The 288358-nt window shown below is 43.4% G+C and overlaps 10 protein-coding genes and 1 pseudogene across 26 annotated transcripts; 4 read left to right on the top strand and 7 right to left on the bottom strand.

Annotated features, from left to right (window-relative positions):
• Window positions 1-30640: 30640 nt before the first annotated feature.
• LOC110529695 (alpha-N-acetylgalactosaminidase) lies at window positions 30641-34647 on the bottom strand. Its single transcript, XM_021612141.2, has 9 exons — window positions 34492-34647; window positions 33491-33647; window positions 33174-33314; window positions 32643-32854; window positions 32442-32536; window positions 32166-32327; window positions 31824-32021; window positions 31525-31665; window positions 30641-31405 (listed from the first exon to the last, which is right to left on the bottom strand). Exons 2-9 carry the CDS (start codon window positions 33643-33645, stop codon window positions 31205-31207), a joined length of 1305 nt encoding a protein of 434 aa, XP_021467816.1. The 5' UTR covers window positions 33646-33647; window positions 34492-34647; the 3' UTR covers window positions 30641-31204.
• Window positions 34648-34977: 330 nt separating this feature from the next.
• On the top strand, window positions 34978-39228 carry LOC110529694. Of its 2 annotated transcripts, none has more exons than XM_021612140.2 (2): window positions 34978-35098; window positions 37720-39228. In XM_021612140.2, the coding sequence occupies exons 1-2, from the start codon at window positions 35080-35082 to the stop codon at window positions 39069-39071; spliced, it is 1371 nt and encodes a 456-aa protein (XP_021467815.1). In that variant the 5' UTR covers window positions 34978-35079; the 3' UTR covers window positions 39072-39228. The 2 variants fall into 2 exon arrangements, with proteins under 2 accessions (XP_021467815.1, XP_036841069.1); XM_036985174.1 differs by lacking the exon at window positions 34978-35098 and adding an exon at window positions 35115-35387.
• A 925-nt stretch (window positions 39229-40153) lies between these two features.
• Window positions 40154-43648, top strand: LOC110529218 (annotated as a pseudogene).
• Window positions 43649-65519: 21871 nt separating this feature from the next.
• LOC110529693 (WD repeat-containing protein 26) lies at window positions 65520-81671 on the top strand. 2 transcript variants are annotated; one of them, XM_021612137.2, is made up of 14 exons: window positions 65520-66248; window positions 68365-68464; window positions 69021-69077; window positions 73168-73304; window positions 74096-74193; window positions 74398-74572; window positions 75212-75350; window positions 75523-75663; window positions 76348-76467; window positions 76830-76975; window positions 77325-77403; window positions 77611-77740; window positions 78045-78239; window positions 78354-81671. In XM_021612137.2, the coding sequence occupies exons 1-14, from the start codon at window positions 65968-65970 to the stop codon at window positions 78377-78379; spliced, it is 1824 nt and encodes a 607-aa protein (XP_021467812.1). In that variant the 5' UTR covers window positions 65520-65967; the 3' UTR covers window positions 78380-81671. The 2 variants fall into 2 exon arrangements, with proteins under 2 accessions (XP_021467812.1, XP_021467813.1); XM_021612138.2 differs by having other exon boundaries at window positions 65521-66248; window positions 74398-74554.
• A 526-nt stretch (window positions 81672-82197) lies between these two features.
• On the top strand, window positions 82198-96524 carry LOC110529692 (fasciculation and elongation protein zeta-2). 2 transcript variants are annotated; one of them, XM_021612135.2, is made up of 9 exons: window positions 82198-82628; window positions 85768-85876; window positions 87666-87785; window positions 87904-88045; window positions 88494-88759; window positions 89346-89426; window positions 92739-92814; window positions 92947-93012; window positions 93810-96524. In XM_021612135.2, the coding sequence occupies exons 1-9, from the start codon at window positions 82321-82323 to the stop codon at window positions 93824-93826; spliced, it is 1185 nt and encodes a 394-aa protein (XP_021467810.2). In that variant the 5' UTR covers window positions 82198-82320; the 3' UTR covers window positions 93827-96524. The 2 variants fall into 2 exon arrangements, with proteins under 2 accessions (XP_021467810.2, XP_021467811.2); XM_021612136.2 differs by lacking the exon at window positions 89346-89426 and having other exon boundaries at window positions 82203-82628.
• Window positions 96525-106747: 10223 nt separating this feature from the next.
• On the bottom strand, window positions 106748-147005 carry LOC110529691 (estrogen-related receptor gamma). Of its 2 annotated transcripts, none has more exons than XM_036985173.1 (8): window positions 146774-147005; window positions 127814-128059; window positions 127561-127718; window positions 126748-126864; window positions 120889-120999; window positions 120016-120198; window positions 109302-109571; window positions 106748-108997 (listed from the first exon to the last, which is right to left on the bottom strand). In XM_036985173.1, exons 2-8 carry the CDS (start codon window positions 128044-128046, stop codon window positions 108753-108755), a joined length of 1317 nt encoding a protein of 438 aa, XP_036841068.1. In that variant the 5' UTR covers window positions 128047-128059; window positions 146774-147005; the 3' UTR covers window positions 106748-108752. The 2 variants fall into 2 exon arrangements, with proteins under 2 accessions (XP_036841068.1, XP_036841067.1); XM_036985172.1 differs by lacking the exon at window positions 146774-147005 and adding an exon at window positions 143025-143342.
• A 7665-nt stretch (window positions 147006-154670) lies between these two features.
• On the bottom strand, window positions 154671-161944 carry LOC110529690 (G patch domain-containing protein 2). Of its 2 annotated transcripts, none has more exons than XM_021612132.2 (10): window positions 161736-161944; window positions 160960-161203; window positions 160237-160778; window positions 159948-160012; window positions 158667-158843; window positions 158298-158418; window positions 158118-158157; window positions 157931-157995; window positions 157711-157799; window positions 154671-157121 (listed from the first exon to the last, which is right to left on the bottom strand). In XM_021612132.2, the coding sequence occupies exons 1-10, from the start codon at window positions 161783-161785 to the stop codon at window positions 156952-156954; spliced, it is 1563 nt and encodes a 520-aa protein (XP_021467807.2). In that variant the 5' UTR covers window positions 161786-161944; the 3' UTR covers window positions 154671-156951. The 2 variants fall into 2 exon arrangements, with proteins under 2 accessions (XP_021467807.2, XP_021467808.2); XM_021612133.2 differs by having other exon boundaries at window positions 160240-160778; window positions 161736-161943.
• A 2516-nt stretch (window positions 161945-164460) lies between these two features.
• LOC110529689 (centrosomal protein of 170 kDa protein B) lies at window positions 164461-187248 on the bottom strand. 5 transcript variants are annotated; one of them, XM_021612127.2, is made up of 20 exons: window positions 187171-187248; window positions 184722-184859; window positions 181231-181320; window positions 178366-178444; window positions 178170-178228; window positions 177886-178003; window positions 176553-176669; window positions 175871-176389; window positions 174475-175745; window positions 173941-174129; window positions 173611-173752; window positions 171742-173529; window positions 167780-168035; window positions 167472-167643; window positions 167156-167194; window positions 166495-166632; window positions 166175-166263; window positions 165941-166034; window positions 165786-165837; window positions 164461-165576 (listed from the first exon to the last, which is right to left on the bottom strand). In XM_021612127.2, the coding sequence occupies exons 2-20, from the start codon at window positions 184824-184826 to the stop codon at window positions 165320-165322; spliced, it is 5574 nt and encodes a 1857-aa protein (XP_021467802.2). In that variant the 5' UTR covers window positions 184827-184859; window positions 187171-187248; the 3' UTR covers window positions 164461-165319. The 5 variants fall into 5 exon arrangements, with proteins under 5 accessions (XP_021467802.2, XP_021467803.2, XP_021467804.2 ...); XM_021612128.2 differs by having other exon boundaries at window positions 173611-173734; XM_021612129.2 differs by lacking the exon at window positions 167156-167194.
• A 1312-nt stretch (window positions 187249-188560) lies between these two features.
• On the bottom strand, window positions 188561-232608 carry LOC110529687 (RAC-alpha serine/threonine-protein kinase). Of its 3 annotated transcripts, none has more exons than XM_021612124.2 (14): window positions 232446-232608; window positions 216313-216498; window positions 199998-200126; window positions 199659-199773; window positions 196469-196595; window positions 196204-196335; window positions 196036-196101; window positions 195850-195918; window positions 195115-195240; window positions 194898-195026; window positions 194519-194733; window positions 193667-193754; window positions 193284-193386; window positions 188561-192432 (listed from the first exon to the last, which is right to left on the bottom strand). In XM_021612124.2, exons 2-14 carry the CDS (start codon window positions 216356-216358, stop codon window positions 192353-192355), a joined length of 1425 nt encoding a protein of 474 aa, XP_021467799.1. In that variant the 5' UTR covers window positions 216359-216498; window positions 232446-232608; the 3' UTR covers window positions 188561-192352. The 3 variants fall into 3 exon arrangements, with proteins under 3 accessions (XP_021467799.1, XP_021467800.1, XP_036841065.1); XM_021612125.2 differs by having other exon boundaries at window positions 199659-199770; XM_036985170.1 differs by lacking the exon at window positions 232446-232608 and adding an exon at window positions 213924-215658.
• A 7397-nt stretch (window positions 232609-240005) lies between these two features.
• On the bottom strand, window positions 240006-253105 carry LOC110529686 (adenylosuccinate synthetase isozyme 1 A). 2 transcript variants are annotated; one of them, XM_036985169.1, is made up of 14 exons: window positions 252667-253105; window positions 246172-246274; window positions 244556-244618; window positions 244351-244401; window positions 243955-244021; window positions 243016-243123; window positions 242826-242907; window positions 242401-242527; window positions 241946-242100; window positions 241664-241788; window positions 241341-241438; window positions 241040-241189; window positions 240864-240954; window positions 240006-240789 (listed from the first exon to the last, which is right to left on the bottom strand). In XM_036985169.1, the coding sequence occupies exons 1-13, from the start codon at window positions 252832-252834 to the stop codon at window positions 240902-240904; spliced, it is 1350 nt and encodes a 449-aa protein (XP_036841064.1). In that variant the 5' UTR covers window positions 252835-253105; the 3' UTR covers window positions 240006-240789; window positions 240864-240901. The 2 variants fall into 2 exon arrangements, with proteins under 2 accessions (XP_036841064.1, XP_021467798.2); XM_021612123.2 differs by having other exon boundaries at window positions 240006-240954; window positions 252667-253104.
• Window positions 253106-253245: 140 nt separating this feature from the next.
• Window positions 253246-288111, bottom strand: LOC110529217 (inverted formin-2). Of its 5 annotated transcripts, none has more exons than XM_036985165.1 (22): window positions 287931-288111; window positions 271986-272401; window positions 271772-271887; window positions 271326-271485; window positions 269914-269947; window positions 269605-269746; window positions 269386-269518; window positions 268516-269241; window positions 268226-268365; window positions 268009-268070; window positions 260380-260482; window positions 260124-260209; window positions 259931-260031; window positions 259750-259820; window positions 258066-258244; window positions 257846-257969; window positions 257527-257691; window positions 257201-257303; window positions 256594-256746; window positions 255817-256359; window positions 255644-255700; window positions 253246-254185 (listed from the first exon to the last, which is right to left on the bottom strand). In XM_036985165.1, the coding sequence occupies exons 2-21, from the start codon at window positions 272380-272382 to the stop codon at window positions 255645-255647; spliced, it is 3594 nt and encodes a 1197-aa protein (XP_036841060.1). In that variant the 5' UTR covers window positions 272383-272401; window positions 287931-288111; the 3' UTR covers window positions 253246-254185; window position 255644. The 5 variants fall into 5 exon arrangements, with proteins under 5 accessions (XP_036841060.1, XP_036841059.1, XP_036841061.1 ...); XM_036985164.1 differs by lacking the exon at window positions 255644-255700 and adding an exon at window positions 255483-255623; XM_036985166.1 differs by lacking the exon at window positions 255644-255700.
• Window positions 288112-288358: the final 247 nt, after the last annotated feature.

Raw genomic sequence — 288358 nt, 5'->3', positions numbered from 1 at the left:
CCCAGCTTACTCTCATTACCACTGAGTGTGCGTGTTAGTGTCTCTGTGTGTGTGTGTGTGTGTGTCAGACTTCACTTCTTATTTAGTCGAACTGCTCAGGAATGAGCTATTACCATATGACAGAGTGGGTCACCACAACAAAGGAGCATTTTAAAAAGCTCTACCTTATTCTCATTCTCTCATACCAACTACCAACACTAAAGACTTTGGGCCTGCTATTGGTAGTGTATAGACCTAGCTACAAGCAGAGAGGAGAAGAGAGAGGAAGAGGGGAGAAGACAGGGAGAGGGGAGAAATGAGAGGGGAGAATGGAGAGGAGGAGGGAAAGGAGAAGGAAGAGGATATGAGAGGGGAGATGAGGGTGGTGGGACTATGTTGTGTTTTGGGGAATGAAGCAAACAGGTCTAGCCTTGTTATGGATCCCCATAAAGTCAAGCTTTACAGCGGAAATGTAACTGCAAATCAGCCACAGATTGTTCTGAAAACTAGCAGGGAAGTTGGGTTGCCCATAATCTTGGTTAACCCCATAAAGAAAGAAAGAAAGAAGAGATAAATAGATAGATAGATAGATAGATAGATAGATAGATAGATAGACTCATCTTTCTACAGCATCTGTTTATCTCCATAGGTAGCCTAGTGGTTAGAGTGTTGGGCCAGTAACCGAAAGATTGCAAGATCAAATCCCCGAGCTGACACGGTAAAAATGTGTTGTTCTGCCCCTGAACACGGCAGTTAACTCACTGTTCCTAAGCTGTCATTGAAAATAAGAATTTGTTCTTAACTGACTTGCCAAGTTAAATAAAGGTAAAAGTAGTCAAATTTCTTCTTCACAATTGGCTGATCTCTCCTGATGACCCGGGGTCACCAGGAGGGATCAGCCAATGAAGTTGGAAGTCCCGCCCAGTTGACTACATTTGAAATGGTGGAAGCCCTCAATGGCGCTGCCCATGCTAATACAGCCTTTAGGCCACTAGAGGCCTCAATCATTCTCTATGGCTAACCCAAAACTAAAGTCTCAATAATTGGTCAGCTGCTCGATTAAGTTCTGGGTTCATACATGTTAAGATCAATAAATGCTAGAATGAGGAGCAGAATCGTAACGAGAAGCGGAACCCTCTCTCTTCGCAAGTTACAAGCCAAATGTCCCCTACCCTTTCCGAAATTTGAAAGATGCTAACACCTGCGAAATTGTGATTTGTCCAAATAACCAGTGACAAAAAAAACTAACATTGGAACTACTGCTGCTCTTATCCTACACATCCCATTCAGTCCCGACAGATTGTCTTGGTGCAGAATCTTTCCACAAGAGATTAGGTTGGCTACACATCAAAGATGGACTCAACAATAAAGGATTAGGGTGTATAATGTACAGTAGAGTATGATTGGCAAACTGATTTGCACATAAAGCAGAGACAGAAAAGCCTCTTGATGATCATTCTGGGGAATGTTGGCAAATGTTGAACCGCCCTAATGGAGGATAAGAGTTTGCCTTCATAAACCTGACCCTCATAATCCTAAAGTCCAAAAGTGAATTGCCACCAACTGTGCATGTGATTTTTTTTTTTTTTTGAGGGGGGGGTATCTTTGTGGGGACCATAAGTCCAAGAATACAAGGAAAATTCGGAAAAATGCAAGGAAAATTGTCATTTTAGGCTTTAAATGGGTTAAATGTAGGGTTACGATTCCAGTCAGGTGTTAGGGTTAGGGTTTAAAGTTTGGGTTAGTGTTAGGTTTAGGGATTAGGAAAAATAGGATTTTGAATGGGAATCATTCTCAAATCAAATCAAATTTGATTGGTCACATACACATGGTTAGCAGATGTTGTTACGAGTGTAGTGAAGTGCTTATAGTAAGTGACACAGTCACAGAGACATCATGAACTCTTCATTATCGTCAAACATCTTTGGTCGTTGAGGTTTATGAAAAGCATCAACCATAAACACACTGATGTTGTGTCATGATCATTGATTGCATTGAGTTGTATCGTGTAATGTCGCTATGGCAGGACTGATGATGACACATACTGAACTGACAGTACTTGGACAAAAGATGAACCAGTGAGCAATCAAACCAGGGCAAAGTTGATGCCTCCCTTCCTTCCATGCCTCTGTCAAAACATAAAAACAAGACTCTCTCTCTCTGTCTGTCTTGCTCTTCCTAAATATTCTTGAAATTGGTGCAATATGCATCTGTGACTCAGTCCTCTGATCTCACTTTACAGTACTCCAATCGAATTTAGAGATCATTTCAAAATGACCACAACAAACTTTGACCAGAACATTTGTCAGAGCAGCATCATCCGTGACTTTTCCCTCAGAGAGCTTGACATATATCTGATATAGTTGTATGTGGGTGAAGTGTTGTCACTTCACAACACTTCACCCACATACAACTACAGTGGGGGGAAAAAAGTATTTAGTCAGCTATCAATTGTGCAAGTTCTCCCACATAAGAAGATGAGAGAGGCCTGTAATTTTCATCATAGGTACACTTCAACTATGACAGACAAAATGAGGGGAAAAAATCCAGAAAATCACATTGTAGGATTTTTTATGAATTCATTTGCAAATTATGGTGGAAAATAAGTATTTGGTCAATAACAAAAGTTTATCTCAATACTTTGTTATATATCCTTTGTTGGCAATTTTCTGTAAGTCTTCACAAGGTTTTCACACACTGTTGCTGGTATTTTGGCCCATTCCTCCATGCAGATCTCCTCTAGAACAGTGATGTTTTGGGGCTGTTGCTGGGCAACATGGACTTTCAACTCCCTCCAAAGATTTTCTATGGGGTTGAGATCTGGAGACTAGCTAGGCAACTCCAGGACCTTGAAATGCTTCTTACGAAGCCACTCCTTCGTTGCCATGGCGGGGTGTTTGGGATCATTGTCATGCTGAAAGACCCAGCCACGTTTCATCTTCAATACCCTTGCTGATGGAAGGAGGTTTTCACTCAAAATCTCACGACACATGGCCCCATTCATTCTTTCCTTTACACGGATCAGTCGTCCTGGTCCCTTTGCAGAAAAACAGCCCCAAAGCAGGATGTTTCCACCCCCATGCTTCACAGTATGTATGGTGTTCTTTGGATGCAACTCAGCATTCTTTGTCCTCCAAACACGACGAGTTGAGTTTTTACCAAAAAGTTATATTTTGGTTTCATCTGACCATATGACATTCTTCCAATCTCCTACTGGATCATCCAAATGCTCTCTAGCAAACTTCAGACGGGCCTGGACATGTACTGGCTTAAGCAGGGGGCACGTCTGCCACTGCAGGATTTGAGTCCCTGGCGGCGTAGTGTGTTACTGATGGTAGGCTTTGTTACTTTGGTCCCAGCTCTCTGCAGGTCATTCACTAGGTCCCCCCGTGTGGTTGTATGTCTTCCATTTCCTAATAATTGCTCCCACTGTTGATTTCTTCAAACCAAGCTGCTTACCTATTGCAGATTCAGTCTTCCCAGCCTGGTGCAGGTCTACAATTTTGTTTCTGGTGTATTTTGACAGCTCTTTGGTCTTGGCCATAGTGGAGTTTGGAGTGTGACTGTTTGAGGTTGTGGACAGGTGTCTTTTATATTGATAACAAGTTCAAACAGGTGCCATTAATACAGGTAACGAGTGGAGGACAGAGGAGCCTCTTAAAGAAGAAGTTACAGGTCTGTGAGAACCAGAAATCTTGATTGTTTGTAGGTGACCAAATACTTATTTTCCACCATAATTTGCAAATAAATTCATAAAAAAATCCTACAATGTGATTTTCTGGATTTATTTTCTAATTTTGTCTGTCATAGTTGAAGTGTACCTAGGATGAAAATTACAAGCCTCTCTCATCTTTTTAAGTGGGAGAACTTGCACAATTGGTGGCTGACTAAATACTTTTTTGCCCCACTGTATATATACCATATATACCAGAGTGGTCATAGCTGTGTTTACATGTATCTGAAATTACCTGCAATGTCAGTTGCATTGGTCTAATGGGATGGGCAAGCAACCATGCTAATTCGCCAAGGGCAATTACTGGTGGCGTGATTGAGAAATACCAAAGGCTTCCAGTAGACTAATTAGCTATGTGTCATTTTATTGTTGTATTAGCTCCCTGTGCTGGTCTAGAGGCTACCCTAATTTACTGTGGGTATGTGGTAGTTCTGGTATTGTATTGGCTCAAGGCAGTGGGGCAGTCAGTGGCTAGGCTAATTATCCATGGCTAATTACTGGTAGTAGAGCCGACACAGAGACACAGTGTCCAGGAGCAGCAGACATTTCTGAGGGATTAGGTGACCGGGGGGCCGGGGGGCCGCTGTAGGTTGAGATTAAGACATTCCCAACATGTTCTCTTTAAAACAGGCCTATTCCTGACCACTTAAATCATTTACATGTGATAACCCCTGCTTCACTGAGCATTGCCAGAGGTGTGGGGTCAAGTTATGCGGGCGTGTGTGTGTGTGTGTGTGTGTATGTACACGCGCGCGCACATGTTGTTAATGATTGCCATTTATACAAGGACCTGTACATAGCTAGACATGACCGCCTGGGCTTCATGATAGCTACTGAGGTGAGACAGGCCGCTCATACAAGGACCTGTACATAGCTAGACATGACCGCCTGGTCTTCCTGATAGCTACTGAGGTGAGACAGGCAGTCCCTCCATCAGTGCACATTCACAAGCATTCTCTTGTCAGAGGAGGCTGGTTTGATGTTGATGATATGTTTTCTTGTATACCAAATATGCCAGATTTTGATGTTGTGGGGGTAGGCCAAATTTGGAACCAGGTTAGCATTTATTGAGATAACTCATGTACTGGAGGCAGCTCTGCAGAGCGGTCACTAGCTGGCACAGCCACAAAGTCATCCAACCTAACCTTAACCACACTGCTAACCCTAATACCTTACCATAACTTTAAATTAAGACCAATTAGTATTTTTTTCCATTAATGTTTATGATATGGTCAATTTTGACTTCTCAGCTGCGTTTAGGAAGTGAGTTGCTCTTTTGACCACTACATGGAGAAGACCTTTGCTGCCAAGTTGCTTGAAATTCCAGCCCCTCGTGTCACGCCTGAACAGCCTTGGTTATCAGTGCAAACTTGTGGTGCTGATATTTGGAACAAAGGCAAAGCATCTAGCAAGGTACTGCTCTATGTCAGCTGTCAAAGGCAGCCTAGCTGTATGAAGAAGATGTTTTCTGTATCCAGATATCCGTATCCTTCTAAATGTTTAAATCCTTCTCGACTGTAATGTACTTTGTAGATTCAAATAAAGTATTTGTGTGTGTGTGTGTGTGTGTGTGTGTGTGTGTGTGTGTGTGTGTGTGTGTGTGTGTGTGTGTGTGTGTGTGTGTGTGTGTGTGTGTGTGTGTGTGTGTGTGTGTCAGAGTAAAAGCATGGGATTGATGCTGAGGAAGAAACGTGGGATAACAGAATTATCTGGTGACTATCCTCTATGCATGCAAAGTAAGTATTTGTGAGATAAAGACATTGGAGGGAATTTGTGTTCCAACAGTATGAGACTCAGTATAGGACAGAGCTGATGCATTAACTTCCCACAGCCCTTCCATGTTCTCACATATGTACAGGGTACGTGGTCTAAGTGTACAGTGATAATCCCCCTAAGCCTAACAAACAGAAATAATACATCTGCATTACAGAAGAACCTGAAACAGAACATGAAAACAGATGACATCATAAGGAATTACCCCAGGCTCTATAGTGCGTCATTGGTTTCTATGATTCTTTGGTTTCCTTCTAATTTGACTAGTATTAACTGTGACCTTGTCGCATTACGTTATATGCCGATCATATATTGCCTATACATTAGGATTATATACTGTAACACTAAGGGGATAAACCATAATCTGCTTACTGTGCCATATTTAGGGGTTTAATGTTCATGGATGGATAGCTATAGCCAAATCCATTTAAGACGTCTAGCCCCACACCAGTCAGACATGGGCTGTGTGTTAAGCTGTATCAGAGGGCCCACTGCTGTGTCAGAGAGCTTGCTGCATCAGGATACTCGCTGCACCAGGGGGCCCGCTGCGTCACAAAGCTCATGCTCATTCGTGGAATAAGTACTCAATTGTCATGCTTGTGTTAAAGTAAATGCTATACATCAAATTACTGTTGGTCTAAGCCCTTGGTTTGCAAAGCTAACATATGGAACTATTTTAAGATGGTCATAACATTATTATTTAGCCATTTGATTTTGAATTTTAGGATAAAATTGGTATAAAAAAAGATGTAAAAATGATTTGATAAAATATTGAATTTGTCCTTTACTGATATAGCCCATTGGAATCCATTGAATTACACATTAATCAATGGCAAAACAGACAGTCAAAAAAAGAAATCATAAGGAATAAGGTTTTGAAGTGTGTGTCCTATATCAAGGAGAAAACTCAGAAAAGCCAGAAAAAAATGCTGTATTGCAACATATGTGTTGTTTGCTCTATAACCTGTTAGTTCATATGCCTTGCCACCGCGATACAGTATATAGGCCTAAGGCGGAGACAATAAGAAGACCCAGCGGCAGAATAGATTCAACCACATCTTTGTTTCATCACAAAACTGGAGAGAAACATCTGTCCAGTGAAGTCCACAAAGCATATTGCATGTAACAAACAGACCTACAGCTTGGTCAAGCAAGTTAATGTTTCCGACATTTTCGTACTAAACAACTATTGATTTAGAACCACGAAGAGTCGCAAAGAAAACAGGAGCAGCCTCCACTATTCCAGTGCCATTTGTGTGTGTGTGTGTGCAAGCAATAGTTTGCAACTGCAGCCCACAATTAAGGGCATTCCTGCACGTGGGAATTCTTTAATCTACAGGAACGTCCCCCTCGAGCATCCCATTGGTTCCTACATGAACACCACCCCCATTTCATTGTGCTAGCTACCATGGTACAAAAATTAACCGTGGTGGTAGAATGAAAAAATACCATGGTGTTGTACTAGCAGCATTTAGTGAAACATGAAAACATGGTAGTTGTTTACAATGCATTATGATGGTCTGTGGACCGCCGTATTTCAGGTAAAGGGACCAAAAACATTGTAATTTATGGTACTCACATAATGCAATATTGACCACTAGCTCTGCAGTGGCAAAGCGTAGGCCTAGTACCCTCCTTTAGTACTCCTTTAGCTCATAGTGAATAACCACAACACACATGGCCTAGTACTGTTGTGTACCCTCTTAAACCTTGGGACCTGGATATGGTACATTTGTGCCACAGTTTAGACTACCGATAGATCAGCATTCTAACTCCTCCTTGTGATAATGTGGTGCAATGACAGAATGATGCAATTTACCACAATCTGCCACCATCTACCACAAACGGTCGAAGCATAAGCCCAAAACGTTTAATTGAGGAACCACTGTATGGTGAAAAGAATGAAGGGGGTCTGAAAAAATGTAATTTAAAATAGTTAGTTTATCTGGTGCTTCTCTCTTCAATGCAGTTTTCAGTTGTCACTCTCTCATTCAACTGATTTGGCTACTCTTATACAATTCTAAATAGCCAACATACTACTAAACAATCTGTATAAAGGTATTAATTATCATCTTATCTCATAGACACATTTTCATCATGTAATTCTCAACATATCCCTAAAAACAGCAAGTTACAATGTTTCACTTTGTTTACTCTCTGTAAGAGCTTTGTTGGTCCTGTCGCCATGACTGCGGTAGGCTAGCTTCACTGGAGCTAACTTGAGCCAACGTTAGCTTCTATGCTAACAGACTTTTATAAATTAATCATTTTAAAAAAACACAATATAAAAATAACAACAATTATATCATTACACTCCGCTTAACTTGGTGTTTCATATCCTATGCTTTATAACTCACTGACCGTGATGATAATGTTTAAAATAGTTTGTTTATCTGGTGCTTTTCTCTTCAGTTTTCAGTTTTCAGTTGGATTTCTCATTCAAATGGCTCACTGACTAGGCAGGCTAGCAACCACTAGAGTGAGTGGCTCCCTCTGCGGACCTAAACAAGCACAACACCCCTTGACTATAAATACTGTAAATTATTACAAAATGCCAAAGATTTGGCAACCATACATCTCACATTCTCCCACATTTCAGCTTGGCAACACAGGGAACCCAAACATGAGCAAAAAAACGCTACTATTAATACAAAATAAACTATTTCCCTTCTTCTTTGATGTTACAGACAAACTAGAACCAAAAAGTAGCCTGCTTCTGACTTATCAGAAACTTTCCCATGCTGGTATATAAATTCATCAATACCAACCAACCTCTTTTGACCTTGGGGGGGAGGGGGGGGGGGGGGTAAATCAAATCAAATCAAATCAAATCAAAAGATGGTACCATATGATAATTTTTCAGGAATGCTTACAATCCAGGAACGCCCCGAATTGGGGATCTCTATTGCACCCTTTTCTGCACCCTACTTGTAGAGAAACTCTAAATCAAATCAAATCCTTTCAAATCAAAATCCTTTTTTTACCCCTTTTTTCTACCCAAGCGGTAGTAGTCTTGTCTCATCACTGCAACTCCCATACAGACTCAGGAGAGGCAAAGGTCAAGAGCCACACAACCCAACCAAGCAACACTGCAACCCGAAAGCCAGCCACATGGGCATTGTGTGGAAACACCATACACCTGGTAACCTGATCAGCATGCACTGTGCCCAGCCCACCACAGGAGTCACTAGTTCGTAATGAGACAAGGATATCCCTGCCAGCCAAACCCTCCCTAACCCAGATGACGCTGGGCCAATTGTACACCACCCCATGGGCCTCCCGGTCACGGCCAGCTGCGACAGAGCCTGGACTCAAACCCAGAATCTCTGGTGGCACAGCTAGCACTGCGATGCAGTGCCTTAGACCACTGGCCACCCGGGAGGCCCCTATAAATCCTATTTTCCATCAGCAGATGTCACGAAGTGCTAGGAAAAACTCCCTAGAAAGGCAGGAACCTATGAAGAAACCTATTGCGGAACCAGGCTTTAAGGGGTGGCCAGTCCTCTTCTGGCTGCATCGGGTGGAGATTAGAGTACATGGAAAGATTGTTCTTTAAGATGTTCAACTCCATTGACATCCTCCTCTCTTTCATGTTGCCAAATTTTTGTTTTTGTTGTCCTACTAGCCTACTTTCCTTTCATGGGCAACGATGTGCCAGGCCAGCTAATTAACAGTAGCCTACTACATCTAGCTACATATTGAATTTCTATCCTCTCAGGCCAGGGGCACAATGTATTAATTTATGGTTGGATCAAAATCGCCGTTATAATTATTGGCCAGTATGGAGAATTAAGTAAAACCACAAGTCCAAATCCCTATCTCTATCCATGGCTAATTTAGGAAAGGGACGATTTTAGCTAGCTAGCTAACCACCGGAGGACATCGACACAACAAGATGCAACAATTCAATTTATTTCTGTAAATTACATTTAGCTTTTGATGTGATGTGATTGGTGTGAAGCCAAATCCAAACTGGGCATTCACACTTGAGCTTACTCAGTTTAGCTCAACACTGATTGGCTATTATTATTATTATTATGCTTGCTGGCTTCCCTTGCATTCAGTGCTACGGACGGCAATAATGTCATACTCTTTTTGACCAGACAGCATAAGATAGATGGGTTACACATACTGAGACAGAGGGGTGCTGTTTCGCTCACTCTGATGCTTTCTCCGGTGAGATACACAGAGAGACAAAAGACAAAGTATTTTATGTTTTTTTGTTCATACATTTTTTGGGAAGCCTGGCTTCCCTTGGAATCCAGGAATACACACCACTGGTCATAGAGCAAACAGTTCAGTCTGGACAGTCGGTTTTGTGAGAAGACATCTTCGAAATTAGGACGTAGGACGTGGGTGTCAGCTTGTGGATGTCGTAGAGCAAAACAAACCCCACTGTCTTGTTTTCTTTTGATGAAGGGGTTATATGAGTTGCTCAAACGTTTTGGGTTTTACAGACGGTTTTAATGCAATGTTCTTGTCCAGATCCTCTCATATGTGTAGAAAAACACCGCTTTCACAAGTCCCAAGTCCCAGTGTGGCTTGGTTGGGTTGTGTTTCAGAGGATGCATGGCTCTTGACCTTTGCCTCTCCTGAGTCTGTATGGGTGTTGCAGTGATGAGACAAAACTACTACCGATTGGGTAGAAAAAAGGGGTAAAAGAAGGATTTATAATAGGCAGAAGCTTATTATTGGCGGAAAGAGGGGATTGAGCTGAAGCCACTGCAAGAAACGGTAAGTCTAGCATAAACACGTGAGGAGCTAGTCCCCAAAAAAATTACGGGAGTAAAAAGTACATATTCTCTTTAGGAATGTAGTGAAGTAAAAGTAAAAGTTGTCAAAAATATAAATAGTCAAATTAAGTACAGATATTAAAAAAACGACTTAAGTAGTACTTGCTCAGGCATTGAGAATGGAAAGCTGATCAATGATCTTAAGACTATGTCCCAATACTCTTACCACCTTTTTATCCTTTTTTAAAGTATATAATGAAAGGAGATCCTTTTAAGGTTTTTGTTCTACCCATTTCGGGACAAAAAAAAACAGCCATCGTCGCTGTTTGTGTACGTGATCCGGTTTGTTTGGCCGGCATGAGCCCAAGGTCGTAGATAATACACAAACACACACACACACACACACACACACACACACACACACACACACACACACACACACACACACACACACACACACACACACACACACACACACACACACACACACACACACACACACACACACACGCACGCACACACACACACACGCACAAACACGTTCTAGACTAGACTAAATTAAATATTTATCATATTCAGATGAGTGTGTGCATCAGAGAGAGGAGATCAAACATTTACTCACACACACAAACTCGAGTAACTTCCGTGGGAGTCTGTGGCGTTTGTGTAGTACATGCAATAGAATGCTGAATATTGAGATATCAATACCAAATGTGTGAAATCTACAATATCTGAGACGCTGATGGTTCTTAGAGACACACATTTAAGTATTATTACTGTAGTCCTACAGTATCAAATTTTGGCCCCTGGTATGTAACCAGACTAAAGCAATAAGACCACCTGCTATCCTTGTGCCACAAGCACAGCATAGACTACATTATTTCAGACAAAACAGGCCCAGTTTTTTAAAATGTATTTTTTACTTTCCCTAAACAATAAGTCATGGGCTCTGAATGAATCAATGTATCAGCAAACGTTGGGTATAATGGGGGATTTCACTTCCCTTCCTGTGTACACAGACTGTATGAACAGCATTAATCCAACTGGAGGGGACCAAGAACCAAGAGAGAAGTGCACAGGTGCATTTAACCAGCCAGGGCCCGGTTTCCCAATGGTGATGGAATTTAGACGTACAAGTGTTGTAACGATGCATCATAAAAATAACGGCCGAAGACATCACACCAGTTTCCCAAAACACCATGCAGTGTACGTATCACAAAGTGAAACTTGACTGTGTTGTTACAGGAGCTGTCCCGTGCTGAAAATGAATATAGGCTAAACAACTTGCTGTAGCGCTTAAATGATAATGGCAATTCAAAGTAATTCATTTTTTTAAATATTTTTTTTTACACACTCCAGTTTTCCAATCAAGAGAAAAAATGTTCTGTAGCCTGTTAGGTATCTGTTTGTAATATACTGTATTTTTCCATGTGTTATGTATTCTAAGTATTTTCTTGTTCTATTTTGTATGTAATGTTTGATTATGTCAATTCTGATTTTCAGTTTGTGTAAACTGTGAGCAACAATGAATAAAGTCAAAGTTGCTAGTTCATTATAGAAAATACACACATGACTTAAAAATAGGATATGATGACAAGGGTTTTTGTAATTACTCAACTAATCATTATTGAGTAGGCCTGCAGGTATTCTACAATTAAATAATTAAATAATCAAATGTATACAAATGATTAAACATGAAGTAGCAAGTTAAGCTTTGCCATATACCCAATATGTTCACCTTTAGGTTATTGGTTAGGCTACAGTGAAATGCTTGAGCTATTAGATAATAGTAGCCTAGAGGCTTAATAGATACGAATATTGAAGTGGCTCAGATGTAGCCTAATTGCTTAATACTAGGTACGTCTATCGATTGCACATACTGTACATGAAAGTGATCTCAATATTTAGCCTAATATTCAAGCTATTATACACAGAGTATTTTTTTGCCCTCAGAACATCCTCAATTCATCGGTGCATGGACTCTACAAGGTGTCGAAAGTGTTCCACAGCGATGCTGGACCATGTTGACTCCAATGCTTCCCACAGTTGTGTTAAGTTGGCTGGATGTCCTTTGGGTGGTGGACCATTCTTGATTCACACAGGAAATTGTTGAGCATGAAAAACCCAGCATAGTTGCAATTGTTGACACAAACCGGTGCGCCTCGCACCTACTACCATTCCCCGTTCAAAGGCACTTAAATCTTTTGTCTTGCCCATTCACCCTCTGAATGGCACACATCAATGCCTCAATCTCAGCTAATTAGCAACTTTGCTACTTTACTGCTACTTAGCATGTAAGCTCACCCTTCCCTTAATCCAACTTTAACCTAACTCCTAACCTTAACCCTAAATTTAACCCCTAAACTTAAACCTTAGCCTAGCTAACATTAGCCTCCTAGCTAACATTAGAATTAGCCACCTAGCTAACATTAGCCACAACAAATCGGAATTCGTAACATATCATATGAATTGTAATTCGTAACATATCTTACAAATTGTAAATAGTAACATATTATATGAAATGGAAGATGGACATCCACAAATTAATACACACCATACCAAACGTAACATATCATACTAATTTGAGTGTCTCTGATTTTCATTTACTATGTTACATCTACCCCTGAGTCCAGGTTGCAACAACTCTTCATATCCTAATGAGAGAGAGAAAGAGGGGGGAGGGAGAATCAAGATTATTCTGAATAATTACTACACACTCTCTTGCTCTCCCTCCCTCTCTCTTTCTATGAAATAGGAGACTCCTCTACCCCCTTAAAGGGGGTACATGCATTCATTGACACTAGATCACCACCCCCTCCTTTTCTACTCTGTTCTCTTCCACTCTCCCCTCTCCTTCCCTCTCTTCTACTCCTCTACTCTACTTACTTCTCTTACCATCTCCCCATCTCCTACCCTCTCTCCTCTGCTGTAAGCATGTCTTATTTTAGAAATGTGTGTCTCTGTAAACTAAGAGGTGTTGGCTGCCACAGGACCCTCCCAACTCTCACGGCCCGAGGCATGGTATGTGTAACACGTTCCATCGCTACCACAGTGGGTCACAACAACACAGTGTGTTAATGAAACGACCAACATCTTGCTACACATACATCCCCAACTGGTCTGTCTCTTCAGAAACCTGAAGATTAGCTGGAGGGCAGGGTAGATGGTGCTTTTCAGGTAATTGTTCATATCCGTCTCGAAGGACCATGATAAAGAGTGCCACGGCCCGAGGCATGGTATGTGTAACACGTTCCATCGCTACCACAGTGGGTCACAACAACACAGTGTGTTAATGAAACGACCAACATCTTGCTACACATACATCCCCAACTGGTCTGTCTCTTCAGAAACCTGAAGATTAGCTGGAGGGCAGGGTAGATGGTGCTTTTCAGGTAATTGTTCATATCCGTCTCGAAGGACCATGATAAAGAGTGCTACCTAATTGAACAGGTTATCTCTATACATGTGGGGAAGCCATGCTGTGCAGAAGTGAAGGCACGGATACATCTGCAGGTTGCTATACTGAAGCAGGTGTAGTTTTGGTTCTACTATCCAAATGAACCAAAATCAAGGACTGCTGTGTCTGTTTCTCTGGGTGACCTATGCCTGTAGGTGCTTCCTGTATTCCCCATGAAATGGACAGAGAATGATTTGTCTCTGAAAACTCTGCAACCCTCCCTTAAAGAATGCTGAGAATGCTGATCATTGACTACAGCTCAGCGTTCAACACAATAGTGCCCTCCAAGCTTATCACTAAGCTAAGGACCCTGGGACTAAACTAAATATCCTGACGGGATGCCCCCAGGTGGTGATAGTAGGCAACAACACATCCGCCACGCTGGCCCTCAATGCGGAGGCCCCTCAGAGGTGTGTGCTTAGTCCCCTCCTGTAGTCCCTGTTCCCCCACAACTGCGTGGTCACGTACAGTACGTATCCAACACCATGATTAAGTGTGCAGACGACACGACGGTGGTAGGCCTGATCACCGACAACAATGAGACCACCTATAGGGAGGAGGTCAGAGACCTGGCAGTGAGGTGCCAGGACAACAACCTCTCCTTCAACATCAGCAAGACAAATGAGCTGATCGTGGACTACAGGAAACGAAAGGCCCAGCACACCCCATTCACATCAACAGGGATGTCCACATCATTAAGGATCTATCATGGTCCAAACACACCAACACAGTCGTGAAGAGGGCAGAACAAAGACTCTACCCCCTCAGGATACTGAAAAGATCTGGCATGGACCTCAAAATGTGCACCATTGAGAGCATCTTGACTGGTTGTATCACCGCTTGGTATGGCAACTGCTTGGCTTCCGACCACAAGGCGTTACAGAGGGTAGTGCACATTGCCCAGTACATCATTGGAACCCGAGCTCCCTGCCATCCAGGGCCTCTATACCAGGTGGTGCTAGCGGAAGGCCTTACAAATTGTAAAAGACTCCAGTCATCCAAGTCATAGACTGTTCTCTCTGCTACCGCACGGCAAGGGACACCGATGCACCAAGTCTGGAACCAACAGGACCCTGAACAGATTCAAGCCATACGACTAAATCGTTTGTTAAATAGTTTACGAAATAGATACCCGGACGATCTGCATTAACCCATGTTGCACAACCTTTTTTTTGACTCATTACATATACCGCTGCTACTGTTTAACATCTGTTACTTTATTCCTAGTTTTAGCTACATATCTCCTTCAATTACTTCGTACCCCTACACATGGACTTGGTACTAGTACACGTTGTATATACCAAGTTATCATTACTCATTGTGTATCTATTATTACTTTTATAATTATGTGTTTTACTTTTCTATTATTTCTATATTTTCTTTCTCTCTGCATTGTTGAGAAGGTCCTGTAAGTAAGTATTTCACTTGTTAATCTACACCTGTTGTTTTACGAAGCATGTGACCAATAAGATTTGATTTGATTTGATTTAACCCCCTTTCCCCCAAAACCTCACATAGCCAAATCCTACACACCCCATGCTACTCCTCAGGTATCAGTAGATCTGACTTTAATGGAAGAGAGAGCCAACCAATTCTTGGCAGCAACATTAACCTGAACTTTCTCAACAATGCTAGCAATGCACGGCGTCCGTGTACAATGTCAGCATTTCTGCTGTGTTGTGTGTGTGTGTGTGTGTGTGTGTGTGTGTGTGTGTGTGTGTGTGTGTGTGTGTGTGTGTGTATGTGTGTGTGTGTGTGTGTGTGTGTGTATTCATGCACTGGGCCACGCTATGAATTTTCAGATGTATTGCCAAGAGCATGGGGCAAGATAAAAAAAGACACACACACCCCAACATCAGACAATTTATAGCCCTGGCGCCCCTGTGTCACTGAATATCATAGAGTTCTCGGAGGAACACCATGAAGTGGACACCAGCAGAAGTAAGCGTGAGCATAAAAGGCCAAGGTGAGTATAAAGGACAGGAGACATGGAAGATATCCCCTGCTCACACTTATGGTACTCCCGAGTGGCGCAGCGTTCTAAGGCACTGCATTGCACTACAGACCCTGGTTTGATCCCGGGCTGTATCACAACCATGATCGGGAGTCCCATTGGACGGCGCACAATTGGCCCAGCGTCGTCCGGGTTGGGGGAGGGTTTGGCCGGGATATGCTGTCATTGTAAATAAGAATTTGTTCTTAACTGACTTGCCTAGTTAAAAAAAGGTTCAATTCACCGACGCACACATAAGCGTTTCAGTGGCATTTGAAACAATGCAGTACATAATAACAGGGAAGCCCCTATGCACATACCAACAATCAGGAAGCATTGGCCAGGGAAAAGTAATTAATCAGCACAAAAGATTGACCTTTTTTCTGTCCTCTATCTCACATGATCTATCCATTTCTCTGACCTTAGCTGGCCCTCTCTTCCTCTCATGTGTCTCTCCTCCTCCTCCCTCTCTGTCTCTTTTCTATCTCCATTTCTCCTCCATCCCGTTTCCCTTCGTTGTACTCTGTGTTTATCTCTCCCTTTGTGTGTCTTTTGGCCTCTCTCCCTCCTTTAACCATTCTCTCTCTCTCTCTGTCCTCCAGTCTAAACCTTAGTATTCATTGCACCCTCTGTGTTAGTCTCTCTCTTTATTTATATATATCGCTTTCTGCCTCTCGCTCTCATTTCAATTCGGTTGAAGGGCTATATTGTTATGGGAAACATATGTTTACATTGCCAAAGCACGTTAAATAGTTAATAAACAAAAGTGAAATAAACAATCACTCTGTCTCTCTCTCTCTCTCTTTCTCAACAGCCTAGCACTCGCTGTAATTGTGAAAGTAATTGTAAATATCCCAATCCTAAAGTTTACAGTAATTTACTGTTAAACCAAAGTTTCTTTGGAATGTATGGTAACTACTATATCTTTTTTTTTTTTTTTACAGAAACTTGCAGGTAACTGGATGCCAGTAAGTTATGATAAAAACAACAGGATTTTTAAACATTTTTTTTACAACATGCTGTATTACACCATCCTGCCTGGCTTGGCAGCGGAAGTGGCCGTTTACAAATGAGGGCAGAGAGTTGAAAGAAGCCAAATATAACTCTGAACGTTGGCAGGAAAGAGTTAGGGGAAAGAGAAAACAGGTTCTTAGAAAGTGGCTCTGCTCTGCTGGCGTGGTACTTCTGGAAATATCTCTCTTCTTTGTCATTCTCACTTCCTTCTCCTCCATTTTGAATGTTTCCTCCAGTGTCTTTCCATTAACTTTGATGTAACTGAATGAGGGAACTCATGTGTGGGATACTCTTTAATGTGCTGGATACACAAGATACACCTGCTGAAGTCCACGCTACAGTAGCTGAAATGTATAGGTTAGCCAAGGGAAGTACCGTCTGACTACACACACACACGCACGCACGCACGCACGCACGCACGCACGCACGCACGCACGCACACACACACACACACACACACACACACACACACACACACACACACACACACACACACACACACACACACACACACACACACACTCCAGTAATTAGAGCTACTGTAATTGGGTCCGGCTGTAAAGTGGCAGGGCTGAGTTGCTAAGGAAGATAGATGTTGTGTTTACTATGGGCTTGTGGCAGTCAACAGTATAGCCTTTAATGACGTTCTCCAACGGCGAAGGAAATATGTGGTGCTGTAAAACTGTGGCCATGAAGATTACATCATAATGTTTGAAGATGTCATAATCATCATCATCATCATTCCCACCTTTGCCCATATCCTCACCATCGTCACCATTGTCATTATTGTTATTATGATCAGTGAGTTAAGAATATGTGTGTAACAAGGCCTGATACATCAATACAAATAGTATGTCAGTAGGGTAGATGGTGGTGACACACATAACAGTGCAGAGCAGGTTAACCAGAGCAAGCAGTTTGTAGCCATAATGGAGCTTCCACTAAACAAACTCCCCTAGTATAGCAAACAAACCACCATTAGGGAGAGAGGGGGAGGAGATTTAATGAAAAAGGCAAATATTTGGCATTGCCTGATTGCAGCGAAGTCTTGTGACCAACACGGTTGTCATATTTTCCACGTGTTAAGTATAGTCAACCATTCTATCAACCTAAACTGACAGTTTGTGTGTGCGTGTGTGTGACCATGTGTTTTTCCTGTGACGGCAAGCAGACAGTTACAGAAGGAAACCTGGTCTCAGGTAATCTACCATCCATCATATTTACCCTTCGTCTCACACTGTGTCTGTCTCATTCCTATGCCAAAAATGACCATAATGAGAATATTTACATTCTTAACGTTTCCACTCCAATCACTTAAATTCCTATCGTTCCAATCATGATTCCCATTACAACATTCTCAAATTCATATTCCTTTGTCCCATACTTCCAAACATATTATTCGCTCTGGTGATAAGTCTGGGGGGGGTTCTCTTCCAACAATAGCCGCTTTTCAGTACTTCAAAGAAGTTAAGGAGTAAGCAGTTTGTGTGTAGTGACATAAATATCAAGGTGAGAGATTAGGCTAATCGCAGTTTTCCTGTTGAAAAAATGTAAAAGTTTCTCCAAGCTACTGGCCGCTGGTTATTCAGTAAAGGAGACTGTCTGTTGTGACATCTTCTATAGAGGTGTTCAGATAACGGACTGGAGGACACAGACACTAAACACACACAGATGCAGACACTAGACACAGACACTTACAGACACTACAGACATACAGTATGTACAAACACTACACACACACACACACACACACACACACACACACACACACACACACACACACACACACACACACACACACACACACACACACACACACACACACACACACACACACCAAATCCCACTAATAAGAGATACTACAATCATCCTGTACTGCTAGTGATTGGTCGATAAGAGCGCATTTCCCATGGTATATGTTTCAGTAGGTTCAGTATAGCATCAGGTCTCCACTGTATGTGCACTTGTCCCTCTCTCTTTTCCAGTCATTATTTCTTTCTCTCTTTTTTCCTCTCTCTCCTGCAATGACCTAATGTACCCTCTGAGCAGCAAGACCAAATAACAGGAGAGCGGTCAGCTTCCAGGAAACTCTGCCACGGACTCAACTCAACCAATACTCACTACAGATTATGGTACCAGAGTTGTACTGGTGGAGACTGGAGATTACTAGAAGAGTAAAGAACGTCACGCTGCATACTTAGCGAGTACCACTTCCTCATGATTCGGCTCACCCTTGCTAGCACACGTGACCGCCCTCCTGAAGCTAGCTATTCGGTGGCACAATTGCAGACACTTTAGGCTGAGAAGTAAGATTTGCACATCTTCATGTGCTACACAAGCACAGGTCCAGGACCAGTATTATGATTTCACAACTTGTTTATGGTCTAAATCAGGTTTGTAAAGCTCGTCCTAGAGCAGTTCTCATCTGGAGAAAAGTGTATAAGCAGGACCCTTACATGATAGAGAGCCTTATAATGACAGACAGTTAAACAATGATGTCGAGAAGGAATAAGAAGACTTGGATCATTTGAGTCTATGGTGTTGTGTCTGATCCCCAACACTGGGTCAGTCTATGTCACATGTCATATCACCCAGTCAGGTAAAGGACATTATGACATAATGCTGATTGGATATGCAAATTACATAGTCATTATAGGTGGATAAATTGAAATCAAACAATAGGAATCCTTACATTATGCTTATCATTAGTAAAAGTTTAAAAAGGTGCCATCAGGGTACCTCCAAATGAGGAAAAACTCTAAAAGGCATATTTAAATTAAATTCATTTCAGATTCAGCCACCTGCAAGCTAATGGTAATTAATTTGATGCACATTGAAAACACTCTTAGATGATTGGCTAAGCATGAGGCATAGACTTGTTTTGTGAGTCTTCTGTTGCCTCAAAGCCACCACAGCTGTGACAGACCGTTACATTCTGGCTCGTTATACAGCTACGTGCCTGTACTGCTAGCCTGCCAAACTACAATGGCACAATGTTTAAAAGCCATGAATGTAATGGCACTTTGCTCGCTGTATTACTTGTTGGCATAGTAGGCATATGACTCAAATATACAGTGCTGTACATGAAGGTCTTCACATATTCTTTGTCCACTTGATCAGCTTTCTTGTTTGTGGCTTGCAGTCTCTGTAACAGAGAAATTAGGACTTTTATGTATTTGTTGGTCACATACTTGTTTCGAGGCTGAGAAAGCAAGTCTAGAGATTCCCTCTGTGCTGTGGGCTCCACAGTACAGGATGGCTTAAGTTTGCAGGTCCCAGTATGCAGATGAGCCCATGGTGCAGGTGCCAATGTTAAGGTGGGCCCTATTGTGCAGGTGAGTTCCACAGTGCAGGAGCGCATGCATGTAGGTCCCACTGTGCAGGAAGGCCCCAGCATGCAGCAGCGTCAGAGGGACTCTGCTCTTCTCTGCCCCCTGAACTGTGCGGTTGGCCAACTGTATAAGCAACTGATTATGGAACAGATTATGGAAGACAAGGAAGAATTTCTCTCCCGCTCTCTCTCTCTCTCTCTCTCTCTCTCACACACACACACACACACACACACACACACACACACACACACACACACACACACACACACACACACACACACACACACACACACACACACACACACACACACACACACACACACACACACACACACACACACACGCACACACACATATTAAAATTAAACACCCTTTGCCTCTCTCTCTTTCTTTTACTCTTTTTTTTTTTTTCTTTTGCTTTCACTCATGCCCTCTATCTAGACTCTGATCTCCAGATAGATACTTGAGGGAGAGCAGATTAAACTTAATCAGTGTTACAAGTGCCACGCTTACAGCAGGTATTTTATTAACAGCTGAAATACTCTGCAACATTTCTAAGAGTGTCATGCCGTAAACCAGTGGCTGAGACTGTTTCTTACATAAGAGATGGAAAAACACACACACACACACACACACACACACACACACACACACACACACACACACACACACACACACACACACACACACACACACACACACACACACAAACACACAAACACACATACACACACACACACAAACTCCATTAGTCTAAACTGTGCCTTTCCCCAGGGTTAATGTTTAGAGGCATTACGCTTGCAGTGACACACAGCAGCAAGTCAGGAGACTGAAGGTCAGCCCCACATGCACAGTTTGATATTTTCCCTCTGGAACTAACCAGGGACAAAGGGTTGGACCAAAGACAGGACACACACAGATCACTTAACCACTCCAGCGACATACCTCAGGCAAAGTCAACAGGCTTACGTAAGGAGACTTACTCACCTTGGTGCTGACAGAAGCAGGCCGTCAGAGAGAAAGGGAGATAGGTGATATTGTAGGTTAGGGTACATTTCAGACATGTAAAAGGTGTGAGGGGTCCCCAATCAAAGAGATGTCACATGAAACACGTTTTTTTGTTGTTGTTTTTTTACTAGATCAGGGCTTTGCAGCCTTCTTCAGTGTGTAGAAACAAGCACATTAGGCCATTATGGTCTTGTGTATGAATATATTAGGAGGCAACTAGTTTGGGTGCGTGTAGTGAATAGAGGGACAGGGAAGCCAACTGGGTCTCTGGCGTGAAAGGGAAACACCAAACGCATTGTGCCAATAGGGTAAACCCACTTGGTGGGAATTGAAATGTGGCTCATATTAGCAAAGATCACTGCAATATCATTGAAAAGACTGTGATGATAATATAGTGATAATATCATTGTCATATCGTGTTTCACAATGATATCATGAGGATATGAATGATTATTTCACAGTTTCATAAATGTGAAGCTGTTTTGCGTCTTTGTGTCCTGCTTCGGGTCAGACAGACTGACTGACGGTCGGAGTTGTGGACGTGGATTGGACTAGTCTGTGCCAGTGAAAGGTCTTAGCTGGCAATGGCCTTTTCTGTTTTTATTGACTGCACCGGATGGCCAGATCACAAGACTCTCCCTGTCCTTCAATATGCACTCTAAAGCACTTCATCAAAATAAATCAGCAACGTTATTACCAACACAACCCACAAAGGCTACTATAGGCCCCTCCCCCATTTCCATTTCCATGATCCTAAATCCTTCACTGCTAACCTAGGGCCAAATTCTAATTTGAGACATCTGACAGTACTGTCAGCACATTGACATCATGTGCGTTCCGGTTTACATCTGGCTCAAATGTTACCTGGTAACGTGCCTGAATTCCATCTTAAACACTCGCCGTTCTCACCTTCTCTTCTCTGTCTTCCGACAACCATTCTGGGATTTTTTGGTGTGTTGACATTGGCCCAACTGTGGTCTTGGTCCATATTGTGGGAGCCTGGGGGGAGCCTGTGTTTTGTGTTGGTGCCTGGAGACTGGAGTTTGAATCCAGTCAGACAGAGAAAGTAACAAAGGGAGGGCGCCAAATAAAGCGATAAAATGAGACCAGACCAGACCAGTACAGTACAGAGTAGACCATGCACACACACACACCCACACACAGGCAGGCATATGTGTTTCCACTGAAGGAGGCCATCCTGGAGTTGTGGGCCTGTATATAATTGACAATGTTCAGAGAGGGACAGAAAGCCACAGACTGAGGGAGAGAAAGACAGAAAGAGACAGGGAGAGAGAATGTAAGGGATTGAAAAGAACAGAGCTCAGTTATCATGCCCTCTCTGAGTGTATGTTTGTGTATTCTTTTGCAGACAATCATGTGTGTGTGTGTGTGTGTGTGTGTGTGTGTGTGTGTGTGTGTGTGTGTGTGCGTACGTGCGTGCGTGTGTGTCAGTGGCTTCTGGCTTGCGTCCAGTAGGCAGCTGACAGCCTGGCACGTCGCCACGCACAAACTTAACACCACGGCAACGTGCAGTTCGCCTTGTACACAGCCCTGGCAACATGGCCAAGGCTGTTCCGCTGAATCAACAGCAGCCACTGCCGGACAAATGGGAAACTCATTCATAAAAATCACACAGCAGTGGAATATCCCGTTAGCTTTGGCTAGAAATACACCATATATGGCCATTTAGGCCTGCACATAGTCATAAAAAGGCAAACAAATCACATATTAAGGAAAATATTATTAATCACATATTAAATATATTGTACATATTACAGAAAGATATTGTGAATGTAAAAGCCAGAATCTGGCAATCTAGTGTACATTATTTTAAAATGGTACATTCTGACTTGCTCTCTCTCTTTCACGTACGCTGATATGATACCGCACCTGTCTTGCTGCTGAAATAATAACAACCCTATTTTACCCAGCAGCACATTAGCTGTGTTCGAACATCCATACTAACATACTGCATACTGCATACTTAATGAGTATATAATATATACTATATACTATTAGTTAATTTTAGTATACTTTAAACAAACGGTATCCTTTCAGTTAAGTGTACTAGCGGTTCACCTGTCTACTGGAAGTTGATGCTGTTGCTGTGTAACTTCTTGCTAGCTTGTTAGCATAACTAATTACAAGCTAGACATCTTACAACTTCATTAACAATGTCCATTGAGAATGCACAACGACTATACCACTTAGCTAAGGTAAGAATGACATGAATAATCAAGTCAATAAACGTTGGGTAGTTAGTTAGATAGCATATAGTTAATGTACTGGAAAGTTTGATGTTTTAATAGCCAACTAACATTAGGTAGCTAGCTAACATACCGGTACATACAAGCAATGGCTGTAATGGTATGCTAAGCAGTTTGTAAGGCTAAAGTAGCTGACAAATTGTCAGCTAACATGTGTAACGTAACTTATTTGAAAAGTCATTGCTTTTTTTATTACATTGCTCAACATTTTCTTAACATTTATTATAATTACTTGAAGCAATGAATTTGTATCCAGTCTCATCAGACTTGAACTTTATATTTTTGGCCATTTTTTTCAAATATGAACATTTTGTGAAGCCACGCCCATTTTCTAAAGTATTGCATTATGCACTCTAAAAGCACGGGAAAAGTGTCCACTGCTTGTGTACCCTCGAATTTTGGCTAATTTAGCACGACATCCGGGAACTTTTGGCATGCTAACTATATCCATACTATGACCAATAAGCATACTTTTTACTCAATATATGTCACAAATAGTACCGTTAGTGTGTTTAGTTTGAGTATTTGAACACAGCTATTGTCTCCTGCAAAGATTAGTCAAAATGAGGACTAAAAGAGATCCTAATAAAATGTAATTAAATCAAACATACAACCCACTCTTACCATATGAACAGTTGGACATTGGAAAGATCCTATCCAAATACTGCATTAAATTATTACATTAAATTACATCATACAATATTGTATTTGATCATACAGTGTGGCTCTTTGTCTGGCGTTCCATCTCTCCCTCTGAGCCAATGGGATGGCACAGTGTATTAGAGCAGCAGCAGCCCATACAGCCAAGCAGGGCTGGATGGAGAGGTGGGGGTGATGATGATTTCACAGAAAGAGCAGGTGAAGACCTCATATGGACCTGTGTGTGCGTGTGTGTGTGTGTGTGTGTGTGTGTGTGTGTGTGTGTGTGTGTGCGTGCGTGCGTGTGTTTCCATATGAAATGTGAGATCGTGTCGAGGCAGAGATGTCTGAAGGCTGAGCATATGGACACACACACACACACACACACACACACACACACAGTGCTGCCATATGTTAACACAGTAGGCTATAGTACTCACAATATTTATAGGAATGTAAACATTTGTGCAAGGACAGACACAGCACACACAGCTTGACAATCCTCTTTTGGGGATTGTATACTTCGTACGTGTGTGTGTATGTGTGTGTGTGTGAGGGGGGGGGGGGATCATGCCATCTTTGAAAAGCAGGATGATCCACATTCCCTCTCCTCCATCCCACCCCCATCCATCTCCCCCAGCCCCCTTGATGTAGCCACGCGCCATGTGGTCGAGCCCCTCCGCGTCAGGTCTCTCTTAGTGACTGAGGCGAGAGGCAGAGAGCGTGACTGGGAGCGTGACGATGGGGGAGGTGGGGAAGGACCAGATTTGGGGGTGGTAGGGGGTGGGCGCAGGGGGACGAGAGTGGCAACTGCAGCTCTGCAGCTGTGGGCCTACGTGTGTTTCGGCAGGAACACACTGTCCTCCCCACTCCCTCCCTCCCTTGCTTTCACATCTCTTTCTCTCTCATCTATCTCTCCCCCTCCTTCACCCACTTGCTCCTTCTCATACACTCTTTCTTTTGCTACATCTCTCTCTTGCTCCCTCACTCACACTCCCTTGCTTCTCTCTCCCTCTCTTCTTGTTCCCAAATGGTAGAGACCTTGACAATGAGAGATGTGGCACATTCGCCCAGCCGGCGGATATCTGAGATAAGTGAAAGGAGAAGAAGGGAAGGCAAAGGTCCCTTTCCCCCAAATACACACACCAAATGTGGCCTGAGACGACCTGCCACACCATGTGTGTCCTTGTGTGTTTGCATTTGCAGCAGCACATAACTGCACGTCACAGTAGGTTGGTGGCACCTTAGTTAGGGAGGATGGGCTCGTGGTAATGGCTGGAGCGGAATGGGTGGAATGTGAAATACATTAAACACATGGTTTCCATTTGCTCCTTTCCAGTCATAATTAAGAGGCATCCTCCCCTCAGCAGCCTCCACTGCTGCGCGTACCAATGCATCTATTCTTAAACTACCCAGTTTGGCTAATCTGAAACATACTCAGACAAAATAAGCCTTATAGCATACAACAACACATACTGTGTCCTCTACATATCCAAGGCCCTATAGCATACAACAACACATACTGTGTCCTCTACATATCCAAGGCCCTATAGCATACATATGGGGCCTCGGTCTCTCATTGCGATTAAGAGTAATCAAGTAAGCTTATATATGTGTGCATGCGTGCTAATAGGAGAACCCCTTCCTCCCTTTGGCCAGATAAATAGCTCCCTGAGTTTACTTGTGTCACACAACAACCTACCCACTGGAGCGTCTACCATCCAATCATGTGACCAGACAAAGGACTGCAATCTGGTCTGTGTGCACACTCCTTTAAGGCCAAGGTCAGACACAATACAATTCACAAAGCACAGGAGGAGGAGGAGAAGGAGAGGGAGGAACAGAGGAAGAGGAGGGAAGATGAATGAAGTAAAGAAAGACTGGGGGGTGTAGGAATGAACAGATAAAGTAGGAGAGGGAAGAGAAGAAAAGGAAGTGAAAACCAGGACAAAAGAGGGAGAACAGACAGGGATGAGATCAGTCAATCCGTCTGTCTCAGTCCGTCAGTCTGTATGTGTCTGTCATTCAAGTCAAATCACACCATATACAGCTTGTTTGATTGGTTGTTTCTGTGTCTGACACTCCAGCAATTCCATTGCTGTTAAGCCGCATTAAAAAAACTTCTCAACAGCACTGCACTGTGGTCTGCTGCTACCTCTACTGGCTTAACACAGATAGAGCTTCCCAGATAGTGGTTCGGAAGCCGAGACCCACTGGTGTGTGTGTGTGATATGTGTGCGTGTTTTATTTTAAGACCAGCACAGACTAAACAACAATCCTCAGTGTTCTTGCTGTGAAAGTCTGGTTCAAGGACTTGATAGTAGGACGCCAGAGCACAGGATCTTTCAGAGCACAGCTTACCCTTCACAATTGCAAACTGTCTGATATAGTAGAGCTAGTCACAAAGTGGATTTAAAAAAAAATCACAATTGCAATTTATTGCAAAATAGTAACATAGTTGCAGAGCTTGTTATGCAAAGCACATACTGCATGTCACCTGTTGCCCTCCTTTATTTTTCACCCAATTGGAGATCATTCCTTTTTGTGTGTATGAATTACTTTTTTTGAGTTTGCAGTGATCTTTCATTTAAAATATGTTGCAATGCCTATGTTAATAAGGAACCATGGAGGGAGTGAAATGGAGTTTGAGGGAGTTGAAGAGAATGAGGAAGAGCCCGTGTCTGGGAAGAACGGAAAGGAAACAGAGTCAGGAAATAGAAATCCACGAGGATTCTTCAATAATTGGAGTGCGATTCAAGGACAAAATCAAGCATGGGGTTTTGTCTGATCAATTTGAGTTATCGGGGTGGGTGGAGAGTAAACTAGAAAATAGATCCTCTCAAGGGGGTGATAACAGTGCCTATACTTATAGGTTGAGCAACTTCCGAAGGTTCCTGGCATGTGTTGAGCCTGACGATTAACCAGAAATCAAGGTGGCTAGAGGGAGGACAGTCTGGCCGTGATGCTGTGCCTTGATTTGGAGGTTCTCCCTGATTAGCACACGCTCTAACATCTCCCTAGTGTTTTCACAGACAGAGGTTTGGCCATGTAGCGTCAGTGTGCAAGAAGGTACAGTCGAGATGTGGTGGATGTCTGGAGGTCGAGCCCCGGCGCATACAGGTAGCTAAAGTCAGAGTAGGACAGGGTGTTACGCATGGAGAGGCAGTGAGAAGGGTTGAGGGTGGAGAGGGAGGGAACACTCCCTCTGTTGCTTTGAAAGGCCAATGGCAATAGTGAATGTTCCCATGTCAGTGTGTGGACTCCAAAAACTGTGCGTTGATAAATCCAGGTTCTTGGCCGCGATGGTCGTGAATTGCGCTGCGCAAGTAGAAAGTAGGTCTGAGAGAATTGCCCTTAATGTGAAAGCGGACAGATGTTTTCTGGAAGTCCAAGACGTAACTGCAGAGAATCTATAGAAGATGTTGGAAGAACTCTGTAGTTTGCATAGAGGGATATGGGTGAGTAGAGTAGTATACAGTATGTAGCAGATAAAGTAGAAATACAGTTGGAGGTACTGCAACATTCTATTGGATGCCAACCACCGTTAAACCCCAACGAAGAAGACGACTCTGGGTCGGCTGCTGGAGAAGGAAGACCACTGCCGCTATCATCACCGGGACCACGTCACACCCTGCTGTCAATGACCTTGCCACCAAAGGGGGACCAGTGGCTCCCTGCTCATGCATTTTTTCCTCTCCCCCATCTGTCGCCTGTACTGGACCGGACCATAGACTGGGTGCCACACACTTTATGACGACGAGGAACGACTGCCAAACAACTACCGACAAAACACACAAACCAATGGCAGATGAGCGACCGATGGGTGGTGGCGGAGGCCCTCTTAACGACTCTCTAGCAGCAAGGACTATCTCTGGGACTGAGCATATGGTTGTTGTGAATGTGTATAGTGTGAACCCAAGATTGTGTTATATAAAAAAAAACATATTGCGTAGATTAAAACCCACAATTGTGGTGTTACAAGATCATTAGGGGTCTGACAAATTAAGCCATTAGCTTAATCGAAGTTAAATCTTTCTGGAAGAACTTGACTGTCTAATGAGGTTGTGGAGATGGAGGCCTGACTTTCTCCCTCCTCTTGGCCTCCTAGCACCTCCTTCTCTTGGCATAAGGCTCCAGGAAGCTTCTCCTTCTCTTCCTGAGACATTCCTCCTTTTGAACAGCTCCTGCTCTTGACTGTTTTATCCTCTACCATGTCCACATCCATTTGGCTCTATAGTCGTGGCCAAAAGTTTTGAGAATGACAGATATTAATTTCCACAAAGTTTGCTGCCTCAGTGTCTTTAGATATTTTTCTCAGATTTTACTATGGAATACTGAAGTATAATTACAAGCATTTCATAAGTGTCAAAGGCTTTTATTGACAATTACATGAAGTTGATGCAAAGAGTCAATATTTGCAGTGTTGACCCTTCTTTTTCAAGACCTCTGCAATCCGCCCTGGCATGCTGTCAATTGGCTTCTGGGCTACATCCTGATGGCAGCCTACTGATGGCAGCCCATTCTTGCATAATCAATGCTTTGAGTTTGTCAGAATTTGTGGGTTTTTGTTTGTCCACCCACCTCTTGAGGATTGACCACAAGTTCTAAATGGGATTAAGGTCTCAGGAGTTTCCTGGTCATGGACCCAGAATATCAATGTTTTGTTCCCCGAGCCACTTGGTTATCCCTTTTGCCTTATGGCAAGGTGCTCCATCATGCTGGAAAAGGCATTGTTTGTCACCAAACTGTTCCTGGATGGTTGCTCTCGGAGGAAGTGTTGGTACCATTCTTAATTCGTGGCTGTGTTCTTAGGCAAAAATTGTAAGTGAGTTGGCTGAGAAGCAACCCCACACATGAATGGTCTCAGGATGCTTTACTGTTGGCATGACACAGGACTGATGGTAGCGCTCACCTTGTCTTCTCTGGACAAGCTTTTTTCTGGATGCCCCAAACAATCCGAAAGGGGATTCATCACAGAAAATGACTTTACCCCAGTCCTCAGCAGTCCAATCCCTGTACCTTTTGCAGAATATCAGTCTGTCCCTGATGTTTTTCCTGGAGAGAAGTGGCTTCTTTGCTGCCCTTCTTGACACCAGGCCATCCTCCAAAAGTCTTTGCCTCACTGTGCGTGCAGATGCACTCACACCTGCCTGCTGCCATTCCTGAGCAAGCTTTGTAGTGGTAGTGCCCCGATCCCGCAGCTGAATCAACTTTAGGAGACGGTCCTGGCGCTTGCTGGAATTTCTTGGGCGCCCTGAAGCCTTCTTCACAACAATTGAACCGCTCTCCTTGAAGTTCTTGATGACCTGATAAATGGTTGATTTAGGTGCAATCTTACTGGCAGCAATATCCTTGCCTATGAAGCCCTTTTGTGCAAAGCAATGATGACAGCACGTGTTTCCTTGCAGGTAACCATGATTGACAGAGGAAGAACAATGATTCCAAGCACCACCCTCATTTTGAAGCTTCCAGTCTGTTATTTGAACTCAATCAGCATAACAGAGTGATCTCCAGCCTTGTCCTCATCAACACTCACACCTGTGTTAACGAGAGAATCACTGACATGATGTCAGCTGGTCCTTTTGTGGCAGGGTTGAAATGCAGTGGAAATCTTTTTTGGGGGGGGGATTCAGATAATTTGCATGACAAATAAGGACTTTGCAAATAATTGCAATTCATCTGATGACTCTTCATAACATTCTGGAGTATATGCAAATTGCCATCATACAAACTGAGGCAACCGACTTTGTGAAAATGAATATTTGTGTCATTCTCAAAACTTTTGGCCATGACTGTACTTCATCAAGGGATGAGGCCAGTGAAGGGAAGCACTTGGTGTTCACCTGTGGCCCCTAAGTCCAGTCCACATAGTCAATATAATGTCCCCATACAGGACTGGAGCTGGGCCACAGGAGGTTGGATGAACCAACTTGGAAGGGATGGGCTGGTGTACCTACTAGGAGAGGTGGTGGATGTAGCCACTTTGAGGGGTGGTGTTTCCACGGGCCTGTAGAAAGATGTTGTAGTAGAAGGCCTGTTGAAGTTAGGTGGACCATTGTGGCTGTTGGAGGGGTGTTTCCTGGGTGGGAGCCACTGTGTTGGGAGCCAAAGAGCTGCAGGCAACCAGGTTCTGGTGGACGGTGGTGGCCAACGGCTGTTGGACATGGACATTTTTCTGAAAAGGGTTCTAACACGTTTCTTAACAGGATGCTTTTTCAAATAATTCAAAAAATCTGCCATAATAATAAATGCGTTTCCTAAAAGCATCTTTTGAGCTTGCAAGTCCTAAGTAATTAGGAGTTCTGTTGCAGCAGAGTTCAATCGGACATCAGTCACATCACAATGACGGTTGCATAGAAATAGAATCTCATTCTAGTTCTATGTGCAGTTGGTCTGTGTCATCATCCACTGTCAGAGCTAGATGGAAGGATGACTAGTAGTAGTACTGTACACAACTTTAATGTGACCTTGTATTTCTGTGTCCTCTACAAACAAAACTGCCCAGTCACTGTCTTCGTACCGTCCAATTGTGTGTAGACCTTAATTATTACTACTACATGCAGGCCGTACTTGGCAGCTCTCTCCATTCCAATCTCTCTCTGTACTCGGCCGCTGAATTACAGTCCACAAGTAAAACAAGAAATGTAAAATAATCTAAAGAGTCTGGACTGCTTCAGTGAGTAGACTAAAGGAACAAAGAAAAGACAATACGCACTGGGAAAAAAAGTGTTTATTGGTTTTTGAACACTTAAGAAAATACAAAAATCATTCACAGCATCAATCATTTAAAATAAGCTATCTGATAATTTCCTGATATTCCTTGAAAACATTTCCCACCAGAGCCCTTAAATCCAGAACATTAAAAACTAGTGCAATGAAAATAGGAGTACCTTTTAAATTAAAACTTGCGAAAATAAAAAACTACAGTGCAGTGGCAGTGACCAGCATCATCATGGTTACTGTCGATTGCATAATCAGAACATTCCTGAGTAGAGTGATGTCATCTCAGGGAGACAACTGTCATCTTTGTGGAACAACATTAAAATAGCATTTGCTCTGTCCATTCAGGAAAGAACTACTTTGCTCCCTTCCTTGAGGTATTCATTGATGAGAATGTTCCCGGGATTACCCATACGTAAAATGTAAGCACGCATGACTAAATCGCTTTGGATTAAAAAGTCTGCTAAATGGCTTATATTATGTTGGATTAGTGAAAAAGTAGAGCTGGGAGAAAACAGGTATCATCTTAAGGAGACATCAAAGACAAAGGGGAAGGTTACAGTACAATGGGTGAGATACCGTTGGCGTGGCGATGGAAGGCGGGTCCCCTGAGCTTTCCCCCGATGTGGGTGTTCTCGTCCTGGTCAGCAGGGGCTGAGATATACCACATGACCACACCCGAGGGGTTGATGGACACAACAAAGTTTGTGGAGTCCTTCAGTGTGGGCATTTCCCGCTCCGCAAACACATCATAGATCTGGAGAAAGGAAGGTGAGAGAGTACGGGACATGAAGGGAAAAAGGATGGCATGGCATGAAATGGCATGATTGAGGCAACGCCAGCAATATGACTTAGAGAAACCGGGACCAGACTGACCTTGTAGCTGCCAGTGGTGTAGTTGAGTTGTCCCAGGGAGGCCTGGTAGCGGTAAGGCATGTCAGTACGACGACTGAAGAACACTAGAGCACTGGCCTTATCAGACAGAGGGCGCCAGAACACCTCAATACCGCTCTTCTCCTGAGAATCAGACAGGAAGCAAGGTACAGAGAGAGAGAGAAAAAAAGATTGAAGGAGGAGAGAATAATAAGATTGAGGACATTTAGATTCAGCTCAACAACACAACTCAGGAGGAATATTTGACCATGATAAGACTATAAGATATATGTGGGTCTTACCTTGATCAGGCGTCTACCCTGGACGCCCATGGGGTCCTGGTTGATGCCGATGGCCACCTTGTTCTGCAGGATGGTGCGTGCCCCGCTACTAATGGTCCTCAGGTCGTTGGACATGAAGAGAGGAGCAGCCATGATGGCCCACAGAGCCATCTGAGACCGAGACTGATCCATGCTCAGCCCGAAGTCCCCGACCACCAGCTAGAATACACACACAGTCAGTTCAGCCAGAAGCTAAAACATACTCGGTAATCTCCTCAATCTGAATATGCACGACAAATTGGTTAATTCATTGAATAGCAACATTTCCTCTACAGTGAAATGGAGAGTTTGACAAAGACAGACCATGTCAGGGTCATTCCACCGGCCGGGTCCAGCTGCAGGCTGCAGGACGTCTTGGTTGTTGAAGAACCAATCAGCAATGCTCAGCACACTATTCCACGAGTCCTCTATGTCACCATAGTTACGCCACAGGTTACAGATCTCTCCCAGTTGGGTGTAGTTCACCTGAGAAACAAATGTAGAAGAGGTCAACTTAGAAAATGTTTAAATATGATCTGTATATAAACTGGATTGACTTATTACAAAAATATTGAATTATTTAAATTAAATTTGATTAACCTTGGGTGGGAGTCCACCCTGGTAGGCTGGCCAACTGCATGAGTAGCCAATGGGGCGTCCGGTAGCGTTCAGAGCCTTTGACATGGCAGGGTAGCCTATAAGAAAGAACTGTGTCAAGCAAGCAACTGAGGGTTGAGTAAACCACTTATCTCCCATTTCAACCTTCAGTATGTCCACCCACAACTCTCCTCCCTTCCTCACCCTGCTCCTGCTCCGTAGCGTTGGAGTAGCAGCCGTCAAACTTCAGCATGTCCACTTTCCAGTCAGCGAAAGTCTGAGCGTCTATAGTGATCTTGTCCAGGGGGGTCCCAGGGTACCCTCCACATGTGAGTGTGCCCATGTCCCCATAGATACCCAGCTTCAGCCCCCGGTCATGGATGTAGCTCGCCAGGTTGGGGATCCCACTTGGGAACCTGAGAGAGGAGATTATAGATACACAGGTTAGACATGTTACACATATTCATACAGACAATAGTTTAAGCACAATAAAAGCCAATATACCCCACCTAAGAGAATGGGCTATATGAGTATCATATGACTGACAAGTCAGTGACCTCAATATATTGGTACAATACATGTCAATGACCTCAACATAGATATATTCCACCTGACAGTAGACAATATGGCAATACATAGATAAGATACATGAGATACAAGTAAAATAAAGTTGTAAACATTAACAGTGCTTGTGAGAACAACAAAACGTGTGCGTTTCTCCGTTCAGTAGCCTACCGCTTAGGGTCAGCCTGCAGGCGTCCATTACTGTCTCTGTCCTTGGAGGCCCAGCAATCGTCTATGTTGACGTAGACATATCCCAGCTCCCTCCAGCCATCCTCGGCCAGCCTGTCTGCCATGTCCCGGAACAGAACCTCACTGATGGAGGACGAAGCAGAGGGAGAAAGGAAAATGTCAGGAGTTCCTATGGCCTATATTATTTTTTTTAAGTGTCAATGTTGGCTCAGAAATCTCTTCCTCACCTTGTCTCCTTTCCTTGTTATGAAAGGCATTCCCAAGAATGGGAAGAGTTCAGAATCATATTTTTGTCTTACCTGATGCAGTTCTTGGGGTCGTTCTGACAGTCGATGTCACAGCGGAAGCGTTCCCATGCCAACCAGCCCATAGGAGGGGTCCTCATCAGACCATTGTCCAGGGCCAGGGTGGCCACAAAGAGCGCCAGCACACACAATGCTACTGCAAATCGCATTCCTGAAAGAGACGTTTGTTACAGGACAAAGTCACTAAAACTGGGATGTAGCATCCAGATTTGCCCAAACACAAGGAATGCAGGTAAATGGCTTTAATTTGAAAGTATCTGCTTCTGTACAGGCATAATGAACATGACCCTGGTGGACATTCTACATAACTGAATAGAGTCAATGTGCAGTGTGTATTGATACACCTGAGAGTCACATGACTGACTGGGTGTGCCAACTGCCAACTGAGGTAGGAGAGGAGGAGGGGTGGGAAAACAAAGAAGGCGTGACAACACTAACCTGTTTAACCATTTACCATTATAAGACAAACACTACACATTAATAATACCTGAGCTGTACAAGTCACCTGACCATAACTGAACTCAAGGAATGGTTAGCTTGTGCATATGCACAGTGCATACATTGAAACACAAGCAAATACCAGGATACGAAATAAACCAGGATACAAAATAAAACTTAATGACACAATATGGCCCAGAGCTAGGCAGAAACGACAGATACATTATAGTAATACACTGATAATCTGACCATTAGCCTACAAGAGAAAATGTTAGTTGGTTTTACGTATTGATATAGATTTCAAGTAACGTACAGTAAGTATATAGTCCTTGGATAGGGAACAGCGACTTGAATTGCTACTGTCGCTACGCATCACTTAGCAGAACACCGCAAGAGTGATACATTTTAACAATTGACTGGTTCTTCAAAGGGAGTCTAGTAACTTTAGCCTGATACAGATACTATACAACTTTAGATGCAAATATATTTAACAATAATCGACTTTCAATTAGCACAAATCCTGTATCAAAATATGCAAGAAAGAATTCAATACTCACTGGGTTATTTTTATTTTTTTTTACAGCTTGCAAAGCAGCGTTCGGTTAGTGCCTCAAGGGTGTCGCCTATGCTCTGCTTTGAAAATAATACAAACCACATCTGATCACACATTTGAGGAAGCGGTTATCACATGATCCAGCGCGTTGTTGTCAGCTGACAAAAGAGGGCGGTGACAGGGTGAGAAGGAAAGGAAGCAATTACGGTTAGGAAGGAACCTAAACCCTGTTAGAATAATATTCAAATAAATGCATCCTTCCCTCCTTTCCTTGAAGTACAGATGTGACACGTGACATACTCACTGCTCCACACAAAATCTTGAGAAATTAATTTTGAAAAACATAACCGCGACCTACTTGCATTGCAAGTTCTAGGATGTTAAGGGAGTCTAAGAATGAGTAGTAATAAAACAAATGTGTCAACTTGTCATACATTAATAACAAGAATGACAGTAATATATATATATATATTTATTATTGTTATTATTTTTTGAATGGGTTAGTTGCTGGAAAAACTGCAGTGCTTGTCACATGTCATGAGAATCCTAGAGGTGGAGCTAAAGACAGGAAGTCAGTGATCCACTTGCTGTTATGGCAGGAACAGACCAGGGTAAGGTACTCGTCTGTAGTAGTTTAACACTCAAAGTAACTTTGATTTGTAATTTTACTCTGTATGTTTTCTGTCTCTGTGTACCTGTTAGCACATATTCTATCCAGTAGGTTTAGTAAGAACCTGCTTTTTTAATAAAACCTAGGTAGCTTGCAGGCATGACAGAGTTGAGTTAAGAGCAATAAACTCTGAGTAGAAACACCATTGAATATTGCAGACAACTTTGTGCGTCATAACGTTACAATATGGACAGAAATGGTCTGTTGAGTTTAGTTTGTTGACTTTTCAGGTAAGTCAGTCACTCTTTCAGGTTTGAATTTCAGTGTGTTAAGAGATCGGGTGCAGTGTGGTTTCAGTTTCCGTATACCGTGACAGAGTGACTAGTCTTGACAAGGAAGGAATAGTGTATTACTATTACTTATTACTTTCCCACACGTCACTGCATTCCATAGTGATACAATATCTATTCACATTATAGCTGTAACATCTGCTAACCATGTGTATGTGACCAAAAAAATGTTTTTTTATTTTTATTTTTATTTTTTTTACATTTTTTTATTTTTTAATTAATTTCGAATCAATACATAAAGCACATGAGGGAACACAAGCATACATAGATTACAAACAATAGACAATCGAGCTAGGGGGTACAATATCACATTACAATTACACAAGGACCTTAAGGGACATGCATATACTTACAATTCTAACAGCTTTTTTGTTAGTAGAGCATTTAACTGTCTTAAAATACAGTTCAATTTATTTTTGTAGGGTACGAAAATGTGGTTTTCTGTTTGTAAATTTACATTTGTGTATGTGAAATTTGGCCAAAAGAATAATGAAATTAATTACATAAAAATTATTCCGCTTATTTCTATTGTATGTAAAGAATCCAAACAGTACATCTCTCCACAATAGTGTCAAATCTTCATAAATATGTTCAATTATAAACCTACTGATGTCTTGCCACAGTTTTCTTACATGCATACAATGCCAAAAAAGATACAACTTTTTCTGGGTGGTCATTACAAAAGGAGCAATTTGAGTTTATGTTTTCCTTAAACTTCTTCATATAGTGGTTGGCAGGATAATATTTATGAATCATTTTAAAGGAAACTTCCTTAATTTTGTTAACAAGTATGTGTGTGGCAACATCCAAACTTTTTTCCAACAGATATTATCAATAAATCCATTCCAATAAGGCATGACATAAGGTATAGAGATACAACATCCTGCTGAAACAAGGTTCGTATCGCTCTGTTGTTGAATGGACCAAAAGAGAAACAAATCTGTCCTACTGATGAGTCAACAGAAGGTAGGCTCTGAGGGTCAGGTCTTGACACGTTCCTGAATAACATAGCAACACCTGAGGGAATGGCATCTAAAACAATTGCAAAATCTTTAGGTGTTACAGGGACCTTGTAAAGTGATAAGAATTCTTTATAACTGAGTAAAAGACCCTCTGCATTTACCAGTTGGCTCACCAATAGGATATTATTTCGGAACCAATATTCTAAAAACAGAGAGGTATTTTTATACAATATATCCCGATTATTCCATATATAATATCTGTGTGGAGAAACATTGTGTTTATAAATTAAGGACCATGACAAGAAAACCTGCCGATGAAAAGCAGAAAGTTTCACTGGAATTTTGTCAATATTATAATTGCAAAACAATCTGAAGTTAAGGCCACCAAAAGTAGAGAAGACACGATGAGGAATAAAATTCCAGATAGAAGTGGGTCTTCTTAGGAATTGTTTTATCCAATTGATCTTAAAAGTATTATTTAAAGTAGTAAAATCCAGAAAATTCAGTCCTCCATTCTCATAAGTGTTCATTACAACAGTTTTCCTAATGTAATGGGTACGGTTTCTCCAAAGAAAGTTGAAAAGCATCTGGTCTATCTCCTTGCTTATTTTACGGTCAAGATATAAAGATAGCGCACCATATGTTAGTCTAGAGATACCTTCAGCCTTGGTTATTAGGACTCTACCTTTTAAAGATAGGTCCCTCTGTAGCCATTGATTTAGTTTCTTCTGGGTTTTTTTAATAAGAGGGTTAAAATTTAGAAAGCCTCTAGGCTTCTGATCCTTTGTAATGGTTATGCCTAAATATGTAAGTTATTCTTTTACTGGAATACCATAATATGAAGGTGTCACACAATCTTTGACAGCCATGAGTTCACATTTCTTAATGTTAAGATATAGACCAGACGCTTTGGAAAAGGATTGTATCACATTGATCTTTCAGAAAAAGTGTAGTATCGTCAGCCAGCTGGCTTATAATAATTTCTTTACCAGCTATGGAGATACCTTGTACAGGACTATTATTTAAAGAATTTGCAAGAAGTTGGGTGATTAATAAAAACAGGTACGGAGAGATAGGACAACCTTGCCTAATTGCTCTCTTTAACTCAAATCTAGGTGATTGAGCTTTTTCAGCTCAGTGACAGTGCGTTCTCGTGTTGGTTATTCTACTCTTGTCCTTCACTGACACCTGGTGGACAATATGAGTGGTCTCAGTCTAGACTCTAGGTCTATTCAAAGTGGGTGTAGCTCTTCCAGAACTGTTCATACTCACAGTGGTAAAGTAGAGAATCATATTCTGTCTCTCCCTAGGTGTGGTTGGAATGGTGGAGGTGGTCCTGAGGAGCGTAGCGGCTGGGTTCGCCATCGGAGACACGGCTCTGGCTGCAGCCGAACCCTACTTGACCACTACTGGACCACTTATGATCACCGCTGCCCGAGCAGCAGGGGAGGTTGGCGTGGCGGGGGTGGGAGCGGTAGCCACGTGCCTGGTGTTCACTACGGCGTTGGTATCCATGGGAACCGGACTTCTCCTCGCCTCCATGGTGATGCGACTGATGGGGAGGGAAGGAGGAGGTGGAGCTACAGCAAAGGCGGCGGAGATTGCTGGAGGGGTCACCATCACGGTGGGAGCCGTGGTAACTGGAACACTTGTGGGCGCACTCCCCGTGTGGGGCCACTTCCTGGTCCAGTGCGTCATGGTCCTGCTAGTGTACCCATACACTTACGTGAATGAGATGACCGCGGTCCTCTCTGTTTTTTTCTCTACTCTCTACCTCAGTGTGGCGATGGGCCGTTTGGGCGTCATCACAGGACTATTTACTATGGCCATTGCTATCTCGTCCCTCTGTGTCCTACTGAAGGCCCTATCAGAGAGAAGAATACAGCAGAGAGCTGAAGGAAACAGCAAATGGTCAGAGAGATTACTGCTATACTCAGTTGTTGTGGCAATAGTAGGTTTCCCTATGGGTACGGGGGATACAGGTGGGACAGGGTCAGAGGTGACTGTGATGCTGGGGTCAGTGCTGTGGGTGGGGACCCTGGCTGCAGGACTGCTAGGAGCTGCTCTGGGAACAGTGGCTGTGGTGAGTTTGGGACCAGAGGGGGCAGCGAGGGTGGCGGTGGGGGCGGCAGTGGCATCCTCTTGTACCCTGAGACTCATTCTACCAGTATGCGCTTTGCTGGGGTCGGGGGGCAGCATAGGGGGTCTGTTAGGGGGAGCCACGGCTGCAGGGGTGTCACTGGGGGCCGCGAGTGTTGCTGCTGGATCGGAATTTAGAACCAGAGCGACGACACTAGTAGTTCTAGGCTCTGTAGCAGTAGGTGCGGTGCTAGGCTTCTGGGGTCTAGCACTGGGAACTGTCATTCTGGGACCAGCAGAAATTATAACAGTGACCTTTGTTGCAGTGGGGGCCTTTATACTGGGTGCACCAAAGAGTCCGTTCCACACTCAGATTAAACTGAGGGGTGAGGTCCTCACAGGGACCCGCCTGATAGGAGGAATCGGCATGGAAACAGTAACCGCGGCTGCTGCACCCCTCGGAGCGGGGGCACTGGGAACAGCAGCGCTAGGAACTGCTGCACTGGGAAGACTGGGGACAGTAGGGGTACTGGTGGCAGCGGTAGTGGCCCTGGGAAAAACGACATGTGGATTGGGAGCCTGAGACAGGGGCTTCCAGCAGCAGACTGTGTTATCTCTGCTAATTCTCTCTCTGTGTGTGTGTGCACGTATTTGTACGTTACTGAGACTTTACAGAATACATTGACATTATTTGCTGACAATGGCAGGTTAATGACCTAACAAATCCCAATAAACTTGAAGTATAAATCAAGGTGTGTATCATTTGTCTTGATTATGAGGATGGTCATTAGGAGGCTGCAGGACTGGGTTTTGGGTTTAATTATGGATGTATGAGAACTACCACCCTCTCCCTTCTTCCTTATTCTCTCCATTCCCTGCTCCATCCCTTCCCCAAGACACAGATGATTCAGGAGAATGTTCAGCAGCAGTCACGTCGGGCATGGGGCAGGTCATACGCCTGGCTGCTGCGTGTGCCTGCCAAGCGTCATGCGTATCACCTTTGGGCTGAGTCCCTCGAATGGCTCTGCCAGGTCTTCTGACGGCAGCAACAGCAGTGGTGGAAAAAGTACCCAACTGTCATACTTGAGTAAAAGTAATACAGTAAAATTCTACTTGAGTAAAAGTATTTGATTTAAAATATACCTAAGTATCAAAAGTAAATGTAATTGCTGAAATATACTTAAGTATCAAAAGTACATTTAAATTTAAAATTCCTTATATTAAGCAAACCAGACGGCACAATTCTTATCATTTTTAAAAAAAAATTACGACTAGCCAGGGGCAGACTCAAATATTCAGACAACTTACAAACGAAGCATGTGTGTTTAGTGAGTCCGCCAGATCAGAGGCAGTAGGGATGACCAGGGATGTTCTCTTGATAAGTGTGTGAATTGGACCATTTTCCTGTCCTGCTAAGCATTCAAAATGTAACGAGTACATTTGGGTGTCAGGGAAAATGTATGGAGTAAAAAGTACAATATTTTCTTTAGGAATGTAGTGAAGTAAAAGTAGTCAAATGTAAATAGTAAAGTACAGATTCCAAAAAAAAACTACGTAACTAGTACTTTAAAGTATTTTTACTTAACTACTTTACACCACTGAGCAACAGGAAACTCTTTTCAGTGCTGGTGGTGTTTTCCTCACTTCTCAACTGCCGACCTCGTCATGTGTGCGACGGACAAACTTGCAATGGTCGTGGTAGTTGGCCTTGCGGGGGATATTGTACTCTACACGCTGTGCAAGCTCCCTGCGGCATCTGTTGCTTGCGCTAAGGTACCATACATAGTCCTGCTGATGATAGCCGTGCACGTGCTGTGCTATCTGGGGCTGAACTACCAGACCCTGGTTCCTTTCACTGACCCTGGTCCATCTCCTGCTGCTCACAGCCCTGTCCTGTGGGAACCACACACTGGTGCTGGGGGTCATCATCGCACAGAGGCACCAGGACAGCCTGCAGGGAACCGTGCTGCTCAGACAGGTAAAGGAGAGGTGGACGTGGGTAGAGATTGGGAGGTGTGGGCAGAATGGGAGGTGGGTGCTTGTGTAAGTGAAACACTGGCCGGTAAGAGAGTGCATGATACAGGTGAGAAGACCTGAAACATCACACAACACTCTAAACTCAGCTAATCAGTTGCCTTTGTGTATCAGGTTAGGCAAGCCAGCTTTGCAGGGATCTGTGGGACACAGAGCTGAGGCTATTTTTTGAAGATTGTTGTTGAAGCAGAGCTTGTTGTCAAGGAAGTGAGTTTGTGTTTATACAGGACCTACCACCCCCACCTACCGTCAACCAATCATGTCAATGCAGAGCGATAGGGAACCCTCCGCATTGTTACATCATTTGGGCGGCACATGGTGATGCGGTACTGAGCTCAATTTGGCCTCTGCATGCCTCCAGAGGCTTCGCAATTGCGTCACAACATCCATACAGCGCCTCCGACCACATTTTCGGGTCAAGCATATATTGGTTTTGAGCATCACAATGCTCCCACAGCACCCCTCAAAACCTGTCAGTCACGACTTCCTTTTCAGCAGCATGTTGATATGTTCATGCTATCTACCCCTCTCCCCCAGCTCCTGGTTAACTGGGTGTTGTACCTGTGTGCAGTCACCGTCTCCCCCTCACCTATGGAAAGAAATCGCAGCAGCCCCACCCCCAAACTACTTCCCGCAGCTATGTACCCAGCAGGTGTGTGTGTGTGGCCTGATGCCCCACTGACCTTTTACCACTTTACAGGTGTGCTGTCACCTATAACTGTTAGTAATGTGCTGAAACACTCAGTGCTGCTTGAATTACAGTCTGAAGTCACTGCAGCTGATGAGACAATTATCGTGCCCTCCATCCTCTATCCTCTCCTACGCTTGTCCCTGACTGCTACTATTTGTGGAGCAAACAGTATGGGCCCTATAGAGAGAGAGCATTCCCAGAGTACCAAAGGGGCAGTGGAGGCTTCTGAGAGATGAGTGCAGCCAGTTTATCAGAACACATCTATTAAGCTATTTTGTTTTCTCTGACCCCCCCCCCCCCCCCCCTTCTCTCTCTCTGTCTCTGTCTCTCTTGCAGTATCCTGTTTGGTGATTTAGTGGGTTTTAACCAGCTTTCCTCAGCGTGTATGTCTTGCTTTGTCTCTCCATGGCGTTGTTTCAAGTCAGTTCAAGGGGCTTTATTGGCATGTGAAACATATGTTATCATTGCCAAAGCAAGTGAAGTCTTCTTGTGTTGTTCTCTCCCTCTCCTCATCTCTCACGACAATGTCATGTTATGAGACTTTCACACTCATCCGACTTCCTTGTGCTGTTTTTAAAATACACTGTTTATTTCTCTCACAAACACACACAGCTCATGACATACATTCATATCATGTCTGTCGTTGATTCTCTCCTCTCTCCACCCTCCCCCTCCATGCAGCAACACCACCAGTTGTGTATCAAGATCCTGGGAGACTGTTACTACTGTATCTGTGGCCTGCCTGGTTACCGTGACGACCACGCCGTTTGCGCCATCATAATGGGCCTGGCCATGGTGGAGGCCGTCTCGTAAGTTAGGGGAAGGATGAGAGTGCATGCGTGCACGTGTTCTCCCTGCGTGTCCACATCTCCCAGAGGACTATGGAGAGTTTGACCTAGAGCTGGGAAACTGAGGGGAGAGGTGTAAGTACCTGCTGGAGAAAGGCATAGACACCTAACTGTTACTGGTCCCCAAGGAAACCACCCAGGTCAACAGACTCAACGGGGTGGTGAGAGATGACCTCTTTCTGTCTAGCATGGTTCTGTAAATGAAATGTTTTATATTCCTCTCCCTCTATCTCCCCCCTCGTTTTTCAGAATGGAAATTCTCCCCAGTTGATTAACACCACAGACCAATGGGAGCATTGGCTCAGTCCGGGCCACGCCAATAGAGTGCAAACAGGAAGACACACAGGTACACCTAACATGTAGCCCTTTCCTGCAGTCAAATTACCTAGTGACCTCATGGGTGGAATGTTATTCATATTTTTCATAATTTTATAATAAACATTATTTTTAAAAACCTGCCGAAAATCCGGTGTTTCTATGTCAAATGGTTTTGTTATATTTCAGTCTTCTGTGATGTACATAACTCAAAATGTAATACATTTCAACATTTTTAATCCCACAACCATGTGTGTGAGGTGTATACTTCTGTTTCAAAGTAGATTTGTTTAAATCTACCAAGAAACACTGTGTGACCCTGATTTTTCAATTTTTCAGTTTAAGATTTCCTTTATATTTGACTAAAGTGTGTGAATTTCACTGTGAGCCTATTTATGACCTTTGACCTGTGACAAGCCCTCAGCGTTAGATAAACAAGAAGACGGAAGCCAGGGAGTGTGAACAGGAGCTGAATAGACTACCTAACCTGGAGCTGCTGGAGAGAGAACGAAGAGACGTAAGTGAGGAGGAGAAGGGGAAAGAGTGGATAGAATAGGGAGTTGCTCCGAGAACCCCAAACACCACAGCTACATGGCGGTGCTGTCACTCGTGGCGACCACCATATACTGGTGCGGGGTCAGCCAGCTGGTCAAGCTGGGGCTCATGCTGCTGGTCGTTGTGACAACGGGTGTCGTCAACATCTACAGCTGGAGGGACATCTACGAACTATATGACTTCATACGATTTACCAGCTACAGGTGAGGAACAATAACCCCTCAAGTGGTGCTAAAAACATGTACTGAAATGGTAGGTAGGTAAAGTGTAAAGCCGTGGATACTCAATATGTTCCCTCTCGCTCTCCCCCCTCTTCTCTCTGTCCTCAGGACATCTGTAGTCCCTTCCAAGTACCTGATGACAGTGATAGTCATTATCATGAGGATAAGCTTCTACTACTTTCCCAGACATGTGAGTCACCTCCTCCTGACCATCCTCACAATCACACCTCAGAACCAGATTGAGTCAGACCTCAATGAGCCTCAGCCTGTAACTCGCAAATGATAATAATTATCTTCTTTCTGATTCCCCCAACAACAATAGTCTGTAGGAGCTTTCTCCACACGTTCCGCTTCCTCACCTCTCTCTTTCTCACACACATACACCTAGGTGGAGAGGCAGTCAAATAAGCTGTTCCTGTGAAAGATTGAGGTGCATGACTAGAAGGTTAGGGTGTTTGAGATAAAGCACTGGTCACCAACATGCTGCCTGAACTAGAGGTCGACCGATTATGATTTTTCAACGCCGATACCGATTATTGGAGTACCAAAAAAGCCAATACCGATTAATCGGCCGCTTTTATTTATTTATTTATTTATTTGTAATAATGACAATTACAAAAATACTGAATGAACACTTATTTTAACTTAATATAATACATCAATAAAATCTATTTAGCCTCAAGTAAATAATGAAACATGTTCAATTTGGTTTAAATAATGCAAAAACAAAGTGTTGGAGAAGAAAGTAAAAGTGCAATATGTGCTATGTAAGAAAGCTAACGTTTCAGTTCCTTGCTCAGAACATGAGAACATATGAAAGCTGGTGGTTCCTTTTAACATGAGTCTTCAATATTCCCAGGTAAGAAGTTTTAGGTTGTAGTTATTATAGGAATTATAGGACTATTTCCCTCTATACCATTTGTATTTCATTAACCTTTGACTATTGGATGTTCTTATAGGCACTTTAGTATTGCCAGTCAACAGTATAGCTTCCGTCCCTCTCCTCCCTCCTCCTTGGGCTCGAACCAACAACACAACGATAACAGCTACCATCGAAGCAGCGTTACCCATGCAGAGCAAGGGGAACAACTACTAGAAGGCTCAGAGCGAGTGACGTCTGAAACGCTATTAGGGCACGCTAACTAGCTAGCCATTTCCCTTCGGTTACACCAGCCTCATCTCGGAAGATGATAGGCTTGAAGTCATAAACAGTGCAATGCTTGACGCACAACGAAGAGCTGCTGGCAAAACACACGAAAGTGCTGTTTGAATTAATGTTTACTCGCCTGCTTCTGCCTACCACCGCTCAGTCAGATACTTAGATACTTGTATGCTTGTATGCTCAGTCAGATTATATGCAACACAGGACACACTAGATAATATCTAGTAATATCATCAACCATGTGTAGTTAGTTAACTAGTGATTTTGATAGTTTTTTATAAGATAAGTTTAATGCTAGCTAGCAACTTACCTTGGCTTGCTGCATTCGCGTAACAGGCAGTCTCCTTGTGGAGTGCAACGAGAGAGAGGCAGGTCGTTATTGCGTTGGACTAGTTAACTGTAAGGTTGCAAGATTGGAAGGTGAAAATCTGTCGTTCTGCCCCTGAATGAGGCAGTTAACCCACCGTTCCTAGACCGTCATTGAAAATAAGAATGTGTTCTTAACTGACTTGCCTAGTGAAATAAAAGTATAAAAAATAAATTTAAAAAATCGGCAAATTGGTGCCCAAAAATACAGATTTCCGATTGTTATGAAAACTTGAAATCGGCCCTAATTAATCGGCCATTCCGATTAATCGGTCGACCTCTAGCCTGAACATGTCGCCCAACACTTCCAGGGCTCTAAGAGAGACGAGGTGAGAGAAGGAATGGGGAGTAAAAAGATAGAGGGAAAATGAAAATACAAACAAGAAGGGAAAAGAAAGGGTATGGGGAGAAAATACAGCGAGCTGTAAAACGTTTTTCTTACCCTTCAGTTTGGTTTCTCCTCTGTAGGAGCTGTACAGACAGTCAAATGATGAGAAGATTACATAGCCACGGAAAGTAGTTTAGAGGTGGGGCTGCTGCACATTTTTTTCCGTAGATGAGGGGGAGTCGGTGACTTCACACAAGTAGACACACTTGACAGTGTGAGTCATCTAACCCCACTGTGTGTGTGTGTGCGTGTGCGTGTTATTTTTAGTACAGTAACTGAATAATTGGATAACATGTGGCTTTCTCATGGCTTATTTTTAAAGAATTTTCAACATGTAATATCACGTACAGTTGAAGTCGGAAGTTTACATGCACCTTAGCCAACTACATTTAAACTCAGTTTTTCACAATTCCTGACATTTAATCCTAGTAAAAAATATGTCTTAGGTCAGTTAGGATCATCACTTTATTTTAAGAATGTGAAATGTCAGAATAACAGTAGAGAGAATTATATATTTCAGCTAGTATTTCTTTCATCACATTCCCAGTGGGTCAGAAGTTTACATACACTCAATTAGTACTTGGTAGCATTGCCTTTAAATTGTTTCACTTGGGTCAAATGTTTCAGGTAGCCTTACACAAGCTTCCCACAATAAGTTGAGTGAATTTTGGCCCATTCCTCCTGACAGAGCTGGTGTAACTGAGTCAGGTTTGTAGGCCTCCTTGCTCGCACATGCTTTTTCAGTTCTGCCCACAAATTTTCTATAGGATTGAGGTCAGGGCTTTGTGATGGCCACTTCAATACCTTGACTTTGTTGTCCTTAAGCCATTTTGCCACAACTTTGGAAGTATGCTTGGGGTCATTGTCCATTTGGAAGACCCATTTGCGACCAAGCTTTAACTTCAACTTGAGATGTTGATTCAATATATCCACATACTTTTCCTTTCTCATGATGCCATCTATTTTGTGAAGTGCACCAGTCCCTCCTGCAGCAAGTGTAACGGATGTGAAACGGCTAGCTTAGTTAGCGTGGGCGCTAAATAGCGTTTCAATCAGTGACGTCACTTGCTCTGAGACCTTGAAGTAGTAGTTCCCCTTGCTCTGCAAGGGCCGCGGCTTTTGTGGCGCGATGGGTAACGATGCTTCGAGGGTGACTGTTGATGTGTGCAGAAGGTCCCTAGTTCGCGCCCGGGTATGGGCGAGGGGACGGTCTAAATTTGTACTGTTACACAAGCACCCCACAACATGATGCTGCCACCCTTGTGCTTCACGGTTGGGATGGTGTTCTTCGGCTTGCGAGCTTCCCCATTTTTCGGCCAATGTGACAAAGGGTTGACTCCATGATCTGGACACAGCGCGAACTAAGCTAAGGGGAAATCAATCTCCTAAAAAAGAAAACACAATCACTCAAAAATTATTCCCGTGAATTCAATGTGCGGGTCATAGGACTTGAAACTGGTATGGAAGTGAGCAACCCAACATCCTTCTTGACCAATCATTTCTATGAGCTGTTTTGTCTGGAGAAGCAAGGCGCATGGGTCCCCTCCGGAACAGATCCCAGTGTATGATTGTTGGAATCCACAGTTTTTAAGTCAAACGGCAAATTGTTCGTCTCAATCGGGAGCTCTTACTTATGTGGAGAAGAGGATCAGCATCTACCCAGATCTGAGTGCCGAACTGTTGAAACAGATGACGACCTATAGTACAATGAGGTGAGATCAAAGCTTTGCTAGCTAAACCTGAGATGCGGCTTCATCCACCCGGCAAAACTCATCATAACCTTCCAGAATACAACACACGTTTTCCACTGCCAAGGAGGCTCAATACTTCCTTAAGAAACACATCAAGCCCAACACACAAAAGGGACAAGCCGACAAATATATTCAGGTATTCTTTCCATGCACAATCATGCAGTCTAGCCCATGGCTGTGATGCTGCCCTCAGCATAAAACAACGAGGACACCCTTCAATTGGGTAAAAGGAACACTTATTATTATTGCTGAACATTGGACTTCATTCTCATTATATTGCCTATGGTCCAGGACATTTAGATAATGATAACTTCACGTCAATTAATGAACAATGGACAATATATCAAAGGTTCATACAGACTGGGGCTGCTTCCTTGTGGGGCTACAGCGCATTACGTGGGCTAAACTGTTTAGAATAGATGGCCAGTCCCAAATGGGATACCACACAATCCTTTTTTTTCATGGCTGTCCCCCTCTGTTTACACTTCTGAATGTATCTCCCAGGAGGACTTGATGATTAATTATTGTGAAGATTTTAGCCTGCATTTCCTGCACATACACTCTACTTTTTTCTTTCTTTGTACATAGTATAGAGCACCTACATGCTTAATACACATTGAGGGTACTTTATGTTTAAAGTAATTTAGACCATATTTGTCACGTTCTGACCTTTATTTCCTTTGTTTTGTCTTTATTTAGTATGGTCAGGGCGTGAGTTGGGGTGGGCAGTCTATGTGTGTTTTTCTATGTTGGGGTTTTGAGTTCAGCCATGGTTCTCAATCAGAGGCAGGTGTCGTTAGTTGTCTCTGATTGAGAATCATACTTAGGTAGCCTGGGTTTCACTTTTGAGTTGTGGGTGTTTGTTTCCGTGTGAGTGTTTGTCGCCACACGGTACTGTTTCGGTTTTCGTTCATGTTCACGTTTATTGTTTTATATTTCATAGTGTTCAGTTTATATCTTAAAATAAACGTTATGGACACTTACCACGCTGCGCATTGGTCCTCCGATCCTTCTCGCTACTCCTCCTCAGAAGAGGAGGAAGAATGCCGTTACAATATTGCTAATAATAATGAAGCTGATGGATCAATTATCAATCAAAGCTATTACTCCTACAGCCATCCTATTTGACTCTTTAGCCTTGCAAATCTGTTGTTATATCTCGCCTACTTCTTTTCTCATCTTCTTTTCATCAAGTCTGCAAACTTACATTTAAAGGTCTGAAGGGGTACATGTTTACTTATTTCATGTTTTAGTTTCTTTCTTTCTCAATACCTTAAGATCCCCCCCTCCAATGCTGCTTAAGATAGTTAATATTTAAGGAAGTGGGGGAATGGTTCACAGGGCGGTTCTGGGTGGGGAATAACCAATGGGTGGGTTTCCCTGTGGGTCATGCTTTTTGTTTCACATCAATGGGCTTATTAACACTAAAGATAACAATTACATCATTAATAATAAAATAAAAAAATTAACAATGGCAACGCTAGCTATTCTCTCTTAGAATTTGAAAGGCCTAAACTGTCCTATTAAATGTTCCAGCTGTCTTGATATTCTAGCAAGAAACCATGTTGATATAGAAATGCTCCAAGAAACACACCTGCTCCAAGAAACACACCTGCTCCAAGAAACACACCTGCTCCAAGAAACACACCTGCTCCAAAAAGAATAGAGAACCATTTGTACAAACTGGCTGCTTTTTCATCAGCCCCAAACAAAACTAAAGGTGTAATCATAATGATAAATAAGGAACAGAACATCACCATCATGGGTAAAGACCTAAAGTTATCCATAATGGAAAGAAAATTGCCTTTATTAATGTGTACGCTCCAAATTCATAAATATCTGCAATTCCATCTGGTTATTGGGACAGACATGAATGCCATTTTGTACATGCGAGACAAATCTAATAAGAACAACAATAATCCACAAGCAACCAAGGCTCTCTAGCATATACTCTCTGATTACAACCTCATTGAAACCTGGTCAGCTCATAACTCTAAAGCAAAACAGTACACTTTCTACTCAAACAGGCATAAATCAATCTCACAAATCGATTACATACTATTATCTACATGTCTTTAATCAAGCAAATAGAAATTTGATCAATGCACTTTACTGACCACCACGCTTACTATTGCCAACTTCAAATTTCAGAATCTCCTGAAAGAGCCACAAGATGGCATTTCAATATTTCATTACTACAAAATCCTACATTCTGTGATCAATTTGAAATTGAACTAAATAAATTAATAATGATCAATAAAAATTCAGTGGATGACCCTCGGATTCTATGAGATGCCACCAAAGGTTTCATTTTTTTTTTTTTTTTTAATAAATCACAATTAAAGGAGATATCAGATTGGGAAATGTTTGTTAAGGTCATTGTTAAGTTCACAACGAACACTGTTTTCAGACCTGGTAGCTATTACTCTTTCCAAAGTCAAGACAGAACTTAATTTATCGATAAGGCAGAGAGCAGAATTTGCCATCCATCGAGTTAGACTCAACCATTACGTCCATGGTAATCATCCCAGTCGTTTACTGGCCAACAAGGTACGCAGTAATGATCAATTAGCTGATATAGCAACTATTGAATCTGAAACAGGGAAATACGTTCAGAACCCAGATGAATCAAAGATTCTCCCGCTTCTATAAAGAACTGTACACCTCTGATTTTAAATCCACACCAAGCCAGACTAAGTCCTTTCTAAAATAATTAAGAACTCCTCTTCTCTCAACAGAGGAAGACACGTCGCTGGGAGCCCAAATCTCTTTAAATGAACTCAAAAGGGCATTGGATAACATGAATAAAGGCAAATCACCTGGATGGGCTGGTTATTCCTCCTAAGGTCTATTTATAATGTTGGAATCAATTAGGTCCACTATTGCTCAAAATGATTAATACAGCTGTTCACAAGGTTCATTTGGGAGAGATGTGAATACAGCACTAATTTAGCTTTATTTTTAAAAAAGGGTAAGCTGCTACCCAGTGTTTTCACTATTGCCCCCTATCTTTGATAAACACAGAGATTAATTTGTTTTCAAAATATTGTTGTCCAGTCTCGAAGACTTACTTACTCAAATTAGTTCACACAGCCCAACGCAGGTTTTTTTTTAAATACATTTATTCTCTGTTGACTGTCACACCCTGATCCGTTTCACTTGTCTTTGTGCTTGTCTCCACCCCCCCCCCCCCCCCCCCCCCTCCAGATGTTGCCAATCTTCCCCCATTATCCCAGTGTATTTATACCTGTGTTTTCTGTTTGTCTGTTGCCAGTTTTTTTTTTTTTGTGAAACCTACCAGCGTTTTCCCCCTTGCTCCTGTCTGTTCTAGTTCCTGTTTTCTAGTTGTTCACAGTTTTGACCTTTCTGCCTGCCCTGACCCTGAGCCTGCCTGCCTGCCATTCTGTACGTTGCCTCACCACACTGGATTATTGACCCCTGCCTGTTCTTACATATCTTGCATTACTCATCTCACTTGTATATACTGTATTCTATACTATCTATTGCATCTTAGCCTATGCCGCTCTGACATCAATACATTTATATATTCTTATTCCATTCCTTACTTAGATTTGTGTGTGTTAGGTATTTGTTGTGGAATTGTTAGATATTACTTGTTAGATATTGCTGCACTGTCGGAACTAGAAGCACAAGCATTTCGCTACACTCGCAATAAATAACATCTGCTAACCATGTGTATGTGACCAATAAAATTTGATTTGGAGAAGACGCATGTTTCTGAGGACTTTTTACTGTCAACAGTAACACAAATGTCTGAATGTCATAAAAATGTAAGTTGCAGGGTTTTTTATTTATTTTTACATGCTGTGTAGGGTACTAGGGGGTAACTATCCCCCCTGTATTTCACATAAAGACCACAATATGTCACCAAATTCTTTTCAGAACACTTTTCCTGGCTGCCACTGCTCTTGCTCAACGAAAGATTTCCTTTGTGTCATCACAACTTTGGGAGATATTTCAACAAAACTATTTTGAGGTAAGTTTATCAAATTTTAAAATATTTTTAGTTGTAGATATAATCCAATGAAGTTATATTTATAATTTATTTTTAAATATACAAATAGGAAAGCCTTAAGATAAATAATCCACTAATGCCCAGTTAGCGCCAGTTTATGCTAATTTGCTAGCTAGCAACTTCACGAGCAGTAAATGCTAGCCAGCTAGCTAGTTAGCATAAGCTGCTAGGAGTGCTAGCTAACAACCTTACTACCAGATCATCTGAGGTAAAAATACATTAAAAAGATAACGTAACTTAATGTGGTAGTGGTAAATGTTTCCACTAGTGACTGATAGCTTTACAGTTTTAGCTGTTTACACAGCATTTTATGTCATATTGCTGGATAGTTAGCTACGTTTTTAAGAGAGAGCTTTTCAATTGGCATCTCTCCCCTTGTTTTCAGTCACAGGTGGGGAATTGATTAAGTATGAGCAGTGCAGGAGGTGGACTCATGAGTTGGGCTCCAATTTTACTGGGGATAGCTTTATTTGTGACCTAAAGTGCATTCGGAAAGTATTAAGACCCCTTGACTTTTTCCACATTTTGTTACGTTACAGCCTTATTCTAAAATTGATTAAATTGTTTTTTTCCCCCTCATAACGACAAAGCAAAACAGGTTTTTATACATTTTTGCACATTTTATTAAAAAAAAACTGAAACATCACATTTACGTAAGTATTCAGACCCTTTACTCAGTACTTTGTTGAAGCACCTTTGGCAGTGATTACAGCCCGAGTCTTCTTGGGTATGATGCTACAAGCTGATTGAGGAGTTTCTCCCATTCTTCTCTGCAGATCCTCTCAAGCTCCTTCAGGTTGAGGAGTGGCTTACGTCTGGTCACACTACCATAAAGGCCTAATTGGTGGAGTCGCTGTCCTTCTGGAATGTCACACAGTTGACAATGCATGTCAGAGCAAAAACAAAGCCATGAGGTCTAAGGAATTCTTCATAGAGCTCCAAGACAGTATTCTGTCAGGGCACATATCTGGGGAAGGGTACCAAAAAATGTCTGCAGCATTGAAGGTCCCCTAAACTGTAGCCATTTATTTCCCTTTGTAGTTTATTCACCTAAGCATGACCTTCATCCACATACCATTTCTTCCCAAACATTGCTTTTTTTGTGTCAGCAATTAAACACTGTTCTTAGGGGGGGCTAGGTAATTACCACTAATTACTTACTGGTACTTTGATACGTTTCAGCCATATGTTCTACTGTATGGCTGTTGCTCATTTTGATGTATGAGTTGCCAATACTGCTCTCCGTATTGTTTGTTGTTTGTAGTATTATTCCGTACAGCCATTGATGTTATTGTTGTATTGGTTGCACAAGTGCTTTTGCAGAAGTAGTTTGGTTGTTGTATTGGCGGGCATTGTCTTTTGCATGCACACGCTACCGCAGCATTTTCCGTGGTGGCCTTTATTAAGGTGTTTTATTGTGCTGCCATGGGCGAGCTTTTAGAGTCATGCCAGACAGTTCTTGGAGGTTGCTCATTGCGCAGAGTAATTTATGACTGTGTCGGCAGGGCAGATCTGATGTCTCAGCCTGCAGGTTCACACAAGGCTGGAGAAAGAAGGTGCCATACATCTTGACCCTTTGTCAATCCAAGTAATTGGTTTCGCTTTCTCTCTCCAAGAGGTGAATGTTCAAGTTCATGTTATATTGATGCTGTGTTTATAGTCCTTTGTAGACATGTTGTACGTGGATTTCATTTTTTTATTTTATTGAATTGAACAACACCCGGCGCCGACAGAGATGGCCGCCTCACTTCGCGTTCCTAGGAAACTATGCAGTATGTTGTTTTTTATGTGTTATTTCTTACATTGTTACCCCAGGAAATCTTAGGTTTTATTGCAAACAGTCGGGAGGAACTATTGGATTTTTGAGCAATGTCAACTCACCAACATTACGACCAGGACTTTCCCGAAGCGGATCCTCTGTTTGGCCCACCACCCAGGACAATGGATCGGATCCCAGCTGGCGACCCAAAACATCGGCGCCGCAGAAGGGGCAGACGGAGCGGTCTTCTGGTCAGGCTCCGTAGACGGGCACATCGCACAACGCTCCCGAGCATACTACTCGCCAATGTCCAGCCTCTTGACAACAAGGTAGACGAAATCCGAGCAAGGGTTGCCTTCCAGAGAGACATTAGAGATTGTAACATTCTTTGTTTCACGGAAACATGGCTCACTCGAGACACGCTATCGGAGTCGGTACAGCCACCTGGTTTCTTCACGCATCGCGCTCTGGTAAGAAGAAGGGCGGGGGTGTATGCCTTATGATTAACGAGACGTGGTGTGATCATGACAACATACAGGAATTCAAGTCCTTTTGTTCACCTGACTTACAATTCCTCACATTCAAATGCCGACCGCATTATCTACCAAGAGAATTCTCTTCGATCATAATCACAGTCGTGTATATTCCCCCCCAAGCAGACACATCAACGTCCCTGAACGAACTTCATTTGACTCTATGTAAACTGGAAACCACACATCCTGAGCCTGCATTTATTGTAGCTGGGGATTTTAACAAGGCTAATCTGAAAACAAGACTCCCTAAATTATATCAGCATATCGATTGTGCTACCAGGGCTGGTAAAACCCTGGATCATTGTTATTCTAACTTCCGCGATGCATATAAGGCCCTCCCCCGCCCTCCTTTCGGAAAAGCTGACCACGACTCCATTTTGTTGCTCCCAGCCCATAGACAGAAACTAAACAGGAAACGCCCGTGCTCAGGTCTGTTCAACGCTGGTCTGACCAATCGGATTCCACGCTTCAAGATTGCTTCGATCACGTGGACTGGAATATGTTCCACATAGGGTCAAACAACAACATTGATGAATACGCTGATTCGGTGAGCGAGTTCATTAGCAAGTGCATCGGTAATGTTGTACCCACAAGCGTCTATTAAAACATTCCACAATCAGAAACCGTGGATTGATGGAAGCATTCGCGCAAAACTGAAAGTGCGAACCACTGCTTTGGAAAAAAAAAAATTAAATCTGAAATTAACGTAGGAAAATATAACACATTATATCTGGTAAAAGATAATACGAAACAAAAAACATGCGTTTTCTATAAATAAATAAAATCATCATCTTTGAAATGCAAGAGGCCATAAAATCACATATGAGTTTAGGCACAATATAGATTTTGGCCACCAGATGGTAGCAGTGTGTGTGCAAAGTTTCAGACTGATCCAGTTTCCACTATGCCGGACTTGCGCATGCGCCATCGTGTGCAAATTGATTTTGTCCCCCTACACCAAACGCGACCACGACATGTAGGTTGAAATATCAAAACAAACTCTGAACCAATTGAATTAATTTGGAGACAGGTCGAAAAGCATTAAAGCATTAACCATTTATGGCAATGTAGCTTGCTAGCTTGTAGTTTCTAACTAATTTGTCCTATTTCGCTAGCTAGCTTTCTGTTGATAGCTAATTTGTCCTGGGTTATACAGTGCCTTGCGAAAGTATTCGGCCCCCTTGAACTTTGCGACCTTTTGTCACATTTCAGGCTTCAAACATAAAGATATAAAACCGTATTTTTTTGTGAATAATCAACAACAAGTGGGACACAATCATGAAGTGGAACAACATTTATTGGATATTTCAAACTTTTTTAACAAATCAAAAACTGAAAAATTGGGCGTGCAAAATTATTCAGCCCCCTTAAGTTAATACTTTGTAGCGCCACCTTTTGCTGCAAATTACAGCTGTAAGTCGCTTGGGGTATGTCTCTATCAGTTTTGCACATCGAGAGACTGACATTTTTTCCCATTCCTCCTTGCAAAACAGCTCGAGCTCAGTGAGGTTGGATGGAGAGCATTTGTGAACAGCAGTTTTCAGTTCTTTCCACAGATTCTCGATTGGATTCAGGTCTGGACTTTGACTTGGCCATTCTAACACCTGGATATGTTTATTTTTGAACCATTCCATTGTAGATTTTGCTTTATGTTTTGGATCATTGTCTTGTTGGAAGACAAATCTCCGTCCCAGTCTCAGGTCTTTTGCAGACTCCATCAGGTTTTCTTCCAGAATGGTCCTGTATTTGGCTCCATCCATCTTCCCATCAATTTTAACCATCTTCCCTGTCCCTGCTGAAGAAAAGCAGGCCCAAACCATGATGCTGCCACCACCATGTTTGACAGTGGGGATGGTGTGTTCAGCTGTGTTGCTTTTACGCCAAACGTAACGTTTTGCATTGTTGCCAAAAAGTTCAATTTTGGTTTCATCTGACCAGAGCACCTTCTTCCACATGTTTGGTGTGTCTCCCAGGTGGCTTGTGGCAAACTTTAAACAACACTTTTTATGGATATCTTTAAGAAATGGCTTTCTTCTTGCCACTCTTCCATAAAGGCCAGATTTGTGCAATATACGACTGATTGTTGTCCTATGGACAGAGTCTCCCACCTCAGCTGTAGATCTCTGCAGTTCATCCAGAGTGATCATGGGCCTCTTGGCTGCATCTCTGATCAGTCTTCTCCTTGTATGAGCTGAAAGTATAGAGGGACTGCCAGGTCTTGGTAGATTTGCAGTGGTCTGATACTCCTTCCATTTCAATATTATCGCTTGCACAGTGCTCTTTGGGATGTTTAAAGCTTGGGATGTTTAAAGCTTTTTGTATCCAAATCCGGCTTTAAACTTCTTCACAACAGTATCTCGGACCTGCCTGGTGTGTTCCTTGTTCTTCATGATGCTCTCTGCGCTTTTAACGGACCTCTGAGACTATCACAGTGCAGGTGCATTTATACGGAGACTTGATTACACACAGGTGGATTGTATTTATCATCATTAGTCATTTAGGTCAACATTGGATCATTCAGAGATCCTCATTGAACTTCTGGAGAGAGTTTGCTGCACTGAAAGTAAAGGGGCTGAATAATTTTGCACGCCCAATTTTTCAGTTTTTGATTTGTTAAAAAAGTTTGAAATATCCAATAAATGTCGTTCCACTTCATGATTGTGTCCCACTTGTTGTTGATTCTTCACAAAAAAATACAGTTTTATATCTTTATGTTTGAAGCCTGAAATGTGGCAAAAGGTCGCAAAGATCAAGGGGGCCGAATACTTTCGCAAGGCACTGTAAATATTGAGTTGTTATTTTACCTGAAATACATAAGGTCCTCTACTCTGACAAATAATCCAAACATAAAACGGTCAACCGAATCGTTTCCAGTCATTTCTCCTCCTTCCAGGAAACTTTTTCTTCTTTGTACTTTATATGGCGATTGGAAACTAACTTTCATATAAGGTGCATTGCCACAACCGACCTCAGTTCATATTTCAATCACCCACATGGGTACATGCTTCTAAAAACCAATGAGCAGATGGAAGAGGCAGGACTTGCAGCGAGTTCTGCGTCACAAATAGAATCACCTATTTTAGCGCCCGGCAACACAGACGCTAGTTGATGCGCGCGAGCAGTGTGGGTGCAATGATTGAATAACATGTATGTGTACATTTATTTAGCAACGCTCGTGCATGCAACGGGTCCGGTTTGGGCATGGTGTTACATTACTGCACAACATTTTGATTCATGTCTGCCCAAATGTGCCGAAATGGTCAATTGATACATTTTCAAGTACATAACTATAGAGAACATACACAAATTATATGGTAATAAAGGTTTACACACTCCCAGGAAGGTCATACATTATTTTCCCTACACATCTAAATGGCAGGGTAGGTGTAGGACCAGAAAAATCAGGGGTTCAAACCGTAGAACCCATTTCCTACATTTCAATTGAATTTACCATCAAATCAAATCAAATGTATTTATAGCCCTTCGTACATCAGCTGATATCTCAAAGTGCTGTACAGAAACCCAGCCTAAAACCCCAAACAGCAAGCAATGCAGGTGTTGAAGCACGTTGGCTAGGAAAAACTCCCTAGAAAGGCCAAAACCTAGGAAGAAACCTAGAGAGGAACCAGGCTATGAGGGGTGGCCAGTCCACTTCTGGCTGTGCCGGGTGGCGATTATAACAGAACATGGCCAAGATGTTCAAATGTTCATAAATGACCAGCATGGTAAAATAATAGGTCTGAGACAGGTAGCACGTCCGGTGAACAGGTCAGGATTCCATAGCCGCAGGCAGAACAGTTGAAACTGGAGCAGCAGCACGGCCAGGTGGACTGGGGACAGCAAGGAGTCATCATGCCAGGTAGTCCTGAGGCATGGTCCTAGGGCTCAGGTCCTCCAAGAGAGAGAAAGAAAGAGAGAAAGAAAGAATTAGAGAGAGCATACTTAAATTCACACAGGACACCGGATAAGACAGGAGAAGTACTCCAGATATAACAAACTGACCCTAGCCCCCCGACACATAAACTACTGCAGCATAAATACTGGAGGCTGAGACAGGAGGGGTCAGGAGACACTGTCAGAGGTGAATGTATCAAACCAGTTGCCGTGATAAAAGTTTTTTATTGTTGTGCACTCTCCTCAAACAAAAGCATGGTATTTGTTCAATGTAATAGCTACTGTAAATTGGATAGTGTAGTTAGATTGACAATAATTTCAGCTTTCTGCACATATAAGACATGTCTATGTCCTGGAAAGTTGGCTGTTACTTACATCATTCTAGTGACATTGGTGTACGTTAGCAACAACCTTCCCGGTATAGGGACACCAATCCCGTAGAGGTCAAAGCTGAAATATGTAACTTTTTGGGCGATCCAACCAAATTCACATATAAATGTGAATGATAGATTTGTCATTGAAAGCAAGTCTAAGAAGCTTTATATCTGTTCTATGTGTGCTATTTCTATGCTTCTTGTGCTTAGGTTTAGTTTTTGTGTCTTTCACTTTTGGTTTTGTACACCAGCTTCAAACAGCTGAAAATACAATATTTTTGGTTATTGAAAATGTTTTTCACAGAGGTTTTGATGGTACAATGATTCTCTACACTGTACATTGCTTGTATTGTCACGCAAACAGAAATTATGCAAAACTATTCGAATTTTTGCAACCTGGAAATTGCAGAGCTATTTCTGCATATTGCTTTAGTCCTATTATTATTGCTAACACGATTTATATTTGGCTCAAAATTTAAAAAAATAAAAATGAAATAGAATCAACATGGCAAGCCCATACTCCAATATTTCACAATAATGCTTTGCGATCTGGAGGGCGGCCTTTTGCATCCCTCCCAATGGTTCAAATGTGGAATCGGTACCCTTAACGATGTCATGGACAGTCATGGTTGCAGACCATTCCATGATTTGAATAATACACATTACCAGGCAACTCATTTTTTCTATATTTACAACTTTGGTCAGCAATGCTGGCCTATGGAGTCCCTTGCGAAACCCAACTACCGAACCATCCAATTATGGTATTTATAAATAAATTATCTGGGTTCACAAAAGGACTGATCTATATTTTTAAAAAGTATGGTCCACAGATCTAATTGAATCTGAACAACCACTTCAACTGGAACAAAATATGGAAAAATATGACCTTTGCATCCCATAATCCAAACCATCAATTTATACATTTTAAGTTTGTTCACAGATGGTATTAACAACAAGGAAACATTTTACGATGAAATTGGCCCCAACTCCCAACTGTTCACTGTGTCCTCTAACTCAGATAGGAACATTCCTTCATATGATGTGGGAGTGCCCTGCGGTTAAATGCTTTTGGGGCAAAGTTACAAAATTAATTTCAAAGTGCATGAATTTAAATATGAAATGCTTTGCATCTATTATGTTACTTAACGATGATAGCCCCTTGAATCTCTCAATTAATCAGAGAAGATTACTGCTGGCAGGCAGTACTGCTGCGAGAGAAAAAAAATGTTGGCTCTAAGATGGCAATCGCCTCACTCTCTCCCATTTAATCAGTGGATACAGTTACTATTACAAGTTATAACATTAGAATTATCTCCAGCGAGAATGAATGGTGCTCGTCAAAGAACCGTCTCTGCTGAAGCCCCACACATACAAACCAATAATATATATTTATTTAGACTTTTGTTACTTTCTTTGCATCCAGGCCCACGAGGAAGGGGTGGCACTTGGTGTCTCTGGTCTTTGTGGGGGATGATGGGGGTGATTGGGGGGATTGTAAGGGGAGACTCAGGGGATGGATGGTTAGGAGGGGGACTGATAAACAACCTTGGTTGCTGGGTGGGATGGGAAGGGGTGGGAGGAATGCTTTCTTTGGGTCGGGTTAGGGGGGTGGTCTCTCTTCTTTGTATGGAGTCACACTCGAGAACAATACAAACAGATCCGGTAACCACAGCAACTGATAACACTGAGCTCAATATACAGAATGTCAAATCAAGCTCAATGTAGGATCGGACCCCTTTTTTCAATTTTCACCTCAAATGACATACCCAAATCTAACTGCCTGTAGCTCAGGACCTGAAGCAATGATATGCATATTTTTGAAACCATTTGAAAGGAATCACGTTGAATTTTGTGGAAATGTGAAATTAATATAGGGGAATATAATACATTAAAACTGGTAAAAGATCATACAAAGAAAAAAGCATGCGTTTAAAAAAAGATTATTTGAAATGGAAGAGAAAGGCCATATGACTTAGGACTCTAGGCACAATTTAGACTTTGGCCACTAGATGGCAGCAGTGCATGTGCAAAGTTTTAGACTGATACAATGATCCATTGAATTACTGTTCAAAATGTTGTATCAAGTCTGCCCAAATGTGCCTAATTGGTTTATTGATACATTTTCAAGTTCATAACTGTGCACTCTCCTCAAACAATAGCATGGTATTATTTTACTGTAATAGCTACTGTAAATTGGACAGTGCAGTTAGATTAACAATAATTTAAGCTTTCTGCCCATATCAGATATGTCTATGTCCTGGGAAATGTTCTTGTTGCATACTAATTACATTAGCGCACGTTAGCTCAACCGACACGCGGGGGGGACACCGATCATGTAGAGGATAACAGCATTGCTAATGGTGTTGATGATGATGATGATGGTGTTGATGATGATTGTGATGAGGATAATGATGAAGGCTCTATTGCTCCTCTAGTCATTGTTAGAGCTTTGGCAGCACTTAGCTGACCTGGCAGACATTGCTCTGGCCATGCAGGGTCATTGGGGAGGCAGCGTAGTCTAGTGGTTAGAGCATTGGACTAGTAACCGAAGGCATTGCAATATCGAATCCCCGAGCTGACAAGGTACAAAATCTGTCGTTCTGCCCCTGAACAAGGCAGTTAACCCACTGTTCTTAGGCCGTCATTGAAAATAATAATTTGTTCTTAACTGACTTGCCTAGTTAAATATAGGTAAATAATTCTCACCAAACTCAACAACCAGTCCTTCAATAGTTTCATGCTTTGCGTGTGTGTGTGTGTGTGTGTGTGTGTGTGTGTGCCATAACATACCTCTCCCCCTTAGGTCTGAATAAGGGCTCTGTGTTGGCTGTAGTGATCTGTGCTCGTAAACCTCACTATGACATCTGGGGCAAGACAGTCAACATAGCCAGCAGAATGGAGTCTACAGGGGTGATGGGCAACATTCAGATAACGCACATTGTCCCATTTCCTCTCATGTCTACTACCTTCTTTTTCATTCTAACCCTTATAAAACCTTGTGACGTCACATGAGTCATACTAGTACGGATATTAAGATCCCCAAAAATCTACTGTTGGTGCCCATTCAAATTAGCCCCACGGTTGTCTTGTTAAATCTGAAATGAAACATCATGACTGTTTTCTCATTAGCTGGGAAATTTGTTAGGAAGGTGTTCGATTCTCCGTTGTCTGGGAGAGAGGCTGCTTAGAAGCTACTTAGAAGCGTCAAAACTCCCAAAGTGTGGCATACTACGTAGTAGATTTCCGCACGTTGGCCACTGAGATTGCCTGGAACCTGAATTCTCTTTTCAACACATTCCTTCACGGATAATCGGAGGAGGTTAAAGATGAGCTCGCAGCCCGGGAGCTTCCCATGGACCTCGACTCCCTCATCGCCTTGACCTTACGGACTAATGGGTGGCTACGGGAACATAGGAGGGAGAGGAGTTCTGTTCCCGGTCACACTCGCTCGCCCACTGCTCCCACCTCGCCTCCGAGGAATAACGGAAGTTCCCGATGTCCACCTTACAGAGGGAATCCGATGTCACCTGAGTGCCCAATGGGAATCACAGAGGGCAGTCGACTCACCTCCTCCAGAGCCCAAGCTTCTGGGAAGGGCTAGATTGTCTAGATTGAGGGCTAGATTGAGCACCAGGAGCTGTCTGTATTGTGAGACTACAGGACATTATATTTCCACCTGTCCATTTAAAAAGACCAGGCTCATCTGCAGGTACGAGTACTCTGGTGAGCCATACAAAGTTATTCCAATCTCCCCTTACTCGTACCCCTCTCCATGACACCCTGTTGTGGGGTGACCAGGCCAAATATCTTTGGGTGCTCATTGACTCTGAGGCCGACAAGAACTTTATCGACGCTACCTTGGTGTTGGAGCTGGGCATCTCCATTCAACCCCTCTCCGTTCCCATGGACGTGAGAGCGCTGGAAGGGCGCTCTATTGGTAGAGTCACCTGCAATACGCTTCCTATCAACCTACGAGTATCAGGAAATCACAGTGAGTGTATGCAGTTCCTGCTTATAGAATTTCCCCATGTACCCATGGTTTTGGGGTATTCATGGCTCCAGAAGCACAATCCCCTGAGTGACTGGGCTACTGGTTATATCGTGTGTTGGAGCCCGTTCTGCAATGCACATTGCCTTAAGTCGGCACAGCCTGCCCCGGGATGTCTTCCTGCAGGCTTGGGAGAAGCCTCGGATATCTCCGCCATTGCCGCGGAGTACCTGGACCTCTGGGAGGTCTTCAACATGGTCCCTTTACTCCATGTCGGGTCCAGAGACCAAGGCTATGGAGAAGTACATTGAGGACTCTCTCGCTGCAGGGAATGTTTGTCCATCTGCCTCTCCCGCCGATGCAGGGTTCTTCTTTGTGGAGAAGAAGGACAAAACCCTGCACCCGTGTATCGACTAACGGGGCCTTAATGACATCACGGTTAAGAAACGTTACCCTCTACCACTCATCTCCTAGGCTTTCGAACCTCTTCAGGGAGCGACCCTATTCTCACAGTTGGACGTTCGGAACGCCTACAATCTGGTTCGGATACGGAAGGAGATGAGTGGAATACAGCGTTAAACATGGCTAGTGAGCACAATGAGTACTTGGTTATGCCATTTGGACTGACCAACGCTCCCGCTGTGTTCCAGGCCCTGGTCAATGATGTGCTCCGGGACATGCTGAACCAGTTCGTGTTTGTCTACCTCAACAGAGGTACCTACAGCTCAAGAGCACGTCCTCCATGTCTGACAGGTCCTTCAGTGTTTCCTGAAGAAACAACTTTTCGTTAAAGTGGAGAAGTGTGAATTGCATCGCTCTACCCTCTCCTTCCTAGGATACGTCATCGCTGCAGGACATATACAGATGGATACAGATAAGGTGAGAGCGGTGGTGGATTGGCCTCAACCCACATCCATAGTGCAGCTGCAACATTTCCTGGGATTTGCTAACTTCTACAGCCACTTCATCTGGGGTTAAAGCACCCTGGCTTCCCCCCTCTCAGCACTCACCTCTCCCAAGGTTCCATTCACGTGGTCTCCAGCAGCTGACCAGGTGTTCTCGGACCTCAAGCATTGATTCACTACAGACCCCATCTTAATCTATCTGGACCTGTCCCCTCTGTTTGTGGTGGAGGTTGACGCCTTGGATGTCGTAGTGGGGGCTATCCTGTCCCAGTGTTCTGCCCAGGACCAAAATATGCACCCCTGTGCTTTTCTCTCCCATCGTCCTACCCCTGTTGAAAGGAACTATGATAATCGAGAACTCCTCACCATCAAGATGGTGTTGGTGGAGTAGAGGCACTGGTTGGAGGGGGCGGAACACCCATTCTTAGTGTGGACTGACGATAAAAACATGGAATATCTCCGGAATGGGCACATTCCTTGAGACTGACCTGTCATCCAAGCTCCCGTCGGACCCTGGCTTTCAGCCGACGACGCTTTTGGTGGTGTTCCATGGTTTCTGACATCTCCGCGTTTGTTGCTGCCTGCACTGTGTGTGCACAAAATAATACTCTGCAGCAAACTCCGGCTGGCCTTCTTTAACCACTCCGTTCCTCACCGCCCCTGGTCCCATATATCCCTGGACTTTGTTACTGGTCTTCCTCCGTCAGATGGCAACACCACGATCCTGACGGTGGTGGATAGATTTTCTAAAGCCACCCATTTTATTCCGCTTCCCAAGTTACCCTCAGCCAAGAAGGGGGCTCAGCTCATGGTGCAGCAGGTCTTCCGGATCCATGGACTTCCGGTCGACATGGTCTCCGATCGTGGTCCTCAGTTCTCCTCCCGGTTCTGGAAGGCATTCTGCACCCTCATAGGGTCGTCGGCCTGCCTATCCTCTGGTTATCACCCCCAATCCAATGGCCAGTTGGAGTGAGCCAATCAGGACCTGGAGACGGCTCTTTGTTGCTTCGTCTCCGCCAACCTCCCCACCTGGAGGTTGCAACTTGTGTGGTTGGTATATGCCAGCAACACCCTTCCCTGCTTGGCCACTGGTCTCTCGCCCTTCGAGTGTTCCTTGGGATACCCTCTGCCCAGATGTTCGTCTGCCGCTGTCGCCGTACCTGGAAGAGAGCCCGGGTCGCTCTTCTAAAGACCACATCCAGGTATCGGCGATAGGCGGATTGCCACAGGGCCCCTGCTCCACGCTATCGGCTCGGGCAGAGGGGTATGGCTTTCCATTCCGGACCTGCCCCTCCGGGTGGAGTCGCGTAAACTTTCCCCCCGTTTCATCGGGCCTTTCCCCATCTCTAAAATCCTTAGCCCCTCTGCTTTCTTCTGTTGCCTCGCACCCTATGGATTCAATCGCACTTTTCATGTGTCTAGGATTAAACCTATGTCTCACAGCCCTTTGTCTCCTGTTTCCTGCCTGCCGTCCTGTACCAACTATGAAATAACACACATGGAATAATGTAGTAACCAAAAAAGTGTTAAACGAATCAAAATATATTTTATATTTGAGATTCTTCAAAGTAGCCACCCTTTGCTTTGATGACAGCTTTGCTCACTCTCGGCATTTCTACAATGTAGAAAACAGTCAAAATAAAGAAAAACCCTTGAATGAGTAGGTGTGTCCAAACTTTTGACTGGAACTGTATGTGTGTTGTTATTGCTGGAATTCGGGATTTACTAAACAGTTTTAGGCTGAACTGCTTTCATTGGGGAGAGATTGCTTCCGAATTTTTATGGAAAACGTCACTTTGTCATATAGACCTGTGGACCATTTTTATCTGTCATTACCCTATGATGTACTGCCCCTAGGTGGTGGAGGACTGCTATAACATCATGAAGGAGTATGGATTCCACTTCATCCGGAGAGGGCTATCTTTGTCAAAGGGAAGGGGGAGCTACTAACCTTCTTCATGAAAGTAGCAACAGCACTGGTCCCACCACCACTACAGCACTGCCTCACCAAGTAGTGGGCCATTCCTGATCCACACCTGCTGATACAACAGACATAGTACAGATTACACATGGAGTCATCATTCTTATATATATGTATTATATATATATATGAACACACTGGAGACACTTAAATTTAAATGCCATGGGCAAACGTACAGTTAGACCGTTTCTACATATTAAGAAAAACAAAAACACACTCACTTTTGTACTCCAATAGCCGCATCTGGATTCACTGGCAACTGATAGTCCAAGTGAAAAAGTAGAGAAAGTAGGCCTATTAGCTTATACACCTTTATAATGAGCAGCACAGCTTGCTCTCTGAAATATGAAATCATACCTTTTTTACATTGAAGGGTACATGTACAAGATGTTAGCTACTGTGTGTATATTCAGATATAGGCAACTACTTCATAGAACAACATATGTCACTCCACCCAAAGTCCATATTATGACTCCAACTAAACTAGTGTGACAGGACTTGTTTTGCCTTGAGTATGATTATCCTTTATGTTCTATTATTGTTTTCAAACAGTTGAGCTCAGGTTTTGTAAGATAATGCCACTTGAAATATTATGGATGTATAATGTGTTAACTAAAAATGTTTTCATTTCCATTTATTGGGTCTGTGTGTATTTGAACCTTGTACAGAACAGTATTTCCAGCAATCCTCAGCACAGTGAAATGACTGTGAGTTGCAGTATTATTTCTGGTCTGGTTTCTGGTGTATAAAACTCAAGTTCCGCCACTGAGTGCAAGTGATCATCACCTCTGAATATGGATAGTGACTTTACAAATTACCTCGACTAACCTATACCACCGCACAGTGACTCTGGACCAGTACCCCCTACACAGCCCCGTTATATGTAATTTTCATGTGATACTTTTTGATTTTATATTTTTTTAACTTTATTTAGTAAATGTTTTCTTAACTCTATTTTTTTAACTGCATTGTTAGTTAAGGGCTTCTAAGTAAGGATTTCATGATAAGGTCTGCATCTGTTGTATTCGGCTCATATGACGAATACAATTTTATTTTATTTGAATGTAAGCCATTGCGACTCCTCCAATAAAAAAAACTGATTTTATGAATCAATTCTTGTCTGGAATTTTAATATAAATTCTTTAAAGCTATCATAAAACCATAATCAATATGCAAAATTGGTCCCAATGCGCCACCCATGCATTATATAATTCTACCGGAAGCAGGGTAGTATAGGAATTTCCGGTTACGTCAGCGTGTCTGGACTCCATTAGGGGGTTGCAGCTGTTGAGAGAAACAACAACAAAAACGGAGCGATTGACGGAACTATCACGGAGTCAGTGCGTTCTCAGCCGGGTTACGAAGTCTAAATTCTGGGAGCTAAAACCTCCTTTCCCACCCGGGGCTTCGCCGGCTTCTAACCACGGCCGCTCTCGGTGAGGAAACTCTGGCCTCCGCTTCCTCCTCCTCCGACTCGGACACCGGCGGAGCGTCGCCGCCCCCACGGAAGAAACACCGAGCCTCGGCGGCGGAGGGAGCAGGAGAGTCCGGGGATTCAACAGTTGCGACAGGCCTTTCTGGAGTTGTTTTGGGACTTGCTACTACTTCTCCACATCACCAAGCCACCTCTGCTATTCACTTTAACCGGACCCTTGTCAACAATCTCAGCGGCAATAACATGCAGTCAAACGGGGCAGGACAGGATTCAGAGCTTTCCTGCCTGAACAGCGCGCAAAACGGGGAGTCATCCTCGGCTGGGGGAACGCACTTCAACGGGCTTCTGGTCAGCACAAACAATGGGAATGGTGTCGGTACCAATAACGGAGCCGGACCGGGCTCAGGGACTTCCACAGCCTCTGGTTCGGAGGTCGGCTCCATGAAAAAGAAGAAACGCCTTTCGCAGTCGGAGGAAGATGTCATCCGATTAATAGGACAACATCTCCACGGGTTAGGGCTAAAGTAAGTTTACACGACGTGTCATTGGAAGGAAAAACCCCTAACATGTCAAAGCACATGATTCATGAAATATCATTTATTTGTGAGTTTTTTTTCAAATGGCGAACTGCGTGGTGGCCGTTGATAAACGGAATTCTGCGTTTGACAGACAAACATGGGGGAGGGGGTAGTTAGCAAGCTAACGTTAGTCGGAGGAAGAAGGGGTCCATTTTGCACAATACGGAGTGGTAGGTCGATAGAACCACTAGTCTTCGTTACGATTGTTATTCTGACCTTTTATACAGAATAAAAACTCAAGACAGTTCATAATTTGGTTGGCTACCTTGACCCCACACAATAACTTTTTTTCAGAGTAACCTTATAGGGCTAGTTGAACTGCGTGTTGTGAGTTGTATATGTATTTTGTTACACGGGTGGAAATCGCATTACATCACCTTGTAATCCAGCGAAATATGCTGCAAAATATATATTGACTTGTGGCTACTAAGGATGTAAATGACCATAGCCTGTTTGAAATGACCTTATCGATTTCGCCTATTTTATACTGTGGTGGCACCGTGTAACGTTAGAAGATGTGTCAGAAATGAAATGCCTGCGTTTTTAGAGGATTGTGCAAAAGTGCGTAGGGAGAATAACGATACCCTGTTTGACAGCGTCAATTTGTTTTTATTCCCCTGTGTTTCCCATATTTGGCCCTTTCGATGGCTTGCGTGTTTTCATGACATTGACATTTGGTGTTTACAAAGATAACGTCGATAAAGGAGTTTGCTTGATACATTGCTGTAAAGTAGAAAAAGACAGGGTCAGTGTTTCTTTTGAAACCTTTTGAGCGGCAGTCGTCTTGAACAACAACCATGGTACAGCCTCTTAAACCAGTGGTTATATCTTTCTAACCGCGTGTATTATTCTGGCGTTGCTATTTGCAGACAAATAAATATGACAGTCTGTCATCCATGTCAACAATGGCAGTCGTCTAAATATGGACACAATCACCATTTATAGCCCCAGATGCAAAGTCAGAGCGATGTTTAACTCGTATCATTCATTATTGGTGGTAATGGTGGCCCGTGAAGTAATCAGAATGACTTCCCCACTAGGGTATGATTTCATGGCTGCTGTGAAATGCGCATCTATTCAGCTGTTATAGATTAGAAACGTTGATTGACTCTAATAATAGATAGGGGGAACACAATATTTTGAGCCCTCCATGGCTAAATTGGCCCATGTCACCATAATGGACTGTTAATGCAGTGTTTGATAGACCCAGCCTGCTACTGCTCGCCAGTAGAACTGCCATTACAGGAGCTGCTAAGAGAGCCTGTTTGGGTATGTTTATATGGGGAATAAATGCATGCATTATCTGCTATGGAACTGACGCCCCTACATTTCAAAAGTGGAATGGAACGTGAGAATGGTGTCCGAACTCAGCAGGGTGACGCTGTAAACACTGCTGCACCACTCTCTTCTTTGATACATGAGGATGATGTCATCATGCTATGTTGTCAGTACAGCCCCACTCCATTTTATCACAGACACCTTCTCAGCACACTTATAGAGATTTACAGAAAAGGTACACACAGTTGACAGGTCTAGTCTATAATTATAACTAATTATTACTAATGAATTATAACTTATTGCTGGATATGGTTTAGATTATGTTATGCCTGTCTCTGTCGGTCTGGTATAACATATCAGGTTCATTGGCTGTCTTGTTGGCCAATGTTAAGCTGTTTGCTATGAATGTTTAGGCAATTCATGTTTAATTCATCTCTCCGGGGTCAATTGATTTTGGGCTGACATTTCAGTTCCTTTACATCTGTACGTTAATGTCCGTCTCTTTCAAATGGTCAGCTAATGTTTGCTGTAAACATTGAGGTAATGTTTTTATGGCTCCCGAGTGGTGCAGCGGTCTAAGACCCTGGTTCGATCCCGGGCTGTATCACAACAGGCCATGATCGGGAGACCCATAAGGCTGCTCACAATTGGCCCTGTGTTGTCCTGTTTAGGGTTTGGCCGGTGTAGGCTGTCATTGTAAATAAGAATTTGTTCTTAACTGATTTGCCTAGTGAAATAAAGGACAACAAAAATAAAAAATGTTTCCCCACTCTCTTCTCTGCAGTCAAACAGTGGACCTGCTAATGCAGGAGTCGGGCTGCAGACTGGAACATACCTCAGCCACAAAGTTCCGCAACAACGTCATGGAGGGGGAGTGGGAAAAGGTGGGTCCCACGTTACCATAGTTACACATGCACCTTTAATGTTAGGCATAGCCTGCACACATTTTCTTCAAGAGTACCTTTAACATGGTTATGTTACTAAGTATCTATCACATGTACAACACCAACATTAAGCTACATATGGAATACATAAACGGTGCTGTTAATAACCATTTGTGCCAATTAATAAAATATTGGAACTTGTTGATGAAAATATAGGTTGCTAAGTTCCTAGTAGGGATCTTAGAGTTGTTTGTGTAATTACTTTCTCTTCTACATTGCCACAATACTCCCATTCCAAGAGCCTTGGGCAAATAAGGCTTGTAAAAAATGTTCATAATATTTTTTTAATCCCATAAAAGTACAGATATTACTGAGCATTATCTGAACTGTAGCCACAAAATGGCTTCACCCACCATGACAATGACAGTTATTGACTTCCTCCACAGAGAAAGAGTGTGGTTATTGTAGTGGTCAACTGTTTTGATTTGTCGTTTTTGTGGCTTGAAAGTGCTGAGCCAACTATTTGTCTCCCCTCTCTCTCTTTGTTTTGGTCCAGGCTGAGAATGATCTCAACGAGCTGAGGGCACTGATGCATTCTCCCAACGCTATTGTGGTAAGCCCAAACCTGACCTGAATGACAGTCATCAACGCAGTGAAAGGGGACCACGGGTTCTAGAACGGTTCCGTCCCCAACCTGACTGTTCTAGATTAGAAAGTCCCTCCTTTGTGAGGCGGATCCATTCTGACTGGAATTTCAAGTGTTCCAGAATACCTCGGACGGACTGAATGGAATGTTTACAACAGATATCCTCATATATGGGGGTATAGTATCCTGCATTTAATAATTTGCTGGTCAGATGCTAAGTGTATGGAATGATTATCAGTAAAATGTTCCACCAATATCATTATTCAACAAAAACACAGTTGTATAATCACATTGTTAGTGTTTAAAGAATTTTGCATTATTAGTAGCTAGGTTTCATCTAATTGGTGACAGATTTTCATGCAAAAATTTTGAAAATCTGCATAAAGAAAATATGTGAATTTCCCCACTAGTGGTGTGTTTCCATCGAACTGACTTGTTGCAGATAGAAATCAGTGCGTGATGACTTAGTGCTCACAAAAATGTACTTTTTCGCTTAATTTTCATGTACGGAATAAAAATCTAATGTTCCATGTGTTTCCATCACATTTTCAACTCTACCGATCGTTTTGTCACAAGCTGTTGCGTTAGATAGCAAATGTGCCTACTCTGGTCTTGGCATGTGCACTGTAGCCAACAACTCGCAGATGCAGTGCAGGTAGGCTGGTCTACATAATGAGATTATGGATAAGAGCTACAATATTTTTATTTGTCAACATGGCAGTCAAGCATTGATCATCATGTCACCAGAATAAGACCTGTGACATTTTATTGGAAAGGAGCATTGAACTCATACCATGCACTTTCACTACCCTGTGAAGTTCATAACTTTTTTCATCTGTAGCCTAATTTAAACTGCATGTTTTCCCTAGTCGTAGTGGGAGGGGACACCATGGCGTGACACTTGAGTTTACTTCGATATGATGGTTATATCAATATTTGCTCAAAGGTGTTTCCACTGCATTTTCTTGTATAATTAATTTTAGACAAAGATCCCACCATATTGAACAAATTGTATATTGGCATTTATACAATTTTAAAGTAACTTCCTGTTTCTATCACAGCTGTCGTGATATTTTTTAATATGGTATGAATTTTGTTGCATAAAGACTATAGATGGAAATGTGGTTAGTGGGTTCATTGTAGATTTTCAGTCAACTGTATGTCTTGTACATTTTGTTTTCTGTATATCATCTAATATCCATACATATTCTGGTGGAGCCCTGAGATGGAGCTCATTTGTCATTCAGCTGTTCTTCTGAGATTGTTAATGAGGGGAGTCGCCTCTACCACGGGTACAGCGCGTTCAGATGTCATCTAAAGAACACGGAGGACTGCGGCTAGGCTAAATGATGAGGATTAGACCTTGCTAGCTCATTAGGAGACAGGATACATTTGAGTCAGACACTCTTATCCAGAGCGACTTAAGTTAGTGCATTCATTTTAAGGTGGCCAGGTGGGACAACCACATATCTCAATCATCAATCACATTTCTTCAATGTAGCTATCAGCAAAGTCAGTGGTAGTAGAATGAAAAGGATAGATCTCAAAATGGTCTCCTGTGGCTTAGTCAAGCGCCTGTGGAGTTTTATTCTGGTGCACCAAAGGCTTGTTATTGCACAATTCATTTCAACTCGAGGTAAACTATATCCTGTTTTATGAATGTCTAAAAAGGAATAGTCGTTTTCTGCCCTGCCATATAGCAAGACAGTATGCAAGTGATGTCAAGCTGATTATGGTGGACACTTAACAATGGTCATTTTATATGTCATGGTTATAATTGAAAAGGTCAAACCGTGTTGGTCCTTCTGACAGGTTGTGTGTGTTGTGCACTTGGACACACGTCTGTCTATGTTAGGGTGCGGTAACTCGTCTGTTGGGCTGTGGCAAGCCCAAGATAAGATGGATTCCTTTAATAATAGGGCTCCCAAGTGGCGCAGCGGTCTAAGGCACTGCATCTCATTGCTAGAGGCGTCACTACAGATCCTGGTTTGATTCCGGGCTGTATCACCACCAGCCGTGATTGGGAGTCCCATAAGGCGACGCATAATTGGCCCAGCGTCATCCGGGTTTGGCCGGAGTAGGCCATCATTGTAAATAAGATTTTTTTCTTAACTGACTTGCCTGGTTAAATAAATAAATACCATAAATATCAGCATTGACCAAAATACTCCGACTGGTTAACACTCTTGTGGTCACAAGTATTACGTTAACGAGGAAGTGGCTAGTTACAGCTGGCACTGTGAGATCTCTGGGGTTAAGCCAACGCCCACCACATGACACGAAGGCCAACCAATACCTCCCCAATTCATTGTCACCATGTTAATGCTGCCTGTCACTCAAATGATATCGGTATGAGCAAAGATGAACTATGTGGGACTGACTGCTCTAATAATGGGCATATGTGTCCACAAAGGCGGAATTCATGCAGGAGGAGGCGAGAACATTCTAGCCAACCAGTTTCATGTTTTTTTTTTAGCCGCATGTACGGGATACACATGGTATGCATCGTCCAACGAAATGCTTACTTGCAGGTTCCTTATCGACAATGCGATAAGAAATAAAGTCAATGGCAGTAGAATATAATAACATTTTTAGCATAAGGATAATACTGGAAGGCACAATTTATACTCCAATATTTACATGTGTTTTGGGGATGGTGGGGGCAGTGTATAAACTGAACAGTATAATACGAGTCTGGTGTGTGTGTGTGCTAAGCTGAGGAGAATCAGAGCAGGTGGTCAGTCCAGGTCAAGTGTTCAGCAGTCTGATGGCTTGTAGATAGAAACTGTCTCTGAGCCTGTTGGAATCAGACCTCATGCTCCGATACCGGCTGCCCCATGCTAAGGGAGAGAACAGCTTGATGATGCGGCGTGCCTTCCATCGGGCACCGTTTTGAGTAGATTACCTGAATGGGTTGGAGCACGGTCCCAGTGATGTACTGAGCTGTCTTCACCAGCTGCTGGAGGGCCTTGTGGTTGTGGATGGCGCAATTGCTGTACCAGGCCGTGATTGTCCAGCTGTAGTATTTAGAGAGGACCTGGGTCGGCATGCCAGATTTCTTCAGCCGCCTTAGGAAGTAGAGGTGCTGTTGCGTCATCTGGACGAGTGGTGGTGTTTCATGACAAGTGAACACCGAGGAACTTAACTTGTGACTCTACCGCTGATTTGGGTCGGGGCATGTTTCCTCTGCTTCCTGAAGTAAAAAATGAACTCCTTTGTTTTCCTGACTTTGAGTGAGAGGTTGTTGTCATGACACCACAATGCCAGTTCACTTACCACCTCGTTATAGGTTGACTCGTCATTGTTGTTTATCAGGTCAGCAAACTTGATGTTTGTGTCGTTTAAAGCCACACAGTTGTGGGTGAACAGGAAGTACAGCAGAGGACTGAGGACACACCCCTGGGGGGCCCCTTTGTTAAGACTTTGTGTAAACAACAGGCACAACTCTGAATTAAAATCTTTTTTTTTCTAAGTTTCTGCAATGCCACGTATATAAATACATTTCTAACAACCTAAATATGGAACTTCTATCCGATCAAATAAGCCTTGCATAGGAAATTAGCAATAACATTTTATGTTGACCAAATTCAACTCTCTCATTGACCTCCATACCAATAATCCCCACTTCCTCTGCTTCTCGCTGTATTTTCGCTCAGACAGATCTTGGGGCAGAGTCGAGCCTCTCGCTTTGCCTCTTTCTCTCTGGTATGAGTGCCTGCACTCTTTGAAGCACAGGATCAGAGTTGTTGGAGGTGTTATGTTCTGAAATTAGTTCATTACTATTCATCTAAAATCTGTTGGTCAGGTTTCTGGGCTCCCGACGCTTTTTATGAAACCCTTTTGTCACCACTTGCTTACTTCATTTGTTTCTCCTCTCTCTCCTTTTTACTCATCTTTTTCTTCCCCCTTTTCTCTCTCATCCTTTGTCTACATAATCTATCAACCCCCCCTCCTGCCCCTCTCTCAATTTCTCCCATTTCTTCGTCTCTCACCACCTCCTACTCCACCTTTCTCTCTTCTCCTTCATCTACCCCTCTCCCTCCCTCTTTCTCTATAGCGTATGAAGTTCCTGCTCCTGCAGCAGAAGTATCTGGAGTACTTGGAGGACGGGAAGGTTCTCGAGGCTCTGCAGGTGCTCAGGGGAGAGCTCACGCCGCTCAAGTACAACACGGACCGCATCCATGTTCTCAGCGGGTACGCCATTACCTATCGATCACTTTAATCATCGGATGATTCAATCGATCAGTGCTCCACACAGTCAGTCAATATCGCATTACTGTTTCTACCAATCATATCAATCCGCTGTCTGATCAATCTGTGCAAACAGCATCCTCAGAGGGTTTGCCTGTCTATCAATCGCACCATTTACATAAGTCAACACGTAAGTCAATCGTCAACTGTCACACGGTCAAGTACAACTCGGGACAGGATCCAAATATTCAGTGGGTAAATAAAATAATCAATCAATGAGTCTATCAGATGCATCCGCATGCTCACTAAGTATGCCACTCTGTCTCTCAAGCAGTCAGTGGAAACCTACATTTATCAAGAAAAACTAACAACCAAATTTGCGTCAGTGGTTGATCGGTCACGTTGTCAAATCAAATTTTATTGATCACATACATGTGATTAGCAGATGTTATTGCGGGTGTAGCGAAATGCTTGTGCATCTAGCTCCGACAGTGCACTAATATCTAACAAGTAATATCTAACAAATTACACAACATATACCCAATACACACAAATCTAAGTAGGAATGAATTAATACTATATACATATGGACGAACGATGTCAGAGCGGCACGGACTAAGATACAGTGGAATAGTATAGAATACAGTAAATACATATGAGATGAGTGAGAGTTCAATGTGGCTTTGGAGTAATAACCAGCGTATACAGGTTAATTAAACTGTTATTAGAGGTCAAGCATAAGCATTTGCCCAGTGGAGTATGTTGTAGTCTGACTGTTTTTTTGTTTTGTGTAGGTATCTGATGTGTAGCCATGCAGAGGACCTGCGCGCCAAGGCAGAGTGGGACGGCAAAGGCGCAAATTCACGCTGCCGACTGCTGGACAAGCTACAGAGTGAGAACACTGGCCACATTCCACCACTCACACACACAAACACACATTTCATATAAACACAAAAATACACACACTACGTCACATACATGACACCGTATACACAAAGTCACACAGGGCTTCACAGGGGTCTAGGGATGCACTTCAGACTGGACTATAGTTTGACTCCTGTCTCTTGTCCTTCTCTCCAACCCACTCCCTCTCCAGCGTACCTGCCCCCGTCAGTGATGCTTCCCCCACGCAGGCTGCAGACCCTGCTGAGACAGGCTGTGGAGCTACAGAGGGACCGCTGCCTCTACCACAACACCAAACTGGACAGCAGCCTGGACTCTGTCTCCCTGCTCCTGGACCACGTCTGCAGCCGGTCAGCAACACACTCAGGGTGACATTTTCTGCCAAACACAGCTGAAATGTGCAAAAAGCTAAACCTGAAAACCTCTCCTTTTTACAATGCCTGCTGTAGACATCGGTAAAGATGGAGGCAATCATTTATGTGGATATAAAGAAAGCCATGTGTTTAAATACAGGGTATTTGTGTGTGATACAGAGCTTTCCTGACCTCTTGACCTGACCTGGAAAAACTCAAGAGCCCAGATCAGTTGCATGTAATGCAGTAGCGATCTGCAATATTTTTGGAATGCTACGATGTTTTTTGATTTCAGAAATGTTGCGCACTGCAAGAGTCGTAAAGTGAACAGAAAATATCACCCTCAATCATTTACCACATACGTTGTATTTGTCACATGCTTTGTGAACAACAGGTGTAGAAAAACAGTGAAATGCTCACTTACAAGTCCTTTTCCAACAATGCAGAGTTAGTTTAAAAAATAAAACAACTTTTTTATTAGGGACACGAGGAATAAATGACCAACTCCCATCAGTAGCCTCTCTATCCGCTCTTCTTCATTCTTTACCTTGTGCTCTCTGTCCCTCTCCACTGTCCTTCATTTTCTTCTTTCTCTCCCTTTTATTTGACCGGTTGACCTTGGTTGACCTCTCTCCTGGTTGGCACTGTCCACAGGAAGCAGTTCCCGTGCTACACGCAGCAGATCCTCACAGAGCACTGTAACGAGGTGTGGTTTTGTAAGTTCTCCAACAACGGCACCAAGCTGGCCACCGGCTCCAAAGACACCACCGTCATCATCTGGCAGGTGGACCCTGTGAGTACCACACTGAGCCCAAATCCCCCACACTATCTGCTGTGTACATTCCCATTATATGCCTTATAGGAGTCATCTGCTGCATTAATGGCAAAGATGGCCACCGTCTACTGTCTTTCCGTTAGTGCTTTACTCTAACCCAGAGCCTGGTGTCTGTGTGTGTGCTGTCTAGGAGAGCCACCAGTTGAAGCTGCTGCGGACCTTAGAGGGCCATGCCTACGGTGTGTCCTACCTGGCCTGGAGCCCTGACGACGCCTACCTGATCGCCTGCGGACCCGATGACTGCTCCGAACTCTGGCTCTGGAACGTCCAGGTATGGCAACACACACACATACCCCGGATGGCAAAACAGTATGTTAGTGCAGGTAAAAAAATCTGTACAGGCATAGACTGCAGCCGTCCAGGACAAGGGTTGATTGAATTAATTAATTAGTTAAATAAATAGAAACACACAAATTAATGTCATTTATTGGTCAGAGTACCTGATTTAGATGGGCCTGTTTTTTTTTTTTTACACATTTTCTCCCCAATTTCGTGGTATCCAATTGGTAGTTACAGTCTTGTCTCATCGCTGCAACTCCCGTACGGACTCAGGAGAGGCGAAGGTCGAGGGCCATGCGTCCTCCAAAACACGACCCAGCCAACCCGCACTGCTTCTTGATTCAATGCACACTTAACCCGGAAGCCAGCCGCACCAGTGTGTCGGAAGAAACACCTGACGACTGTGTCGCTAGTGCTCGATGGAACAAGGACATCCCTGCCGGCCAAACCCTCCCCTAACTCGGACGACGCTGGGCCAATTGTGCGCCGCCCCATGGGTCTCCCGGTCGCGGCCAGCTGCGACAGAGCCTGGACTCGAACCCAGAATCTCTAGTGACCACTGCGCCACTCGGGAGACCCATGGGCCTGTTAAAAACAGCCGTGCAGTAGACATCCAGGCTGGGAACTCTTCGGTGTCTGTGTACTGACTGAGTGGTGTTTGTGCCCTGGTGGGTAGACGGGCGAGTTGCGGACCAAGATGAGCCAGTCCCACGAGGACAGTCTGACCAGTGTGGCCTGGAACCCTGACGGGAAACGCTTTGTCACCGGGGGACAGAGGGGACAGTTCTACCAGTGTGTAAGTATTGTAAAAGGAGGATGTGTGTATTAGTGTGTTCTACCAGTTTGCTGTGTGTGTGATCTATCCACCAGATATACCAGCGTCAGTTGGTTCTTCCAGTTTGTCCTGCCAGTGTGTGAGTAGTGGGGTGGATACAGGACAGCAGGAATGAATTATACTGCAGTGGGGAGGGACTAATACAATACAGTAAATGGACAGACTACTTTTAGATATGCACCTTCACTTCTTATTGATTAGCTGACAAGAACCTGCTGACCTTCAGAACAGAGACTGTCAGGATCTAGTATATTACAAACTGTGTATTTGTGTGTCTGAATCTGATTTTCTACCTGTTTCTGGCCTGTGTGTATGATTGCCAGGACCTGGATGGCAACCTGTTGGACTCGTGGGAGGGCGTGCGTGTGCAGTGCCTCTGGTGTGTGGGGGACGGCAGGACTGTGCTAGCGTCAGACACTCACCAGCGGATCCGGGGTTACAACTTTGAGGACCTAACGGACAGAAACATGTGAGGGCTGCGGTTTCTCCTCGTACCAGATCACAATCACCCTCCTGACTATTATTCAGTAGATTAACAACAACAAAATGGTTCAGAAGTCTTAGTAATAAATGGTTTATACATGCATGTTTTATACATGCATAATGAATACATTAACAAATTATACATGAATTACTAACTGTTACCTACTTTTTATTCATGTTTTATAAATATATTATTAACAGACCTAAAGGAAGCTTTACTGGACCAAGTAATACCTTCAGAATGACTCCTTACATATGAAGTTGTCTGTATACAGATATCATTGAACAGAACACAGATCAGTGATTGATCTCTGTTGTGAATTCCTCTTTTACAGAGTTCAGGAGGACCATCCTATCATGTCTTTCACTGTTTCCAAGAACGGAAGATTAGCTTTGTTAAATGTAGCAACTCAGGTGAATGGGGAGAGGGTGCTATACTTGAATACTGAAAGGACTGTACCAGCAGTATTCTGTGTGTCTGTCTCTCTCTGTGTGTGCGTGTGGACTAGTGTCTGTTTGTGTGAGGGAGATGGAGGAGAATGTACCAGTGCTAATGGCTGTGTTTAGTGTCTAACTGCTCCCTCTCCTTCCTCCCCTCCTCCCTCCATTCTCCCCCTACAGGGAGTGCATCTTTGGGACCTGCAGGACCGAGTGTTGGTGAGGAAGTACCAAGGTGTGACCCAGGGCTTCTACACCATCCACTCCTGCTTCGGAGGCCACAATGAAGACTTCATTGCCAGCGGCAGCGAAGGTACCACCCACAGACCCAACAGCAGCCATTTTAGGCACTGACCACAGCTACTCCTCAAACTTAGGATTAGTGTTGTAGTTGTTGAGACCTACAACAAATGTGTTCACCACTGTGTCCCTCACTATGGGTGTGTTCCAGTTATGGGCTCAACCCATGTCTCCATCTCTCACATACATAAGCACACAAATACAGCAACCTTTTCAGCATATCATAGGAAGGTTGACATAAGGCTGATATTTTCTATATTAATACCATTGTACCCCCCCCTCTCTCTTACACCCCCCCCCCCCCCCCCCCCCCCAAGACCATAAGGTCTATATCTGGCATCGACGCAGTGAGCTACCCATCGCTGAACTAACAGGGCACACTCGCACAGTCAACTGCGTTAGCTGGAACCCCGCCATCCCAGGCCTCATGGCCTCCGCCTCGGACGACGGCACTGTGCGTGTCTGGGGCCCCGCACCCTTCCTCGACACACAGGTGGTCGACGGGCTCAACGGTAAATACCGCTAGCATTTTGTTAGTTCAATGGCCGTAGTAAGGCCATAAGTTCAATGGCCGTAGAAAGGCCAAAAGTTTTACAGGTAATTATGTCACTCTCATCTCTCCCCAGAGAACTGCAGCAACATGGACAGTTGATGGTGACGTTGGAATGGAAAACTTATTCTCTTTTACATCAAGAAATAAAACCAACCAACAAGAAATAAACATCAAAACGAGAACGAAATCCAAAACCTTACAAAACAGAGAAAAGTAAATCAATTGTCTCATGACCGGGCAAAACTATGGAGGTGAGGATGAAAACACTCTTACAAAACTAGGTCTTCATCCAAAACCAGAACCAGTGACTTGGAAGACCAGTGACCTGGGAAATCGATCTGATCCATTGGTACTCCCTGCTGGCTCCCTCTTCTTCCGCCCCACCCGCTTTCCCAGCAAGGCCACAGCCACACCAGGGGCTCTCCCCTGAATATTCTCCTGGAAACCCACCTCTTCCCTGGGCCTCAGGCACAGCATCACGCCCCTGACCCCTTCAGACAGCCATTACAGACCATCTACACAGATTGGACCGTGTCTGTCATCTGTCTCTCTCACCTACCCGTGTGTGTCCATGGGGAGGGTGATGGGGTGTTAAAAGGGGTGGAGGGGGTTATAGCAACTCTTCCGTTTATTAGTTTTTCTGTTTCCTTTCTCCTCTTGCTCCTTTCTTTGCACTTGAGTTGTTGGATGAAAGCAGAAAATCAACACAAAACCAACCAACCGACAAAGAAAAACTCAAAGGCTATGCTTACTTTGGATTTTTTTTTACGATAGTCATAGCATTCTTATTGTTATCATTTAACAGGTGAATCCTAGGGTTGAACTAGGAGTAGTGGCCGTGGAGTGCTTTAGTGTGAAGAATACTCTCTCAATTAGGAAAAGCTATTTTTATCCCTTGTTTAAAGTCTAACACGGACACACTCGCGCCAATGTCCCCCGAGTCGCACCCTCTGACTCCCCCTATCTCCCGCTTCCGAGCTTAAGCTATCAACCGCACAGCTCACAGTTCCACTAGATCTGCCTGTTGGGAGGGGGTAAAGGTCAGCTGTCAAAGGTGAGAGGTCAGTGGTAGCTGGTGTAGTGTGGTTGCGTCTCCGCTGTAGGGCCAAGCGTGAACCAGTCCTCGTGTTGAGTATCTCTAAGAATGACATACTCTTGGATGTAGAGGTCTGTACATGCAACTATTGCCGTACACTGAGGACTGCACCTGTCCTTCCTCTGTGTGTTTGCTTGTGTGTGTGTGTGTGTGTGTGTGGATGAGCTTGTGTGTATGGGTGAACTTCTGTGTTTTTGTTCAGGTTAGTGAATGCAGGGGCATGCACACCAGCAGAAGATCATGCTTTCCCCTCCTCCCCCAGTGAAATTATAAAGAGGATTTTAATCCCATTCAAATTAATCCAAAACCCCAGAGCGACCTCTATCTGTGGAACAAAGAATACTTGGAGAGCCATTTTGTAGAAACATTTTTTTTTATTTTTAACTTGGGCTTTTCTTTTTACATTTGACTTTGCTTTTTTATATATTTCTCCTTAACAACACCTACCATTGGAATGGCACTGAGATACCGGAGTTGGATCAGTTTTGTGGGACAATTCACAGCTTTACAGAGTTTTCCCCTTTACACACACACACCCCCGCCTGTCCCCTCCAGACACACCCACATGTACGCCCAAAACACGTCGCTGAGGTCTACCCCTAGTCACACCTTTGACAGAGCTGGATAGGTATAGGCAAGGTTTTATGGGTGGAAGTGATCATATTGGAATCTGGCTCACGCCACACTTCCATGCACCCTACACAGTACACAGTAGTACAGCGTTCTTAATGTTAAGCATACAGAACCAAACACAACCTCCGGCATATACACAGGCATAGCTGCTCCATCTTACATAGGCTTACAGCCCTTACTGAGCAAGACTGATTTCTGCACAACACCCCTTTCTCTCCAGCCAAGTCCTCCTTTTCAGTGATGAAGGCCCCATACAGAGCTTTCTTCCTCCCGATTCGGGGTATGTAATGACTATTTGCTATGGACTGATATTAAATGTTTAAAAAGAACGCTTTTCTGTCAGTTTTTATGAAATATTTTCTTACTTTCATTTTTTTGTTCTCATTATATCATTTCATTCTCTCTCCCTGTATTCTCATATTAAAATATAACCAGACAACTGGTGTCCTATATATTTTTTTTAATTCATCTTATGATTAGTTTTGTCTTTCGGGTTTCATTTTTACTTATCCACTACTTCTTACATATTAATAGTGAATATGCACAGTAACACTCATGCCAATATGAGTGGGGTGAGTTATGTTTTGGGAGTGTGTTACCTTAAGAATCAGGTTTAAAATGTCCACCCCTCGTCTTTTAAAAGTGAGACATTGTGCAGTGATTCAATACTCATGTCTCTGTGGAATATGTCCAGGACAAAAAAATAGTGCTTTTTTTTGTGCCACTGTTGGTTGCGTTTGCTGTTTCTACCCCTACCAAAATCAAAGCACTTGAGACTCGATCGTGGCTCTGTAGGTATGTGTGATTCCATGATCTGTGTTTCACATTCTGGAATGGTGCTTTTCCCATTCTAGAACCTTCCATCTCTTGGACCCCTGAATGGACTTGAACTGCCCATCCACACCTTATGTCATGTCTGAGGAGTTGAGGCAAATAAAAAGTGAAGAACCCAAAAGCTTTCACAAAGTTATAATTCACCTGCTGGTGACATGCTATGTCTGAATGCAACTTGGTGTCTACTCTTCCTTTGTCTTGGAGTTTCTAGGACTGTTTATGATTTGATGCTAATAACTATCTTATTTCTCTCTCTGGAGGTGTTGGGGCTGGGTGGGGGAGTAAGGGTTTACGGTAGCAGATTAAAAGAGTAATTGTGGGACGGGGATCTGTTTGCGTTTGTTTTATTTACAAAAGTGATTGTACTGTTTTGTATCGTTGTGTAGGAGAAGTGTTGTGTGCATATTTTCAATAAAGCTTTCAGGGTTTTGAAAAAGAGCTGTGGCCCAACATGGAAGTATCATGGGGCTGGATTACAGATATGGGATCAGTTTACATTATCCAATCCTATCCACAGTTCCCCATAACCATGAGGGAGTACAGAGCTAAACTGACCTTAGGTTTGTGTAAAGAGGCAACATGTCTCGACAGACTTTAGAGGAAAGTTTGAGTTCTCAGACTGAAAGGAGCTCTCCATTTTCCTGTGTTTAACTTTGTTAGTACTGTTGACTGGGTCACACACTTGAACATTTGATGACATTGGTGTAATTCAGAGAAACAGCATGGCAGCAAAGAGGCATAGTAGTGTGTGCATCAGAGGGGATCAAATGCCAAATTTAAGGATAAACAAGAACTGCTACCAATAAATTGTGACTATTTTAAGTTAAATATCTTGTTTGAAATACATTTCTAATTTGAGGTGCGTTTGTGAAGTCGTTTTCTCCATGTATTATACAGGCCATAGAGTAATTGCATAATCTCTCAACTATAGACCTTTCTCTCCATTCCTCTTTACATTAGCGCACCACCGCCACCAGGTGGGAAATTATATGCTTGCAATAACATTTTCCATAGCATTTTATTTACATAACATAGCCTACATACAACAGTCTATGGTTAAATGCCTTAATACTCAAGACAATATTCAACGATTATTCATTTGTTTTACCTTTTCCTCCAGTTTGAAACAATAGGTGAAATAAGCCAAATGTGCATTTTAACTAAGAATCCTGTAAGGCAAGCTACTGACCACAGTCCCTTACATGAAGATTAAAGAATACAATTGCATAGTTTTAAACAGTCTAACAATATAAAATGTTGAAAAAATACCCCCCCCCCCCTCAAAAAAAAAAAAACATGTTTGTTTTGATCTTCTATCGGATTACCCACCACGCGTGACGTCAGCAGAGGCAGAGACCACTAGCTTCTTCTTCACCAGTCTTCTCCATGTTCATCATCATCAGTGGCACATTCGTTATAGCCGAGGATAGAGCACCATCCAGGGGTAGGGCAGCCGAACCGAGTCACTGCGGTAGTCATGGCGGCGCCGTTAGCCCACTTCGATGAAGACTGGCAGGATTTCAACGAATTCAAGGCGGCCCCAGGGTCGCCAAACCGACTGGGCCAGCTGAACTCCTCGAACGTGGCTGACACGGGCCTGGTGGAGGATTTCTCGGACATCAACAACAGCTTCTCGGGGGAGATATGTAGCTTCAAATCAATGGAGGACCTTGTCCACGACTTCGATGAGAAGCTGACAGTTTGCTTCCGAAATTACAACACTGAAACTGAAAACATAGCCCCCATTAAACCTATCACAGAAGATAATTTCCTCAAGGACGACGAGTGAGTGAATTGTGTGCTACTTTATTACTTTAGCATTGTTTGCTAAACTAGTTAGTTAGCCCACCATTGCTAAGGTTAGCCTGCTGCTAGCTATCCATTTAACCAACAGGGTTGTTCGCTAGATAGCCACGGTTGTGTTGAATGCACGTGATACAAAGGTAACTTAAGAAAATCAGGACTTCAAAACCAGAGTCTTCAAGAGGTTACATTTGTATATTGTTTCTAGCACTTAGCTATAACACTAACTGACCTGTGTTTTCAATGTAGCTAGCGACCCAACTTTAGTTTGTAAACAACTTGATATTTGCATTGCAAATCAAAATCGAATCAAATGTATTTGTCACATACACATGGTTAGCAATGTCAATGCGAGTGTAGCGAAATGCTTGTGCTTCTAGTTCCGACAATGCAGTGATTTCCTATACAGTCCCTCCTTTCACATAAGTGACTTCAACATATTAGACTACCGTGTGTCTCGTGCATTAGCTATGTGCACTGCAATTCGTTTTCACCATTCCGGCACTGTAGTTAGTTAGTATACTGACTTTCAAGTCATCTGAGTCTGTCCAAACTCAGGACAGACGGGAGTCTGGGCTGTTCTCTATTGACGCACTGCTGATGAAACACATCGTGACATTTTAAATAATTGAAAACACATACATCGAGGTACATTTTTTAATGGTTATTGAAAGGGCACACTTCAGCTCAGATTATGTGATGGACAGCGTTTATAAAACCAGTGATCTGTAGAGGACGTCTAAGCTCAACCCTCTTCTTCACCCCTCAACTTGCTCTATACACGCACACACAGCCTACCGAGATCGTGTCTTTTGATATTGGCAGCCTTGTACGTTGCTCTTGAGTCAGGTCCAAAGAATCTTGAGGGAAACACTGTACCCTTTTACAATAAAATGCGCTCCCATATGTAGGCTTAAACTAAACAGTCCCTGTTTTAGAATATTATAAACCAGGTGAGTCGAGCCCTGAATGCTGATTTGGCTGAAATACGTGGTATATCAGACCATATACCATGGGTATGACAAATTTGTTTTTACTGTTCTAATTACATTGGTAACCAGTTTATAATAGCAATAAGGCACCTCCAGATTTGTGGTAGGGCCAATATACCACAGCAAAGGGCTGTATCCAGGCACTCCGGGATGCGTTGTGTAAGAACAGCCCATAGCCATGGTATATTGGCCATATACCACACCCCCCCGGGCCTTATTGCTTAAGTAACCCATGCTATAACAAAGGTAGCTTGGCTATCACTATAATAAAGACTTGTGGAGATGGCAGAGGATCTGTTAGCCTGTGATGTTGGTCTATGTATGACTCATCAGCATGCTCCGACTACAGTACAGCCAGTGTCATCTCCCTAAAATGGTCTCCTGGGCTGTCCCACTCAATACAGATACAACCTTGGCGATGTCAGCTCCGCTTTGGTCATAATATCAATTTCCAGGGAAAGAGCAAATTGAATTCACGCATAAATACACACACACCGAGAGAGAACATGTACACACAGACATAGTTTTGCAATGCCACTATTAGGACTAGGGTGAGGAGGATGAGTGTGAGGGAAGTGGAGGGGGGAGTTTGGACAGAAAGAGCAGTGCGTTGAGGGCAGCGGAGTCCTTTCATGAGTGACTGCCCATTTGGAGGACATGCCTTGCCTCCTAACTAGCTCTGTAGTTGGCTAATGGCCTAGCTCCATGCAGAGACACACAGCGAGGATGGCAGGAAGACTGGAAGGAGTGTGTGTGTGTTTTATATTCCCTAATATGCTTTTGGGCAAAGTTTCAGGATCAACTTCCCTTGGCATAGGAGGACAGAAGGAGAACTACTCATGAAGCTACATAGACCCACTGGTCACAGAGAGGCTTGTTTATCACTAGCCACTTTAAACAATGCTACTTAATATAATGTTTACATACCCTACATTACTCATCTCATATGTATATACTGTACCCTATATCATCTACTGCATCTTTGAAATACATGTATCACTAGCCACTTTAAACTATGCCACTTTGTTTACATACCCTACATTACTCATCTCATATGTATATACTGTACTCGATACCATCTACTGCATCTTGCCTATGCCATTCTGTACCATCACTCATTCATATATCTTTATGTACATATTCTTTATCCCTTTACACTTGTGTGTATAAGGTAGTAGTTTTGGAATTGTTAGGTTAGATTACTCGTTGGTTGTTACTGCATTGTCGAAACGAGAAGCACAAGCATTTTGCTACACTCGCATTAACATTGCTAACCAAATACATTTGATTTGATTTTGTTTTATGCATTGTTGAGAATAGCAATGCCACAAAGGGTGACACCGACACGGGGCCAAAGCGGTTCCTGCCGGCATTGCCCCATTTTTAGGGAACCTATCCCAAAACTGTATGTTGTTAATGGTAATAATGCTGTGTTAGTGAGAAAGCAAGCGGGAGGGAGAGAGTGGTGTCATGCGAATAACACATGTCTGTCTATTCATTGGAGTGTGTGGGCAGCAATCTCTCTGACGCAAAGCCTTTCTGACGCGTGGGTTCACAATGCCCATCCTCACATTGCTCGCAGCAGTCAGGGTCAGACAGACGCACACACACACTCATACTCGCATGTATCTTACGCAAAACACATTCTCTTCCTCGCATGTATCTTACACATGCTCACTCCAATTGTGTAGCGGTATCTATGTACAAAATGGAAGAAAGGTCCATGAATGTATTCTGTATTTTCCTGTAGCGTAAAGCAGTGCCCTTTTATAAGAAAAGACTTGGACAATACATTTGGCATTGAGAAATGCTAGATTCCTGTGCTGTTAGCAGCGAGCAGAGAGATGCGAGCTGTATCAAAGTCAGAGACAAGTGGTGTGTGTGTGGGTGGCTGGTGAGAAAAGAGGATGACAAACTACTGCCAACTAATGATGTGTCAGTGTGGAACGTTTTTTTTTTTTTTGTGCTGTGAATGAAAATGTTCTTTCTTTCTCCCTTCCTCGTTTCTCACCCTCTTTCGACCTCACATTGTTCTCCATTAATTCTCCCCCACTTACTCTTCTCTTGTCACCCTCTCATTCTCTTCATTCCCCTCACCATATTCCTCTTTCGTTCTCTCCCTCCCTCAGCGTGTGGAATGCTCTCACCGATAACTACGGCAATGTGATGCCAGTGGACTGGAAGACCTCTCACATTCGCTCCCTGCATCTCCCCACTCTCAATCTCTGTGAGCAGGGGGTAAGACACACACACACATACACGGTCTGCACCTCCTAGGGCTTAAATATATGGCCTAAAAATCATATCTCGATTTTTTTTAAATCAATATTTAATTTCATTTAACCTTTTATTTAACCAGGAAGGGCTCATTGAGATTAAAATCTATTTTTCAAGAGCAACCTGTCCAAGACAGGCAGCACCAAGTCATTACAAAAAAATTACAGACAGACAACAGGAAACTACAAGTAATCTAGTAAAAACCATTGAATTCACAAGAGTATAAAACAGCAAATTAAAAACATTGACAGGTCAGGGAATCAGCCTCAAAATCCTTCATCAGTGATTTAAAAACACCAATCGGGACAAGTTCTTCCAGTTTAAAAGTATTTTGTAAGGTGTTCCAAGACGATGGCACAGAGTACATAAAAGCCCTTTTACCAAATTCAGTTTGGACATTTGGAACAGTTAGCAGGATAATGTCCAGCGAACGAAGAGAGTACCCACCACATTTCTGAACAATAAAAATCCACAAATAAAAAGGTAGTAAACCCAAAATGGCTTTGTAAATAAAAGTATACCACTTTTAAAAGTGGTAGGACAAATGCTGATTTCCAGATCTTTGATTAAAATATACATACATCTCGATTTAAAATATATATATTTCTAAATAAGCTTTGTTGTACAATTGTTAAGGGTCAAATACACTGCATTTCAAACAGTCAGCAATAATGTAATGAATTAAAGGCTTGTGAAATTGGACCTAATATAAGCCTTCTACAACTACAGGACCCAATAATAATTTAATCAAAATAGTGTCACCTGCTTTTTTTCAGTGATCAATGATCTGGCATTCAAGTCTATGAAAATTCCTTTTTGTTTCAAATTTGACCAGAACCATACATGATGCACATTCACTAATAATGACTTATTGTAGCAGGCATTATAGAAAATGTATTCAAGTCTCATAAACCATCTCTCTAGCACAAGCCTACATGCTAGTGACTAGCCAGCTAAGTTTAATATTTCAAATGTAGCCAACTTGGATCTATTTTCTAGCTAACAAGGTAGGACAGTTGAAATGTTATGAACACACCCTTCCGTCTCCAACTGTTTGAACAGCATGCTGGCCTGTCCACTTTGTTCAGATGTTGAAATCAAGTTGCCTACCTTATTTCTCAGAACGAGATGACAATTCCTTATATAATTGTTTTATGCTTATTACAGATTTATAAAACACAGAATAGACAGCTAGTATAACAGTCTTTAGCTAAAATGCTGCTAGTGGTACGTGTTAACGCAATGCCACACACAACAAACTGAGCATACATTTCCCAAATCAACGTTTATTGATATTCCTGTTTTAGTAGTGTCTGCTCTGTGTGCAGTATAAGGAGTAGAGACATAATAGGGATATAGTTAGAGAGGGTTACTTCTCTATTACAGTAAAATAATGTCTCAATGTGTTTTGGTGACCATATGACCCATTCTGTTGGACCAAACCTCAACTGCAAATTGTGAGTTGAACCCGCTTGTCAGAGAGGAACAAGGGATCTCTCATTTTTGGGAGGGGCTTGGCGTGTGTGTAAATGGGAAGGTGTGCTGCGCAGAAGCAGACGAGACCAAAAAGACACTATGAGAACACGTGGACATAAACGCTCATAAAAATGAAAAATACAGGCATTTGGAATATCATACTAGAACAAATTTTATATATATCGCCCTAGCACCTCCCCACCAAGCTGACTGCATCTCCCTTTTTTGCTCTCCATCTCTCTGTTTCTCTGCTCCCTCTCTCTGTGATGGACAGAAGCTGGACAACATGCCTCTTGACCTGTCTGATGATGATGAGGAGCTGAGGGAACAGATGGACATGCACTCCATCATCGTGTCCTGCGTCAACGACGAGCCAATCTTCACCGTCGAGCAGGTACACACACACACTCGCTCTCTCTTTCTGTCATGTCTCAAATACACCTTACACACACTCCTACTTACAAAGCCACACCCGTAACACACAACCCTGTGTGTGTGTTTGTTTGTTGCAGGTGATCGAGGAGATTGAGGAGCTGATGGAGGAGTCTCCAGACCCAGAGGATGATGAGAGCCCGTCCCAGTCAGACCTGTCCATGCTCTCCCAAGACCTCAGCAACCTCAAACGCTCCAGCTCCAACACCAGCTATGAGGACCGTGAGTTACTCCTAACTCTCATCTAAATCCCTAACAACTAAAGTGTTAACAGCTCCTTGCAGCTACATTGCACAACCCGTACATGTATACAACTGAACAGCAGATACAGGCTCACAGTAGCATTGTTACGTGATAGACCTTAGATACAACTGGACAGCAGATACAGGCTCACAGTAGCATTGTTACGTAATAGACGTTAGATACAACTGGACAGCAGATACAGGCTCAAGGTAGCATTGTTATGTAATAGACATTAGATACAACTGAACAGCAATTGCTGCATGTTTGTTATGTAACTCGTAAATGCACATCAAATCAAGACTTTAATGCAAACATTTGTGACTGACCTTGTAAGTGTCTGTTAGTATGTGATACCCCCCCCCATGTGTAATGTGATTTGTCAAGCCCTGTTTAAGTGTGTGTTGGTATGTTCTGCGTCGTCTGTCAGGCCTGCATCGTCTGTCAGTCTCAGAGCTGAGCGAGGCCTTGGAGGAGGTGGAGACGGCCATCAGGCGCTACAGTGAGGAGCTGATCCAGGTCCTGGCTCTGAGGGACGAGCTGGACTTTGAGAAGGAGGTGAAGAACAGCTTCATCTCGCTGCTCATCGAAGTGCAGAACCGGCAGAAGGAGCACCGCGAGCTGCTCCGCCAGAAGAAGAAGACCAGGCCCACAGGCAGTGCCCTGAGGGCAGACAGGACACACGTTCCTGGGACGGTGAGAGAGACAGATGCATACATTGTTTTGTATACATTGAAATCCATATAATGCATGTTGTGATGCAGACATGCGCGTATAGATATGTGTGTTGTGGACACTCCCTCATTCATAGACGCACCACAAGGGAAGATGCATGCACTGGAAACTGTGGGGGGGGGGGGGTGCAAATGCACGGAAAAGCAACAAAACACCCTGCAGTGCTGTACTAACTCCTGCCGCACTCACCCTGCAGACCCTGTTGGGTCTCTCTGCCCTTACACTTTATTCTACAGTCAGCTATTTTCCAGCTAGTTCCTATGTACATGGTGACATTTTGACATGTCTTAGTAAGTACCAGCTGAAAACAGGACTATCAAATAAAACAACCTGGCGGTCTGACTTCACCCTGCCATTGTTTTTGTCTATTTTGAACTGTTGGACTTCCGTGTGGATAACCTTTCCTTTTCAGAACCTTAAACGATAGAGGGTTGAATCCAGCTCTATACCCCTCTGCTGCTCTCTGGAGTGCTCATGTCTTTTTGGAGGGTTTCTCATTCTTTGGTAGTTTTATCTCTCTCTCCCTCCTTCCGCTTCCTCCTTCTAGCTCTTCACTATGGAGGGACTCTCCACTGTCATTCAGAACGGCCTCCGTCAAACTTTCGGCAGCACAGGAGGGGACAAACAGGTGCCCCTCTCTCTCTCTCTAGCTACCCATCCTCTTTTTTTCCGTTTTTTTCTCTACAGCTTTTGCTGCTACTATGTTCTCACCATGTCTTCTTTATTTGACCATCTTTCTTTTTCACTTTTTCTATCAACTATTTCTTAAGCCCTCTGCTGTCTTATCCTCTGGCTCATTCTATGTCCATCAAATACAAATTAAGCATTTATGCTTCTCTGCTTTCATATCCTTCTCTTTTTGTGTGTCTTTTTTGTTTCCTATGATTTTCCTGTAATATACTGTAATATATAATATGCCATTTAGCAGACTGTTTTATCCAAAGCAACTTAGTCATGCGTGCATACATTTTTACATATGGGTGGTCCTGTTTGTTGAACTGAGAGTTCTGTCTTGAGATTGGCAGGAACTTGATGTTGAATCATCCAATAGTGTGCTCTTTATTTCCTGCAAACAAGCGTCCCCTTATTACTATGGGTGTGCTCGTGGGAAATGGGAAGTCGTAAGTCCGACATTGTGCTCACGTGCCTTTTTGAAGTCGGAACAATTCTTTAACCAATAAGATTGTACATGGCTAATAATAAAGTTAGCTAGCTTGTAACATTGACATATGGTCAAACTAGCTACATTCTCCATATTGATACGGTTGTAAATGTCAAACTGATTTGTTGACATCTCTTGGTTGAAAAGGTAAAAGGCCAATGGTGAAATGAACTCAGGTAACAACATATTCTGAGTTTCCCACTTGTAATTCTGACTTGGAGGGTCATTCAAGTGAAATTTCACACTGGGAACTAGGAGCTTCCGATCAGTCGACCAATGACTCTCTCGCTCTCGCAAATAATCAGTTTCTTGATTTGGAACAAATGCCGGTATTGCCTGGCTACCCAAACTCCTACCCAAATGATACACCACGCCCACAGAAGTTAGTTTCTACTCCGCAATGAGTGTGGATCTGAGTGTCTCCCTGACGATTTCTAGAACGCAAACACATTCTGATTGGTCCCAGAAACCGATGGGTTGGGCAAGAGCCAGAACACACGAGTTAAAGCTAGGTTTTGAAAATGTGTCATTGGCTTTGATACTCTGATTGGTTAGAGATGATCCAATCGCTGATTACTTTGTTTTGTACAACACCCCTCATTTTGACGTCACCACACGCACGACTTTAACGATGGCAGTCTCTGACTGAAGTATGTAGCGAACGATAGAGCAGTGGAATTATTCATTTTGAGTAGTCAGGCAAATACGAATGGTGATGGTAAGGTTTTATACTCGAGTTCTTAAGTGGTTTGTAGTGTTGAAATATACTACAGGTTGACCGATTATGGTTTTTCAACCCCGATACCGATTTATTGGAGGACCAAAAAAAAAAGCAGATACTGATTAATCGGCCAATTTCTTTTTACATTTTTTAAATTGTATTTATTTTTTATTTTTTTGTAATAATGACAATTACAACAATACTGAATGAACACTTATTTTAACTTAATATAATACATTAATAAAATTAATTTTAGCCTCAAATAAATAATGAAACATGTTCAATTTGGTTTAAATAACCAAATTTAAGTAAAAGTGCAACATGTGCCATGTAAAAAAGCTAACGTTTGAGTTCCTTGCTCAGAACATGAGAACCTATGAAAGCTGGTGGTTCCTTTTAACATGAGACTTCAATATTCCAAGGTAAGAGGTTTTAGGATGTAGTTAATATAGTATTTATAGGACTATTTCTCTCTATACCGTTTGTATTTCATAAACCTTTGACTATTGGATGTTCTTATAGGCACTTTAGTATTGGCAGTGTAACAGTATAGCTTCCGCCCCTCTCCTCGCCCGTACCTGGGCTCGAACCAGGAACACATTGACAACAGCCACACTCGAAGCAGCGTTACCCATCGCTCCACAAAAGCCGCGGCCCTTGCAGAGCAAGGGGAATAACTGCTCCAAGTCTCAGAGCGAGTGATGTTTGAAACACTATTAGCGCGCACCCCGCTAACTAGCTAGCCATTTCACATCGGTTACACCAGCCATTAGGCTGATAGGCCTGAAGTCATAAACAGTGCTGTGCTTGCGAAGAGCTGCTGGCAAAACGCACGAAAGTGCTGTTTGAATGAATGCTTACGAGCCTGCTGCTGCCAACCATCGCCCAGTCAGACTGCTCTATCAAATATCATATCATAGACTTAATTATAACATCATAACACACAGAAATATGAGCCTTTGGTCATTAATATGGTTGAATCCGGAAACGATCATTTCGAAAACAAAATGTTTATTTCAGTGAAATACGGAACCGTTTGGTATTTTATCTAACGGGTGGCATCCCGAAGTCTAAATATAATTGTTACATTGTACAACCTTCAATGTTATGTCATAATTACGTAAAATTCTGGCAAATGAGTTCGCAATGAGCCAGGCGGCCCAAACTGTTGCATATACCCTGACTCTGCGTGCAATGAACGCAAGAGAAGTGACACAATTTCACCTGGTTAATTTTGCTTGCTAACCTGGATTTCTTTTAGCTAAATATGCAGGTTTAAAAATATATACTTCTGTGTATTGATTTTAAGAAAGGCATTGGTGTTTATGGTTAGGTACAGTCGTGCAACAATTGTGCTTTGGCAAAATCGCCATCCAAAAATACAGATTTCCGATTGTTATGAACTTGAAATCAGCCCTAATTAATTGACCATTCTGATTAATCGGTCGACCTCTAAAATATACACTAAGTGGCCAGCTTATTAGGTACACCCATATATTACTGGGTCCCACCCCCTTTGCCTCCAGAACAGCCTAAATTATTCAGGGCATGGATTCTACAAGGTGTGGCGTTCAATTGTTGCTCAATTGGTATCAAGGGACCTAACGTGTGCCAGGAAAACATTCCCCACACCATTACACCAACACCACCAGCCTGTACCGTTGACACCAGGCAGGATGCGGCCATGGACTCGTGCTGCTTACGCCAAATCCGGACTCTTCCATCAGCATGACGCAACAAAAACCTGGATTTGTCAGACTGGGTGATGTTTTTCCACTCCTCAATTGTCCAATGTTTGTGATCGTGCGCCCACTCGGGCCGCTTCTTCTTGTTTTTTAGCTAATATGAGTGGAACCCGGTGTGGTCGTCTGCTGCATTAAACCATCCAAGACGAGGATCGGCGAGTTGTGCGTCCCGAGATGCTGTTCTAAATCTCCCTACAAACTGTTGTGCGTGAAAAGCCCAGGAGGCTGGCCATTTCTGAAGTACTGGAACCAGTGTCTTGTACTCCCTCCCCCTCGTGCTGTGTTTGTGACGTGTTTCTCTCTCTCTCTCAGTATCTGACCACAGTTATCCCCTATGAGAAGAAGGCTGGCTCCCCCTCTGTGGAAGACCTTCAGATCCTCACCAAGAGTGAGTACTGCTCGCAAACCACACTTGCCTGTCAACTAGCAAGTTACCATGACAGTTGAACTGTAATGCCAGAATAGCAGCGTTATAACCATAATATTCACTCCCGAATCACTTTTATGCTCTTCCCTGCAGTTTTGCATGCCATGAGGGAGGACAGTGAGAAGGTACCCAGCCTCCTAACAGACTACATCCTCAAAGGTACTCATTCTCTACCAGTTACAAAACTCTTACTCCCATTCAAAAGACCACACACGGCGATGTACATTCTCAAAGGTACTCATATTACTCCCATTCATAAAATATTACTCCCATTCAAAACAGCGCTTTTGTCCAGATTGACTGTCTCACTACCACCTAGTGCCTGAGAAAGTTACTGCAGGACACAAGGGTTAGGACATTTTGTTAGGAGGGTCTACTTCCAGTGTGTTCTTTGTTCCCTGAAGTGTGTCATACTAGGCCTGCAAGGTTGTTCTGAGCCTTCCATCTTGACCTTTACCCTCCTTGTCTTTCGTCTCTGCTGCGCTGCTCTCTCGCTAGCTCTGGTATGAGAGGGCTGGACGTGGAGGTTTGTGAGGCACACAGACTCACACAATCATGGACACATGTATATATACATACACATGCAAAGTGTCAAGAGCCCCCTCACACACCTCCTTCCAGACGACACCCTTCAATGGGTTTGTGCTGTATACTCTGCCGTGCTTGTGACTATGGTGTACACTCACTTACCCTCTGTCTTACACGCACTCCCTCCTAGACTCACACACACTCTTGCTCACTCCCACTTCCCGCCAAGCTTTTAGCACTATAGAGCTATTCACGTGAGTGCTGTCCTGTTCACCTAAGTGAGTCCCTCTCTTCTTTCTCTTTCACAAACCTCTCATCCCTTAGTGGCTCTCCTCCATGTGCGATGAATCCTCTTTTACGCACATATTTTCATTTGGTGGATCATTTATTGGTTGACAGCTGTTTTCTGTGTATTCTTGTCGCTGCAGTACTGTGTCCCACATAGACCTAGTGGAGGAGCCCCCTGTTCTAGAACATTCTGACGGAACACTCAGGAGCTGCAGATTTCTGGAACATACCAATGGAAGGAGAGCCCCCCCCCCACACCCCTCTAAGGTGGACTCTTCCTGTTGGGGGGGGGGGGTGACGACGACTCCATCTTTTCCCTCGACTTATAAGATTCACATTTTAATACCTGATGCTTTACCTTTTTACATGTCATTTTTAAGTGTGTTTTAATGTTCTAATGCTATAATCTCACATTCGTTTTGTCTTCTCTGCATGTTAGTGTCTCTGTTAGCCTGTTGGCAGTATTACTCTCCATTGTCTAAAGTGTCTTTCTGTACTTATTTTCTATCCTCTGTTTGCACTAATGTGAAAGAACTTGAGAGGGGAAACTAATTCCTGTCTCTACATTCACCGGTCTGTCTTTTCACATCAGTAAGAAATAGGGTGAGGAGACGAGAAGTCACTTGACCACTGGAATGCGTCTTTCCTCTGTTAGACTGGCCAATGCCCTCTGACTGGGGTATATAGGAGGGATGGGGAAATAAGGCTTCTTGAACCTCTATGGGTGGGATCAGTCATGGAGTCCAATGGGAGCGCTCCGCTTTAACAGAGAGATCCTATGGATCAGAGTAATTAATGATTGACAGACTATGGTATTAGTGGGATTCAGAAGCCTTGTTTTTTTTTTCCCCCATCTCTTTTACATTTCACAAACCCTGTCAGTTTGTCTTTGCATGCTGGTACATAGGATTAGAGAGCTACACTAGTGACATGTTATAAATCATTATTTTGTATACTACAATGGGGAAATTGCACAAATAGAACATGTATTTTTAATTGATAACTTCTCGAAAAAGGGAAAAAATAATGACAGAAGTTAGTTAGAAGGTAACCTGAAAGAACAAGCTTATACAGCTTTTTATTTTTCTGTAGTTTTAAAGAAATTAGGGACTTTTTGCTGCCTGTAGTGTAGCCACTTATGACATCACCATTCTTATGTAAACAATAGCTGTCAACCTCTGACCCCTCCTAGTGACATGTTACATTATGACCCTGTAAACTTGCCTGCCTCATACCTCACCTCTTAGTATGTACTGAAAGTTCAGGGTTGAGTATTTCAGTGGATATAACACTAATATTAGGATGTTGAAATAATGGTGTAATTGCTGTGAGTTGATCCTACCATGTTGTTTTTAAAACCAATAACTCTTTGATGTTGTGTTGAGGATCAAGTGATGATGTAATCAGTCGGTGATCTGTTCTTGTCCAGTGGATGTAGCAACAGTAGTAGAACACTAAATCGTTGTATGTACTTATGGAGACAATGTAACGGAGGTAGGGAGGTTTCTGTTCAAAGACAGGAGAGATCCTTCAAACACCAACATTTCCATAACCTCTTGTCTACATCCACAACCGCCAACCTTCACCAGCACTATCTGTCATGGCAACGCTATGCTTGGTACGCCACAAACCTGTCAAATCGTCGGCAGGTAACTAAGCTCAGTGCACAATAATTGCAGTCGCACACAAACCGATCGGGTCCAGTCTATCACTACTCTACACCAAGAGCAGTGGTGGCGATGTTGTTACTCCATGTTTGGGGGGGGGGGGGGTATGTTTTAACATTAGCAAGCCCAGCAGCTTGAGTAGCCATGTAGTAGGTTTTGGCAGACCTAGGCCTGAGTAGTAGTATAATGACATCAGTGATTGATAAGGCTACAGATAAGTATAGGCTAGAACCTGAAGACCTAGCCAAGTGGTTGTTGTAGCATCAGTTTGTAGCTCTATAGTAAAACTACTGTTGTAGTAACTGCTGGACAAAGTATTTAGAAGCCTGACACCTATAGACAGCAACTAGACATCCCAGGTAAGAAGTCCACGGTAGTGCCAGTTCTGTCCTCGCTATTAGAAGTCGAATCATGGTGTCTAATGGAAGCTTTTTCCTGTATCAAAGTGTGACGAGGTAATGGGTTTCAGTTGAATGTCTCCGAAGGTAGATTTCTTTAGTAAGGGAAGCCAGCAGACCTCTAGGTACTGTACAGAATCATATGCAACTATCTTTCAATTGTAGCTAGCTTCAAAAGCATTCACAACCCCTAGCATGTGCTGCATGCACTTTTACTTCAGATAAATCAAATGAATGGTAAGCAATAATGACACACTAAAGGAATCCTTAGCATTGAACCACGTTGCAATGAGAAAGTTAAGCCGAACTGGAATGTATACTAGCTTGGGTGGGGTTTGGACTCCTTGAAACTGGAGTCAAATTGAGTAGTATAATTTGGGTTGTCTTTGGAGCGGCACAGCGTTGTCACGGAGATCAGAGAAGGTTATTGACTCGGATGGAGCTCTGCCCCTCTCGTCGCCTGGTCCCTCTATTTTAGCAAACATATCAGCGTATATCCACACTTTATCTAGAGAATTATATTTATATAAACACAAGCAACAAAAAAGGCTGCCTTTGTAAATGCCTAAAATTTTGTATATATAATCTACTCATTTATTTTTAATGCACTATACTTCTTCCCCCATTTTGGGTTTTTTTATGTTTACATGTCTTGTCATGTGGTACTACAGTACATTAATTTATTCAGTAAGTGTTTTTGTTTTGTAACCATATTATTAACTAGTGGTACAAACTTTTTGGGCCAGAATTGCATCTGGAGCTCATTTCAAATAAAATTATGATATGTTGACTTGGTATCATGCTTTTGGTTTGTAGGGTGCATCCATTATCAATAATTACTCATTTAAGTTACTATCAAAAATAAATTGGTCCACACTTTTATTAGATACAATCTGTACACAGAAATTGTGCAGCGACTTATCAAAAGGCATTCTTACATTCAAAGCAACAGCAAGTCAATATACAAATATGTTTATATAAAATGAAAACACTGTTCTCTTTGTATTTTAGGTCAGTGTAGCTATAAGAAATCCCAAAACAAATTTCAATATAAATGGATGCCTTGATACTGCTCATTGAAACGAACAGGTTCACTGAGAAACATTTCCCTATCTCTCTGTCAGTTCCTCTATCTCATCAGGAGTCTTCTCTTTCATGGTGACATTTCTGTCCCTGAATTATGACCAAATAGCCTGGCTTGCAAGACAAGTCCTTTTCTTGGATTATCTTCAGTTAGTCATATTTGCACTTTTATTTTTTGTATTCCATTTTTTATTTAACCCAAGAGTGCTGTTTGGTAGGTCGGTTGCAGTCATAGTCAAATAGGATGTTATTAGTGAATGTCTATGGCTTGCTTTGTGTACTCATCCGACCTCCCTTTGTGAGGGGCTGCCCCTCCAGTCGACCTGTCTGACCTGACAAGGTGAGGGGTGGAGTTCAAAGGTCACAGCAGGTCACAGGTTAGTGTCGGTAAACATGGTGTGTTCCTTCCGCACCGTGCTGAAGCCTTTAATAGTGTCGACAAACTCCTCGTCCTCCATAAACTGGTGGATGATGGATGGAAAGAGGGAGGGGGAGAAAGGAGGAGTTAATAAACAAACAAAGAAACGTCCTCTAAGCAGGGCCTAGATTTTGGGGTGTCTCACCATCCCGCTGTCGTGGCCTTGAATGTGAGAGTCCCACACTTCCTCCTCCCCTGTCAGCGACTTCCTGTCCATCATCTGGCTCACGCTCCGCCGCAGAGAATTCTGGGAGTGGGCAGAGCCATGGATAGCGGACACGTGGAGGCTGGACACATTAAGGATACCCAGCTCACCCTCCGGAGGGGCGTCGCCACCTGCCCAAAACTTACTGTCCTCCACTCCCTTGGGGCACAGATAGGAGACAAGGCAGCAAGTTACTGTTGTCCAAAATAGATGTATATGTGTCTGTGGGAGAATTTAAATTGCACACTCCTAGTGTCCTCTCCTTAAAACCCATTGGAGGAGAAGATCAGAGGGGAGTAACCGCTGGCTTTCTCATCTAATGGGTGTTGAGAAGGAGGAGAGAGGACACGGGGAGTATGCAATTGAGATTGTGCCTGCCTGGTCTCTAACCTCCAGGTGCATGGTGAACCCTTTGAGTGTGACACTGTTGGAGGAGCTTGTTGTGTTGGGCACCGTGTCAAACTGAGAGGAGAGAGAATGTGTTACAGAGCGAGACATTTGACACATATCTCATGTTTTCCACTGAGATAGTCCGAATATACCCCACCTGAGATAAAATATTCCACCATGTTGTATGCAAACTCATCTGAATAAAGTGAATTTCTATATGCTATGAAAGTGCATATAGTTGAATTAAAGTTGAATGACCCATCTCTTTCATAGGATGTTCCCACATACCCAGTTGGGCCGTCTCACCAGGTAGGAGTCGCTGGGGGGATACACCACCATGGGGCTCCTCTTCTGCATGGGCAGGGCCACCAGAGGGGGGCGCTCTCGAGTGAAGGGGGTTCTTTTCAGGGCCTTGTGCAGGATGATCCCCAGAACGATAGCTAGAACCACCAGGGCTACCCCTGTCATCAGCACAATGAACCACAGCTCCCTGTAGAAAAGAGACCCGTCCCCGTTACCCCCCTCCGCCCGCTCCCCACCGGGAGGAGTGGGCTCCACCTGATCTAGAGGGGGAGAGGGACGGGTAAGAGGAACGGAGGAAACACAAGTGTACAGCAGTTGAACCTGTTTAATTGGGAATAATATCCAACTTGCTGTCTGATTCTTCAATCCTAAAGACGTCATGCACCCGCCACTATCACGTCTGGGACAAACCTACTCATCGTCTTTATATAGCTGTTTCTTTCTGTGTACTAATGGTCTCTTTATCAGTAAATGCCATTGTGTCCCAGGCTTACTCTGAGTTCTAGGGGCTACAGCTCAAGGTAATGGGCCCAAGTCAACACTCTTTCTTAGAAAGGTGATCACACAGAGAGAGAGAGAGAGGAGATAACCAGGTAACTGGAGACGCACTTGTTGGCGTGGCCTATTTTCTATCCCTCTCTGATCGCACTCCTTCAGCAGCCTCTCTCATCCAACCATCTCTTAGCGACCCACTGCTGTGATATTTCTGTCCTTTGTTTGCTAGCTCTCTGAACCAGAGTATTTGTGGTGTATTCACAGTGCAACATTTTTGTTTGACACACCATACTTTCTATACACAATGACTAGAGTTTTCTTAACTCCTGGTAGCATCAAACCCACATATTTTTAAAACTACATTTCATCTGATATATGTTAGTTTAGATGATCACACCTAATGTAGACATCATGAAGGCAATGCCAGTTGATAGGAAAAGAGAGACTAGAGGGAGGTATGAAGACAGGGAAAGAGAATAAGAGCAGGTTGACTGGCCAGTCCAGAGCCTCACCAGTGCTGGTGTCCGTGTTGTGGTGTGTGGCGGGGGCATAGACACCCCCTCTCCGTGAGGTGCATGTGATCAGGGGGGCAAGGACTGACCGACGGTAAGGGATCACACCTGTTGCCCCATCAATATTTCACACCGCTGTTTACCTTGGCTGATACACACTCTGCAACACCCCGCAAATGAGCGCAAATGTCTTCGGGAAAGTTTGAAAAATCAAAGTACTCTGTTGTCTTGTCCACCCTGCTCCCCTGCAGTTTGGTCTAGTGGTGTGGTCAGGATGTGGTCAGTGAAAAAGAGAGGCAATAGAGAGATGCAACTTCTGAGTGCTGTTAAGGTGTCCTCCTCACCTCAGAGATCTCCCATCAACCCCTGCTTCCCCCCAGCAGCGTCATGGCAACAGCCAGGTGTCAGGTATCAGCTTACCTTGAGAGGCAGGGTGACGGCCAGTCAGAGTACCATGCCTCTCTAATACACGCATTTAACAGTAACTACCTAGATCTTGTTCCACCTCACTGGAAAAGTGAGTAGTAGTAGTAGTGTCTTTATGATTCACCGGAGTTGGCATGTTCTGGTGAAGGCCAATTTCACTTTGAAAGTCACTTTCAAAATGTCAACCCTGATCTGTATGGATTTCGAGGTGTGTTCCAAAATGAGAACTAAATGAGTGGTAGTATTACATGGATGGGGCCTTGGCAGATGTAACACAACAACAGATCCAAGTCATAGGGACATTAATGCAGTGACGCCTGCACTGAATTATTTTGCCACATGGTGGTGCTAAGTAACAACTCAATACTACCTTATGGCCTGCTACTGTGCAGTACCTGCTCTGAGTCCTGTAGTATTCTGTGTTCCATTATGTCATGTGGAAGATTGTGGAACACATCGTGCAGCACATTGTCTTATTAGCTAAATGAAAAGAAGCCCACTAAAAGTGCCGCACTAGACTATACATGAGAGTGTAAGAGATAAAGCTACCCTGTGAATTATGTAGATGCATATGAAAACCTAAAAAGTATTGTTTGCTGTTTGAAAAGACTGAGACATCACCGTGCAGGTGTTATGTTCTACTGACTTCCTTCTGGTGGCTTTGGTTATTGATGGATCGTGGTCTGACTATAGTGGGAAAAGGCCCTTATATCAAATCAAAGCTTGTTTTTAGATGGAAGGGAGCGGCGCTCATCCTTATAATACTCTAATCAGCATTCATACCTTGCCGGGATGATTAGGGACAATGGCTTTTTATTGTGGAAGTGATCTCATTGCAGAGAGGCAGAATCAGCCCTTTACAGCCCATCTCCTCCAGACCTCATCCATCACAGGGTGTCTGGGAGACTGAGATGGTAGACACACACTAACTCACTTAGAGAGAGTGACATATAGGGATGTCACTCACAAGGTAACTCACTTAGGGTAGGTGATATATTGGGACGTCACTCGCCATCACTAACTCACTTAGAGGCAGCCGATGTGGCGAAACGTGTTGGATGCCCGACTTCCATCATGCCCCTTTTCAGCTTGAATGACTGGTAAATAAACCGATGGATGATTTTTGGGGAGATGTCGGCTACACTCATTCATCCATCCATCTTGAGTATGCTCTGTGCAATTAGTCTTACGACTGACACTTTGACCCGACGCCACCCTCCTCTCCCGGGGCCTCAGTTATCAGCCGTGCGTAGGGTACTAGGGGGTAACTAGCCCCCCCTAAGAACAACGTTTAATTGCTGACACAAAAAAGCAAAGAAAATGAATATGTGGATGAAGGTCATGCTTAGGCGAATAAACTAAAGGGAAATAAATGGCTACAGTTTACATGGGGTAAAGCCCCAGTTACCGCGGTAGATGATTATGGCATAGGGTTCCACAGAAGTGTGTTAAAATCCATTGAATCAGTTTTATTTAGAAATGCTTTAGTAAGCAATACTTAAAAGCTAAGTCAGGTTGTCTTATTTTAATGATTTATATCAAATATGTGAAATGGTGTTGCACATGTCACCATTAATATTTTTTCTGCAACTAATCCGTTTGGTGGAAACACACCACTGGTAGGAAAATGCACATATTTTCCAAATGCAGATTTTTTCAGTCGCATATTGTAATTCGGTCGCATATTGGACGGAAACCTAGCTACTGACAGTCACTCAATTAGCCCATGTCAGCTAAACATTTTTTGGGGGGTAGGCTAAGTTAGTCTAGCGGCCAGCTATCTTAAACTTGTAGTAATCGTGGTCGGTAACCAGGGGCCCACATAGATTTTGTTAGTCACTCTCACTCAGATATCATATTAAAAACTGCAAACATTTCTCTCCGCCCCATGGCAAAATGTGTAGAATTGTCACGACCGTCGTATGAATAATTGGACCAGGGCGCAGCGTTAGTAGAGTTCCACATTTTAATGATAGTTACACTTCCAAAACAACAAAGATATAACGATCGTGAAATACGTAGTGCACAGAGGTAGAGGTAACGAATATCAGCTGCCTCCAATAATACTTAGAAACCCCCCTAGTCACGACTTGACCTAAAACACCATGGAAAACCCACAGGGCTCTCTATGGTCAGAGCGTGACAGTACCCCCCCCCCAAAAGGTGCGGACTCCGACCGCAAAACCTGAAACTAGATGGGGAGGGTTAGGGTGGGCAACTGGCGTCGGTGGCGGCTCCAGTGCAGGACGTAGCACCCTCTCAGATCGCGGATCCGGCCATGGAGCCGGGCTGAACACTGGGCACCGGCGCAGGGAAAGCCTCCTGCCATGGCACCGGCGCAGGAAGCCCCCAGGGTCGTGGATCGTCACTGGAAGCCTCGGGCCGTGGACCGTAGCTGGAAGCTCCGGGCCGTGGACCGTCGCTTGAGTCTCCGGGCTGTCGCTGGAAGCTCCGGGCCCTGGACTGTCGCTGGAAGCTCCGGGCCGTGGACCATCGCTGGTGTCTACGGGCCGTGGACCATCGCTGGAGTCTCCGGGCCGTGGACCGTCGCTGGAGTCTCCGGGCCGTGGACCGTCACTGGAGTCTCCGGTCACTGGAGGCCCAATGTGTGGAGTCGGCACAGGATGCACCGGACTGATGACATACTCTTCAGGGTGAGTGCGGATAGCTGGCACAGGACGTACCGGGCTGGGAAGGCACCCTGGAGGCCTGGTGCGTGGAGCCGGCACAGGTTGCACCGTACTGATGACATGCTCCTCAGGGCGAATGCGGGGAGCCGGCACAGGACATACCGGGCTGGGAAGGCGCACTGGAGGCCTGATGCATGGAGCCGGCACAGGTTTCACCGGACTGGTGACATGCTCCTCAGGGCGAGTGCGGGGAGCCGGCACAGGACGTACCGGACTCTGGCCTCCTGCCATGGGACCGGCGCAGGAAGCCCCCAGGGTCGTGGATCGTCGCTGGAAGCCTCGGGCCGTGGACCTTCGCTGGAAGCTCCGGGCCGTGGACCTTCGCTGGAGTCTCCGGGCCGTGGACCGTCGCTGGAGTCTCCGGGCCGTGGACCGTCGCTGGAGTCTCCGGGCTGTCGCTGGAAGCTCCGGGCCCTGGACTGTCGCTGGAAGCTCCGGGCCGTGGACCGTCGCTGGAGTCTACGGGCTGTCGCTGGAAGCTCCGGGCCGTGGACTGTCGCTGGAAGCTACGGGCCATGGACCGTCGCTGGAGTCTACGGGCCGTGGACCATCGCTGGAATCTCCGGGCCGGGGACCATCGCTGGAGTCTCCGGGCCGTGGACCGTCGCTGGAGTCTCCGGTCACTGGAGACCCAGTGTGTGGAGTCGGCACAGGTTGCACCGTACTGATGACACACTCTTCAGGGCGAGTGCGGATAGCTGGCACAGGACGTACCGGGCTGGGAAGGCGCCCTGGAGGCCTGGTGCGTGAAGCCGGCACAGGTTGCACCGTACTGATGACATGCTCCTCAGGGTGAGTGCGGGGAGCCGGCACAGGACGTACCGGGCTGGGAAGGCGCACTGGAGGCCTGATGCATGGAGCCGGCACAGGTTTCACCGGACCGATGACATGCTCCTCAGGGCGAGTGCGGGGAGCCGGCACAGGACGTACCGGACTGGGAAGGCGCACTGGAGGCCTGGTGCATGGAGCCGGCACAGGTTGCGCCGGACTGATGACACGCTCCTCAAAATATTCCTAGCCAACATCTCTCTCCGATATCCCTCCTCAAACTGCTCCGTGTTGTGGACCGTCACTGGAGTCTCCGGGCCGTGGACCGTTGCTGGAGTCTCCGGGCCGTGAACCGTCGCTGGAGTCTCCGGGCCGTGGACCATCGCTGGAGTCTCCAGGCCGTAGACCGTTGCTGGAGTCTCCGGTCACTGGTGGCCCGGTGTGTGGAGCCGGCACAGGTTTCACCGGACTGATGACATGCTCTTCAGGGCGAGTGCGAGGAGCCGGCACAGGACGTACCGGACTGGGAAGACGCACTGGAGGCCTGGTGCGTGGAGTCGGCACAGGTTGCACCGGACTGATAAGACGCTCCTCAAAATGCCTGCGCTGCAGCATACTCCTAGCCAACATCTCTCTCCGATATCCCTCCTCAAACTGATCCATCGACTCCCAGACGGTCTCTTGCTCTCTCCTCGGCTCGGCCGACCGCCCCTTGTGTCCCCCCAAAAAAATATTGGGGTTGCCCTTGGGCTGTTTGTGGCAGCGGACCCCGGTGTTGTCACTGTCCTCCTTAACTCCTCGGCGACTCCCGCCAAGGAAGGGTCTCGCATCCACCTAGTATCTCTTCCCATGACCAACTCTCCTTCACCTCCTGGGCACCCTGCTTGGTCCTGACTTGGTAGGATATACTGTCACGACCGTCGTATGAATAATTGGACCAAGACGCAGCGTGAGTAGAGTTCCACATTTTAATGATAGTGACACTTCCAAAACAACAAAGATATAACGATCGTGAAATACGTGGGCCCGAGGGCTCTCTATGGTCAGGGCGTGACAAGAATTGCAGCAAACGTGCTTTAAAACTGCAATATTTTCTCTAAACCCCATGACAAAATGTGTAGAATTGCAGGAAATTAACGAAAAAAAACTGTCTCTCCGTTGTCAAGGGTGGATCCACTAAAATGTTTTGCTGTTACGGCCCCCAAAACATGTGACTGCATATGTGGGTAGAAGACATACGAGCCACTGCGGCCCCTCATGAGGATGTAAGGTTTTTAGTGGTCCCCACTCACATGAAAGTTGCCCATTTAATTCAAAAATATGCTTGCCGCAATAGCGAGTGCCAAACACTGGATGCGCATTCTGCAAGATTGTTTGTTTATTGAACAATTTAAAAAATAAATGCTGCTTACAGTCCCCACTTCTATACTAAATGTGAATTGTTGTTCAATATTTGGTTTATCAATTCATGATTGTTTCTATTTCCTGCCTTGGTATAGAGTCCCACAGTGGAGGTTTCATAATACCCATAAAGCAAAGTGGTCAAACAGGGAAATGGTTCCAATCGTTTTTCCACCATTCATTTTTCCCATAGGGGATTTCATAAACACTTAAAATCAAGGCTGTGTTTCTATAAAAAATCACCTTGTCCTAGAGAGATTTACATGGTTATCAAAACCTCACACCAGGGTCAGCCTACACAACACACATTTGAAGCGTTTCTAAAATCCGGCCTGTGGTAAAATGACTGGTAGAAAAACATTTGGAACCATTTCCTTGTTTGACCGCTAGGTTATATGGGTATTATGACTCATACTTTGGTACTCTAAAGGCTCTGAAATTAAAACGGATATGATGTCAATCTCCTATCGCAATACTGTAGCCTACCCATATGCTTGCAATACAGTGATCAACCACTAGAAGTTGTGCGTAGGCTAGATGTAATGAGTGCCAACTGTATTTGTGTAATAACCAGCAATTATATATTTATATTGAAAGCCATGCAGCTGTAGCGAATGCTTCTCAAATGACTCTGAACACCATCATTGAAAGGTTTGCTCCAGTCATCTGTACATTTATGATTGTAATTCTCCAATTTCTTTTTTTCTGTAATAAACATCTATACTCATCCTTTTGAGTGTTGATTTGTAATTAATGTAGTTACATTGTGCTGTATCAAAAGCATTAAAGCATACTGAGAATGTTTTTACTAGCCAGCAGCATACCACCCTGCATACCACTGCTGGCTTGCTTCTGAAGCTAAGCAGGGTTGGTCCTGGTCAGTTCCTGAATGGGAGACCAGATGCTGCTGGAAGTGGTGTTTGAGGGCCAGTAGGAGGCAAGTTTACAATTGGCTCATTAATCCCCCTCCTCCCCTGTAACTATTCCCCAGGTTGTGGCTGCAAATGAGAACGTGCTCCCAGTCAACTTACCAGGTTAAATAACAGATACATTAAAAACTAGGAATTCAATTAGTTTTCCTTTGATGGAATGATGGTGTCATAGAGGTCCTTACAACTCAGAACTAACATTACAGATTATTATTTTTATTTAACTAGGCAAGACAGTTAAGAATAAATTCTTATTTTACAATGACTGTCTACCCCGGCCAAGCCCTCCCCTAAACCGGACGACGCTGGGCCAATTGTGCGCGGCCCTATGGGACTCCCGATCACGGCCGGTTATGATACAGCCCAGGATCGAACCAGGGTCTGTAGTGACGCAAGTTAGGTCTCTATCAACAGAGCCACATTTTCATTATTATAAAAATCTAATAAATCTCCACCATATAGAAGCTATACCCCTCTTACCCCCCCCCCCCCCAGTCAGGATTATTGCCTTTATGGAGGCAGAGACTATCACAGACTGTGTATTTTATAGCACAAGCACACATAAGACCATAATCCTTGAAATATCCACCTGATTTAGAATCGTTTCTTGAAAACTTGACATGCAAAACATTTTGGGACTGAAGCAACAGTGGACTAATGAAAACATTTGCGTCATATCATTTTTGAGTGGATTTTTCCTTTAATGGCAATCATTCTGTCTTATGTTTTTGTACTGAAGCAATTCGAAATCAGGTTGATATTTCAAGGACAATTTTTGTTATATGTGCCTAGTTTTCCCTGTTAGGTTTGTGCTGAAAGACACACAGTTTGTGATCGTCTCTGCCTCATAAAGGCAATAATCCTGTCAGGCAATCACAACCTTTGACTGAGAGGAAGTCAGGTGCTTGATTTCAACAACCTTGACAATCTGTTCCCAGCGGCGCTTTTAGACTTCATTCAAATAATGTTGTTAATTATGGATCCTCTCATATGGGACCGTCCCCCTACCAGTCCCGACACTTCCTACTCATCTGTCCAATAGACACACCTCAAGCCAACATTTATGGCCACCTTGAGAAACGAGGCGCCTGTCATAGACAATCGTTCAAAGTGACAGCAGTCTGTTTTCTGAAACAAGTCACTGCGGTAGCATGTGGGTGTCCATTATTTATTGTAACGTCAGACAGAGTGCCTGCATCTTTCCCTGCGCCACCTCTCCACCGCAATGATCTTCTCATGATTCACGTCTACCCCTCTCCATTGCTTCACTAGTTCCCCATTCCCCCTCTCTTTATCAATGAGGACATCTCCCCTTCTGCCTCCCTCTTTCCCATCCGTCTGACTGGGACATGTGATTGTGTCATAAACCTAACAGTTAGAAAGATGAAGACTCTTTCTGGAACTGGAAGCATCTTTATTGCCCTAGAATCGTCCTGAGAATAGTAGTAGTAGTGTACATCTCATCTGAACATGGGTTACAACTCAGTTGGCGCTGAACTTTATATACAGAATACATACATTTACACCCCCTTCACACAGTATTGCTGGATCACACTTTATGATATACTTTGTCACAAAAATATACAGATTATTCCGCACAGTTGGAGCAAATAAAAATACAGTTGTCCGTAATGTACGGGGAGTTTAAACGCTGTTTTCACATTCCTACCGATTTAGTTTCCATTAATTTGACCATTTGTGATTTTCCAAGATTTCTACTTTCTGAAAACGGAAACACGTTTGAAATACCACCACCAGATGAACATCATAAGAAAGAAAGGTGCTTTGCACAGTGTGTAATCTACAACTCAATGCATGGTTCAATGTCATCAAGTACTGTACATCACGTTATTATATCGCCTTAGATGCTATGGTATAGTACAGGTATCAGTGCCATGAGTGAAGTAGTGAAGCTAGTACAAAACGTTTTATTTACTTATTAAAACAAAATGACCTCATCTTTAGAAAATGATCTGTATTTATTCCTTTAATATTCTTCATTAATGCCACACTGGTAAATAAAAAAACGAAAAAAACAAAATAATCAAGCCAACAATAAATACATTTTTAGGGCTCTATTCAATCAGATCTGCTTTAGCTGACATCTGCGTAGCGGCTGTTTTGATGGTGTTGGAGATGGAACTGCGCTAAGAGCTGTCAAATCCACAAGTGGCTCCGGGCATTATACCTAAATCGGACACTGCCATTGGCTGCACCGAGTCACATTATCTAAAAACCCATGCAGCCTTCTTTACAAGTTCAACACTGGAATGTGAGATGTAATCTATACCTCCATTAGGATGATAGAAACCCTCATTATTTAGTTTAATGATTTTTACATTCGAGCATCATTATTTCTATATAGCTTTCGACACGTTTTCTTTCTGAACTTCTAACGCCAGTGGGTGTGGCTTCGTGACAATGATCGGAAGAGCAGCTGCTCACCGATTTGACAGTTCCACCTCCGACTCCACCAAAACATCCGCTATGCGGGTGTCTGCTTTCGCCGTTAACTCTTGAGCTGATTGAATATAGGCCTTTTTTCAAAATCTCCCCTCACCTTCATAATCATTGGGGCGGCAGGTGGACTAGTGGTTAGGGTGTTGGACAAGTAATCAAAAGGTTGCAAGATCAAATCCCCGAGCTGACAACGTAAAAATCTGTAATTCTTCCCCTGAACAAGGCAGTTAAACCACTGTTCCTAGGCTGTCATCAAAAAAAAAATTGTTCTTAACTGACTTGCCTAATTAAATAAAGGTAAAAAAAAAAAGTGTTACAGTGACTTAATTAAATCAAGTTCCCTAACTTATTATAGGTGAGTGCCTTACATACGTTATTGTGACCGCTTGCTGCATCCTTTGACTAAGTGTGTCACACCGTTCTTTGGCAAGCCTGTCCACAGTTCATTTGATATAAAAAAGAAAAGTTATTCCAAGCACTACAATGCAAGATGAACAGGCTTAGAGCTGGTTTCACACAAATAATAATCCTAGAGGATCTTCAAGTTTTGGGTGTCTTTCTTCATTTCACTAGCACGGTTTAGGTTTATATTAAGAACTGCCATCAAAATCCCTCATAAGGCAGTTATCCCTGTCACTAAGGTGAAGTCAGTCCTTCCTCCTCTCCTCCTGAGTTTGTAATGGCGAGCAGGGCTGTGTTAGCCTTGTCAAACTCACAACAGTCCCAGAATGGCATAAAGAAGGATTGGACAACAATTACTTATTAATAGAAGAGCATCTGGAACTTCACAGAGGAGCCATTTTGTCTCCGTTCAGGTCCACTCATTGCTCAGGTTCACTCTGTTCTTCCAGCACAATACCACTTCCTGCATTAATCTTGACCTTTATGACATCACTGCCCTATCCTTCCTCTATGTGATCCTAGTCCCACGTGGCTGGTCAGGCCCTGGCCTCCAGCAGTTCCAGGAACAGTTTGTGCATGGGCACACGGCCGTCCTGCTTGATGCTGCAGAAGTGCTGCACAGCCCTGGCGGCCGTCTGCCGGAGCAGGGGAAGGGTCATGATGAGCTTGCCTGCCCGCCGAGGGTCCTCCGTGTGCTGGGCACTCTCGTAGTCCTGCAGGGCCCCATGGAGCACATCCTGGAGACTCTGGACTGCATCCACATCCTCTATCTGCATGGAGTCTGTGGAGAGGAGGAGGAGAGAGGGAGCAGGGGAGAGGAGGAGAGGGAGCAGGGGAGAGGGAGCAGGGGAGAGGGGGATCGGGGGGAGAGGAGGAGGGGGAGAGAGGGAGCGGGGGAGAGGAGGAGAGGGAGCAGGGGAGAGGCAGGTGGATAGGGAGGAACATAGATAGGGCAGGGGAAGGATGATATTTGTGAGATGATGTTGGCATATATGCAGAGATTGAACACTAGCAAAGACAAATGGCCATTGGAAAATACATGCCTAACTCAACCTCAATTACACCAACACAGTGAAGTTCCATACCCGAGTTAGCCAGTGAGATTGCCTTGAGGACAACAAACTCCTCCTTGTCGATCCTCATGGCTTTGTATTTCTTCACCAGCTGCAGTATGGTGTTGTTTAGGTCCAGTACACCTGCCAGTTTGGACTGCTCCTCATCCATGATGTAGTCCTCAGCATACACCAGCTTATCCTCTAGGGCCAGCGAGCGAAACACCACACGCAGGATCAGAATCTCCATCCATCCACTCTGCAGTAGACTCATCTGGTCTGCCAGCGAGAGCAAGGGGAAACCTGAAGGAAGGGGGATGGAGGAGAGATGGAGTTTTTAGCTAGGTCTAATTAGGGAGGACAAAGAGGGGAAGGACAATTTTAAATCGAAAAGATACAACCCAAAAATAAAAACATTGGCATTTGAAAATAGAATTGTGATGGTTTTAGTCAGAATGGCTGGACCCATTGGAATTATTAGACCAAGGTCAACCGAAGGGTCATTGGATGAGGGGTCAGTTAAGGCTAGAGGGGCGGAGGCAGCGGTGTGGAACAGTTGAATAGTGAAAGCCCATAAGTTGTCAATCCAATAAAGACACTCCCTTTGACAAACAGATACACCCCCATGTGAGCATGATTATATCCACTCAATCTGTAGTCTCCACACACACACACACCATAATTAAAAACCAGAAGATTAGTTTTACAGAATGGAGGGAAAGGAAGAGGAGTAGGAGGGGAAGGCTTTTTTTTTTTTTTACACCATCAGTGATTCTTATCAGGGTCGGGTGCTTTTACAATTGCCATGTGGACGCCTGTGGCTCCCGCTCCTCTCTTATCTCTCCCAGATTGATTGGAACGCTGTCTGCAGACTCTTTCATTGGTTGATAGGGATCAGCATTCCGGTACAGAACGATCGTTCAGCAGAGGAGAAGGAGAAGCATTGTGTGAGTCTGTGTCTGTGTCGTTGTCTTTGAGGACACCTCTACATGGACACACACAAGGGGACACATAAAGGAGCATCAGAGACGTCCTCTGTTCCGCAGAGACAAGACAAAGCCGGCAGAGACAAAGAGGTTCTCTTACTTAACCCAGAGCAGTTAGTCCATGGGATGTCATTCTCAATGCTTTAGTTAAGGGTTAGGGTATGAGGAGCGCTTGGAACAATGATACAGGCGTACAGGCTTCAATTTGAGAGGGTTATCTGGGCTGGAAGGGTTCAGCTGTGCCCCTACAGAAACACACACATAATAACTTCACAGCCAGCTTACAGCAGCCTAAAAAAGGCCAAAGTGTGGTGTGAGAGAGGGTCTTAAGCCAAGCTCATCTCCTCCCAGCATAGCCCTCAGACAGAATCAACGTCAGTCTCCATGACAGGACCAGACAGGGAAGGGGCGGGGGGACAGGGTGCTGAGTGGCCGAGCTGGACTAACCTCCCCCAGGGCAGTAGCAAAGACAGCCTGGGCCCCTCTGCCAGGACCACTGGTTCCCCCAGCCATGGGCCGTAGCCTGCCACTCAAACAGAGCTAATGTGACACCACCATTACGGTGCTACCAGGGGTCTAGAGCTGAGACTACTTTCTCTCTCTTTCTGTGTCCCTCATCACTCTGTCCTTATCTACTGTATCTCTTCCCCTCTCGCAACATCTCGCTGACTATCTCTCTCTTGCCTTCTTGCTCATTCGCTATCGGCCTCCCACTCTCTCATCCTCAGTTTCTCTCTCTCCATTATCCCCTCAAGTGGGTCCCTGGTGTGTCTGTGTCGGTGGTTGTTTCCCATGGCTGCCCCACTCCTCCAGACAGACAAACGCTCCACTGGCAAAGGGCTACAAATACACACATCCATGTGACTGACTAGGTTAGACTCCCACTCTGACAGTAAACACTGGTGACAAGCAGAGAAGAAGAGTTTCAAGGCATTCAGGAGGGGAACACTTTGTTGCTCTTCGTTCTTTCTTTGAGAACGGAGAAAGTGCTGATCAGGAAAGACACAGACACACACACACACACACACCTGCTTAGGCAGCATGTTGTGTAAGCATTACTGGACAAGCGTTAACAAAAACACAGGTGATTCCCTGGTGATGTTTTGGGTGTGAACAGGACATTAACTGCTGATAGAGCCAAAAGACTTTCATCTGAGTGAGAGAGAGAAAAAGCTTGGGGAAAGAGAGTGTGCGAAGGAAGAGATACTGGATATATGTGATCGGATTCAGGATCGGGGACGTTTGACGCCATTTCCTACTTCACAGTAGGGATGTTAATTATATATACAGTACTAGTCAAAACTTTGGACACGCCTACTCATTCCAGCATTTTTCTTAATTTATACTATTTTCTGCAATTTAGAATAATAACACATATGGAATCATGTAGTAATCATGTAGTAAGTGTTAAACAAATCAAAATATATTTGATATTTGAGATTCTTCAAAGTAGCCACCCTTTGCCTTGATGACAGCTTTGCACACTCTCAGTGTAACATGTACGCTGAGAGTCAGGAAGTTCAGGTAGTGAGTGTTTTAATAAATAAACAACTAAATACAAACAAGAAACAAAACACCACACAGACATGACACTGGAACAGAAACAATGACGCCTGGGGACGGAACCTAAGGGACTGACATATATAGGGAAGGTAATCGGGGAAGTGACGTCCAGGTGAGTCTGATGACGCGCAGGTGCGCGTAACGATGGTGACAGGTGTGCGCCATAACAAGCAACCTGGTGACCTAGAGGCCGGAGAGGGAGCACACATGACACTTGACATTCTCTCAACCAGCTTCATGAGGTAGTCACCTGGTATGCATTTCAATTAACAGGTGCGCCTTGTTAAAAGTTAATTTGTGGAATTTCTTTCCTTCTTAATGCGTTTGTGCCAATCAGTTGTGTTGTGACAAGGTAGCTACTTTGAAAAATCTAAGACATATTTTGATTTGTTCAACCCTTTTTTGGTTACTACATGATTCCATAGCATTTCATAGCTTTGATGGTTTCACTATTATTTTACAATGTAGAAAATAGTTTAAAAAAATAAATAAAACCCTTGACTGGTCCTGTATGTATATATATATTTTTTCTGACAAATGTTTTCTTGAAAATGTGAACTGTCATATGCCTGAATTACAAACTTGTGTGGGATCCATAAATGTGAATCAAAATGCTTAGTTAGACCTAGTAAATAGCCTAGTTTAGCCAAGGAGAAAGCACCGAGCTACAGTAAAATCGGGAGAAAGGCAGGATCCATGATTAGCTGAGATAATGGAGGGGGATATTAAACAGACTACTTTCTGGAGGACATGCTCACTCATGTGTTTACATGTGAAATCTTAAAGAGATGGGTGGGGCTATGGCTTAAGAGGGTATGAATGATCCTGAATGGGTGGAAACAAAGGGCTCTGTAGAAAACGTGAAAATCATTCAAGGGCATTTTGTTTCCTACTTGTCGCAAAAGTGGGATAACAAGTTTAGCTCATTTACATTTCCCCCCTCAACTGCAGTGTATGTTATACCATTTTGAAGCTCTGAGTTTGTACTTTTATAAAATGTTACAAAAAAAGGCAATCTTGAAAATTCGACATACATGTAAACTCACCTTCCTGAATTGAGCCACATATGGCCATATCTACCTCCACTGCTATCTACTTGGCTGTCATCTTTTTGGGGAAAGTCATTCGATTTCTAAATGCTTGTGTACCTTGACAAATTATGTAACAGTACTTATGTAAGGAAATTCAACTGGAAAATTAAATATTCCTAAAGTATATTAAAAGGGATCTGACGTTGTTTGGCCAACAGAGGCAGGACAGTTAGATAGTTATCTGAGCCTGACCATGGGTGTAGTTGTGGGAGGGGCTAGTTTTCCCAGTTAGCCCAGATCAACACAGTTGGCCGAAGCCCAAGGGCCTTTCCAAAACAAAGAATTACCAAACCGAGAGAGACAGAGAGAGCGAGCGAGCGAGACAAATGTAAATATACATAAATAAAGTGACAGAGAGAGAGAGACTAGGGGTCTGTCACAAGCTCATCCATGTATCCACAATGTACATATATACTGTACATCAAATCAGAGGGGAGGAGAGAGAGCGAGAGAGAGCGAGAGACAGACAGAGATTTCCAGCAATATTTGTGAACCGTTGCCACAAGAAAAGGGCAGCCGATAGAGCACAAACACCATTAGAAATACAACCTATATTTAAAATGTTTATTTATTTTCCCTTTCATAATTAAATTATTTGCACATTGTACAGTGCATTCAGGAAGTATTCAGACCCCTTGACTTTTCCCACATTTTGTTACGTTACAGCCTTATTCTAAAATTAATTAAATTGTTTTTTCCCCTCATCAATCTACACACAATAGCCCATAATGGCAAAGCAAAAACAGATTTTTAGACATTTTTGCAAATGTGTTCAAAATAAAAAACAGAAATATCACATTTATATAAGTATTTAGACCCTTTACTCAGTACTTTGTTGAAGCACCTTTGGCAGCAATTACAACCTTGAGTCTTCTTGGGTATGACACTACAAGCTTGACACACCTGTATCTGGGGAGTTTCTCCCATTCTTCTCAAGCTCTGTCAAGGTCCTCTCAAGCTCTGTCAAGTTGGATGGGGAGCATTGCTGTACAGGTTATTTTCAGGTCTCTCCAGAGATGTTAGATTGGGTTCAAGTCTGGGCCCTGGCTGGGCCACTCAAGGACATGCAGAGACATGTCCCGAAGCCACTCCTGCGGTGTCTTGGCTGTGTGCTTAGGATCGTTGTCATGTTGGAAGGTAAACGTTCGCCCCAGTCCTGAGCACTCTGGAGCAGGTTTTCATCAAGGATCTCTCTGTACTTTGCTCTGTTCATCTTTCCCTCGATCCTGACTAGTCGCCCAGTCCCTGCCGTTGAAAAACATCCCTACAGCATGATGCTGCCACCACCATGCTTCACCGTAGGGATGGTGCCAGGTTTCCTCGAGATATGACGCTTGGCATTTATGTCAAAGATTTCAATCTTAGTTTCATCAGAACAGAGAATCTTGTTTCTCATGGTCTGAGAGTCTTTAGGTGCCTTTTGGCAAACTTCAAGTGGTGTGGAGTGCTGCAGAGATGGTTGTCCTTCTGGAAGGTTCTCCAATCTCCACAGAGGTACTCTCGAGCTCTGTCAGAGTCACATCCCTGACCAAGGCCCTTCTCCCCTGATTGTTTAGTTTGTCCGGGCAGCCAGCTCTAAGCAGAGTATTGGTGGTTCCAAACGTCTTCCATTTAAGAATGATGGAGGCCACTGTGTTCTTGGGGACCTTAAATGCTGCATAAATGTTTTGGTATCCTTCCCCAGATTTGTGCCTCGACACAATCCTGTCTCGGAACTCAACGGACAATTCCTTCGACCTCATGACTTGGTTTTTGCTCTGACATGCATTGTCAACTGTGGGACCTTATATAGACAGGTGTGTGCCTTGATGACAACGTTGCACACTCTTGGCATTCTCTCAACCAGCTTCATGAGGTAGTCACCTGAAAGGCATTTCAGTTAACAGGTGCGCCTTTCTTTCCTTCTTAATGTGTTTGAGCCAATCAGTTGTGTTGTCACAAGGTAGGGGTGGTATACAGAAGATTGCCTTAATTGGTAAAAGACCAAGTCCATATTATGGCAAGAACAGCTAAAATAAGCAAAGAGAAATGACACTCCATCATTACTTTAAGAAATGATGGTCAGTCAATCTGGAAAATGTCTATCACTTTGAAAGTTTGTTCAAGTGCAGTCGCAGAAATCATCATGCGCTATGATGAACTGGCTCTCATGAGACCGCTACAGGAAAGGAAGACCCATAGTTACCTCTGCTGCAGAGGAAAAGTTCATACGAGTTACCAGCCTCAGAAATTGCAGCCCAAATAAACACTTCAGAGTTCAAGTAACAGACACATCTCAACATCAACTGTTCAGAGGAGACTGTGTGAATCAGGCCTTCATGGTCAAATTGCTGCAAAGAAACCACTACCATAGGACACCAATAATGAGACGAGACTTGCTTGGGCCAAGAAACACAAGCAATTGACATTAGACCGGTGGAAATCTGTCCATTGGTCTGATGAGTCCAAATTTGAGATTTTTGGTTCCAACCACCGTGTCTTTGTGAGACGCAGAGTAGGTGAACAGATGATCTCCTCATGTGTGGTTCCCACCATGAAGCATGGATGAGGAGGTGTGATGGTGTGGGGGTGCTTTGCTGGTGACACTGTCAGTGATTAATTTAGAATTCAACACACACTTAACCAACATGGCTAGCACAGCATTCTGCAGCGATACGCCATCCCATCTGGTTTGCGCTTAGTGGGACTGTCGTTTGTTTTTCAACAGGGCAATAACCCAAAACACACCTCCAGGCTGTGTAAGGCGCTATTTGACCAAGAAGGAAAGTGATTGAGTGCTGCATCAGATGATCTGGCCTCCACAATCACCTGATCTTAACCCAATTGAGATGGTTTGGGATGAGTTGGTCCGCAGAGTGAATGAAAAGCAGCCAACAAGTGCTCAGCATGTGGGAACGCCTTCAAGATTGTTGGAAAAGCATTCCAGGTGAAGCTGTTTGAGAGAATGCCAAGAGTGTGCAAAGCTGTCATCAAGGCAAAGGGTGGCTACGTTGAAGAATCTAAAATACAGTTGAAGTCAGACGTTTACATACATTTAAACTCAGTTTTTCACAATTCCTGAATTTTAATACTAGTAAAAATTCCCTGTTCCTGACAGTTAGGATCAGCACTTTATTTTTTAAGAATGTGACGTGTCAGTAGTAGAGAATTATTTATTTCAGCTTTTATTTCTATCATCACATTTCCCAGTGGTTCAGAGGTTTACGTACACTCAATTAGTGTTTGGTAGCATTGCCTTTAAATTGTTTAACGTGGGTCAAACGTTTCGGGTAGCCTTCAACAAGCTTCCCACAATAAGTTGAGTGAATTTTCGCCCATTCCTCCTGACAGAGGTGGTGTAACTAAATCAGGTTTGTAGGCTTCCTTGCTCACGCATGCTTTTTCAGTTCTGCCCACAAATTCTCTATAGGATTGAGGTCAGGGCTTTGGGATGGCCACTCCAATACCTTGACTTTGTTGTCCTTAAGCCATTTTGCTACAACTTTGGAAGTATGCTTGGGGTCATTGTCCATTTGGAAGACCCATTTGTGACCAAGCTTTAACTTCCTGACTGATTTCTTAAGATGTGGCTTCAATATATCCACATAATTTTACTTCCTCATGACGCCATCTATTTTGTGAAGTGCACCAGTCCCTCCTGCAGCAAAGCACCCCCACAACATGATGCTACCACCCCCGTGCTTCACGGTTGGGATGGTGTTCTTCGGCTTGCAAACCTCCCCCTTTTTCCTCCAAACATAATGATGGTCATTATGGCCAAACAGTTCTATTTTTGTTTCATCAGAACAGAGGACAAAAAGTTTGATCTTTGTCCCCAAAAAGTACGATCTTTGTCCCCATGTGCAGTTGCAAACCGTAGTCTGGCTTTTTTAATGGTAGTTTTGGAGCTGTGGCGTCTTCCTTTCAGGTTATGTCGATAAAGGACTCATTTTACTGTGGAAATAGATACTTTTGTACCGGTTTCCTCCAGCATCTTCACAAGGTCCTTTGCTGTTGTTCCGGGATTGATTTGCAGTTTTCACACCAAAATGCATTCCTCTCTAGGAGACAGTACGCGTCTCCTTCCTGAGCGGTATGACAGCTGCGTGGTCCCATGGTGTTTATACTTGCGTACTATTGTTTGTGCAGATGAACGTGTTACCTTCAGGCGTTTGGAAATTGCTCTCAAGGATGAACCAGACTTGTGGAGGTCTACAATATTTTTTCTGAGGTCTTGGCTGATTTCTTTTGATTTGCCCATTATGTCAAGCAAGAGGCAAGAGTTTGAAGGTAGGCCTTGAAATACATCCATAGGTACACCTCCAATTGACTCAAAATGAGGCCAAAACTATTTTGTTTACAAGAAATTTGTGGAGTGGTTGAAAAACAAGTTTTAATGACTCCAACCTAAGTTTATGTAAACTTCCAACAACAACTGTATAACATATATTTATTTAACACTTTTTTGGTTACTACATGATTCCATATGTGTTATTTGATAGTTTTGATGTCTTCACTATAATTCTACAATGTAGAATATAGTAAAAATAAAGGTAAACCCTTAAATGAGTAGGGGTGTCCAAACGTTTGACTGGTACTGTATGTAAATAAGGTATTTCAGTTGTTTATTTTTAATGCATTTGCAAAAATCTCTAAAAAACTATTTTCTCTTTGTCATTACGGGGTATTGTGTGTAGATTGATGAGGAGAAATGGATATTTAATCCATTTTAGAATGAGGCTGTAACGTAACAAATTGTGGAAAAAGTCATGAGGTCTGAATACTGTCCGAATGCACTGTACATAGCCAATAATAATATAAACGTGTGTTTATTTCCCTTTTTGTTTATTGCCCATACCAATAAAGTCCTTTGAATTGAAATGAATTGAATTCAGAGACCAAGACAGACATAGAGAGAGAGAGAGAGACAGAGAGAGAAACCAGGGGGTTGTCACAAGCTCAACCATGTATCCACATCAGAGTGGAATGCAAACTAAACAAAGGGGCTGAAGATAGATGGCCTCTTTCCTCTTTATCTCCACCATCAGTGTGTGTCCGATGGTCCATATGTGTTGTCACTACACAACTAAACCATAACTTAATCTTAATAGGTTTAACCTCTTAGAGCTCTAGGGGCGCTATTTCATTTTTGGATAAAAAACGTTCCCGTTTTAAGCGCGATATTTTGTCACGAAAAGATGCTCGACTATGCATATTCTTGACAGTTTTGGAAAGAAAACACTCTGAAGTTTCAGAATCTGCAAAGATTTTGTCTGTAAGTGACCCAGAACTCATTCTACAGGCGAAACCAAGATGATGCATCACCCAGGAATTAGCAGAATTTCTGAAGCTCTGTTTTCCATTCTCTCCTTATATGGCTGTGATTGCGCAACGAATGAGCCTACACTTTCTGTCGTTCGCCCAAGGTCTTAGCAGCATTGTGACGTATTTGTAGGCATATCATTGGAAGATTGACCATAAGAGACTACATTTCCCAAGTGTCCGCCTGGTGTCCTGCGTCGAATTCGGTGCGCAATTGCCAGCTGCTTCCACTTTACCATTTGATTCAGGGGAGAAAGCATGTGTCCAAGAACGATGTATCAATGAAGAGATATGTGAAAAACACCTTGATGATTGATTCTAAACAACGTTTGCTATGTTTTCAGTCGATATTATGGAGTTAATTTGGAAAAAAGTTTGCGTTTTGAGGACTGAATTTATGGATTTTTTTTGGTGGCCAAATGTGATGTATAAAACGGAGCTATTTCTAATACACAAGGAATCTTTTTGGAAAAACTGAGCATCTGCTATCTAACTGAGAGTATCCTCATTGAAAACATCAGAAGTTCTTCAAAGGTAAATGATTTTATTTGAAGGCTTTTATGTTTTTGTTAATGTTGCGTGCTGGATGCTAACGCTAATGCTAACGCTAAATGCTAACGCGAAATGCTAACTCTAGCTAGCTACTTTTACACAAATTATTGTTTTCCTATGGTTGAGAAGCATATTTTGAAAATCTGAGATGACAGTGTTGTTTACAAAAGGCTAAGCTTGAGAGATGGCATATTTATTTCATTTCATTTGCGATTTTCATAAATAGTTAACGTTGTGTTATGCTAATGAGCTTGCTGATAGATTTACACAATCCTGGATACAGGGTTTTTTTCATAGCTAAACGTGACGCAGAAAACGGAGCGATTTGTCCTAAACAAATCTTTCAGGAAAAACTGAACATTTGCTATCTGAGAGTCTCCTCATTGAAAACATCTGAAGTTCTTCAAAGGTAAATGATTTTTTTGAATGCTTTTCTGTTTTTTTGTGTAAATGTTGCCAGCTAAATGTTAATGCTAAATGCTACGTTAGCCATCAATACTGTTACACAAATGCTTGTTTTGCAATGGTTGAGAAGCATATTTTGAAAATCTGAGATGACAGTGTTGTTAACAAAAGGCTAAGCTTGAGAGCTAGCATATTTATTTCATTTCATTTGCGATTTTCATGAATAGTTAACGTTGCGTTATGGTAATGAGCTTGAGTCTGTATTCACGAACCCGGATCCGGGATGGGGAGATCAGAAAGGTTAAACAGCTTCTCTTGCTTCCAAAGCTTCCATCCAGGAGAACCCTAATCTAGAAGTTCTCCCTAAATACTTCTCTTAGCAGTGAGGAATATCCTTTGGGACAAAGGGCAGAAACATTAAGGGGGTAATTCAGACCCAAGTTGAGCAGGCGTAAAGGGAACTTAATTCCATTTGTATGCACCTTTCTCTCTCCACATATTCTGACCTTGAATTGTTCACAGTGATGTCTGGCCCGAAGACTATTTAAGAGTATTCTTGTCAAACAGATGGCGACACTACCACATTAAGGTTTTGAAGGAAACTACTGCTAATACCTTCAGGTAGCACTAGACTCTGGCGCATGTTCAAGTACCAGTCTTACCTTCGCTTAGCAGACCACAGACACAACCACACACACACACACTTACTTTCTGGACTAAAGTCTTAATCCAACACAGGACACAACAATCTCCACTCTGAGCTGATAGGAGTCTTATATTGAATATGATGTGTGTTTATGCCCGTGTGTTTGTGTGTGTGTGTATACCCATGTATGTGTGTCTTCCTACCTGGGATGTGTTTGGCCCAGCCGATGTTGACCACCAGTTCACGGTCGGCAAGGTCACAAAGTGTGGTCAGGGCTTTGATGTCACTGTCGGGGACGGTGGGGTCCGGCATGGCAAAGATACTCTCTGGTTCAGCCACCAGCAGGAGAGAGACCACCTTATTCTCTACCAGACCACCTAGAGGAACTGAGAGACAGAGAGAGATTTAAAATATACTTTATTAATATCTAAATGCACAAATGTGAGAATGTCATTAGAGACAAAGACAGTGAGAGCAAGCGAGAGAGTAAAAAAAGAAAGGGGAGAGTGTGTTTTATTTTCTTGAAAGTACTACTTAAGTAGTTTTTTGTACTTTACATTACTATTTATATTTCTGACAACTTGTGCTTTTACTCCACATACACTTTTTACTCCATACATTTCCCCTGACACCAGAAAGTACTTGTTACATTTTGAATGCTTAGCAGGACAGGAAAATTATAAAATTCACACAATTATCAAGAAAACATCCCTGGTCATCCCTACTGCCTCTGATCTGGCGGACTCACTTAACACACGCTTCATTTGAAAGTGATGTCTGAGTGTTGTAGTGTGCCCCTGGCAATCTGTCAATTTAAATAAACCAAAAAATGATGCTGTCTGGTTTGCTTAAAATATGGAATTTGAAATTATTCATACTTTTGATACTTAAGTATATTTTAGCAATTACATTTACTGTTGATACTTAGGTATATTTCAAACCAAATACTTTTAGACCTTTACTCAAGTAGTATTTTACTGGGTGACATTCACTTTTACTTGAGTCATTTTCTGTTAACTTATCTTTACTTTTACTCAAGTCTGACAAAAGGGTGCTTTTCCACCGCTGATTCTTACATGTTCTCTTCTGTGGCAGGCCGTGTTGAGGGTTGAGGTAGGGGCTGTTCTCAGAGTCTATCCTTCTCTTGTACTTCTGTCTGCCCCCACGAACCCGGTCCAGACGCACACCTGAGAGAGAAAAGGAGAGAGAAAAAGAGAGAGAAAAAAAAGAGAGAGACACACATTTAGGTAGATTTAACACACACACACACACACACACACACACACAAATGTACAGTCGTGGCCAAAAGTTTTGAGAATGACACAAATATTAATTTTCACAAAGTCTGCTGCCTCAGTTTGTATGATGGCAATTTGCATATAATCCAAAATGTTATGAAGAGTGATCAGATGAATTGCAATTAATTGCGAAGTCCCTCTTTGCCATGCAAATGAACTGAATCCCCCAAAAACATTTCCACTGCATTTCAGCCCTGCCACAAAAGGACCAGCTGACATCATGTCAGTGATTCTCTTGTTAACACAGGTGTGAGTGTTGCCGAGGACAAGGTTGGAGATCACTCTGTCATGCTGATTGAGTTTGAATAACAGACTGGAAGCTTCAAAAGGAGGGTGGTGCTTGGAATCATTGTTCTTCCTCTGTCAATCATGGTCACCTGCAAGGAAACACGTGCCGTCTTCATTGCTTTGCACAAAAAGGGCTTCACAGGCAAGGACACTGCTGCCAGTAAGATTGCACCTAAATCAACCATTTACCGGGTCATCAAGAACTTCAAGGAGAGCGATTCAATTGTTGTGAAGAAGGCTTCAGGGTGCCCAAGAAATTCCAGCAAGCGTCAGGACCGTCTCCTAAAGTTGATTCAGCTGTGGGATCAGGGCACCACCAGTACAGAGCTTGCTCAGGAATGGCAGCAGTTTGTCCGGAGAAGACAAGGTGAACGCTACCATCAGTCCTGTGTCATGCCAACAGTAAAGCATCCTGAGACCATTCATGTGTGGGGTTGCTTCTCAGCCAAGGGAGTGGGCTCACTCACAATTTTGCCTAAGAACACATCCATGAATAAAGAATGGTACCAACACATCCTCCGAGAGCAACTTCTCCCAACCATCCAGGAACAGTTTGGTGACGAACAATGCTTTATCCAGCCTGATGGAGCTCCTTGCCATAAGGCCATAAGATAACTAAGTGGATTGGGAAATAAAACATCAATATTTTGGGTCTATGGCCAGGAAACTCCCCAGACCTTAATCCCATTGAGAACTTGTGGTCAATCCTTAAGAGGCGAGTGGACAAACAAAACCCCACAAATTCTGACAAACTCCAAGCATGGATTATGCAAGAATGGGCTGCCATCAGTCAGGATGTGGCCCAGAAGTTAATTGACAGCATGCCAGGGCGGATTGCAGAGGTCTTGAAAAAGAAGGGCCAACACTGCAAATATTGACTCTTTGCATCAACTTCATGTAATTGTCAATAAAAGCCTTTGACACTTATGGAATGTTTGTAATTATACTTCAGTATTCCATAGTAACATCTGACAAAAGTATCTAAAGACAATGAAGCAGCAAACTTTGTGGAAATTAATATTTGTATCATTCTCAAAACTTCTGGCCACGACTGTACACTAAAACACAGTACTCCTGTTTAACAGACTACCCCAATGTCAAAACCAGGAGAGTGATGCACTATTCAAGTTCATTTGATTGACATTTCTCCCTCGTGACATCTCTAAGATTATAGGGAGCCTTAGAGAGAAGTCACATTGCTGGCATAGCAACATCAACCCTGTAACACAATATGTTACAGGGTCATCTTAACAAGCTCAGCGGTAACCTTATCGCCATGGAGATGAGGAGCTAACAGCAAGGTTAGGGGGTAAGAAGGGAAACATGGTGTGGGCTGGTCACAGCGGTCCCTTTACATACACACACCAACACACACGGACACGCACGGACATAGTTCACGTTTCAAATGTTTGTCACGTGCACTAGTACAGGGACATTCCTTTCTCGCTTGCTCTTTCCCAACACTGCAGTAGTCCTATAAAAACAAAAGTAAAGTATGACAAAAACACACGAAAAATAGAAATAAGAAGAACACGAGAAAGTAAGTAAGCTATATACAGGATCAGTTCCAGGGTCAGTGCCAATACCATACTCACATTCCACCATCCAGTGATACCCTATACGCCTCCAAAGAGAATCTTGACTTGAGAGAGCTTTTATTAGCATGAGGAGTAAGGGTTAGAGTTGAGGTGAGGGTTACGGTTGAGGTGAGGGTTACGGTTGAGGTGAGGGTTACGGTTGAGGTGAGGGTTACGGTTGAGGTGAGGGTTACAGTTGAGGTGAGGGTTACAGTTGAGGTGAGGGTTACGGTTGAGGTGAGGGTTACGGTTGAGGTGAGGGTTACGGTTGAGGTGAGGTGAGGGTTACGGTTGAGGTGAGGGTTACGGTTGAGATGAGGTGAGGGTTACGGTCGAGGTGAGGTGAGGGTTACGGTTGAGGTGAGGGTTACGGTTGAGGTTAGAGTTAGGTTTGAGCCAGGATATGGACGTGAAGCAAGAGCTAGGGTTGAGGCTAGAGCTAGGGTTGGGGCTAGAGCTAGGGTTGGGGCTAGAGCTAGGGTTGGGGCTAGAGCTAGGGTTGGGGCTAGAGCTAGGGTTGGGGCTAGAGCTAGGGTTGGGGCTAGAGCTAGGGTTGGGGCTAGAGCTAGGGTTGGGGCTAGGGTCAGGGGTTTCAGATTCCTAACACATCAATAGTCCCTCAATAGTAAGATAAGAGGGGCGAGGGTTAAGGGGTGAGGGAGGGTATTAAGGATTGGACGCGGAGGCCTGGGGAGATGAGAGGGGTATTAAGGATTGGACAGATGGGTAAGCTAGGACCCCTGGACCTTAGTGATGTCAGTCCTTCCACTGTGGTCGGAAACACAGTCTGGATTAGTCTAACGGTTGGCAGGTGCTCCAGTTTGAAGTTTGTGACAGGTGATTAGTGTGTGTGTGTAGGGAAGGATTTCACTGTGTTGACACACATTGGATTATATGAAAGCAAAGGAGCAATAGGTGTATTAGAGGCAGTTAGGTTTGTTCTGTGTGTGTGTGTGTGTGTGTGTGTGTGTGGATGGTCAAAGAGTTACTCATAGGCATCTGAGCTAAGTGTAACTCTTCAGAGAGGAATGTGCTGACAACCAAAGGGACAAGAATAGCCCTGGAGGATAACAGTGTACACACACACACACACACACACACACACACACACCTCTCTGTGTCGGAGAGATCTGAGGGTTCCGATAAGGAGGCGGGTGTTGGTTCACCCCCCCTTCCCCCTCTGCCCTCACCCCTGTTTGAAGTCCCCTGCACCTTTCGAAGGGGGATTTGCACATTCCCAAAACACACCCAACGGGATCAAGAGCACGGATGTCCACTGAGCACAAGAAAACTTACCCGGATCGTCATTCTACATGACATAATTTCCCCCTGGGAGAGACCTGACACATAGCCATCTGCATGTACTGTATGTGTAGTAGAAAAGCCACTGACAGGGGACTATCTTAAGCTGCCTCGGATAATGGTCTGATGTCATCGAATGCCCTTACTTATTAGCCTACTGCAAGCTTGTTAGTCAGGCACTGGGTCATGAAAGGATGTCAAAACCTCTTATTCTTTAAAGAGATAAACAAACTAAAGAATGGAGCTATTTTGGGGTATAGGTAAGTCCTTACCTATATAATTAGAAATCTACTCATTCTATTTCAACAGTGTGCCCAAAACGTATATTAAGTCTTCCATGTGATTAGTGCTATGTGATATGATTAGCTGCCATATCCTCGTCGACACACAAGGAAAAACCTGATAGATGCACACTGCTCAGGGGAGACTATGCAGAAAGTGATTTTTCTGATTCAACCACATGAGGTAAGACCAGTGTTCCAAGTAGTGGAACAATTACAATGTTTGTTAGTCCACAGCCTTACTGAATTGTGAAACGGAGCACTCATTCTGTGCTCAATCAAATTTTATTCTAGACCAAGGGTCTCTGTCCATTAACTGTGTGTTGTGCTGACATGGACCTCTCTCTCAGTTAAAAGTCACACCACCCTGTCTCTACCTTTACTGCAGCCCCCCAGAGGAAGAGGGGTGTTACCAGGCACGATGAGGCACGTTGCGAGAACCGCTACCAGGGGGGTTACGACGGGAGTTACGAGGAGCGGTTCACATTTCATGGAGGTCCAGAAATCCCACAAGGCATCTGGTGGAATTTACGAGGGGGGGGGGGGTGAATTGCTATAGGAGCCAGAGCTGGGTGCTGGAGATGCCCTTCCCCTATTAAAAATAAGCTAATTAAAAAAGGAGACACACACACGCACGAGCAGACGCCCGCACACACACACACACACACAAGGGGTGACTATAGACAGATGCTTGATCTTCTCACCCTGGTTGAGGGGATGATTAAATCAAAGCTGATGAGCTGAAGGGGGAGGGAGCAGGTAGCAGTAAACTCTATTTCCTTCCTTCTCTCTCTCTCCTTTTGATAAACAGGTGTCGGTTGCTCACACACAGCCTTCAATAAGTGGTTCATACAGTGAAGCTTTGCCTTTTTGGGTCTCTTCTATATTTGGCCAACAATATGTCACCGGCAGCCACACACTCCAGTCCTGACCACAAGACCATGAGACCGCTGCCCCAGACACGCACTATAAAACTCTCCAGAGTCTCGAGGGGCTATAGATGTAGAATGTAAGATATGTCTGTTGTTTCTAGATCATCTATTTCTATTCTGCGCATGTGTGAGTAGTGTGACACATTGGAAAAGAGACTGTATGTCTGAGAGAAAGAGGATAGAGACATGTTCACACACACACATACTCTGGCAGATAGCCATTTTCTATTTCGGAGGTACCGTAGCCAGTAGCGTCCTATAAAGATACTGGGCATTGTTCTGCTAACACCATACATGAATACTGAGCAGTGAGCAGTAATGCTAGAAGGCACTAAGGGGCTGGACCTGTTAAACAGGCAAAGGGATTACATTTCCCTCTGAAGTTAAGACAACAGGTCCAGGTCCAATATGTTGGCAAATCTATTTGTGTAGAGGGAGTCTGGATCCACAAAGACATTCTAGATCTTGATTTGTAGTTCTTCATTGAATTAAAACACTGTTATAGTACTGAACCGATAAAGATCCACTGGGATACAGAAACATTATGAACACCTACTCTTCCCATGACATAGACTGACCAGGTGATTCCAGGTGAAAAATATGATCCCTTATTTATGTTGATTGTTAAAATCCACTTCAATCAGTGTGGATGAAAGGGAGGAGACAGGATAAAGAAGGATTTTTAAAGTCTTGAGACAATTGAGACATGGATTGTGTACACCGAGTATATCAAACATTTGAAACACCTTCCTAATATTGAGTTTCACCCCCTCCCCCACTTTGCCCTCAGAACAGCCTCAATTTGTCAGGGCATGGACTATACGAGGTGTTAAAAGCATTCCACAGGGATGCTGGCCCAAGTTGACTCCAATGCTTCCCACAGTTGTGTCAAGTTGGCTGGATGTTCTTTGGGTGGTGGAACATTCTTGACACACACGGGAAAGTGTTGAGAGTGAAAACCCCAGCACCGTTGCAGTTCTTTATACACTAAAATAGGTGCACCTGGCACCTACTCCCATACCCCGTTCAAAGGCACTTAAGTCTTGTCTCGCCCATTCACCCTCTGAATGGCACACAAACACAATCCATGTCTCAATGTTCTCAAGGCTTAACATGTTTTCTTTAACCTGTCTCCTCCCCTTCATCTACACTAATTGAAGTGGAATTAACAAGGTTTTCTACGCTCAGTTTGTTTTTAAAGGTACATAGAGGAGTACATTTATTTAGCTTTGAGGCGTAGAGAAGTTCCTTCCTCACCTTCTCGCATCATTCCAACGTTGAGACACTTCATGAAGCGACAGGCCTGGCACGACTTCCTCCTCCGCTTGGTGATCTCACACTCACTGGTGGCCGGGCAGCTGTACTCGATGTTACCTATGGGTGGGAAAGAAAGGAGAGGGGGGATAGATAGAGAGAAATATAGAGAAACAAGTAAAGACAGAGAGATGAGAGGGAGAGATGGCGAGACAAAAATACAGTCAAGAAAAGGGGACAATTTTGTCTGTCACTTCTTAAACCTTTCATTAAACCACTTCAAAACAAACAAGATGCTGAAAAGACACAGGAAACTCCAACGAGGAAAACTATGAATATATCCTGGAAGTCAGCTAATCAGCAGCACTCTGAGCTGCCACATCCTATTAAAAATCAGGACGCATCTGATCACCTGATCTAATATAAAAAATGTTATCTGACAGACATCCAGGTATGAACTTTGAGCCTGGGTATGTCCATTTGCATGCGGAGGAGGCTTAAGGAGCCTAAACTAAAACGAGGGCCATGACCCTGGAACAGGCACAGTCACGTTAAAACACCCACACAACATGCTGCAAACATATGGACGAGACACACATACAAACACACACTGTAAGGAAACCTGTAAGCTTGCGTCCTTAGAGTTGATCAGGTGTTGATACTAAAACAGGAACTAGGAACTTATCAGCCTACTGGAGGTTTACCAGTACAAAGGCATACACTTCTGGTGTCTGTCCATATATACTGTAACACACGTGGGCACTTCAGGTGAACTCTTAACCCTGTTGTTTATGTGAATTATTGTAATTGTCTTACCCTGGATGGTCCTCTTGAAGAAAGCCTTGCAGGCCTCACAGGAGGCCACTCCGTAGTGGTACCCTGACCCCACATCTCCACACACCAGACACAGCCTCTTAGCCACAGAATCCAGCAAGAACTCACACTTCACCTGGCCATCCTCACCACCAAACCGCCTGGCGGAAGAGAGAAAGAGAGAGAGAGAAAGGGGTTAGACATACATACTGTATGGTACATGCACCCAAGCATAAACCCCTACACACACACGCACCTGTTGGCTGTTCCATTGTTCCCCATGCCCGCTGTGTGTCCGTAGAGCCCTGGTGAGTCCAAGCCGTTGGTGTGGTTGTGACTCTTGCCCAGGAGACCAAAGCTGGAGTTGGTGTCTGAGGAGGAGCCCTCAGGGCTGGGTTGGGATGGGCTGTCCCCCTGGAAGCTGGGGCTGGGGCTGGAGGGCTCGCGCTTTATGGGGGGACAGGAGGTGTCCAAGCCCCTCACAGACATCCTGCCCAGGATACTGACAGGAGGGGGGGGGGGGGGGGGGGATGCATAGGATTCATTTATGGTAACATCTCGTAACATAATGGGCGGTACACTGGCTTGGATGTGTGTATGATGTCCTTTCTGTCTAGATCTATCGGTCAGTTAGAAAACTTGACGTCTATGCAGACCTACACAAATACACCCACCCATGCATACCCATACAACCTCATACCTGTTCTGACCACATACACATTGATAACCAACCGTCTTCCAGCACCATTTTTTTACCAAAACCTCCTTTATCGCTCCCCTATCCCTTTCAAAAAGAAAAAGGGTAGGAACCATCTTCCCCTTTCTCCATTCTCTGTCCCTCTCTGCCTCTTCCTCTGTGCCTCCTACCCCTATCCCCCTCTCCTGATCCGTTTATCTATCCATCCATCTCCACGCTCACCCACCCAGCCGTTTGCAGTTTCCCACATATGCAAAGCTGAGGTCTATTAGACCAACTTGTTATGACAACAGGAGATTGCGTAGGCAAACATATGGAAATCAAAACAAAGATTCTGGCTCAGAGGTTTATTCTCACAGATCTCTTGGTGAAGGTATGATGTAGTAGATATTACCCATTGTGTTCAGTTACCAGAAGCCAAGTCCTTTTATCAGAATTCCAGCTCTGTCAAGTTTAGAGTTGTAGAGGTATTAATTTTGGGAATGTAATGGGTTTCTATGCTAGTGCTGTATGTTAATGGCATTGTTCAAACTGTAAGCCATGCGTTTTCACATTCTACTGTATGGATTTGTGTTCATCCCCCTACATTCATGCATGTTAATGCATAGATGAGCCTGCCCATGTGAGAGATAAGAGCAGAATAGACACGAATGTTGTTATGTGGTTCAGGAACTGGGCACACGTATAATTATTGTAGACTAACTGATACCTACAGTGCACGTGAAAGTATTCCAAAATGTATGGTGTTTACATGCACACGTAAATGCTGTGCTGACCCATGTGGCCGTAGGTTAGCACACACACTATCGTGTGTTGCCATACCCACTCTTAGGGCCACTGAACACGCCGATTTGCGATTGTGTTTTTCTGTTGCTCATTAGAAAAACAAGATTTCAGTCTTGGAAGTGTATTTCCTGACCGATTCTGCATTTGGTTATGGATGTTTGTCCCCCATGAGAGTAGACAGGGGAAGCCTATTTCACTCCCTGAATAATGCCCCACAGTGGAGGTGTCATAATACCCATAAAACCTAGCGGTCAATTTTTTTTTCCACCATTCATGTTTCCCATCGTGAATTTTTTAAACACTGAAAATAAGGGCTGTCTTTCGTGTAGGCTTACCCTGGCGTGATGTTCTGATAACCATGGAAATCTCTCTCGGACAAGGTGACTTTTATCAATATATTTGGCTCCATTTACTCTCGAATTCTAAAATACTAATTAGCATCAAAGTAGGCATTAGATAGAATCTCTGGATTAACTTACTTTGCCTCGATTCGGCAGTCTCATCCAGATCATAATGGCATTTGTAGTTCTTTATGATAGCCACATTAGGAGCTAATTAGCATTTAATTGGGGGGGGGGGGGTTAAATACAGGCGAATATATTGATTAAAGTCACCTTGTCTGAAAGAGATGTACAGTTATCAAAATGTCACACCAGGGTAAACCTATACAAAACACAGCCCTTATTTTAAGTTTTTCCAAAATCCACTTTGGGAAAAATGATTGGAACCATTTCCTTGTTTGACCACTAGGTTTTATGACTCATACTGTGGTACTATATGAATCTAAGATGACTCAAGACATCTGTAATACATTTGGATGTTTTTGCCGAGGATGTTTTAGTTGAGCAATTTTACATCTAACTAAGGTCTTTGGTGCAGTATTCCTTAAATAAAGACATTTGCGACGTGTTGTCTCCTATAAACAAAGTCAGAGGTGCTGGGCAGGTCTGCCTCACTGTCGATGCTACTGGATAGTGAGCAATCACCGCAGCGGTTCACCCCATATTAGTGGGCAATGGACATTGTCAAATCAAAACCCAACCTTCATTTATTCGTTTATTCCGTTTTAGATGAGACCGACTTCATTACCAAAATTATCCTATTAAAACTTTGTAGTCGATTTTGACACTAGAATAAATGTTTCTGACTCATATCGATGCCACATAGGCCATTTTCAAAGGGATTTGTTGCTTTTCAAAGGAAGTGGCTCTTTTAAAATCACTCACACACTCCCTGTCTGTGTGGTGGAACCCAAGCTCTGTTCCTGCTATGTAAATCCGCACGGTAATGACCACCACTCATTTGGTAGGCAAACTATCTGGCTGCCCTAAACATCACTAGAATCAACCATGACCACGCTCTATCGCCCCTTGAAATCCACAGAGAGAGTGATATTGAAAGAAAAAGAGAAAGAGAGACATTGAAAGAACAAGAGAGAGAGAGAGAGACCTCTGTCATTCAAACTTTAACCTTATTCTACTTCAGCTCTAAATTGGATTTACTAATATATTGTTGCCTCCAAAGTGGTCCAACAAAGCTGGCAGAGTACAATGGACTGTGAAGAGACCAGTTTGTTCTCTCATCAGCTATCCATCACACAGGTAGATATTGCTGTGTCAGCTTCCCATAGACCTGAATTAAGGCATTCTCAAATTACTTGGTGGCCATAGATTTTTCTTTCAAAAGGCCCGATTTAGACTAAATAAGAAATGTACGCCTTTCCTACACATGCCTTTCCTATGCACTTCTCAGTAGTTGGAATTCCGACTTACCTTATGAAGGTGCTTAACTGGCTTTGCAGGCATGGTTCCCTTGCGCGCGCTGAATACATTTAATTAAACCACTGGAAAACCTCCTACTTGCTGGCCAATTTTCTCGTGGAGTTTTCATTCAATAGGGTTTTAGTCAATTTCATCTAAAGCCATCCCTTTAAATTTGGTGTACCTTGAATTTTCTCACTAGAATATATGGAGAGAATGGTTCAGAATATTAGGAATCAATGAAAGAAAGCCATAAAAAACACACATTTATCTCCTTTTTAGCATTTATGATTTATGAATAAATAAAAAATAGTTTGGAGAACCTTTACGCACAAATTATAGTGGTGAATCAAAAATAGTGGTTTGGCTCATCCTGTAAATTGCCATATTCAATTGTTACATCCATTAAATATTGGAAGGTGAAAAAAAGTCTGCATGTCCCAAATTATTGCACAACTTTAGCCTAATATGATCTACTAATGCTAGCGACCCCCAGGAACAACTGCACGGACATGGCATAGGAAAGCAAGGTAAATGGAACAACGCAGAATGTAGGCTACGAAATGAAGGAAATTAACAATAAAGTGACACTTATAAATGCTTGTGGCTATTACTGATGGTGGCTCCCGATAGTGGCAAATATTCACATGATAGAAAATCCATATATAATTATAACATTTGAATGTGTTCAGCCCTACAGAAGCCTATAACTTGGGTCTCCTAACCACTCTCATAGAAATGGTAGATTATCAGATACTCAACAAGAAGGTCTGATTTGATTATTACTAAAACAGGATCCATGTGGTAAATATAAAGATCCAGTCCATTAAAAAAAAAAAAATTGTCAGCCTCTTACACTTCAGTGTGGTGATGCAAAAATTATAGCAAAATGCATAGCGCATAGAACTAAAAAGGTATTGTCAGATATTATTCATCCTAATCAGACAGTTTTTTTTACATGGATGATGCATTGGAGATAATATAAGACAAGTACTGGAAAAAATAGAACACTGAAAAATCTGTGAAACTAGGCCTGGTACTCATAGCCAATTTTGAAAAGGCTTTTGATAAAGTACGACTGGAATTTCTATATAAATGCCTAGAATCTTTCAATTTTGGAGAATCTCTTATAAAATGGGTTAAAGTTATGTATAGTAACCCTAGGTGTAAAATAGTAAATAATGTCTACTTCTCAGAAAGTATTAAACCGTCAAGAGGAGTAAAACAAGGTTGTCCACTATCGGCATATATATTTATTATGGCCATTGAAATGTTAGCTATTAAAATCAGATCCAACAACAATATTAAGGGGTTAGAAATGCAGGGCTTAAAAACAAAAAGGTGTCATTGTACGCTGGTGATTCACGTTTTATTTTAAATCCACAATTTGGATTCCTCCACAGCTTCATAGAGGATCTAGATACTTTTTCTAACCTCTCTGGATTACAAACAAATTATGATAAGTGATATTACGTATTGGATCGCAAAAAAATACAACTTTTACATTACTGTGTAGTTTACCAATAAAATTGTCTGATGGTGATGTGGACATACTCGGTATACATATTCCGAAAGAAAAAAAATCTCACAACAATAAATGTTTATAGAAAGTTAGCAAAACAGATAAGATCTTGCTGCCATGGAAAGGAAAATACCTGTCTATTTGTGGAAAAATCCCCCTGATTAACTCTTTAGCCATATCCCAGTTTACCTATTTGCTTATTGTCTTTCTTACACCTAGCAAACTGTTTTATTAATTATATTAGCAAATCAAATCTAATTTTATTTGGAACGGCAAGCCAGACAAAATTAAACAGGCCTATTTATATAATGAACATAAATTTGAAGGGCAGAAATGATTAAATATTAAAGCATTAGACCTCTCACTAAAGGTGTCAGCCATCCAAAATGTATACTTAAACCAAAACTGGTTCTCTAGTAGATTAGTAAGAATGTCTCACATGTTCAAGAACGGATTTTTCCCCTTTATTCAGATTACAACCTCTCACTTTCGTTTATATGAAAATGAAATAATCTCCAAATTAACGCTATTTTCTAAACAAGCCATAGAAAGTTGGTTGCAATTTCAGATTTATCCACCAGAAAATACAAAACAAATAATACAACAAAGTGGTTAAACTGAAATAAACTAATTGATAAAATATATCTTTGTAAATTCTATCATAAATAGGACTGGTGGAATTATGTCACACATGCAGCTAACAAAATTATATGGAAATGTCTCTGGAATCCAGAATTAAAGAGACCAAAATTAGTTCATGAAAATTGTAATAAATAAAATTTAAAAAATAATATTTAATTTAATGACCCAGAATGGACCGCTGTGCCATATAGATTGCAAAATAGTTGGGAAGAGATTGTACGATGTACCGATTCATGAACTGATAAACAAAACGACGCCGGATTCAAAACTAAGAATTCTGTCTTTCAGCCAATAGAACGTTAAATATATGGGGGATACAACCATCTCAGCTCCGCTGATTTTTCTGCGAAGAGACAGAATCATTAGATCATTTGCTTTGGTACTGTCCATATGTAGCTTGTTTTTGGACGCAGGTCCAGGAATGGCTGAAGAATTGCAACATTTACCTGGAGCTAACTCTGCAGATTGACAATTACTTTTCAAATCAGCAAGTAGTCAATCGATCAATAATAGAATAACACTTTTAGCATAAATGTTTCTATAATTTACCATCTGTAGAAACTAGGAGAATAGAAAGGTTCAGAACTTTTGTGAAACAATCCAATATGTATGGTGTTGAGACAGATGTGAGGGATTGAGTGGAGCTGAAAGGTGGGACTAATAACAACAAGATATCTAAATGTAAAATATACTGTGTCCGTAAAATGTATATAGGTTCAGAACTTTTGTGAAACAGCACAGTTAAAAATATATGGCAAATAGAAATCAAACTGGATGGTCTTCAGAAATAGATGAGAGAGGTTGAGGGTAGCAGAAGGATAGGAATAAAAAACAAACAAAATATAACTATTTAAGCAATAAGGCACGGGGGGGGGGGGGGGGGGTGGTATATAGCCAATATACCACGGCTAATGGCTGTTCTTAGGCAGGACGCAACGCTGCAATATTACATTTACGTAGGTATTCAGACCCTTTACTCAGTACTTTGTTGAAGCACCTTTGGCAGCGATTACAGCCTCAAGTCTTCTTGGGTATGATGCTACAAGCTTGGCACATCTGTATTTGGAGAGTTTCTCCAATTCTTCTCTGCAGATCATCTCAAGCTCTGTCAGGTTAGGTGGGGAGCGTCGAAGCGCAAATATTTTCAGGTGTTCGATTGGGTTCATGTCCGGGCCACTCAAGGACGTTCAGAAACTTGTCCCAAAGCCACTTCTGCGTTGTCTTGGCTGTATGCTTAGGATCGTTGTCCTGTTGAAAGGTCAACCTTTGCCCCAATATGAGGTCCTGTGCGCTCTGGAGCAGGTTTTTATTAAGGATCTTTCTGTACTTTTCTCCATTCATCTTTCCCTCAATCTTGAGTAGTCTCCCAGCCCCTGCCACTGAAAAACATCCCCACAGCATGATGCTGCCACCGCCATGCTTCACCGTAGGGATGGTGCCAGTTTCCTCCAGACGTGACGCTTGGCATTCAGGTCATAGAGTTCAATCTTGGTTTCATCAGACCAGAGAATCTTGTTTCTCATGGTTTTAGAGTCTTTTAGGTGCCTTTTGCCATGAGCCTTTTACTGAGGAGTGGCTTCCGTCTGGCCACTTTACCATAAACACCTGAATAGTGGTGTGCTGCAGAGATGGTTGTCCTTCTGAAAGGTTCTCCCATCTCCACAGAGGAACTATGCAGCTCTGTCAAAGTGACCATCAGGTTCTTGGTCACCTCCCTGACCAAGGCCCTTCTCCCCCGATTTCTCAGTTTGGCCGGCCAGACAGCTCGGGATCAATGGAAACAGGATGCACCCGAGCTCAATTTCAAGTCTCATAACAAAGGGCCTGAATACTTATGTAAATAAGGTATTTCAGTTTTTTATATTTTTGATCAAATTTGCAAAACATTTGATAAACCTGTTTTTGCTTTGTCATTATGGGGTATTGTGTGTAGATTGATGAGGAAAACATTTTATTTAATCCATTTTAAAACAAGTCTAACTTTTTTTTAAAGATGGAAAAGGGTCTGAACACTTTCCAAATGCACTGTGTATATACACTACCGTTCAAACGTTTGGGGTCACTTGTCCTAGTTTTGTCCTAGAAATGTCCTAGTTTTCCATGAAAACATACATGAAATGAGTTGCAAAATTACAGTCAAGATGTTGACAAGGTTATAAAAAATGATTTTTAATTGAAATAATAATTGTGTCCTTCAAACTTTGCTTTAGTCAAAGAATCCTCCATTTGCAGCAATTACAGCCTTGCAGGCCTTTGGCATTCTAGTTGTAAATTTGTTGAGGTATTCTGAAGAAAGTTTACCCCCATGCTTCCTGAAGCACCTCCCACACATTGGATTGGCTTGAAGGGCACTTCTTAAGTACCATATGGTCAAGCTGCTCCCACAACAGCTCAATAGTGACTATAATGGAGTGGCCAGCACAGACATAATACCAGCTGACTGCTTCTTCCCTAAATAGTTATTGCATAGTTTGGAGCTGTGCTTTGGGTCATTGTCCTAATGTAGAAGGAAATTGGCTACAATTAAGCGCCGTCCACAGGGTATGGCATGGTGTTGCAAAATAGAGTGACAGCCTTCCTTCTTCAAAGCAATGAATCATATAGGTGAAGACTTTACCACTACGTTCTTTTGGTGGTTGACAATAAATAAAAATGTGGATTGGATTAATGACATCTATTATAATCAGAGATTCGTGAATGATACTGGCGATGCAGTAAAGGGGTTCTCTGACCAATTATCCGCCACCTCCCTCATGACCTGGTAAAATAGACTGACTCTCGATATGTTAATTGGCAGAAAAGGGCAGGGTATGTAGAATGATTGGGGTTCATTGCTGTATGTTTATTTTTTGATAACACAGCTCCAGACAGATCAGTGAATTCTCTATTTCTGCTTTTTGTGACTGCTATATTTAGCTGGAAAATGGCTGTGCTTATTGTGGTTTGGTGGAGACCTAACATAATTGTTTGTAGTGCTTTCGCTGAAAAGCCTATTTGAAATCGGACACTTTGGTGGGATTAACAACAAGATTAACTTTAAAATGATATAAAACACATGCATGTTTTAGGAATTGTAATTATGAGATTTCTGTGGTTTGAATTTGGCGCCCTCTATTTTCACTGGTAGTTGTCATATTGATCCCGGTAGTGGGATTGCTGCCATAACAAGTTAACCACATTAGCTCACGACTTAGCAGAGAACTCAGGGGTGGATAAGTCTCTAACAAATTATTTTGACAGTGTGTTTGAGAAATGGAAAAATGTCATAATCACTGTGTTGTGGGCAACTTTCACCTGTATGAGTGTTTTGGTTCTGTGTGGATGTTATTTGATTCCGTGTGTGAGAGGTTTGATTACCAGGACTCTGGAGAGGTCAATGACGCAACAGATGGTGAGGTACGGACCGATTCCGAGCATCAGTGGGATGACGAATACAGGCCTCCAGGCCTAGGAGATGGCGCCCTTTCTTTTAACGGATATAGGCCTATAACAGTCATTGATGAATATTGAATGTACATACAAGTATTGCTTTGGATTATCCTTGTATACAATTGATGTAGGAGGGTGTATTATTTAGTCATTTAGGGTGGATTGTTGGTGGAATTTCTACGTTTAAATGAATGAACAGAATGTTCCACCCTGAAACTATATAATTGTATGTAATTGATTAGAATCAATGAAATACATTAGAATCATCCACTTATTATTGATGTGTGTAGTCTGTCAGTAAAATTATAATAAATTGTGTGTGTAGTTTTAGTCAGAATTAGTGTATCTGTACAATATGTCTCTATAGTATCTTAAACACAGACTGTCTGAGCAACATTTGGTGCAGACCTTGGTTAGGGGCCAATGAGAGATTTGGAAAGGGCAGTGAGTGCTTCTCACGGTCCCTAATCTTTGTCGGCTGGGTATTGATACAGTATGTGCGTAGGATACCTAATGTATGTGCATATGAATTCTGTTTGTGTGCAAAAGTATGTGCGTAAGGAGCTAGTATAAAATGAATGTTTTTGTACAATGAACTTGTGCGCCAGTGAATAAACATTTTGACTATTTTAGCTGGTCCTCTGTCTGTTTCATTCAACCAGTATCCTACAAATTATGGGTTGCAGACTGAGTAGTATAATTGATTTGGTTATGAACATTGAGAACATAATTCTCGTGACAAGATCCCTTTTGCCCTGTACAAATCTCCCACTTTACCCCCACCAAAGCACCCCCAGACTGTCACATTGCCTCAACCATGCTTGACAGATGACGTCAAGCATTCCTCCAGCATCTTTTATTTTTTCTGCGTCTCACGAAAGTTCTTCTTTGTGATACGAATACCTCAGATTCGTCTGTCCATAACACTTTTTTCCCAATGAAGCTGCCAGTTGAGGACTTGTGAGGCGTCTGTTTCTCAAACTAGACACTCTAATGTACTTGTCCTCTTGCTCAGTTGTGCACCGGGGCCTCCCACTCCTCTTTCTATTCTGGTAAGAGACAGTTTGCGCTGTTCTGTGAAGGGGAGTAGTACATAGCATTGTGCGAGATCTTGAATTCTTGGCAATTTCTCACATGGAATAGCCTTAATTTCTCAGAACAAGAATAGACTGACGAGTTTCAGAAGAAAGGTCTTTGTTTTTTGCCATTTTCAGCCTGTAATCGAACCCACAAATGCTGATGCTCCAGATACTCAACTAGTCTAAAAAAAGGCCAGATTAGCCTTTTTTAAATGATAAACTTGGTTTAGCTAACACAATGTGCCATTGGAAGACAGGAGTGATGATTGCTGATAATGGGCCTCTATTGGCCTATGTAGATATTCTATAAAAGACTCAGCCGTTTCATCTATGTTATTTCATAGTTTGTCTTCACTCTTATTCTACAATGTAGAAAATAGTAAAAATAAAGAAAAACCATTGAATGAGTAGGTGTCCAAACGTTTGACTGGTACTATATATATATATATATATAGTTGAAGTTTACATACACTTAGGTTGGAGTCATTAAACTTGTTTTTCAACCACTCCACACATTTCTTGTTAACAAACTATAGTTTTGGCAGGTCAGTTAGGACATCTACTTTCTGCACGACAAGTAATTTTTCCAACAATTGTTTACAGACAGATTATTTCACTAAATCACAATTCCAGTGGGTCAGAAGTTTACATACACTAAGTTGACTGTGCATTTAAACAGCTTGGAAAATTCCAGAAAATTACATCATGGCTTTAGTAGCTTCTGAGAGCTAATTGACAATATTTGAGTCAATTGGAGGTGTACCTGTGGATGTATTTCAAGGCCTATCTTCAAACTCAGTGTCTCTTTGCTTGACATCATGGGAAAATCAAAAGAAATCAGCCAAGACCTCAGAAAAAAATGTAGATCCACAAGTCCTTGGAAGCAATTTCCAAATGCCTGAAGGTACCACGTTCATCTGTACAAACAGCAGTACGCAAGTATAAACACTATGGGACCACGCAGCCATCATACCGCTCAGGAAGGAGACGGGTTCTGTCTCCTAGAGATGAACGTACTTTGGTGTGAAAAGTGCAAATCCATCCCAGGACAACAGCAAAGGACCTTGTGAAGATGCTGAAGGAAACAGGTACAAAATGATCTATTTCCACAGTAAAACAAGTCCTATATCGACATAACCTGAAAGGTCGCTCGAAGGGAGAAGCCACTGCTCCAAAACCGCCGGGAAAAAGCCAGACTATGGTTTGCAACTGCACATGGGGACAAAGATCGTACTTTTTGGAGAGATTTCCTGTGGTCTGATGAAACAAAAAATAGAACAGTTTGGCCATAATCACCATCGTTTTGTTTGGAGGAAAAAGGGGGATGCTTGCAAGCCGAAGAACACCATCCCAACCGTGAAGCACGGGGGTGGCAGCATCATGTTGTGGGGGTGATTTGCTGCAGGAGGAACTGGTGCACTTCACAAAATAGATGGCATCATAGGGGAGGAAAATTATGAGGATATATTGAAGCAACATCAAGACATCAGTCAGGAAGTTAAAGCTTGGTTGCAAATGGCTCTTCCAAATGGACAATGACCCCAAGCATACTTCCAAAGTTGTGGCAAAATGGCTTAAGGACAACAAAGTCAAGGTATTGGAGTGGCCATCACAAAGCCCTAACCTCAATCCTATAGAAAATTTGTGGTCAGAACTGAAAAAGCATGCGCGAGCAAGGAGGCCTACAAACCTGACTTAGTCACACCAGCTCTGTCAGGAGGAATGGGCCAATATTCACCCAACTTATTGTGAAAAGCTTGTGGAAGGCTACCGGAAACGTTTGACCCAAGTTAAACAATTTAAAGGCAATGCTACCAAATACTAATTGAATGTATGTAAACTTCTGACGGAATGTGATGAAAGAAATAAAAGCTGAAATAAATCATTTTCTATACTATTATTCTGACATGTCACATTTTTTAAATAAAGTGGTGATCCTAATTGACCTAAAACAGGGAATTTTTACTAGGACTAAATGTCAGGAATTGTGAAAAACTGAGTTTAAATGTATTTGGCTAAGGTGTATGTAAACTTCCGACTTCAACTGTATGTGATATATATATATATATATATATATATATATATATATATATATATATATATATATATATATATATATATATATATATATATATATATTTTTTTTTTTTTTTACAAAAATATATATATTGGGGATTGGAAATGATGCAGACAATTACATTGATGGAAGCTACAATCTGCAATATTTTACAGCTGATCTACCCTCTAATTTTAGTTTTACAAAATATATAAAATGAACTTCAAAGGGCTCCTTTACTAGGGTACCAATGCATGTTCGTCCACTAGCAGCATATTTCCAGCCTCCAAACAGTGGTGAATGGAAAGAGACATCATTTACACAAAACGTGTAGTCCTAATGACATTTGGCAATTGTTATTAGGCTATAATTTATGCGTCCACTGTTTTTCGTGCGTCTTCGTATCGGCCACCCATCTCTGCCTTGGCAAAATGTCAGTGTTCTTGTCGAACCACATCGCATTTTGGTGCGTAGGCTATACCACCCGTTTTCAAGTCCATTCACATATTTTTCATGCCTCTGACATGCGGTAATGATAAATTATAGTATAATAACTAACAGTTTTCTTGACATTTTGCTTTGTTTTACTTTCACCCCTGGTTTGCTTCAATATGACTGGTTTCACATTCGTCTCCAGGGATCGCGAAGAAAAATATTCTAAAACAATTGCTATATGAATGTACAATCCCCTTCTCCAAACGGATTACTCATTTTCCCAGCTCTTGTCAATAGCTCTTATCAATGCATAAATTACAGTGAAAGGAGAAAGGTATTATTTCTATCGGAAAAAAATATTTTCCACATGGAACCGGAAGGTTCGCTCAACCTTATTCATGGTTTCCTCGCGCTTAAAAGGTGGTGGAATAGTTATGGAATTAAATCAAGGTCAGAATACGGCTTTATCTGTCGACACACCTCAGCCACACCTCCATATCTGTGATCTCCACCGCAAATGAATAGCGGGTGAATATGCTATTCTCATGCTTAAGTATGCATAGAGAGAAAAGTGCATAAAAAGGGAATTACGTTCCATTTACTCGCACTTAACTCGGGTCGGAATTTCCCCATAATGCATTAGCATTACAGTGGACTGGTAAAACATGGTGTGGTATCTAAACCTGACAGATCTATAATCTATAGCTCTTCAAAAAAGCTAATCGCACAGTTCCCATAGACTCTGGGTGTAAATCACAGACTCGGAGGAACATTATAAAGCAACAGGCTGTGTGTGAGTGTGCTCGTATCCAAAACAACTCTAATTGCACCTTGGAAACAAAGAGCAAAATGCAGCGTGAAACGACTGACGGTCAGACAGAAAGATGGGAGCAGACAGATAGAGAGAATGTGAAAAACAGAAAGGGAGAGAAAGAAAGGGCTCAATCGCTGGGCCATTAACCCGGGGTGTGTAGAAAGAAAGGAAGAAGCAAAGAGAGGAGGCAACACTCACTCTCAAATGAGCAGTCACAATACAGACGATGACCAAAAGGACAAGAGAGCCGGGGACACACACAGACACAGGGAAGGAAAAAGAGGTAGAGTGAGGGAATGTGTCAAATTGTTTGCAGGACTAAAAAGCAGGTAGAAAAACCATACATTCAAGTCTCATTTAAATTATTATTTGGGTATATTTTGTTTTTGTGCTCATTCGTTTAGTAGTCCGTTTTGAAAAAAATTATATAACAAATACCTAAAAGATTATCAAAGACGTCAAGTATTGGTAGATGTGGATTTAGGTTACTCTAGCTATGCATCCTCCTTATTAAAACTTGCTCATTTAGCCTCTAACCCCCTTGTCAGTGATTTGGGTCAAAGGAGTCTTGTGCATGGTGATTCCTAATGGGCCAATAGGAGATGAGGTATCAGGCCGGAGCTGAAACACTAGCATCACTGATGACTCTTAGTTTAAGTGTGTAAAGGGCTTGGGTCAAATCAGTTGGTGCTGGAGATGTTGGGTTAAACCAGTTAAGGGCTGGACCTGTTGGGTCAAAAATTCTTATTTACAATGACAGCCTATGTCTCGACAGACTGGGGAAGGGGATAAACATGGTAACACTTCTCCTATACCTGTATATTATATATGCCATTTAGCAGACACTTTTATCCAAAGTGACTTACAGTCATGCGTGCAAACCGTTTATGTATGGGTGGTCCCGGGAATCGAACACACTATCCTGACGTTGCAAGCGCCATGTTCTATTAAAGATGCACTATGCAGAAATCGCTCCATTTCCTGGTTGCAAAAAATTTGAATAGTTCACTTAATTTCAGTTTCAGAACAGATCTACTGCTTCTTAAACTTGCTTTCAATGAGAAAGAAATGTGTGTTATGTATCTGTCAATGTGAATTTGGTCGGGTCACCCAAGAAGATATATATTGCAGCTTTAACTGAGCTACAGAGGACCACATATTTTCACTGTAATTACACTATCAACAACACATAGTTACACAAAACATAAAAGCGGCTCTGTTTCTGCATCCTCTACTCACCCCTCCTCCATCTCCCTCTCTCTCTCTCTTCCTCAATGTCTAATATCCTGTTATCCTCCAGTTAGGGTCTTATCTGAGCTGTTGTCTAGTTCTGTATTATCACAGGGTTAACAGGATTTGCTTTTCAGTGTTGCAACAAATAGCTAATAACACCAACCTACAGAAGCGTACCTCTGCAGTGTTAATGCTTCACACAACACAATGCAGATTGATAACAAACATGTAAACAAAATGATAATGGTAACTCATTTAACAATTATGAATGATCAATTAAGTAACCTGTTACAGGGAGTAAGAAAAATATGCAATTTGGACAGTTGTGTTATTTTTCCACTTGTACAATGCTGGAATATTTAGTGATAAAAACAAGTTCAAGAGTACACAGTAGTATAAAAAAAATTGTGGCAAAAGCCATCACAACTGTAAGTACAATTCTTCAGTGCACCAGCATACTAGAGTCTGCAGCAGTTTATGAACCCTTACTGATCCTCACTGCTCTGCATGGGGTAAGATACCACACATTTCGCTGCTTTCCTCACCTCATCTCTCTACTTCCTAATCTTCTTTCTTGGCCACTTCCAACTCTCCCTTTTCACACCCTGTTGCTCCTCTCCCTCCCTCCCACCTTCTATTTCCCTCTCAGACCTAGTCCCTCAGCTCAGGTATGTGGGTTTCATCCGTCAAAGTTATCCTCTCATTCAGACACTCTTTTTCAGTAAAAATCCAAGAGGTACACTTGTTCCCTAAATAACTACATATGACAGCCCACTACCTTTGTTTCACACAGATGTGCTTGTACTGACATAGAAGACGCCACCACACCAAATAGCAAATAAAAACACCCAAAGTAAGGTCTTCATTTGAGAACGAGACAGCAAGTCGTAGTACACATGCACACTGTTCAATGCTTACCATTACCTAAATAACATCACTGTGCTAACTTTCTTTACACTCCACCGACAGTTTGTATACATACAGAATATGGATCAGAACAGTCCATGTACTTACTCAGTGTCAGGGTGATAGGTGAAACACTCAGGGAGGTACAGCTCTACTAAATCCATGTGCTCTTTGACACCATACTCTGAGGAGCAACGATCCCTGTCAGCTTCCTCTTTCTTTCTTTAGTTGGTCTGTCTCCCTATAACTCTCTTTCTCTGTGTCTCTACCAAGCTCTGTTTTTCTCTTATACACACACTTTCACTGGAGCAACAGTCTCTCTCTCGCTCCCTCTCTGTTTCTGTGTGTCTCTGTCTCTATTTCTCATGCGCTCACTGACTTCCCTCTAGCAGCAGTGTTGACACTCCAGCCAGTGAGGTCTTAACTGTTGTGGCTCGCTCTATGATAGAGCACTCTAAGCTAGGGCTGGCCCTCATGAATATCCAGGAACTATTTTGCATGCCCCTCCCCCTGTACCACAATGTCGGCATTTGATTGGCCACCGTCTACTCCAATGAGAGCCGGCCAGACTCTAAATCAGAATTTCTGGTAAGGATCTCTCTTCGTCCTAATAAAAACATTTTCCATTAGTACATTACAGCCTGGGAGGCTAGCCATTTAAATTAATTGTTGCATTTGAATAGAGTTGCAGTTGAGATGTGTGTGTGTGTGCGCTCGTGCGTATTTGCAGGGTTGGGGGGTAACCAATTACATGTAATCAGTTACATATAATCTGATTTAAAAGAAAATGTAATCAGTTACATTACCAGCATAAATATTGTAATCAGTTTACAGATACTTTTGAAAAATGTGATTATTATATCTTGGATTATTTTTAAATTGAGAAAGCATACTTGCAATTTTTTTTTTACCTTTGTTTTCTAAATGACATTGAATTCAGCGTTGAAAAAAGGCACAAGTTTAAGTTTCTTCCACCTGAATGAGTCTGACCACAAGTCAGAGACCACTATGATGACAAACCAAATGCATTTGATGGGTCCTTTTTGTCTTCTAATGCCTCTTAATGGGAAAGTAAAACTGAAAGTAATCAGATTACGTTACTGAGTTTGGGTAATCCAAAAGTTACATTACTGACTACAATTTTGGACAGGTAACTAACTACCCACTTGGCACTGGTTGCAATTGCAATTAAATTACATTGAACCAACTTGGAATAGACGTTGAGTTGACGTCTGTGCCCAGTAACTGTATCGGATTACATTTAGAAAGTAACCTACTCATCCCTGCCTGTTTGTAGCGAGGCCAGTGAGTTCTGAAAGCTTTTGTCCTACTGTGATGATACCTGATCCTTAAGGACATTCTATACATACATCTATCTAGGTTGTGTCGATGTCCTACTGAACAACAGGTGCCACAGCACTCCCTCCAACCACCCCTACCCCCAAACAAACACACATGCACGTTGATTTCCTTTATTTAAAAGCCCTGATTGACATAAATTAAGTAACAATGATGCAAGCCTCCCTAACTGTGTAACTCACAGATCCCCTGGCACCAAACCTGGATCTGTCACTAAAATGTGCCTAATTAGAAGCTCTGACCTCTCCCTGAGTGACACACACACACACACACATATATGCACACGCACGCTGGAGTGTGACTCTGGGCAACTTGCCACCTCTGGCACACGAGCAGGTATCAAAGAGGAGCAACAATGTTCAAGGGGTGAAAAGCGGTGTTAGAATTCCCACTGGAGCACACTGACTTGATGTGAAAAATAAGACCAGCAACACATTACTATGCCTGCATGCTTACAGCATACTTTGAAGACACTCCACTCATGTCTTCTCTACAAAGGTACATATTTTCATTTTCTTTCCTTTACTAAAGAACTCAGGACCCTCTTTAGTCCTCAGCATGTCCCAGCTGAGTCTTAGGAAATCTCTGATCATTGGATGGTGAATCACTTAACAGAGAGATTGCCTGCGATCAGCCAGCGGCCAAATCACCCCACAAAGCCTCTCAGATGGATTACTGTATCAGAAAGGCTTAGAAGGAAAGAATATAGAGAGAGGAATACAAAAACACACACAAAACCACAGAAAGGGAGAGGAGAGAGAGAAAGAAAGAGGGGTAAAAAGAGAGACGGATGGAGAAAAGAGAGGAAGAGGTGGAGCGCATGTCCAGATTACAATGACTGTTTCCAATTGTCTTTTCTAATTGCATTAGCTGGTCATCTAACACAAAGGAAGGTGATGCAGGGGTGAACAGTAAGTGTGCATACAGTATGGGTTTCTGTGGTCTTGATATCAAATCAGTGGAAACGGACACTTCAGATTCAAATCTAGGTAGTCTGAGTAGTGTACCGTGTTTTGAAGTGAACCTCGCCCCCCCCTTTCATACGCACATGCTGTACAACACACAATATCATGTTCTGAAGCGACCCCTGGAAAAACAAACTTAAGCAAGGAGAAATCGCTTTGCTTATCTGCTTTTTGCTAATCCCCAAACACCAGACTCCATGGAGTGGTTCTTATCACACAGCTAATGAGCTCCACATTAAACACCTCACTCACACATGACGCATAAAACACCTCACAAAACACGAACACAATGTACAGTGGGGATCGGAATTATTGCATCCCTTGATAAAGATGAGCAAATAAAGACCTGTAAAATAAATAACAGGAATAATGAGCTGTATTGTATGCTCAAAACATTTTAAAAATACATATTTTTATACCTAATACAATTTCTCAGAGAAAGATTTTGTTTAGCAAGTAATACAAAAAAAATATTGGATCCCCTGGTTTCAATTCTCCAGCCCCCTCCCCTTGTGAGGATAACAACACTGAGCCTTTTCCTAAAATACCTGTATTTTATGATATTGGACACATTTGGCTGGATCTTAGACCATTCCTCCATACAGAATCTTTCCAGATCCTTGATATCCTTCGTCTGCACTTATGGACTGCCCTCTCAGTTCAAACCACAGGTTTTCATGTCCGGAGACCAAGATGGCCATTGCAAAATGTAGATTTTTTTGGTCAATTAATAATTTCTTTATGGATTTTGATGTGTGCTTGGGGTTATTGTCCTGCTGGAAGATCTATTTGCGGCCAACTTTCAGCCTCCTGGCAGAGACAACCAGGTTTTGGCTGAAATGTCCTGGTCCTTGGTAAAGTTCATGATTGTGCAACTGATCTTAACAAAGTTCCCAGGACCAGTGGAAGCAAAATAGCCTCATAACAAAGATCCACCACCATATTTTACAGTAGGGATTATGTATTTTCTACATATTGTAACGGTTTTGACTTGAGGTTATTATTTATAGGGGTGCCAGGTAGGTTGTGCCTACCAGAAAAAACATTGGTTTCTCCTTTTGGTTTGGGAGGGAATGAGTCCCATCTGGTCCGTCAAGTCTACACTTGGTACAAAGGACTAATGTAAAAAGTCAGGATGGAAATGAACTTTTCATAAACCCTTAAAACATTGAAAATAACTTCAAAAACAACTGTTTTCTTTTGCGTGGGTTGTATTACCAACAAATGATTACACACACACATATAATAATATAACACAATGAGTTCAGATTCCTCCAGAAATGTCCTGTACCTCGGGCCTAAAAAAAAAAAAAAAAAAATACAGCCAGGTAAAGGAGTTCAGGGAACTCAAGTGACCTTTGTCACGCAATGTTTGTCCGTTCATTCAAGTGTAGCGTAAACCCAGTATTAATCATACAACCAATAACAATTATTTTACCACACAACTTTAAAGAGTATCAACTCTTACTAAGTCCTCAACTACAACTAACTACATAAATCACAGTATACATCACATCAAAACAAATGAAATACCGTATACAAAAAGGTTGTAGTCAGTCAGACAATCCAATCCATCAACAGATCTCCAGCGGAGAAAGGCCACGAAGAACGGAGAGGTGTAGTCCACGGACGCAAAGAGTGGATCCGATCCTGGGTAAACTCTATTAGGCTACAAAACAAACGGAATCGAGACGCTTTGGCACTGAGTGTTGAGCACATCCTCATTCACGTCTCCATCACAACCCCACTTTTGCGCAGCTTGATGCTGGCTATTTAATTGGGAATTAAAGGGAAAGCGCCCAATTGGAAGCAGAAGCACTATTTAATTGGGAATTGAAGGGGAAGCGCCATATTGGAAGGAGAAGCACTGAGACGGCTCAGAAAAATTCAGGGCCGTCACACAATGCATTGTCCTTTCGAAATGTCAAACCCACTGCTGATGTGGCCAAAGACCTCTATTTTCGTGTCATATGACCATAGTGTCAAAATATCTGTGTCTGTGTTCAGTGCTGCCATCATATACAATCACCAAATCTCAACCTAATCCCCAACGTACATGTAACACAGGGAAATGATCTTCAATAAACCATTTAGGAAGAATATGGTTTATGTATGAGAAGTTCCCCTAATAGATTTTAGTAGCTGTTACTACCAATATATTCTTTATAGCCTTATTCGTTTGGTCGTACACTTTGGCTAATTCAGGTACAAAGCCATAAACAAATGTAATAAGGAGAGGAGAGCAAATATGACTTATTTGATCAATGAAGTCGTTGTTTGAGCAAGATTGACATTTTCTATGGCACAAAGCAGTCATGCTGGGATGGAATACCATAACAGTGAGACACACAAGAGCAGGGCCACAGTGGCGTCTTGTTAGCCACTTGAGTTTAATATCACAGGAAATGAGTTTGTCCGCTCTAATGACAATACCTGCATCACCTTACCAGACCGGACCGTTCCTATTCACTTTGTGATTTCAAGACACTCATTTATTTTAATGCATTTCTGAAAAAAAACGTATGAAACAAGCCCGGGGTACTGTTCTGTATTTGGTGCCCTAAGCTTAATGTCATTTTTTATGAGCCTCATGAAAATGTATGTCCAGCATATTAAATAGATTGGCTTTTTCAAGGAAGATTGACAAGATTTTTGGGGAATCTATTAAAATAAAGGTCCCACTTTCTCATGTTCGATAAGCTCTCTACCCAGAGGTCGATGCTATGTAGCCTACCTTCTCAAAGCTCTGAAAAGGAGAGACCTGTAACACAAAACTAAGCAGTCAGCATTGACCATAGTATGGATTACTTCTGTTTTTCTCAATCTGAGAGAGTGGGGGAAGCAACCCTCAAACCTCACACAATAAAAAACGGCAGAGTAAATTTGACTTTAATTGAAGAAGATTTAACTCTGCTACAGTTAACATTTGGTCCCAGTCTAAAAATAGTAAAACATACTCTGGCAACAGAGTTATTTTTTTAGAGTTGTATCTGCTCATATTTAGTGTTGATATTTAACTCTGTGTCATTGGGTTTCACTCTGTACGGTATTAATGGTAAATAACCCTGTGACTTGTTTAACTCTCTGCAGTGTTGATCAGTATTCTAGAGTTAGTTATTTAGGGTAACATTTACTCTCACAATATAATCACAATAGTTATTTAAACTCCTATTGAGACAAACTCAACACTATTTTGGGGATTTATACAGTTCCATTTGAGGTGTAACATCTCATTTACATATCTCTGTGTCATATTATGGTGGTTTACAATATGACATCCAGTCACTATTTGTATCCATTTCAGAGAGAGGCTATCCAGCAATCACCCAGGACTTACACTCAGAATGCATGTCAGAGGAGATTTGAGAGAACTGATGTTTCAGACTACCCAGTACATCATGTAAACTGGAACAGCCTTTTCAGTAAAGGTTCCAATAAATCCAACCACTTATTAAGCTTAGTTTAGTTAAGAAAATGTATGTTACATATCATTGTGTTGCATAAGATCAAAAACAATCAATGTACATGTGAAAACACAGATATTGAAACAAACCATTTTTAAAACTCTACCTGAAACAGAGCATGCTGGGAAATATGACAATGATGTCCCTCCCACATATGCGGACACTCCATAGTTTTAACTCCCTGTCTCTGGTTACTCTTAATGGAGTTAAAAGTACTCCCTCCATTCAACTCCAGTTATCAACACTAACTCCAGTGGGGTCAATTTAACTCTATTTGTTTTTACTCAGTGATTTCAACTCACCTTGATTTACTATATCCCCTTCCCAATCCCAGCACCCTCTCTATAGGGACAGCTGTCAGATTGAGTTCTAAACCAAGAGCGTCTCTCTCTGGTGTCCCCAACCCCCTACTGTCGCACCTCATCATTCTTCCTTTGGTACTTCTGACATCATCACTGCGAGACGCACTGAGAATAATGAGTTTAGCTATTGTCCAACTCAGTGCAATCCATCAATTACTTAGACATGTTGTAGGCAAACACTATTGTCTCACTGCACAGATATAGTACATGCTAGGGACAGAGAGATAGACAGACAGAGAGAGAGATAGAGGGAGGATTACTGGAGGAAGGGGTAAGAGGTAGGAGAAGAGAGAGGGAGGGAGGGAGAGACTATATGGATGAGTCTTTGGATAGATAGACTGAGAGATTGATAGTTTAGTGCCAGGATGAGCAGATTTGTCAAAATATTGATCAGTCACTCACACATTAAATATTGATCAGGAAACAGGATGTATTCACTATCAGAGCCTTGCCACCAGTGGCTGTTCCCTCCCTGAGTGGGAAACTGCAGTAGAACCTCTGGGACCACCTGATCATGCCACTGACCATAAAACTGTTACTTAGTCTATGGTGACAACCAACTAATCAATGGTTTTAAATGGTTTGCACTGCTCACACGACCCTCCCTGTATGGTCCCGTTTGGAATACAGAGGGAAAGAAAAAACACTGTTGGGTGACTGCGGGACCATAGCCAGCCTATTGCAGCTGTCCCTAAACACTTTGGTCTGGATTGCCCTCTAGTGGAGTCCTACAAAGCCAACATACTTTCTTCCCCCCTTCATTGGAGTAATCACTGATCTGAAACTATAACGTAGAACACTTGCTTTCACCTATGACAGGTATAACCTCTCTCTCTCCCTCCCTCTCCTTCTACCCCCTCCCCCCACCTTATTTCTCTCTCTTTCCCTCTGTCATTGTGTTTAGCAGATAACCCACCAACCTGTATTTTCAGCTGGTCATGTAAGCAGACCTTTTTTAACCACTGGAGGATTACAGATGGGATGTCCTCTCAGCAAGGAGCACAGGATTAACACGTTCACTTCCCTTTATCTATCTCCCTATGTACAGACACACTATATATACAAAAGTATGTGGACACCCCTTCAAATGAGTGGATTCTACTATTTCAGCCACACCCGCTGCTGACAGGTGTATAAAATCGAGCATAGCGCCATGCAATCTCCATAGACAAACACTGGCAGTAGAATGGCCTTAACGAAGAGCTCAGTGACTTTCAACGTGGCACCGTCACAGGACGACACCTTTCCAACAAGTACGTTTGTTAAATTTCTGCCCTGCTAGAGCTGCCCCGGTCAACTGTAAGTGCTGTTATTGGGAAGTGGAAACGTCTAGGAGCAACAATAGCTCAGCTGCTAAGTGAGACCACACAAACTCACAGAACAGGACCGCCGAGTGCTGAAATGCATCACACATAAAAATAGTTTGTCCTCCGTTGCAACACTCACTACCGAGTTCCAAACTGCCTCTGGAAGCAACGTCAGCACAAGATCTGTTAGTCGGGAGCTTTGTGAAATGGGTTTCCATGGCCGAGCAGCCGCACACAAGCCTAACATCACCATGCGCAATGCCAAGTGTCGGCTGGAGTGCTGTAAAGCTCGTCGCCATTGGACTCTGGAGCAGTGGAAACGTGTTCTCTGGAGTGATGAATCACGCTTCACCATCTGGCAGTTCGACGGACAAATCTGGGTTTGGCGGATGCCAGGAGAACGCTACCTGCCCAAATGCATAGTGGCAACTGTAAAGTTTGGTGGAGGAGGAATAATGGTCTGGGGCTGTTTTTCACGGTTTGGGATAGGCCCCTTAGTTCCAGTGAAGGGAAATCTTAACCCTACAGCATACAATGACATTCTAGACAATTCTGTGCTTCCAACTTTGTGGCAACAGTTTGGGGAAGGCCCTTTCCTGTTTCAGCATGATAATGCCCCCGTGCACAAGCGAGGTCCATACATAAATTATTTATTGAGTTCGGTCTGGAAGAACTTGACTGGCCTGCACAGAGCTCTGACCTCAAAATCCATCGAACACCTTTGGGATGAATTGGAACGCTGACTGCGAGCCAGGCCTAATCGCCCAACATCAGTGCTCGACCGAACTAATGCACTTGAGGCTGAATGGAAACAAGTCCCCGCAGCAATGTTCCAACATCTAGCGGAAAGCCTTCCCAGAAGAGTGGAGGCTGTTATAGAAGCAAAGGGGGGACCAACTCCATATTAATGCCCATGAATTTGGAATGAGATGTTTGACAAGCAGGTTTCCACATACTTTTGGTCATGTAGTATATCTCTCTAAATTACATATATTTTTGTCTCTGTCTTCCTGTCCTTCCTAATTCTTAATACTCTTCCTTTTCTCTCTCTGTCTTTGTATCTCTCTTTCTTGTCTGCTCACCTTTCTCCTCAAATGATGAACAGAGATATGGAGAAAACAAATCAAAAAGAGGGAGGGAGAAGATTCACCAAGGTCACCACGGCTCTTCACACCTTATCTCTGTTGTATTCTTTGTCATCCTTATATCTGGTGTTTTCTGTATACACACACCTGCTTCCCAGGCCTATCACGGGGCACATCTCAGGTGTGAAGCCACCAGGGTGGTGCTTACACAGGTGGAATACTGTTAGTCAGCACCTGACCCTCTCAGCATGATGTCTCAAACTCAGACACCTGCTGACGACAGCAGGAACCTCACACACACACACACACGCACACGCACGCAGGCAGACAAACAGGCAGACACACTCTAAAGATCGGATTACCTGGCCTACCACCTCACAGTTAACCTCTCTCTCCACAGGTGGTATAATCTTACTCTGTCTGGCAGTCGACTTATTACACAGGGTTTTTAGGTGCAAATTTCATCCCACCTCTCATCTGTTCTTCCTCTCTCTCACTCTCTCCAGTTCCTATACCCATTGTCCTTCTTCCATTTTCTCTCCCTCATTCTCATTCTTGTTCTCTCTATCCCCTGTCCTCTCTCTGCCTCTCCTTCTCTCCCCCAATTCCTCTCCATCTTTCTCCTTTCTCTCCTGTCCCTCCTACTTCTCCTCCTTCGCACATACCTGTCCCTCTCTCTATGCCCTCTACCTCTCCCCACCCCCTCCCTCTCCCTCTCTCTCCTATAAAGGTGGATCGGTTGAGCAGCAGCCAATCAGCCAGACCAGTGGGTCTCAGCCACGCCAGGAACACCACTCCAAGATTACACACGATAATGACTGGCTTTGGAGGACCGCCATAACTGATGTCTTCCAATTATAGATGTATAACTATCGATCTGTCAACACTAGAGAAAGGGAGGCAGTAGAGGGGATGGAGAGATGGGGAGAGTAAAGCTCTGTAAAGAAATGTTTACTTAACCCATGCGACATGGAATGAAGGATGAACATGTATTGGAAAAATGACAGAGAACAACTCATCACTGACCAACTTGACCTTAGAATGCAGGCGGAAGATTGAGGAATGCAATAAGATAGCTGTTCTCAAAACTAACTGTGGGCATTGGCACACACTGTTTTGGGAGAGCAGGAAGCCGATAGAAATCTAAGTTAGGTGGGTATACCTGAGTACAGGACAGACCTCTCCCACCTGGACAAAGGAAACACACACACACACTCACACAAACATTTCTATCCCAGCCCAAATGCCCTCTAGTCAACTGCCCTGGTCAAAATACCCCACTCTAGATACACACTTTCAAATACCCTCTAAATGCCCCCAGTCTAAATACCCCACAACAACATATTTTAACATCCCATCCAGCCCCTGCCCCGTCCGACTCAGTACTCACTCTCCCTGTTTCCTCCAGAGCCCTGCAACCAGCTGCAGTCAGTCAGTCAGTCTCAAGGACAAACGCCTTCAGCTCTACCCAGCTCTCTTCCTTCCTCTCCTCTCTGTGCCTTCAGCTCTACCCAGCTCTCTTCCTTCCTCTCCTCTCTGTGCCTTCAGCTCTACCCAGCTCTCTTCCTTCCTCTCCTCTCTGTGTCTCAGCGATGCAGCAGCACAGACTTTTCTCTCCTCTCCTCTGGACCAGCGCTGAGTTCACGTACCCCACTCAGTCCTGAGTGTGTGTGATAGGGGAAGAGGATAGAGAGGAAGTAGAGGACACAGCTCTTCTGCATTTGCCATAGATACAGGGATTGCTGTAGCAGCCTTGCGAAGGGGAGGGAGAGGAAGGGAAAGAGAGAGACAAGAGCATCATGTTTTAGTGAGGTTCTCTGTCAGCATGTGAGTTTGATGCAAGTACACTACATATACAAAAGTATGTGGACAACCCTTCAAATGAGTGGATTCGGCTATTACAGCCACACAGTTGCTGACAGGTGTATAAAATCGAGCACACAGCCATGCAATGTCCATAGACAAACATTGGCAGTAGAATGGCCTTACTGACGAGCTCAGTGACTTCCAAAGTGGCACCATCATAGGATGCCACCTTTCCAACAAGTCAGTTCCTCAAATTTCTGCCTTACTAGAGCTGCCCTGGTCAACTGTAAGTGCTGTTATTGTGAAGTGGAAATGTCTAGGAACAACAACGGCTCAACCGCGAAGTGGTAGGCCACACAAACTTACAGAACGGGACCGCCGAGTGTTGAAGATCGTAAAAATCGTCTGTCCTTGTTTGCAACACTCACTACCGAGTTCCAAACTGCCTCTGAAAGCAACGTCAGCACAATAACTGTTCACCGGGAGCTTCATGAAATGGGTTTCTATGGCCGAACAAGCCTAAGATGACCATGCGCAATGCCAAGCATCTGCTGGAGTGGCATAAAGCTCACCGCTATTGGACTCTGGAGAAGTGGAAACGCATTCTCTGGAGTGATGAATCACACTTCACCATCTGGCAGTCCGACAGACAAATCTGGGTTTGGTGGATGCGAGGAGAACGCTACCTGCCCGAATGCATAGTGCCAAAAGTTTGGTGGAGGAGAATGGTCTGGGGCTGTTTTTCATGGTTCGGGCTAGGCCCCTTACTTCCAGTGAAGGGAAATCTTAACCCTACAGCATACAATGACATTCTAGACAATTCTGTGCTTCCAACTTTGTGGCAACAGTTTGGGGAAGGCCCTTTCCTTTCAGCATGACAATGCCCCCATGCACAAAGCGAGGTCCATTCACAAATGGTTTGTCGAGATTGGTGTGGAAGAACTTGACTGGCCTGCACATACCCCATCAAACACCTTTGGGATGAACTGGAACGCCGACTGCGAGCCAGGCCTAATCACCCGACATCAGTGCTCGACCGAACTAATGCTCTTGTGGCTGAACGTAAGCAAGTCCCCGCAGCAATGTTCCAACATCTACCGGAAAGCCTTCACAGAAGAGTGGAGGCTGTTATAGCAGCAAAGGGGGAGACCATGACCCATGAGCCCATGACTTTGGAATGAGATGTTCGACGAGCAGGTGTCCACATACTTTTGTGTCCACATGTTGTGTATATCAAATCGAGTTCGTGAGAGAGTACTATTTATGAAGCGTGTTTTTTAAATAGTTTTTATTTTGATGTTTTCTTAGGGAGTATTTTTCTGTTGCTTTTTGCTTGAGAGAGCAAGAAAGAGAGACATGGTAAGACAAACTGAACCCACAAACTGAATCTGCTCATACCAGGGGGATCGTTTCACTCAGGCCCTCAAGTTTAATGAACATTACATTGGCAACGGTAACACTTTTTTTTTACAAACCTATTTCAGTTGTTATTTACCAGGTAAATAGAAGACTGTAAAGTGTAACCAATATCATTTTTTTCACTTTATAAAACATGTTAGTAGACTGTTATTGTAAAGACATTGCCATGAGATGGTTGCTACACATACATAGCAAGTACAGCATGACTGGGAAACAGAATTTTGCTTGGCTTCTTTTTAAAGCCCCCATGCAGTCTTTTTAATGTTACGTTTAAATTATCACTGTATGTCTAATAAAACACTGTGTATTTATTTAATGCAAAATAACTACGCCTCCTTTTGCCATTGAAATGCTCAGTCTGATCGCCCAACAGCCCTGATTGGCGGATAGGATCGTCTTGGCCAGAGCCTACTCCGTTAATCCCTTCAAAGTAGGATAGGCACGCAAATAAAAGATGACTGGTCATTGGTCAGAATAATCAGATCAGATTGTAATGTCATGATCTTGTCCAATAACTCCACACCACTTGAACAGGCTGAAATTCCTGGAATTATTTTTCAAACAGCTCTTACACAAAACGGGCAATATGATCATTTTCACAATTTCCAAGTGTTAATTCAATGTCATAAAACAAAAAACAGGAAATCAAGTTAACTGCACTGCCTTTTTAATCAAATAAACACTATTCTGGAGTGTTCAGGGTTGAACATTCTACTTCAATACCATACATACAATGATTTTATTTCAAGATTCATTTCCTGAATTATTCCCACGTCCCTCAGGAATACCATCTTTACGCCGGCACAATTACCATATAACCGCCGGTTATGGATGAACACCATCATGAAAACAAAATAAATGTCATAACCGTAAAAGAAAATAAAAAAAAGCATAATGATGAGTTGTTTGTTTGAAACAGCTGTGTAGTGCTAGGGCAAAACCTAAATGGGCAAAACCTAAATGTGCACCCGGGGGTTTGGGGGGGGGGGGGGGTTGAGCCGAGTTTGGGAACCTCTAACCCTGGCAATTTGACTGGTATTGTATTCAATCATTTCAATGGTGATGTAGAACATTTAATGAATTTATGTTAACTGATGTGGCTAATGGAATGTATTTCTTTGTAATCGGTTGAGTTGAATCAAAACAAATCGCACCACAAATTGATGGGTACACTTCCTACGTTGCTCCTATGGGTACACTTCCTACGTTGCTCCTATGGGTACACTTCCTACGTTGCTCCTATGGGTACACTTGCAATGCTAGCCAGTCAACCCATTATGCCACCATTGACTTGAATGAGGATGCCCGTCCGATTCATTCTGTTTCTATGGGAGCACATGCAGTCAGGAGCAGAGGAGAGAATTGGCATCTTAAAATATATATATATATATATATATATATATATATATTTTTTTTTACCAATAACCGTCATCTACAATCAAATATAACTGCCCAATATCCCAAAAGGAACCATATAGACCAATTTAAAAAACATTTGCCAGTTACATTACATTAGCGTTATACCAGAGAAACTACAAGTAGTATAATTGTAATTACCTTAACCTAAATGCAGTACTTTGCTAACACTTCAGCCATCACCTTTTTGTACTAAGCCACGGGAATAATGCTATTCCATTATAATTACCCTGGAATAACACCAATGTTGTGTCGCAAAACATATTTAAAATCAAATAGAAACTTCCACCACACACATTATTTTGATGCGTACAGTGATATTCACCTAAAATATATTTTTTGTCATACTGTGCAATATCAGAACAACCATTGATTGAAGAGAAATTATATTATTGTGAAACTGAGCCTTTTAGTGTGCTGTGCAGTACACAGTCCAACTACACAACCTGGCTAGTCTCATACAATCAAACTCAACAACAACGCCTGGGTCTTTTTTTCCATTCCTTCCCTTTTCCCTGGTAGAAACATTGGACATCCCAACTACAAATCTGAGGTGGGAATCCAAACGCTCCATGCACTTCCCCTAACCGGGGTCAAAACTTCCCTTATGAGTTCCGGCCCTGGTTAAGAGTGGAAGTGCATGGAGCGTTGGGGTTCCCACCTCAAATTATCCTTTCGGTCTTCCTATTAGTTAAAACTGTTCTTGCCGACTTTCATCCGTTCCTTCATCCAGCTCTGCTGCTCCAGAGTTTCTTTCCCAGAGAGAGTTGACCACAGTCCTCCCTGCTCTCGGTAGGGTCCATCTCCATCGAGGCCTACTGGCCTGTTCAGTTGGGGCCTAAAGCCTGAGGCTCAGTTAAAACCCAGACCCGCTCCCTTGGGTCTCTGTGTGGCCCGAACGGGCTCGGTGATGCCCCTGCCCTCCGGACCCAGGCCCATGCCGGGGCTCCAGCCCATACTCTGCAGCATCCGGTTTCCCATGTTGGTCTCTGGGATGGGCCCCGCACTCTCACCTACCAACCCTAGAGAAGGAGAGATAAAAGAACAGGAACATAGAGTTAGAACAGAGAAAAAGACAGACAAGAGAAGGAAGGGGAGACGGAAAGAGATACGAGCAGATGATCTTGATGATGGCTTATTGATTTGAGAGCTACAGTATTTAACCCCTGACCTCTACCACTCCAACCCAATGATTTAGCACCGGCCTGCTCTACAATGACTGGGTCACAATAGACATCTCGTCTCTCTTCCTTTCCCTTTGCTCTTATGTAGCAAGGAGAGATGAGGACAGTAGAGCAGACTCCGGTTGCATCACTTCCTATTGTAGCCATTGGTAAATACCTTCATATCCTCTTCCTGGAACCAAGATGGGTACCTGGTTATGACCCATTAACCCTTTAATTCCTCATTCTCATCAAACACACAACTTAAGAGGTAGAGGTGAAGGGTAGGAGTGGTTAATCTGGTATCTCTCTGTGACTGCAGAGCCTGCCAACTGACTGCTGTCCAATCCAGATTAGAGAGGAGGGTTGAGAGCCAAAGATGGATTTAACAGGGGATGGATGGGTGAGTCAGGAGTGTGTCAGTACAGTGGTGTGTCAAAGAGTTTACCTGTGGGCGGAGGTAAGCCAAGGGGTGCTGCTTTGCGTCTCCTCTTGACATCCCCCGTACACAGAGACCCCAGGTGACCACTCGTCTGCCTGCAGAACCACAACCAGGAAATAAGCATCCATCTGTTGGCAACATTCTAGAAACAATGTGCTGTTGTGGATGGAACAACTGTATCATATGTCTGCTACATCCTTCGCTGATTGGACCATTCCTCCTGTACCTGCTGGCCGTCTTTACTGAGCAGCTCCTCCGATGGCCTCTGTCTGACCGTGAGTCCCAGTGCATCTAGAGAGAGAACAAATGAAAAGCCATTAGCAAATGTAAAATACATCTGGGCATTATCAACCACAAGTGTATAATAGCCGGTACTGTTCTGAAAGTGCAGCTAAGTGATAAACATGTCTTACCTGTCCATGTTCTCTTCTAGATCCCGGACTAAACCATGGGCTGTGGAGGACACAGATTTGTTTAGTTTATTTGCACACAGTCAATTCAAATAGAGAAAAATACAGAATGAGGGAAAAATGAAATGTATAGACAGATATTCTACAAGTCGGGTGACTGCGAGGGAGGTAAGGGAGACGGACTCGTGTGAGTGGGGGTCCTGGTGGTGTCGTCCCAGTCGCTCGTTGAAGGTTTGTCCTGGGCTGCCTTGAGAAGCCTGGCCCTGGGGCCCCCCATGAAGCCGGCTCAGCCTGGCCTGGAACCCTGACACAGGAGAGGCAGCAGAGCGCACACATCATAGACTGGAATAGGAGAAACACTATGGCAGCTGTAGAGGCTAAATGATAAACCCTGTGCAGGAAATGCCCCCTACTGGCCATATGACAGATCACAACTCATTGTATAAAACAAATTCTACAATCATGCAAAGAAAAACAGAGAGAAGCATGACTGGGCCCAGAGATTCAAACAAACAGGCAGATATATAAACAGACAGGTCTGGGTCCAGCTACCTCTCTGTGCTCCGGGGCTCATGATGGGGAAGGATCCGGTGAGGATGCTGTTGAAGACCGGGTCAGCCAGGTCCAGTTCCTCCCCTGCCTCCCTCTCCCACCAGGGAATCACCCCCGCAACACCACACGCCCCCCCTGGCTCCCCCTCATAGAACCAGTCACTCTGCTCATCATCACCTGGGAGAATGGGAGGGGGCAGAGGTTAAAGGTCAAGGCTGAGAAAAGTTTCCATACAAAACATTGACTTATTTAGATTTTGGACTAACCTTTTTTTAAAGACATGTTTTATTATTGTTGATAACACTGCTATAAATTACATACATAGTGGAAGGTAACCCAGTGGTTAGAGTGTTGGGACAGTAACCGAATCGCAGAGTTGACAAGGTAAAAATCTGTCGTTCTACCCCAGAGCAAGGCAGTTAAACCAATGTTCCCCGGGCACAGAAGACGTGGAAGTCGATTAAGACAGCCACCCACACCTCTGATTCAGAGGGGTTGGGTTAAATGCGGGAAGACATTCAGTTGCACAACTGACTAGGTATCCCCCTTTCCTTTCCCCTAGTGGGTGCGGGGAAATGTTTTTTTAAAAGCCTAATTTAAAATGCGTTTCTGCTTATAAATTTCAGATATTTGGAAGGATATTTGTTAGTCAACTTGTTTATAATTAGATACATGCATCTTGTCTTCGGTCATAACTCGCTGACCTATAAAAATCAGTACTCACAACAAATGTTACAAATTGATAGAATGAATGCATCAATAATATAGTTGACGTCGGTAAAGTTGTCTGATCCATTACTGCTTCTCTCACAGCATGAGAGATCTAGGGAATGGGAGAAAAGCTAACACAAGGTAATGATTCTTCCCTTGCTGAAGGCTGTACAACGATCCAACATGTTTCAAATTAGATTTCCGCTCGTCTTGGATGCATAAGGTGTGATTTTAATACGGTCTGCTTTTATGAAAAGTGTCAATTGCATATAACGTATCAGGCCACTTGCATTCACTCAAGAGATGCTGAAAGATATCATATTTCAAAGTTTCTGTTCTAGAGACAAAATTAACATTACGTGTATCACTGCACTGAAAGAAATACTTAATTCTGCACGAGTTCAGTTGACATAAGTCTACATGTGAGAGGTTATAGGCCTACAGTCACTGTCCACATTTCAGTTAATGATGAAACTCAAGTTGAAAGGTGTGGTAGACCAGTGGGTGCAGCCGCACCCCTTCTCCCACCAGTCCCTGTAAATGACAAGATTTGGTCAAATAGATGGTTACCTTGCCTCCCCTCATCATTGGTGTACAGTCCACCATCACTACTGTTGCTCACACTGCTGGTCTCACTAATAAAAGAGAGATAGAAAGAAAGCAATAAAAGGATAAAAGATGGGAGTGTAAGGAGAGATGGGAAAAGAAGAAGGGAAAAGTCTGAAGTCAATTTTCAGTGTCCATACAGCAAAACCTCTGAGGTAGGAGACCTTAAACAAGCCTTCTAAATCCTGCTTTCAAACAGGTGAGCGTACCTGTGAACGTATAGGCATACACAAAGGAGCAGGGAAACACTAACCACCTGTCACTCATGTCCTCGTCCGAGCCCTTCTGCTCCTCAAACTCCATCTTGTCCTTGGGCCCCGCCTGCCGCATAATGGCGTCCCCACGCTCCACCAATACGCCCTCATCAGTCGCCTCCAACCCGAGCCTGTGGGCTGCCAGTTTCCTCTTCTTCACCCTGCACTTCCCGCCAACTTCGCCACCAGTGAGCTCCATCCCTGCCCTGCCCTCAGCTGCACTCACCCCAGGGATCCTGCACCCTCCGTGGGGCTTGGGGACAGGCGGGGGACCTAGCATGGGGGTGGTGCTATTGGAGGTCACTGCCTCCAGAGGGGGATCGACGGCCATGCGTTTGACCTTGCGGCGGCGTCTCAAACTGCGGCACCCCTCCGCGCTCCCCACTCCTCCAAGGTCCTCCTGCCAGAGGGGGCGCTTGCCACGTCCTGTGTCAGGGTTCAGAGGGGTACGTCGCTTGGGCCCTAGCTGCTCGTCAGAGTCGCTGTTGTCACGGGGGTGGCTGTTACTGCTGGCAACGCTGCCTGTGGTGGCACGGTAGTCCTGATAGGAAGGGAGCGAGGGAAGAGAAATAGATTAAGAAACATTTACAACACATACAACACAGTATCTGTGCTCTTAAGGAATCTTCTTACTGTACAGTTACCAAGGTACTGTTCCTTTACAATTAATAAGATATGAGAGGTTCATTGAGGTCCTGGACCATCCGAGACCACCTCCCCACCTTGTGTTCGTCCAGGCTGGACTCGGAGCCCTCACTGAGGTGGCCAGTCTCCCAGGGCGGGTGGGGATTGTCAGAGCGTCTCTTCCTCCCACGGCGTTTCCGGGCCTGTCTCTTCAGCAGGCAGCCCACAGCCAGCGCGTGGTCCCCCCCATCCCCAAAACCCCCCCGCGCCGCCTGCTCCGAGCTCTCCTCCAGCGCCGACACCAGGTCATGGACCAGCTCGTCCATCGTCCGGCTAAAGTGCCTGGGGAAGGAGAGAAAGGAGGTGTGAGTGTGTGTGGTACAAATAGTGAAGAATATATGAATGTGTGTATAGCCCAAATCGTGTGTGTTTGGAAAACTGTCCCTTGGCATAAGTATAAGACCTGGCATCAATCTAATAGTAGTATTAGTATTGTACATACCATCTTAACGCCAGCTAGCTATTGCTTAGGTAAGTATTAACTGCAGCCAAATGTTGGATGAACTTCCATGCAGAGCTTGGGCTAAACGACCCAGGCACTGCCAATGTGTTAACCCAATCCATGGAGATCTGACCTACATTTAAAAGCTAGCTAGCATAGTTGGCTAAACCAAAAAAGAAAAACAAGCTAGTTAGCTGACACACTATTTATTAGCCAACGTTAGTGGACCATTTTGCTGTCAAAATGTAAACATCTGATAACTAGTTAGCCGATTAACATTGTAATGTCTTCAAAATATAAGCAGCTGTCCAGTCAGGTAACTAGCTAGGCTAATCGGCTGGCTATCTAGCAATTTTCTCAGAAATCACTTACCAGCTGGTTCCCGCTTTACTAAAGGTCTTTAAATTAGCTGCACCTGACATTAAAGCCCCCCAAAGCCTGTTACTTTTAACCAAAAATGACGGGAACACGCCTAAATAAGGGAGTAACCATTTTTACAAAGCTAGCCTAACAAATCTGCGAAAGCCCAGAATAAACACTTTTTCTTCTGTGGTGTTGTTGTGGTTGGCTACCAACATTAATGGTGCATTACGGCCACCTACTGGACTAAAGTGTCTCTCCAGCAACTTTGTGGAAGTACGTGCTTTGTACACCAGAGGCAACATTAGGCTACTCATTCTTGACAAAATTGCAAAATATGTTTGGTTGGGGATCATTGTTGGACAGCAATCTTCAAATATTGTCACATAGCAGAAATGTAGAGACTTGGTGTGGTTCTGGTTTACGACAAGCCACAGTGATAAGAATATGAACAATTTAAGATTTGACCTAGGCTTTGCTCTTTTGTTCCAAACTCTTCACCCCTTTCCCAAAGCGTAGGCTTACCCACAACGTGACAGTCTCGGAAATCCCAGACCTAGGGCAGCAACAAAGTGTAGGCCTACCCACAACGTGACAGTCTCGGAAATCCCTGACCTAGGGCAGCAACAAAGTGTAGGCCTACCCACAACATGAGTCTCGGAAATCCCAGACCTAGGGCAGCAAAAAAAGTGTAGGCCTACCCACAACGTGACAGTCTCGGAAATCCCAGACTTAGGGCAGCAACAAAGTGTAGGCCTACCCACAACGTGACAGTCTCGGATATCCCAGACCTAGGGCAGCAACAAAGTGTAGGCCTACCCACAACGTGACAGTCTCGGAAATCCCAGACCTAGGGCAGCAACAGCAGTTTCAGCACTATAAGCTCGAACAGTATTTGGTACATTGTGGGAGGCAGCCCAGCTGTCTAGAGACTAACACCATGATGCAGCAGTAGTGTACAATTGTTCTGTAGGTCATCATTTTTTGTTGTTAAATATAACATCTAGAATAAAATAAAGCATTTATGACTGAAATCAGTTTATTACAAATTATATAATGGTACAAATCAATGTTCATGATGATGCACAAACTGGTATGTAAAATCCATGGCATAACATCTGTAAATATATTCAGTACAACACAAATATTAAATAAATAATTTGGAAGAACAGTGTGAACATAACCTCAAAGTCATAAAAAAACAAACATGTTTTTGATGTATACCACCAGATATTCACGTACAGTTTGGTTAGCACTTTGCAGTATTTTTATACACTTATACTTGAGTTACATGCATTGTAGCAAAAACAAAATTAATATTGAGAAGTAAGTAGCCCAAAGCTGACATCACCCTTAACAGCAGTGGTGACATAGTCAGACCAATAGCCAGTCAGATGTCTGTTCTGGGTAGGTGACAAATCCATACAATCTCAATAGCTTTAGGGTCAGTGAACACCATGGCACCATTGATGAAAAAAAGCTTTGCATTTAGCATAGATATGATCTGTTGTAGGCTTAAGTACTTGACAGATATCAAACTGATAAGCAATACTCTAAAACAGCCTGTTAAACCTACATTTCAGCTACAAGTCATTGTTTTTACTGCTTAATTAAACATACTGCTTTATTTTCAGTTCCACGCATGGCTTATGAGGTGTATCTCAAAATGAAAAAGTGCACATTTGGCAAACTAGCCTGAACTCTCACCCAACTAAACTATATCATTATGTTACACGTGCACTTTCACAAAATAGTTTTAAAATAGTTTTTTTTTGTCTGTTCTTATTCTTTAACTTACATCTATACAGGATTCCTCACACACAATCCCACATATCCCTGCTGCCTTTGCAGATGGAGGGAGTAAACTGTGACATTGGTTTAGCCCACAACAGCTACATAACTCACAGGCGCTCTTAGTGCACACACACACACACACACACACAGTGGACAATATGGAACTGCTCCATTCTACCTTTACAGAGCTACTAGCACACTACAATACAGTCAATTTAGGAGACGGCCTACAGTCATCTTGGGCCAATTTACTAATTTGAAGCATAGGAACAATCTAAGATTTGACCTAGGCTTTCCTCTTTTGTTCCATACCGTTCAAAAGTTTGGGATCACTTAGAAATGACCTTGTTTTTAAAAGAAAATCACATTTTTTGTCCATTAAAATAACATCAAATTGATCAGAAATACAGTGTAGACATTGTTATTGTTGCAAATGACTATTGTAGCTGGAAAAGGCAGATATTTAAATGGAATATCTACATAGGTGTACAGAGGCCCATTATCAGCAACCATCACTCCTGTGTTCCAATGGCGCATTGTGTTAGCTAATCCAAGTTTATAATTTTAAAAGGCTAATTGATCATTAGAAAACCCTTTTGCAATTATGTTAGCACAGCTGAAAACTGTTGTTCTGATTAAAGAAGCAATAAAACTGGCCTTCTTTAGACTAGTTGAGTATCTGGAGCATCAGCATTTGTGGTTTCGATTACAGGCTCAAAATGGCCAAAAACTCGTCAGTCGATTCTTGTTCTGAGAAATGATGGCTATTCCATGCGAGAAATTGCCTAGAAACTGAAGATCTGGTACAACGCTGTGTACTACTCCCTTCCCAGAACAGCACAAACTGGCCCTAACCAGAATAGAAAGAGAAGTGGGAGGCCCCGTTGCACAACTGAGCAAGAGGACAAGTACATTAGTGTGTCTAGTTTAAGAAACAGACGCCTCACAATTCCTCAACTGGCAGCTTCATTAAATAGTATTCGCAAAACACCAGTCTCAACGTCAACAGTGAAGAGGCGACTCTGGGATGCTGGCCTTCTAAGTATGCTCTTTCCCCTCTTTCTGATGCTGTATAGTGTATACTGCATTTATTTGGGATCTGGAACATTGTATGACACACCATCCTAACATTCTGTACGCACAGCATTCATATAGAACAAATCTTAAGCATATTCACAATATCAGACAATCAAGTTGAGAAAAGGGAGACTGGTGGTCCGTCAGTTCATTCAGTAGCTTTTTTTCCAAGCAGTAAAATATCCAAGTCATTCAGGAACATTCAATGAATCATATTTTACAAGACAAGCACAGAACACTGCAACCAACCTCTCTAATGCTGCTCTGTTTTGCCATGTCATTGAAGTAGTCCATCACATGTTCTCATGGACACCTAGGACTGTTTTCATCAGGATTATTACTATGGTAACAAAGTTGGTGCAAGAATGTAGCCTGTCTTATCTTGGGCATCTGGCCAAGCCTACAGTACTGAGCTACTACACATTGTACAGGACAAGTAGACAAGGCATATGGACATTATTTTGTACACAATCCACTTATTAAAGCAACAAGTTACAACTTATTTTACTCAGCTTTGCCTACTTTTAGTTGAGCTTGTACAAATGTGGAAGAAGCCATTCTAAACAGTGGTACTCAGTTAAACTGGTGCTCAATTACAGTACACCTTTACCATTCAAAACAGATACAGTATACTGTATATCATGATAGTTTTACATTACAAATGACCGTGTGGTGAAGGGAGGCAGTCGCCACCAGCAGATGCTACAGAAACCTGGGAACTCTGATCAGGCCATAAAGTTTGCCCCTTTGGGGCCTCGAGTGGTCCTCTTGGTGCTTTCGTTGGCGTTGGGTTTGGAGGTGGTGGGGCTGGTTGAAGGGCCAGCACCACGCTGTCTGTCCCCAGGCCCAGTGGGCTTACTGGGGGATTTCTTCTGCCGCGAGGGGGACCTGTTGGCCTGTCCTCCTGCAGCAGCAGTAGCCACTGCTGCCACCTTAGGGTTCCCACTGCCAGCTCCACCGGGTTCCACAATGCTGTTGATCACTACAACAACAAAGGGAACAGTCCATGTTCTATTAGATTCCGTAGGCCTGCTGGATCATATGCGTTCAGCTTTATTTAGATGTCCTGAATAGGTCATGCAGACATGAAGCCGTTCAGGAAAAGCAATTCAACATCGCATTCCCAGTACATTTTTAGGAAGATTATTATTATTTTTTATCTATAAAGAAAAACCCATGTGTAACTCTTACTTTCTAGTTGTTTCTGTACTCTTCTCAGCTCGTTCAGGATGGAAGAGATTTCCTGTGACAGTAGAATTACAATTATTACGATTACACATTTTCCCATATAATGTCCTCAGTTTTACACTATCAACGTAAGATGCGACTGTCTACCAATTCTGTACCTTATTTGATGTTTTGAGGATGGGGACTTCATTTTCAGCATTGATCTTCGCTTCGATCTCCTCCCAGGCCTCAGTCTTGTTGTGGAATAAAACCCTGACAGAATAAAAAATACAAAATGCTGTATAATCCTTCAGAGCCAGGCAGAGAGGAATACATTGACTAGCTCTTTTCCATTTAACATACAATGCTAAAATTACACAAGGTAAGAGCCAAGGCACATCAAGTTCCCTTACTTCATTTTCTCAGCCAGCTGTTCTGTGTTCTCCCGAATGGCCTGAGAGAGCTGAGAAACAGGGTTCAACATCAGATTGTCTAAAATCACCTAGAGGGAGAAAATGGTGAATGTCAAACACCCAAAGTTTTCGCAAAGTAGTTTAACACACATTAATATACTTTAGTCTAATTCCCAGAAGACCAAAATTAACTGCAACAGCTCATTTTGTGTAGCCTGAGTGCCAGTTTGTTTCTGAGTGAGCCTAAGTTTCCAAATCATTGATAATTAGTGAAAGTACAATTCTAAAGGGAGGAGAAACAAGGGTGACAGGAAAGTGACCTCTTCACGGTTCCACCGGGGCTTAGAGCTTGGGTCTTGGTCATTCATGTTAGGATCCAGGTCCATGACAGCGGTAGAACCTGGCGATAGTAGAACCTTCTGGTAGTTTAAGCTGGCCTCAGGAATATGTTGGACCAGCTGGAAAGAGAATAGAATCAGTGCATGGTCCGCACGTCCTGAACAACTGACATGACCACGACTACTGAGGGAGTCAGTGCCTCAAGGCCTTCTACTGTACTTCAAGGGCACAGTGAGAATAAGGAGTTACAATATCTCTGTTATTCTGTACTAGAGAAAAATCGACCAGTGTGACTAGTGCTTTGTGATTGCATGCACCAAGGCAACATGCAGGAGTGAGAGCAGTTGAACTGTGAGCAGTGAATTTTAGTTTTGCTGGGATACAAAAAAGCGACATTAGTGGAAGGTGTCTGTTGCAGTGACAGTGAAAGTCTGAAGTGAGCCAGTGGGAAGCAATTATGGTCCAGAACATCTGTAAAAACTCATTAAGAACACATGGAACATCCCAGTATGATAAATCCAACAGCATACGAGTGTTTAGATTAGTGATGATAGCCTGAAGAGTGTGGGAGGTGAAGGAAACAAATATCAACCGTTGCAGGAGACAGACAGAGACAGACACAGACGTATCTGAGGTATGCACCTGAGATGGGAGGACCCCTCGCAAAGATGTACATGGCCTCTGTACAGTAGAGAACAGAAACATGCTCATGATAATCTAAAAAATGATAAGGGATCCTTTGCACGTGTCACTGGACCTGTACATCATTTTGATGTAAGATCTTAGTGGCACATGGTTAAAATAACTTATAGAGAGGGAAGAAAATTCCCACAGGCTCCAGTGCAGTTGTATTATGCATTAGAACATTACAAAGGGATGGAAATAACTGTACATAGCGTGAGGTGCAGGTCAGGGGGGGGCATGTTTGAAGTGTGTTATGGGTAGTGGGCGGGCTCACCTCTTCCCGGCTAGAAATGGGGATGGTGGATGCGGGCCCGGGCGTGTTGGGTGCAGAGCTGGGGGAGGGGTTGGTGCCCATTCCAGAGGAACTCTGAGAGTCCCCGTCCCCCGCCACGTCATGGATCTCACGGGCCAGGATGGCAAGGTCCTTGGCCAAGTCCTGACTGAGCCTGGGAAGACAGAAACACAAGTCACGACCACATAAAAAAATACATACGTACAGAATGCATGTTCTACAGCTGCCAATCATAAGGCTCAATATGTGGTTTCAGCCAGATGATCCATAGTGCCATTATGTCACCCTACTTTGCTATCTCGGCGCTGTGTGTGGTCCAGTTCTGGTAGTGGTCATCCTCATTCTGGACCTCGTCCTCCTCCAACTCCAGTGAGCCGGACTTGGACCGGGCAACTTCTGCAACAGCTTTCTCCTTCTGGGCCCGTGGGGTCTGTGTGGCAGCAGACATGTGGGAGGAGCGTTTGTGTTTGGGGGTTCCAGAGCTGGCCTCATATTCCTCTTCAGATGTGGAGGTGGAATCTGAACCCTTCTGCCTTTGACGGGAACCTACCAGACAACAGCACGGTTTTTCATTTGATCCATATCTCATGCAGTTACAGGATACATACAAAAAAATGTGTTGTTTTAAAGGGCCAGCCATGAAGTGCGGCAACCCTAATTTGCTCCAGGGGCAAGTGTCTTGCACAAGGGCAAAAAAGGTGTTTAAAATAAATAAAAACATTTCAGCTAAAAAAAAAATCAGTTTTTCTGCAGAAATAGGGACTCCCAGCAGCACCACCTTTAGAATATGAACAACATTAGTCATTGACAGACCCTTGGGATTGCAAATACTAGGCCACAATATTAAAAATACTAGGCCACAATATTAAAAATACTAGGCCACAATATTAAAAATACTAGGCCACAATATTAAAAATACTAGGCCACAATATTAAAAATACTAGGCCACAATATTAAAAATACTAGGCCACAATATTAAAAATACTAGGCCACAATATTAAAAATACTAGGCCACAATATTAAAAATACTAGGCCACAATATTAAAAACGCAATACACCAGCTCTGCATGATATGGGTCATTAATTATCAGTGCCTTCAGAAATGATTCACACCCCTTGACTTTTTATATGTTTGGCTGTGTTACAGACTTAAAAAAAATTGATTAAATGTAGTTTTTTTTGTGCCACTGGCCTACACACAATATCCCATAATGTCAAAGTGGAATTGTGTTTTCAGATTTTTTTATAGATTATTTAAAATTAAAAAGCTGAAATGTCTTGAGTCAATAAGTATTCAACCCCTTTGGTATGGCAAACCTAAATAAGTTCAGTAGAAAATGTGCTTAGTAACAAGTCACATAATAAGTTGCATGGACTCACTGTGTGTGCAATAGTGTTTAACATGATTTTTGAATGACAACCTCATCTCTTTACCCCACACATAGTTATCTATAAAGGTCACTCAAGTCGAGCAGTGAATTTCAAACAAAGATTCAACCATAAAGATCAGTGAGGTTTTCCAATGCGTCGCAAAGAATGGCACCTATTGGTAGACGGGTCAAAAAAATACACCATCCAATCATTAAAGATACAGGCATCCTTCCTACAAAGATACAGGCATCCTTCCTAACCCAGTTGCCGGAGAGGAAGGAAACCACCCAGGGATTTCACCACATTGTAGTTACTCCACAATATTAACCTAATTGACACAGTGAAAAGGAGGAAGTATAAAAATAAACAAAATATTCCAAAACACGCATCCTGTTTGTAACAAGACACTAAAGTAATACTGCAAAATATGTGGCAAAGCAATTCACTTTTTGTCCTGAATACAAAGTGTTATGTTTGGGGCAAATCCAATACATTACTGAGTACCACTCCATATAAAGCAAAGTTGTGGCTGCATCATGTCATGGCTATGCTTGTAATCATTAAGGACTAGGGAGTTTTTCAGGATAACAAATAAACAGAATGGAGATAGGCACAGGCAAAATCCTAGAGGAAAACCTGGTTCAGGCTGGTTCAGGCAGCAGAGGGCATCATCACACTGCTTGGTAGCAACTATACTGAGCTCCTACAGAACAAGCCAAAATACAGCCTACCAGCGTGCATCTCAAAAGGGAGACTGAGTCACATTCACTATGAAGGGTGGAAAAGGTCACTTCAACTCATTGTCAGGCCCTGTTTCAATACTCAGTAGCCCTGTGTTTTTGTGTGCACCTGAATTAGTTTTCAAATCTTAAATTTGATCATATACAGTCCCGTGAAAATGTATTTGCCCCCTTTCTGATTTTCTACATTTTTAATGCTGAATGTTATCAGATCTTCAACCAAAACATAATATTAGATAAAGGGAACCGGAGTTTACATTTTTTTATACTTATTTAATTAACAACGTTATGCAACACCCAATAACTGGTTGTGCCACCTTTAGCTGCTATGACTGCAACCAAATGCCTCCTGTAGTAGTTGATCAGTCTCTCACATCACTGTCAAGGAATTTTTGGTCCACGCTTGCATGTAGAACTGCTTTAACTCAGTAACATTTGTAGGGTTTCAAATAGGAACTGCTCGTTTCAAATCCTGCCACAACGTCTCAATTGGGATCACGTCTGTACGTTGTCTAGGCCATTCCAAAACTTCAAATGTGTTGCTTTTTAGCCATTTTAATGTAGTCTTGATTGTGTGTTTTGGATAATTTGTTTTGCTGCACTTCAGCTCACAGACAGATGGCCTGACATGCTCCAGTAGAATTCTCTGATACAAAGCAGAATTCATGGTTCCTTCTATTAAGGCAAGTCATCCAGGTTCTGGAGCAGCAAATCATTCTCAAACCATCACACTACCAGTGCCATGCTTGACCATTGGTATGAGGTTCTTTCTGTGGAATGCAGCGTTTGGTTTTCGCCAGACATAATGGGACCCATGTTGCCTAAAAAGTAGACTCCAGTTTGCCAAAAAAGCACCTGGATGATCATCAAAACTCCAGGAAGAATGTTTTATGGACAGATGAGTCAAAAGTATAACTTTTGGGACAACATGGGTCCCATTATGCCTGGCGAAAACCAAACGCTGCAAAACCAAAAACATTGCAGGAAGCGTTTGTTCGCGGTCATTGCAGATAAAAAGGTGGCACAACCAGTTATTGAGTGTAATGGGGCAATTACTTTTTCACACAGGGGCATTCGGTGTTGCAGAACTTAGTTTATGAATAAATAAATAAAATAAGTATGTCATGGTGTTATTTGTTCACTCAGGTTCCCTTTATCTAATATTAGGTTTTGGTAGTAGACCATTCAGCATGAAAAATATGTAAAAGTAGAGAAAATTAGAAAGGGGGCAAATCCTTTTTCACAGCACTGTGGCTGTCGTGGGAAGAAGGTGAGGACCAATGCGCAGCGTGGTACGTGTTCATCTTTTTAATAAAGTAAACTGAACACTGAATAACAAAACAACAAAGAAACAACCGAAACAGTTCTGTCTGGCGCAGACACACAAAGACTGAAAACAACCACCCACAAAACACAATTGAAAACAGGCTACCTAAATATGGTTCTCAATCAGGGACAACGATTGATTGAGAACCATACCAGGCCAAACACAGAAATAGAAAATCATAGACAAACTAACATAGACAACCCACCCAACACACGCCCTGACCATACTCAAACAAAAGACAAAACAAAGGAACTAAGGTCAGAACGTGACACACTGTAGGACTTTTAAATCATGAATAACAATTCTTTAGTGTAATGTGGAAAGGTGTCTGTTGCACTGACAGTTGCAGAGAAAGTCTGTATTGAGCCAGTGGCAGGCAGGCAGTTATGGTCCTGAAAAGCAGTAACCTTAAAACAGTAATTAAGAACACATACACAACATCCCAGTATCATAAAAATATGAATTTGTATCATGACAATCCCCAGTCAGTCTTAAATTTGATCATACTGTATACACTTCTAGAAAAAAAGGGTTCTTTGGCTATCCCCATAAGATAACCCTTTTTGGTTCAAAGTATAATTATTTGGGGTTCCAGGTAAAACCCAAAAGGGTTCTTCAAAGGTTTCTCCTATGGGGACAACTGAAGAATCCTTCAGGTTCTAGATACACTCTTACAAAAAAAGGTGCTATGACTTTTAAATCACAAATTACAATTCAAGATACAAAAACGTGTTCTCTGCATTGCTTTGTGCAAGCAAATAGCATGGCTATGCAGATTGAGAAGTTACTCAATGGTAACTTCAATAATACTCACTGGTTGTGCTGGAGTATTTAGTTCCGCTGGAGCGTGTGCGGGTGAGGGGCTGCTTCCCAGGGGCTCCAGACCCTCTTGTGACCCCCTGCTTTGCCCCTGCTTCACCCACTGATGTCTTCCTGACCGGCCCAGTTGATTCTGCACTCCGGTTGGAGAAGCCAGGCCGGGTTGAAGGGGTGGTGATGGAGGACTCGTTGTCACTAGGCATAGTGAAGGAGCCTGCTCGCTTCCTGGGCATGGCCAAGATGTCCAGTCTGGAGAGGAGCTTCTTCCCGTCAGCAGACACCTTGGAGGGAGCAACGATGTGGTCTGAGTTCTGGGATCCCCGGTCAGTCTCAGTACCATCATTGTCAGAGGTCTCTCCCAGGCGTGCCCTGCGCAGCATGGATGCTCTGGTGGGCCGTGGTGCCGACAGGCTGTTGGAGCGGATCAGTGCCTGCTGTGCTGCACTCTTGGGGGTCTTCCCATTGTCCTCTTTCTGTAGGGGAGCTATGAGCTTCTTGTTGCGGCTGGCGGGCCGGGAGCCGGTCTCATGGTCAGAGGCAGTGTCAGGCCAGTGCTGGCCAGAACTCTGCTGGTCCTCTGATAGGTCCAGGGATCCGCAGTTCCCCGTGCTGCGCCGCATCTGGAAGCGCTTGGCCTGCTCGGCCTTGCTGCTGGAGTTATCACCGGCAGCTGCATGGCTGCGGCGTTTCTCTGACAGGCGCTCGCGGGCCGTGGGCTGGCGGTGGCCCTTCTCCTGGACAGACGGACTGGAGGAGGACCTGGCGGCCGTCCTCTTCTTGGGGCCTGTGGTGACGTGGGTGTTCTTGTTGCTGACCAGGCTGACGGTGCTGGCTGTATCCACATCGGATTCCCCAGACAGAGAGTCGTCCATGTGACTGGAGGAACCTCCTCTCTTAGAACTGTGTCCGGAGCCTGAGGAGGGTAACTTGACCTCCAGGGAGGAGAGAGAGGCGTCTGCTGCTTCCCGGAGGAAGGGCTGTGGGTCCTTTGCAGTCTCTCTCCTCTGCTCCATGTCCCTCAGGGTGGGGTGACTGGAGATGTGGGGGAGCCTCTTAATCTGCATGTCGTCACTGGGTTGCTCCTTAGTGAAGCTCTCCTGCCTGACGAACGAGGAAGTCCCTAGAGAGTCTTTACTGGGGTCTTTAGACTCCTTGTCCTGCTGGGAGTGGAGGTTGGGGGCTGAGTTGTTTGGCTTGATGCCCAACCTCCGGGGCTCGTGGCTGCTCAGGTGCCTGATAAGGACGGTGGTGGGGAAGGTTTTGGCAGGGGCATCTCGCCCCCTATCAGGCCCCTGAGACAGAAAAGGGCTTCGGGCCAGGTCCGGCTTGCCTAAGCTGCATTCCTCAGAACCAATGTAAAAAGAGGTGGACTTGGTAGGTTGAGTCGGAGATAGCTTATCTTGACCCCTATAGTGAGGTCCAGCGTCCCCGGGCGAGGTAGCGCCACTCGCCCTCCCCTGGCTCTTCCTGGTCCTCTCCAGTACAGAGCCATCGTCAGAGCGGCTGGCATCACTCAAGCTGTCTGGGTCTACATCATCCTGGATGCACAGCCTCTGGGTGGAGTCCTGATGCCGAGGCGTACCACTACTCCTCTCCAGGGGGGTTTCGGGGCCTGGGTAGGGGGGTTCGTGGCGGATCAGGATGCTGGGGGTGGGGCTTTCTGGCTTGTCTCCGTCTCCAGGGGGAACCTGGGGAAGCAGCCTCCTGATCCTACAACTCTGGCTCCCCTCTGACTCAGAGTTATCCACGCTGTGGCTAGGCATCAACCGACTCAATCGTAAATCTAGGAAAGAGAAACATATTTTAATTCCAGTTGGCTCACATAAGTTCTGAGCAGAGCGGTCAGTGGGTGCAGACGACTCACCTCCCTCTGCAAATTCCCCTTGAGGTGGAGTACAGCCTGGTTCTGCACAGCTGTCTGCCAGACTGGCCCAGCGAGAAACCCACTTAGGCCCCTCCTCCTGCGCTGCAGTGTTAGAAGACGGCACCTGAAACCGTGTAGGAAACTATGAGGGGTTAGATGCAGCTATACAGAGCACAACGTCGAAGGATACCCACCATTATAATCTCCTTCCAAGAACAATCCTAACATTGTAAGGAGAGACACTGTAGAAGCCAAAGGGAGTAAAGGAAGGACAAATAATAAACTTATTAAGTCCCTTATTTCTCCAGTAGCGTAGGACGGTGAGGTTACCTGGAAGGGGCCTGAGGGGGCCCCACTGAGAGCGGCTGGGTTAAAGCCATGCATAGACACTGCTTTCATTTGATCCACAGTGCTAGCGTCACTAGGCCGGAGCATTGCCGGCTCGTCCTTGCCATCATTAATGATGGGTCTATACACTCCGGCACCACTGTACTCCGGTGAGTCGAGGACACCAAACACCTGTCAGGGAGGGACAGAGCATGCATGAGGTAGGTAGGAGAAGAGAAGGGACAATGGGACTTTGCAAGGGGAAGAAGGAAGGACGGGGTGGAAGGGGATACTGGGTAAGGAGAGGAAGTTCTCAGCATGCATCCCTCAAGGTATTCCTATTAAGGTATCGTATTGTTTATTCTAGAACTATACCACTTGTTAGAATTGTAGCAATCCAAACAGTGGAGAAGATACAGTACAATAATTATACGCAGCATGTGAAAAGGTCCACCATCCCACCAAAGAAGTCATGGTGGTGACAGACTTTAAAAATTGAGAATGTTTATGGTGAACCTCCGGCTGCTACAATCTCACCTGGTCGATCATGTTGCGTGCCTCCTCTACCTCTTTGTCCTGGGACTCTGTTTCGATGGTGTACGTGCCGGCATCACTCAGACTGTCCTCTTCTTCGTTCCTCACCACCCTGGAGGCTTTTGGGTCCACCCCACACACCCCCAGACCCAGCGGCATTAGAGGGGTCGTGGAGGGGACGGCTGAGCGAACTGGAGAGGCAGTCTGGACAGGGCTGCGGGACGGGGGCTGAGAGAGGGCTAGAGCTGGGGAATGAGGGGCAGGAGTTGGAGAGTAGGAACGTGGTGCTGTAGTTTGCAAGGGGGTGGAGGGATAGGAAACAGAGGAAGGGGGGTCTAAGGGAGACGGAATGCGGGTGCGAGAGGGTGACATCATCACCGGGGGAGCGGACATGGGAGGAGACGTCTTATCTCTGGTGGGGGACAATGCTCCGTGGGCTGCATCCTTCATCAGGAACTCTGCTGCAAACTCCTGGGCCAGCTTGGACTTCTTCCCCACACTGCCAAACAGCTTGATGGTGATGCCAGAAGAAGCACGAGAAGAAGGCCCAGAACCGGAGGAAGACGAGGCACTACCTCCACTCAGGGGCTCCTCTGTCTTCTCCCTCTTCAGGGAGCTCGACCTCAGAGGCCCGCCATGGCCCTGGCCCTTCAGAGGAACAGTCACCTGCTGGGTGGGGGGGATGTGTCCGTGCATGGAGTTTGGCCTCTCCCCGCCCTTCCGCCGCTCCAGCTTGGCCTTGAGGGTGGAGTAAGAGTCTGCGTGGGCGGGGTTGGCCGTGAAGGACTGGGAGCGTTTTTTGCGCGGGTTATCGAAGAACTCGATGATGAATGCTTGCTGGCTGAGTGGCTCCTGGGGGTCGGGCTTAGAGGGGCCCATGGTGGGGGAGCGAACCTCAGGCGGGCTTTCAGACAGGGGCCTCTCAGGGACCACAGGAGAGACTGGGGTCTGTTTGGGAGGAGAAAACTGAGGCTGGAGTAACATTTGTGATGGAACTGACGGGACTGTCTGGTGTGGTTGGACTGACAGCACTGTCTGTTGTGACGGCACTGACTGGTCAGACTGAATTGAATGGTGCGACTGGACTGTCTGCTGTGACGGAACTAATTGGTATGACCGCACAGTCTGTTGTGACGGTTCTGACAGCTCTGACTGGGAAAGCTCAGACTGGATCGAATGTTGCGACTGGATCCGGTGGTGTGACTTGCTTTGCTTCCCTTTCCCTAAAACCGGGTCCTCAGAATCACTCTGGGTCCCATCGTCATGCTGGTGTCCTAGAAACAGATACATTCAAACCACAAATGAGGGACAGAAAACACACACACAGCCCCTTCCCAAACCTCCCAACACCATACAGAATTCTATGAACGTTTATTTTTTTAAAGTACCACTCTCTTACCTTTGAGGCTCTTGATGTTTACGGCCTGGTCACTCTTGACACTGTAAACATCCTCACACGTGGGACGCCTTCTCATCATTCTCACATCACTGTGCACCAACCAATCTGCTACCTTGCACTCGGCTGACATCACCTCAGTGGGCGTGGTGGCCAGAGTTTTGCCGGACACCTGCTGCTGTTTCTTCTGGCGCGAGGAGAACTTGGTGACATGGTCCTTGATCTTGATCTTGCCTGGGGTGCAATCGTCAAACTCTATGGTGAAGGAGGCGTGGCTCTGCACCACGGGGGGAGTGGGCGAGGTGGGGGTGGAAGGGGCATGGGGCGTGTCCGTGTCCTTGGTGGGGATCTCGTGGAGCTCTGCCCCCGGGGACTTGGGATGCAGCTGAAACTCCTTGGTAGGGATCTCAAAGTAGCTGGGCTCCCGATGGTAGGAGAAGCTGGACTTGCCCTGGGCGTCCCTGTACTCGAACAGGGAGCCATTCACCTCTGAATCTAACGCTGAACCTTCTTTAGGAATCTCTGCAAATGGATAGGTATGAAAGCACCAATTTGGCTACACAAGCAAATCAAAAGACAAGCATAAACCATTCTTTGTGCATTTCTATTCTTTAAAAAAGGAAATGCAAACATTTTTACATGATATTTCCTAAATGAAAATGGTGTGAATCGAAGATTCACTGACCTGGGTGACCCTCCTCTGACCGATGTCCCTCACTGTGTTGTCTTTTGCTGGCCGCATCCTCCTCCCCCCACCATGAGGGCTGGCCATACAATGGAGTGGGCCGGGAGGTTGGAGTCTCTGAACACGCAACACACACACACACACACACACGAGAGGACTCATTTCTCTGCAGCAGTCATCATCTACTATTGGTCCACTGGGAGTTTAGAGAAAGAATATTCAAGGTTTGTCTCTACCGCACTAGAATACATCAAATCAGACACACATAAAGCTTGTTATTTATGACATAGTATTTCATCCAATGTGTCCAACACATCCAGTTGATCTCGAGGCAGCGCTCGTTCAAGGTTTTTCCTGCCGAGGCTACAGTGTTGATTTGAGTAAGGATCCAGTTGTTACCCACTGGATTATAGTTATGCCGTCACAGCCTCGCAGGGCAAGCATAAAGTATCAGGGAATCATCAGCCAGAGGTCACAACACAGGCTTTAGTCGATAGATAGTTGATCGTGACCTGTTTATGACGGAAGGATTACTCTCTGGCAGAGCAATTGGCAGTGGGGATGCCAGTGTGAATTACAGAGCAAAAAAAAATCCAGCAGGCCATCGGAGCTGAGACTATGGGTGCGGTAGCCATCACCATGGAGACTGGATATGTCCGCATGCAGCCGCCGACGAGGGAGAGAGAGGGGTGACAAAGAGGGGGAGCATGTTGAAATAGGATGAGCTGATGCTGACATCATGGTCGAGGGGACATTTATTTATTATTGAGGAGCAGAGCAAAGTTCAAATACTCATCATCCTCACACCATACCCTTCCAGATATTACTGAGTCACAGTTTATAAATCAGAATAATCCTGGATCATTCAGCCAAGTTAAACAGCTGTGTTAGTATCATCCCAAAAGAAATAGAAAAACACACCATGTCCCTCCACAGCAGACGCGGAGGGGCGACATCGGCGGATGCAGTGGATTGAGACGCAGCCCAAAAACAGATCTCTCTAGCTTAAGCTGACGGATTTCGATGGGGATTTTTGTATTAAATCAAAATCAAATATTATGTTCATTAGATTGACGCAATCTTACGGATTAATCAGTGAGATAAATGAAAAGAGAGCAACCCACTATGTCCCAACTCCCGGAGTTGTTGTGAGCTCAAAGCCTCTATCACATAATGTAGTTATCCAAACAGGTATATCAATATGAGCACGACATGTATCTAGACCTCCTACTAATGAGCTTTGTTTTATGAGAGAAAAAAAAAAACACACATACCGTGGAAATACACGGTGGAAGAGCATTTAAACAGGTTTGAAGCCTTCGCTAACGCTCACCTTGAGACAGAGATTTCCTGTCCGTCTTCTCTAGCTTGGACCTGTCATCCAGGTGCTCAGCCCTCTTCCCCTCTGAGGCTCTCAGACCCATCTGCAGCTGGCTGGTGTACTTCTCATGCTGAAACAGCAGGAGGCGCAACACAACTCAAAAAACAACACACAGGTTGCCTAAGAGAGCTCCAGCTAAATGATGCGATGGTAGACCAGTACGGTCTGAAAAGCTAGTCCGGGTTAGGGTTTATTGTTGAATACAGTTGAGGTTTGCATTAGCATAGAAAGCTGACCTTGAGTGCCTCCTCTGGGACTTTGTGTTGGCTCTTCTCCAGGACGTACACATGGGAATGTAAATACTAGGTTAAGGCAATAGCCAATCACATCACAGACAAGCAATTTCAATCAAATGCCAAAGCCAATGTTGATTATGCATATATGGCACAAGAATTATGCACTGATGACGTGAGTGAGGGAAAAAAAGGATATCATATCCGAAGCGAATGACATCAGACAGCTTGAGGGTAATATAAATCTGGTCTGGGATCCTCAGGTCATTCACAAAGGTCTAGAGGGGAACACAACATAGTTGGTTACTGTAAACAGGAGATGTTGAAGGATCACATGTAACATGAGTCTCCACGAGGTCCTGGGATAAACACTGTGCACCACTCATCCACCTTCAACACAAGAGCAAGAATTTCAGTGGTATTTCAGTCCAGTACAGAAGAACAACTGTATGGCTAAGGTGAGGGTAAACTAGTGGCACAGCCCACTGGACCATATGTGAAGAGAAAACAACCCGGATGCAAACAGGAGATGTTTGCTCGAGATTTAACAACGCATAGATACAAGCCCTTAGCCTAACGGTAGCGCTTGGCTAATTTGACATGATCAATCCAGTCTAGTGGAAGCTATTTGGAAAGTGTCCATGTTGCCCACCTACTACTGAGGGAAGTCTGCATCAGCTGCACAACAAACAGTTCAGTGAACTATATAACAGCTAATCTCCCGCTCCGACCCAACAATTTCCCATCTCACAGCACTATCCAGAGGCTTTTACAATTTAAAGGGAAAATAGTTGCTTGACTACTCAGCAGCACTGTTGGTCTACAGTTGTCATGTTGTATGTCATTATGACCTGGGTAGTTTGGGTCCTGGATGCTGATTAGACAATATACCATGGGTATGACACAATAATACTTGTTTACTGTTCTATTTATGCTGGAAACAAGTTTAGAATAGCAATAAGGCGTCATGACTAAGAACAGCTCTTAGCCTTGGTACAGCGCCTTTGGAAAGTATTCAGAGCCCTTGACTTTTTCCAGATTTTGTTACGTTACAGCCTTATTCTAAAATGTATTCAATTGTCGTCCCCACCCCTTCAACAATCTACACACAATATCCCACAATGACAAAGCAAAAACAGTTTAGACATTATTGCAAATGTATTAAAAATGGAAATATCAAATTTACATACGTATTCAGACCCTTTAGTCAGTACTTTGATGAAGCACCTTTGGCAGCGATTTCAGCATCGAGACTTCTTGGATATGACGCTACAAGCTTGGCACACATGTATTTGAGGAGATTCTCCCATTCTTCTCTGCAGATCCTCTCAAGCTCTGTCAGGTTGGAGCTTTGTTGCACAGCTATTTTCAGGTCTCTCCAGAGATGTTTGATTGTCCCTGCCGCTGAAAAACACCCCACAGTCTGCTACCTCCACCATGCTTCACTGTAGGGATGGTGCCATGTTTCCTCCAGACGTGACGCTTGGCATTCAGGCCAAATAGTTCAATCTTGTTTTCATCAGACCAGAGAATCTTGTTTCTCATGGTATGAGAGTCTTTAGGCGCCTTTTGGGAAACTCCAAGCAGGCTGTCATGTGCCTTTTACTGAGGAGTGGCTTCCATCAGGTCACTCTACCATCAAGGCCTGATTGGTGGAGTGCTGCAGAGATGTTTGTCCTTCTGGAAGGTTCTCCCATCTCCACAGAGGAACTCCGTCAGAGTGACCATCCGGTTTTTGGTCACCTCCCTAACCAAGGCCCTTCTCCCCCGATTGCCCAGTTTGGCCAGGCGACCAGCTCTAGGAAGGTGTTCAAACTTGGTGGTTCAAACTTCTTCCATTTCAGAATGATGGAGGCCACTGTGTTCTTGGGGACATACAATGCTGCAGAATTTTTTTGGTACCCTTCCCCAGATCTGTTTCTCGAGCCAATCCTGTCTCGGAGCTATACGAACAATTCCTTCGATCTCATGGCTTGGTTATTGCTCTGACATGCACTGTCAACTGTGGGACCTTATATAGACAGGTGTGTGCCTTCACAAATCCTGTCCAATCAATTGAATTTACCACAAGTGGACTCCAATAAAGTTGTAGAAAGATCTCAAGGATAATCAATGGAAACAGGATGCACCTGAGGTCAATTTCGAGTCTCATAGCAAAGGGGCTGAATACTTATGTAAATAAAATATTTCTGACATTTACAAAAATGTCTAAAACCTGTTTTCACTTTGTCATTATGGGGTATTGTGTGTAGATTGCTGAGGAACATTTTTTATTTAATACATTTTAGAATAAGGATGTAACATAACCAAATGTGGAAAAAGTCAAGGGGCCTGAATAATTTCCGAAGGCACTGTATATTTTAAGCAATGAGGCACGAAGTGGTGTAGTATATGGCCAATATACCAAGGCTAAGAGCTGTTCTTAAGTGGAGTGCCTGGATACAGCCATTAGCTGTGGTATATTGGCCACATACCACAAACCCCCAAGGTGACTTATTGCTGTTATTACATGGTTACCAACATAATTAGTAAAAAAGTTATTTCAAAGTTTTTTTGTTGTTGGTCATACCCGTAGTATACGGTCTGATATACCGTACCACGGCTTTCAGCCAATCAGCATTCAGGGCTCTAACCGTCCAGTTTATAAACACCCATGTAAAATAGATAACCAGCTTAAGCAAGCACTTAATGGAACGTTTCTTCTATGCTAAGCTTAGAACTAGCATTTACATTGTCACTGCACAGTAGCTTACATACAGCCTGAGCAGATAGTTTCTGTGTTTCTAACGTCATAGGACAGCTCTTAACCATTCATAATTCTCTGCTTCTTTTAGCTAGCATTAACACACCCATGTAAAATAGATAACCGGCTTAAGCAAGCACGTAATGGCACTTATCTACTATGCTAAGCTTAGAACTACTTAACAGAACACTGAAACATCTAGGGCCTTTTTATCTCTGTGTGTAGTAAGGGGAGTCCTTGTACCAAAGACCGTTTAACTTTCTATTGAAAGTATTTTAGCTTGTACCTTCCTCTTTACCCCTCCCTCCCCTGGGTACTCACTCCATTGAGGCTGCCCAGGTCTTTGACCAGGTGCTCATCGGTAGCAGGGTTGTAGTTGATGACGGCATGCTGCTTGTCCACACTTCGAGACTGGAAAAGAAAATGAGAAAACCATGGATGGTTTACTTCCACTGTGCCCTACAATTACAATCTCTTTTTAAATAAATTTCATACTACAGATGTAGGACCTTAATTTGATCACCCTATTGTAGGATACATTTCCCGCAATGCAGAAAAAGATAAACTTGTAGTGCAGTTGAGGTTTAAAAATACTTAATTATCCTTTACAAACAATGTACCAACCCCTACAAAAATGTCCATGAATTATAATCCACATTTTATCTTGCTACAAGATTATTTTCCTGCTGTAGAAAACTGGCTCAAATTAAGATCCTACACCTGTACCTTAAGATGTACCATTACTACACATGACAGTGACTGTAAAATCTATAATTTACATTCTGCAGTGATGCAATTTGCAGGACTATTTTCAATACCTCCATTACTCATATGAAGTAAGCAACATGTCAATACTGTGTATGATACTCTATACCCTCATGCTAGGAAGTTAACGGTTACAGGCACATATGTCAAATACTTGATTCAGTCCCTATGGGAACCAACAGAACAGAACCAAAAGTGCTAACTCGTGCCAAGACGACATGTAGCCGAACTCCTGTTTCTCAACTACATGTGAGGGAAAGACTTCACGAGCTAAATTCAATACAGCTCACCATAAGACTCCTCAAACTAAGCCACGTGGATTCCATTAACCACACGTGTTATTTTCTCGTGGGACGCGACTACGCAAAAGTTAGAACACTGTCACAACCATAACACCATTTAAAAGACGAATAATTCAATCCCACCAGACTAAAAGCGTGTGTCTCAGGAATCTGAGCGATGCATGTCCAACAGGCCTCTATAAAAATGCAAGGAAACTGGAGAATGACTCACTAGATAATTAATAGCATCTAGTTGTATTTGGTGAATTGTATGAATGATGAGCAAAAGAAAATGTACTTTACAGTCCCATCCTCCTACTCACTACTGCCTTGAACATGCCTGTGCTGAGTACACTAACACAATGGCAGGCGTTTGCCTTGATAGTCACTACTAAAGAGCAGTGTTTCTCGATCCATTTCTCAATACATTCCCCACCCACAAAACAAGTTACTAAAAAGTTGGCCATGTCAGTTGAAAATGATTTCCCTACTATGACAGGGGAGAAGGCTAGACAGTGGAAGGAAGAGGGAAATGTTCCAATGTGGATACATCCAGGAAGTGAAATGGGTCAGAGACGAAACTCAACCACATCATGACAGGAGCCACCATCCAGACAAGTATCCAGAGTGCTTCAGACAGACCAAAAGCATTCTGCCTAGCCAAGTTGCTAGGCTAGTTCAGTGCAAAAATCACTGTTAAACACATAATGATGAAAGACCTAGTGATACTGAAGCCTGATACAAGAGACAAAGGGTGGTAGTCCAACTCAGTCATGAACCACCTCAGGTGGGGGGCCCCATACCACTGAACAAAATACTCTATGGCAGTAATGGCACTAAAATGGCTAAGGGCCACAATGCTACTATCAAAACCGTAGCTTTGTACAAGCATTGTATCCGTTTTCAATTAATAATAACATCATGACAAATAATCCAGTTCAATAAAATGGTGTAGTTGCACCAGTGTGTCATATATTCAAAATAGTGTTTGGAGCTACACAATACCATCATTGTTGCCAGATGTATGAGGTAACTTTCACCGCTAAACAAATAAAAAAAAAGGTGATAAATAGTGCTGGAATCAGACACTGCTGTGGCTCGGCAGGTAGGAAGGACAAAGGCCTGTTATCTGTGGCCAACAATATGGAGGAAGTGTAAGTTACACACAACACAGAGAAGAGAAGACCTTTGTCCCCTTCAGAGGGCTTCGGGAGGATAATGAGACTAACTTTAAAGTGCAGGTATACTAACAAATTGGGTTTAGATTGAAGGAGCGGGTGAGAAAGCATTAGTCCTATAACACAATATTGTTCCCGGATGGCAACAAGCCACCCATTCGCCGTGTGAGGAAAAAGTCCATCTCAGCTGTTGCTATTGGCAACAGATGGCCACATCAGAAGACACTCTGGGGCAGACAGCTCTGCATCATCAGGATCTCCGAGCTGGCGCCATGGCAACTGGTAGGAACTATATACAGTATACTGTACATAAAATTAAAAAACAGGCCGCATTTTGGATCATGCCAAGGTTAATAACTCCCAGCGCTCTAAACAGCCTCTTTTTCACTTCAGACTTTTGTTGATAACTGAGGTCTTCCTCTAGTAGCAAATCAGAGTGTATCTAGGTGTTGCTTTTTGTCATATCAAGGGCTGAGGCTTTGACTGGCCAAAGCCTGACACCAATAGTAGATAGCCAGTCGTCTTGTTCAGAGTAACGTTACAGTCATCTGAACTATGCAGTGAAATGGTACATCAATGTGGCTATAAATATCTGTATGTAAAATGACGGTGCTGTTCCACCCACACATCAATAAGGAAGGTAGTGATCTCCAGCCGACAGACAAGAGTGCTAGCCCGAACCAGATGACAACCTTATCGACATACCATCTCATTGACCATCCCAAAATAAGAGACCTTTGTTGAGAGGCGTCTGCTTCCTTCAGTGATTTCTGTGATGTTTGACATCCATTTCCCCTTTATGCCACCCCTTCCTACTGTATGGTAGCCAATCAGATAGTCCTAAAAAGAGCCTTTACCATTACAAATAGTCAGCCAGTGTTTCTGGAAGGATTCTGAGGAGGTTCCCATTTTGTCTTAGCCCAGCACTAACACACCTGATTGAACTAATCAACTAATCACTGAGCCCTTGATTAGTTGAATCAGGTGGGATACAACAAAATTGGGCACCCCCTGAAGGCTCCTCTGATTGGATTTAAAAAATACTAGTCTATGCTACTGCACTGTAGAAACCCTTGCACAGGTCCTCCAGACAGCAAACGCTGACATGATCGGATAAAAGTGAGCATGCTTTCAGAAGGAGGATAGATTTTGAGTGTTGATCAATTTGTTGTCTTTCATGCTACACAGGAAAGAGACAGCGGCTGAAGAGGCTTTTCTGACTGGGTGGATGACTCACTGTCCCATGGGCACAACTACCTTCTGCTAATGGTGCCCATGGGACAGTGAGTAAACTACCCCATCAGACAACCCTCTTCAGCCTTTCTCGCTTTCCCGTGTAGCATGACAGACAACACAGTTTTATTTACTGCCCTACTCCAGCCACAGACATCATCTCTGAATGATCTTAGTAGTCACTGAGTTTTACTCACAGACTCCCCCTCTTCCTCGTGAAGAAGAGGACTACATGGTATACAACAGTATCTCTAGTTATCTGCGCCTGAGGGTAAGATGATGCATTAGATTAGAGAGTAACATCAATATTAAGCTTTTTAAAGGAGTTTGTCAGGGCCAGGGCCACGTCACCTACTTGCAGCATCAGCTCACAGTCCTCCCGGCCCACGAAGATCATCTCTCGTGGAAGACGGTGGCGGGTGCCAGAGCTGCTGACCAGGAACCATGATGTCACGCTCATCTTCACAGGCCCCCTGGGAAACCCCTTTGCATCCTGGGACACACAGGAGACGCATACAGTATGTCAGGGTAGGACACGTGCAACGTACAGTATGGTATCCATTCCGGGAGGTAGCCATCACCATAATCATGAACAATCGATCATACTGACCAATTGTCCCTTAAAATATGTCGAAATGTTTTTTTGCCATCATAAAATGCATCCAATGGGCAGGTCTCTCCATTAGATAGACATTTTGTGGCACATAAATATTTACATTGCTCCAGTGTTGTGGTAACACACAAAGTCCAGCACACTGTCAAGTCTTGTAGACACATTAGCAAATAGAGTTAAACGATGTCTAGAAAACGTCAAAGAACCGTAACCTATTCATCAACTCAACCAACAAACTATCAACTGCTGATTTCAATGCTGTCACTTTCCATTGTACATCGATCTGCTCAACGTAGGCCTTGCTATGGACACCCTTGAGGGAGCAGGACATGAATTGATTGACCTGTTATTTGAGTTCACTTGTTCACTCACAGGACTATTCATACTGCAGTCCCAACATGCCGTGCAGGATGCTGATTCACAGGAAATAACATGAGAAAGGGTGGTGGTATCAGTGAAAAATCAAAGGCAGGTTTATGCTTGGGTGGAAATGAGATTGAGAGCATTTTTTTCAAATGACACTAATGAAGCATTCCGTGAGAATGATCAGTAACTACTGTCAGTGTGCCTTTGCAATGGTTTAATGTCACCAACAGGGAATGGTACTTTAGCTAGGTCAGTGGTGTAGGTAAGCCCATAGCCCTCTGTTTAGAAGTCTGCGCTGCTATGACACCACAAGCTTTGGGACTGGTGGCAAGGGATGTGAAACAGAGGGCCCAAGATGCTACGTTGTAACTAAAACACTGGAACCACGCCCTAGACCAGAGAGGGCCAGCCCTCTCCTAGAGAGCTACTGGCTGCTCAGGCTTTTGTTCCAGCCCTGCTCTAACACGCCTGATGTAACTCATTAGCTGCTCATCAGGATGCTGAGTCACGTGTATTAGATCAGGGTTGTTAAGGACAGGGGGATACTGCTAGCACGGCGATAGCGATATAGCACAGCCTTATAGCACTGAAATGAAGAGGGGCTTTAATAGCAGCAAACAGCATCGCAGGCCTTTGATCTGTAATCGGAATTCTTGTCTTTCAACAGGGAGGTTTAAGCTTAAAAAAGGGCCAATGTACTGCAATGGACAAGGGTGGTGTTGCTCTGATACCAAACGAAGGCAACAATGCTCACATTAGAAATAAATGGAGAGAAGAAGATGGAGAGGTCTTTATAGCAGCTAGAACGTGGATGGAAGATCCCTGCCCTATCCCTACAGCACTGTGATATGACTTTTTAAGACCACGGTTTTGTGTAATATCACATTTCATTGAGGTTTCTCACATTCAATAGTTTGTCCCTAACTAGAATCCTCACTACAATAGCTCCGTGTTACAGTGAACACCCGAGAAAGTGGTATTGCTGCTAAGTAAGCCTTACAGACACCCAAAACCAGAGCTGCCCGTACAAAATAACAATGTAGGCCTATGGTGATGAATATTATTACTGCATAATAGGTAGCGACATACTGACTATAAGAAATCTCATCTCAAATGGAAACAATGGAACATATTTCTGAAGCAAATCTTAATGATTCATAAACACACGTATTATTCATACTATTATTCATACTAAGAATAGGCATCGCATCAATTTCCACACTACATTTACAGGCCGGTGTCAGTAGCCAATAAGATGCACGTGATAGCCTACATAATGTCTGCACGCCCTCTTTGAAACATGCACACCGTTATAGGATCATTGAAATCCCAGTTACATTCAAGCTCAACCTAAATGTGTCCTTGAGGCGACCTGACTCGCTTCTTCAATAGTTTCTCCAACGCCTTTAATTTGTTCATTATTAAATAACCGGATCAGACAGCGCAGCTGGTGCCGGATGCTCGCTGGATGATGATGTCTGCCTTATATGCCCAGCACTATTGTTAGTTCAAATAGTCCTACTGCGATACAACGTATCGTAACGTACAATTGGCTGGGCGCAATAGCCTAATAGCTATAGGCAGAGGATGCAACTGTCGATACTGCCATGGACAGAATGCTACAATCAATGTAGCTAACATTAAAAAGGCGCGTTTAGCGCCAAAAGGCTGGAGTAGGCTACTGCCCCATTCAGTGAGGACCAGCTAGATCTTTATCGTTTTAACCCAAAATATATCGCCGTCGACCATACCAAATAAGATAGGCCTAGGCCACTGGCATGATGAAATAATGTAAATTTCTAATATTGAAATCCTCACGACCTACCTACAATATTCCAGATGCTGCTCCCCATAAAAAAGCAACAAACGATGTCACCATCAAATAGACAGCACCAGCCCAGTCTGTGGTCAAATGTGGCTTCAAATCGATCTCGTTACGCGGGTCCAGGTGAACAACTTGCACTTCGGGTGAGGATATCGATGCTGCTGTTATGGCATTTCTGTCTGCCCAGCGCGCCGCCTCCAAACGCCCAGCAGGACCAACGGCGAATATCAGATGCTCAGTTATCTGGTGGTGCACCTGCTCTAATGTATGCCGAATGCAGGATTGTATAGCTATGTCTATCCCAAATAAATATGAACAAGCGTTGTCTAACGAAGATTCGTTGCAGATTCTTGCTGAAATATTTTTGGATATTGAAAATGTGGTTTCAAAATCATTCACGTGAGGGGCATTGGACACCGTTATGTGATGACGTCACGTCTTTTGTTTTCATTATAATAATAAAACATATTGTAGTGTAGGCTGACAGCGAATTTTGAATTGCTGATACGAATTCAAATGTTGCAAAAGTGTGTTATTATTACGGATATTGACTGTGCCTTCTCATCCCACCCGGACTGCCAGGTAGGCCTGGTAAACTACATGTCTGTACCTCGCGCTTTTGGATAGCCTGTAAATCCACGCCCTTGATTACATAGTAGCCTACAGGAGGCTATTGAAATTGGTGTAATTTCTGTTAATGGTCAATTATAAATAATGAATTCAAATCAGCTTCCTGTAAAACTATCATGTCATGGATGATTTAGATGCTTAATTTGTCCATTATGTGCCCCAAAAAATCTAATGCTTAACCTTTCATGTCTGTTCTTATTTTGTGATCTTGTTATGATTACACTTTATCCAAGATGGGCCTATCTTGATTAAGATTAACGGCAAATAATGCAACCTTCACTATTTACTACATTCAATAATAAACTGCATAGCCTTTTGAGCCAGAAGATGGCGCACTATGCATGCCAAATATGGCTTTGCTGAAATAGAATTTCCTTGAGGAAATAGCTGAAGAAATAACATCCCAAATGTAATGCAAAATGTCCTTCAAATCTAGGATTGTTTTTTTTTTAGGATAAGGGCTAGGGGCCAATTGAGAATTCAGCAATTGGCTGTGTTGCTCCCTCCACATGGAGCTCCAGAACCGAGCTAGACTCACAGCTGGACCCCGAAAACCCTGTGTTTGTCTCCCTAGACCTCTGCTCCCTATCCTGGGCTGGCCTGGGCAATCTGCACTTGGCTCTGGGCCGCCATTGTCAGCCCAATACAGAGATCCAGAGGATGAGCCAACAAATTATGTGCTGGACAATATTTGTAGGCTACTTGATATACTCTTTATACAAGTGGGGAGCTTGAGTGAATTGAACAAATCAAAATCATAATATTTGTCCAAAAAGTCTTTATTTCTGAATCCCAATGAAAAATAATGCCACATTTATGCCCACACAGCAAATGAAAACATTCTTTGCACAGGAGGTTGGTGGCACCTTAATTGGGGAGGATGGTTTGTGGTAATGGCTGGAGCGGAATCAGTGGAATGGTATCAAATACAGCAAACACATGGTTTACATGTGTTTGATGCCATTCCATTAGCGCTGTTCCAGCCATTATGAGCCTTCCTCCCTTCAGCAGCCTACACTGGTTCTTTGTTCACAAAAGCTGGTGCATTCAATTGTTCAGTTTCTCATCTACAAAGGGGGCATCAAAGGGAATGAAATAACTTAAATATAAATTCTTTAACATTTTCTTACCCCCCCAACTTACATGGTGAATCACCAGGGAAGGACCGGTCGATAAGCAACAATTAGGTCAATGATTTCAAAATAAGGAAGTAAAAAAATAAGTAAATATACAAAACTGGAATGGGTCAACAAAATTAAATATATGTTTTACATTCATTTATCATTTCTTTAACATTAATTATTAATTGTATTGTTCAGTGAACATTTTGAACCATTTCCTAAATAAATAATTTATATTCAGAGGGGTTTCAACTAACTTCAAATTAAATAAGGCCTTAACACTTAACAAACCTAGAATCTAGGGCATCTGGACACAACGTAAATTACCACTAGCAAAATGTGGATACCCTCACTTGGATTCAATTAAGACCATTGAGGTATTTACGTCTCAAATATTTGTGATTTAATATGTAAAAAGTTAAGATTCTCATTTGTTTTCCTTGACTAACATACCATACATAGCCAGTGAGTTTGTGACAAATCACTGATACAAATGCATTGAATTGTTGGCCTCACAGACCTGCCCGCACAATCGCTTGTGTACACACACACACAAATACATAGTCCTCCTTCCTTGATGGTGGATAGTCACAGCCTTGGTGTGTTTCGCTGCACCAGTAACTGTCTATGTACAGTAGCTGTCTGTCTAAAAGGGTTGAGTACTGTAACAGTGACCTCAGTGAGGTGTTGCTAAAAGCATTGGGGAGAAAACACCCAATAACTGGAAAGGATCGCAAAACAATAGAAAAATTAAACGTACAAACAAATAATAGGCTACCTGTTGACAATCTAACAGCAAAGAGAAGGTCAATTTGTTGGTAGAACAGAACATTCACACCATTCATTTTGTACACTCAATTCCAGAGGTTCGTATCAGTACATGAGCATGCCTTTCAGATGATCATATTCCCCAGTTGTCAGTCAGTGCGACTCCGGTAAGGTTAAGGGTCAGGGCGAGGTTGTAAATCTCACACAAACTAAACAAGACTTTGGTCACAGTTCTAGCTAAAAGAAAGACATTCATTTCAAACCATCCATTTTGTATCAGCTTTGCCCAGCCCCCTATCCCATCTACCCTCACGAGGATTCCAGTCACAAATATGTTTGCTCCTTCTTTCCTCTCATATCACAGCCCTATGTTATTGCACAATTACATTTACTTAGACCAGGTAGTCTTCCCACAGTATACAGAAACTGTCCACCAAGCTAAGGGTCTTCAGAATATGTACTGGAACATGGCTGGTAAGAGTTTTGTTATACATTGTTCGGACTGTGACCTGTGCTCTCAATACCAGATAGTTGTGGAGCAACTGCTTGGTTGGTAAATCGTTTTAAAATCTTTACAGGCAAGCTCCAGACTCTTCCGTTGTTAAAGCCATGCATGTGTCAGCATTCAATGGCATGCTGGTAGAAAAACACATTTGTTTTTTAAAGTTGATTTCTATTATCATCATGTAGCTAGCAGCTAACAGGTCTACGAGCATGGTTCTCTGCTAGATATAAAAAAGTGACTTTTATTAGCTATCTCAATGTACTTTGAAGTTGTATATGTCTATAGCTTTGATAGAGAAATATAAACCAACAAAAGGGTTCCTTACACATGATTTCAACAGAGCCCATTTGTTTAATGGGTAAATGGATATAGTGGCCTTTCTAACAAAATAAGTACGTACATCCAGTCATTTCACCATACAACCTAATATGTATCAGGGAAAATACGTATCTTCCCTACTGTGGTTGCAGCAGCAACTTTTGCCCGCTGAGTTGTACCGGAATATCCAGATTGCTATTCGCATGAAAACAATCTATTTCCCAAATCATAAAAGTAGCCAGATACACCAACACCCCACAAAAATGTCCTTTATAATCACCGTTTTGTGAATTTCACTCTGCGACCACGCCAATTCACAGATGGTGTGATCCCGTTCACCAAACTTTCACTGTACTGTAGTCACTCTAACTAAGGAAAGCTTAGGCCAGAAGGCGAGGGAGGCCAGGAACACTGAAGAAAAGTAGAATAACAGATCATTCTATAGACTCCATTTCAGTACTCTAGTCCTCACTGCTACTAGAAGGTGTGTGTGTTTGGGAGGATCAACATTTGAGAGGTGAGAGACAGCAGGGTCATGTTCAGAAGTCACAAAATAGGAGAAAGCAAACAGGAGGTGCTACGGCAGGGTTGGGCAGCTTTCCAAAAACAAAGTATCTGATTGTTTAGAGTAATAATAGTACAATACACAAGGTGCAATTTTGAAATGAGCAGTTTCTCTTGTTATATCAGTCACTGACAGTCCCTCAATTAGCCCATGTCAGCTAAGATATTATAGATTGGTAGTTAGTCTAACCAGCTATCTAAACTTGTAGTAATTATGGTCAATTTAACGGCCGGGGGCCCCATTTGATTTTATTAGTCACTCTCACTCAGATATATTAAAAACTGCAAAACTGCATATTAAAAACATTTCTCTCCACCCTATGGCAAAATGTGTAGAATTGCAATTCTAACTTAGGGCCCCTCAAAAGGCTAGGGCCGGACTGAGTGCATGTGTGGGTATGGATTTGGGTAAGCAGACCCGCGAGCCACTGCGGCCCCTCGTGATGAGTTCCGTTTTTTTGTGGCCCCCACCCTCACCAAAGTTGCCCATCCCTGTGCTACGGGAACTTGTTTAATAAGAACACATATTTTCATTTTCTATTTCAAAACGTTTTGCTTTGTGGTGCCCTACTGAACACAACCCAGGTGTGGAGCTTTAGTGTTACCTCTCACAAACCTCTGAATATCTGTGAGTCTTTGAGAGCACAATGGCAGTGGTGGCTAGTAGAAGATGGGAAGAAGGAGGACTATTTCTAAAGATCACGCTATGATGTTTCCTTTGCTCCATCAAAATATAAAGCTAATAATTTGTAGAAATAGATAGTGTACCGTTTAAAAAGCTCATTTTCAAAGATTGTTTATAAATGTGCTTCTCTTTTGAGGCTAGCTGCATATGTATCATTGACAGGAAATCATGTTGCCATGAAGAATTAGGTTGGCCGGTCACCACTGTATCTTAGTGACTTTTGACCTCTAGTCCAAGTGTGTTCCTATTGGCAGGCAACCGACTCCTCCCCTCTAAGCAACACAAGTACAGTATTTGAAACACTGGTGACAACAAGGGAGACTCAATAGTCGAAAGTGGCCTTCCACTCCTCATCTCCTCTCCTCCCCTGGACTCATCTGAAGAGGAGAACAGGCTAAGAAGCCACACTAGACAATTGAGATGTTCCCCAACAATTACAGAACAAACAGACAAAAAAGAAGATAAACATGAGTGAGGTCATAGATGGCCTATGAGGATGAGGTCTGTTCAGAGATTGGGGCATTAAGGTGAGAGCAGTATGGTCTATAAGAGGGTGAGGAGAGGGTAGGGGGTCTAGGCTTCGGTTTAGGTTCAGGCTGTTCCACTGGCAGAGTAGGAGAACTGGGGGAAGTGGGGTCTCCTGTCGCTGTCGAAAGACTCCATGCTGTCATCTGGGAAGGAAAAGGAGGGAAAGTTCGAGAAACAGAGTTAAAGCAAAATTAATTCAAAACTGACATTCATGTTCAAAAATAATAAAACTCAACAACAAAGCAATTAAGGCAAATTGTGGTTTAATTAGTAGTATGAAAGCTACTAAGCCCACTAGGGGTAGTCATTGTGCTATAAATCCATAAACTCTTTAAAGCAGGGGTGTCAAACATATGGCCCGCGGGGGCACAAATTACTGCACTCAGTATCAGAAAATAGGCTGATCCTCTTTGAAGTCTTGTAGATCGATGCATTGCACGTTTTTTGTTTATACAGCCTTTTTGCATAAACTACCACCAGATATCAGACATCGTCTCAGGCTAACTCTGGAGATCCCTTTGATCTCAACAGAGTTAGGTAAATCTGCCTTTAGCTATTTTGCACCTTGCTTGTGGAATGGTGTACAGAGTTTGCTGAAATTGGACGAATTAGTGCCTCTAAAGCGAGAAGCGGGCAGGCGAAACAAGCAGAGAGGCGGATGAGAAGAACGGGACAGGCAAAGCAGTGACTGTATTCTAGCAGGATAGTCCATCTCTCCAATCATCTTCGCTGATAGCGATGTTGTGTTTCCATGAGTGGATTTTTATTTTACCTTTATTTAACTAGGCGAGTCAGTTAAGAACAAATTCTTATTTACAATGACCGCCTAACCGGGAAACAGTGGGTTAACAACCTTGTTCAGGGGTAGAACGACCTTGTCAGCTCAGGGATTCGATCCAGCAACCTTTCGGTTAATGGCCCAACACTCTAATCACTAGGCTACCTGCTGCCCCATATGCTTAACATACAACATATATAAGGGGAGGGAGGGTACTTTGTCCTGGAGGCGTGATGGTGATGGTCTGCCCGGTGAACTCCACATCAAAATAGCGGGTGTCTGTTTCCGAGGTGACCTGGGGCTTGAAGGGTGGGACCAGCTGAGAAGAAAAGGAAGGAGTCATGATAGTGGGTACCTACATGTCATAACACTTGTCATAACCATGAGAACAATGAGAACTAGTGGAGGCTGCTGAGGGGAGGACAGATCATAATAAAGGCTGGAACGGAGCGAATGGCATCAAACACATGGAAACCCTGTGTTTGATGTATTTGATACCAATTCACTTCTTCCACTCCAGCCATTACCACGAGCTCGTCCTCCCCAGTTAAGGTAGCACCGACCTCCTGCGATGAGAACACATAGAAAGCTAAGGATACCTTCTTCTCATACACGTCTTGCCACTCGATCCCAGCGAAGAACTTGTGCTGCATTATCTCCTTGGCGTCATCAGGCCCTCCACCTAACCTAAAGACACACACACACACACACACACACACACACACACACACACACACACACACACTGACTCAGTGTCTTGCACTACTTTACCTATAGTTAAGAGCCTTTCGTTTTCAGGCTGCCATAGCACTTAATTTATTGAATGACCATTGTTACAAGCAAGGTGTTTTGAGGTTGTACTTTCAATCAATCAAATGTATTTAGAAAGCCCTTTTCACATCAGCCGATGTCACAAAGTGCTTTACAGAGTGGAGGACAGCTTTAGCACGTATTGGTCGTTAGCACGTAGGGCGCTCCGATTGGTGTTACCTTAGTCAGTGTTACACCTGTGCTGGTTGCCATCTCGTTAGTGGGAAGGCGTTTCATCTGTGCTGGCTCAGGTGCTATTTAAGAGTGTCTGGCCCAGCGCTCCAGTTGTCTTGAGAGATGTGGAGGGTCAACACCTTTATTTGGCTCTCCTTATTTGGTTTCTAGAAAAACATTAATTTGTCTAATTTCCCTGATCTAATTTTGCTCCACCTTTTTTGTTTGCTTCCTATCTTTAAGTTTGGTGTAAGATTTTTTTTTGCCTTTTCTTGGGCAAATTTAGTGGACGTCTTTTAGGTTCCAGTTGTTATTGATCCTAAACCCCCTGTTTCGTTTTGGTTGTTGGTCAGTGACTCTTTGTTAGTTCCCCTTCTGTTTAGCACCATTTTTGTTTTTCTTGCTTGGGTATGTAACACCACCACATACACATGCAGAAACATACTTCACACACACCCCTGTCTTACCTCTGCTTGGGGTCCTTCTTGAGCAGGCCAGAGAGCAGGGACTTTCCCTCGGGCCCCAGGGTTCTAGGGAAGCGGATCTCCTCCATCAGGATCAGCTCAAACAGCTTCTCATGGTCCTGGTTGTAGAAGGGCAGCCGACCGCACATCATCTCATACATGACCACACCCAGACCCCACCAGTCCACAGCACGACCATAGTCATTGTCCTCCAGCACCTGTGTGTTAGGAAAGGGGGAGGTAGAACATGAGTGTCATGTACAGGTGGCTAGTAGATCCTCTGGAAGGGCTTTCAAACCCTTAACTTCTATGTTAATGGTTCTGATTCACTGATGATAGCTTTCTATCAGTGGAAGAACAGGGTTGATGGGTAGGTGTTTACCTCGGGGGCCAGGTACTCTGGCGTCCCACAGAAGGTCTTCATGGTGGCCCCGTCCTTGATGCCCTCCTTACACAGGCCAAAGTCTGTGATCTTGATGTGGCCGTCTTTGTCCAGCATCAGGTTTTCCAGCTACAGTAGAGAGAGAGTTAGGGAGGTTCCAATAAGAACACATATTTTTATTGTCCATTGCGAAACGTTTTCCGACTCCTTAACTTACCTTCAGGTCCCTGTAAACCACGTTCTTCTCCGAGTGGAGGTAGTCCAGCGCCGACACGATCTCCGCTCCGTAGAACCGGGCCCTCTCCTCGGAGAACACACGGTCTCGTGATAGGTGAAAGAACAGCTAGGTGGAAGGAGATGGCAATTGTGTCAATTACATTGTCACGACTTCTGCCCGAAGTCGGTTCCTCTCCTTGTTTGGGCGATGTTCGGCGGTCGACGTCACCGGCCTTCAAGTCATCACCGATCCATTTTTCATGTTTCATTTGTTTTGTCTTGTTTTCACACTCACCTGGTTTCAATTCCTTAATTACATATTGTATATTTTCCCTCTGTTTCCCACCCGTCCTTGTCGGGAATTGTTTGTTGTATGTATTGGTGCCAAGTATGTTATGGTGTGCGGCGGGTTTTTACCCACTTTCTTTATTTTGTATGTTGGTTTTCAGAGTTTGTAAGCATTTATTAAATAACTCCGTTTATACCAATTTCGTTCTCCTGCGCCTGACTTCCCTGCCACCAGCACGCACCCAATTACATACATTTAGGGTCACATAAATCCAACCCATTTCCCCTCACCCTTACCGGTATTAAGTTCACTCCCATCAATTGTCTTACATGCAGATTAAGGAACCATGTCTGTTCTATTTATTACAGTTAATCTGCAAGGTTCAGAGTATTTCACCTCACTGATAAGACCTATAATACCCCAGGTAAAATGCAACACAGTACTCACCTCTCCTCCATTGGCATACTCCATGACGAAACACAAGCGGTCAGGCGTCTGGAAGGAGTACTTCAAACCCTTAATGGTAAGGAGAAGGAAAACGTTTAAGAAACACAATGCTACCCATTTATATTAGGATAACAGCAAACAGAGGGAACACATTTGCTGATGCACACCAATGGAATGGTCTCTCACCGTTAAGAAGGGGTGTTTGGAGTTCTGCAGTACTCTGTTTTCAGTGAGCGTGTGAGCTACTTCATCCTAGAAAAGAGTAAGGAGATGAGCATGATCCAAGTAAAGGAAATACCAGTATGTGCAGACACAAACTGAGACAAAGACACACGCACACACTCGTCTACTCACTTTCGCCACAATCACTTCTTTCTTGAGGATTTTCATAGCGTAGTATTTTCCTGTGGCTTTTTCCTTCACCAGGATAACCTTCCCAAAAGTGCCTTTTCCCAAGAGCTTGAGGTATTCAAAGTCGGGCATAGTCTAGGAGTTGAGAACAGAGTTGGATTCACTTTATTTGACCATATCTAAAACCCTGCCGCTGGTATTTGTCTTGTATTAAAGTAACAAAAAATGCTAAGTAGAAAGGGTTAGGGCTAGGGTTGGGTGTACGCACCACTTTAAGTTTTGGTTTGGTGAGGTACATCTCCATGTCCATGGGGTCTGGCGAGGAGTCCATCCTCTCCTCCTCCTGTTTCTGCAGCCCATCAGCCACCTCCTGGATGGCCTTCGTCCACTGCTCCCTAAGGATGGAAGGAACCAGAGGGGGATGACTCTACGGGCTCTATTTTCGGCTGGTGCTAAGGAAGCGCAAGTGTCAAATGAACATTAGTTTGCAATTTCGTCAAGTAAAAGCAGACGCACTTTCATTTTCCCCACCTTAGGCCAGGTTTGGTAATTTACATGTCTCACATCAACTCGCTTGCACTGAGGTGGGAGGGATGGAAATAATAAGCCAATTTTGGTAAGCGAAAAAAAAAAAAAAAAAAAAATTCAGTCAGTGAAACTAGAGATATTTAAGGCCAACCAAAATCTGGTCTTAGCGCTAACTCAATTGGTTACGGCATTGATTTTGCCAGCGGAGGCACAAACAGTAGCCTTACATTAATGTACATCACTAATGTTTTATTCAAATATCAGAGCAGCAAAACAGTCACAGAACTTCCCCTTTCATTCTTTTTTTTCAGCTTCTGTGAAAAGTTTGGACTCATTATCTGTGATGCGCATGAAAGGTGTCTGTAACTGTAGGAAGCCTGTTTAGGAACATCAAGTTATTGAAAAAGACTGCTTATTGTTTTTGTTGATCAAAAAATCTTCCAAATTGTGTCAAATTGGGGGAGATCTGATCGCTGTCTGTGGTGCTTAATCCGCTTGTAGGCTATATTTGCCCATTTGTTTACCTTTCACGTGGCAAAGCATATCAACGGCAATGGTAGGCTATAGCTATATATACACATTACTTGTCAAAAGTTTGGACAAGCCTACTCATTCAAGGCTTTTTATTATTTTTTACTATTTTCTACATTGTAGAATAATAGTGAAGACCTCAACACTATGAAATAACACATGGAATCATGTAGAAACCAAAAAAGTGTTAAACAAGTCAAAATATATTTGAGATTCTTACAAAGTAGCCACCCTTCGCTTTGATGACAGCTTTGCACACTCTTGGCATTCTCTCAACCAGCTTCATGAAGAATGCTTTTCCAACAGTCTTGAAGGAGTTTCCACATATGCTGAGCACTTGTTCGCTGCTTTTCATTCACTCTGTTGTCCAACTCATTCCAAACCATCTCAATTTGGTTGAGGTCAGGTGATTGTGGAGGCCAGGTCATCTGATGCAGCACTCCATCACTCTCCTTCTTGGTCAAATAGCCTTTACATATCCTGAAGGTGTGTTGGGTCATTGTCATTTTGAAAAATAAATGATAGTCCCACTAAGCTCAATCTAGATGGGATGACATTTCGCTGCAGAATGCTGTGGTAGCCATGCTGGTTAAGTTTGCCTTGAATTCTAAATAAATCACAGACAGTGTCACCCGCAAAGCACACCCACACCATCACAACCAACTGCTCCATGTCATCACAAATGGGAACCACACATGAAGAGATCATCTGTTCACCTACTCTGCGTCTCACAAAGACACGGCAGTTGGAACCAAAAATCTCAAATTTGGACTCATCAGACCAAAGGACAGATTTCCACCTGTCTAGTGTCTATTGCTCATGTCTCTTGGCCCAAGCAAGTCTCTTCTCATTATTGGTGTCCTTTAGTAGTGGTTTCTTTGCAACAATTCGATCGTGAAGGCCTGATTCACAGTCTCCTCTGAACAGCTGATGTTGAGATGTGTCTGTTACTTGAACTCTGTGAAGCATTTATTTGGACTGCAATTTCTGAGGCTGGTAACTCTAATGAACCTATCCTCAGCAGAGGTAACTCTGGGTTTTTGTTTCCTGTGGCGGTCCTCATGAGAGCCAGTTTCATCAGAGCGCTCAATGGTTTTTGCAACTGCACTTGAAGACTTTCAAAGTTCTTGAAATGTTCAGCATTGACTGACCTTCAAGTCTTAAAGTAATGATGGACTGTCATTTTACTTTGCTTATTCAAGCTGTTCTTGCCATAATATGGACTTGGTCTTTTACCAAATAGGGCTATCTTCTGTCTACCACCCCTACCTTACCACAACACAACTGATTGGCTCAAACGTATTAAGGAAAGAAATTCCACAAATTAACTTTTTCACTGTTAATTGAAATGCATTCCAGGTGACTACCTCATGAAGCTGGTTGAGAGAATGCCAAGAGTGTGCAAAGCTGTCACCAAGGAAAAGGGTGGCTACTTCGAAGAACCTCAAATATAAAATATATTTTGATATTCTTTGACACTTTTTTGGTTACAAAAATGATTCCATACATGTTATTTCATAGTTTTGATGTCTTCACTATTATTCTACAATGTAGAAAATAGTTTTAAAAAATTAAGAAAAAGCCTTGAATGAGTAGGTGTGTCCAAACTTTTGACTGGTACTGTATATTTGGGAGCAGTATAACAGTGAGTGGACATTCCCACTTTCTCCTTACAGTTGATCTTCTTCCAGCTCCTATGAAAAGTTTGGATGTGTGTAAAACCCTCCATATTCTACGTCGTCTTAGGCCTAATATCATATGCCCACGTGGAAGAATTATGGTGCCTGTAACTGTATTTAGACAGCCTTTTTAAAACAAGTTGTTGTTTTTTGTTAAAAATGTTTTATTAGAATTATTCACTGTCTTTTTAGGTCTCATCAATAATGAATTTAATATTGATTATTGACCATGTTTGGCATGTCCATGGCTCAGACATAATGCATTTTACAGTAGGCCTATTTCAGTGTGAATCCATTTTGAAGCCGTGCAATTTCTTATGCTCAACATATTTAGAAAATATGGGATAGGCCTACATTTATTTTTTTTGTTTCTGTAGGCTATTTAACAAACTAGGCTACAACAGACTAACACTCGAATTGGAGTTGTGAAAACACAATATATAAAATCCTTTACATACACAACTTGAAGCATCCACATATTTAGCCATGGAGCACATTCTGGTTGGCCAGCCAGGGATCAAGCCTAGACACACCCACAAGTTACTTATCAATCAAAACCCAGCCCTTTCGCGACACCGTCAGCTACTGCGCCCATAATTCTGGTTGTGAAAATAGCTAAAGTACTTCAGACACACCCCTGACCCAACCACCAGCGCTAAGATTTACCATTATGTTAGGTTCGTTAAAATAGAGTCCTGTGTGTGCACGTGTGTAACCTACCTCTCCTCGGGGCTATCCACGTGGAAGGTGCGCTCTATGACAGTGGTCCACTGCAGGCAGCGGATGATGAATGTGTTGGGCTTAGGACGCTCTGTTTTCATCAGCTGACATTCTGCTGGTCATAAGGAAGAAGAAAGAGGGAGGGAGAGAAAGACAGGGAGCGAGCGAGAGATATGTCATGCGGTCAAGTGAAACATCAGGGATGCACAGAGTATAGTGCAAGGATAGAACAAAAATGTGGAACCTCGAAGGAACTCGAGGACCAGAGTTGAGAAACACTGCACAACTATTTTGTAAAATGTTGTGGTTAGGGCAGAGAGTGTCATAGGGTTGCCTTACGTGCTACTGAGAAGTTATTGAGTGGCGTCTCCAGTTGGTCGATGTCTTGCGGTCGCTCCTTGTAGCCAATGAATGTACCGTCGCTCTTCAGCAAGAAATACCTGGGTCTCCAAGTCTTTATGTACTCTCCTGAGAGAGCAAAAGAGAGAGACACAGAGAGTGAGCGAGTGCATATCACATCAGAAAGGACAATACTCTGTCAACCTTGGAAAGTGCAATCCTAGAAGAGCATTAACAACACAGCGCTATCGCTAACCCTAGGGTAAGCTAGTAATGATAGCACCTTGGACAAGTGTGTGAGAAAGACAGATTCTCTCACAGTCTGGTTGACCGCAAACTGAGGCCTTTCTCCTGGTGGTTTCAGAGAAAACGGAACTTCTCTCATTAGGCCTTTTCCTTCTCCTTTTTATGTATTTGTATTATTGCTTGTTTATCTCCTCTTTACACATTATGGTGTGTGTTGCCAACCTGTACTGTAGCTTTAAGACAGGCAGCTAGTAAACACGGGGTCTCACCCAGTTTTTTTATTTTTATAACTGTGGCTAGAGGTACTTCTGGTAATCAACAACCAGATTCTAGAAAACAGGAAGTGACACACTAACAGCATGGGTAAACACCACAGTTAGAAAAGAACAAACCCCAATCAGGTCTAATGTCAGTGCTGCTGCTGCTGACTCATTTGTTAACCGCTCAAAGGAGGTGCGATGAGATCAGAATCCTCGGAAAAGAGTTTTATTTTCACACGCACACACTGCAATGGCATGCCTAATGAATAAAGCAGCGGAGTGTGTGCATGCTACCGAGCCTGTGCACGTTTTCGTGTGTGCATGCACGTGGCATGGACCGGATGGTGTTTTCACATAGCCAACAGCTGCAGGTGCACAGGATGCTCCTGGGGCAAAGAGTGAGCTAATGAACAAGCTGTTAACTTATAAAGTCAATCCATCTCTGTCTATTAAGTGTTGTTGCATGGTGCCTGTCTAGACTCACACACCAATGCCACTCATCTCCAACCCATTTCTTTACAAACAGCACATAAGCCTGAAAACATGTTTGAAGGTGCATGTTTTAAGTGGGTGAGCCTATGATAATGTACTGTGCTGTAAGTACCTGTGCAGTGTGCTGCTAAATAGATACTCCAAGGACAGTGATTTCTAGTGACAGAACTGGACAGGTGAAAGCAATCCATCCATACACCTCCACTCTAATGCCAGATCGGTGCAGTTGGGATAAAGGAGGGAAGTCGAGGAAGACGCAGTAGAAAATTGAGATGCACACTAATAATGGATAAATGATGGAGCGCTACCCAGGCAGGCAGGAAGTTCAGTTTATTGGGATCCTCATTTGCTACTTACTACGCAGCAACTACTCATCCTGGGGTCCACAAAACGTACAAATACATGACAAAGTACAGAACAGTAATAGACAAGAACGATATGAGATAGTACATTCAATTCAAAATAAATATGAGTTATATATAGGAAAGACCACAAGATAAAAAATATATATTGACAGTGTACAAAATATTAGGAACACCTACTCTTTCCATGACAATAATATCACCTGTTAAATCCACTTCAATCTGTGTAGATGAAGGGGAGGAGGCAGGTTAAAGAAGGAGTTTTAAGCCTTTAAACAATGGAGACATGGATTGTGTCTGTGTGCTATTCAGAGGGTGAATGGGAAAGACAACATATTTAAGTGCCTTTGAACAGGGTATGGTAGTAGGTGCTAGGAGCACCAGTATGAGTGCGTCAAGAACTGAAACGCTGCTGGGTTTCTCACGATCAACAGTTACCCATCTGTTTCAAGAATGGTCCACCACCCAAAGGACATTCAGCCAACTTGACAACTGTGGCACGCATTGGAGTCAACATGGGCCCGCATCCCTGTGGAATGCTTTCGACACCTTGTAGAGTCCATGCCCCAACGAATTCAAATCAAACTCTAATTGTCACATGCGCCGAATACAACAAGTGTTGACCTTACCGTGAAATGCTTACTTACAAGCCATTAACCAACAGTGCAGTTCAAAAAGATTTAAGAAAATATTTACCAAATAAACTAAAGTAAGAAATAATCAAAAGTAACACAATAACAAGGCGATATACAGGGGGTACCGGTACAGAGTCAGTGTGCGGGGGTACAGGTTAGAGGTCATTGAGGCTGATCTGAGGGCAAAGGGGGGGTGCAACTCAATAATAAGGTGTTTGTAATGTTTTGTTCACTGTGTATACATATTCAGTACAGTTAAATTAGATCTTTAGAAAGAGGAGAGGCTCTAAGATAATTTTTTTAAGTTAAACTTGCTTTTTGCTTGAGTAACCTGTGGTGGCAGAACATTCCATGATGACATGGCTCTATACATAACCGAGCGATGCATTAAATCTGTTTTTGGTTTGGGTACAGTGAAAAAAGCCATAGTGGCATGTCTGGTGGGGTAGGTACTGTATGTCTGTTTGAAGTGTATGCAAAAAGATTATGCATGTGATTAGGCATTTTCAACACACAATTACTTCTTAGTAGTCAGTCAATTTCTCAACCATGAAAGACTATCATGCATGTATTAAATCATCAATGTAATTGTCTGCATCATTTCTAATCCTCCAAATATTACATTTTTTATATATAGAGTTCCTCTGTGGAGATGGGAGAACCTTCCAGAAGGACAACCGTCTCTGCAGCACTCCACCAATCAGGTTTTTATGGTAGAGTGGCCAGACGGAAGCCACTCCTCAGTAAAAAGGCACATGACAGCATGCTTGGAGATTGCCAAAAAGCACCTAAAGACTCTCAGACCACGAGAAACAAGATTCTCTGGTCTAATGAAAACAAGATTGAACTATTTGGCCTGAATGCCAAGCGTCACATCTGGAGGAAACATGGCACCATCCCTACAGTGAAGCATGGTGGAGGTAGCATCGGACTGTGGGGATGTGTTTCAGTGGCAGGGACTGGGAGACTAGTCAGGATCGAGGCAAAGATGAACAGAGCAAAGTACAGAGATTGTTGATGAAAACTTGCTCTCAAGACTGGTGCGAAGGTTCACCTTCCAACAGGACAACGACCCGACACTGTACATATCTGATGTTAGAGAAGCTTCCATTGAAGGATACTGAGTTATATTGGATAAGTAACTCTCCAACCATGCGATGACAGGTGATGTAAAGCCATAGAGTTTTTTTTAATAACAAATGAGGATCAATAACAAATGGAACACTGAAATCTAGCAATACAGCTCCAACTATCATCTTATTATCCATTTATTTTGGCCAATCATCAGTCATCTGAGTCAATGCAGTACAAGTTAGGTGCCCTTCCCTATATGCATGCTGAGTGTCTGTAGTTAGCATTGCATTTGTTCTAACACAACACTCTCCAACAGCTTACTAAGAACAGGCAGCTGTTACAGCCAGCAAAGGGTGCTTTACCATTTTTAGGTAGAAAATACATTTATGTTTGCATCAGAGACCTTATCTAACATCACACACATATTCTCCACATACTGACAATTTGTACTTGTTGGCCTATAGCAGCACCCTTAAATAAGAGACTTCGGGTGTAGCAGGTGAATCTGCATCACAGCACTTCTATTTCATTTGTCATGAGATCCTCTCTGAGCTTTACAGGAATATGGCTCTGAATATATACAGGAACGCCTCCCCCCTAGACATTCCTGTCTTTTCAATATACACTTAACAAAAATATAAAACGCAACATGTAAAGTATTGGTCCCATGTTTCATGCGCTGAAATTAAAGTTCCCAGAAATGTTCCATTAGCAACAAAAAGCTTATTTCTCTAATTTTGTGCAACATTTGTTTACATCCCTGTTAGTGGGCATTTCTCCTTTGTCAAGATAATCCATCCACCTGCCAGATGTGGCATATCAAGAAGCTGATTAAACAGCATGATCATTACACAGATGCACATTGTGCTGGGGACAATAAAAGGCCACTTTAAAATGTACAGTTTTGTCACACAACACAATGCCAGATATGTCTCAAGTTGAGGGAGAGTGCAATTGGCTTGCTGACTGCAGGAATGTCCAGCAGTGCTGTTGCCAGATAATTTAAAGTTAATTTCTCTACCATAAGCCGCCTCCAACGTTTTAGAGAATTTGGCACAACTGAAGAATTTCTGCACAAACTGTCAGAAACGGTCTCACGGAAGCTCACCTGCGTGCTCATTGCACTCACCAGGGTCTTGACCTGACTGCAGTTCGGTGTCTTAACTGACTTCAGTGGGGCAAATGCTCACGATGCTCTGGATCGACAGCGTGTTCCAGTTCCCGCCAATATCTAAAAACATTCCACAGGCCACAATCAACAGCCTGATCAACTCTATGTGAAGGAGATGTGTCGCGCAGCATGAGGCAAATGGTGGTCACACCAGATACTGACTGGTTTTCTGATACAAGCCCCTACTTTTTTTCTTCTCCAAGGTTTCTGTGACCAACAGATGCATATCTGTATTCCCAATCATGTGAAATCCATAGATTATGGCCTAATGAATTTATTTCATTTGACTGATTTCCTTATATGAACTGTAACCCTGTAAAATCTTTGAAATTGTTGTATGTTGCATTTATATTTTCATTCAGTATATGTTATATCCTTGTATTTCTACTGCTGTATCAAAGGTGCTGTCAGCACCTAGAAAAGGCTAATATATAAATTGTATCTTAGATTAGCAAATTATTCATCTCATGAGGCTAGATATATTTATATGAGCTAACTTTAATCCTTTCTGGGGTAGCTTATATAAAACTGAACTCAATGATAAATAGGTTGGATTTCTAATAATTCTATTTATGATAATTAACTAAAGGAATTCATCGATTTTTGAGGAGATTATGTTAAGCAGATGCCTGGTTTAGCTCGGCTGCTGTAATGGGTCCTATGTGTAGCTGGTGTAGAGAGTCAGGCACAGGACAGCAGATATGAGTAATCAACGTACTTTTACTAAAAATAGTCAAATACAAGTACACCATGACAGAACGATAATACAATAAACAATCACTCACAAAAACCCATGGGGGAATAGAGGGTTAAATAATGAACAAATAATAGTGGGTTTGAAATCAGGTGTGTAAAACAAAGACAAAACAAATGGAAAATTAAAAGTGGATCGGCGGTAGCTAGAAAGCCGGTGACGTCGACCACCAAATGCCGCCCGAACAAGGAGAGGGACAGACTTCAGGGGAAGTCGTGACAGTACCCCCCCACCTTGACGCGTGGCTCCAGCAGTGCGCCGACACCGACCTCTGGGATGACCCAGAGGACAAGGCGCAGGGCGATCCGGATGGAGACGGTGGAAATCCCGCAGCAACGAAGGGTCCAGGAGGTCCTCCACCGGCACCCAGCATCTCTCTTTCGGACTGTACCCCTCCCACTCCACGAGGTACTGAAGGCCCCTCGCCCGATGCCTCGAGTTCAGGATAGCTCAAACAACATATGCCGGGGCCCCTTCGATGTCCAGAGGGGGCGGAGGAACCTCCCAGCTTCCTGGAGTGGACCAGCCACCACCGGCCTGAGGACAGACACATGGAACGAGGGATTAATATGATAATCTGGGGGAAGCTGTAACCTGTAGCGTACCTCGTTCAGTCTCCTTAGGACTTTCAATGGCCACACAAACCCAGCTTCCGGCAGGGCAGGTTTCGGGTCGAGAGCCAGGGTGGCGTCCCAGGTCTCCTCCGAGCGCTTGAACCATTCGTCCACCGCAGGAGCATTGATCTGGCTCTGATGTCACGGTGCCAGAACCGGCTGATACCCCAGTACGCACTGGAAAGGAGAGAGGTTAGTGGAGGAGTGGCGGAGTGAGTTTTGGGCCATCTCTGCCCAGGGGATAAACGCCTCCCACTCCCCCGGTTTGTCCAGGCAATATGACCGCAGAAACCTACCCACATCCTGGTTCTCTCTCTCCACCTGCAGGCACCCCGTAGAACGGGAAGACATGAGTGAACAGGGCCTCCACAGTCTGTAGGGCCGTAGGGAGACCGGGAAAAGGGAGGAGACGGCAGGACTTAGAAAACCGATCCACAATGACCTGGATCGTGATGTTGCCCTGTGAGGGAGGAAGATCCGTCAGGAAGTCCACCGACAGGTGTGACCACGGCTGTTGTGGAACGGGTAGGGGTTGTAATTTCCCTCTGGGCAGGTGCCTGGGAGCCTTGCACTGGGCGCACACGGAGCAGGGGGAAACATAAACCCTCACGTCCTTGGCCAAGGTGGGCCACCAGTACTTCCCACTAAGGCAATGCACCGTCCGCCCGATGCCAGGATGACCAGAGGAGGGTGACGTATGGGCCCAATAGATCAAACGGTTGCGGACAGCAGACGGAACGTACAGGCGCCCAGCTGGACACTGGGGGGGAGTGGGCTCTGTGCGTAACGCCCGCTCGATGTCCGTGTCCAGCTCCCACACCACCGGTGCCACCAGGCAAGAGGCCGGAAGTATGGGAGTATGATCCATGGACCGCTCCTCTGTGTCATACATCCGGGTTAGTGTGTCTGCCTTAGCGTTCTGGGAACCTGGTCTGTAGGATAGGGTGAAAATAAAACAGGTAAAGAACATAGCCCACCTTGCCTGGCGAGGGTTCAGTCTCCTCACCGCCCGGATGTACTCCAGATTGCGGTGGTCAGTCCAGATGAGAAAAGGGTGTTTAGCCCCCTCAAGCCAATGTCTCCACGCCTTCAGAGTCTTCACAACAGCCAACAACTCCCGGTCCCCCACATCATAGTTTCGTTCCGCCGGGCTGAGCTTCTTCGAAAAGAAGGCACAGGGGCGGAGCTTTGGTGGTGTGCCCGAGCGCTGAGAGAGCACAGCTCCTATCCCAGCCTCGGACGCGTCCACCTCCACTATGAATGCCAAAGAGGGATCCGGATGAGCCAGCACGGGAGCCGAGGTAAACAGAGCCTTCAGGTGACTAAAAGCCCTGTCCGCCTCAGCCGACCACTGCAGCTGCACCGGTCCCCTCTTCAGCAGTGAGGTAATGGGAGCTGCTACCTGACCAAACCCCCGGATAAACCTCCGGTAGTAGTTGGCAAACCCCAGAAGCCGCTGCACTTCCTTTATCGTGGTGAGAGTCGGCCAATTACGCACGGCTGAAATGCGGTCACTCTCCATCTCCACCCCTGAGGTGTAAATGCGGTACCCTATGAAGGAGACGAACTGTTGGAAGAAGAGACATTTCTCAGCCTTGACGTACAGGTCATGCTACAACAGTCGACCAAGCACCCTGCGCACTAGGGACACATGCTCGGCGCGTGTAGCGGAGTATATCAGAATGTCATCAATATACACCACTACACCTTGCCCGTGCAGGTCCCAGAAAATCTCGTCAACAAAGGCCTGGAAGACTGGAGCATTCATCAACCCGTGCGGCATGACTAGGTACTCATAGTGCTCAGAGGTGGTACTAAATGCCGTCTTCCACTAGTCCCCCTCCCGATTATGCACCAGGTTGTAAGCTCTCCTGAGTTCCAATTTTGTGAAGAAGCGCGCCCCGTGCATTGACTCGATCGCACTGGCGATGAGAGGCAGCGGGTAGCTGTACCTCACAGTGATCTGATTGATCCCTTGATTGTCAATACACGGGCGCAGACCCCCATCCTTCTTCTTCACAAAAAATAAACTTGAGGAGGCAGGTGAAGTGGAGGGCCGAATGTATCCCTGCCCCAGGGATTCGGAGACATGTTTCCATAGCCACCGTTTCCTCCTGTGACAGAGGATACACGTGACTCCTGGGAAGTGCTGCGTCTACTAGGAGATTTATCGCACAATCCCCCCATCGATGAGGTAGTAATTTAGTCGCCCTCTTCTTACAGAAGGCGAGAGCCAAATCAGCATATTCTGAGGGGATGTGCACGATGGAGACCTGGTCTGGACTTTCCAAGGTAGTCACACCGATGGAAACCCCCACACCTCCCTGAGCACTCTCGTGACCACCCCTTGAGAGCCCTTTGTTGCCACGAAATAGTGGGGTCATGATAGGCCAACCACGGGAAATGCAGGAGAATCAATAAGGAATAAGGACTGATTCTCTCATCATGACCCTTCTGCGTAACCATGTCAAGTGGAGCAGTGGCCTCCCTAATCAGCCCTGACCCTAATGGTCGACTATCTAGGGTGTGCACAGGGAAAGGCATATCCACAGGAACAAGGGGAGTCCCTAAACTATGAGCAAATGAAAGGTCAATAAAATTCCCAGCTGCGCCTGAATCTTCTAGTGCCTTATGCTGGGAATGCGGGGAAAACTCAGGAAATGAAATAAACACATACATGTGAGCAACAGGTGGCTCTAGGTGAGCCTGGTGTCGACTCACCTGGGGTGACACGATAGTGCCCTGCCTGCTGCCTCGACTCCCTGAGGAACCACTCCAGCACCGACCAGCAGTGTGCCCTCTGCAGCCACAGATGGTGCAGGGAATAGCCCCTCCTCCGGTCGCGCTAAGTGCAGCACCTCCCAGCTCCATGGGCTCCATGAGCAGGGGTGCTGGGGGATGGAACTGACAGGTCCCGATCCGGACGTCCGCGGGCAGTCAGCAGGTTGTCCAGCCGGATGGACAGGTCCACCAGCTGGTTCAATGTGAGGGTGGTGTCTTGGCAGGCCAACTCCCGATGGACGTCCTGGCGCAGACTCCACCTGTAGTGATCGATCAGGGCCCTGTCGTTCCTCCCGCGCTGGTGGCCAGGGTCCGGAAGTCCAAGGTGAACTCCTGCGCGCTCCTCGTCCCCTGCCTCAGGTGGAACAGACGTTCACCTGCCGCTCGACCCTCAGGCGGGTGGTCGAACACTGCCCGAAAGTGGAAGGTGAACTCTGCGTAATGATCCAACGCTGCATCTCCCTCACACCATATAGCATTGGCCCACTCCAGGGCTTTGCCTGAGAGGCAGGAGACGAGGGCGGACACACTCTCACGCCCCGAAGGAGCCAGGTGGACGGTCGCCAGGTAGAGCTCCAGTTGTAGTAGAAAACCCTGGCATCCGGCAGCCGTCTCATCATACTCCCTCGGGAGCGCAAGTCGAATCCCACTGGGACCAGGGGAAAAAAAACCTCCTCCTCTCTCCAAACGATCCATAGTGGAGCTGGATTCTCTGCCCGCGGCCCGATGGTGCAGGATGGAGCTGGATTCTCTGCCCGCGGCCCGACGGTGCAGGGTGGTGTTGGCCACTCTGGATTGGGCCCGAGGGTGCAGAGTGGAGCTGGATTCTCTGCCCGCGGCCCGATGGTGCAGGGTGGAGCTGGATTCTCTGCCCGCGGCCCGATGGTGCAGGGTGGTGTTGGCCGCTCTGGATGGGACCCGATGGTGTTGGATGGAGCTGGATTCTCTGCCCGCAGCCCGATGGTGCAGAGTGGAGCTGGATTCTCTGCCCGCGGCCCGATGGTGCAGGATGGAGCTGGATTCTCTGCCCGCGGCCCGATGGTGCAGGGTGGAGCTGGATTCTCTGGATGGGGCCCGATGGTGCAGGGTGGTGCTAGCTTTTCTGGATGGGGTCCAATGGTGCAGGGTGGAGCTGGTTTCTCTAGATGGGGCCCGATGATGCAGGGTGGTGCTGGTTTCTCTGGGTGGGGCCCGATGGTGCAGGGTGGTGCTGTTTTTTCTGGGTGGAGCCCGATGGTGCAGGGTGGTGCTGGTTTCTCTGGGTAGGAGCTGGTGGTGCAGGGTGGTGCTTGTTTGTCTGGGTGGGGGCTGGTGGTGCAGGGTGGTGCTTGTTTCTCTGGGTGGGGGCTGGTGATGCAGGGTGGTGCTTGTTTCTCTGGGTGGGGGCTGGTGGTGCAGGGTGGTGCTTGTTTCTCTGGGTGGTCTTGATCTTGGAGGATGTATGGCATCCTTTGACCCCATTTAATGTATTGCTTGACAGACTGACATGCCAGTAGTGCTGAACTTTTACTGCTTTTTAAGGTTGGTTCGGTTTCAGTTCAATCATTAAAAAGAACAATCACGGTTTATGCAATTTTTTTTAAACATTCAATTAATTATTAAAATCATTACATTTAAATGATTAGTGCTTTTTCATGGAAATAAAAGCCAAAAATTGTGAACATTCAACTGCCAAAACCTTGAAAATATTCCATTGTCTCGGTCAGGGCCACATAGAAAAGTAGGAAATTACTATTAAATAAAATATATTTCAATTGTGTATATTACTTAGTTTTATTTGATGACTTTATAATTTTTCATTCCTTAAAGTAATCATCTCATCTCTGCTCAGGCACTAGCACCCAGCCAGCCAACCATCTAACATCATCTCTGTTCTCCCCATACTATACTCTCTTTAGTCATCCTATTTAGCTAGGCTAGCCTGCCGAAGTATGCTGCAGAATCAAATCAAATTTTATTTGTCACATACACATGGTTAGCAGATGTTAATGCAAGTGTAGCGAAATGCTTGTGCTTCTAGTTCCAACAATGCAGTAATAACCAACGAGTAATCTAACCTAACAATTTCACAACTACCTTATACACATAAGTGTAAAGGGATGACGAATATGTACATAAAGATATATGAATGAGTGATGGTACAGAACGGCATAGGCAAGATGCAGTAGATGGTATCGAGTACAGTATATACATATGAGATGAGTAATGTAGGGTATGTAAACAAAGTGGCATAGTTTAAAGTGGCTAGTGATACATGTATTACATAAAGATGCAGTAGAAGATAGAGTACAGTACTGTATATACATATGAGATGAGTAATGTAGGGTATGTAAACAAATAAAAGTGGCATTGTTTAAAGTGGCTAGTGATACATGTATTACATAAAGATGGCAAGATGCAGTAGATGGTATAGAGTACAGTATATACATATGAGATGAGTAATGTAGGGTATGTAAACATTATATTAAGAGGCATTGTTTAAAGTGGCTAGTGATACATTTTTTACATCAATTTTTCCAATATTAAAGTGACTGGAGTTGAGTCAGTATGTTGGCAGCAGCCACTCTATGTTAGTGGTGGCTGTTTAACAGTCTGATGGCCTTGAGATAGAAGCTGTTTTTCAGTCTCTCGGTCCCTGCTTTGATGTACCTGTACCAACCTCGCCTCCTGGATGATATTGTTGTCCTTGATGATCTTTATGGCCTTCCTGTGACATTGTGTGGTGTAGGTGTTCTAAAAGGCAGGTAGTTTGCCCCCGGTGATGCGCTGTGCAGACCTGAATACCCTCTGGAGAGCCTTACGGTTGTGGGCGGAGCAGTTGCCCTACCAGGCGGTGATACAGCCCGACAGGATGCTCTCGATTGTGCATCTGTAGAAGTTTGTGAGTGCTTTTGGTGACAAGCCGAATTTCTTCAGCCTCCTGAGGTTAAAACTTACTACCCTCTCCACTACTGTCCCGTCGATGTGGATAGGGGGGTGCTCCCTCTGCTGTTTCCTGAAGTCCACAATCATCTCCTTTGTTTTGTTGACGTTGAGTGTGAGGTTATTTTCCTGACACTACACTCCGAGGGCCCTCACCTCCTCCCTGTAGGCTGTCTCGTCGTTGTTGGTAATCAAGCCTACCACTGTAGTGTCGTCTGCAAACGTGATGATTGAGTTGGAGGCGTGCATGGCCACACAGTCGTGGGTGAACAGGGAGTACAGGAGAGGGCTCAGTCATTTAATGAACTCTCTATCCCTTCCTCTCATCGTTGTGTTGTCTACATTCCTCTCATGTGCCGGCGTATGTGGTGTGTGTGTATCTAACCTAAAGTAGCCTAAAGTAGCAGGCGTAAAAGTGTATGCATCTGTGTCCGAGCCAGAAAAGAACAGGCACAATGGATTATGGTTAGTGTAGTTAATTGCCACGTTTATTTGCTGAACTTGGTTGCTGAACTTGGTTGCTCAAATAAAACAGCTCCCTTCAGCCCATCTTCCCATATAGTTCTTGACTTAATTTATCTTGTGAATGATTTGATTTCTCTCCAGAGAAACGGTGCATTGGGCTCACAAAAAAAACCTAAATGGAACTTAAGTAATTGATCAGACGTCGGTCAATTGGCTGTTTAATAACCGGAAAAAAACATTTGGTTAATCACTAACCACTACATGCTCAGGAAAAGCAGTTTCTCTGAGAAATGTGTCATTGGAGTCACAAAATAAAAGCCATAGGGTGCTCTGACTGTGTGCTGCTGTTGTGGGCTGTGGTGTCTGGAGTGATGTTCTTTGGAGTGGAGTGGGGTGGTGACCACAGGTGGCCTTTCCTTGTCTTCCTCTCTCCTGAGGGTCCCAGCATGGCTCTGCTGGCACTCTGGGACTGGGATGTGAGGATCTAAGGGAGGTCTGGTCAGACCTATCTGACAAGGGGAATGTGCTGGTGTGGGTAGTGAGGAGTTGCACTGGGTCTGGTTACTGAACTCTTGTGCTGAGTGTCTGAATTCTGGGAGGTCCACTATGAGAAGCTGTGGTACTGCTGATGAGGGGATGTGAGGGTGTGGTAGTAAGGGTTGTGGTAGGCCCCAGTTGTTCTCTCATAGGGTGGATGGCGCTATAGCAATTCTATGACTGCTGACATAAGTCAACAGTGGCTGAGCATAGTGGTGCAGTGACAGGGAAGATAAGAGATACCAGTGCAGTCTGGGATAGGAGGAGGATGTGGTTTCAAAGGAACTGTGTGGCTTATAATAAGAATCCACTTCCTCCTGTACCTCCCCCACACATACACACTCGGAAACACACACCCACACACACACTCGCTCTGATACACGCCCACTCGGGGACACACACCCACACACACACACACACACAAAGGCCTAATCTAATTCAGCTCAGCCTACAGTGTGGTAACCAGGCCCCTCGAATAGGCAGTTTCTTCTAAAAGAGGCAAACACTGTACACTATTGTGTTGTATGCATGTGAATAGCTACAACAGCAGCAACTCAAACGAAGTACCACCACCTTTATTGGGGGAGCGATCATCCATGTATGTGTATGTATATATACAGTGGAGAGAACAAGTATTTGATAACCTGCAAAATCGGCAGTGTTTCCTACTTACAAAGCATGTAGAGGTCTGACATTTTTATCATAGGTACACTTCAGACGGGCCTGGACATGCGCTGGCTTGAGCAGGGGGACCTTGCGTGCGCTGCAGGATTTTAATCCATGAAGGCGTAATGTGTTACTAATGGTTTTCTTTGAGACTGTGGTCCCAGCTCTCTTCAGATCATTGACCAGGTCCTGCCATATAGTTCTGGGCTGATCCCTCACCTTCCTCATGATCATTGATGCCCCACGAGGTGAGATCTTGTATGGAGTCCCAGACCGAGGGTGATTGACCGTCATCTTGAACGTCTTCCATTTTCTAATAATTGCGCCAACAGTTGTTGCCTACTCACCAAGCTGCTTGCCTATTGTCCTGTAGCCCATCCCAGCCTTGTGCAGGTCTACAATTTCATCCCTGATGTCATTACACAGCTCTCCGGTCTTGGCCATTGTGGAGAGGTTGGAGTCTGTTTGATTGAGTGTGTGGACAGGTGTCTTTTATACAGGTAACGAGTTCAAACAGGTGCAGTTAATACAGGTAATGAGTGGAGAACAGGAGGGCTTCTTAAAGAAAAACTAACAGGTCTGTGAGAGCCGGAGATTCTTACTGGTTGGTAAGAATACTTAATACTTCAAATACTTATGTCATGCAATAAAATGCTAATTAATTACTTAAAAATCATACAATGTGATTTTCTGGATTTATGTTTTAGATTCCGTCTCTCACAGTTGAAGTGTACCTATGATAAAAATGACAGACCTCTACATGCTTTGTAAGTAGGAAAAGTGTATCAAATACTTGTTCTCCCCCACTGTATATATATATATATATATCACTGTGAAAAGAGTATGCCATGCAAATTGCTTGTGAGCAGAATGAATGCAAGGGTAGACAGTTCCTATCTATACTTTGAGATAGACAAGTGGGTCAAAACATCAGTCAGATATCATACCTGTCTCTGAACTCTTCCTTTCAAGCACAAGCACAGACGACCGAGTGCGCCCGTCGTCTTCTGGTCAGCGGTCCCATTTGCAAGCAACTATGAACCTTATGCTAGGCCTCGGTAACACAACAATGTGGTACAGTAAGTGCTGTGTGTATCCCTTTGATAACTCGGCACACATTTCTCATCCATATGTAAGTGTTAGGAGGAGCCACCACTACCAGTATGTCTCTGCCTTGCAGCCACTCCTCAATATGTGTACCCGTCTCCTCTGCAACGTTTGCGAACGGAATGCTTTGATCAGGCAAGAGTGGCAAACTATCGCAAGCCACATAGCCGCAGGCTAAAGGGTGTGGCTACTTTGCCATATCAGGAACCAACCAGCTGCCAGGACACTAAATAGTATTTAGGCTGAGGATGGGATTTAAGAATAAGCCTTTCCAGTTGTGAATTTTGAGTCCAGGAGTCACATCCAAACCACATTTTTCTCCTACCTCGTGTATGACTCATTTGCTTGGAATCAGAGGACTCCGAGCCATGCTGAGATATTGGCAAAAAAAGGGAAAGGTAGATGCGTTCCAGGGAGTCCAGATGTTTTCCTCCGAGCTTTTCCATTGGTTGACTTACACCTTGGTTGGAGGCCCTGCCGTGTTTCAATGTGAAGAGTCCCATGGAGGTCGTCCTAGCATCCATCCGTGGCTTTGATTATCCCTGGAACAGTGGGAAAGTCCAAACTCGGTCTGCAGTGATGGAACCAATGCCCTTCAGAAATCGCTTAAACCCAAATAGTTGACCCACTTCATGCTAAAATACAGCCCTATCTGATGAAAGCAAGAAACCTGGCATAATCGGGTCATTCAGGCTACAGTTATATACCTTGCTTCAATTACATACAAACCAGTTCAGCATATTGTCAACCATACAGAGGAGACATGATGCACATTGGCATGTTTAAATTAGGTGACTGGCATACAGTGCCTGAATGAGCATGACCCTCCTAACCTAAAGTTGTTGTATAAAGTTTGAGAGTGACAGGTGGGCAAAGCATGAGCATTTTTAAAATGCACTCCGAGCTGAAAGAGCCTGACAGCACCACCCTGCAGCCTTCATGGTTTCCCATGGGTGATGTCACCATGGCCACATCGAGAGAGAAAAAACATCTCCCCCCAAATCCCTTGTGGGCAAAACAGGCTTGCCGCCACACTAAGCGGCACAAATCCAGCGTCGGCTGCCTTCCTTTTGAACAGGGCCCAGAGCCATTCCGGGTGGTGTCTGTCTGCATAGCTGAACTGGGATGACCCCCAAACTCCTAGACACGGCGCTACACTGTCCGACTGTCCGAGGCTGGAGGGAGGGAGGATTCTCCCGTAATAACCCATTGGCCTTGCAAACTCCTCAACCGTCCAACTTCCACAGAGTGTGTAGGAGTCTTACTGCTGCTGTCGCCCTCCACCACACCCTTATCCCTGCTCCATTGCAGAAAGTTAAGTTGCGCCTCTGTGATTGAAAAAGGGTGTTGTACACAACCCAATAACAGAATTCACTCGGAAATATCCCGTGTAGGCAATTAGAGGATTTCATATGTGAAAACAAACATAAGTGGCTGAAACCATCGTTTGTCATTGTCAGTCATTCTCTGAACTCCTTCATTTTGCAATCCGTTCTTCCCCGTGGCTACAGCTGTGTCGAGGTGAGGCGGCGTGCGCTGGCGACAGTTCAGTCATACAGTGGGGGGTGTCATCCTCTTTGTTTATAGAACACAGAAAGGGTCAAAGGTGAAGCAGGTGCAAGTGGAAAACATGCACAAGGTTTGGCTTGGGTCACAGCAGAGACCCGGAGTTCAACCTACACACAGACTAATCAGAAACAATAGAAACGGTTGAAAAACAACCCTTTGAAGTTAATAGTGCATTTCTATCCAGAAAAGGGCAAATATTTTGTTTCACCCACCTAAGTCCTGATATAACCTATACTAGTGTGTGTGCACTAACAGATTTGTTATGAGGATGTATTCACAGGCCTTAGGTGTCAGTAACAAACATTTTATGGACCTTCGTAGAGGCAATTAAATACTTCAGAACAGTAAACATTCTTATAGACCGTAAACAATATTGAGGACCATAGACATTGCATTACTTGCATTGTAGACCTGGTTATCTATGAATGGAGCTGAAACAACAGGAAGCAATCTCAGGAATTTGTGAGACGACTTTATCTGCCCATTTAGGTCCAAAAACAACAGGTTGGCTAATTGAAAAAGATGCAAAAATGACCAGAAAAATCAACAAAGAAATCTACACTTATTTTATATCAAAACAGAGGAAGAATCAATGGAAGATTGTGTGATTTCCAAAGCTTAGTTAAGAGGGTGGGGGAGATTGAGGGAATATGTATTTACCTCGTTTGTGAAGCCATCCCTCCTTCACAATGACTACTTCGCCCATGGTGGTCTGCGGAGGAATGGGGGTAAGGGGGAGGTTCTGTCCACTGAGGGAGTCCCACAGAAGGAGAGGACACTCTGGTCCCCTTCACTCAAATCAGAAGCGGTCTAGTGCTGGGGAAGGTTTCAGACAGCACTGGTTACCTATTGGAGTAAGACAAAGAGACAGGCTGGATTTGAACTAGGACACCCTATTACACATTTTTCAATGCTGCATATATTAACACACCACAGGCAGTGATAAAGCAACATTAAAAGACAAAGAAACAAGGACTACAAATGGCAATCAGTTATTATTCCAGAAAATCATTTACTATACAATTACAAAGCAATTATTAAATCACTATGTAACAAAATACAATGTTAGAGTAATTACAGTTTTACTACACATGAATAAGGACAAATTCATGTAGTGTTGCCACTTCTATCTGTATTTTCTGTAGCGTTGCACCCTACTGAACAAGTGTCTGGTATTTGTAATTATAAACTGGGTGGTTCAAACCCTGAATGCTGATTGGCTGACAGCCGTGGTCTATAAGACCGTATATTTATTTTTACAATTACGTTGGTAACCAGTTTATAATAGCAATAAGGCACCTCGGGGTTTCTGATATATCGCCAATATACCACAGCTAAGGGCTGTGTCCAGGCACTCCGCATTGCATCGTGCGTAAGACCAGCCTTTAGCCGTGGTATATTGGCCATATACCACACCCCCTCGTGCCTTATTGGTTAAATTAGAAGACAGGGTCTTTACTCAGATGGCACCAAGACACAGAACTATGCAGACCGTTTAGCAGCTGTCATATCTTTCTACCTTGTTATGGCTACCACCCCCACGTATCCCTCCATATCTATCAACAGTGGAAATATTGCACCAAAATTGCCCCTTGGATATATAGCCTACTTTGTGCAATGCCAAATAAGATAATTTAATACGTTTAAGTGATAATGCCCTTGAAGCCGGTGTTTGAAGGATATATTGGCACGGGTGTTGTTAGGCCCCAGACAAAGTCGAGGGGAGGCAAACCGAGTTACCAACATATTCAAATAAAGATCAACATATTTTCATTAAAAAAATGTTTTTGATAAATGTATTCATACTATTTCATCCTTCCACAAGATATAGTCCCGACACAGAACTAGAGTTGCTACCCAAGCCAGCTGGTCATTCGTTCTATCGGTTTGGTTGCCAGAGACGCAACTCAGTCGTTCAGTCTTTTTGTACTGTATCTATGGACGTGACCCAGTCGTTCAGTCTTTGTGTACTGTATCTATGGACGCGACCCAGTCGTTCAGTCTTTTTGTACTGTATCTATGGACGCGACCCAGTCGTTCAGTCTTTTTGTACTGTATCTATGGACGCGACCCAGTCGTTCAGTCTTTTTGTACTGTATCTATGGACGCGACCCAGTCGTTCAGTCTTTTTGTACTGTATCTATGGACGCGACCCAGTCGTTCAGTCTTTTTGTACTGTATCTATGGACGTGACCCAGTCGTTCAGTCTTTTTGTACTGTATCTATGGACGCGACCCAGTCGTTCAGTCTTTTTGTACTGTATCTATGGACGCGACACAGCCGTTCAGTCTTTTTGTTCTGTATCTATGGGCGCGACACAGGTCTTCATTCTAAATGTTCCATTTCCATACTGGCTGGCAACATTCTTATCCCTTGCTTGCTAGCTAGCCAACTACAGCTAACTTACAGTCATGTCAAACAGTGCAGCCAGAACAGTAGCTGCATTTGTTTAAGCAGTTTCCTAGTGACATTTATTTGGATGCATCCATAGGCGCGATTTCACCAGGCATAGAAAATGTGCTCTCCCATCAGGACACTGTTGTTCAGAGGAGCTAGCCAACAACACAACTAATACAATCACTTCAAACTGAAGCTGGAAAGACTACAAGCTAGCTGCACTTCGTTTCATTTTCTTTTCTCAATTTACATTTTTTTGTGTATATATATATATATATCCATAAAAATTATGCCAGCTGTTTCATGATTTCGAATGGCTAAGAAAAGCTGCCTGCCTGTCTGTCTCATCCCGACACGTTCATTACTATGGGACAGCTTGAGATCGAATGTCAGAGAGCCAGACAGCTAGGTTTATACAAACCTCCGCTGTAGAAAACAAAGTGTTAGTCTAAAAATAAAATGTGAGATAACGTATTTTTATAGTGGAGATCAAGTTTACAAATTGCCTGGCTGGGCTGATGAGACAGTGGATTGTGCAGTCAGATGGAACAGAAAAGACACCGGCTGAAATGCAGTTTTAACCAATCAGCATTAGAACTACCCGTTGTATGAAATTAAATAATAATCAAGGTGGTTCACAGGTTGGGTGTTCTGCTGTTGGACCAAACTAAATCAGGTATATTCAAGGAATTAGGGAAATTTCAGATTTCCATTGGTAGGCCTAAAAATTATAATATTGTGCTATAACTACACTATGATCACCATGATTAATATTAGTGCTAGGCTAAAAAATAAAGAGAACCGTTGCTGAGCCTTGCGGAGCTTTATTTGTCCTAATCCTCTGGTTGTTGAAATCCTGCCCCTTGACTGCAACCCAATGATATTATATTAAATGACACCCCTGTTCATCAGAATGATATGACTAGCCATGAAAAGAGCTTATGAATGCATTGGCAGAAGATCTGTACGATATAGAGAGGGGTTAATGCAGGTTCACATGATTTAATATGGCTTCAACAGACAGCAGGTGCTGTCTAGCACAGCAATATGCCAAGTGTTTCTACTGCTACTGTCAAACTCTGTATGGAAATGGATGCATTCCAGATATACATTTTCTGCACGTCTATACAAATTACAGGATGGTTATAGCATGTTGATGTGGTTGTGCTGAGATGGTAAAGATGTCATCCAATGACTTCAAGGCACAGGGCTGGGGAAGGAGGCAGCAGTTCTGTAGACGAAGCCCAGACAGAACACCCCTCCCCACTGCACAACACTACATGCTCCATCTAGCAGCTAATTACATAAAACAACCTGAAACTGTCTTTACTATGCAGCTTCATGTTTTTGATCTACCGATCAAGTATCATTTCACCTAGGATAAAAAATAACAGATGCCCATAGTGAACTGTTCAGAAGCCCAAAACAAACAGACATGAAAGACAGGAGGAGCAAGTATGTTTACAAAATGGCCATTCAGTCGATCGTAGCCTAGCTGCTAGCTGCTACTAGCTGCTAGCCATGTTCTGATTTCTTAATTTGAAAACCTCTCTCCAGGCCTATTGCAACCATCGGTGGTCACCAAATTATATCCAGGGGAGCTCCAGTTGAACCATCAATACAAGTGCTAAGTAACTATCCAGTGAAAATGTACTTTTAAAAGTTCTTATTCTGTTAACTCATACCCATATAAATGTTGTTGACTGATCCTGTATTTGTGGCCAAAGCATAAATTGAAGAAAAAACACACACAAAAAAAACACCCTAAACTGTATATAAAACAGACCATTAAAAAAATATTTGCTATTTCCTCATAAAGTATTTCATACTCCTGAGGAGGATGAGCTGGCCAATCAGCCTACTATCAGTATAAATATTATTTTATGACCAGTATACGCCCACACCATTCTGTTGTTGGGATACGCCCACACCATTCTGTTGTTGGGATACGCCCACACCATTCTGTTGTTGGGATACGCCCACACCATTCTGTTGTTGGGATTCGCCCACACCATTCAGTTGTTGGGATACGCCCACACCATTCTGTTGTTGGGATACGCTCACACCATTCTGTTGTTGGGATACGCCCACACCATTCAGTTGTTGGGATACGCCCACACCATTCTGTTGTTGGGATACGCTCACACCATTCTGTTGTTGGGATACGCTCACACCATTCTGTTGTTGGGATACGCTCACACCATTCTGTTGTTGGGATACGCCCACACCATTCTGTTGTTGGGATTCGCCCACACCATTCTGTTGTTGGGATACGCCCACACCATTCTGTTGTTGGGATACGCCCACACCATTCTGTTGTTGGGATACGCCCACACCATTCTGTTGTTGGGATACGCCCACACCATTCTGTTGTTGGGATACGCTCACACTATTCCAACACGGAAAAGCTGCTTTTAACATACATCATCCCAAAAATGTTGGTAAGGAAAACTATTTCACTCATATAAGTCAAACTTCATAGAAATCTGGAAACACTGGACAATTACTTTAATAATTTGTATTAATAGTAATTTCTTATCAAGAGGGGAAAATAAAACATCCCTGAACTGTCCACATCTAAAATGTGTAACTAAATCAAGCAAACATGAGATCGACGGATCTGCAGGTTTAGTCTTGTGGGTTTTTGGTTGCAAGCAAGGCTGCTTAAAGGCTGTCATCTCCCATTGGTAAAGTTTGAAGAAATCCTGCACTATGCAAGGTGGTTGCAATTGGCCAGTCAAATCTAACTAGTTAGGCTACCCCACAGTAACAACAACAACAAAAGGTGAATTGCAAAATATTAGAAATCTACACGTTATTCTAAAGCCCTGGTAGGGCTTCAATCTGTGCAGTACAAAGGGGCAAGCCAAGGGTCAAGAGGTTGTGTGTATGCAATGTCTCGTGTAATGAGTTGCCTGTAGGAGAGAGCGAACAAACCCGGAGGGGTTCACCAGGAGGTCGTACACAGCTCCCAGAGGCATGTTTTGTCTGCGTTGAGGCAAACATGAAGTTAGAGACCTTGCAGTGACCTTTTTTGCTTGCTGCCTTGCAGTACATGGAGCCCCACTGTCAAACCACACTCATGTTGCACAGCACAGAAAGAATGCTGACAGGACTAAGCAGAGGTTAAGGTGAGGAAGCCAGGAAGGGGGAGATTGCGAGACAGTGTTTTTTCAGTGATTAGACTTTGTGGGAAACTGTCCGTCAACATAAAATGCACATTTCCATAGGATGTACAAACTCACTATAGGTCAGACTACATCCGTTGTGATGTTTTAAGGCGCACTGAAGACATATGTAGTCTTCAACAAATCAGACAGGCCCCTAACTGTACAGTTGTGGCCAAAAGTTGAGAATGACACAAATATTAATTTCCACAAAGTTTGCCGCTTCAGTGTCTTTAGATATTTTTGTCAGATGTTACTATGGAATACTGAAGTATAATTACAAGCATTTCTGTCACGTCCTGACAATAGAAAGCTTTTATTTTCTATGGTAGAGTAGGTCAGGGCGTGACTGGGGCTTGTTCTAGTTTATATTTTCTATGTTGGTGATTTGTATGATTCCCAATTAGAGGCAGCTGGTTATTGTTGTCTCTAATTGGGGATCATACTTAAGTAGCATTTTTCCCACCTGTGGGTTATGGGATATTGTTTATGTTTAGTTCCCTGTTCACACTGCATTGTTGTCACGGTTCATTTGTTCTTTATTTGTTTTGTATTTGCTTGGGTTTCACTTTATTAATTAAAAAGTATGTGGAACTCGAAGTACACTGCGCCTTGGTCCGACCATCACTATTACGAACATCGTGACAGAATATCCCATCTACAAAAGGACCAAGCAGCGTGCCCAGGAGGAGGAAGTATCCTGGACTTGGGAAGAGATTCTGGATGGGAAGGGATCCTGGACTTGGGAAGAAATCCTGGCAGGACAGGATCGCCTTCCGTGGAAACAGACGCAAGAGGTGAGGGAAGGACAGCGATGACACCAGGGTTCGCGGCCACGACGCAAGCCCAAAAGACAGCCCAAATTGTTTGGGGAGGGGGCACACAGAGTGGTCGGCGACGCTGAGGGTTGAGTCAGAGACTGAGGAGGAATATTGTGACAGATTGAGCGAGGAGTGGTCAGAGAAAGTTGAGGGGAGTGAACCAGAGACTGTCAGTGAGTTGAGGGAGAATGTGGAGGAGAGAGAAATGAGAGTTATTGAATTGGTGGAGGTTGCACGACATTTGCCTTAAGGAGCATGTTATCGATTTAAAGCCACCTGAGTCAGCTCTCCGTATGTTAAAGTTCCGGTAGAAGTGATGCCGGCTATACGCACCAGGTCTCCAGTACGCCTTCCCAGCCCAGTACGTCCTTTGCCAATTCCCCGTACTCGTCCTGAGAAGTGTGTTATAGTTCCGGTACAATTGATGCCGGCTATACGCACCAGGTGTCCAGTGCGCCTTCACAGCGCAGTATGTCCTGTGCCTGCTCCTCGCACTCTCCCTCAAGTGCGTCTTCCCAGTCAGGTACGTCCTGTGCCTGCTCCTCGCACTTTCCCTGAAGTGCATGTCCCCAGCTCAGTACGTCCTGTGCCTCCTCCCCGCACTCGCCCTGAAGTGCGTGTCACCAGTCCGGTGCCACCTGTACCGGCCCCACGCATCAGACCTCCAGTGCGCCTCCCCAGTCCAGTATGTCCTGTTCCTGCTCCTCGCACTCTCTCTCAAGTGTGCCTTCCCAGTCAGGTACGTCCTGTGCCTGCTCCTCGCACACTTCCTCAAGTGCGATTTCCCAGTCAGGTGTGTCCTGCTCCTGCTCCTCGCACTCTCCCTCAAGTGTGCCTTTCCAGTCAGGTGCATCCTGTTCCTGCTCCTCGCACTCGCCCTGAAGTGCGTGTCACAAGTCCGGTGCCACCTGTACCGGCCCCACGCATCAGGCCTCCAGTGCGCCTCCCCAGTCCAGAGCTTCCGGCGATGTTTCACAGTCCGGAACCTCCTGAGACGGTCCACGGTCCGGAACCTCCTGAGACGGTCCACGGTCCGGCACCTCCTGAGACGGTCCACGGTCCGGCACCACCTGAGACGGTCCACGGTCCGGCACCACCTGAGACGGTCCACGGTCCGGAACCTCCTGAGACGGTCCACGGTCCGGAACCTCCTGAGATGGTCCACGGTCCGGAACCTCCTGAGACGGTCCACGGTCCGGAACCTCCTGAGATGGTCCACGGTCCGGAAACTCCTGAGACGGTCCACGGTCCGGAACCTCCTGAGACGGTAAATGGTCCGAAACCTCCAGCTCCATGGCCGGAGCCTTCCCCTGCGCCGATGCCCAGTCTAAACACGGCTTCCAGTCCAGCTCCAAGGCCAGAGTCTTCTTCTGCGTTGGAGGGGTACTGTCACATCCTGACCATAGAAAGCTTTTATTTTCTATGGTAGAGTAGGTCAGGGCGGGACTGGGGGGGTTGTTCTAGTTTATATGTTCTATGTGGGGTTCAATGTTTGATTTTCTATGTTGGTGATTTGCATGATTCCTAATTAGAGGCAGCTGGTTATCATTGTCTCTAATTGGGGATCATACTTAAATAGCATGTTTTCCACCTGTGGTTATGGGATATTGTTTATGTTTAGTTGCCTTTTCGCACTGCATTGTTTGTCACGGTTCGTTTGTTCTTTATTTGTGTTGTATTTGCTTAAGTTTCACTTTATTCATTAAAAGTATGTGGAACTCGAAGTACGCTGCGCCTTGGTCCGACCATCATTATTACGAACATCGTGACAATTTCATAAGTGTCAAAGGCTTTTATTGACAATTACATGAAGTTGATGCAAAGAGTCAATATTTGCAGTGTCTTTTTCAAGACCTCTGCAATCTGCCCTGGAATGCTGTCAATTAACTTCTAGGCCACATCCTGACTGATGGCAGCCAATTCTTGCATAATCAATGCTTGGAGTTTGTCAGAATTTGTGGGTTTTTGTTTGTCCACCCGCCTCTTGAGGATTGACCACAAGTTCTCAATGGGATTAAGGTCTGGGGAGTTACCTGGCCATGGACCCCAAAATATTGATGTTTTGTTCCCCGAGCCACTTAGTTATCACTTTCGCCTTATGGCAAGGTGCTCCATCATGCTGGAAAAGGCATTGTTTGTCACCAAACTGTTCCTGGATGGTTGGGAGAAGTTGCTCTCAGAGGATGTGTTGGTACCATTCTTTATTCATGGCTGTGTTCTTAGGCAAAATTGTGAGTGAGTCCACTCCCTTGGCTGAGAAGCAACCCCACACATGAATGGTCTCAGGATGCTTTACTGTTGGCATGACACAGGACTGATGGTAGCGCTCACCTTGTCTTCTCTGGACAAGCTTTTTTCCGGATGCCCCAAACAATCGGAAAGGGGATTCATCAGAGAAAATGACTTTACCCCAGTCCTCAGCAGTCCAATCCCTGTACCTTTTGCAGAATATCAGTCTGTCCCTGATGTTTTTCCTGGAGAGAAGTGGCTTCTTTGCTGCCCTTCTTGACACCAGGCCATCCTCCAAAAGTCTTCGCCTCACTGTGCGTGCAGATGCACTCACACCTGCCTGCTGCCATTCCTGAGCAAGCTCTGTAGTGGTAGTGCCCCGATCCCGCAGCTGAATCAACTTTAGGAGACGGTCCTGGCGCTTGCTGGACTTTCTTGGGCGCCCTGAAGCCTTCTTCACAACAATTGAACCGCTCTCCTTGAAGTTCTTGATGATCCGATAAATGGTTGATTTAGGTGCAATCTTACTGGCAGCAATATCCTTGCCTGTGAAGCCCTTTTTGTGCAAAGCAATGATGACGGCACGTGTTTCCTTGCAGTTAACCATGATTGAGAGAGGAAGAACAATGATTCCAAGCACCACCCTCCTTTTGAAGCTTCCAGTCTGTTAATCAAACTCAATCAGCATGACAGATTGGGGATCAATCTGGATTGATCTCCAGCCTAGTCCTCGTCAACACTCACACCTGTGTTAACGAGAGAATTACTGACATGATGTCAGCTGGTCCTTTTGTGGCAGGGCCGAAATGCAGTGGAAATGTTTTTGGGGGATTCAGTTAATTTGCATGGTAAAGAGGGACTTTGCAAATAATTGCAATTCATCTGATGACTCTTCATAACATTCTGGAGTATATGCAAATTGCCATCATACAAACTGAGGCAGCAGACTTTGTGAAAATGTATATTTGTGTCATACTCCAAACTTTTGGCCATGACTGTACATTTGATTTGAAGTCATGTTTTTTCACCCAGAATGGAATGTACAGTGTAATGAATCTCAGATGGACCTATAGGCAGACCAGAGGAATTGCTTTGAGATGATCCAGTGATAGCGAGGGGGGTGCAGCAAGGGCCCTATTGACTGGGACTAGCCAATGAGAACAGAGACGGTAAAAGGTAGACTAATTCCAGATAAAAATCTTGCTGCCCCCAGCATACACCCCTCTTCCTCCTTCCTCCTTGCTACACACACACACCCACCACCCATCAATATCTGGTAGGGGTGGGCATGAATAATCAAGTACTCAAAGAGACGTCAAAACTCAATATTTAACTAGAGATAAAAAATCAAAAAAATGTTTTAAAGAAAGTCTAATACCGTAAAACTATTTGGTCAAAATGTTGTCTTGACCAAAACGTTCATTTACTTTAACTCTAGTGTTCCATTTGTACCTGTGCATTTGCGGGACACAAGAAAAAACAAACCAAGCCAAGCATCACACATTCTGCTCCCTAAAAGCCTTTACACCTCCGTGTCTCACTCAATTGTGTTCCGAGCGCTCCCTCTACACACTGGAGTGTGCCTACAGAAATAAATGCCTTTAAAAACATATATAACTGATGGGATGACGACAGTTTTATCACAAATGTAAAATGGACTGGTTGACTGAAGTAGCGAAATATGTGTTACAATAATGAGCTGCAAGTTTGGAACAATTGCATAATTTCCCGCTTCAGCTACTTTGCGGTTGTCACTAGCTGCCAGTCACAAAATCAAAGTCTCTATATTAGAAAAACTCATGAAAGGTTGGGCATAAGGTTAGCAGTGTGGTTCAGGGTTAAGTTTAAAATCTGATTTTTAAAAAATGCCTCAGGACTACCTGACATGATGACTCCTTGCTGTCCCCAGTCCACCTGGCCGTGCTGCTGCTCTAGTTTCAACTGTTCTGCCTGTGATTATTATTATTTGACCATGCTGGTCATTTATGAATATTTGAACATCTTGGCCATGTTCTGTTATAATCTCCACCCGGCACAGCCAGAAGAGGACTGGCCACCCCACATAGCCTGGTTCCTCTCTAGGTTTCTTCCTAGGGAGTTTTTCCTAGCCACCATGCTTCTACACCTGCATTGCTTGCTGTTTGGGGTTTTAGGCTGGGTTTCTGTACAGCAATTTGAGATATCAGCTGATGTACGAAGGGCTATACAAATACATTTGATTTGATTTGATTTAGAAACAGGCAGGGTTTATGATTAACGATTTATTGTTTATGACTTTGTGGCTGTGGTAGCTAGTGATGACCCCTACTTTGCAAATTGCTAGTGCCATTTATAATTGGTTAGACTAGGGTATAACCACCCTAAATAGACAGGTTCCAGACTGAAAATATGCAAAACATTATTTTGATAAAGACAAAGTTCATATTTTCGTCAGAATCATTAAGAATAGACCTACTCACCAAACACTGGTGTCCAATGTGGAATTGTTAACAGTCAGGATAAACTAAATCAAAAATGTCTGTATATCGAAAAGAAGACCGATTTTTGGGTTTGTACCCCTAAAAAATATTTTTCAACTCTCCAAATTGAGCCCAGTTTCAAATGATCACTGTTTGAGAATAAGTGTTCCAGACAGGAGATGTGCATCACTTCTGTTCTATTTTTTTACTAGAAAATGTGTCTTGACTGTGATAAGGGCTCGGGAAATAAGAGCATCTTGTCTGCTAAATTAACAAAACAAGGCTATGCCATTGCACAGCCATAGGCTCCTACAAACAAGCACCACACTGCTGAAGGATCAAATGATAAAAGCTTGATGATTAGTTGAATCAGCTGTGTAGTACTAGGGCAAAAACTAAATGTGCACCCCTTTGGGAAAGCCGAGCATGGGAAACCTAGGCATGTAGACACATTCACCACAAACAAATTCCAGTGCAGGCAATGTGTTCTAAAAACAGCTTTTATTTATTTACTATTAAGTACTGGAAGGAAAAAAAAGTAGTGTGAGTACTCAAACAGTTGAAAAAGGTCAAATGTTCATCCCTAATGTCTGGCTCCTCGAAAAATGAAGTAAGCTTTATGTGACATTCTTTAGTGCGGACCCATCACACCCTTTTGCTTTGAGAATTCACAGATTTTACGCATCAACCAAACTTCTGGGAGAGCGCGATGGTCCCTTTCCGATTTCCTTGGTACGCACAGAAAGAGACCACAGTGTTCCTGCCTGTAAACGACAGAAATCTTTAACAACAGCCCTCTTGCCCATGTGGTTAACTCCCCTGCCCCAACGTGCAGCACAAACACACACTCGCATTATGCCAGCAGAAGCACATGGATGCACAAACACACACTCGTATTATGCCAGCAGAAGCACATGGATGCACAAACACACACTCGTAGTATGCCAGCAGAAGCACACGGATGCACAAACACACACTCGTATTATGCCAGCAGAAGCACATGGATGCACACAAAACAGCTAACACTAAATCATCCAACAACAGACATACAAAACATGTAAGAAACAGAAACACTCACTCCTCTCACACCTTATCAACAGCATGCAGCCCAACACATGGGAGCACATAGAAACATGTGCAGTAAACACATTCTCACAAAAACACCTATAGGCTGATACAAATGGTCATGTTATGCACACACAAAACCAGACTAATAACTCTAACAAATGCTACCGTACCAAAACCACACAAAAATGTCTCATACATACATACAACAAACACACACACACACACACTGACATCTCCTCCTGGTTCAGGCACACTCCTGCAGCCCAGAGCGCTCCACCCCTCCCAAAGACGCCTGCACGTCCCCCCCACCCGCCCACCCCGCCACTGCCGGCTGGCTGCTAAGGGGAAAAGAGACTTGGCCCATGGCCAAAACACTCGCTCCCTCAGACACACACACACACACACACACACACACACACACACACACACACACACACACACACACACACACACACACACACACACACACACACACACACACACACACACACACACACACACACACACACACACACACACACACACACACACACACACTGCAGCACTCGAATGAACCCAACGCCCTCACAGCTGGTCACGTGGCCAAGCCAGAGAGGGAGGGGATGAGAGAAGGAAGAAAGAAGGAGAAAGAGTAGGAGCGAGAGAAAGACTGATACAGAGGGAGGGAGAACGAGAGGGAGGAATGGGAAATGAGGGAGGGAAAGAAATAAAGAGAGAAAGAGGAAAAACAGAGGCCCCTTAGGGCTGCCACCGCCACGCCTAGTTCGACATTTGTGGCCTCGTCATGGTGGAGTGTGCACCACGCGCCCCAGTGTCAGGGAGCCAGGGAAGCTGCTGCAGAGAAGAGAGAGGGAGTGTATAAAATACAGCAAGAAAGAGGATGGACTCTTCTTCATGCCACGCAGCTGCACATCCACAGCTGGGATTTGGGGGATGTCAGTGGACATGCCTTGACATTAATTAACATGTGGAGTAGCAGGGTTTTATGGAGAATAGGGTGCATCCCAGCAGCGGCTCTGTGCAAGTGTGCCTTTCAAAGTACAGGAGATGTTGGCCCTTGAAAAGGATGATAGCAGGAAAATAAACCTGCAGTTTTGTCAATGGATTGAGTTAACACACAAAGTCTGCCAGGCCCGAAACTGCAGACGGTAGATAATATGCATGAGCCAGTGTGTGCAGTGTAAAGGCTGAGGGAGGACTTTTATGTGGAATCACCCTTAGTCCTAACGACTCATACATGTAGCAGCTGTTTCTGCCAGGTACAGTTCCTGACAGGTAGAGTTCCCCAGGTTCATTCCACTAAATGGGTGAAATGATGCAAATACAAGAGTCAGCCACGTTGCCCATACTAGACCTACTATTTTATTTGCTGTTCTGTTTGGTTACTAACCAGGTGACCACTGACCATGTTAGCTAATGATCCCTCATCTTCTAGTACACAATATTCTAAAGAAAGACCCACAATCCTGTGTTGTGCGACTTTCTTCAGATTGACTGTTGTTTCCAATCATGTCTGGCAACTTTGAATAATCTGCCAGAATCAATTGAGACAGAAACGTGACAAACGTTACTCATGTAATCAGTGTGGAGGTAACTTCTGTTAAGAGTTGTTTAAAAGAGGCTGTCAATATCCTCACATTCAGCAGGCTGTCAATATCCTCACATTCAGCAGGCTGTCAATATTCTCACATTCAGCAGGCTGTCAATATTCTCACATTCAGCAGGCTGTCAATATTCTCACATTCAGCAGGCTGTCAACATCCTCACATTCGGTAGGCTGTCAACATCCTCACATTCGGTAGGCTGTCAACATCCTTTGCATTAATTGCTAATGTTCGGGAACAGGCTGAGCAAAAGGGAACAATGATTGGGTGAATAGCATAGAAGGAGCATTTACAGGACCCAAATATAAAACTCATTTCCAGATCCATTCCTTGAATTCTAATGACTTTGGACAGGGTGGTTCGCCTCTGAATTACAGTGTTTAGATTGTTGTTTGTTTTTATGTTAGGTAACTAAGCAACCACCACCCCCCTTGTTTTCAAATGGACCACCTTGAGTGAGTCGCCACATTTTTCCTGAGGAGCGTGAAGATGGGTAAAAGAGTGCTTATTTATGCAATTAGTGTACAGCATATTTTACCTCCCTGTAAAACATAAGCATATGAAATACACTCAGCTTAGTTAAGAGAGACTATTACTGGGTGTAACAACTAGGCTGGCGCTGTAAGCTTGACTGGATGTCTGTGCGTGAGAAAGAGTTCAAAAGAGACTGACTATGGATTGCAAACAGAAGTGTCTGTTTTAAGGTGGTTGTGGCTAGTTAATTCGTAAACCCTTGAGAAGTAGCCATGATTAGACGTTTCTTCCAGACCTCATCTGTCTAGACAATAAATTGGGTTGAAAGACTCAAATACTGACATGTTGTTTGACTGATATCCTTCATGCTGCCCCACTCCTTGACCTCTGATGGGATTCAAAGGGTTATCTTTCCCAAACACACAGAGACAGTGAAATGCTTTGAGGGTTGTAAGAGGTGAGGGTGGACCCCTTGTCAAAATGTCATGAGATCTGGAGGTTGTGTGTATGTGTGTGTGTGCGCGCGCGGTTGACATTGTCTGATAGTACATCTGAACCTCTTGGCTCGCTGACCGGCACAATACGCTTGTCTGTGCTACAGCAGCAGACTCCAGAGACATTCCTCATATTCAGGCTACAACCAAATATGAGGTATTTACATCCACAGGGCAAACAGTTCACACTACTGCTTACTTCAAAAAGTTGTCACAGCCTGTCTCTTGCACTCTCCATCCTCTGGTGTGTTTTTTCAGTCTTTGTATTATGTTTTAGGTCTCCTGTTCCTCAAAACAAACCCAGGCACACACGTTATATGTGAGACGTTCGTTACCATCTCATTTCTGGCTTCAAAATTATTTATCTGCCATGTTTAGCAACAACTGTGAGTAATGACCATGATCAAACAAAGATATTGGCATTTAGTGGAGAACTGTTCCCAACTGGAATGGATTATTTTCATGGCAACTTGTTTGTTTTAAGCCTCACTATGCTCCCCCTTCCTCCTCCGAAAAACTGTCAGTGGTACCCTGGCATCACCACAAATCTGCCTTGAATCCTGTCTGACCTCCTTGTTAGTGTGTGCTCTCTCTCTTCTCAAGGTAATCCACACACACTAGATTTTAGGAGCATGTCTAAGAGGAGATAGCAGTTGTGTGAGAGAGACAACGTGTGTGCGTGGTGTCTGATTTAATTTGCGTGTTATTCATTATGCTCACAATTACCCTGCCCTTGGCTTGGACATTGGTATCGAAAGATGCTGAGTTGGGTACCAGAGGAAAGCCTTGCTACATTTTCACCGGTCACTTTGTCAGTGTAAGGGTTTTAAGTCCATTTTCCTGTTAAGTAATTGTAGTGTTTTGAGAGGTATTTTTGCTGTAGGCATAATTTCAGCTCAATTATTCCTGGAGATTGATAATGAATACTAGCCTCTGTCCGTCACATCTTGTTTTTAAATGCTTCAACACAAACACACAATCTCACTATCTCCTAAACTTTCTATATTTTGTTCTCTAAGTAATATGGAGTAAAAGTTTTAAAAAATCATAAAGAATCATGGTGATTACTGCACTTCCTCGCCTATGGCAAAATCCATAATTGAGAATAGGCAGATGCACTGTAAATCTGACAGTTTAACATCACATCATTTTTGCAAATGGCATGTCATGACACAAATCTATCACACAAAGACAGTGTGAAATCCTATATTTTTTATGCAGTAAAATAGGTAATTTAGAACTTCATACAGTGGTTGCTTTTCATGAAATACATTTTGTAATTAAATCACCGTTTGAATACAACGTTTCAGCCAATCTTTTAGGGTTGACACACGATATGGATACGTTTCCACACTATAACGCAATAAGTGGGGGCCATTGTTACAGTAGGGTTACAGCACACGTGTTAGCCTACTGCAAAAAGCAGGTTCCCTTATTCTCAATGGTTAGCCTACAATGTAGAAAATATATCAATGGAACAACCTTCAAGTCCCGGTCAGTTATTTTAGGTTCATCAATAAAATAATTGAACGAAGTTTCAACTAAATTAGGCTACAATACAATAATGAGTGAATAGGCTGAGCTTCACCAAAGAACAACAAGATGTTGGAAAACTTATTGGACTTGTCACTAATAACGCTGTACGGCGGATTTACACTCCTTGCTGTGGCCAAATGATGCCAAGCGGCATAAAGCAAATGTACTACTAGCATAACAATTAATGACAGAGAAATTACTTTAGTTTCCCGAGCACAGTGCGCGACACCTAAAAAAATAAGATTTTATAGTAATTATGTGAACCCTTCGTAGATATAATGTAAGAAATGTAATAACGTGCATTACTGTGGAAATGAGCTATGCGTCACAAAGCTACACATTACACACAGTCGGCTAAGTGGAACAATATCCCGAATTGTAAATATTTCTCATATTTTGGCTCGTTTTTTTTTTACAGTTCTAGGCCTAGCAGTAGATTGGGTGAAGAAGATATCCGCATCCCACTGACTACAATGGGAACTACCCTTTCTGGCATTACTGAAGACTGAAACAACAAAATAAGAAATCAAACACAGTACTTTACCTTAACCAATTCAAATGTTATTCCGGGCCATTGCTTGGACTCTTTGACAATTTATCAGCAGATATGTCCATGCGTATTCGTTAATGTATCCTCGTGCACAAGAAGTCTAGCCTTTCTCCCATTAAACCAACCGAGCCTTATGTCTGAACGACATTTGAATCGCTCCTGGGTCCTAAAGCCAACCCTATACCTGTACCGTAACCTCATTTGCCTTTTCACCCGTTTCAAGAGTTCAGTGTGTGCGTTGCATTGAGTGTGTCACTCAAGATGCAAAATGCCACGTTTTCTGGGACTGTGTTGTTAAACTAGAACGTTATACGGGATGATGAGGATAAAATTGAGCACTTTACTGTAGGCAGAAACAACTTGCTTTGTATCTATCTAATGTATTTACGGGTAATTGAGAGAATATTTTGTTTAATTGAGAGAATATTCCATCATCATTATTGCTAAAATGAGAATTAATACCCATTATGAGTCTATAATTGATGCAGAAAAATACCCATTAGTTATGTAAGGTAATTACTTACAGTATACAGTATAGCAAACCATTAGTTGGGCTCTTCTTTCTTGATAGGTTACATGAATGGCACATATTTACCATAATAATTGGGAGGGAGTGCATTAGAATTATGGTGCAGCGTTTGTGTGTGGGGGGTGGGGAGTAGTGTGTGTGTGCCTACTCATAGTACACATGAAAGTGTGTAATAAAGGTGTAAGTGTGTAATAAAGGTAATGCCACAATGACAACACTTCAACACAGTTTCGGTAAAAAGCCTCCATGATGAGATTTAGGGATTATTTTTTTGCCACAGAGGAAATCCCCTGTCAGAGCCTCAGCCGGTAAACAAGAAGTCAGAGCAGAGTGGGTCTGCCAGCAGGACAAAAGGCCTCCATTCAGCTGGCTCAACTACGAGAAACACACACACAGCCGTGCTTCATGAGCTATTTGTTATTGGAAAACTACTCGGACACTTTTCAGTGTTCTGTGACACCACTTTGGTTCATTGACCTCATTTGGAGTAGTTATATGCTTGACAAGGCTACTGCTGTCTAACTGTTCTGTCTCACAGACTTTGTCTCGAAAAGAAACTATATTTCCTTAAATGTCTACACTTTCATTATCAGTCATAATTTGTTTAGTTATGAGATCAGGAAGCTTATATGTAGGTTGTTTATTTCCATACCTCTTTACTTTGTGACACAGAGAGTTTGGCTTTTATAGTATTACTGTTGTTTAAAGTAATCAACAGAAATGGATTAACGAGCAAGCCTTTACTGTATATTATACTGTATATTGACCCCCCTCACTCGTTCTCTCTCTTTCACCCTCTCTTTCTCTCTCTCTCTCTCTCTCTCTCTCTCTCTCTCACTCTCTCTCTTTACAGTGCATTCATAAAGTATTCAGACCCCTTCACTTTCTCCACATTTTGTTACATTACAGCCTTATTCTAAAATGGATTAAATAAAACAAATGTCCTCAATACCCCATAATGACAAAGGGAAAACATTTATCTATATAAGGTCCCACAGTTGACAGTGCATGTCAGAGCAAAAGCCATGAAGTCGAAGGAATTGTCCGTAGACCTCTGAGTCAGGATTATGTCGAAGCGCAGATCTGGGGAAGGGAACCAAAACATTTCTGCAGCATTGAACATCCCCAAGAACACAGTGGCCTACATCATTCTAAAATGGAAGAAGTTTGGAACCACCAAGACTCTTCCTAGATCTGGCAATCAGGAGAGAAGAACCTGATGGTCACTCTGACAGAGCTCCAGAGTTCCTCTGTGGAACCTTCCAAAAGGACAACCATCTCTGCAGCACTCCACCAATCAGGCCTTTATGGTAGAGTGGACAGACGGAAGCCACTCCTCAGCAAAAGGCATATTACAGCCCGCTAGAAGTTTGCCAAGAGGCACATAAAGGACTCTCAGATCATGAGAAACAAGATTCTCTGATTTAACTCTTTGGTCTGAATGCCAAGCGTCACGTCTGGAAGAAACCAGGCACCGCTCATCACCTGGACAATACCATTCCTACGGTGAAGCATAGTGGTGGCAGCATCATCTTGTGGGGATGTTTTTCAGCGGCAGGAACTGGGAAACTAGTCAGGATCGAGGGAAAGATGAACAGCGCAAAGTACAGAGAGATCCTTGATGATAACCTGCTCCAGAGCGCTCAGGACCTCAGACTGGGGCGAAGGTTCACCTTCCAACAGGTCTTTGAGTGGCCCAGCCAGAGCCTGAACTTGAACCCAATTGAATATCTCTAGAGAGACCGGAAAATAGCTGTGCTGCCATCCAAACTGACAGAGGTTGAGAGGATCTGCAGAGGAGAATGGGAGAAAGTCCCCAAATACAGGTGTGCCAAGTTGTTGCATCATATTCAAAAAGACTCATGACTGTAATCGCTGTCAAAGGTGCATAAACAAAGTACTGAGTAAAGGGTCTGAATAATTATGTAAATTATATATTTTTATATACACTGCTCAAAGAAATAAAGGGAACACTAAAATAACACATCCTAGATCTGAATGAATGAAATGTTCTTATTAATTAAATACTTTTTTCTTTACATAGTTGAATGTGCTGACAACAAAATCACGCAAAAATGATCAATGGAAATCAAATATATCAACCCATGGACGTCTGGATTTGGAGTCACACTCAATATTAAAGGGGAAAACCACACTACAGGCTGATCCAACTTTGATGTAATGTCCTTAAAACAAGTCAAAATGAGGCAGATCAGCCAGGAAGCATAGGAACTGATAAGTGGTCTGTGGTCACCACCTGCAGAACCACTCCTTTATTGGGGGTGTCTTGCTAATTGCCTATAATTTCCACCTGTTGTCTATTCCATTTGCACAACAGCATGTGAAATTTATTGTCAATCAGTGTTGCTTCCTAAGTGGACAGTTTGATTTCACAGAAGTGTGATTGACTTGGAGTTACATTGTGTTGTTTAAGTGTTCCCTTTATTTTTTTGAGCAGTGTATTTTTTAATACATTTGTAAAAATGTCTAAACCTGGTTTTGTTTGTCATTATGGGGTATTGTGTGTAGATTGATGTGGGGGGAAACAATTTAAGGCTGTAACGTAACAAAATATGGAAAAAGTGAAGGGGTCTCAATACTTTTTGAATGCACTGTGTATATATATATATACAGTGCCTTGCAAAAGTATTCGGCCCCCTTGAACTTTGCGACCTTTTGACACATTTCAGGCTTCAAACATAAAGATATAAAACTGTATTTTTTTGTGAAGAATCAACAACAAGTGGGACACAATCATGAAGTGGAACGACATTTATTGGATATTTCAAACTTTTTTAACAAATCAAAAACTGAAAAATTGGGCGTGCAAAATTATTCAGCCCCCTTAAGTTAATACTTTGTAGCGCCACCTTTTGCTGCGATTACAGCTGTAAGTCGCTTGGGGTATGTCTCTATCAGTTTTGCACATCGAGAGACGGACATTTTTTCCCATTCCTCCTTGCAAAACAGCTCGAGCTCAGTGAGGTTGGATGGAGAGCATTTGTGAACAGCAGTTTTCCGTTCTTTCCACAGATTCTCGATTGGATTCAGGTCTGGACTTTGACTTGGCCATTCTAACACCTGGATATGTTTATTTTTGAACCATTCCATTGTAGATTTTGCTTTATGTTTTGGATCATTGTCTTGTTGGAAGACAAATCTCCGTCCCAGTCTCAGGTCTTTTGCAGACTCCATCAGGTTTTCTTCCAGAATGGTCCTGTATTTGGCTCCATCCATCTTCCCATCAATTTTAACCATCTTCCCTGTCCCTGCTGAAGAAAAGCAGGCCCAAACCATGATGCTGCCACCACCATGTTTGACAGTGGGGATGGTGTGTTCAGCTGTGTTGCTTTTATGCCAAACATAACGTTTTGCATTGTTGCCAAAAAGTTCAATTTTGGTTTCATCTGACCAGAGAACCTTCTTCCACATGTTTGGTGTGTCTCCCAGGTGGCTTGTGGCAAACTTTAAACGACACTTTTTATGGATATCTTTAAGAAATGGCTTTCTTCTTGCCACTCTTCCATAAAGGCCAGATTTGTGCAATATACGACTGATTGTTGTCCTATGGACAGAGTCTCCCACCTCAGCTGTAGATCTCTGCAGTTCATCCAGAGTGATCATGGGCCTCTTGGCTGCATCTCTGATCAGTCTTCTCCTTGTATGAGCTGAAAGTTTAGAGGGACGGACAGGTCTTGGTAGATTTGCAGTGGTCTGATACTCCTTCCATTTCAATATTATCGCTTGCACAGTGCTCCTTCGGATGTTTAAAGCTTGGGAAATCTTTTTGTATCCAAATCCGGCTTTAAACTTCTTCACAACAGTATCTCGGACCTGCCTGGTGTGTTCCTTGTTCTTCATGATGCTCTCTGCGCTTTTAACGGACCTCTGAGACTGTCACAGTGCAGGTGCATTTATACGGAGACTTGATTACACACAGGTGGATTGTATTTATCATCATTAGTCATTTAGGTCAACATTGGATCATTCAGAGATCCTCACTGAACTTCTGGAGAGAGTTTGCTGCACTGAAAGTAAAGGGGCTGAATAATTTTGCACGCCCAATTTTTCAGTTTTTGATTTGTTAAAAAAGTTTGAAATATCCAATAAATGTCGTTCCACTTCATGATTGTGTCCCACTTGTTGTTGATTCTTCACAAAAAAATACAGTTTTATATCTTTATGTTTGAAGCCTGAAATGTGTCAAAAGGTCGCAAAGTTCAAGGGGGCCGAATACTTTCGCAAGGCACTGTATATATATTTTCCGGTAAGAACTCAGCCCCCCAAAGCAAAGGTCAGATTGCCAAAGCATCTGGCACCTTCTTCTCCCCTGAAGTGTTTTTCTTACAATTACACACAGCCAGAAAAAAATAGAGCTCTTAAATCCAATTAATGAGAAGATAACCGCTTCTCCCTTGGGTCTTTGTGATGACACATTTAGTGATGCAAGGTTTTGTTTTCTTCTAAAAGAGAAATACGGTATTGCCCAAGGCAACAGACACCTGCCGAGAACTGTTTTAGGTGTCATTTAACACTTTAATTGACCACAGCTTTCACTTTTACACATCGCTACCTCTTCAAAAAGGAATTTCCATGGCAAAACCACAGTATGGTTACTGTATGTTTTAACTCAAGCTGCAACAAATTATTTTTCACTAATATCTGTCAGGTGTTTGAGTGTTATTATGACTGGATGTTTTCCCAGATGAAGCAAAGAGAGAAAGAACGAGAGAAAGCAAGAGATAGAGAGGGGGAGGCAGAAAGCAAGAAAGAGAAAGCAAGAGGGAGAGTGAGAAAGAGAGAAAGCAAGAGAGAGAGGAAGAATGTGAGGTGAATAGAAAGATAGAGCAACAGCAGAATTGGAGGCAGATGGTGTGACAGAAGACAGCGACACCCCTACTGTGCAAAATACTGAGTGCCAGTCTGTGAAAGAAAGCCACACAGAGCACCTTTTCTCTTCAAGCCCAATCTGTCTTTGCTGTGTTGCCCACTTATAGTGAGGGTCCTACTGGGAAGGTTATTGTAATTGAGACACACCTACAGTATCAATCTACAACAACGATGTAATAGTAATGCAACTACAATCTAAAGTAATTGCAATGTAACTCACCTCAATTTAAGTATTGTGCTTCAACTGTTCAAGTTCTATGTGGGATTTAATGGCTTTGTTTGAAATCAGAGCCATTTTAGCTCGTACATATCTCTGTGAGGTGCTTCTGAAACCCAGACTCTAGCATGTTGTAAATTACATTACAAGAAATAAAGAACGTGGACATCCTCCTCAATATCGGTAATTAAAAGTTTTCCAACAGCCAGTATAAAGCCAGAAGCAAAGATATGACCTCGCTACAACATTACGTTAGTATTGGCTCCTGCTGGACCAGAGGAACACAACAGGTATAACAACAAGCATCCAGAAAAGAAGGCACAAACACATAAATATAAATGTACAAGGAGAGGAAGAGATGTTAAGTAGCGAAACAGGTGAAAATACCTCCTGTTCCTCCCCTGCAGGGACACAGTTCCAGGAACATTTTCTCATAGCAACTATGGATTTAATGTCAGTAAAAGAGACACAATGGCCCCCTGCTAACCGGATGAGAAACTCCAGCAGGCTTGTATCTAATATGCTCTAACCTTCTCATGACACAGCCCATCCCTGGGTCACGGTCTCTGGCTATTTTCAGGGAAGTGACAGCGGGTGGCGGTGGCCTTCTGGGGTGACACTCAAGAGCAGGTGGGAGGGTCATGGGGACCAGGTGTGGTAAAAGGGACAAGTGGCTGTGATTTGATTTCAAAGGGGCTTAATCTGATAACCTGAAATGGCCAAACAGGAGCCTCATTGCCACTATTTCAGCAGTGAATGGCGGTGCAGTCGTACCGGCCTGTCTGATGAGACTAAATAGAGACAATGTTCCAATCACCACTGACTCACCAGCAGGTTACTATCCACACCGATGCCAAATAAATAGAGGGATTTCAGGTTCTGACAGGTGGAAAGAAAGTCCCTTGAATGACATTTTGCTATGTATTATGTCCACCTATTGTGTTCTCAGAATGGTGCAGATAAAGGTAAGGAGATAGAAAGAGGAAACCCCTTCAGACTGTAGAGATATGCAGCCAATTTAAATAATCCAGTGCGGTACATGATGTCAATTCCCCAGTATTCGCCAGAGTTGTGCCTACTGTTATCTTTTCTTGACAGAGGGGTGAGCCAGAGATGTACACTACCGTTCAAAAGTTTGGGGTCACTTAGAAATGTCCTTGTTTTTGATAGAAAAGCTAATTTTTTGTCCATTAAAATAACATCAAATTGATCAGAAAGACTGTGTAGATACTGTATTGTTAATGTTGTAAATGACTATTGTAGCTGGAAACGGCAGATTTTATGGAATATCTACATAGGGTTACAGAGGCCCATTATCAGCAACCATCACTCCTGTGTTCCAATGGCACGTTGTGTTAGCTAATCCAAGTTTATCATTTTAAAGGCTAATTGATTATTAGAAAACCCTTTTGCAATTACTTTAGCACAGCTGAAAACTGTTGTTCTGATTAAAGAAGCAATAAAACTGGCCTTCTTTAGACTGGTTGAGTATCTGGAGCATCAGCATTTGTGGGTTCGATTACAGGCTGAAAATGGCCAGAAACAAAGACCTTCCTTCTGAAACTCATCAGTCTATTCTTGTTCTGAGAAATGATGGCTATTCCATGCGAGAAATTGCCAAGAAACTGAAGATCTCGTACAACGCTGTGTACTACTCCCCTCACAGAACAGCGCAAAAAAAAATCTACCCAGAATAGAAGAGAAGTGGGAGGCCCCGGTACACAACTGAGTAAGAGGACAAGTACATTAGAGTGTCTAGTTTGAGAAACAGACATCCCGGAGTCGCCTCTTCACTGTTGATGTTGATACTAGTGTTTTGCGGGTGCTATTTAATGACGCTGCCAGTTGAGGACATGTGAGCCATCTGTTTCTCAAACTAGACAAACAAAACATAGATAATACACAACAGATCAATGTATGTGATGTAGCAGATTTATTTGCATATCAGATTTCCACTTGTAAAAGTCTTGCACTAGAAAACTTCTTAGGTATCACAGTGTTATTTTCTTAGCTGTTACAGTACAGTGTCAATGGGGGGGGGGACATACTATTACTGGGAAAAAATCAATTTGACTGGCAGAAAAATCCATAGAAAACGAGCTCTAATTGCTACAACAATACATTTGTTTTATATAACCAAATGTGTCACATAAGCAAATAACAAGTTCCCTGGGATTTTTCAACATAGTGTGGACAGCAAAATACAGTATTGCAGTTAATGGACAAGTATCAGGACACATGACTTCCACCTTGACAACAACATGTCATACAACTACCTCATTCTGGCCATTGCACATTGCATTGTTCAAAATAGTTTGACATATCAGCTGTAGTTCTAGCATGCAAGTACTATATTAGACAGCAGATACTGGCCAATGTTAATTCAAGTCTAAACAACGTAGGTTAGCTGACATGACGGCAATATCAAATCAAAACAATATTCAACAAAAGACGAAAATGCTGGATCAGTGCAAAGAACGTAATTGGAACAGAAACAAGTCTATTTGAACTCACCTAAGACAATTTTATGGTTTGTAAATTGCAACAGAGAAGAACTACTGTGACACAATCAATATAACTATTATTTGCTCACGTTATTGTGCTTTTTGAACCATGTATAGTAGAGCATGGTGGTTGCACAAACTCTCATTTGAACCTGTTTGTTAGTCCAGGAGTTGGGGTCTGTGCAGCTGCTGCAGCCCCTTAAAAAACAAAAACATTTTCAAAACAGAAGAAATCTGACCAGAGAAGATAAAGCCATACCACCTCAATTCACCTTCATGGAGAGAATAAGGACAAAGGTCTTGTTGTGTCCTAGAACGTCTGGATCATAGACTCCCTGCCCTTGCCCACTCCAACCCATTTGACTGGAAAGAGAAAAAGTTGATTCCATATTGATTTATTGAATTTTAAAATAACATGTAAGTCCTGCATTTGGAAGAGAATACTTACTGGGTACACCAACGTGGTTCTCCACAAAGCGAATGTAGTTCTGGGCTTTGCCTGGCAGATCTTCCCACTTCCTACAGGCTGAGGTGTCACTCTTCCAGCCAGGCAGTTTCTCGTACTCTACCTCCACTTTCTGCAGGACGTCCATGTTAGCTGAGGGGACATGGGTCATACAGAATATAGAGAAAGGTTTCGTGTTAACAATTTCCAAATGAATCTTATAACGCCAACATCATCTTCTTTGTTTGATTCACCACGTATACATGTATGAAGAGAATATGTACACTTGTCTTGTCAGTCTTACCTGGAAAATAGGGAATCTTTTTGCCCTTGAGTTTATAAGACACTCCCACTTTGATTTCATCCATCACATCAAGGATATCAAGTTTGGTTAATGCAAACCTGTTATTGAAGAAAACAGGGTAAAAACGTAACATATATCTCTAATCTCTTGTCAACCCCTAACTAAATAAAGGTTCAATAAAAAATAAAAATGTAATTAAAAAATGGCATCTAAGCTTAAAGTTCCCAATAAGATCCACTAGGTGGCAAAGTAGCCCAACTTTTCTATTAAAAATACAGGACTGCACAACCGTAGGGCAGGGCAAACCCTGCAGTGAAACTCACGCCGTGAAGCCGTTTATCATATTGGCGTAACGCAGGATGACCAGATCCAGCCAACCACAGCGTCGTTTCCTCCCTGTGGTCACGCCCACCTCATGGCCCCGCGTCTGCAGCAGCTCCCCAACCTCCTGTAAGAACGGATGACAGCAGAGAAGCTGGTCTGAGCAATCAACTACTCTATTCTGTGTAGACTTGACTACTTCGAGTTGAATTCTAACATCATGTTCTACAATATAGATCTCCTCTAATTTGTATTTAATGTATCATGTTTGGGGTTCGACTCACATTGAGTTGTTCAGTGGGGAACGCCCCGATGCCCACCCTAGTGGTGTAGGCCTTCACCACCCCGTACACATCACCAATGTTCAGAGGGGGGATGCCCAGTCCTGTACACACACCACCCACGGTGCAGTTTGATGATGTCACAAATGGGTATGTACCTGGGAGACGAGCGCAAGATTTTAAAGGAATGCATTTGTGATAGCCTCCTGGATGTGCACCAGACCCAGAACTATCGGGCAATGTCTACTTTTGAAATGTCCTTATTCCATTATAATGACTATATGTGGTGTCAACAGGTGTAAACAAGGACTGTGTAGACCCAAACACAAACCTACTCTAAGGATACATACCATGCCTATGAACATACCATGATTCTCGGGCCAACCGTGCTTACTCATATTCATGCATCTATACCCACCTCGTACGGTCAGCCATAGGGGAGTATAGTATTTCCTTACCAAAGTCAATGTCAAGCAGGGCAGCGTTCGCGCCCTCCACCAGTATCTTCTTAGGGGGTCCATTAATAGCGTCGTACATGAAATAGACACCGTCTCGCACCATGGGTCTTATCCGCTCAGCATACTCCTAAAAGGTTAGACAGGGTGCATAGGTGAGATTTGTTCCTACTGTATGGATAGATGGATCATGAGAGCAGAGCTACTGTAATTGTCATCTGCTTCTCCGATGCTAAATTTAGACATCACCCCATTATGTGGTGCATTTCAGGGTCATTATGGGGTGATGATGATTATGATGAGTTAGGAGTATGCCCAATTCAGACAGACTTTTTCTACTAGCTGAGGGGGGTTGTTTACCCCATCGCCATGTCAACACATAGTGTACACAAACAAACACGTAAAAAAGTGCACTTCATGAAACTCACCTTTAATTTGTTCAGCTGACCGTCAACATCTACCACCAGTGTGGGGAACATGGCCTGGTACTGCTGAGCAAGGTTCTTGAACCTAGAACCAAGTCACCATCAGAAGAACATGAATATACTGTTATTTTCATAACAAATGTTCCTATTGTCCAGAGAGCCAAATGCCAACTGGTCCTCCCCATAACCTTACCTCGTAGAAAAGTCTTTGAAATCATCTAGGAGGTCACAGATACGCAGCCCAGTACGTGACGCTTTGCTAGAGTAGGTTGGTCCGATGCCTTTCTTTGTGGTTCCAATACTGTATGAAGTAAATGTTGAATTATAACACTAGAATTGAGGAAAGTAATATTTCAACACTACAGGAATGCTAATAAAACACTTAATCTGGTAACACTTTACTTAAAGCCTGCAGGTAATGCTTAATAGGACATTACAAGCGTTGTGTGCCTTTGTAATGAATCATGATTCATGACAAGTCTTACAATGCATTATTCAGTGGTGTCATGTAAGTACTAATTATGTTTGTCTTCTGGGGTATCTGCACTTTACTATTTATATTTTTGACAACTTTTACTGCACTACATTCCTAAAGAAAATAATGTACTTTTTTTACTTCATATATTTTCCCTGACACCCAGAAGTACTCGTTACATTGTTCATGCTTAGCAGTACAGAAAAATGGTCCAATTCAGGCACTTATCAAGAGAACATCCCTGCTCATCCCTACTGTCTCTGAACTGGCGGATTCACTAAACACAAATGCTTAGTTTGTAAATTATGCCTGAGTGTTGGAGTATTCCCCTGGATATAGGTAAATTATAAAAACAAGAAAAAAAATCAGTCTGGTTTGCTTAATATAAGGAATTTGAAATTATGTTTACTTTTACTTTTGATACCTACAGTAACTATAGTTGAGCAATTACATTTACTTTTGATACTTACGTACTGTAAATTCAAAACCAAATACTTTTAGACTTTTACTCAAGTAGTATTTTATTGTCTGACTTTCACTTTTACTTGAGTCATTTTCTGTTAAGGTATCTTAACTTTACTCAAATAATGCAATTGTGTACTTTTTTAGTAGTGTTGTTTGAGCCCTGCAGAAAAAGGTGTAATTTACTGTTCTTACTTTATCCCGTCCTGTGCTTGTCTCTGTACCTCCTGGAGCCCGTCGACTGCCTGGTGGAAGTCAAACACTGTCCAAAGGGTAAACAGGTTATTTCACGCCATGGACACATAAACACAACAGCATAACGTGTCACTGGAACATGTGAGCAACATGAGAGTCTATGGGATAAATGTATCTCCAGGTTCTATAATTATCTGCAACTGTTGACAAACTGTTGTCACAACACCAACGACATGAAGTACAAACATATACATCAATTAGCAATTGATTTGCGAACAATCAGCAATAATCACATCCGTTACTGTGCTTGTTTGTCTGTTTTAAGTGCTATCTGAACGACATGTCTTTTGCCCTCTCTTTTAAATGCAGCTGTTTTCCCATGAGACAGTTAGTTACCAATGTGGGCCCTGTCTGATATGATCAGTCTCTTCTCCCAGTCTTTAAGGCCTGTGGGAAGGAAACATAAAATAGTGAGGCAAAATCCCTCTGTCCTATCATCTGCTGACTGCTGTTCCTTTCTAAATAGATTATCAATGTGAACATTCTAAGACAAACTATAGGCTAATTACTCCACTTAACATTGATATCTGAATCTTCCAACCTTTCTTTTCATTTTTTTCCGCTTCTTCTAACAAGCCTGGCAGATGAATGACCACACCATTGCCTGCAGAGAGAGAAGGGATGTTGTGTGTAAAAATAGATGTGATTTGATATGATTTTTACATACAGTACCAGTCAAAAGTTTGGACACAATAGTGAAGACATCAAAACTATGAAATAACACACACGGAATCATGTAGTAACCAAAAAAGTGTATTTTATTTTGGAGATTCTTCAAAGTAGCCAAAGTAGCATTCTCTCAACCAGCTTCATGAGGTAGTCACCTGGAATGCATTTCAATTAACAGGTGTGCCTTGTTAAAAGTTAATTTGTGGATTTTTTTCCCTTCTTAATGTGTTTGAGCCAATCAGTTGTGTTGTGACAAGGTAAGGGTGGTATACAGATAGCCCTATTTGGTAAAAGACCAAGTCAAGAACAGCTCAAATAAGCAAAGAGAAATGACAGTCCATCATTACTTTAAGACATGAAGGTCAGCCAATACGGAAAATGTCAAGAACTTGTAAAGTTTCTTCAAGTGCAGTTGCAAAAATCATCAAGCGCTATGATGAAATTGGCTCTCATGAGGACCACCACAGGAAAGGAAGACCAAATAAATGCTTAACAGAGTCTCAACATCAACTGTTCAGAGGAGACTGAGTGAATCAGGCCTTCATGGTCGAATTGCTGCAAAGAAACAACTACTAAAGGACACCAATAATAAGAAGAGACTTGCTTGGGCCAAGAAACACGAGCAATGGACATTTGACTGGTGGAAATCTGTCCTTTGGTCTGAGTTAAAATTTGAGATTTTTGGTTGCAACTGCTGTGTCTTTGTGAGACGCAGAGTAGGTGAAGGGATGATCTCCACATGTGTGGTTCCCACCGTGAAGCACGGAGGAGGAGGTGTGATGGTGCTTTGCCGGTGACACTATCTGGGATTTATTTAGAATTCAAGGCACACTTCACCAGCATGGCTACCACAGCAGTCTGCAGCGATACGCCATCCCATCTGGTTTGCGCTTATTGAGAATATCATTTGTTTTTCAACAGGACCATGACCCAATACAACTCCAGGCTGTGTAAGGGCTATTTTACCAAGAAGGAGAGTGATAGAGTGCTGTATCAGATAACCTGGCCTCCACAATCACCCGACCCCAACCCAATTCAGATGGTTTGGGATGAGTTGGACCGCAGAGTGAAGGAAGAGCATCCAACAAGTTCTCAGCATATGTGGGAACTCCTTCAAGACTGTTAGAAAAACATTCCAGGTGAAGCTGGTTGAGAGAATGCCAAGAGTGTGCAAAGCTGTCATCATGACAAAGGGTGTCTATATTCGAGAATCTAAAATCTAAAATATATTTTGATTTGCTTAACACTTTTTTGGTTACCACATGATTCCATGTGTTATTTCATAGTTTTGATGTCTCCACTATTATTCTACAATGTAGAAAATAGTAAAAATAAAGAAAAACCCTTGAGTAGGTGTGTCCAAACTTTTGACTGGAACTGAATGATTTGACAGTAGGCCTACATCTTCCTGGCAAACCAAAGAGCAGAGTGACTGGTCAGGGTGAACAGTGGCAAACTGCTGGTGATAGGGAATAGAAATGTACACACCGATCACAGAAACAGCTTTGGAGTTGATGATCCCACTGGGGAGGAGGTGGAAGTCATATTCCTTCCCATCCACCACCACCGTGTGACCTGCGTTGTTACCGCCCTGTGGTCCGAAAAACAAGAAGAACAGAGAGGGCACTCAGGAATTTAACAAACGTATGGGTTATTTTATCTAATCCAACAAGTCTCCCCTATCTAGGCCATCCCCTCCTCCCCTAATCCCCTCTTCTCTGTTCCAGCCCCCCCTGCCAGCAGATACACAAGACTGACTAGTCACTCTATAACACGCCCCGGGGGGAAGGGTGCCTGGAGAAATTGTTTTTCCCAGATCAAACTAACCGGCAGTCTGCAGAACTAGACTATAGGCTATTTTAGCAGCAGCAGCAACGATCGGGACAAGGTGACACGACACCCCCACACACACGTACTCCATGTAGTCTGGGATATGGGGAGTGGAGTGCAGTCTGCCCTTCTCATGTATCCATGCTTCCCCAGGCATGTGACTCCTCTTTATCCCCTAGGCTGGCAGGCACACTGGAGGAATGGGGGCATCCCAAACTGACACTCAAATCAAATCAAATTTTATTGGTCAGATACACATGTATAGCAGATATTATTGCGGGTGTAGGCGAAATGCTTGTGTTTCTAGCTGCAACAGTGCAGTAATATTTAGCAAGTAATATCTAAAAAATTCACAATACACACAATTTGAAGTATCTTTGTTTGAGGATGTTAAACGTTGCATTTAAGGACCTTGCATCATTGTCCTAAATGTGATGTGTACAGTATGTTGTTACTTCCAGTGTCCCCTCTGCAGCTGTATTTCAATCCTGTCTTTCTGCAGGAACCTCTCTTACCTCTCCACCAGTGGGATCACAGACTTACGGTGTCAGGTTTACCAATGCCCGTCTCAATCCCAATGTGCTAATGTTAACCAACACGTGTAACACCACTGCCAATTATAGTAAATAAGCATGAAGACATCTCTGTCATCAGCAGAAGCTTACTATAAACACGCTCTGCCATATTTGTAAGGCTACTTTCCGACAAAGACTAGTGTTGCCAGTCAAAGCCAGTCGAAGGACCAGAATGTTCTTGATTCAAATGATTTCCACCGGAGCACTGAAAATGAATACGGAGTGAACAACGTGAGGCTAGTATGAAAGAATGAATCTAGAAAAATACTTACGTTAGTCAAACATGCCAACAAAAGTTCAGAGATTAAACACCATTTGGCGATATTCAATAACATCATTCATTACAAAATCCATGAAAACAGCCTTATCTACACAGACAACTCAGAATGATAGCATTGAGTGACCTTAGGACACTGCTGCCCATTTTCACTGCCAAACACTCTCAATTAGGATGACTGAACACCACTCTTCAAAAATGCCATGGTTTTGAATACCGGATAGAGAATATTTCGGCGTCCAATTGATGGGAGATTTTGTATCTCTGACTTGTAGTTTTGTGTTGTCGCTGGACAAAGTGGTCACTTAACGTCCCAAGCATCTCAAGAGAGTCAAGATAAATTTGGATGAAACGCCAGGGGAAAACTATTTTTCCACTGCAGTAACTTTTTTGTGACCAAATAGTAAACATGCTGAAGCTGCTAAAATTGATTCCTGATTTTAACATCTTTTATCTCAAAACATTCCGAAGACCCCAGTGTTAATCAGAGAACACAGACGAAAGCCAACATGTCTCTGTCACTTTGCATAACTATAACACGGATTAAATTCCCTTGGGTGACATCGGTGTCAGAAGTAGGAGAGATACAATGTGTATACTGTCCACGTCAGTGGGGCTAGAGTTGCATAATGGAATGCATTATAAGCTGTATCCCATAGAAAGGGGTCTGGAGCCACTTGCAAAGGGATGCGCTGACAGGGGGACTAACAAGGGTCCAAATCCCAGAAACCACACTGTCACCCTAATTGGTTGCAATATGTTGACAGGAGCCTTTCCAATAAATAAGTAATGTATCCCCTTCAGTCAGGACCGTTTCTAGCTTTTTGGGAGGCCTAAGCAAGATTTGGAGAAAACAATTAGCATTTTGCTATAATTACTACAAGGTTCAGATAGCTGGCTAGACTAACTTACCTAGCAATCTATAAAGTGTGAGCTGACGGACTCAGTGGCAGCCCGTCCATTACAGCATTCGGGGCGGTGCCTCACTATTGCAAAAATATTTACAGTACCAGTCAAAGGTTTGGACACACCTACTCATTGCAAGGTTTTTCTTTATTTTGACTATTTTCTACATTGTAGAATAATAGTGAAGACATCAAAACTATGAAATAACACATATAGAATCCCGTAGTAACCAAAAAAGTGTTAAACAAATCGAAATATATTTTATTTTTGAGATTCTTCTATGTAGCCACCCTTTGCCTTGCTGACAGCTTTGCACACTCTTGGCATTCTCTCAACAAGCTTCATGAGGTAGTCACCTGGAATGCATTTAAATTAAAAGGTGTGCCTTGTTAAAAGTTAATTTGTGGAATGCCTTTCCTTCTTAATGCGTTTGAGCCAATCAGTTGTGTTGTGACAAGGTAGGGGTGGTATATTTGGTAAAAGGCCAAGGCCATATTATGGAAAGAACAGCTCAAATAAGCAAAGAGAAACATTACTTTAAGACATGAAGGTCAATCAATGAGGAAAATTTCAAGAACTTTGAACGTTTCTTCAAGTGCAGTCGGAAAAACCATCAAGTGATATGATGAAACTGGCTCTCATGAGTACCGACAACACAAAATAAATACCCAGAGTTACCTCTGCTGCAGAGGATAAGCTCATTAGAGTTAACTGCACCTCAGATTGCAGACCAAATAAATGCTTCACAGAGTTCAAGTAACAGACACATCTCAACATCAACTGTTCAGAGGAGACTGCATTAATCAGGCCTTCATGGTCGAATTGTTGCAAAGAAACCACTACCAAAGGACACCAATAATAAGAAGAGACTTGCTTGGGCCAAGAAACACGAGCAATGGACATTAGAGCAGTGGAAATCTGTCCTTTGGTCTGATGAGTCCAAATTTTAGATTTTTGGTTTCAACCGCCGTGCTTTTGTGAGACACAGAGTAAGTGAAAGGATGATCTCCGCATGTATAGTTCCCAACGTGAATCATGGAGGAGGAGGTGTGATGGTGTGTGGGTGTTTTGCTGGTGACACTGTTTGTGATTTATTTAGAATTCAAGGCATACTTAACTAGAGGTCGACCGATTAATCAGAATGGCCGATTAATTAGGGCTGATTTCAAGTTTTCATAACAATCGGAAATCTGTATTTTTGGGCGCCGATTTTTAAATGTTTAAATTTTGTTATACCTTTAATTAACTAGGCAAGTCAGTTAAGAACACATTCTTAATTTCAATGATGGCCTAGGAACGGTGGGTTAACTGCCTTGTTCAGGGGCAGAATGACAGATTTTCACCGTGTCAGTTCGGAGAACCAATCTTGCAAACTTACAGTTAACTAGTCCAACGCTCTAACCACCTGCCTCTCATTGCACTCCACGAGGAGCCTGCCTGTTACACGAATGCAGTAGAAGCCAAGGTAAGTTGCTAGCTAGCATTAAACTTATCTTATAAAAAACAATCAATCATAATCACTAGTTATAACTACACATGGTTGATGATATTACTAGTTTATCTAGCGTGTCATGCGTTGCATATAATCGATGCAACGCTGGGGGATGATTTAACAACAGCGCATTTGCGAAAAAAGCACAATCGTAGGACGACTGTACCTAACCATAAACACCAATGCCTTTCTTAAAATCAATACACAGAAGTATATATATTTAAACCGGCATATTTAGCTAAAAGAAATCCAGGTTAGCAGGCAATATTAACCAGGTGAAACTGTGTCATTTCTCTTGCGTTCATTGCACGCAGAGTCAGGGTATATGCAACAGTTTGGGCCGCCTGGCTCATTGCGAACTAATTTGCCAGAATATTACGTAATTATGACATAACATTGAAGGTTGTGCAATGTAACAAAAATATTTAGACTTAGGGATGCCACCCGTTAGATAAAATACAGAACGGTTCCGTATTTCACTAAAATAATAAACGTTTTGTTTTCTAAATGATAGTTTCCGGATTTCGCCCATATTAATGACCAAAAGCTTGTATATCTGTGTGTTATTATGTTATAATTAAGTCTATGACTTGATAGAGCAGTCTGACTGAGCGATGGTAGGCAGCAGCAGGCTGGTAAGCATTCATTCAAACAACACTTTTGTGCGTTTTGCCAGCAGCTCTTCCCAAGCACAGCGCTGTTTATGACTTCAAGCCTATCAGCCTAATGGCTGGTGTAACCCATGTGACATGGCTAGCTAGTTAGCTGGGTGTGCGCTAATAGCGTTTCAAACGTCACTCGCTCTAAGACTTGAAGTAGTTATTCCCCTTGCTCTGCAAGGGCCGCAGCTTTTGTGGAGCGATGGGTAACGCTGCTTCGAGTGTGGCTGTTGTCGATGTGTTCCTGGTTCAAGCCCAGGTAGGGGCGAGGAGAGGGACGGAAGCTACAATGTTACACTGGCAATACTATAGTGCCTATAAGAACATCCAATAGTCAAAGGTATATGAAATACAATTGGTATAGAGAGAAATAGTCCTATAAATACTATATTAACTACAACCTAAAAACCTCTTACCTTGGAATATTGAAGTCTCATGTTAAAAGGAACCACCAACTTTCAAATATTCTCATGTTCTGAGCAAGGAACTCAAACGTTAGCTTTTTTACATGGCACATGTTGCACTTTTACTTCTCCAATACTTTGTTTTTGCATTATCTAAATCAAATTGAACATGTTTCATTATTTATTTCAGGCTAAATTGATTTTCATTGATGTATTATATTAAGTTAAAATAAGTGTTCATTCAGTATTGTTGTAATTGTCATTATTACAAATAAATAAATAAAAAATTGTCCGATTAATCGGTATCAGCTTTTTTGGGTCCTCCAATAATCGGTATCGGTATTGAAAAATAATAATCGGTCTACCTCTATACTTAACCATCATGGCTACCACAGCCTTCTGCAGTGATACGCCATCACATCTGGTTTGCGCTTCATGGGACTATCACTTGTTTTTCAACAGGACAATGACCCAACACACCTCCAGGCTGTGTAAGGGCTATTTTACCAAGAAGGAGAGTGATGGAGTGCTGCATCAGATGACCTGGCCTTCACAATCAACCCAATTGAGATGGTTTGGGATGAGTTGGAGTGCAGAGTGAAAGAAGAGCATCCAACAAGTGCTCAGCATATGTGGGAAGTCCATTAAGACTGTTGGAAAAGCATTTTTCCAGGTGAAGCTGTTTGAGAGAATGCCAAGAGTGTGCAAAGCTGTCATCAAGACAAAGGGTGGCTACTTTGAAGAATGTCAAAAGTAAAATATATTTAGATTTGTTTAACACTTTTTTGGTTACTATGTGATTCCATATGTGTTATTTCATACTATTGATGTCTTCACTATTATTCTACAATGTAGGAAATAGTAATGGTCGTTTTGTTATATCCCAAAAAGTTTGTTTAGTTGGCACCATCGATTTCAGTAATCCACTCGTTCAACATGCAGACAAAGGAGTCCAAAAAGCTACCGCTAAAGCGCTTTGTTAAAGCAAGCCAAACTACGTTTCTAATCAATCCTCAGGTACCCTAAAATCTAATTAAACTATAATATTTCATACGGAAAGAAGTATGTTCAATAGAAAAGTAAAATTGGCAAGTGTGCACCCACAGACGGATTTCCAACTGTGACTCCTTGTACCAAAACTCAAAATTCTTCCTCGTTTTGGAAGAAACAAGCCCGAAACCTTGAACAAAGAGTTGACATCTAGTGGAAGCCTTAGGAATTGCATTCTGGAAGAGGGAATTGCATCGGACCCATAGCTTTCCATTGAAAGAGCATGGGATTTTCGGCTACCATATCAATTATGTTATAGTCTCATACATTATTTTAACATTCTACAAACGTCAAAGTGTTCTCTATCCAATGGTACCAATTGCTGGTCCTGGGCACGTCAGTCAGGCAGAAATTCTGAAAAAAGGGCCCAAGCCCTTAAGCAAATATAAAGAGCCCTTATGCACATAAAAAGAGCTCCTAACTCCTGTTGAGCCGGGTTCATGTTACAACAGACAGGTATTTCCTTGAATAAACACAGGGTCTTTCAACCCAACATTTCACGGTGCTGCGTTGAAATAGTTAATGCCCAATCTGCTTTCTCTCATGCGCCTGGAAACAAAATTAACGTTAAGGCACTATGAATCAATAGATAGTTTTCACAATGGCACCTACTTTACACTGACTGACATTGCATAGAGATGCACAGCGGAGCAGCTGGAATTGTTAACAGGTGCGTAAAACAATGTGTCCAAATAAACATAAAGGTCTTGCAAGTGTAAACTTCTCAAATAAAGAAAAACGCAGACACATATAACAATGAGTACATTTCTTTATGTATGTGTTTCCTCACCTGGCATCTGCAAATGATGTCCGACTCTGTCGCCAACAAATCGACCACTTTCCCCTTCCCTTCATCGCCCCATTGTGCACCAAGTACAACTGTCACCTTGTTCCCCTTGTCGTTTCGAGGTCGCTTCCCCCCTGTGCCAGGGTTTGTATAACAACTTTTGTGAGACATATTTATCCTACGCCAGCGCACAGCTCGCAGTAAAATGACAACTCGTATGTGATGAGAAAAATGTCCCCTCAGTGCTCAAGAAGAATTCGGTCTAACCAAAAACGGGTTTGCCGCCTGATTAAGAGGGGGTACACCAACCGTAGTCTAGACTGCACATGACCTCGTGTCTATATTTACCGTCAGACCCTTATCCGTTGGTCAAGACTACCACGAAAGCGAGAGCCAATGACAATTCATATAGTGTAGGCCTAATCATTCTCTGAGCGCTAGTCTCGTTTGGATGAAACTACTCGCACACGTTGCGCACACTATGTTGAACCACCATATGCAACAATCTTAACTGTGAACATACTGTCCCTAGCTATTAGCACACATATAAACGAGATAGAGAAATCGAATAAAAAAAATGCATGGGAGTGTATCAGATAATTTTATTGTATTTAGAGTATTTTTATAGCCTACTAAATCCCTGATTAGCATAGCCTTTTTTAAATGACAGTGTTAATGCAGAGTGCGATAAGAAACAATAACTGTTACAAAAGAGACTAGAGCAAATTATCACTATAACATTGTTGTGTCTGGAAAAACAGGTGAGTTTATTATTATGGTCTATCTATGCTGTTACCTTTATATTTAATGGCTAACTGATCATGAACCAATATTCATTACAGTCATTACAACAATGCTTGGCTGTAGGCAAAAGAGGCCCTCTATTTGCCAAATGAAATGAGGGGCCCTCTATTTGCTAAATGAAATGAGGGGCCCTCTATTTGCTAAATTAAATGAGGGGCCCTCTATTTGCTAAATTAAATGAGGGGCCCTCTATTTGCCAAATTAAATGAGAGTCTGTATCAACAAGTAAACATAACATGTAGACCTACTGTAAACATTTGTCTCAGTATCAAATTGAAACATTCTATACATAGACATGTTGATTATTGTCAATTAATGTATAATATTTCAATGAAATTGTGTCCAATACATTGAATGTCCATGATGAAATTGTAACATGCAAATTATCCCATCATTATCATCCATACTTCCTGGGGTTGGTTGCAAAGCAGTTCCTGTCATATCATTGTCAAATCCTGTTATTGATGTAGTAAATCATACAAAGACCCCACTATAGGGGGTTAATAAGGAAGTCTCCATTTTGAAAAACAAGCATCACCTAGGTTCGTTGAAAAAAGTATGAAAAACATGCATGGCTGATATAGATATTTGTAAGTACAGTATAATGTTAATGTATACCATAGTATTTGTTTGGCAGACAGGGGTGGAGCACTGGAAGATGCCGTCAACAGTCATTGTTTCTTTTTGCCTTTGGCCTTGTCCTTCTTCTTGCGTCCACCTAGAAATAGAGATACAAGATAGAATCAGTGTTGTTGCATATACCAACCACACAACTATAGCTAATTTAATTTCACCCAGAATACAAGACGATAGACAGTTGAGACCCGTTGCTACACTAGGAGCTGAAAGGAATAAGTAAAGTAAATCAACAAGATGAGAGCGCATGGAAAGGAAGCACCCCCAAACAATGGAGACAAGGACACAAATATAGGTTAAGCTTGATGTTGTGGGATTTTAGTGAAGCTGTGTACATTCAGGTGAAGTCGGTAGAATTGTCCCCTAACAACTGATCTAGGGTCAGATATTTGAATCTGTGATTTTAACATCCCTTAGCAGAGTGACAAAGATTTACAGCACACTGACAACAAATTGCTTCCCTGACATGTTCATTTATAAAATAAAATAAAAATGGGGGCAAAAATTCATAAAAGAAACAAAAAATGGGGGAAAATCTGGTAAAAAGGATTTGTTTGCAGTAGTAAGTTCCCACTGGGCTCACACTGGTTGAATCAGTTGTTTCCATGCCATTTCAATGAAATTACATTGAACCAAAGTGGAATAGATGGCGTCTGTGCCCAGTGGGTTGTTCTTAACATCAAATGCAACATCATTTTTTATAGAGACTTGTTCCTTGTTAGGCACTACATGTAACATACACAAAATGTTGCTCAAACCGGGTGAATCAATAACAACCTAGAAATGACCCACAAAACCACTGGCCCAGATCTGATCTAATTCAATGATTTACTCTGTGTGTGTGTGTGTGTGTGCACGTGCATGTGTTTGTGTGTGGTGGTGGTTGTTGGTAGGGAGAACAGGCAGTTCGGCTGAGGTCCTGCAGTGTTCAGTAGGTCGGTATGCGTTCCGCCAGGCGTTCCGCCAGGCGCGAGGTGTATCACATCTCCCATCATAAGGTCACCTTGGGTACTGGGGGGATCCAAGCCTACAAATCTCCAACCACCCAGTGCTAGCTGACAGACAATATACAACCATCAAAAAGCCCCTGGGAGTCATCCATAAAGCACCAACACATAGCCAGCCAGGCTAACCACACCACATACCGCCCAGACATGGAAGAGAGTTGGAGCAGGAACAGTAACTGGTGTATGAAAGGTACTGAGGAAAGGGGAGGGATATGCAGGATGGACAAGACACAGAATTGAAAGGAAACCAGTGAAACAGGACCCTTAAATCACCAATTTATTATTATGTTTTTTTAAACTAGGCAAGTCAGTTTTAAGAACAAATTCTTATTTTCAACTGCCTTGTTCAGGAGCAGAATGACAGATGTTTACCTTGTCAGCTCAGGGATTTGATCTTGCAACCTTTCGGTTACTAGTCCAAAGCTCTAACCACTAGGCTACCTGACGCCCCACCAATGACCTGGTTAGATCCATGCAGGGTTAGTGGATGGTGTTTCTGGGATTCTGAAAAGCCTGAAAGGAGGAGAACCTACCTCAATGTAATACACAACTCTTTTTAGGTTTAGTGTGGCCTTTTCCATAGCCCATGTCTGTTTTTAGGGAATTAAAGACAAGAAACAAAGTTTTCCTTACAGGACAAAACAAATCAAGATAAGCAAGAATGGTTCATTTTCTATCGAGATGAGGCTAGTTCTGAAGACATTACCTTCTCTATGTCTCTTAGTATCCTCTCGTTTCTGTGCCTGTGGTTTGGGCTCTGCGTCACCAGCAGCTGTGTTTGAGGGGGACTCTGATGATTGACTCTCCTCTAACCCCTTTCCATCAGCTCCACTTTCCTGGTTCCCATCTATCTCTGTGTCTCCGCTCTTTGGAACATCCCCACCAGCTGAGAATGCATTCCTGTTCACATCCTCAACCTCTGAATCAGCAGCCTTAACCCTCTCCACCTCTGGGGACTCCTCCTCGACCAGGCGGTCAGCCAAGGAATCCATCCCAGGTTTGAGGTCCTCACTCTGTGTGTGATCACAGGTTCCCTGGTCCTTGGTGGTGGTGGTATGGAGGTCTGAGGGGCCTAAGGTTTCGGGTGAACGTGATATGAGTGATGGGTGTGTGGGGAGGCCGGATGAGGACTCCCCTACGACTGAATCTCTGTCTTGTTGTCTTTGGTCATTGGGTGATGTCACCTTTTCAACTTCATCTCCATCTTTAGCATCTATAGCAGACAATCCCTCAGGCTGTGTGCCCTGCTCTAGGGGAGGAGAGAAAGGACAATTATTCATTAAAGATAGTAACATAAAGCATAACTAACTACATTTACCTCCTCTACAAACCTCTTCTACATTCTACATGCAAGCCTTTCAGATCTACCCAAGTGCCTAGTGCTTAGAGGTAAGAGGGTGTTTCTGGACAGTGCCTTAGTAATATCTTTCAAACAGCTCAAGGCAGCAGCAGAATCAATGGCCAGTCCCATCCTCATGCTCACCCGGCAGACTGCTGTCCCTTTTCTTGTCTGCAGAGGGCAGGCTTGTCCTGTCAGCCCGGGGCCTGGTCTTCCTCAGTGCATAGCCCTTCCTGATGTCAGACAGCAGGTGGTCGATTATGCAGCCCTCTTCTTGGACTGGGGGGGCTTTACGAACTGGGGTTGAGGGACAGAGGGTTCATCTCAAAACAGTCCACCCTGATACATGCAATGCTCTGGTAGTGCGTTTGAATTTGGACTGGTGAATTGCAATTATCAAACATGCACTTATAGGTGTCAACTGTCCTTAGAAAGTGGCATCATTTCCTAGTCTCCTTTCCTTAATCGGCACTGAAAGACTGGACAGTTAAAGGCAATGGAAACCTTCTATTTTGTGAGCAATGCTTTCACCTCCCCAGTTCTTCTGCAGATGAAGGAGGAGGAGACGAGGAAAGGGATCTTCTGAAGACTATTGAGACACAGCCAGGGAGAATCCCTTTCAGAAGCTACAAATGATCCATGTAGGATTATGATGTTGGTAATGGGACACTGTTGAGTTATGACTATAGTCACCAGGGAGTGCCTTGAAGTAACAGTGTTATTTGGAGTGTTGGCTGGCGGTTAGACTCACTTATCTTCCCGTTATCCCCTCTTGGTCGCTTGGAATCCTCCTCCTCCTGCTGTTTCTTCCTCTTCTCTGCCTTGATGGCTTGCTCTCGGCGGGTCTGATTGTCCTGGGATTTTAAAAAGCAAGAGAAAACACAGTAATACAGGTATCCAGAATGTGAAACAATAGCAATGTGGTATTTAATCTCTGAACAAAATTGGAGGACCTATGCAGTCAAAATGTATGACCCGGTTTGTGGAATAAACACAGAAAGATATACTTAAATTGATAAGTTTTATATAGGAACGTCAATAGGTGAAGTAGGTCCATTAGTTATTTGTTTCTCTCACCTTGAGAGCTTTGATGAAGAGTCCCCTGAAGGTCTTTATAGTGCTGAACAGCTCCTCCAGAGAGAGACGGGATGAGTCCTCACACAGATACAGTGCCAGATCCTCCTTCTTCCTGTCAATGGAGAAAAACCTCTCCTCCAGCTCCCTGCAGGCCTCCAGGCTTCCCTAGAGTAGACAGCCAATTCAGGGGGATTTATTTAGTTATGATCTGGCAACAATCACGATGAAGTCACAAATCTCTAAAACCATTAAAGGGGAGCTTTTGCGAAACTACAAAGTCACCTGCTCTCTGGTGGTGAGGAGAGGTATTGCAACCCACCTGCATTGCCGTTAGATACTGCTCCTTGATGTCCTCCACAGAAGAGGAAGCCACCTTCTTCTCTGAATCTTTCAATCGCTTGATGAGCGAGCTCACCTCAGTCTGGATAGACTCCAGATTCACACTGTGGAAGTAAACAATAAACGTGGTAAGGTTAGCATAGCCTCCGTATGAAGCTTTGATTAGACTCCACAATGTTGTATACAGCTTTTTCCAATACCCAGCAGCCTTTTCACAGATCTCCAAATCATCTGGAAGGTTCAAGAGGTCATCATGGTTCTGCTCCGCCTCCTGTAGGATGTGGTGGAGCAGAGTTATGCGACTTTTATTGGCCTTGGTCTCAGTGAGCTTTAGCAGGGTTCCGATCTTGAAGCCCTCCGCGTTCCCCGTGTGGCTCCCCTGTAGAACAGAGATAGACAGACAGTTCTCTCACTAACAACTAACAATGTTGTTGTGAGACCATCTTTTTTGTGTTTGGTTATAAACTCAGCAAAAAAAGAAACGTCCCTTTTTCAGGACCCTGTCTTTGAAAGATAATTGGTAAAAATCCAAATAACTTCACAGTAAAGGGTTTAAACACTGTTCCCCATGCTTGTTCAATGAACCATAAACAATTAATGAACATGCACCTGTGGAACGGTCATTAAGACACTAACAGCGTTCAGACGGTAGACAATTAAGGTCACTGTTATGAAAACTTAGGACACTAAAGAGGCCTTTCTACTGACTCTGCAGACATGGCCAATGTCCTTACTGTGAGACGCCTAAGACAGTGTTACAGGGAGACAGGATGAACAGCTGATCGTCCTCGCAGTGGCAGACCACGTGTAACAACACCTGCACAAGATCGGTACATCTGAACATCACACCTGCGGGACAGGTACAGGATGGCAACAACAACTGCCCGAGTTACACCAGGAATGCACAATCCCTCCATTAGTGCTCAGACTGTCCGCATTAGGCTGAGAGAGGCTGGACTGAGGGCTTGTAGGCCTGATGTAAGGCAGGTCCTCACCAGACATCACCGGCAACAACGTTGCTTATGGGCACAAACCCATAGGTGGACCAGACAGGACTGGCAAAAAGTGCTCTTCACTGACGAGTCGCGGTTTTGTCTCACCAGGGGTGATGGTCGGATTCGCGTGTATCGTCAAATGAGTCAGCATTACACCGAGGCCTGTACTCTGGAGCGGGATCAATTTGGAGGTGGAGGGTCCGTCATGGTCTGGGGCGGTGTGTCACAGCATCATCGGACTGAGCTTGATGTCATTGCAGGCAATCTCAACGCTGTGCGTTACAGGGAAGACATCCTCCTGCCTCATGTGGTACCCCTCCTGCAGGCTCATCCTGACATGACCCTCCAGCATGACAATGCCACCAGCCATACTTCTCATTCTGTGCGTGATTTCTTGCAAGACAGGAGTGTCAGTGATCTGCCATGGCCAGCGAAGAGCCCGGATCTCAATCCCATTCAGTACGTCTGGGACCTGTTGGATCGGAGGGTGTGGACTAGGGCCATTCCCCCCAGAAATGTCCAGGAACTTGCAGGTGCCTTGGTGGAAGAGTGGGGTAACATCTCACAGCAAGAACTGGCAAATCTGGTGCAGTCCATGAGGAGGAGATGCACTGCAGTACTTAATGCAGATGGTGGCCACACCAGAAACTGACTGTTACTTTTGATTTTGACCCCCCCCCCCCCTTTGTTCAGGGACACATTATTCCATTTCTGTTAGTCACATGTCTGTGGAACTTGTTCAGTTTATGTCTCAGTTGTTGAATCTTACGTTCATTTAAATATTTACACATGTTAAGTTTGCTGAAAATAAACACAGTTGACAGTGAGATGATGTTTCTTTTTTTGCCGAGTTTAGTACTATATGGCATCACATGTTATGGATTCTTACGTAGTTAAGAAAGTTTCCAACATCCAGAATGAGCTTGCAGAAGCTTGGCAGTCGAGTGCTCACCCTCAGACCTTATAGGATAGAAATAATAACCGATTAAAGAGAATAAAATAAAAGGAATTTTAATTAGTCGTAGGGGTGATGAGAGTTGTAGGGCAGCCAGCCTGGTGCCTGGACTTACTCTCACAGGCCTCATCCAGCAGCTCGGCTTTAGGCTGCATCATCTGTAACACTGAGCTGATCTCCTCACACAGCAACATGCACTCGATCCTCAGGGCATAGCTGGGGGTCAAACACATACACACAACCAAGGTCAACATCCAGGGTGAATCGGGTCCTAGCTCATTGAACAGCAAAAAGGTGGAGAACTTTACCAAGGAACAGCTAGGAGCTGGAGATAAAACTGGTCCACACCAGCTAACTTCTGTCTCTCTCCCTGGTAGGACGTGAGGTTATCCATCTGAGTGGTGGGAAGAAAAAAACTTTCTATGAACATAAACTGACAACAAACATTTGGTTCCCAACACTATGTCCCTATCAAAACGGGAAATGTATTTAGATCTAGAAATACAGTGTGGCCGCTTGAAATGAACCAATGAACTTGGCAGGGATTCCTGTGCCGGCACGCACCTCATGCTTCTCTGGTTGTAGCTTCTGTAGCTGTTTCAGCACCTCCACATCGAACTTGGAGCGGTCCCCTTTTTGGATCATGGCCACAATGTCCTCATGTGAGCTGTTAGGGGACATACAAATTGCAGTGTCTTCAGAAAGTATTCATACCCCTTGACTTATTCCACATTTAGTAGTGTTACAGCCCGAATTCAAAATGGATTAAATTGATTTTACACACAATACCCCATAATGACATAACATGATGCAGCTACCACCATGCCTGAAAATATGAACCGTTGTACTCAGTGATGTGTTGGATTTACTGCAAACATAACACTTCGTATTTGTATTTATTAAAGATCCCCATTAGTTAATGCCACGGCAGCAGCTACTCTTCCTGGGGTCTGGCAAAATTAAGGCAGTTATACATTTTTTTTTTTTAAACATTAGAGTGCATTCATTACAGAATTCACAACACATTAAGTGTGCGCCCTCAGGCCCATACTCCAGTACCACATATCTACAACACAAAATCAACACATATAATGTGTATACAGTGCCTTGCGAAAGTATTCGGCCCCCTTGAACTTTGCGACCTTTTGCCACATTTCAGGCTTCAAACATAAAGATATAAAACTGTATTTTTTTGTGAAGAATCAACAACAAGTGGGACACAATCATGAAGTGGAACGACATTTATTGGATATTTCAAACTTTTTTAACAAATCAAAAACTGAAAAATTGGGCGTGCAAAATTATTCAGCCCCTTCACTTTCAGTGCAGCAAACTCTCTCCAGAAGTTCAGTGAGGATCTCTGAATGATCCAATGTTGACCTAAATGACTAATGATGACAAATACAACCCACCTGTGTGTAATCAACTCTCCGTATAAATGCACCTGCACTGTGATAGTCTCAGAGGTCCGTTAAAAGCGCAGAGAGCATCATGAAGAAAAAGGAACACACCAGGCAGGTCCGAGATACTGTTGTGAAGAAGTTTAAAGCCGGATTTGGATACAACAAGATTTCCCAAGCTTTAAACATCCCAAGGAGCACTGTGCAAGCGATAATATTGAAATGGAAAGAGTATCAGACCACTGCAAATCTACCAAGACCTGGCCGTCCCTCTAAACTTTCAGCTCATGCAAGGAGAAGACTGATCAGAGATGCAGCCAAGAGGCCCATGATCACTCTGGATGAACTGCAGAGATCTACAGCTGAGGTGGGAGACTCTGTCCATAGGACAACAATCAGTCGTATATTGCACAAATCTGGCCTTTATGGAAGAGTGGCAAGAAGAAAGCCATTTCTTAAAGATATCCATAAAAAGTGTTGTTTAAAGTTTGCCACCTGCCACCTGGGAGACACACCAAACATGTGGAAGAAGGTGCTCTGGTCAGATGAAACCAAAATTGAACTTTTTGGCAACAATGCAAAACGTTATGTTTGGCGTAAAAGCAACACAGCTGAACACACCATCCCCACTGTCAAACATGGTGGTGGCAGCATCATGGTTTGGGCCAGGGAAGATGGTTAAAATTGATGGGAAGATGGATGGAGCCAAATACAGGACCATTCTGGAAGAAAACCTGATGGAGTCTGCAAAAGACCTGAGACTGGGAGGGAGATTTGTCTTCCAACAAGACATTGATCCAAAACATAAAGCAAAATCTACAATGGAATGGTTCAAAAATAAACATATCCAGGTGTTAGAATGGCCAAGTCAAAGTCCAGACCTGAATCCAATCGAGAATCTGTGGAAAGAACTGAAAACTGCTGTTCACAAATGCTCTCCATCCAACCTCACTGAGCTTGAGCTGTTTTGCAAGGAGGAATGGGAAAAAATGTCAGTCTCTCAATGTGCAAAACTGATAGAGACATACCCCAAGCGACTTACAGCTGTAATCGCAGCAAAAGGTGGCGCTACAAAGTATTAACTTAAGGGGGCTGAATAATTTTGCACGCCCAATTTTTCAGTTTTTGATTTGTTAAAAAATTTTGAAATATCCAATAAATGTCGTTCCACTTCATGATTGTGTCCCACTTGTTGCTGATTCTTCACAAAAAAATACAGTTTTCTATCTTTATGTTTGAAGCCTGAAATGTGGCAAAAGGTCGCAAAGTTCAAGGGGGCCGAATACTTTCGCAAGGCACTGTATATGCATGTGACTGTGCCTATGTTTGTGTTTCTTCACAGTCCCCGCTGTTCCAGAAGGTGTATTTTTATCTGTATTTAAAAAAAAAAAAAAGATTCTACTGCTTGCATCAGTTACCTGATGTGGAATAGTTCCATATTGTCATGGCTCTATGTATAACTGTGCACCTCCCATGGTCTGTTCTGGACTTGGGGACTGTGAAGAAACCATTGGTGGCATGTTTGTGGGGTATGCATGGGTTTCTGAACTGTGTGCTAGTTGTTTTAAACAGACAGCTCGGTGCTTTTCAACATGTTAATACCTTTCAAAGGTCCCCTTTTGTGGCACCTGACTACAAGACTGAACAGTAATCTAGGTGCGACAAAACTATAGCCTGTAGGACCTGCCTTGTTAATAGTGCTGTCCAGAAAGCAGAGCAGCACTTTAGTATTGACAGACTTCTCCCCATCTTAGCTACTGTTGTATCAATATGTTTTGACTATGACAGTTTACAATACAGGGTTACTCCAAGCAGTTTAGTCACCTCAACTTGCAAAATTTACACAATGATTTGTCCCAAATACAATGCATTTAGTTTTTGAAATATTTAGGACTAACTTATTCCTTGCCACCCATTCTGAAACTATCTGTAGCTCTTTGTTTAGTGTTGCAGTCATTTTAGTTGCTGTAGTAGCTGACGTGTATAATAGTGTTGAGTCATCTGCATACACAGACACAATGGCTTTACTCAAAGCCAAGTGATATGTCGTTAGTAAAGATTGAAAGAAAGTATGGGGCTTAGACAGCTGCCATGGGGAATTCCTGATTCTACCTGGATTATGTTGGAGAGGCTTCCATTAAAGAAAACCTTCTGTGTCCTGTTAGACAGGTAACTCTGTATCCACAATATAGCAGGGGGTGTAAAGCCATAACACATACGTTTTTCCAGCAGCAGACTATGATGGATAATGTCAAAAAACTCACTGAAGTCTAACAAAATGGCTCCCACAATCTTTTTATCATCAATTTCTCTCAACCAATCATCAGTCATTTGTGTAAGTGCAGTGCTTGTTGAATGACCTTCCCTATAAGCGTGCAGAAAGTCTGTTGTAAATTTGTTTACCGTAAAATAGAATTGTATCTGGTCAAACACAATGTTTTCCAAAACTTTACTAAGGGTTGGTAACAGGATGATTGGTGGGCTATTTGAGCCAGTGAAGGGGGCTTTACTATTCTTAGGTAGCGGAATGACTTTTGCTGCCCTCCTACTTTCAAGTAGGCATAAATTTAAGATATGGCAAATAGGACTGGTAATATCGTCCGCTATTATCCTCAGTCATTTTCCATCCAAGTTGTCAGACCCCTGCCGGTGGCTTGTCATTGTTGATAGACAACAATCATTTTTTCACCTCTTCCACACTCACTCACAATTCAAAATAGACAACAATCATTTTTTCACCTCTTCCTCACTCACTCACAATTCAAAATTACAATTCTTGTCTTTCCTAATTTGGTCAGATATATTTGGATGTGTAGTGTCAGCGTTTGTGGCTGGCATGTTGCTGGCAAGTTTGCCAATGAAAAAATTATTAAAGTAGTTGGGAATATCAGTCAGTTTTGTAATGAATGAGCCATCTGATTCAATGAATGATGGAGCTGAGTTCGCCTTTTTTCCCAGCATTTCATTGACGGTGCTTTTTACTATCATTATTTGTCATTTATCTTTGTTTCATAGTGTAGTTTATTCTTCTATTCATTCAGTTGTCACATGATTTCTCAATTTGTAGTACGTTTGCCAATCGGTTGTGCAGCCAGAATTATTTTCCATTCCTTTTGCCTCATCCCTCTTAACTAGGGTTGCAAAGGGTTGGAAACTTTCCAGTAAATTTCTGGAATTTGTACGAAATTTCCCATGGGAATTTAAGCCCTGGAATTTGGTGAATTTTGATTAAATTCCTCAAAAAAGCTTATAACAGTGAACCTTTTTTAAGGCAATTCTAGGTCTTGTGGCATATTTTGGTTAAACTATCCCCAATTCAATGGAATTGCAACCCTCTGCATTCTTCCATCACATGTGCAGTGCACTCTTCCATCACATGTACAGCTGATTCTTAAGATCTTCCACCCTAATGAGATGCTATTGAGCCCACACTACTACACTGTCTAAGCCAAGGATTACATTCTTTCTGGTAAATTTTGATTACTATACTCGGTGATGTGAATATATTTTATTTGACATGCATTATTTTTTCTTAATTAGTAAATAGTAGCCTACAGCAAAGTGTGTTTAAATTATTTCTAACTAACCACTTCTGCTAGTTAGTTTTTGCTACCATGTGGGATCTAGCTTGCTTGAGCCTGCTAAATGAGGAGTGTTAATTCACCTGTTTCCATACATGTTTCATATGAAAACATTTATCTTACAAAGGAGTTGTTTAATCTAACTGCTTAACTATTTATTTGTACATAGGGTTTATTTGGTGTTTTTTACCAACATAAATCTGATCTGGCACTATCTGATGTGTGGAGACATTTCACTGCAGCTAATGTAGAAGGAAAAGCTGTGTACATTTGCAAATACTGTGCCAAATCATATGTGAAGAATACAACAAAGATGCAGAATCATCTGGCCAAGTGCATAATGTTCCCTCAGCGCTCACAACAAGCAGCCTCTGACAAAAGTCCCTCTACTTCTATTTGAGGTGAAAATTATGAATCAGACACCTTATCAGTAGCAACAGCTCATTGTCCTTCTGGAATCAAAAGTTTTTTTTTACTCAATGGAGGAACATAGTCAGAGAAATGCTGATGAATGTCTTGCTCAAGTTGTGTATGCAACTAGTTCACCTCTGATGCTCACAGGCAATATGTATTGGAAGAGATTTCTGAATGTTCTTCGCCCAGCATACACCCCTCCAACCAGACATGCTTTATCTACTCATTTGCTGGATGCAGAGTTCAACATAGTTCAAGTGAAGGTCAAGCAAATCATAGAGAAAGCAGACTATATTGCAATCATCTCTGATGGGTGGTCGAATGTTTGTGGGCAAGGAATAATGAACTATATTTCCACCCTTCAACCAGTATTCTACAAGTGCACAGACACAAGGGACAACAGACACACTGGTCTCTACATTGCAGGTGAGGCAGTCATCAATGAAGGCAGTCATCAATGACCTTTGAAAGGCAGTCATCAATGACCTTTGACCACAGAAGGTATTTTCACAGACAATGCTGCTTGGTCTAAAGTGGAGGAGTCCTACCCTCACATCACACCCACCCAAGGACATCATGGCACTGAAAACAATGGATACACTCTACAAGAGAGCCAAGGAAATGGTTAGGTATGTGAAGGGTCATCAAGTTACAGCAGCAATCTACCTCACCAAGTAAAGTGAGAATAATAAGAGCACCACATTGAAGCTGCCCAGCAACACCTGTTGGGGTGGTGCTGTCATCATGTTTGACAGTCTCCTGGAGGGGAAGGAGTCTCTCCAAGAAATGTCCATATCACAGTCTGCCGATATGGACAACACCATCAAGAGCGTCCTCCTGGATGATTTATTTTGTGGGAGAGTGGTAAGCAGCCTGAAACTCCTGAAACCTACAGCAATAGCCATTGCACAGATTTAGGGAGACAATGCCATCCTGTCTGATGTTCAGACTCTGCTTGCAGATGTAAGAGAAGAAATCCATACTGCCCTGCCCACTTCACTGTTGCTCCAAGCAGAGGAAACTGCAGTCACAATACATCAAAAAGTGTGATGACTTCTGCCTGAAGCCCATACGGAGTAGGCACAGCGGCTGCAGACACAGGTAACCCCAGTGACGAAGGTGCAGGAAGATCAGGCCCCAGGGCGGTGAAACTATTCGTTGTTTGTATCTACTCCAGGCCTCTCATTGGGAGTGTAGTATTGCTTTGCGGCAGGCCGCTATCTTCGGCTTACACGGCTCGTGACATGCGACCATTGTTGATTGCCATGCTCCTCTTGCTGTGCTCCTTCGACTCCGCTATCAGATTGGGGAGAAGAGGCAGGAGATGGCTCCCCTGGCAAACAAACTCCGGGCAACACCGGCCAGTCCAATAACGACAAACGACAAGACGGAGATGCATCCAACATGTGCGGAAGCCATCTAGCAACCGGCGTAGAAAAGGTAAACATTTCACTCTGCGTTTTTCCCCAATTTCTTACGTAGGCTGGAAGCCACCTCAAGGAAGCTACCTCAAGCCTATAATCCTCGACAAGCAAACAATTGCCGCATTGTAACTCTGAGTGATCCAGTTTGTCCTAAAACACAGAATAATAGATACAACTCCTACAGCGCTGGAACCGTTCATTTACCTCTCCAGACAAAGAGGGCCCCATTGGAAAACTCATCTGGGACTAACTTTGTTAGCTTTATGGCTAACGTTAGCAGCTTAGCGGCTCTTTCAAGCAGACTTTAACCTGTATTCAGGGCATAAAGTTAATTTATTCGCCATATTTTTTGCAGTTTTACTTTAGTAAAACTTACTTTACTTACTTTATTGCAAAGAGGATGCATATTTTGAAATATTTAAATTCTGTACAGGCTTCATTCTTTTTCAATAGGTGCCCTTCAAAGCGAAGCATTGGAAACCCTCCCTGGTCTTTGTGGTTGAATCTGTGTTTGATATTTACTGCTTGACTGAGGGACCTTACAGATAATTGTATGTGTGGTGTACAGAGGTGAGGTAGCCATACAATAATCATGTTAAACACTATTATTGCACACAAAGTGAGTCCAATGCTACTTATTATGTGACTTGTTAAGCACATTTTTACTCCTGATCTTATTTAGGCTTGACCTAACTGTCACGACTCCTACCGAAGGTGGCTCCCCTTCCTGTTCGGGTGGCGCTCGGCGGTCGTCGTCACCGGCCTACTAGCTGCCACTGATCCTTTTCCTCCCCCTTGTCTGTTTATTAGTTACACCTGTGTTTAGTTAGGTTAATTAGTTGGGCTTTATTATCCAGCCGGCCCGCCTGCTGGGTGTGCGGGATTGTTTTATGTGTACTCTAGTGCATGCCTGTAAGTCACGGTTTAGCGTATACGTGTATACTGTTTAGTTCCCCTGTGTTTTGGGGCATTTTTTTGAGTGGCGTCGTTTTCACCTGTGTGGTGAATAAAGAAGTATCGCTACTCTGAACTCTCTGTTTCCTGCGTCTGACTTCTTCCTCCACTACATCCCGGGCATAACAATGAGTTGAATACTTATTGACTCAAAACATTTTCAGCTTTTCATTTTGAATTCATTTGTACAAATTTCAAAAACCATCATTCCACTTTGATATTATAGAGTTGTACGTGTAGGCCAGTGACATAAAATGTCATCCATTTTAAATTCTGTCTGTAACACAACAAAAAGTCAAGGGATGCGAATACTTTCTGAAGGCACTGTATTTCAACACTCTTCTACAGTACCCATCAATTCTTGTGTTGCCTCCTTTACTAAGACTCTCTTCTTCATATTTCTTGCCTGAAAATACTCACCATCTGAATTGTTTTAAGAATATGTTCAGGTTGAGATTTTTCTTGGCATCGATGAAAGAAATCTGTAGATGGAGAAAAAGTGTGATGCTTGAAATTAAAACAGGGGATGTGTTAAGGAAAATGACCATAATGATGAAGGGAGAAGAGAGAGTGAGATTATAAGGCCATTTCAAAGTCTAATGAGATGGGGTAAGACCACATTGATTACTCTCTCTACCTCTTTGGGCTCCTTTTTGACCGCAGGGGCGCTGCCTTTGGCCTTTGACTCTGTCACTGGCAGACAGAAGAGCTCCTCAATACTGGAGTAGTCAGGCTCCAGAGAATCTGACTGTACCGATGTCCACATGGAGTGACTGTCTGGAGCAAAAGAACAAAATGGTGTACAGTATTTGAATTATGACTTATACACTACACCCTTGAGTTGAAATGTATCAAATTTGCACTTGTCAGGGTCAACTGTATTTGTTGGTTTAATTCAATGGTGACACAATCTGACAGGTCCCTTACCAGTCACCACTCTGGATGGCAGCTTCTGCCAGTTGAGCTTCTTCATGCGTAGTGTGGGGCAGCGGCCCGCCTTGGGTGGAGGGGCATAGTAGGATCGGCCCAGCGTCTGCACACTCTGGGCCATAATCATGTCACCGCCACAAGGGGGAGGTGGGGGGCCCATACCAGGCAGTGGTGGTGGGGGTGGGGGACCCATCCCAGGCAGGGGTGGTGGTGGTGGGGGACCCATCCCAGGCAGGGGTGGTGGTGGTGGGGGACCCATCCCAGGCAGGGGTGGTGGTGGTGGGTAGGGACCCATTGTGCCAGGTAGGGGTGGTGGTGGGGGGGGACCCATGCCAGGCAGGGGTGGGGGAGGCGGTGGACTCCCATACCCCATCCCTGGTAGATGAGGTTGGGTAGGAGGGAGACCGGGGAGAGGCGGGGGAGGGGGAGGGGGCAGCATCCCAGAGAAGCCAAGAAGTGGTGGGGGCGGAGGTTGGGGTGGGGGTGTGCCGAAAGCTGCCATGCCTTGTAGTGGTGGTGGTGGAGGAGGAGAAGGAGGGGGGGGTGCAGTGGGAACAGGGGAGGTAGATCCTTTAACGAGGACGACTAAATGATCGGTCAATCTTTCTCTCAGGTCTATCTGAACGCCCCTGTCTGTGGTCTTGACCTTGACCTTAGGTAACCCTTGCTGAGCCTTGGAGGACACCAGACGTTCCATCAAGCGCTCGGTGGAGTCAACTTCAGCTAAAGAACACACACACACACAGAGACAATGTCAGAGTGACATAATATAAACCAGCCAAAACATGTCAGCGTACATGGCCACACTAAATAAATGGTGAAAATGATGTTGTTATGGACTATGAAGGTGATTGATCTCAGACTCACGTTCCTGTGCCAGCAGACTAGCACGGTCAGCCAGGGCCTCCAGGGCCAGCCACACCTCGCTGTGTTCCGGCCCCAACAACAACAGCGCGTGCAGGATGGACAGCAACTGCACCGAGGCAGGGGAGCTACTCACCTGGAGCGAGGGGAGGGGGTTAAATTACTTGTATTATCTGCTGTGGGTTTTAATTACAAATAAATACACCCTTAATTGGTGCTTACTTTGTTAAAGAGTATGGCGAAGACTTCCTGGTGACTGCTCATGTCAATACCTCCGTACATGCTCTCCATCTCAGCATCATCATATGCCATGGTGTCCTCAAAGGTCTCACACTGGATGTTCAGGTCCACATCATCCGTCTCCCTGTAACACACAAAAACATACACAAATAAGTATTTCCACAGGAAAAAACAAGTAACAGTGTGAAAGAAAATTGGTGTGCTGTGCATAACAGAGCATTTGCTAATTCCGAAAAAGTTTATATATATTTGAAATAAATAAAAATGTATTTTGCAAAAGACTCAACTTACCTCAGTTTTGGAAGTAAATCCAGTAATTGTAGCCCTGCGAGACAAAGAATAAATCACAGTTAGACATTTTCATTCAGTTTGACATGTCCACATAGAGATCCCATTCAATTACTAGAGTGGCTATGTTACAAATCCTAAAAGTTCTACAATGGGATGAAAATGGCAGCCATATTGGACAGGGAGAAATCCAAACCAGTCTAATTGAATTAATGGCAGTAGAGGCATAATCCTGATTTTACTTATAAAGTAAGGCATGTGATATATATCATAAATTGTGTAATATAATTATTGTCAAACTACAATATTGTCATAAATACTGTTTAAACATGTTTTATACCATTTTTTTTTTATAAAAATCATCTAAAATATATTTAAACAGAACATGTCAACATGCTATTGTGTATACAGTGTATATATAATAAATCTAAAAAATATGTTTTACTATTTTGCTGATAGGTGCAGTGAAATGTGTTGGTTTACAGGATCAGCCATAGTAGTACAGCGCCACTGGAGCAAATTAGGGTTAAATACCTTGCTCAAGGGCACATCGACACATTTTTCACCTTGTTGGGTCGGGTATTCAAACCAGCGACTTTTCGGTTACTATCACACTGCGCTAACGGCTAGGCTACCTGCCGCCCTATTATTTGATACAATATCAGTGCTTGTTGCATTTACAACTTTTCTAAGTCATATCATCTATTGATTTCCGCCAGCGTATGGCTGTGGACTGCATTGTTTGGATATTGGCATACTGGCAATTAAACAAATTAATGGAATCATTCCTCTAAAACTGGCTGGATATCAAACTAACAAACATACAGTGCAGATAAATTCTTCAAATTCATTATTTTACACAATATCTTATCGCAGCACGGGCAAACCATGGTTGACCAACTCCCTGACCAAAATGGCTGACCTTAACGCCATCATAAGAAGGTTCATGACCATTCTAGTACTCTAATTCTTAATTCTATGAATGTCCATCTCTATTTCCTGTATTCAAGCCATTGTTTATAACGACTGCAATATCTTCATCATTATGATAGATTTTTCAACATATGAAGCACTCTACACTATGTAGGCTACTGTATATAAGCATTATGGTGGTACTTCTTGATACTAGTAATACATTTGTGCATGGTTGATCTTTAAAGGGCTACAGACACTCCTTAAGCCTCTCCGTTTCCTGGGCAACAGTATTGGAAGGTCAAGTAGACATGTACATGGCAATGGAAACCTTTCTCAAGAAACAATACGTGAATCTAAATAAGAAAAGGCATTATTGGGAAGATACACAAAACTAAAATTGGAGGTAGTGAAAGGGTCTCCTTGTTTCTTTTCTTCCATTCACACCCGTGCTTCTCTATGTATGTGAGTGTTGAAAAATCATGATGAAGAGGTAGTGATACCGATGAACTCTTTGCGTAGTTTGTCCCTCTTCCTCAGGTCCTGTACCCTGTAGATGATCACGTTGACCACACTCATGAGGATGACCATATAGGGCACGTTGTCCGTCGCATGCAGCTCGTTCATGATGACGCTGAAGCGGTACTGGTGGATCTTCACACTCTGACAAAGATATATAGTTATGAAGATAACATAAGTCAGCATCCCTAATTCATGAAGAGCAGGGAGATGCCTTATCTAAAGTAGGTTTTCCTTATCTTAGACGAGGTACAATACATTTTCACAGGCCTCCTTTAATACTTTGTATGAATTCAAGGGGGTGTCAATGCTGCTTCAGCTGACATTTGCTTTGAAAGTAAACCATATGAAAATAATTATCAGAATTAGTCTTTGTGTATATTTATGCTGTTATGTATAAAAAAAAGGTGACGGCAGGGTTACACCTTACTTTATAGTGATCCAGGGCGTCCATGACCAGGTGGTGTCCCTGTGGGTTGAACATGGTGAGGGCTGCCAGCAGCTCAAACACCTGCATCTTCACCATGGTGTTGGACGTGTCCAGTGCTGCCAATCAAAAAAATAGATCATGTTCCAACAGGCAGACAGACAGACAGGCAGACAGACAGGCCTTTGCCAAAACTCTTGCCACCCTTCTTTCTCACCTTGTGACAGGGTCCTGACGTATCCCTCATTGTCCAGTATAAAGTGCAGCCCAGCGGAGGAGTTCATCACTGCCTTCACACAGGCCACACAGGTGAGCTGGAGGATGGCGTCAGCGATGCGGGCACAACCCCGGCCAGACAGCCTCTCCAGGGCCTCCATCAGCAGATCCAGCCCATTGAGCTCCAGGAACTGCACCATCCAGTCCTGGTCACTCCCCTCCAGACGCCTCCGCAGCCCTGAGTAGTTGACCACCGTGGGTACCTGTAGCAGTCGTATGCATAGCTCTGGATCTGCGTTCTCCAAGTTGGCCTCTAGGTGAGCATCTGGGTCTGGGGGGCTGCTGGTCAGGTGCTCCTTTAGGGCCTCCCACTTCCCTTTGGATGCCTTGGCTGCCATGGCAACCAATAAAGGTGAGCTAGAGGTAGAAAAAAATCGGGCAATGTTCGTGTTGTGACACATAAGAGTGAAACAGAGACCCACAACAATTGAAAATAAATGTAAAAATAAGTCTGTAAACTATGCATTGGTTTGATTTGGAGGAACTACAAAGCATTATTGGAAAGATACACAACACTAAAATTGGAGATTGTGAAAGCAGGGTCTCCATTGTCAAAGACCTGCCTGAAGAGGAACCTCCTCTGACCTCAGGGGGGGTAAAAGAAGAGGAACTCATCAGGAACTGCCCGAAGAGGAACTTCCTCTGAACTCAGGAAGCGTAAAAGAAAAACAAACATCCTTTTATGCTGAAACTCTGAAAATCCTACTTGTGAACTGGGAGCAACAAGTTGTGTCCATTCACATGCTTTGAACTTGGTGAGAACCCCTAATTGGCTAATGGCAAACAAGCTGTGTCAACCATAAACTAAAAGTACAGCTATCATGCTCATAACCAATTTATAGTGTTCAGAAACAATATTAATAGATGTATTTTTATAAATAATGTTTTGTTGTTGCATTTAACAGCAAATAATGCTGTTATTGAGGTAATTTCCTTAGTATACTAGGTGCTATCTATAGGATAACCCATAGGATAACCCTTTGTAGAACCCTTTTGTGGTACTAGGTAGAACCCTTTTGGATTCCATGTAGAACCCTTTTCACAGAGTGGATACCAAAAAGGCTTCTCCTATGGGGACAACCGAAGAACCCTTTCGGAACCCTTTTTTTTCTAAGAGCCTAGGTGACGTCAGAGTTCATCATGTGGGAGAAGTCGGAGCTCAGGATGAAATGACACAAGAGTTCCACCTATCAATTAAGATTTGGAGGGGCATTGAAGTGGATTATTCCCAGTTGTATGTTCACATTTCCGAATATATGAGATGCTATGAATGCAGCGTTAGCATTGTCTAAAATGCTGAAGTTGGTTGCTGTCGCTTGTAGAGGTCGACTGATTATGATTTTTAAACTCCGATACCGATTATTGGAGGACCAAAAAAAGATGATACCGATTAATTGGCCAATTTTTATATATATATTTGTAATAATGACAATTACAACAATACTGAATTAACACTTTTATTTTAACTTAATATAATACATAAATAAAATCAATTTAGTCTCAAATAAATAATGAAAGATGTTCAATTTGGTTTAAATAATGCCAAAACACAGTGTTGGAAAAGAAAGTAAAATTGCTATATGTAACATGTAAAAAAGCAAACGTTTAAGTTCCCTGCTCAGAACATGAGAACATATGAAAGCTGATGGTTCCTTTTAACATGACTCTTCAATATTCTCAGTTAAGAAGTTTTAGGTTGTAGTTATTATAGGAATTATTTCACTCTATACCATTTGAATTTCATATACCTTTGACTGTTGGATGTTCTTATAGGCACTATAGTATTGCCATCCTAATCTCAGTGTTACGATGAGTGAATGAGGACCCAAAAGCGAACTAACTTAAACAGAGCTTCTTTAATAACCAAACATAGGTAGGCTCAGATAGACCGGCAGATTCCGACAGGACAGGACAAGGTTACAGCAAACATGACGATAGTCTGGCTCAGGCATGAAACACAACAAACAAGAATCCGACAAGGACAGGAACAAAAACAGAGAGAGATATAGGGGACTAATCAGAGGGAAAAGGGGAACAGGTGGGAGAAGGGGTGACGAGGTAGTCAAGAGGAGACAAGGAACAGCTGGGGGAAAGCGGGGGAGAAAAGGTAACCTAATACGACCAGCAGAGGGAGACAGGGTGAAAGGAAAGGACAGAAAGACACAACATGACAATACATGACAGTACCCCCCCACTCACCGAGCGCCTCCTGGCGCACTCGAGGAGGAAACCTGGCGGCAACGGAGGAAATCCTCGATCAGCGCACGGTCCAGCACGTCCCGAGAGGGAACCCAACTCCTCTCCTCAGGACCGTACCCCTCCCAATCAACGAGGTACTGGTGACCACGGCCCCGAGGACGCATGTCCAAAATCCTGCGGACCCTGTAGATGGGTGCGCCCTCGACAAGGATGGGGGGGGGGGGGGGAAGACGAGCGGGGGCGCGAAGAACGGGCTTAATACAGGAGACATGGAAGACCGGGTGGACGCGACGAAGGTATCGCGGAAGAAGAAGTCGAACTGCGACAGGATTAATGACCCGAGAAATACGGAACGGACCAATGAACCGCAGGGTCAACTTGCGAGAAGCCGTCTTAAGGGGAAGGTTCTGAGTGGAGAGCCAAACTCTCTGACCGCGACAATATCTAGGACTCTTAGTTCTACGCTTATTAGCAGCCCTCACAGTCTGCGTCCTATAACGGCAAAGTGCAGACCTGACCCTCTTCCAGGTGCGCTCGCAACGTTGGACAAAAGCCTGAGCGGAGGGGACGCTGGACTCGGCGAACTGAGATGAGAACAGCGGAGGCTGGTACCCGAGGCTACTCTGAAAAGGAGATAGCCCGGTCGCAGACGAAGGAAGCGAGTTGTGGGCGTATTCTGCCCAGGGGAGCTGTTCTGACCAAGACGCAGGGTTGCAAAAAGAAAGACTGCGTAAGATGCGACCAATAGTCTGATTGGCCCGTTCTGCTTGACCGTTAGACTGGGGGTGAAAGCCGGAAGAGAGACTGACGGAAGCCCCAATCAAACGGCAAAACTCCCTCCAAAATTGAGACGTGAATTGCGGACCTCTGTCCGAAACGACGTCTGACGGAAGGCCATGAATTCTGAAAACATTCTCGATGATGATTTGTGCCGTCTCTTTAGCAGAAGGAAGCTTAGCAAGGGGAATGAAATGAGCCGCCTTAGAGAACCTATCGACAACCGTAAGAATAACAGTCTTCCCCGCTGACGAAGGCAGTCCGGTGACAAAATCTAAGGCGATGTGAGACCACGGTCGAGAGGGAATGGGAAGCGGCCTGAGACGGCCGGCAGGAGGGGAGTTACCGGACTTAGTCTGCGCGCAGACCGAACAAGCAGCCACGAAACGACGCGTGTCATGCTCCCGGGTGGGCCACCAAAAACGCTGGCGAATGGAAGCAAGCGTACCCCGAACGCCAGGGTGGCCGGCTAACTTGGCAGAGTGAGCCCACTGAAGAACGGCCAGACGAGTAGGAACGGGAACGAAAAAAAGGTTCCTAGGACAAGCGCGCGGCGACGGAGTGTGAGTGAGCGCTTGCTTTACCTGCCTCTCAATTCCCCAGACAGTCAACCCGACAACACGCCCCTCAGGGAGAATCCCCTCGGGGTCAGTGGAGGCTACTGAAGAACTGAAGAGACGAGATAAAGCATCAGGCTTGGTGTTCTTAGAGCCCGGACGATAAGAAATCACGAACTCGAAACGAGCGAAAAACAGCGCCCAACGCGCCTGACGCGCATTAAGTCGTTTGGCAGAACGGATGTACTCAAGGTTCCTATGGTCAGTCCAAACGACAAAAGGAACGGTCGCCCCCTCCAACCACTGTCGCCATTCGCCTAGGGCTAACCGGATGGCGAGCAGTTCGCGGTTTCCCACATCATAGTTACGTTCCGACGGCGACAGGCGATGAGAAAAATACGCGCATGGGTGGACCTTGTCGTCAGAGAGGGAGCGCTGAGAAAGAATGGCTCCCACGCCCACCTCTGACGCGTCAACCTCGACAACGAACTGTCTAGAGACGTCAGGTGTAACAAGGATAGGAGCGGATGTAAAACGATTCTTGAGGAGATCAAAAGCTCCCTGGGCGGAAACGGACCACTTAAAGCACGTCTTGACAGAAGTAAGGGCTGTGAGAGGAGCTGCCACCTGACCGAAATTACGGATGAAACGACGATAGAAGTTTGCGAAGCCGAGAAAGCGCTGCAGCTCGACGCGTGACTTAGGGGCGGGCCAATCAATGACAGCTTGGACCTTAGCGGGATCCATCTTAATGCCTTCAGCGGAAATAACAGAACCGAGAAATGTGACGGAGGAGGCATGAAAAGAGCACTTCTCAGCCTTCACAAAAAGACAATTCTCTAAAAGGCGCTGGAGGACACGTCGAACGTGCTGAAGATGAATCTGGAGTGACGGTGAAAAAATCAGGATATCGTCAAGGTAAACGAAAACAAAGATGTTCAGCATGTCTCTCAGGACATCATTGACTAATGCCTGAAAGACAGCTGGAGCGTTAGCGAGGCCGAAAGGAAGAACCCGGTATTCAAAGTGCCCTAACGGAGTGTTAAACGCCGTCTTCCACTCGTCCCCCTCCCTGATGCGCACGAGATGGTAAGCGTTACGAAGGTCCAACTTAGTGAAAAACCTGGCTCCCTGCAGGATCTCGAAGGCTGAAGACATAAGAGGAAGCGGATAACGATTCTTAACTGTTATGTCATTCAGCCCTCGATAATCTATGCAGGGGCGCAGAGACCCGTCCTTCTTCTTGACAAAAAAAAACCCCGCTCCGGCGGGAGAGGAGGAGGGGACTATGGTACCGGCGTCAAGAGCTACAGACAAATAATCCTCGAGAGCCTTACGTTCGGGAGCCGACAGAGAGTATAGCCTACCCCGGGGGGGAGTGGTTCCCGGAAGGAGATCAATACTACAATCATACGACCGGTGTGGAGGAAGAGAGGTGGCCCTGGACCGACTGAACACCGTGCGCAGATCGTGATATTCCTCCGGCACCCCTGTCAAATCACCAGGCTCCTCCTGTGAAGAAGAGACAGAGGAAACAGGAGGGATAGCAGACATTAAACATTTCACATGACAAGAGACGTTCCAGGAGAGGATAGAATTACTAGACCAATTAATGGAAGGATTATGACAAACTAGCCAGGGATGGCCCAAAACAACAGGTGTAAAAGGTGAACGAAAAATCAAAAAAGAAATGGTTTCGCTATGATTACCAGAAACAGTGAGGGTTAAAGGTAGCGTCTCACGCTGAATCCTGGGGAGAGGACTACCATCCAGGGCGAACAAGGCCGTGGACTCCCTTAACTGTCTGAGAGGAATGTCATGTTCCCGAGCCCAGGTCTCGTCCATAAAACAGCCCTCCGCCCCAGAGTCTATTAAGGCACTGCAGGAAGCTGACGAACCGGTCCAGCGTAGATGGACCGACAAGGTAGTGCAGGATCTTGAAGGAGAGACAGGAGTAGTAGCGCTCACCAGTAGCCCTCCGCTTACTGATGAGCTCTGGCTTTTACTGGACATGAAGTGACAAAATGACCAGCAGAACCGCAATAGAGACAGAGGCGGTTGGTGATTCTCCGTTCCCTCTCCTTAGTCGAGATGCGGATACCTCCCAGCTGCATAGGCTCAGCTCCCGAGCCGGCAGAGGAAGATGGTAGTGATGCGGAGAGGGGGGCAACGGAGAACGCGAGCTCCTTTCCACGAGCTCGGTGACGAAGATCAACCCGTCGCTCAATGCGAATAGCGAGTTCAATCAGGGAATCCACGCTGGAAGGGACCTCCCGGGAGAGAATCTCATCCTTTACCTCTGCGCGGAGACCCTCCAGAAAACGAGCGAGCAAAGCCGGCTCGTTCCAGCCACTGGAGGCAGCAAGAGTGCGAAACTCAATAGAGTAGTCTGTTATGGATCGATTACCTTGACATAGGGAAGACAGGGCCCTGGAAGCCTCCTCCCCAAAAACAGATCGATCAAAAACCCGTATCATCTCCTCCTTAAAGTCCTGATACTGGTTAGTACACTCAGCCCTTGCCTCCCAGATTGCCGTGCCCCACTCACGAGCCCGTCCAATAAGGAGAGATATGACGTAGGCGACACGAGCAGTGCTCCTGGAGTAAGTGTTGGGCTGGAGAGAAAACACAATATCACACTGGGTGAGGAACGAGCGGCATTCAGTGGGCTCCCCAGAGTAACACGGCGGGTTATTGATTCTGGGCTCCGGAGATTCGAAAGCCCTGGAAGTGGCCGGTGGATCGAGGCGGAGATGGTGAACCTGTTCTGTGAGGTTGGAGACTTGGGTGGCCAGGGTCTCAACGGCATGTCGAGCAGCAGACAATTCCTGCTCGTGTCTGCCTAGCATCGCTCCCTGGATCTCGACGGCTGAGTGGAGAGGATCCGAAGTCGCTGGGTCCATTCTTGGTCGGATTCTTCTGTTACGATGAGTGAATGAGGACCCAAAAGCGAACTAACTTAAACAGAGCTTCTTTAATAACCAAACATAGGTAGGCTCAGATAGACCGGCAGATTCCGACAGGACAGGACAAGGTTACAGCAAACATGACGATAGTCTGGCTCAGGCATGAAACACAACAAACAAGAATCCGACAAGGACAGGAACAAAAACAGAGAGAGATATAGGGGACTAATCAGAGGGAAAAGGGGAACAGGTGGGAGAAGGGGTGACGAGGTAGTCAAGAGGAGACAAGGAAAAGCTGGGGGAAAGCGAGGGAGAAAAGGTAACCTAATACGACCAGCAGAGGGAGACAGGGTGAAAGGAAAGGACAGAAAGACACAACATGACAATACATGACACTCAGGAGTTGATAGACTTGAAGTCATAAACATTTTAATGCTTGAAGCACAGTGAAGAGCTGCTGGCAAACGCACAAAAGTGTTGTTTGAATGAATGCTTACGAGCCTTCTGCTGCCTACCACCGCTCAGTCAGACTGCTCTATCAAATATCAAATCATAGACTTAATTATAATATAATAAAAACACAGAAATACGAGCCTTAGGTCAATAATATGGTAAAATCCAGAAACTATCCTTTTTGAAAACAAAACGTTCATTCTTTTAGTGAAATACGGAACAGTTACGTATTTTATCTAACGGGTGGCATCCCTAAGTCTAAATATTGCTGTTACATTGCACAACCTTCAATGTTGTCATAATTATGTAAAATTCTGCCAAATTAATTACGGTCTTTGTTAGGAAGAAATGGTCTTCACACAGTTCGCTACGAGCCAGGCGGCCCAAACTGCTGCATATACCCTGACTCTGCTTGCACAGAACACAAGAGAAGTGACACAATTTTTCCAAGTTAAAATACATTCATGTTAGCAGGCAATATTAACTAAATATGCATCTGTAAAAAAATATACTTGTGCATTGATTTTAAGAAAGGCATTGATGTTTATGGTTAGGTACATATTGGTGCAACCACAGTGCCTTTGTCGCGAATGCGCTTGTTAAATCATCACCCGTTTGGCAAAGTAGGCTGTGATTCGATGATAAATTAACAGGCACCGCATTGACTATATGCAATGCAGGACAAGCTAGATAACTAGTAATATCAACCATGTGTAGTTAACGAGTGATTGTTAAGATTGATTGTTTTTTATAAGATAAGTTTAATGCTAGCTAGCAACTTATCTTGGCTCCTTGCTGCACTCGTGTAACAGATGGGCAGCCTGCCACGCAGTCTCCTCGTGGAGTGCAATGTAATCGGCCATAACCGGCATCCAAAAATGCCGGTTACAGATTGTTATAAAAACTTGGAATCGGCCCTAATTAATCGGCCATCCCGATTAGTTGCTAGTTGCTGGGGTGTCTATTTTGTGAAGTGCACCAGTCCCTCCTGCAGCAAAGCACCCCCACAACATGATGCTGCCACCCCGTGCTTCACAGTTGGGATGGTGTTCTTCGGCTTGCAAGCTTCCCCCTTTTTCCTTCAAACACAATGATAATCATTATAGCCAAACAGTTCTATTTTTGTTTCATCAGACCAGAGGACATTTCTCCAAAAAGTACAATATTTTTTATGGCGGTTTTGGAGCAGTGGCTTCTTCCTTGCTGAGCGGTCTTTCAGGTTATGTTGATATAGGACTTGTTTTACTGTGGATATAGATACTTTTGTACCTGTTTCCTCCTGCATCTTCACAAGGTCCTTTGCTGTTGTTCTGGCATTGATTTGCACTTTTCGCACCAAAGTACATTCATCTCTAGGAGACAGAAAACGTCTCCTTCCTGAGCAGTATGACGGCTGCATGGTCCCATGGTGTTTATACTTGCGTACTATTGTTTGTACAGATGAACATGGTACCTTTAGGCATTTGGAATTGCTCCCAAGGATGAACCAGACTTGTGGATCTACAATTTTTTTCTGAGATCTTGGCTGATTTCTTTTGATTTTCCCATTATGTCAAGTAAAGTGGCACTGAGTTTGAAGGTAGGCCATGAAATACATCCATAGGTACACCTCAAATTGACTCAAATGATGTCAATTAGCCTATCAGAAGCTTCTAAAGCCATGACATCATTTTCTGGAATTTTCAAAGCTGTTTAAAGGCACAGTCAACTTAGTGTATGTAAACTTCTGACCCACTGGAATTGTGATACAGTGAACTATAAGTGAAATAATCTGTCTGTAAACAACTGCTGGAAAAATGACTTGTGTCATGCACAAAGTAGATATCCTAACTGACTTCCCAACATTATAGTTTGTTAACAAGAAATGTGTGGACTGGTTGAAAAACAAGTTTAATGACTCCAACCTAAGTGTATGTAAACTTCCGACTTCAACTGTACCACTTTCAGTATAAGATGAAGATTAAACGTAAATTAAAGTTGGGTGAACTATCACTTCCACTTCAGTTCTGAGTGTGACTGTTTGGACAGAGTTCTATAGAGGGCACACTACTAGTAGGCCTATGCCCTGTCCCAGACAGCAAGCTCAAATATCAGTCACTATCGCTGTGTCTTTCACTGAGGTCGTAAGATCTGACTGCAGGTCATGCAACTGGAGATGGACGGCATGTGGCAGAAATTAAGCCCCATGGGCCACCACAAAAAGGAGGTGAAAAGTTGTAATGGACGAATGTGAGAAGAGGGGCATTTACTGATAGACAAGACAGTTAATTGACGATCACCGAGCCTCCTTTGACTTTGATTGAAAAAGTTAAAGGCTTTTGTATAGTCAGGTTCAATTGAAAAGCCATTCTGTAAAATTTGCTGCAACCAACAGCCGTCAGCATAATATGGGATAATGCATAGTACATTTGGTGTCATACTTGCTGAATTTGCAACAGCTCTGTGAGTATACTGATTCAGTCCCATTGTTGCTTGGAGCTGCGGTTTAAAGAGTATTCAGTGCCATTGGGACCTAGGCTTGGGCGGTATACCGTGTTTGCCGTATACCAGGGTATTATAAAATACCGATGGTATGATTTTCAATACCGTCAAGCTTGAGTTATAAGCCACTGCTTAGAACTAACTATAAGTTAACTATCTAAAACGTGCCAAATGTGTTATCTCCAGTTCAGGGCTCCAGCTATTTATTTGGTTTGCTAACTTGCTGGCTAAGTGGCCAGCTTGCAAGATTGGTTACAGTAGAGACAATCAACCCCCTCCTGGATGAAGATCCCTGATGCCTATTTTTTATTAAATGTTTTCTTTTGGAAAGAAATAACGCCCCATATGTGCACTGCCGGTAATACCATATACCCCGGTATGCTACAGGAACAGTATAAAGGTATGAAAATATGGATACCGCCCAACCCTAGAGTGACCCAGTCAGCTATTCAGGCCTGTTAGCCAACATGATCACATCCTTCGCAGTGAATCTGATATGAGTGCTCCGTCTCTCTCTCCCCCTCACACACAAACATTTTTGTCCTGTCTGTCTCTCTCTCGGACACTTCCTTCCTTCTATTTCTCTTTCTATGACTCTTTTTCCCTGCCCCTCCCCTTTTCTCCCTCTCTCACTCACCCTTTCTTTGTTTCTCAACTTTGTTAGATGCCGGAGTCTTTCCAAACCAGTAGTAACAAATAGGAACTTCAGGTGGTATGACATCTTAAACTGTCAATGGGTGTGTTTCATAGATTAAAGCAAGTGTCAGACTCTTACCTCAATGAGGCATTTCTCAAGTGGAGCTGCACCAATTGTGCTAATTTTAACAATTTCCACTGAAGATTTACCAAAAACATATTTACAGGAAAAACTGTGCAGATGCAAAGTTTGGTAACAGAATAAAACTGTTACCAAACTTTTCATTTACAAGTTTTTCCAGTAAATGTTTTTATTTTACTGTGTAAATTGTTCAAAGTAGTCATTGTGCATAGAGTTGTATGGTTTGTTAAACTTTGAAATCAATTGTTTTTGTTTGGAATACATTTTAAAGTGAAAAATCAGAGTCTCAATGAAATTCCTTTACCATTGCCCTAAGGTAGATAAATCCACATTCCAGTGATTGCACAAGAATGCAAAGAATCCATGCCAGACGTATTGGTGAGGTTGGAGTATCCTCCTTCTAGCATAGGGAGAAGAAAATCAATGAAGTGCTCCTTTAAGAGACCACGGTTCTGAGAATGGGTGGGGTCCACATGAGCAGAAACCTCAATGTGCAGAATGCCCTCTGCACTACACTACGGAGACATCCTACTGAGGAAATGTGACTCACACAGTTCAGGCTAGTGAATCATATCCTCCTGCTGTAGTCTGTGTTCTGTCCACTCTCTCTCTATTACAGTGCCTTTAAACTCTGCATCCGTGTGCATTGATTATCCAAGCCAGGCTTGAAATATACTACTGACAGAAAAAATAATTAATGAATAAACTCTGAGGCAACTGTTTCCAACAGAAGCTACATTATGACATCACGTGTGTGTCTATTTGAAGTTGTGACATCAACTTCGAGGTCAGTTTGAAGGTTTTTAATGTTGCGCTTTCCAGTGGTGGTGGAGTAGAAAGGCTAAGATTTTCCATAAACACAAAATCCTGCTCTGTGCTGATGGCTTTTTTCCCTATTGCTGCTCACTAATCCTCAGGCTTCCTGTCCAACCGGAATGACACCATACCTCTAACTTAGAACATGCATACAGGGCTAACAAGTAACAACCAATCCACACTCAGTGGCATTATAGGAAAACAGTCTTGCCATGTGACTGGAATGTTCATGCTTCGTTTCCTAAACTAAGCACATGCTGACATTCAACAAGTTGTGGAATTTCGGGAGCTACAATGACATAGTCTTAAGAACACATTACCGTGGATACAGGAATCCCTGGTCTGAAAGGGTAGATTATTTGAACAGGCTTCTGCTTCTATGCTGCCTGGAAGGGAAAGGCTGAAGGAAACAGACATATTTCCTACAGCTTAAGATGGGATGGGGACAGACAGAGAGACAGAGAAAAATACTCTTTAGGAAAGAGTTATTAACTTTTGTTGTGTTATTCTCTCAGTCACATTCCTCCCAAAGTTGACCTGGGGTCATCTATATGGATTTGCTTGTTTATAGTGACAGAGATTTATGAAAGAGCCCAGAGATCATTATTGGTTCATATAGAGGCCTCGATGGCAATACCATGAAGTTATCAACAAGGTTGGGTTCAACTGAATTAAATCAATTCAGGAACTAAACAGCACGAGCACAGATGTGTTTGCAGTCTAAGACGTACAGTACTGTGTCGGATGTGATACGCATGCAAATTATGCAGAAACTCTGGTTATTCATTCATTCACACCCCACTGTCATTTACGCACATTCTGTCCCTTAGAATGTGTAGCATGACATTCCTGGAGTGCTGGATATACTGTACAATTGGACTTCTTGTCAACATCAACATTATCCAGACCAGCATGACCCTGGCAGAGAGAATCTTCCTGGAGTCATGTGAAATAAGGAACCAGGCCATGGGCTATGTAATGTGACCTCCTTAAATGCTTACAGAGCAACTGAGCAATCTATGCAGTTTATGATGATGGAATCACTATAAAAGACCTGAATAAAGATGTTCTGTAGCCATGGAAGTTTGAAACCTAATAAACCTTGGCTCATCTCATGCAAAGGAATGGTTTTATAACAATATCATATCTGGTGCAGTCAGTGGCGGACTTACTATTACACAACTAAGGCAATTGCCTGGGGCCTCGCATCCATCAGGGGCCTCGTGAACTTGCCATTATTTAGTTTAATAATACATAATTTCTCTGTTATCTTGCCTCCTCCACTTGAGGCCTTCCTCCACTCGTGAGTTACCTCCGAGGTACGCTATTAGCAGTAAACGGAGCGGTTTCTGTTTTGTTCATAAAAATGTATCATCTGGCGCATCTCAAAATCCTTTTGTTTTCTTTGAATTTGGCTCCAGCTTTTGAACGGAAGCTATTACCGATTGATGAGACTCACTCACGGTTTGATGCAAAAAAAGTGAGATGGTTTGGGATGAGTTGGACCGCAGAGTGAAGGAAAAGCAACAAGTACTGAACACATGTGGGAACTCCTTCAAGACTGTTGAAAAAGCATTCCAGGTGAAGCTGGTTGAGAGAATGCCAAGAGTGTGCAAAGCTGTCATCAAGGCAAAGAGTGGATACTTTGAACAATCTCAAATCAAAAATGTGTTTAACACTTTTTTGGTTACTACATGATTATTTACTACATGTTATTTCATAGTTTTTATGTCCTCACTAGTAGTAGTATTCTACAATGTGCAAAATATAAAAAATAATGAAAAGTCCTGAAATGAGTAGGTGTGCCCAAACGTTTGACTGGTACTGTAGGTATTGGCCAGAATTTCTATCCACCATAGAGATGGGATAGAGATCACTACTTGGAAATAACCCGTTTTTGCATGGACATTGCCATTGAGCGCTTCCACCATTTTGAAGTATTCAACTGGGTGGGACTTGGGTTAAGGAAGGATCACATGATCTCATCTAGGTCATCAGGTGGGCTCAGCCAATGAATTCTACTTGTGAGCATTCCATAATTGCAGGTGGCAGTAAATCACTAACATTGACATTATACCTGTTCAAACAACAAACTCCAGGTGGCAGTATGTACCATTTAAGTTTGTTTACCAAGTCATAGAAGTAGTAGAAGAAGAAAATTGAGTACTTCAAAATGGAGATGGCCTCAATGGTGCTGCCCGGTGCTCTCACAGACACCATAATGGGACAAAAGATGAGTTGTCTATGGTCCCTAACTTCAACATCTAAAACTAAATAGAAAACATGTAGAAATGTTAATGGACTTATCTATTTAAAAATAACTGCCCTTTTCTGGCCCGCAAATTGCTTTTGATTAACAAATGGGTCCGGAACAAAACTGACACCACAATGTGACCCTCGGACCAAAAGTATTGCCCACTGCTGTTCAATGTAGTGATACAAAGACCTTACTAGTGAAGGGCATTTCAAATCTTTTCAGCTAGCCTTTTCATTTTGTTTCATTCATCTAAAAGAGCCAGCCCCCGAAAAGCTCTTCGTTCAGTAGCCATGAATGTGTTTTATAGACAAGGGCAGTGGCCTCAGACTGGCCTCGGCATAGGGCCTCCAAATCACTAAGTCCGCCCCTGGGAGCAGTAACATAATCAACAGCTGTTGACCTTCTAGCTAGCTGCATGTGCACCTTTGTCAGCAGAGGATCTCCACTAGCAGTTCCTCTTCCCTATAAATCCAGGGCATCACCCTTTGGGACCCAGTCAGCAGATTGTTAGTCAGCATCACCATGCCAACACTAGTGGTGCCCGGGTCACCCGGACCCTTCCGCAATTGCTAATAACCCATCTTCAACCACCAGATTATATGTGATAAGGTGAAAATCTGAGGCCAGCACCCGGCCCTAGCCCACTAATATAGAAAATGCGCTGTAGGCTACAGTCAAAGACAGCTGAAGATTTAACCCATCTGAACAGTAGGCTACAGTTCCCTTGAATTTCCCTATTTGAAGTCCCCATCTTGTGACTGTTGAATTTGTATGGCTCTTCACAATCATCAAATATAGTCCTAACATAGCTGCTATCATCCTCTTTTAGCCTTCCATTTCACCAAATCTTTCCCAAACATTTACTTTTCTGTCCCTCTTTATTTTCAACTCTCCATTTCACAGCTTTTCTCTAATTAAACTGCGACATTGTCCTTTTTGCCTCTGTGGATTGACGAGTTCCCATTCCCAAAAACATGTGGCGATTGGCGTGTAGACTATTTGGCACGCCTACAGTTAGGCCCTAAAGCTTATAGGCTTACGCACTAATGCCATTTAGCTTAAAATAATTAAAGAAAAACCTATAGCCTATAGATATAAATTGCACAATAATTATACATTTATGGATTTTTTAAGGTATTTTTTTCTCTTTATTCGATCTGCCCTTCATCCACACAATATTTAATGACCCTGATTTTGAATCAAACACATACATCTAATTGGCCGCATTTGTGTGGCTGTGTTTTATTTTGTTTACAGAGTGCATGGTTGTGCCGCATGCACAACTGCATACAACACATAACGCACACACCCCATCTCATCTGATCTGTAAAGCCTATGTGCCTGTAGAAACACCAGACTGTCATGGTCAGCTGTGTATGTGAGATGGGCATGCCATGGTAGCACTGACTGCCCCCTTGTGTCCGTCCCTTTGTGTCACTCACACATGTAAACAATCCATGGACATAGGAACAAATTAGTCCCTCTAGAGTTCAGTGGACATAGCCCACTTACATAATCCAGTCATTAAACAGACATACACGTCACACTATCACCTAGCCATATCTATGACTAAAAAGAAAATATGTTTTCTAATCTGAGTTCTTTGTATCTCGTCTTAGTCAAAGATATGGCTAACAATCACCAAATGTGAAGTGCAATGTCAGTTCTCTAGGAACAGACACAATCCCATACTAACATTTGTACATATATCTTGATCTTTACTACTAATTGGTAAATTAGTAGTAAAGAAATAGGCTACCTTGTGACATATTGTGCCCATTGCTATCTTCACAAGCCTGACACAAAAGTGGCAGAACATTGAAGGTGTGCAATGGAACTTCACATTTGCCCCAGCCTGGTCTCTCACACTAGATGTTACATAATACATGTAAATCTAACACACTCAAATTAGTAAAATTAGTATAAATTTGTATAATGTTAGGTTTGGTATGGTTACATAAGACAGAAGGAAACCTAAGGCAAAAAATGAAAGTAAGGTGGTTGGTCAGGATAGGCATATATAACGTGAACGTCTAGCAACCCAATGGTTCGTGTTTGAATAACTTCACAGACAACTTTTAGCTAATTTAACATTTTAGCTCATTTGCAACTTTGCAACTATTTACTACTTTTTAGCTACTTTGTGACTACTTAGCATGTTAGCTAATCCTAACCCTTAACCCGTATCCTTAACCCCTAGCCTAGTTAAAGTTAATCACTTAGCTAATGTTAGCATTAGCAACCTAGCCACCCTAACTAACAACAGCTACCACAAATTGGATTTGTAACAAATCATACGTTTTTGCAGATTCGTGACATATTGTACGAATTCCAATTCATAACATACGAAATTGATGATGGACATCATCAAATTAGTACCAATGGAACTTAACATACAGCATCATACTAATTAGAGTATGTATCCCGGATTTACATTTACTATGTTACGTCTACCCCTGAGTCTAGGCTGTTTGCCCAGGCTATGAACGAGCAAGACAATAGAATTCGCATCATGGTACAGTATACAACTATCATATGTTGGACAAAAAGTTATTGTTAATGAGTGATGTGGTTCTCTCCGTACAATTGCTTAAGTTGAACAAATTACAGATGTTACAATTTTTTCCCATAAAGTCTTCATTATGAAATGTGTTACTCTTACGTTACTGAGTCCCTTAGCCTGCACGAAGGACGAATTCCACAGCAAATCGAAGGCAACACTTATATCGAAAAGTAACCGCTTTCCCACAATTCCTGCGTTCTAGTAGAAACTATGGAATATAGACTGTTGTGTCCAAACCCTGCTGCGCTGTTCTCTGCATCTCACGGACTGCGCGTGACAAAAATTGTGAGGGTAGAGAGTAACATAGCTCCGCCTCCTCACCCACACATCTGGATTTTGATGAATTCAGCGAAATGGACCAGTTTGGACCAGTCGTCCTGTTAGTTGTTCAATGGCTCAATGCTCTTGTTATATCATTCATCTTCTCAAATGTTCTAGACTAGGTAATATGAAAAGGGCTGTCATACTGAGGGAAAATTGGTTTCATATTGGATATCTGTACCTAATATTTGATCTCATCATAATAT

The sequence above is a fragment of the Oncorhynchus mykiss genome, chromosome 8, assembly GCF_013265735.2.
Source record: "Oncorhynchus mykiss isolate Arlee chromosome 8, USDA_OmykA_1.1, whole genome shotgun sequence".
Lineage (NCBI taxonomy): Eukaryota > Metazoa > Chordata > Actinopteri > Salmoniformes > Salmonidae > Oncorhynchus > Oncorhynchus mykiss.
Note: the sequence above shows the minus strand (reverse complement) of the source record. Positions and strands in the feature narration are given on the sequence as shown.

Bases quoted from the DNA above. Each gene is read 5' to 3' on its own strand.
- LOC110529695 (XM_021612141.2), bottom strand. From the start codon at position 33,645: ATGCGATTTGCAGTAGCATTGTGTGTGCTGGCGCTCTTTGTGGCCACC. The intron at 33,315-33,490 runs GTAAGACAAAAA...GTCCTCCATCAG, and splicing joins GACCCCAAGAACTGCATCAG to TGAGGTTCTGTTCCGGGACA. The intron at 32,328-32,441 runs GTTAATCAAATT...TTTGTTTCTCAG, and splicing joins AGGGTGGACTCCCACCCAAG to GTGAACTACACCCAACTGGG.
- LOC110529693 (XM_021612137.2), top strand. From the start codon at position 65,968: ATGCAGTCAAACGGGGCAGGACAGGATTCAGAGCTTTCCTGCCTGAAC. The intron at 68,465-69,020 runs GTGGGTCCCACG...GTTTTGGTCCAG, and splicing joins TGGAGGGGGAGTGGGAAAAG to GCTGAGAATGATCTCAACGA. The intron at 75,351-75,522 runs GTGAGTACCACA...TGTGCTGTCTAG, and splicing joins TCATCTGGCAGGTGGACCCT to GAGAGCCACCAGTTGAAGCT.
- LOC110529692 (XM_021612135.2), top strand. From the start codon at position 82,321: ATGGCGGCGCCGTTAGCCCACTTCGATGAAGACTGGCAGGATTTCAAC. The intron at 85,877-87,665 runs GTAAGACACACA...TGTGATGGACAG, and splicing joins TCAATCTCTGTGAGCAGGGG to AAGCTGGACAACATGCCTCT. The intron at 88,046-88,493 runs GTGAGTTACTCC...GTCGTCTGTCAG, and splicing joins CAACACCAGCTATGAGGACC to GCCTGCATCGTCTGTCAGTC.
- LOC110529691 (XM_036985172.1), bottom strand. From the start codon at position 143,080: ATGGATTTAGTAGAGCTGTACCTCCCTGAGTGTTTCACCTATCACCCT. The intron at 128,060-143,024 runs GTAAGTACATGG...CCCTCCTGTCAG, and splicing joins ACCTATCACCCTGACACTGA to TATCCTGGGCAGGATGTCTG. The intron at 108,998-109,301 runs GTATGGAACTTC...TCCTCTCCACAG, and splicing joins AATCTCACTGGCTAACTCGG to ACTCCATGCAGATAGAGGAT.
- LOC110529690 (XM_021612132.2), bottom strand. From the start codon at position 161,785: ATGTCAGGTGCAGCTAATTTAAAGACCTTTAGTAAAGCGGGAACCAGC. The intron at 158,158-158,297 runs GTCCGTCTCCCT...TGTCCTCCACAG, and splicing joins CAGGACCCCCACTCACACGA to CCCATGGTTTAGTCCGGGAT. The intron at 157,800-157,930 runs GTACAGGAGGAA...GTGGTTCTGCAG, and splicing joins TCAGTAAAGACGGCCAGCAG to GCAGACGAGTGGTCACCTGG.
- LOC110529689 (XM_021612127.2), bottom strand. From the start codon at position 184,826: ATGAGCGTGACATCATGGTTCCTGGTCAGCAGCTCTGGCACCCGCCAC. The intron at 167,644-167,779 runs GTAGGGTGACAT...CTGTCTTCCCAG, and splicing joins CACAGCGCCGAGATAGCAAA to GCTCAGTCAGGACTTGGCCA. The intron at 166,035-166,174 runs GTAAGGGAACTT...TTATTCTGTCAG, and splicing joins CAGCTGGCTGAGAAAATGAA to GGTTTTATTCCACAACAAGA.
- LOC110529687 (XM_021612124.2), bottom strand. From the start codon at position 216,358: ATGGGCGAAGTAGTCATTGTGAAGGAGGGATGGCTTCACAAACGAG. The intron at 196,102-196,203 runs GTGAGTAGACGA...ACTCTTTTCTAG, and splicing joins AAGAAGTGATTGTGGCGAAA to GATGAAGTAGCTCACACGCT. The intron at 195,027-195,114 runs GTAAGTTAAGGA...TCTCTACTGTAG, and splicing joins TGGTTTACAGGGACCTGAAG to CTGGAAAACCTGATGCTGGA.
- LOC110529686 (XM_036985169.1), bottom strand. From the start codon at position 252,834: ATGTCTCACAAAAGTTGTTATACAAACCCTGGCACAGGGGGGAAGCGA. The intron at 246,275-252,666 runs GTGAGGAAACAC...TTCGGACCACAG, and splicing joins ACATCATTTGCAGATGCCAG to GGCGGTAACAACGCAGGTCA. The intron at 243,124-243,954 runs GTAAGAACAGTA...TACTTCATACAG, and splicing joins CAAGCACAGGACGGGATAAA to TATTGGAACCACAAAGAAAG.
- LOC110529217 (XM_036985164.1), bottom strand. From the start codon at position 272,382: ATGGCAGCCAAGGCATCCAAAGGGAAGTGGGAGGCCCTAAAGGAGCAC. The intron at 260,210-260,379 runs GTGCGTGCCGGC...CCCACCACTCAG, and splicing joins TACAACCAGAGAAGCATGAG to ATGGATAACCTCACGTCCTA. The intron at 256,747-257,200 runs GTGAGTCTAACC...CCTCAACCCCAG, and splicing joins AGGGGATAACGGGAAGATAA to TTCGTAAAGCCCCCCCAGTC.